General features: G+C 35.4%; 31 protein-coding genes, 1 long non-coding RNA gene and 1 other non-coding gene across 53 annotated transcripts; 19 read left to right on the forward strand and 14 right to left on the reverse strand.

Moving 5' to 3' along the window:
* Positions 1-1,898: 1,898 nt before the first annotated feature.
* LOC122283809 (G-type lectin S-receptor-like serine/threonine-protein kinase SD2-5) lies at positions 1,899-5,449 on the reverse strand. Its single transcript, XM_043095247.1, has 3 exons — positions 5,343-5,449; positions 5,050-5,119; positions 1,899-4,530 (listed from the first exon to the last, which is right to left on the reverse strand). The coding sequence occupies exon 3, from the start codon at positions 4,474-4,476 to the stop codon at positions 2,053-2,055; it is 2,424 nt and encodes an 807-aa protein (XP_042951181.1). The 5' UTR covers positions 4,477-4,530; positions 5,050-5,119; positions 5,343-5,449; the 3' UTR covers positions 1,899-2,052.
* Positions 5,450-10,037: 4,588 nt separating this feature from the next.
* Positions 10,038-13,457, forward strand: LOC122283841 (methyl-CpG-binding domain-containing protein 11-like). The gene is made up of 2 exons (XM_043095249.1): positions 10,038-10,273; positions 12,279-13,457. The coding sequence occupies exons 1-2, from the start codon at positions 10,190-10,192 to the stop codon at positions 13,188-13,190; spliced, it is 996 nt and encodes a 331-aa protein (XP_042951183.1). The 5' UTR covers positions 10,038-10,189; the 3' UTR covers positions 13,191-13,457.
* A 1,077-nt stretch (positions 13,458-14,534) lies between these two features.
* On the forward strand, positions 14,535-17,376 carry LOC122283825 (glucan endo-1,3-beta-glucosidase 14-like). The gene is made up of 3 exons (XM_043095248.1): positions 14,535-14,757; positions 15,436-16,469; positions 17,118-17,376. The coding sequence occupies exons 1-3, from the start codon at positions 14,580-14,582 to the stop codon at positions 17,181-17,183; spliced, it is 1,278 nt and encodes a 425-aa protein (XP_042951182.1). The 5' UTR covers positions 14,535-14,579; the 3' UTR covers positions 17,184-17,376.
* A 2,423-nt stretch (positions 17,377-19,799) lies between these two features.
* LOC122303402 (cucumber peeling cupredoxin-like) lies at positions 19,800-21,056 on the forward strand. Its single transcript, XM_043115182.1, has 2 exons — positions 19,800-20,151; positions 20,407-21,056. Exons 1-2 carry the CDS (start codon positions 19,968-19,970, stop codon positions 20,871-20,873), a joined length of 651 nt encoding a protein of 216 aa, XP_042971116.1. The 5' UTR covers positions 19,800-19,967; the 3' UTR covers positions 20,874-21,056.
* Positions 21,057-23,491: 2,435 nt separating this feature from the next.
* Positions 23,492-28,453, forward strand: LOC122283857 (cucumber peeling cupredoxin-like). 2 transcript variants are annotated; one of them, XM_043095251.1, is made up of 3 exons: positions 23,492-23,921; positions 24,182-24,249; positions 27,941-28,453. In XM_043095251.1, the coding sequence occupies exons 1-3, from the start codon at positions 23,738-23,740 to the stop codon at positions 28,301-28,303; spliced, it is 615 nt and encodes a 204-aa protein (XP_042951185.1). In that variant the 5' UTR covers positions 23,492-23,737; the 3' UTR covers positions 28,304-28,453. The 2 variants fall into 2 exon arrangements, with proteins under 2 accessions (XP_042951185.1, XP_042951184.1); XM_043095250.1 differs by having other exon boundaries at positions 23,539-23,921; positions 24,182-24,245; positions 27,937-28,453.
* A 19,393-nt stretch (positions 28,454-47,846) lies between these two features.
* On the forward strand, positions 47,847-49,115 carry LOC122303412 (cucumber peeling cupredoxin-like). Its single transcript, XM_043115193.1, has 2 exons — positions 47,847-48,199; positions 48,460-49,115. The coding sequence occupies exons 1-2, from the start codon at positions 48,016-48,018 to the stop codon at positions 48,927-48,929; spliced, it is 654 nt and encodes a 217-aa protein (XP_042971127.1). The 5' UTR covers positions 47,847-48,015; the 3' UTR covers positions 48,930-49,115.
* Positions 49,116-53,130: 4,015 nt separating this feature from the next.
* Positions 53,131-54,094, forward strand: LOC122300987 (cucumber peeling cupredoxin-like). The gene is made up of 2 exons (XM_043112036.1): positions 53,131-53,401; positions 53,661-54,094. Exons 1-2 carry the CDS (start codon positions 53,215-53,217, stop codon positions 54,092-54,094), a joined length of 621 nt encoding a protein of 206 aa, XP_042967970.1. The 5' UTR covers positions 53,131-53,214.
* A 2,454-nt stretch (positions 54,095-56,548) lies between these two features.
* LOC122303421 (cucumber peeling cupredoxin-like) lies at positions 56,549-57,678 on the forward strand. The gene is made up of 2 exons (XM_043115205.1): positions 56,549-56,846; positions 57,083-57,678. Exons 1-2 carry the CDS (start codon positions 56,657-56,659, stop codon positions 57,514-57,516), a joined length of 624 nt encoding a protein of 207 aa, XP_042971139.1. The 5' UTR covers positions 56,549-56,656; the 3' UTR covers positions 57,517-57,678.
* Positions 57,679-59,938: 2,260 nt separating this feature from the next.
* On the forward strand, positions 59,939-61,804 carry LOC122303428 (mavicyanin-like). Of its 2 annotated transcripts, XM_043115218.1 has the most exons (4): positions 59,939-60,131; positions 60,215-60,331; positions 60,467-60,711; positions 61,048-61,804. In XM_043115218.1, exons 3-4 carry the CDS (start codon positions 60,522-60,524, stop codon positions 61,440-61,442), a joined length of 585 nt encoding a protein of 194 aa, XP_042971152.1. In that variant the 5' UTR covers positions 59,939-60,131; positions 60,215-60,331; positions 60,467-60,521; the 3' UTR covers positions 61,443-61,804. The 2 variants fall into 2 exon arrangements, with proteins under 2 accessions (XP_042971152.1, XP_042971149.1); XM_043115215.1 differs by having other exon boundaries at positions 60,215-60,711.
* Positions 61,805-72,176: 10,372 nt separating this feature from the next.
* Positions 72,177-73,578, reverse strand: LOC122283883 (protein LURP-one-related 12-like). The gene is made up of 2 exons (XM_043095252.1): positions 73,204-73,578; positions 72,177-72,788 (listed from the first exon to the last, which is right to left on the reverse strand). Exons 1-2 carry the CDS (start codon positions 73,426-73,428, stop codon positions 72,396-72,398), a joined length of 618 nt encoding a protein of 205 aa, XP_042951186.1. The 5' UTR covers positions 73,429-73,578; the 3' UTR covers positions 72,177-72,395.
* Positions 73,579-86,897: 13,319 nt separating this feature from the next.
* On the reverse strand, positions 86,898-88,574 carry LOC122283915 (pseudo histidine-containing phosphotransfer protein 6-like). Its single transcript, XM_043095254.1, has 5 exons — positions 88,364-88,574; positions 87,984-88,114; positions 87,669-87,812; positions 87,396-87,468; positions 86,898-87,269 (listed from the first exon to the last, which is right to left on the reverse strand). Exons 1-5 carry the CDS (start codon positions 88,430-88,432, stop codon positions 87,216-87,218), a joined length of 471 nt encoding a protein of 156 aa, XP_042951188.1. The 5' UTR covers positions 88,433-88,574; the 3' UTR covers positions 86,898-87,215.
* A 6,230-nt stretch (positions 88,575-94,804) lies between these two features.
* On the reverse strand, positions 94,805-97,707 carry LOC122283899 (palmitoyl-monogalactosyldiacylglycerol delta-7 desaturase, chloroplastic-like). Its single transcript, XM_043095253.1, has 5 exons — positions 96,968-97,707; positions 96,710-96,850; positions 96,474-96,614; positions 95,257-95,363; positions 94,805-95,160 (listed from the first exon to the last, which is right to left on the reverse strand). Exons 1-5 carry the CDS (start codon positions 97,520-97,522, stop codon positions 94,926-94,928), a joined length of 1,179 nt encoding a protein of 392 aa, XP_042951187.1. The 5' UTR covers positions 97,523-97,707; the 3' UTR covers positions 94,805-94,925.
* Positions 97,708-100,918: 3,211 nt separating this feature from the next.
* On the forward strand, positions 100,919-104,605 carry LOC122283932 (protein POST-ILLUMINATION CHLOROPHYLL FLUORESCENCE INCREASE, chloroplastic-like). Its single transcript, XM_043095255.1, has 8 exons — positions 100,919-101,125; positions 102,378-102,501; positions 102,597-102,681; positions 102,772-102,850; positions 103,277-103,387; positions 103,482-103,594; positions 103,844-103,954; positions 104,042-104,605. The coding sequence occupies exons 1-8, from the start codon at positions 101,020-101,022 to the stop codon at positions 104,144-104,146; spliced, it is 834 nt and encodes a 277-aa protein (XP_042951189.1). The 5' UTR covers positions 100,919-101,019; the 3' UTR covers positions 104,147-104,605.
* A 1,034-nt stretch (positions 104,606-105,639) lies between these two features.
* On the reverse strand, positions 105,640-107,657 carry LOC122283948 (phosphatidylcholine:diacylglycerol cholinephosphotransferase 1-like). 2 transcript variants are annotated; one of them, XM_043095257.1, is made up of 4 exons: positions 107,154-107,657; positions 106,503-106,640; positions 106,018-106,334; positions 105,640-105,980 (listed from the first exon to the last, which is right to left on the reverse strand). In XM_043095257.1, the coding sequence occupies exons 1-3, from the start codon at positions 107,517-107,519 to the stop codon at positions 106,035-106,037; spliced, it is 804 nt and encodes a 267-aa protein (XP_042951191.1). In that variant the 5' UTR covers positions 107,520-107,657; the 3' UTR covers positions 105,640-105,980; positions 106,018-106,034. The 2 variants fall into 2 exon arrangements, with proteins under 2 accessions (XP_042951191.1, XP_042951190.1); XM_043095256.1 differs by having other exon boundaries at positions 105,640-106,334.
* A 1,365-nt stretch (positions 107,658-109,022) lies between these two features.
* Positions 109,023-110,861, reverse strand: LOC122283974. Its single transcript, XR_006231358.1, has 3 exons — positions 110,453-110,861; positions 110,171-110,346; positions 109,023-109,943 (listed from the first exon to the last, which is right to left on the reverse strand). It is a non-coding gene; the product is annotated as an uncharacterized LOC122283974 (long non-coding RNA).
* A 7,756-nt stretch (positions 110,862-118,617) lies between these two features.
* On the forward strand, positions 118,618-120,215 carry LOC122283985 (protein TOO MANY MOUTHS). The gene has a single exon (XM_043095258.1). The coding sequence runs from the start codon at positions 118,674-118,676 to the stop codon at positions 120,147-120,149; it is 1,476 nt and encodes a 491-aa protein (XP_042951192.1). The 5' UTR covers positions 118,618-118,673; the 3' UTR covers positions 120,150-120,215.
* Positions 120,216-122,658: 2,443 nt separating this feature from the next.
* LOC122284017 (PTI1-like tyrosine-protein kinase At3g15890) lies at positions 122,659-127,170 on the forward strand. The gene is made up of 4 exons (XM_043095260.1): positions 122,659-123,189; positions 123,656-123,803; positions 125,821-126,083; positions 126,157-127,170. The coding sequence occupies exons 1-4, from the start codon at positions 123,146-123,148 to the stop codon at positions 126,824-126,826; spliced, it is 1,125 nt and encodes a 374-aa protein (XP_042951194.1). The 5' UTR covers positions 122,659-123,145; the 3' UTR covers positions 126,827-127,170.
* Positions 127,171-127,189: 19 nt separating this feature from the next.
* On the reverse strand, positions 127,190-140,068 carry LOC122284001 (pre-mRNA-processing-splicing factor 8A). The gene is made up of 25 exons (XM_043095259.1): positions 139,558-140,068; positions 138,907-139,030; positions 138,670-138,762; positions 138,182-138,572; positions 137,187-137,673; positions 136,239-137,029; positions 135,852-136,120; positions 135,375-135,689; positions 134,988-135,292; positions 134,450-134,904; positions 134,196-134,322; positions 133,385-133,626; positions 133,177-133,300; positions 132,872-133,061; positions 132,677-132,784; positions 132,335-132,588; positions 131,425-132,041; positions 131,233-131,339; positions 130,891-131,145; positions 130,327-130,800; positions 129,621-129,782; positions 128,687-128,884; positions 128,298-128,576; positions 127,905-128,147; positions 127,190-127,737 (listed from the first exon to the last, which is right to left on the reverse strand). The coding sequence occupies exons 1-25, from the start codon at positions 139,797-139,799 to the stop codon at positions 127,543-127,545; spliced, it is 7,047 nt and encodes a 2,348-aa protein (XP_042951193.1). The 5' UTR covers positions 139,800-140,068; the 3' UTR covers positions 127,190-127,542.
* A 10,304-nt stretch (positions 140,069-150,372) lies between these two features.
* Positions 150,373-153,029, forward strand: LOC122284033. Of its 2 annotated transcripts, none has more exons than XM_043095261.1 (5): positions 150,373-150,782; positions 151,046-151,133; positions 151,405-151,588; positions 151,832-151,917; positions 152,540-153,029. In XM_043095261.1, the coding sequence occupies exons 1-5, from the start codon at positions 150,572-150,574 to the stop codon at positions 152,862-152,864; spliced, it is 894 nt and encodes a 297-aa protein (XP_042951195.1). In that variant the 5' UTR covers positions 150,373-150,571; the 3' UTR covers positions 152,865-153,029. The 2 variants fall into 2 exon arrangements, with proteins under 2 accessions (XP_042951195.1, XP_042951196.1); XM_043095262.1 differs by having other exon boundaries at positions 150,376-150,782; positions 151,405-151,504.
* Positions 153,030-156,564: 3,535 nt separating this feature from the next.
* On the forward strand, positions 156,565-161,004 carry LOC122284059 (E3 ubiquitin-protein ligase KEG-like). Its single transcript, XM_043095263.1, has 5 exons — positions 156,565-156,712; positions 157,457-157,833; positions 157,927-158,018; positions 158,355-158,828; positions 159,821-161,004. Exons 2-5 carry the CDS (start codon positions 157,468-157,470, stop codon positions 160,761-160,763), a joined length of 1,875 nt encoding a protein of 624 aa, XP_042951197.1. The 5' UTR covers positions 156,565-156,712; positions 157,457-157,467; the 3' UTR covers positions 160,764-161,004.
* A 234-nt stretch (positions 161,005-161,238) lies between these two features.
* On the forward strand, positions 161,239-164,264 carry LOC122284075. Of its 3 annotated transcripts, none has more exons than XM_043095266.1 (4): positions 161,239-161,627; positions 162,087-162,235; positions 163,252-163,843; positions 163,941-164,080. In XM_043095266.1, the coding sequence occupies exons 1-3, from the start codon at positions 161,599-161,601 to the stop codon at positions 163,806-163,808; spliced, it is 735 nt and encodes a 244-aa protein (XP_042951200.1). In that variant the 5' UTR covers positions 161,239-161,598; the 3' UTR covers positions 163,809-163,843; positions 163,941-164,080. The 3 variants fall into 3 exon arrangements, with proteins under 3 accessions (XP_042951200.1, XP_042951198.1, XP_042951199.1); XM_043095264.1 differs by having other exon boundaries at positions 161,243-161,627; positions 163,252-163,786; positions 163,941-164,264; XM_043095265.1 differs by lacking the exon at positions 161,239-161,627 and having other exon boundaries at positions 161,663-162,235; positions 163,236-163,786; positions 163,941-164,264.
* A 305-nt stretch (positions 164,265-164,569) lies between these two features.
* On the forward strand, positions 164,570-168,211 carry LOC122284111. Of its 3 annotated transcripts, none has more exons than XM_043095269.1 (6): positions 164,570-164,810; positions 164,914-165,128; positions 165,797-165,929; positions 166,398-166,603; positions 167,213-167,386; positions 167,878-168,211. In XM_043095269.1, exons 2-6 carry the CDS (start codon positions 164,961-164,963, stop codon positions 167,962-167,964), a joined length of 768 nt encoding a protein of 255 aa, XP_042951203.1. In that variant the 5' UTR covers positions 164,570-164,810; positions 164,914-164,960; the 3' UTR covers positions 167,965-168,211. The 3 variants fall into 3 exon arrangements, with proteins under 3 accessions (XP_042951203.1, XP_042951201.1, XP_042951202.1); XM_043095267.1 differs by having other exon boundaries at positions 164,571-164,810; positions 164,939-165,128; XM_043095268.1 differs by having other exon boundaries at positions 164,571-164,810; positions 164,944-165,128.
* Positions 168,212-169,154: 943 nt separating this feature from the next.
* LOC122284147 (chaperone protein DnaJ) lies at positions 169,155-179,939 on the forward strand. 2 transcript variants are annotated; one of them, XM_043095270.1, is made up of 11 exons: positions 169,156-169,725; positions 170,885-170,953; positions 171,986-172,078; positions 173,122-173,243; positions 175,164-175,359; positions 175,593-175,768; positions 176,262-176,391; positions 177,236-177,396; positions 178,174-178,265; positions 178,380-178,476; positions 179,573-179,939. In XM_043095270.1, exons 1-11 carry the CDS (start codon positions 169,426-169,428, stop codon positions 179,616-179,618), a joined length of 1,482 nt encoding a protein of 493 aa, XP_042951204.1. In that variant the 5' UTR covers positions 169,156-169,425; the 3' UTR covers positions 179,619-179,939. The 2 variants fall into 2 exon arrangements, with proteins under 2 accessions (XP_042951205.1, XP_042951204.1); XM_043095271.1 differs by lacking the exon at positions 170,885-170,953 and having other exon boundaries at positions 169,155-169,725.
* A 241-nt stretch (positions 179,940-180,180) lies between these two features.
* On the reverse strand, positions 180,181-181,426 carry LOC122284173. Its single transcript, XM_043095272.1, has 2 exons — positions 181,045-181,426; positions 180,181-180,692 (listed from the first exon to the last, which is right to left on the reverse strand). The coding sequence occupies exons 1-2, from the start codon at positions 181,291-181,293 to the stop codon at positions 180,501-180,503; spliced, it is 441 nt and encodes a 146-aa protein (XP_042951206.1). The 5' UTR covers positions 181,294-181,426; the 3' UTR covers positions 180,181-180,500.
* Positions 181,427-182,066: 640 nt separating this feature from the next.
* Positions 182,067-187,042, forward strand: LOC122284235 (signal recognition particle 54 kDa protein 2). The gene is made up of 9 exons (XM_043095277.1): positions 182,067-182,424; positions 183,106-183,205; positions 183,449-183,602; positions 183,792-183,942; positions 184,029-184,177; positions 185,108-185,208; positions 185,308-185,465; positions 186,198-186,312; positions 186,429-187,042. Exons 1-9 carry the CDS (start codon positions 182,194-182,196, stop codon positions 186,755-186,757), a joined length of 1,488 nt encoding a protein of 495 aa, XP_042951211.1. The 5' UTR covers positions 182,067-182,193; the 3' UTR covers positions 186,758-187,042.
* A 352-nt stretch (positions 187,043-187,394) lies between these two features.
* On the reverse strand, positions 187,395-198,106 carry LOC122284189 (PX domain-containing protein EREX). Of its 4 annotated transcripts, none has more exons than XM_043095273.1 (10): positions 197,622-198,106; positions 197,214-197,324; positions 196,228-196,326; positions 196,019-196,105; positions 193,098-193,206; positions 192,033-192,817; positions 190,364-190,528; positions 190,031-190,273; positions 188,959-189,177; positions 187,395-187,831 (listed from the first exon to the last, which is right to left on the reverse strand). In XM_043095273.1, exons 1-10 carry the CDS (start codon positions 197,889-197,891, stop codon positions 187,571-187,573), a joined length of 2,349 nt encoding a protein of 782 aa, XP_042951207.1. In that variant the 5' UTR covers positions 197,892-198,106; the 3' UTR covers positions 187,395-187,570. The 4 variants fall into 4 exon arrangements, with proteins under 4 accessions (XP_042951207.1, XP_042951209.1, XP_042951208.1 ...); XM_043095275.1 differs by having other exon boundaries at positions 197,231-197,324; positions 197,622-197,765; XM_043095274.1 differs by having other exon boundaries at positions 196,228-196,318; positions 197,622-197,765.
* Positions 198,107-207,270: 9,164 nt separating this feature from the next.
* LOC122284251 (zinc finger BED domain-containing protein DAYSLEEPER-like) lies at positions 207,271-212,987 on the forward strand. The gene is made up of 2 exons (XM_043095278.1): positions 207,271-207,612; positions 210,731-212,987. The coding sequence occupies exon 2, from the start codon at positions 210,744-210,746 to the stop codon at positions 212,787-212,789; it is 2,046 nt and encodes a 681-aa protein (XP_042951212.1). The 5' UTR covers positions 207,271-207,612; positions 210,731-210,743; the 3' UTR covers positions 212,790-212,987.
* A 432-nt stretch (positions 212,988-213,419) lies between these two features.
* On the reverse strand, positions 213,420-215,735 carry LOC122284267. The gene is made up of 2 exons (XM_043095279.1): positions 215,581-215,735; positions 213,420-214,633 (listed from the first exon to the last, which is right to left on the reverse strand). Exons 1-2 carry the CDS (start codon positions 215,676-215,678, stop codon positions 213,670-213,672), a joined length of 1,062 nt encoding a protein of 353 aa, XP_042951213.1. The 5' UTR covers positions 215,679-215,735; the 3' UTR covers positions 213,420-213,669.
* A 2,177-nt stretch (positions 215,736-217,912) lies between these two features.
* On the reverse strand, positions 217,913-221,017 carry LOC122284283 (protein yippee-like). 5 transcript variants are annotated; one of them, XR_006231694.1, is made up of 7 exons: positions 220,761-220,910; positions 220,437-220,592; positions 219,736-219,779; positions 218,793-218,901; positions 218,664-218,719; positions 218,419-218,591; positions 217,913-218,278 (listed from the first exon to the last, which is right to left on the reverse strand). XR_006231694.1 is itself a non-coding variant. In XM_043095283.1 (6 exons), the coding sequence occupies exons 2-6, from the start codon at positions 220,530-220,532 to the stop codon at positions 218,507-218,509; spliced, it is 390 nt and encodes a 129-aa protein (XP_042951217.1). In that variant the 5' UTR covers positions 220,533-220,592; positions 220,891-221,017; the 3' UTR covers positions 218,295-218,506. The 5 variants fall into 5 exon arrangements, 4 of the variants coding, with proteins under 4 accessions (XP_042951217.1, XP_042951215.1, XP_042951214.1 ...); XM_043095283.1 differs by lacking the exon at positions 217,913-218,278 and having other exon boundaries at positions 218,295-218,591; positions 220,891-221,017; XM_043095281.1 differs by lacking the exon at positions 217,913-218,278 and having other exon boundaries at positions 218,295-218,591; positions 220,848-220,964.
* A 1,476-nt stretch (positions 221,018-222,493) lies between these two features.
* On the reverse strand, positions 222,494-226,243 carry LOC122284334 (protein FAR1-RELATED SEQUENCE 8-like). 2 transcript variants are annotated; one of them, XM_043095284.1, is made up of 2 exons: positions 226,080-226,243; positions 222,494-224,658 (listed from the first exon to the last, which is right to left on the reverse strand). In XM_043095284.1, exons 1-2 carry the CDS (start codon positions 226,146-226,148, stop codon positions 222,547-222,549), a joined length of 2,181 nt encoding a protein of 726 aa, XP_042951218.1. In that variant the 5' UTR covers positions 226,149-226,243; the 3' UTR covers positions 222,494-222,546. The 2 variants fall into 2 exon arrangements, with proteins under 2 accessions (XP_042951218.1, XP_042951219.1); XM_043095285.1 differs by having other exon boundaries at positions 222,494-224,707; positions 226,080-226,205.
* Positions 226,244-227,118: 875 nt separating this feature from the next.
* Positions 227,119-233,437, forward strand: LOC122284386 (cis-3-alkyl-4-alkyloxetan-2-one decarboxylase). Of its 3 annotated transcripts, XR_006231765.1 has the most exons (12): positions 227,120-227,572; positions 228,082-228,157; positions 228,238-228,323; positions 228,803-228,896; positions 228,987-229,063; positions 229,305-229,432; positions 230,159-230,230; positions 230,767-230,837; positions 230,918-230,993; positions 232,563-232,706; positions 232,784-232,908; positions 233,007-233,437. XR_006231765.1 is itself a non-coding variant. In XM_043095288.1 (11 exons), the coding sequence occupies exons 1-11, from the start codon at positions 227,270-227,272 to the stop codon at positions 232,821-232,823; spliced, it is 1,167 nt and encodes a 388-aa protein (XP_042951222.1). In that variant the 5' UTR covers positions 227,120-227,269; the 3' UTR covers positions 232,824-233,437. The 3 variants fall into 3 exon arrangements, 2 of the variants coding, with proteins under 2 accessions (XP_042951223.1, XP_042951222.1); XM_043095288.1 differs by having other exon boundaries at positions 232,784-233,437; XM_043095289.1 differs by lacking the exon at positions 230,159-230,230 and having other exon boundaries at positions 227,119-227,572; positions 232,784-233,437.
* Positions 233,438-233,629: 192 nt separating this feature from the next.
* On the reverse strand, positions 233,630-241,384 carry LOC122284360 (formamidopyrimidine-DNA glycosylase). 2 transcript variants are annotated; one of them, XM_043095287.1, is made up of 10 exons: positions 241,056-241,384; positions 240,599-240,650; positions 238,904-238,961; positions 238,158-238,226; positions 237,918-238,043; positions 235,928-235,978; positions 235,439-235,516; positions 235,235-235,334; positions 234,352-234,386; positions 233,630-234,267 (listed from the first exon to the last, which is right to left on the reverse strand). In XM_043095287.1, exons 1-10 carry the CDS (start codon positions 241,282-241,284, stop codon positions 233,842-233,844), a joined length of 1,224 nt encoding a protein of 407 aa, XP_042951221.1. In that variant the 5' UTR covers positions 241,285-241,384; the 3' UTR covers positions 233,630-233,841. The 2 variants fall into 2 exon arrangements, with proteins under 2 accessions (XP_042951221.1, XP_042951220.1); XM_043095286.1 differs by lacking the exon at positions 235,235-235,334 and adding an exon at positions 235,081-235,180 and having other exon boundaries at positions 241,056-241,379.
* Positions 239,563-239,690, reverse strand: LOC122293929. The gene has a single exon (XR_006237401.1). It is a non-coding gene; the product is annotated as a U6atac minor spliceosomal RNA (small nuclear RNA).
* Positions 241,385-251,145: the final 9,761 nt, after the last annotated feature.

Raw genomic sequence — 251,145 nt, forward strand, 5'->3', positions numbered from 1 at the left:
TTTTTTTTAATTTTTATTATTTTAATTTTTATTATATATTTAATATATAAATAATGAATAAAATAATTAAATTAATTTAAAAAGAATAAATTAAAAAAATATATTAAAAAAATAAAAAAGAGTAAGATGTTAGAATATTAAAAGATTGTGTAGATTTTTTTTATCTTTTTATTTCTTTCAAGTCAGATGGCATAATTTTAAGTCAAAAGAGGATTTGTCTTTTTACTTCCTTAAGGTCAAATGACATAATTTTAAAGTAAAGCACGTCATTTTTATTTTTTATTTTTTGCTTGAAAAACATGGTATGGCAAAAACCACGGCCACATAAACGACCAGAAAATCGTGCCCACGACAAAACCAAGTTTGGCAATAATGCAAACCAATTTGTTCTCATTGTTTCGCCTTGGAATCTCCTCCGTCTTTAGGACCATATTTATTTAAGAAAATATAAAAAATAAACAGACTTAACAATTCAAATTAACACACCATGAAAATACATCGCCAATTTAATCTATATGCGTATTCAATTATGTAATAGGTAGCTTTCAACAATCTTTTCGGAAGCATATCCCTCATCTCAATCATTCCTTAACTTTTAAATTTTCACCAATTCACCTGCTAGTTTGTGATATAATTTAGTTAAAAACAAAAAAAGTAATATAATTTAGCTTGTCCCTCTTCTTCATATTTCTTAGCTAATTATGATAGAAAAATCTCCCAATTAGATAACCAATGCACCCAATATTTGATTTTGGATATTGGTTCCAATCATCATTCTTCACCAAGAAAAAAAAAAAAGGTCTGATTCTGACCATTTGATTGGGTTTCTTTTCTCATGGACTGCAGTCCCCCTTCTGATGCTACATTCTCCGAGAGAAGAATTCCAATTTAGCTTTGTCCTAGGAAGTTGCATGCCACCCTCTGCGGTCAAGAGCTTAGTTGTACTTTCGGTATTCTTATGACGAGGTTGTAATGATGTTGTTGAAGACACAATATACTTTAGCAGCTAGAATTTAGAAAAAGGTTTGAAAAGCATAAAGCTATAATACCAATATTTAAGATTATTAGGCCTTCAACTGCAAACCCTCTCATCTTTTAAGGTGTTCAAACTTCAAACTTCGAAAGCAGTAACACCCTTTTTCCTTTATATAACTGAGGTTCGTGGGCATTTCCATTCTGTACCTTCCAGTGCAAACATATCTGCAACTTTTCGTACAAAGCAACATGGAGGAAGCATCTAAAGTAATAAAGAATGGAATTTTTTTTTACATGAAATAGGGATTTTATAAGAGGTTTGAATTTGATAACGTTTATCCACTCATTCTCAACATGAAAGAGTAATGAAAATGCTTTGATTAGAATGTGACACATGACAACCGTAGTCATCTACTTAAATTCGCTGAAGGGAAAGCCTAAAGATGTGAAAAAAAAAAAAAAAAAAACCCTCGAGTCTTGCAATTGCAACCAAACCGGCTAAAAGTTCATTATTTTGGAGCGAGAATGATTGAGGCTTGAAAAATGTTATTTTCAAGGGGGTGTATAGAGTACGTCTAGTAAAAGTGTTTACGTGACATAATTTAATTTAAAAGATAAATTTTAAAATTTAAATTTTATAAATCAAATATTATCGTTTAAGTAATATAAATAGTTGTACTCTACATATATACCAGCTTGAAAAAGAAATAACTCTTACGATTTTCCACCTTAGATGAAAACAAATTCATTTTAATATGCAATTCTCCTACGTGTCGACGATTACTTTTATGAAATATAAACTCTTGTTCAACTTGTCATCAATCATTACTGATAACTAAATGATTCTATCAAGAATTCGTTCAGGTAAGGGAATGCTTACTCACTAGTATGAATGGATTGCTATTTCCTAGTGCAATAAATGATTGGAAAAGCATGAACCATTCATTTTGAGATAAATTCAGCAGAGGGATTTTGTAGCATATTATAGGGAACAATATGAAGGGCTACAATAAAACCTTTTTCACTTCAAAAGTACGAAAAAGGCAATATTTACATTTATATTAATGAAATTTGCTTTCATCTTGGGCCTGATAGCCGCACATCTGACATGGCCACTTCGCTATGGTAATCAATCAGTCCTGATGAAGTAGTCTCTCCACTGCTCCATTTGAAGAAGTTCGAGTGAGAACTGATTTGGGAGGAGATTGGAGGCGGAGGCACAGCACAAAGGCCTTCTTCAAGCATTTGGACTACTTTAGTCATTGGTGGTCTTAAATGCATGTCGTCCTGTATACACCACAGTGCCACCTTGATTGCAGCGGAAACCCTTTCATCATTCTCATCTATCTCTAGCTCAGAATCAATTATTTCTTTCAGTTTTCCTTCTTCTAACATCTTGGAGGCATAAGAAGGAAGATAGACTTTCTCCAAACTATATTCTGGATCGTAATTCTTCCTCCCTCCAATGATCTCAAGCAAGACCATGCCATAGCTGTATACATCACTCTTTTCTGAAATGGCATACTTGGTGATCCATTCGGGTGCAAGGTAACCTCTTGTACCCCTTAGCGTTGTGTGCACAAGGCTCTGTTCCCTGTTCATTAGCTTGGCCAGACCAAAATCCGATACTTTTGCAGCAAAATTATTGTCAAGAAGAACATTTTCAGGTTTTATATCGCAATGAACAATCTTCACTTCACACTCCTCGTGGAGATAAGCTAATCCCTTTGCAGTCCCCAGTGCTATGTTGAATCTGGTATCCCAATCCAACAAGTGACTTCCTTCATTGTTCTTAAAGATCCATTTATCTAAAGACCCTTTTCCCATGTATTCATAGACAAGAAGCCGGTGAGACCCTTCAGCACAGAATCCTCTGAGCTTGACCAGATGGACATGATGGATACTCCCGATAATTGTGACTTCAGCTCTAAACTGCTTCTTCCCCTGCCCAATGGCCTCCAGTTTTTTCACAGCCAAGCGAGTACCATCTGGAAGCACACCGAGGTAGACTGATCCAAACCCGCCTGCACCAATCTTTGTAGTAAAGTTCTTTGTAGCTCGACTGAGATCACTATAACTGAAACGAACAGGTGCCCCAGAAAGACTATTCAAGAAATTATCTTCTTCCAGGTTGTCTGTAGAATATTCCAGTAATCCCTTCTTTTTGCGGTGATACCAGAATCCCATGCAAATTAGACCAAGAATTACTGATATGGTTGCAATAACAATTATTACAATTGCTATAAAGTGCTTCCTTTCCTCTCTGCTTGCAGGACTCGGTCCACCATCTCTGACACCTGAGACCTTCATGTATGAAATATAACCAGAACCTTCAGCAGAGCGTTGCAGATTCCCTATCTGGTCGAATAGAAAGCATCTCCCAGAAGTGCTTTCAAAGAACAGCACAAGGCAAGAGCAGCTTGTAAGGCAAGCTTCTTTGCATGCATTTAGATTAGATTTCAAAAGGGGTTTAACAAATCCAAATGCAAAATAAGTAAGCTTCTCACCAATGTATAAAAGCTTGGCTGAACTTTTGGAGCTATTACAGGTTGATACGGTCTGAGGTTTGCAATCACCAACTGGGCATTGGCACCAGTTGTCAAAATAGCACACATAATATGGGTCACAATGCTCTGGAACACCGCAGGAATTTTCTGGTATCTTAGTTGCCTCTGGACCGACATGCTTTCCCTTCTGAAGATTATAGAATGATATTGACCCAGCAGCGCCTAAAATGGCAGCCCAGAAGGCACTGGTGTCATTATAGTCAGAGAAGACAAATTGCCAAAGCAAAAGTCCTTCTTGATTATAAAAGTTCCATGAATTGGATACCAGAGAGACAGAATGGACGCTGCCGGTGACATTGTTATTGCTTTTCCGGCTATCATTTGTTATAGACCAATAGATTTGTGGGGTTTCAAAACCTGCATACAAGACCATATCACCTGACTTGAACTCAACATAATGAGACAAGTTGTTGCGGTTTGGGAAGCTTTTAAGTCTCATTCCTTCCTGGAACACCTGGCCAGGTAAAAGGGTATCAGTGGGATGGCTAAAGCTCTGCCAAAGAATACTTCTATTCTCGGCAAGCAATACCAAGTTTCCTGAATCCTGCAATTCCATGGATCCAACCTTTTCCCCTGTTGTATTAGTAGACCAAGCTACACCGTCCCCAATTTCCAAAAACACGTTCCCATTTTCTTCAAAAACAAACTTGTCAAAATTGTTAACCAGTAAGCCTCTATTAGCAGTCCAAACCACTTTGGAACTACCCATGTGAAAGACTACTAGTAAAAACAAATCGACATCCAGGGCAGTGAAAAAGCCGAAGGCGAATGCCGAATTGTTGGATGACAAAAATAGCCCATTTTTATCGGCCCATTCGCTATGAGACGCTTGGAATCCAGGATAAATCTGACCAACATGCTGATTAATGGCGATGCAGTTCTCAAACACAGAGAGGAGACAGAGACACAACGTTAGGAAATATAACAAACCCATATATTTCTGGAACTGCAGCAATCCCCTGCTAGTGGCTAAATAATCCCCAAATATCTGTCCAAGATTTGATGCCCGTACAAAAAATTTAGTGCAAATTCGTGTTAAAGAAACAAAAAAACTACGGAAAGAAACGAAAAGAGAATTGAAATGATACGCTCGATATCTATTCGAGTTTAACTCTGTGCGCCCCATTAAATGCGATTGCAACATAGAGAAAATTATACCCAGTTTCGAGAATAGAATTATTCATTCAAGAGAACTAACACATAAAGAAAGACTAGAGAAGAAAAATCTCTACAAAAAGTATATAGTCATGAGAACTTAAGCATAAACAAAAACTCGAGCAGAAAAATCTCTACAAATGTTTTGAACACAAAAACTGAATTACAAGTTTCCTCTACGGTATTCGAGGTGGGTTACCAAGAAAGAAAAACGTAGATATGGCAATCTTATATACGTGAAGCAAAAGACATAAATAAATAAACTACTTAGATGAAAAAGAAGGAACTAGAATAAACCAGAGATAAAGATAATAGTTGGGAAACTGGGGAAGATTACAGAAACACGACTCACCTCATTCGTTGATGAAGCCTTTGTTTGTTTTTTTCCCTTTAGTTTTGACAGTAAAAGATATGCTATGAATCTAAGGCCCCGCTTGCTTATATAGATGTGATGAAATGAGATGAGATGTTTTAAATAGTAATAAATAAAATATTGTTATAATATAATTTTTGAATATTAATTTTGTATTGGGATTTGAAAAAGTTAAATTGTTTATTATATTTTGTATTGGAATTTGAAAAAGTGTAATGATGAATTGAGATGAGATGAGATGAGATTTTTAGTTTTGGCTAACCAAACAAGGCCTAAGTGCTTCGTTCTTTCTGCTTGGGGAGAAAAAAGTGACTCTTTCGATCTGCAAGCGTGAGAGAGAGAGAGAGAGAGAGAGAGAGAGAGATTGGGAGCAGCTGGCAGCCTTGGCAAGTACTGGAAGTTGTCGTTATAAATAGTTACACTGCAACTTAACTGCGTTCAGGTCTACCGTTTATTGACTATGCATTGACTATTTATTTATAAGAAACTGCTGCTTAATTTTTTATTTTTTTTAAGGAATACAAACCTTGCGTTAAAATAAAAAGTAAACATGTATCTCATATGATGCTTTTCCATTTGTTTTTCAATACGAGATTTATAGAAATTACCATGTTTGGGTGTTGAAGTATTTTCAACACTTCTGAACACTTTTCACTACTATTCATTACTTTATTATTACTTTTTACTTACTTTTTTTACTATTCATTACTTTTTACCTATTTTTTATTACTATTTATTACTTTATTATTATTTTTCACTTATTTTTTATTACTATTCACAACTCTCTTAAATTATTATCCTTCAAGGGTCGTGCTAGTGTGTTGCCCACTTGCCCACAAAACTGGACGTGCCCAGTACAAATTTTATTTTATATTTTTAACATATTTAAATATTTTTAAAAAACAAAAAATATATCAATATATTCAAAATTATTTTTTTAATTATTAAGTAAAAAAAATTAAATACATTGACAGTTAAATTAAGGGAGCAAACTCACGAGACATATTAATATTTTCCTTTAAACAAACTTGAAGCATAGTTACTTGAGAGTTCTTCAGAAATAATTTTTAGAAATAGAGTAATAAAAAAAATTATTATATATACTATTGAATCAAATTACTGACAATTTATAATTTTTCTTTATAGCTTTCTTTACAAACTTAATATTTATCTTCAATTAAAAAAAAAAAAATTATTTATTTTTACCGGCATGCGCATTGCCACAATTGCCACATTGTTATTTATTTAGAGTGATAATAGGTTTCAGCCCAATAAGGACCGTGTAGCACAAATTTAATTTTTTATATTTTTTTAATATATTTAAATATATAATTTTAAAAAATACATTAATACATTAAAAGTCATTTCTTTAATTATTAAATAAAAAATTAAATACATAAACAGTCAAAATAAAAAAACAAACTCAGGCAGCATACTAATATTTTTTATTTATTTATTTTCTGTTTGAGATAAAGTTCCAAAATAATTATAAAACACTAATAAGATTATATTTCTTTATAAAATTTAATTGAAATTGGTTTGGAGGATATCACGTGAGGGGTGTAATTATGAAAGCTGAAGAAAAGATAAGATATGGTCCATTCAATAATATAACTTTAGAGGTGTAGAAATGCAAGCCCCTCATGATCTGCTCGTCTCTTGTATTTGGCCATTTTGGGCACTAATGTTGAAAGGCTCAAGCTGTTTGCTTGCTGGTAACTTGGAAATAATTAATCCGGATTGCTCCAAAAAGGATGGCCCTGAATTGAATAAGGACTATATTTTTTATTTTTAAAGGAAGTCAATTCCTCCTTATTCACTGTTACATCGGCAACTAGTAAAGCTAAAGAATGAGCTACGCAGTTAGTCTCCCTTTTCACACGATGAGTAGACCAACCAGGAAAGCTCATTGACTTGATGTCACTTAACAACATCCCTTAGATAACCCAAAAAGGTAAACAAATGAAATTCGGACTATAGCCTAATTTTTTTTATTATTACTTTTAAATGCCTCACATTCTTGAACTCAAACCAAGTCTACGTTATAATTACTTTAATTAGTGATAATTCGTGGGCTAATGTCGTAATTTAGCCCATTCTGTTTGTTTTAGTCGAACACGTTTCTACGAGTAATACATTGCGGACTTAAAACCAAGTGATTGTGACCTTAATTCATGATCGATCACCACCCTTTGATCGCGCAGAAGGTGTTTGCACGAGCCATTTTAGATGAATATATGTGATCAGTTGAGCATATATACAGTTGAGTGTGTAAATGTTATACAATTATTTTGAAAGGAAGTAATTTTTATTATTAAAAATTTAATTTTTTTATATAGATTCTATATTTACTTTTTTTTAAAAAAAAATTATATAATATTTATACACTTTACGATTGTAAACATCATTTCTCTCTATATATATACACGGTGAATTGGAAGCAGCACAAAGCAAATTAACACTAATTAAGATTAATTAATCGTACGTAGTAGTTAGGATTAAAAATTAATTTATGTAAGTAGTTGAAACACCACCTTGAACCTCTCATCAAAACAAAATAAAAAAGCGATATCCTGATCCCACTACTAAAACATACGTACTTATATCTTAAAATCGTGTCTATGTCTAAAATAGACCCATATTTTGCTATTATTTTTAGATGACCAAAGTCTTCCCTCCCAATATTTTGCGATCTTTAACATGATCCGAGCCAACTACTTCCATTAATAGATACTAATTGATATGGCGATCAAATCGATTTTTATTAATTACTGTCACTTTTCTATATTTTTTATATATTATATTAATATAATTAGTTAAAATAATTATTTTATATTAAAAAAATACTACGATCAATTACATTAATAAAGTGCATAAAAAATATATAAAAATAATTATACATAAAATTTTTATTCGATTTATTAATATATAAAAAAGTTAATTTATTTTTTATTTGTGGATATATATTTTTTTCAAGCAATATATGCATTCATTTCATAAACTTAATACAAGAAAAGTAGCTGTTTAATTATGCAATAAAAAGAGGGTTTTTTTCACTCAAAAAGTTCAGAACTAATAAAAAAATTTAGTTTAAAGGTACGCTTCGAAAGACTTCGTTAAGAAGACTTGTTTGTGGATATTTGGTAAAATGTTAGGTGTTACTTACTTATTTGTCAGCTTTACACTTTTCGCACCAATACTGGCTAATTAAAAAGTTTCGTGTTGAACAAGGCTGTGATCGAATTTTAATACATCTACATCTCAAGAAAAGCAGCATTTGGGGCCACTGCCGTCTGCCTTTATGGAACAGCACCCAAGTCGCTGGGCCATGTACCACCAATAATTATATATACAATAATTTTATATTTTTACATATTTTTTTTTTTACAATTTACTAATTTAGTTAGTTGTGTCACTTTTTTAAATTTAAAATAATTATTTTAATCGTGTACAAAAAAATATTAAAAGTGAATTTGCGTACTGATTAAGCAAACATGTAAAAACTAAGATAAGAATTCGAACAGCTATTTCTCTTTGTATTGTAATACGATGGATTAGTTGATGTTGACAAGACACCATTAAAAAAGAGAAAAAAAAGGAAAGAATAAAGCATCATATTTGACTGCCATGGTATATTTATATGCTTTTTGGCCTCTCTCTCTCTCATCTTCCTTGAACAGAGTGTGAATTGAAAAGCATATAATGGAAGAAATTAAACATCAACATTAAAGAAGAAAAAGACCTTTGAAGAAGAAAGAGGGTAGGACTTGTGTGGTGAACATTCATTTGGTCGGCCGAGTAATTAAGTTACAAATCTTCATCGGAAAATAGAATAGATAGAAAGCCATGGGAAGAAAAGTAAGCAGTCATATGACTGACTCCAGGGATGAGGGAACATAGGAAGTTTAAAATTTTACTGAAATGACTTCCATATGATAATTGTTTTTACAATGTGTATATGTAAAACGGAAATAATGTTAGATATAGTCATAAAATAAATAAGTATCGAGCATATTTTTTATAAAAGAGTGAGATTTTTTATTAAAAAATTTATTATTTCATGTAAATTTTATATTTATATTTATTTTTTTAAAAAATACAACGATTGCTGATAGCAGCTTTCATTTATTATAAAGTAGAGATTAATCATTTTATAGGGAGTTGAGGCAGGTCCACTCTAACCTTACCCTGGGCTTTGTAGTGATTTGTAGTGAGCTTGGGTTAGGTTATTGAATAGGTTAGCTTTGGACCCAGGCCCATCTCACAAAATTCAGTTAAGAGAAAAGAAGTGTTCACTGTTATCCGAAATCGATCTCTCTCGCTATCTTCTTTTATCGTTACAGGCGACAGGTGGTCCGACCGAAAAATAAAAGTTGCAGCATCTTGTTTATAACTTTATAGTGCTTAGGTATGTATAAAGTTTATAATTTTTATTTTAAAAAGAAGGTTATTAATGGATTACGAAATATTATATTTTTTAATTTAAAGATATTATTACAGTATATGATTTTCATTATTCATTTATAAAAAAACTTATTATTATTTTGATATTTATGTCATATATTATATTTTTATTTAACTCACATTATATCATGTTGCATGATATATTTTCTATCAAATATAATATTAAATTTTATTTTTTAAAATAATAAAATATTAAATTTTATAATTTTTTTAATTAAAATAAATAGGAAGTATCATATATCTCTAAAATACATGATATTTATTATTTACTCGCAAGTGGGATTGGTGAGAAATATTCAGAGAAGTCGACACGTGCTCCACGCATTGAAAACGAAGGAAAGTAGGTGGGTTAATTCAGGAGTAAGCACAAAAATGGGCTTTTAACGGATGGAACACCGACTTGACTTTTGATTGGACAGTTTTTTTTTATTTTTTCCAAAAATAATCCATCACATTGGTAGAAGAATCTAGCCTAAATATTCGTAACGTGATGGTCACTTACCACCCCCTCATTGCACTACGTGGCGGTTTGTGAGAGACAGAGATATGCTATCAACACACTCCCAACGGTTGTTTTTCCGACCCTCTTCTTACCACACACAAACACAACACTATAGCGAGACAGACTAGGTTCGGTTCGGTTTTGCAGGTGAAGATGGAGAAGGAAGCACAAATCGGAGCCCAAGAGGAGGAGGTTCTTTCTTTGGAGCTCCCAGCTCCTCTTTCTTGGAAGAAATTGGTCTCTCCCTCTCTCTCTACCTATAAAAACTTGTCCCTTTTTTTTTTTTTTTCCAATTTAAAGCTTTGTAATTTGTTCTTTCTGTTATGTTTCTGGGTAAATTCGGTATGTGGTTTTTGCTTCTTTTGAATTAGTATTATTCTTTATGTGGTGGAATTTTGCTTTTTGGTAAAATCATGTGCTGTAATTTTGTTGATAACATGGCGATTCGCCTCCCTCAGCTAGGGTTTTTGGTTGAATGCTGTGTCGTGTGAGTGTGCTGGAATCTGGTCGATAATATGGCTTAATTTTCTGAAAGGCTCGTCCTTTCGGTCCATTGATGTCTTTCTTGGCGAAATTATATAATTTCTTTACTTGTTTTGCTTACGAACTTTGTGAACTCTACTGTTTTTGTGGTTGATGATTCTCCTGTTTGTGTGTAGTAATTAAGCCTTGAGTAGATCAAAAGTGAGAAGAAAAATTTTGAAACTTTGGGAGGCAAACTAAAACTTGAATTTGGAAGTAGTACTTGTTTGGAACTTATAAAAAAAAAATGTAGTATTAGTTGGTCGGAATGATAGGCTAAGGCTATTTTTAAGGAAATTACCGTATTTTAAAGCCACATATGGTTCCGACCAACTATTTCCTTACCATATTTTAGAGCCACATATGGTTCAACAGGTTTGAGTTTCTTCTTTTTAATGTGATTCTTCTGGTATTTGCTTCATTTACTTTTTACTTTTTGTTTTTGGTGAATTTCTAGCTATAATTCTTAGTAATTAGCTAGTTTGACCACATACAGAGTTGCAAACTGTCTTAAATATTCAGTTCTTCATTCCAGTTCTGTTTGCCAAGTATTCAAAACTGAATATCCACTGTTTCTTTGATATTTTCTATAATGTCTCTGCTATGTTTGTCAAACTAAGCAGTGAATAGAGATGTTTATTTATTTATTTTTTAATTTTAGATGCACATACATTCAATTTATATAATTGAAATTTCAAGGGACTATAGGATTAGGAAGGGGAGGGTAACAAGTTAACTTGCCCTTATTCCCTAATTCCCATATCTTCATTGCATATAGGATCCAGCTGCAAGGACCCTTATTGGTGGACTGGATTTCAGACTCTTTTTAGTTTAATTTATGCCAACTAAAAACCGATCCTGAACTAGCCATGATCCATATTATCCTAAATGATGCGTAGGCATTTAGGGCCATGAGCAATGGGTGATTTTGCTATTGATATGTTTAAAATCATTAAGTATGTAAACTGTTGCTAGAATTTTTATTAATAAGTAACCGCTGAGAAGAAATTGTAGTATGCTGCTCGGTAGTATTTGCTGTAATCAAATTCTGGTCATAAATTCAGCTTCACCACTTCTGCTTAGTCAACCAGTGTTAACTCCTTCAAGTAAACATGATCTGCAGTCAGAAACAGACCCATCCTTGCTCTTATGGTTTGTGATCTCCTACTTTAAAATCAAAGCTTGAGTACATATGTTTTTCTGCAAAGTCAAAATAGGCTACTCTGTGCATGCCTTGAATGCTCTGTCATATATGTTATACAGGTTCTGGTCTTTCTTCTGCTTGAATTTTGAGGACTTCACTCGTATTCTTTTTGTAATTTTGAGAGTTCTGAATTTATATCCTGCTAGAAAATTAATGATCACCACCTCATGGGATCTATAGGAAGTTTCATCTAATGACTGAAAGAGCACAATAGAAATGTGTAGGATGGCTGTGAAGACATTGTGGCTACTAAAAGAGGATAGCTGAGAAGTGAGAACACACATTTAATATACCTTTTGTTTTCCCCCCTCTTCTCTCTCTTAAATTGATATTTGCCTTTATATTGTTTTATTTTATGCTTCAATAAAAACTGAGTCGGCCTTGTGCATTCTATCATAACAGTACTGAATTTATGATTGGAAGTCTTAAGGACAAGTTCAGTTGATTTTGTTATTAGCTCATAAATCTTTTTGTGTACCACTTGATGTGTGCCTCTGCTTTCTGTTTCCCCATCAGTTCTTACCCAAGAAAGGAGGTACACCTAGGAAGAACGAGATCACGTTTGTTGCTCCTACTGGAGAGGAGATAACCAACAAAAAGCAACTGGAGCAGTACCTAAAATCACACCCTGGTAATCCTTCAATATCAGAGTTTGATTGGGGTACTGGTGAGACTCCTAGAAGATCTGCACGAATCAGTGAAAAGGCCAAGGCAACTCTGCCATCAGAGGGTGAGTCCCCAAGGAAGCGTGGCCGAAAATCGTTGGGGATAAAGAAGGACAACAAAGAAGTGGAAGGTGCTTCGGAAGAAAATGAAGGTACCAAGGAAATTCAAATGCAAGATGCGGAGGTAGCTGGGAAAGAAGATGCAGAAACCGAGAAGGAGAAAGATGTTTCCAAGGAAGCTCCAGCTGACAATGGAGATAAAACACAAAAAGAAAATGGAGATGAACTCCAGATCAATGCTGAGGAAAGCAAGAATGGGGTTGCTTCTGCAGAAGTGCCTAGTGCTGATAGAACCCAAGCTGTGGTTAATGTTAAGCATCTAGATGTTGCAGCAGCAGCTGCAGATGAAAAGGTTACTGGAGAAGCTGTTGCTACAGACGCAAGTAAAAGTGAGAAGGGAGAGGACGATGTGGAAAAGGTGCCACAAGCTGGAACACAGAAAACAAACGGTACAAGTGACAAGAAACCGGATGACCCAGAAGCAAATGGGGGAGCAAAGCAAGATAATCGTTGTGGAATTGCAGAACCCAGGGGAGAGATCAAGGAGAAACAAGCTTTGTCCGAGAATGATCGAAAATCTAATGTTGAGACTGACGAGAAATTCAAGAAAAATGATGGGGAGGTGATTGAAAATGGTAAGGTTACGGAAGTGGGGTCAGCTGATGCCCCCCACCGACCTTCACCCTCCACTGTGAGCTGCTGAACGTACCGTCCTGCCTTCCTTGGCAGTTAGTCCCGTAACACTTCGTCTGTCCTTTCTTTTAGGTTTCCTTACTTTGGGATTCCTCAGAATAACTCTAATATTTAGTGTTGTTGAGTGCTAGATTTGATTGTATGTAGGGGAGGGAATGAAGCTGTAAGATGGTAGAATAGATTTTAGATTCTGCAGCTCTTGTTGCAATATGGAGGAACTTAGACTTGACTGTAAGACATGTTCGTTGACATCATGGTTGGTAGTTTAGATTTGATATGCTCGTGCTGCCCGTTTTATCTTGTGGTAAAAAGGCCCCATTACTCGTGTTTCGGGATATTATAGTCCGATCAAGCTGAGCTGAACGTTAATAACCTTGAAATAAACATAGACAAGATGGAACGGAGCGGAGGCTAGTTTGAAAAGAAATAGATTCTCAAAATGCAATGGTTTTGTGGTCATGTCCAGATCTTTGCTATACTGCAGTGATGTTAGCTAGAAGAACCTAGGTTTATACTCTATACAAGGCTCTTGCAGCCCATACCATTTCATGCACGACAAAACTACAAGGCACATGCAATTGTGGTTTCCTCTGCTCCGAACTCCTTACCTTTTGTTTCCTCTAACTTAAAAAAAAAAAAAAAAAAAAAAAAAACCCTTTTCCTCATTATAGTCTTGGTTGGGTCAGACTAGAAAAGCGTGTAACATATGCAAACAGTCGTCACGTTTGATACTCTGAAGGTAAATTTCGACTTATTATTGTTTATAAGCTCGCCTTTCGTTATTATATGCTGCAAATTAAACAAATAAATAAAAGGAACGTGGAGATTGCTTTTGTGTTTCCTGGGTGAAAAAACATTGAAGTTGCTAGAATGTCCAAAAGATTTTCACATACTGTTTGGAGTTTGAACAGTGGACACCAGAAAGTCGATGCCCACTGCCCAAACTGATCCAAGCCAAGAAGCTAAATCTTGGTTACCCCTGCCACCTCTATTGCCCATCTACTAATCCCACATCTTCCTCCACCACCTCCCCAAGTTTTGAACTCCTCTTTAACCACGAAAGGTATACGAACTATCCTTCCAGAACCTTAACACACTCAGAGAGAGAGAGAGAGAGAGAGAGAGAGAGAGAGAGGAGGACTAAAAGTACATATAATAAACCCAGATGGAAACAAAAACTAGAAAGTGAAAAAAGGTATACTTTGAGAGGGAGATAAAAAGTGAGAGTAAAGGAAGAATCTATTCTCTAAGCCCCTCCAAGAAATGCCATATATCATTTTTTCATCATCTTTTGAGTAAGGTTAAGAATCTTCTTCCCTCGTCTACTGTCGTTATCTTTGGAATCTGGATTCTATGGCATGCCTGAAAGAAAAGCATTGCATCATCCACAGCATAGTTTATGGTGTTGTGTCCGTTGACGTTACCGTTTTTGGATTACATAATACAGCGCCATTCCCACATCCCCCTCTACAAAATGGAATTCTCCTCCTTCGTTGTTAATATGCCTATCAAACCAATGAAGTTCTCTCCTTTCTTTCTCTTGCTTCTCCTTGTCTTCTCCATCACATCTCTCAATGGTACGTATCATTCTTTTCTAGCTTTCAACTTTATGTTGAATCTTATGACATGTTTGAATTGCCTAGTATGGCCAATGAGCTGGACGTTGAGCTCTATTGGTATTTTTTCCCCCCGAGCATAGATGGCATTCTATTGGCTTAGGTTTGCAACTCCAGATTTAAAGAAACACATCAAACCTGTATCGGAATTCTATAGGCTCTGTTATTTTTTTTTAATATACATGTGTATGTGTGCGCGTGATTGAATGTTGAAAATCCGTCAATAGTCACTAGAATATTAATTAAATAATGATCAGTCAATTCAAACGGAATATCAGAAAAGCTTTCTATTATCAAACATTCACTCTTTGATTTTCATTGCACTTAAATATCCATTTCATATTCCACAGTGAATTATTATTAGTTTTTCGGAATTGCTCCCTAGCTTATGCAAGGGTCGAACCAGGCATGATGCGTCAGGAACATTTGCCTTTTGAAATTTGCGCCTGTATCTAGGTCCAAAATTTTCTCTCTTTGAAGTAATCTTAAACTGCTCCCCAATCGAACTGAGGTTGAACTTTTTTGATAGGCAAAATCAGCCTCGGTACATATGTAATTCACACGTTCAGTTGCATTCTACTCTTTTATCATGGTGAATCATTGGTTAATGGCACTATTTATCCATCTTTTGTTGAGCAGTTTTGATAGCAGAAGCATTCACGGGGACATATGGAATAAACTATGGCAGAATAGCAGACAACATACCTTCCCCCCAAAGTGTGGTGACACTTCTCAAAGCTGCAAAGATAAAAAACATTAGAATATATGACGCTAACCAGGATGTCCTCCAGGCCTTCAAAGGATCTGGCATTGAGATAGTGGTTGGACTCGGAAATGAATTCCTGAAAGACATCAGTGTAGGCGAGGATCGTGCCATGAATTGGATAAAAGAAAATGTGCAGCCTTTCCTTCCTGGAACTTCTATACGTGGAATTGCAGTTGGGAATGAGATCTTGGGAGGCATGGATGTGGAGCTCTGGGAGGTGTTGCTGCCTGCAGTAAAGAATGTTTACAGTGCCCTTGATAGATTGGGTTTGACCAAGAAGATTGAGGTCTCAAGCCCACATTCGGAGGCTGTCTTCGCCAATTCATTCCCTCCATCTTCGTGTAATTTCAGGGACGATATTCTTCCATTCATGAAGCCACTTTTGCAGTTCTTCTCGCAGACTGGTTCTCCTTTTTACATAAATGCATATCCATTCTTGGCCTACAAGAGTGACCCTGAGCATATTGATCTCAAATATGCTCTCTTCCAATCAAATCCTGGAATTTATGATGCAAAGACTAAGTTACACTATAGTAACATGTTTGATGCAATGGTTGATGCTGCTTATGCCGCCTTAGAAAAGGTCGGGTTTCAGAAGATGGAGGTCATAGTTTCTGAAACTGGTTGGGCTTCTCGTGGAGATGAGAATGAAGCAGGTGCCACAGTAAACAATGCAAGGACTTACAACTATAATTTGCGCAAGAAGCTAGCCAAAAAGAAGGGGACCCCCTATAGGCCAAAGATTGCGGTGAGGGCTTATATTTTTGCTTTATTCAATGAGAATTTGAAGCCAGGGCCAACCTCCGAGAGGAACTTTGGATTGTTTAAAGCTGATGGAAGCATTGCATATAACATTGGGTTCACTGGCCTGTCTTCTTCGGCACCCTCATCTCTGCTCTCTTTCAAGGTATGGTTTCCTAGTTATTGTGCAAACTTTGAAATTAGCAAGTAAAATTTGCAGAATGAGGACAATTTTATTGCATGAAGAAATGATCATCCTAAGGAATTCAAAGAGAAAATAAAATACATGCTACGCAATGTTAATTTAGAACAATAGAATCCATTTCCATCACGATTAAGGGATGCATCGCAATTATGTGAAATGTATAGATAATTGTGGTCGACGAAGGGCCTCATATGCTCATATTTCTTTCAAGCAGGGGACCTCTGTCATTGACTGGACCCATAACATCCCTTCTTTATTTATAACATTTACTTTCAAGTTTCATCAAATGATCGTTACATTATTGGGAGCATCACAGCTCCAATCTTTGTTTCGTGCTGAACTTTTTATGCTTGGCCAAAAACTCGAAACATTTGTACTTTTTTATATGATCAGAAGGTGTTGCAATATATTTTTTTTAATAGGATGACAGACTTTTAGGAATATGAGGACTAACCAATAAGAACATATTTCTGAAAGCTACAATTAGTTGTCATGTTTCTGTTTATCGATTGCATGCTAAACTGGTTCAGATTTGTACGTGTGCATCATTTTGTTAAGGTTTTTTAAGTTCCTATATATATATATAAATTCTAAAATCTTGGCGTGCAGGAAATTGGATCGTCATACACACTGGTTTTTGCAAGCTGTGCTGCAATTCTGCTACTGATTTTTTAACATCATTATTTCTCGAAGGGTTTGAAGGTTGTACCGCCTTATTTCTTTCAATGCTCAATCAAGCTCGGGGAAGTTTGGGTTCTTGAATTCAATAACAATTGTTGTAACATCATCTTTGTACAGCCACATTCATTCTATTCTTGTATTAACACTCATTATTGAAACAATAGTTGACTGAAAATTGCTGATGGGATTTTTCTTATTTGAGCACAGTACAATAATCTTCCTCCTCCTCCATATAATCAATCTTGTTAGCTTTTACATGACTAAAGCGATTCATTCAATTTTCATTTGAGATGTACCCACTTAAAAATTCAACCAAGCACCAATAAAGATTACTTTGTTTTTGGAGATCAATATAGATAACTTGGTTTGGTAATATTCGTACATATACCGACACTTTCAATTAAAGAATATGCTAAACTTGTAAAGTAGGGTGTTGTTTTGGATCATTGATCCCTAAAACTAACGAAGAGAACTACTACAGGTACAAAAAGATTATACAAAATAAACATATAAACTGATATTATTTCATAGAATCCGTTAGATCTGTTTTATAATAAAAGTAACTTCACAATCTGATGTGCCATATCAAACTACATCAGTTTGTGGATTTACTTTTACGTAATCCTCTTGTGGTTAAAGTATTTTTCTAAAAATAAACTTATAAACTAATGTAATTTAATTTAATATGGTATGTTAACAGTGTTAGAGCCAAGAATTTACTCTAGTGGGGCCAAACAAAACTAAAACAATATACATAAAATATTTTTTATTCTACTTTTATATAATTTTTTTTACGATATATAATACGCTTAATACAACTTATGTATTAAAAAAGTATTTGATATGTCAAGAACAATATATCATTGAAATAATATAAAAACATTCATACAAATATATTAAACAAAAGAAACACAAAGTATCTAAAATTATAACTTGCGTTCTTTTAAACAAACAAAATCATCGAGTATTGAATCTAAATCAAAATTTTTAATTATTTTTCTTTTAATATATAGACAATGGAAAGAGGTTAGAAATACTACTTGTTATAGTTATTTTTTTTAATTTTATTTATAATAAAAATATATATTTTATTTTATATGAGATGTGTTTTATTTATTTATTTTTATATTAGATTTAATTTTATGGAAGGGTCAAAATAATTTTTAGAGGAGGGGTCAATACACGATAAATTTATATTATTTTATTAAATCAAAAAAATTAACATATGTATTTTTTTTCAAATTTTTGAAGGCCCTCCAACGTGGCTCTACTGTATGTTAAATTGTAAAGTTACTTTTATTATAAAATAAATCTAACGTATTATATAAAAGTATATCATATTAGTTTACTTTTGTGAAATCTTGACACTTTTCTATCCAAAATTACTCATTTTGTTGGGCACAATCGGTGGAATTAACTATTTAACGTCTTTACTACGGAATAGGGAGCTTCCAAAACGTGAAGGATTTTTCTCCAAATAAATCTTTGTAGATCGATCCTGTACACTTGTTGATTAATTAGGTTTACTTTAATAATCTTTTAAATAATTCTCCAGAGTCCAGAGCTAGGTTTTCCATAATTACAAGAAGATAACGACCAACATGAGTGTAGAATTCCAAAAGGTTGGAGAATATTGGAAAAGTCGTGTACGGGCAATTTTCTTTGTTAGGTACAGAAATATAGAGCGCTTTGAAAACCAAGGGAAAGTTTCAAACTCCTGTAACTCCGGAAGTTGTTGGAAATTTAGTTCATTGATAAGACACAGGAAATGATGAAGAAGCCCCCCATTGTTATGGAGGGTGAGAAAGCTGTTTAAAAAAGGCCGCAAATATCCAACCACTGATCATGTTTTTCCAAGTCTTTTTTTGGACTTTCGAAATCTTCTCTCGTTGCGTACATATAATATAAAACGCCTAAAATCAAGTCTCGAGTCAAAAGTAATTATAGTCGATCCAAAGTCATGACATAAATTAACTGGAAAATCAATAATATTCGCCGACGTGCGTAGCTTCTTGGTTTGAACTATGACGTTCCTGAGTGTGAGAAAATTTTAAAGGAGAAAAAGAGAAACAAGAACAGAAACAAACAATGAATAATAATGCATGCATCATGATATCTGCATATCCTACTTCACTAATTATATATTAATTATATCATTAGGCTTAATTTCCTCTAATGATCAACAGTAAATTATTGTCAACCAGCGAAGAAAGTACTTTCGAGCTTTTTAATAAATTAATTAATTACTCCCGGGGTAAAAGCTCGAACTTCTGTTCGTACTGTTTTTCCAAGGCCAATAATTAAGGTGGCAAGTCATGCAGCCTCGCCCTGTTGAATGTTACGTGTGGACCAATGAAAACGTAGAAACTTTCCACCTTTGAATTTTCGGCTGATTTGCATTGGGTTTCAACCTGAAGATTCAACTTGTTTTGTACAAAGTGGACCAGCATCAATCCAAGCAACTCTTCTAACGTAACGTCTCGATCGGAGACAGGTTGCGTCTCCATTTCCCCGTCGCGACCGCGTACGTATTTTGCTAATCTGTCCTGAAGGATGACAGCTTCTTGCGCATTTGCTTTTGCGTTACTATATATAGTCTATATGGAACCTTAGCATTCTCATCAAATTTCTTATATCCTCTAAGGCATTACAGCACACAGAGTTTGTGTCAAAAGCCATTCACAACACACACTCGGATCGATCGATCGATTCTCTCAATACAATAGGCATATTTAAAACACAGTTTTATATTTTATAGACAAAATTGTGAGAGAGAGAATGGAGAAGTTCACGAGTGTTGTGGCCCTTTTTGGTGTTGTTGCTGTACTGCTATTACAATGCGCAGCAGCACAAACAGTACATGTGGTAGGAGATAGCATCGGTTGGAGTGTTCCAGCAGGTGGTGTTTCCACATACGAAACTTGGGCAGCCAGTAAGCAATTCGTAGTTGGTGACATCCTATGTAAGATTCATGCCTCTGCTTTTCATTGTCAATTCCATCACCTCTTCCTTACTTCTTTCAAATTAACATTAATTCGATCTCCAAATTATATTAATTAGTTTCTTCTTGAACTTCATGAGATGTGTCTATCCGTAACTATTTAAAGACAATCTAACTATGTAAAGTAGTTTGTGAATAACAACAACACATGCATGCATTATCTTCATCCTTCACCTCCTTTGTTATTAATGTATATATGATATAATCTTTTTACAGCTTTCAACTTCGTCACAAATGCGCACGATGTTCTTCAAGTACCGAAAGAATCTTATGACAGTTGCAGCTCGTCTAATCCTATCGGCGACACCATCACCACTGGCCCTGCCAACAAAACTCTGTCCGCTGCTGGCACCAACTACTACATCTGCACTATTGGCCGGCATTGTCAATCAGGCCAGAAGTTAGCCGTTACCGTCTCCGGCTCTCCAAGTGCTGTCCCGCCTACGACGAGTACTCCACCTTCCACCCCAACTCCTTCTACAACACCATCTCCCACATCAGGGACCCCTGCCGATTGCGCTCCAACTCCTGCATCGTCCCCGAAATCTTCCCCGACATCATCCCCACCCACTGGTCAGACCACTCCTGGGGCAATGTCACCGCTGCCTGATTCTTCATCATCTAGTGTTTTTGCTAGTTTATTTATCTCTTTGTTGTCCATTACCATGGCTTTCCTTTTCTAAGGAAAAAGGGTGGAATGTATAGTTGATGATACATTGATATGTGCTATGATGTTCGAATTTTGTTTGCAGCTTATTTCTTTATGTCATGATTTATTCAACCGGTGAATGAATTTTGTAATAGAACTACATATATAATGTGTTATTTGAGCAGCATATGATCAATAAAGGAATTCTTAAAAAGTAGTAGTGTCCATATATAATAGAATTCCTAAATATTTTATATTGCTTCATTGTCAGAAAGTAACCACTCATAATAGACTAAAGATTGGGCGAAAACGAATGGGTTTCCATGAAATTTTATAACATCTTGAATTTTTTTTTCTTGACTATCGCACCCACAAAAGAAAAAGAAAAAGAAAAAGAAATAAAGAAGAGCAATTCAAAAAATGTGTTCACCAAAAAACAAATTATTAAATACTTAAGGTATTTACTCCCATTAATATGTAAAAATAAAACTTGTCTAACTTCTCAGATACTAAGTAATTCATTCATTCAATATCTGTCAAGGTCCTTTAGATCAATTGGAAACACATTGATTTCTCACTAAGATAGCCTATTAAGGATCGATTCCCACCTCCCCATTTAAAAAAACAAAAAAACATAGAAGATAATTGGGAATTAATTTATGAATTATTATTCACAATTAATTTCTTTCCTGACAACGTAAAATCTACCCATATAGACCTTTAACTCAACTAATTTGTTGGTGACGATATATATGATCTCCTCTTGCATGCTTTTATCCACGATCAAGTTCGTCTTCGCTATGTTCGTGTACTGACTAGCCGAGTACGTATGCCAATATATATGTATATATGTATACCCCGTCCCAATTCTAAGCACCTGTCATGTGTACGAAACTATCTACATATATGTTATACCATGGTACTATAAAATAAGAGAAATATTTTAATTATAAAAGATCTTATAAAATAAATTTATAAATTAACGTAATTTGATATAGTATATTAGATTATAAAATTATTTTTATTATAAAATATTATATTTAATGTATCATATGAAACCATTTCATTTAATGAATTTATATTATATAATTTTTTTCATGACTATAATACTTTTAGTAAGATTGTAACAAAACCAATCAGTTCTATATAGGAATCTGATCAGGGCATGCATGCCCACAAACTGTACGTCGCTGCAACTTTATTTTTTAATCTTCGCGATATTGATTGAATACGTACGAGTGCCGGCCAAGAGTTAAAAAAACTTAATATATATGAAAAGGAAATGGTGTAGGGCGGCGGATCGGATGTTAATTTGCATGATATTAACGTAGAAATTTCAACTCCAGTACGTATGTATACTTGCAGAAGATTGATCGGTCAAAGTTAGAAGTTTAATTACTAGAATATAGACGGGAAAATTATGAAATGGCGTGGAAATGGAAACCTTGACTCTTAATTAATGAGGCCAAGAACGGTTCCAGTCTTGTTCGTGCGATCTGTACTTGGTACGTCTTCGATCGATCTCGTTAATTAATTAAAAAATATTAAAAATTATAGTATTTAAATGATATAAAAAAAAAGTTAATATATAGTATTTTATAAAAATTAGTATGTAAAATAAAAAAAATAAATTTTAATAATATATTTTAAAAAATAAGATACATAAACTATTAAGAGTGCTTTAAATATTAATGCTAATTACAAGTTTAGAAATAGAAGTCCCTTGTAGATCATTTTTTGTAAAAAATCGGCCTCACAAAAAAAGAAAAAAAATCATTTTATACATTTTATTAATGGGTTCACTTTTTCACAAAAGCTTTAATGATAGCTGCAAACCAAAAATTTGTACTTAGTATTATTCAATCACTTTTGCCTCTCTACGAGATTTGTTGAAGTATATGCCTCAGACGGTGAAAGTAGGCAGATATGGCTCATATGGGAGATATTTTTGTAATTATTTTTAAATACATTCATATATCTAGGATTAGTATAAATATATATTATATAATCTTATTTGATTGATAGTGAATTTTGTACCGCTCACTCTTATAGATACAGACATATTGTCAAACTACGTTAAATCTCTATATCGATTTCTATTATTTTCATAACTGAACGTTTTTCAAATATGAAATATGTATAGAATTATGATACATAGCGAATTTTTTTTTTTTTAAATTAGAAAAATAAGAACATCTCTCACAAAAACAGTATCATAAAGTTTATTATTATTATTTGTTTTAAATAAATTTGACACGTACCCATTGAAATACAATCATGATTCAGAAATGATATAGTTTAAATAAGATGGCAATACCTTTTTTTGCCCATATCATATATAATTAATCCAGTACTCCTCCACGTTTCAAGCAATTAATACATTATGTTGTACTGTTTTTCCAAGGCCAATAATTAAAGTGGCTGTTGATGCATTCTCGCCCTGTTGAATGTTACGTGTGGACCGATGAAAACGTAGAAACTGTCGACCTTCGAACTTTCAGCTAATTTGCATTGGGTTTCAACCCGAAGCTTCCACTTGTTTTGTACAAAATGGACCGGCATCGATCCAAGCAACCATTCTAACGTAACGTCTCGATCGGAGCCAGGTCGCGTCTCCATTTCCCGCCGTCTGGACCACGTACGTACTTCGCTAATCTCTCCTGAAGGATGGCTAATTGCGCAACGGTTTTTGCGTCACTATATATAGTCTATATGGAACCTTAGCACTCTCATCAAATTTTTTATATAGTCTATAAGGCATTATAGCACACACAGTTTGTGTCAAAAGCCATTCAAAGCACACAAGACACCCTCGGATCGATCGATCCATCGTCTCAATACAATAGGCATAGTTAAAATACAGTTTTATATTTTATATCCAAAATTGTGAGAAAGAGAATGGAGAAGTTCACGAGTGGTGTGGCCCTTTTTGGTGTTGTTGCTGTGCTGCTATTGCAATGCGCAGCAGCACAAACAGTGCATGTGGTAGGAGATAACATCGGTTGGAGTGTTCCAGCAGGTGGTGCTTCCGCATACGAAACTTGGGCGGCCAATAAGCAATTCATGGTTGGCGATATCCTATGTAAGATTCTTGCCTCTGCTTTTCATTTTCAATTCCATTACCGTCTTCCTTACTTCTTTCAAATTAACATTAATTCGATCTCCAAATTACATTAATTAATGTCTTCTTCAACTTCATGAAATGTGTCTACCTGTAACTATTTAATGACAATCTAACCATGTAAAGTAGTTTGTGAGTAACAACACATGCATGCATTATCCTCATTCTTCACCTCCTTTGTCATTAATGTACATATGATATCATATTTTGTCCTCCTACAGTATTCAACTTCGCCACAAATGAGCACGATGTTCTTCAATTGCCGAAAGAATCCTATGATAGTTGTAGCCACTACAACATTTTGTGGCTTTTGCCACGAATTCTTTTTCTGCGGATATCCGTCGTGGAAAAAAGTGGCTTTTTGCCACTAAATTGATTGGAGAGAATAAACATACGCATTTTCCCATGAAATTGTCTTAGTGGATAATGTTTGATGGCAAAAGATTTTTCTCTACCACGTCTGTAGTTTTTGTGATTAACTTGTTTCCTGGATAATAAATATGGGCAACATATAGACCTTTAGTGGAAAAATAATTATTGTGACGAGTTAAATTGACGTTTTACCACAGATTAAAGTCGTCGCAAAAAACTATTTGATTATCACCTTCATCATCGTGGCTTATTGTTTTTTCCCGCTACTAAATAAGTAATTCCCACAAATATTACTCCCCACAAAAATCTCTACATATTTTTAAATAGAAGAATATTATACATTAGCCTATTGTATACCCACACTCACACTTGACGTCGATTATCTTTCTTTAATTTTTTTAGAAATTTATTTCAGATATTTAAAATATTAATTATTTTGTTTTAAATTTATCGAATTTCTCATTGAATTTATTTTTTGATTTTTTTAGTTGTAAAAATTATTTTGATGTGCTTTATTGTTATTAATTATTATTTTCTAGTTGATAAATTTTATTATTTTATTTTACTAAATCACTGCATTTAAATTATATTATTTTTTTTTATCATTCTAAAATCATACCCGTTAGATCTATTTTAAGACCCAGATTAAAAATTCTACACCTTATTTTTTTCCCTTCAATTTTTTTCCCTCCTTTTCTTTTTTTCCTTTTTCCTTTTTCTTTCTTCTTTCTTCTTTCTTCTTTCTTCTTCTTTTTCTCCTTATTTCTCCTCCAGCACTGCGCGACCCAGCCCCCCGATCTGCCGTCCTCCACCCAGCCACGCCGTCGGCCTCCGTCCGGCGACACCGCCCAGCCCACCAGCTCCCCCACACGCCGGCGACCTCCCCCACCCCAACCTCCCTTCCCCACGCTCTCTCTCTCCTCCCCGATGGCCGTGCGAAACCCATTCGGGGTGTGGGTTGTTGCGCCGCCGTGCGCCGCCCATTTCTCTCGCCGTTGCTCCCATTCTCTTCCCCATCAGCTGGCGACCTCACCCCTCTATTTTCAGCCCCTCTCGCGCCGCCAAACTCCTCCACGAACGGCTGCAAGCCGCCGCCCAAAATCCTCCCCACGCCGCCGTCGCACCACCATTGGCCACCATCTTCTCACCATTTCATTACCGGCCCTTTAGCAACCCAAACCACCCTTCCCCAGCCCCGATCCGCCACCCATGAAGCCCCACCCGCCACCTCCGGTTCTAAAGGCTTAGGTTATTGCTTAATTTTTGCTTAGTTTATATTTATTGCTTAATTTAGTTTATTGCTTAGTTTATATTTATTGCTTAATTTTTTTTTTGTAGAACTTGAAGTTGGTAGAACTTGATGTGGGTTTCTTTTGGAGTAGTTTATCTCAACTAATTTCAGACTTTGTATATGTATTTGATCCAAATGTAGGCTCCTTGAATATTTACCATAAGGGCTTAGTTTATTGCTTAATTTTTGCTTAGTTTATATTTATTGCTTAATTTAGTTTATTGCTTAGTTTATATTTATTGCTTAATTTTTTTTTTGTAGAACTTGAAGTTGGTAGAACTTGATGTGGGTTTCTTTTGGAGTAGTTTATCTCAACTAATTTCAGACTTTGTATATGTATTTGATCCAAATGTAGGCTCCTTGAATATTTATACTTATTTCTACTCTTTTTAATATTGAGAAGATCTTCTATTTTTAATATTGAGTTTGATTAATAGTTTTGATTATGTTTAACCTTTATGACTATGTGTTAAACTAGTGGATATGAGAATTTATTTTTTTTAACACTTTTCTTCAAGATTAATAGTCTAAGTAAGCAACCAACGATTTTGTTCAAACTAGTAGGTTCTAACTGTCATGTTGGTACTAGGCTGGCAACTTAGTTTTTTTTTTTTTTTTCAATATTAAAAAGAATACTGGCAGCTGTTTTATTTAGCAGCATAATTTGTCTTGAAAATTGCAGGTTCATGTACACTTCAAGCATTTTTACTGAACTTAGCAAATGGGTTTTCCATGAAAGAGGGCATCTCAAGGTTAGCATCTTATTGTAGTACTTATGTTTATGGGATCAATGATGACTAGCTTGGTGATTTTTATAAAGCAAGATCAATCCTATTTATTTACTCTCCTGAAGCAACTTATCATGCACCCTTAGAAAATATCATTGATGCAGTAGCTTAGTTGAGCATGTTATATTAATTTAGAAGTTCCAATATTCATGTACTAGAGTAGGATATAAGTTAGAAGTTGAGTTTGAACAGCTAGGCATTGATGTTTCTTCCAAAGTAGCTCTTGATTCAGGGTTGTCCACTGGAAGTTTTTTTTTTTAAATGCTCACTTCAGTATCTTTTTGTATTCTTGCCTATTCTCAATCCATTTGTCAAATTAAATTACAGATATAGAAGCTCATCATAAGTCACCGTTTATCTGTTTTTATTTATTGTTTGTAATTTTGAAAAGCTTGTTTTACTTTTATTATAAACAAGAGAAATTAGTTCAACCTACTGCTTGATAAGGTAGAATAAAATTCTGCTCTGTTTTGGTTTAGGCAATTTGGGTTCTGTTCTGTTTTTTAACACTACTTAGAAGAAGTGGGTTCTGCTCTGTAACACTGCTCTGTAACACTAATTTGGGTTCTGTTCCCCTTCTTTTTCACTTTGAAGAAGTAGCATTTGTTTTCTCTATGCATTTGCTTTCCCCTTCATTTTTTGCTAGTTTCTTTTTGATTGATAAATGCTGAACTTTAGTTGTTTGTAGGTCAAGCTGAGTTTGTATGACATGATTTGGTATTGGTTTCTAAAACTTGAATGTATTGGAAATGGATAAGTTTGTAAAAACAAATGTAAATTTTTATAATATTTTCTTTTTAAATTATTGTACGAGTCAATTTTGATCTCTAATGTTGGAATACATTTATTTAAGCCTATATTAGACTATTTGTTATGATTATTTTTGGCTAAATCTCTCTTTTTTCTTCTTCTTATCTGTTTTTTTTATTTTTGGTATATTTTTTTTTCTAAAATATCTAAGCATTTTCCATGAATGTAACTCGTGGCATATACTTTTTATCACTATATGCTTGGTAGCTAGTATGTATTTGCCACCAAATTGTAGACTTTCGTGAAAAATGAACATTAGCAATCATACAAGATGGTGGGAAAAGATGGAGTTGGACAACAAAAAATCATTGTGTTATTTTTGGCACCACGAAATATATTACAAACATGTTTTTGGCACAAAAAGATACATCACAAAAAACTTAATGCCACCATTTTTTTCATGAATATTATCGTGAGAATTGTATTATTTCCGACTAAAAATATTAGTGGGTAAATAAATTTAAAGGACCATAAGGGCTTAAATCCAAACAATTTTTGCCACGAACCAAACTAGTTTTTACCACAAATTGGATTCGTGCAAAAAATGTACCTTTTTCCATGAAAAAAAAAATTGGTGGCAAAATAGTATTCGTCACTTATTATATGCCACCAACGTCCCATGAAAAATTTTGGTGAGAAAAATTTGTTTGCCACTTAATCTTAGCTTTTTCCGACCACTCTCCTCTGTGGAAAAAGCCACAAAATGTTGTAGTGCTAGCTCATCTAATCCCATCGGCAACACCATCACCATTGGCCCTGCCAACATAACTCTGTCCACTGCTGGTACCAACTACTACATCTGCACTATTGGTCGGCATTGCCAATCAGGCCAGAAGTTAGCAGTTACAGTCTCCGGCTCTCCAAGTGCTGTCCCGCCTACGACGAGTACTCCACCTTCCAACCCAACTCCTTCTACAACACCATCTCCCACATCAGGGACCCCTGCTGATTGCGCTCCAACTCCTGCATCATCTCCGACATCATCCCCACCTACATCGCCGCTACCTGATTCTTCATCATCTAGTGTCTTTGCTAGTTTATTTATCTCTTTGTTTTCCATTGTCATGAGTTTCATTTTCTAAGGAAAAAGGGGGAAATTTATAGTTGATAATACATTGATATGTACTATGATGTTAGAATTTTGTTTGAAGCTTATTTCTTTATGCCATGATTTGATCAACTGGTGATTGAATTTTGTAATAGAACTACATATATAATGTATTATTTGAGAAGCATATGATCACTAAAGGAATTCTTAAAAAATAGTAGTGTCCATGTATCATAGTATTCCTAAATATTTTATATTGCTTCATTGTCAGAAAGTAATTAACCACTCATAATAGACTAAAGATTGGGCCAAAAAAATGGGTTTCTATGAAATTTTATAACATCATGAATTTTTTTTTTCCTTGACTATCGCACCCACAAAAAAATAAAGATTAGGGGTCAATTATGAGAATTTTTTTTTTTTAATTTTTAACAATTGAAAGAATTGATATACCATCCTCTTCTTCATATAAAATAATCTTTAGTAATTAAAAAAACGTGTTCTTCAAAAAACAAATTATTAAGTACTTAAGTTACTCCCATTAATAAGTAAAAACAAAAGTTGTCTAACTCCTCAAATACTAGGTAATTAATTCATTCACTATCTGCCAAGGTCCTTTAGATCAATTGTCAACACCTTGATTTCTCACCAAGATAATCAATTAAGGATCGATTCCCCATTCCCATGTTTAAAAAAAAGGATAATTGGGATATTTATGAATTATGGATATTTATGAATTATTATTCACAATTAATTTCTTTCTTGACAACGTAAAATCTACCCATATGGACCTTAACTCAACAAAGTTGGAGACGATATATATCTCCTCTTGCATGCTTGTATCCACGATCACATTCGTCTTAGTTTCGTGTACTAACTAGCCGATGTATGCCAATACATATATATATATATATATATACTAGTAAAGCAGCACGTGCGATGCACGTGTGCCCAGTCGATATTTTTTTTAAGTGTAATAATTTAAAAATTTTTTAATTTAACTATAAATAGACAGAATTTCATCTATATTTTAACAATTTTCTTCCTCTTCATAATAAACATTATATATATTGTTTGCAAAATATTCATTGTTATAATACAGCACTCTAATAAACATAACTACAACTATACACGAATACCCTGTACTTATATATTACAATAGTCAAAAGTTTCAAAAAAAAAGTCTGGAAACTCATTCTGCTGTTTCTGGGACGTTATTAACAGATAATACAGTAAGTTTGTTTTGACGTAATCTCCCAGATTCATTCATCTGCGCGCCCAAGACTACGATCCACTCATTATTTTCAATGTTGTTTGCAATGTTTTCAATATAAGGTAGATGTTCCTGTAACAATGAAAAAACATATAAAAAGATAATGTATCAAAATTTTTAAACGTATTTAAATGTATAAATTTAAAAATATATAAATTTGTAAACATATAAATATATTGTATAAATTTAAAAATATATAAATTTGTAAACATATAAATATATTGTATAGATTTCAAAAATAACAACGGGTATCGATGTGGTATCATCATACATATCTAAGTAAACTCGACACCTGACAGCAATAAATAAATTATCATTCGTTGATATCAGCAAATAAAATGTTCTAACTACCATATAAAAATTTTTAATTTCAAAATATGAGGAAAATGTTTACCTTGCCCGTGCACTTGCTGCATTCTTGCAACTATAACATATGAAGTTTTCACCGAGGTCATAGCCAGTTGCTTTGTTGCAATTCTCGCATGATACGTAGTGGAATGACTGGTGAAAATCAACCATTCTAAATTTGCCTCTAACCAAATATGTGGACCTCTGCATTAAGACAAAATAACTATGTGCACTAATCAACATCTAAATAATACCGTATAGAAGGATTCGAAATTCACCCTTATTACATAAATCAAATCCAACAAACAATCAACATTTTAAATTGAAGCATATGCACAGTTCTGAAGCCACAGCACACAATTCACAAATTCTCATCCTCCATCTCCATTTCATTCCAACCAACCTCCAATCTCTATGTCCCAAAAACTTAGAATAAAATTAAACGATTCCAAAGAGTGAAAAAATGAATTGTATTCTTTAAAATAAGAAATTTGGCTTTAAAAAAAAAAGAAAAATATACCGCCATTGCTAGAGCAAATATCAGTTTTTCTGCGATTTCAGATACTTTTATGATTGGATCAGTAGAACTACTTGAAGCTGATCTAAAACTATTTCCAATGATCTCTTCCAGCAATTTATCATTTTGTGCTGCCCTAAAAATTTGAATTAGTAAATAAAGTTAAACATCAATAGAAACAAAGAAAGATTTACAATGAAAAAAACAAAATTAAATTTATAGTGTATTTAAATAAGTTATTTACCATGTACGTGATGCAACAGAAGATGAAAGAAGGGATTCAACAATAAAGACACTCGTCGGTTTTGATGACAGCGATAGGCCTATATTATAAACATGAATGAATAAATATACAAGTATAAGATGTACAATTAACAACAATGTTAATATTAACAGGAAGTACCATTATAAGAAGAAACTTTGATCCGTGTTCCTAAAATAATCGGCTTTGCCAGAATAAGGTCAGAAATTTCGCGGCATTCGTCAACGCTGGAAACGAGCATTGGTTGTGCAAAATATTTGGAGAGCAAGACACGTAAAATAGGTTTCCAGTCTCTCAAATAAAGAACATAAGAAATAAATACATCTCATTCATTATTCTGGAGAGACAGACACTGATGCCCCAAGAACATATAGAGCAAATGTGATTCCTGGTATATTTTGAAGACCATTATATTGTTAAGCTTAGTTAAGATTGATTGGATATGCATGATTAATTGCATATTTATATGGATCAATATTTATGTTCATAATAAGGATATGAAACTAACTGGTACAATTTTTCTTTTCAGGAATCGTAATCTTCTCTGAGGTGGAGGCAAATGATTCTAGAGTTTTGAATTCAGCACATATCATCATTGCTAGACAATCAATGCATCCATGTTGTGCTTTGGAAACTAAGGGGAGAAAATACTTACAACCATTACTTGCATAGAGATAAGAGTAACCAGTAGAAAAATATGGAAAAAAAAAAAAAGAGTAATCAGGCATGAAGTTTCATCCCCATTCAGTGAAGGCCATAGGAGCATGGTTTCTAGCGTCTTCCTAATTTTGAACACAAAAGATTATTACCATAAGGGAAGTGCAAACTGAAAACAAACAAACTTTTATCTTCAGTATATCCTGAGAGCTGCTACATGCTCTAACTCGGTGCAAAGAATTGGAAATAGAACCTAACAAATCAAAAGGCAGAGTCAAAAAGTATTTGAACATTTCATTAAGTATATTGAAGTAACTGAGGTTATTCATGTGAATCAACCTGTTTAGAAGGAGAGCAGCAGCACTGTCATGATTGTTGATATCTTGATCCACTGAAATTTTCCCAAATAACAAGCAAAGATTTTACAAGTGAACTGTAACTAAAAAATTTGTAAAATGAGAAGCTTCAATTGGTATTTAGAGAACATTCAAGGGGGACATGAATGAAATTATTAGATTTGAAATACCATCTGTTAAATACAATTAGTATTTTAGATTCATATTACGATTTTGTAAGAAGTGTGCATTATTAAAGGAGAAATAAAATAGAACACATAGAAGATCTACCAGAAGATTGAAATACAAATATGAATATTTGTAAAGCATTATTTTATTATCTCGAAGCAAAATTACAGAAATTTGAGGCTTTTCGCCTCAATCTTTAAACGCTCTTGCTCTTCAAAAATCTGCATGCATTTCCTATCTAAAGGAGTAGTCACTCGAAAAGAAGATTTAAGCAAAGATTTTAAATCTCTATTATCTCGCTTTAGTGCTTCTATCTTCATGTTGGACTCCAGAAGAAGCCGTTGAAGAATAGAAATATTCTCGTGGAGTTTGTCAACCCCACCAGTCCTGGATTGTAGTCGCTGAGAATATGCGACAATGGTTGGTGAGTCTCGGCACCGGGTGCCGAGACTCACAAGCTCGTAGATAATTTCATCATCTGACTTATTAGTCAGATCATTATTGGATTGCATTATAGCACCTACGGAAGAAGCTGAAACAACTGGTGAACGAGGTGCAGAATACCTCATATATTGGTAATGAGAAGATTGCTGAGCCATTACAAAATGAGAAAGCAGAAAGAGATTCTAGCGTAAGAATGCAGACTGATTTCAGAAAAGTGAAGAAGATGAGATGCGAAAGAAGATGAACTGAATAATTCTTTTATAGAGAAAATTATGACGAATCATCTCTCGTGAAGCATTTCTCTACAAGAGACAGGAGCGATGTAGTATCATAACTGCGGCGTCTGACAGCTACAGAAGAGCAATGTAGTATCATAGATGTGGCGCCTGACAACTACAGAAGAGCAATGTAGTGTCATAGCTATGCGGTGCCTGACAGCTACAGAAGACCTGTAAAAATCCTACGGATCAAAGTTGTCTGGTCTAAAATAGAGGGCCACCGCTTTTGTTAAAAAAAAACAGAGAGAGAGAGAGAGAGAGAGGTTAACGGCTTAATTTTGATGAATTCTCTACTAACTATGATATTTACAAGAATATTTAAAATATATCACTTATGTTTTTCTAAGGCAATCGAGAGTTTACCACTGAAAATCGAAGATCTTAGACATGGGTACGGTTGAAAAAACCCCAGGAGCTCGAATCTGCACCGTTTTCCACCAGAAAACCCTCCAAAAGAGAACAAAAAAGAGAAACCCAAAGAAGACAACGGCCAAAATCTCTTCGTACATAGCTTTAGGTCAGGAGTTCATGAGAGTAACAAAACTACCAGGACATCAAAACCCTATGAGATAGGGCAAAAAAAAGTAGAGAAAAGAAGTGAGAGGAAAGAGAAGGTGAGGAGCGAAATGATAGAAGTCGGGGTGGGTCAATGGGGAATACTTTTATGAGTTTTGCTGTATACAAGCACAGTCGCGTACTAATCTGTGTACCAATACTGATTCATTCATACTTAAAATTTAAAGTAACACTGTTTTCAATAAAATCTACTTTTTGATCAATCACATCACATTGGTGTACAGATTAGTACACAATTATGCTTGCAACTATATTTTTCCTACTTTCATTTCGTTAGAGGAATGTGGGAGGTTTGTGTACATGACAATACACACAACAGAAAGCCACATGCAATATATTTGTGCTGAGAAGTGGATTCTGTCCCACCAAACGAAAACCAGCCGTCCTTAAAACGGTTTTCAGTTTTTGTTTTTGTGAATTACGACTTGTTTGGATGTTCGACTAAGTCTGTCTTCGACCCGTTACATTGTTAGATTAACTGCTCTACTCGCAACACCATCAACATGATATAACATCATATTTAATACATTATGCTACCCGTTCATTATATTTTCTGAAATTGTCTATCTTTATTTTTTTAAACTAACAAATAGAATAGTACTTAACTGTATTTTTTTTAGTTTTTTAATAGTAGTATATACAAACACTATAAGAAATATGTTATTTAGCCACGATTTTCCTCCCCATGACAACCGCTGGTGGGAAATAGATGGCTTATGCCACAACAAGTCAACAACGAAATGGGTATTTTGTTTAGTTTTTTAATAGTAGTATATTTCCTTCAGATATATAAAAAAAAAAAAAAAACTTGTGGCCGGAGCAAAACATGTGATCACTTAAATAAGATGGCCTGGGGCATATGAAAAGTCTTATGGCTTTTTGTGGCGTTGGTTCAGTATTTATTTTTTTAGTTATTTACTTTTTTTTAAAATAATAATAATTAAGCCTTAGATTTGATAAATTCAATACGTTTGACACAGACAAAGCCAAAAATACTACTTCAGTATTTTATATTTTAATTCGTTTTTTTATTAGTTAATTAATTAATTTCAGAATCACAAAATGTAAAATTGGAATTCAATGCAAACAGGCGAGACCCACCGATATTAATAAATAATTATTCTCTGAATTATTACCTGGTCCCCGGCCCCGGCCTTGGCCCCCTTTTTTTGTGTTCACAGGCTCCAAAAACGTGCGAGAATAGCGTATCATTATTCCAACCCACGCAACATATTCCATGCACAATTGCACACGCATATCCACGTCCCCGTGAAATATTGTGGAGACTTTTGAGTCTTTCTATTGACTTTATGGTATGGTGAGGCATCTAAGAAAATGTTTGCTCGTGGATAGAGGTGATGTCGATTACCCCCACTTTGCACTGTGTAAGTAACAATAGATAATACTATGAGGGAGCCTTTCTTTTCTAATGACGTCTCTCATATCGCTCCCAATAGTATTTCGGTAGGGTCCGGCATGCATGTGCTTTTTTTGTTGTGGAAAAAAAGTTTAAAACCCTACTATTTAAGTTCAACAAGATATTTAGTACGACAAAATAACAAATTATTTTGTTATATTTTGAGATTATTATATTATAGATATGTGATTATTATAGATTATACATATGAAATTTTTATTTATATATGAGATTTTGTCATCTATATACATATAAAATTATTATATTATAGATTATTAGATTATGAATATGAAAATAAATATGATTATCGCAAATTATCGAACATTAGAAAATAAATATGAAGATCAGCGTCTAATCTATCCATGTAATAATTATATATATGCATTAATAAGTATATATTATATGGCACAAGACATTGCATTGATCATCATAATCTTATATCTATACGTATATATATAGTGTGAATCCGCTTAAAACAATATGTCGTCTACATCTTTTCTCTCAATTTTGCCCTCAGTTTTATTTGGGAATTGCGATCCTTGTAGTTTTACTTTTATTTGCTGACAGACGTTTTGGTCTTTTTATATTTTAACCGCTTGATTTTTTTTCTCTATTTTATTTCCGATTTTGCTCCTTAGTATATATATATGCTGGAAAAAAAAAAAAAACAAAAGTCTTGTGCTATATATGTGATATTGATCATAAGCTGGCTTCCCTAATAATAATAATAATAAATATAGTAGTATTAATTATATTAATATTAATGGAATTACAATATAAATAATTAGATAAATAGCTAGCTTTTGAGTCTTTGACCGATCGATCGAGGGACCGGTGCAACTTTATACCAGCTCAGCAATATGGAAATTCAGGCCTTATATATAATATATAAAATTAAAGAAGTACAGTAGTACCAAATGAATCCACTAACCCATGACTCGATATCATTAAGCTTTGTTGATAATTTTTTTTTTATGCCCAACGTACCCTTAGTGATATTGCTATGACCCACACAATAATTAACAAAAAGAGGATTATTATAGAGTGAATCATCGATCATGTCAAGATCATTTAGTTTTGCACCATGATGACAAGAAATATTATATTAGAATAATATATAGATCAATGGTGTTGGCAGCTGGCTAGATGCCTAACAAACAAAATCAAAAGAAACATGCATATATAAGAGAAATACTATTTTGCCGTCTGAAGTCCACCGCTTAAAATTCTTTTAATAATTTTATGTAGGTCTTGTCCTACGGAAATACACAAACATTGATTTTTGCACCAAGTTCAGATGAATTGTTTCTGTATGGGGCTCCACCAATGTTTGGTTAGATGTCGACTTGATCGCGACTCTGCTCTAATCATGGATTGACCTACTCCACTCAACTTGCCCACTTTCCATCCAAACCAAATACTATCATATATATCTTTCTTCATTGGGAAAAAGTTTTAAAGAGTTACTAAAAATTTCATAGAGATGAAGAAATTCACATATATATAAAAGCGATCCGAGGCTATCGTCATGGTGCACTTCTATGACTATAATCATCACTTGTTTCCGTGCATATATTATGATTAGTAACATATACTTTAGGTACTAAATAGAGAGATCATGTTGAAAGTTTTATATATGCACAAAACTTTATAATTATCTCAATATTCAACCTAAGATAATCATTATAAGCACATGTAAAAGATCGATTCCCTTCCCTTCCTTTGTTTTGCACCAAAGTTGCCTCCACCATGAATAATACCTTGTTCACCAAATCTATATGAGTTTTGATCATATCAACCCAATCACTCTTGAAAAATGAATATGAAAAGAATATAATATATTATTAAAAATTTTATGTGTAGTTATTTTTACGTATTTTTTATATACTATATTAATGTGATTGACTGTATCATTTTTTTAATATAAAATAATTACTTTAATTAATCATATAAGTAAAATATGTAGAGAGTGATTATATGTAACTGAACTTATATATTATTTCGCAAACAAAAAACATTTATAAAAGATATAAAGATAAGGATTAATATAAGATATTATTAGTATGCATGGGACCCACCAAGCCGCGTATAGCTCTGTGGGTGTCCACGTAGAACCCTTGGCAACAAACTTAAATGAATTAGAAAGTCAAACAAATTGATGGATGAATTTAAAATTGCTGAGTTAATTATTATTAAAATAATTGTTTTCAAAGGAGTAGTTAGAATACATTATCGTGATTGATGATGATATGTGAAAGAATTGCCCAAAAATTCTCGTAGAAGCTTTAAAAAAAGCAGAATATAAGCTTTAGATAAAATATTATATAATATATAATATATTATATATATACGGTTATTATATATATAAATAGATACTGAATCCATCAACTCCAGCGACTCTCACCCACCAACTCCCACTCCTGTCGGGAAAGAATTCAAAATTAATTGCTGTGCACATCCACTACGTTATTATTTTAGATAAAATATTATATAATATATATTATCATCATCTCACCCATTCCGTTACTATTTTAGATAAAATGTTATATAATATATATTATTATCATCTCATCCACTACGTTACTATTTTAGATGAAATATTATATAATATATATTATCATCTCACCCACTCAGTTACTATTTTAGATAAAATGTTATATAATATATATTATTATCATCTTACCCACTAAAAGTTTGATTAAATAGGATCCAGTTGGATAGATCTTATTAAGTAATCATTTTACTATTAATAATAATGGAGTAGGTATTGAGTCTCGATTCTCAATATTCAATTCAACACGGCAATCAGTTTTGGATTCTTTCCCGACAAGTAACCAACAAATTAATAGTTATAAAAAAATTTATGATATTTGAAAATAGGACTTCATCAATTAGCTTATCCGAGAGGCCTAATAGAGTACTTTGGACTATGTTTTTAGAGTGAATGTATTATTATTTCATATATATATGAAATTATTATTTAATTTTTCGTTTCAACTTTTCAAGAGAAACACAAATTTTATAAAATAACAATCGAGTTGGACTACTAAAACAACTAACTCAATAGGATCAAAAAATAAGGAAATATATATTGAAAAAAGGTCACAGTACTCTATATTATATAGATGCCCTTATATATATATGTATTATTCATGTTTTATATTATTCATATTTTATGATAAAAGTACAAGTATTAAAATAAATAGAGTTTGTGTCAGTATATTTTTATGAGCTTGCGAATTAAGTACCAACTGTTGACTGGAAAAGTCCTCCATGGTGCAACCCAGCTCACTCCCGTATGATATGAGCTGAGACAGACAGAGAGAATGAGTAATTAATTAGAGACCCTTTCAGAGGCGCAAATCAAGGAATTAAGAAGCCAACGCAACATGAAAAAAGAAAGGAAACTAAAAAACAAAAAAAGAAAAACAAACCAAAGCACTCCCAAGCCCCCATTCACACTCATGACTTCCCTCGTCTGTCATGTCTCTCTCTCATGTCTCGTCTCCTTTAACCTTTCTTCAATTGATCTTGAATTGTATTTTCTGAAAAACAAATGCGAGATCAAAGTTCAGACACTATGATTCCAGCATGTTTCAGCCAACCCTGCACGCTCTCGAGCAATACATCTCATGAAGTGCCTCAGAACCTCATAACCTGCATATTCCAAACTCAACTCTATGGCTCTCCAACTTATCTCACAAAACAATACTCGCCATGCACAATGAAAAAAAAAAAAAAACAGAATCTTGAACTGTGTTTGACAAAAATAAAACTTGTGCTTGAATCTGACGCCACTGAGCTCGTCTCCAGAGAGCGGTCGCCGGAGGCAAAGCCTGAGACCCAAATTTCTGCTCCTAAAAATCAAACTTGCCCATCGTATCAAAATTACACAATCTTTATCATTCTTCAAGTAACAAAAAACACAAAAATGAAAGAAAATAGAAGAAGACTAAGAAGCAAGCGACCGTGGAGGAGGTAAAAGTTGATGGAGATTCTGTGAAGATGAAGAAACGAAGAGAGAGAGAGAGAGAGAGAGAGAGAGAGAGAGAGAGAGAGAGAGAGAGAGAGAGAGAGAGAGAGAGAGAGAGAGAGAGAGAGAGAGAGAGAGAGAGAGGTTTGTGAGAAATGGGTGGGAGCTGAAGAAGAAGTAAAAAATATGATAAGTTTTAACTGTAAAAAGACATTAAATTCAAGTCGGCGAATCAAAACGACACCAAGGATAACAAACTGGACAATAAAATTAAGGGACAAAACTGGAAATAAAACAGGAAAAGCTAAATTAATTGGTGGAAATGGAAAAAGACCAAAATAACTGTTCGCAGAATAAAAGTAAAATACAAATCACCGTAATTGTCAAATAAAGCTAAGGGCAAAACTGGAAATAAAAATGTTAGACGAAAAGACTGTAGTTTAAGTTATTGGCACTTATTAATATAAAGATATACCCCGTCCCAATTCTAAGCACCTGTGTGTACAAAACTACGTACCTACATGTACATGTACCATGGACAGGCCTCTCTTCTGGTGGGCTTGGTAGTCTTGGTTTTAACAGTCCGACGGGCCTTCTTTAGATAATAGATTCTCGGACTCTTGGGCCGGCCCCTTTTCACCCTCTACAGCATAGAATTATAATAAAACCGATCGATTAGCTCTAGGAACCTGATCAGGGCATGCACCCCCACAAACTGTACGTAGCTAGTTGTAGCCCAACTTGATTTTTTTAATCTTAACGATATTGATTGAATACGAGTGCCGGCCAAGAGTTAAAAAACTTATATACGATAAGGAAATGGTGTAGGGCGGCAGATCGGATGTTGCATGATATTAACGTAAAAATTTCAACTCGAGTACGTACGTATGCTTCCAGAAGATCGATCGGTCAAAGTTAGAAGTTTAATTAATCGAATATATATAGACGGGAAAATTATGAAGAGCAGCTCTATGAAATGGCGGGGAAATGGAAACCTCGACACTTATTAATGAGGCCGAGAACCTTTCAAGTCTTGTTCGTGCGATCTGGACTTGGTACGTCTTCGATCGATCTCTTAATTAATTAAGCTACTACTAACATGAGTACCCATATCAACTACTCAAATCTAATATTTACAAAGAGCAAAGTAGACTAATTCTGCTTTCCAACTTTTCCACACTGCGTTGGGTTTCAACAGTATGCTTGGTCCATTAATTGGTCCCGTCGCAGGCGCTCGACCCTCAACTCTGACTTCCCAACCTGAACCTAACGTGCTAGCTAGGCCCCATTTAAACAGTCTAAGAGGAGTTGTAAGTACGTTGCTCATCGTTTCTGCGTTAATATATATAGTGCAGAGGGAACCCTCAATAGTCATCAAAGGCATACCTACCTACATACATACATACAACACACATTGAGATCTCAAAGGCATATAACATATATATATAAAGCGTACATTGGTTTACTTTGATTGTGAGAGAGAGAAAATGGAGAAGCTTACTAGTGTTGTGGTTATACTTTTTTGGCGTTGTTGCTGCGGTGTTTTTACAATGCGCAGAAGCACAAATGGCACATGTGGTGGGAGATAGCATTGGTTAGACCGTTCCAACAGGTGGTGCTTCCGCATGTCAAACTTGGGCGGCCACTAAACAGTTTGTGCATGCTCTTCATTTTCAATTCCATCGCCTTTTTTTCCTTTCCTCTTTCAAATCATGAACATTAATTGATCTCCAAGTTGACATAATTTCTTCAACTTCATATGTGTTTATCTCTAACTATTTAAAGACAATCTAACCATTTAAAGTAGTGAATAACGCCAAATGCATTATCAATCTATTTCAATCCTCTGTCATTAATGATATCCTCTTCTTACAGCGTTCAATTTCATTACAAATGCACACGATGTTTTTCAAGTGCCAAAAGAATTCTATGACAGTTGCAGCTCGTCTAATCCCATTGGCGACACCATCACCTTTGGTCCGGTCAATATAACTCTGTCAACTGCTAGCACTCTCTACTACATCTGCACTCTCGGTGATCGGCATTACCTTTCAGGCCAGAAGTTATCTGTTACTGTCTTGAGCACTCCAAACGGTGTCCCACCTACGAGTACTCCACCTCCCACCCCAACAACTCCTGCCACACCATCTCCGACATCAGGGACACGTGCTGATTGCGGTCCAATTCCCGGGACAATGTCACCACCTGATTCTTCATCGTTTGGTGTCTTTACTAATTTATTTATTTCCTTTTTGTCCATTGCCATAGGCTTCCTTTTCTAAGGAATAAGGGTGGAATTTAAAGCTGATACACTAATACGTACTGTGATGTTAGAATTGTTGAATCAACCCAAGTGTGAATGTAAATGATGTATAGCTACTGTACACCGTTTGGTGTTTTGTTGTATTAGGTACCAACTGCAGCCACCAAATCACTCACACGATTTTTGCAGCAAATTGTTGCATTGAAATAAATTGTAAGCTGCTCTCTCCTATAAATAGGAGAGAGCTCAGTTGTAAAAATGCAGTAGGGGAAATTACAGAGAAAGAGGGTACGTGAGAGAGAGAGATAGAAATTTGTAGAGTTTTTGTAAATCTCGTACAAATTCTATAAAAGAGGCTCTAGTGGACGTAGGCAATTTGTTGAACTACTTAAATATTGTCTCTTTATTATCTAGTATGAATTTTGGACAGGTCGGAGTGCACAACAATTGGTATCAGAGCATTGGTTCGAGCTGTCCGAAAATTCAAGTTAGTCAAAATCAATTTTTGACAACTACAGGGTGTTCCTCGCGTCGAAACGAATCCGTTGCTGTAAATGGAATCGAAAACGGAGGTCGGAGAAGTCTACACGCACCCCTAGAAGATCGGCCCATGCATCCACTCGCTCCACGCGCATCTGGAGGTTGAAGACAAGTGCCACTCACGCTCCACGCACCCCCACTTGTAGCCACGCGCCACCACGCGCCTGGAGGTTGAAGACGTGTGCCTCTCACGTACCCCACGCGCCCCCACGCGCCCTAGAGGTGTTCCGTGCGTCCTTCACGTGCCAGACGAGCACCCACGCGCCCAACAGCAACAGCGCGTGTACCACAGGCACCATAGACGCCACTGCCGCATGTGCGTCTCACGCACCAGATGATCTAGACCGTCTGTTTTTTCAGATCTTTGTTGGGTTAGATCTAAGCCATTCGAAGTACGATTTCAACGATCAAATAGTGATTTTCAACTATTTGGATCATTTCAGACTCATCTGTACGGTGGAAATGTTGAGATTTGCCATTGATACCTTCGATCTGAACCGTCCATGAGTTGCAGATAATGTTAGGCTAGATCTAAGCCATTTGGAGTCCGATTTCAACGATCAAATAGTGATTTCAAACTATTTGGATCATTCCAGACTCATCTGTACGGTGGTAATATTGAGATTTGCCATCGGTACATTTAATCTGAACCGTCCACGTGTTGCAGATCATTTTGAGCTAGATTTACGCTAGTTGGAGTTCAATTGTGATGATCAAATAGTGGTAACAAACTATTTGGATCATTCCGAACTCATCTGTACGGTGGGAATATTGAGATTCACCATCGGTACATTGGATCATTCTGGACCCATCCGTATGGTGGAAATGTTGAGATTTTTCATCAGTACTAATGCTCTGGACCGTTCATACTTCAGATCAGTTGTTGGCTTGATCGCAGCCAGTTGGAGTCGTGATTGACTCATTTGTTTAGGGCTTGATCGTAGTCAATTGGAGTCATGATGGACTCATTTGTTTAAAGCTTGATCGTAGCCAGTTGATGTTGTGATGGACTCATTTGTTAGGCTTGATCTCAGCCAGTTAAAGTCGTGCTAGACTCATTGGTTTTGGGGCTTGATATCAGACAGTTAGAGTCCAATGTTGTTGGACTCAGTTCGTTTGGGCTTGAGTTAAGTTATATCAGCAGGTTTTTGCAGTCATACAACTTATGGAGCATAATGTTATTAAGAGGAGAACTGCAACGGATCTCATTGTGGCTTTTTTTGAAAATCCAGTTACAAATAACAAAATGCAGATGAAGAAACAGTTCAATTTCAGAAAAGGCAGAAGGTACTATTGTTGCCCAATTGTATTTGACGTTGTGGTCAAAAAGTTGGGAGGTCATAAGAATGGCTATGAGTAATTCTGAAAAGAAGTCGAAGTTGAAGTTTCTTAATGTAAGAGATCTTATCCTAGATAAGGAGGTGCGCAGAAGAGATTCTGGCAAGATCTCGAGTTGTTGGTCCTAAATGTTGATAGTAAGAACAGAGACAAGTCAAGATCTGGACAACAGATGACTCGCTAGAAATTGTGGCAAGATAGGCCACAAGAGACTGCTAAAATCAGGAGAAAACTGATAATGATGTTGTGAATATGGTGACTAAAGAAATACATGTCATCGTATTTCTTGCAGTGCACAATGCTGTTAAAGACAGCTTGAAGACAACAATCAGTCAGCTGTGTTTTCTCAAAAGGGTGTGGAAGGTCATGAATGATTCATTGGTCTTGGCTCGTGGTAATGGTCGTGTGAATTAGATGAGGAAGTTAAAGGAAATCAGTTTTATTTTCCTCATCTAAATCTGAAGAAATCTCCCTAAACCACGACATGAAGCAAAGGCGTGAGAGATGAGAACAAAACGTCAGATGTTCCAAAGATATCTACACCTAAAGTTGATGATCGCATGACTACCAAGACGATCAGACCTCCATGGTGGTTACTATCTTAAACTATATCCTGCTGAATGAAGATAGTGAACTACGGTATGAAGAAAAATCTTGCAATAATGGAGATTATGCAAGTTGAAATTAGCAGAGACTGCACACAAGATGAGCACATCGACTGAAGACAGGATATGCTAGTAGCAAGAAGAGGAGTCAATCGTCCAGGTCAAAGAGATCTCAGCAACAGGTTCTCTGATATATGTCAAGGTTCGTGCGAGACCATTGATTTCCAGTGCAGTGGGAGATGTATTGATTAAGGGCACTATACGTGATGAACTAAAGTTATGCATTACTTTAGTTAGTCTTCTGACTTGAAGACATGAGTTGTAAAATTATATAGATGATAAGGGATCATGTTGGAGATAGAGGCTAGCAAGTTGAGAACCAGTCTCCAAGTTAGAGATTGGTGTGATTGTAGGATTATGGAGCCTGGTTTTGAAAGTTGTAAAGGCACCAGGTGGATTGTTCGCTTGGTTGTGGTTCGAGCGAAACTCAATTTGCTCAAGGTGCACATGAGTGCGGACTCATGGACTCGAGCAAAAAAAAAAAAGAATCCTAGAGAGTTGAGATTGTGCAGTTAAGCACTTGTAAATCTCCTCTAAAGAAAATCACTTACAAGCTCCGTAAATGTAGACGATGCTAATGCATTTGAATATGCATTTAGAGAGGTATTTGGACATCTATTTGAAGACGTACCTGCAGATGCATTTGATAGTAGAAATCTCTCATGTCAAAGAAAGAGATGCATTCATTTGAAAAATAAATCAGTTTGTAAGCAGTCTGATATGGCACACTTGCGTGAAGGAGGTGATTATTGAATCAACCCAAGTGTGAATGCAAATAATGTATAGCTGCTGCACATGCACCGTTTGGTGTTTTGTTGTATTAGGCATCAACTGCAGCCACCCAATCACCTACATTATTTCTGCAGCAAATTGCTGCACCGAAATAAATTGTAGGCTACTCTCTCCTATAAATAGGAGAGAGATCAGTGGAAATGCAGTGAGGGAAATTACAGAGAAAGAGGGTACGTGAGAGAGAGATAGAAATTTGTAGAGTTTTTGTAAATCTCGTATAAATTCTATAAAAGAGGCTCCAGTGGACGTAAGCAATTTATTGAACCACTTAAATATCATCTTGTATGATTTTTGAACAGGCCGAAATGCATAACAAGAATTTTATTTGCTTATTTTTATATGTCGTTTATTCTCTTGTGATTGAATTTTGCATTAAAGCTACATAATGTATTATTTGAGTAGCTTGCGATTGATAAAGTGATTATTACGAATTAGTAATCAAAAGTCCATAATGGCATTCCCAAAGATTTTAATACTCCTTTATTGTCGACAGAAAGTAGCAGTGGTGGAACCACATGACATAAATAGGAGTGAGAGCAGTTGTAACTACTAAAGTTTGTAGGAAAAAATAATGGGTCTCAGTACATGTGTCTCTTGAAATCGGATAAAATGGGCAAATTTCTTAACTATTGTCTACAGAAATGTATATATTTCTCTCTGAGCTATATATATATACATATATTATGGGTTAATTGTGAGAACCTTTTTTCATTATAGTTGAATCCCTAAAAAGTTCTGAAGTCAATTATGAGAAAACCTTTCTAAATTTAAATCTTTTTTAAAAAAATGCACAAAAAGAAGAGAAAAGAAAGAAGAAGAAATCATTCAACTAAAGTAGTCCCAATATACATGTTAAAAGAGTAATCCAGCTTCTAAATACCTAGTTGATTCATTCACTGTGCCCATTCTTAAAAGTAAAAATCTGTACGTACCCAAAATATTGAGATCAAGCCGAATAAAATAGGACATAAAAGGGCTTTGTTATATACAGTCGCCAGATGCAGTCGGCTGTACAGAATGAATAAAAAAAAATTATAAAATTTTTTTTTTATATTCAAGGGGACCTACATGAATTATAAAAAGTTATAAAAATAATTTTTTTTTCATGTAGGTCCCGTATTAATTTTTTTTTTACAGCCGACTGCACGTCGACTGCATCTACCGACTGTAAAAAGTATTTCTCGACATAAAATTCTTATAACAAATTACTTTTGAGTTATATTAGTTACAAGTTTTGGACGAACAAGTCTCGTCTACGTCTTTTGTAAAAACTTAGCCCCACCGTAAAATATGAGTCGTTTTACACGACTTTTTTGTAGTGAAGTTCATTCTTTTATAAAGAGTCTGCACGAAAGTTTTATACCAAAAATAGCTCAATCCATTTTTTTTTACTGCTTACTATGGTTTTTATGGCAAAACGCAAAAACCTTACATATAACTTGTAAAAACAATTGCACGTCGCACGTTATTTTATAGCATTAGAAATATTGAAGTAATTATTGAACGTTCTTAAAATATGAAACTTGTAGAGAACCATCATATATAATGAGTTTTTGTTTAATTTTTTTAATTATCAAAGTTATAAGAACATCTCTGACAAATAGTACAGTATCATAATTAAAGTTTATTATTATTATTATTTGTTTTAACTAAACTTGAAATGCACTCAGTATCCATTGAAATAAAATCATGATTCCGAAATGAGAAAGTTATAATAAGATCATGGGGATAACAAGTTTTGCCCAAATCCGTAGTTAATCCAGCCCACTTTTCAAACAATTAGGACCAAACAACCGAAAGACCAAACAACGAGTGAAGAAAGTTCCGGTTTCCAAATCCTTATTAGCGTGTAGTTTACCTTTAAACGGCCAACGAATTGTCCGACCTGCAGGTGGAAGTCAAACCACTTACGAACATTTCCACACTGCGTTCGGTTTCCGCATGAGGCTGATTCCACATTTTTGTGCAGAATGCATGTATATAATATGGTCCAATTAATGATGGGAGTCAGGTCGGGCCGCGTCTCGACCCTCAATTCTGACTCCTCAATCTAGGCCCCGACCTTTAATCAGTCCAAGATCAGTAGTTAACCCTCGCATACGGTCATCAAACCCGGCGTTCCTACGAACATACGTCATACAGCATACATTGAACAGCTACCTAGCTAGCTTGTCTCAAAGGCATTATTTCAACATAAAGCGCATTGGTTTTAGATTCTGAGCGAGTGAATGGGTCTAAAACCAATGCGCTTTATCTTGGGTCTCTGAAATTTTATAATATTGTGCTATTTCTTAATTATTGCTCCCACGAAGAAAGAAAGAAAGAGCCTAAAGTACTACTCCCAATATATATGTTAAAAAGGTGATCTAGCTTTTAAATGCCCAGTTAATTCATTCACTATGCCCATTCTTATATATAAGCAAAAATCTGTAACCAGAATGAGATGTATTTGAATAAAGTAGGACATAAAATTCCTATATATAGCTAGCAAATCACTTTGCAAATCCTCAAGGAGGTGATACGGCATCAAGGGTGTAAGTAATAATAACTACAAGTTTAGATATACAAGTTTTGTGTAGATCTTTTATAAAAAGTTGGCCCCAGAAAAAATAAAAAATAAAAATTCATTTTAAACTTTTTATTAATAGGTTCACTTTTTTTACAAAGTGCTTGACTGATAGCTGTAAATCAAAAATTTGTAACTGGTATATATTACTCAAACACTTTTGCTTCTCTACGAGATCTTTGGTCTTGTCACTCAAGTCAATTTTAATATACTACTTACTATGGTTTTTACGGCAAAACCACAAAAACCTTGTGTATTTCTTCTAAACATTATTGTTGCAAGTTTTTTTTTATAGTTTTAAAAATAGAGAAATAATATTTATAGATGTAAAATATGCAAATACTTTATAATTTTTTTTAAAAAAAGTAAATAAATACGGGACTAATATAAAAAAATAATTTTTTAATAATGGATCAAACTCTTTTTCAAAATGATTAATGCACGATACTTGCACATTTCATGATTGTAGGTAACATTTTTCTTAAAAAAATTGAAATACTCATTATTGAACGTTTTTAAAATATGAAACATGTATAGATACCATACTATATAGCGAATTTTTGTTTAATTGGAAAATAAGAAAATCTCTCACAAAAACAGTATCATAAAATATATTATTATTATTATTATTATTATTATTATTATTATTATTATTTGTTTTAACTAAATTTGACACGTACCCATTGAAATGCAATCATGATTCAGAAATGATATAGTTAAAATAAGATGGGAATAAATTTTTTTGCCCATAACCACATATAATTAATCCAGTACTCCTCCACGTTTCAAGCAATTAATACATTATGTAGTACTATTTTTCCAAGGCCAATAATTAAAGTGGCAATTCATGCAGTCTCGCCCTGTTGAATGTTACGTTTGGTCCAGTGAAAACGTAGAAACTTTCGACCTCCGAACTTTCAGCTAATTTGCATTGGGTTTCAACCGGAAGCTTCCACTTGTTTTGTACAAAATGGACCGGCGTCGATCCAAGCAACTCTTCAAACGTAACGTCTCTATCGGAGCCAGGTCGCGTCTCCATTTCCCCCGTCTGGACCGCGTACGTACTTCGCTAATCTGTCCTGAAGGATTCCTTCTTGCACGATGGTTTTTGCGTCACTATATATAGTCTATATGGAACCTTAGCATTCTCATCAAATTTTTTATATAGTCTGTAAGGCATTATAGCACACACAGTTTGTGTCAAAAGCGATTCAAAGCACACAAGACACACTCGGATCGATCCATCGTCTCAATACAATAGGCATATTTAAAACACAGTTTTATATTTTATATCCAAAATTGTGAGAAAGAGAATGGAGAAGTTCACGAGTGTTGTGGCCCTTTTTGGTGTTGTTGTTGTGCTGCTATTGCAATGCACAGCAGCACAAACAGTGCATGTGGTAGGAGATAACATCGGTTGGAGTGTTCCAGCAGGTGGTGCTTCCGCATACGAAACTTGGGCGGCCAGTAAGCAATTCGTGGTTGGCGATATCCTATGTAAGATTCTTGCCTCTGCTTTTCAGTTTCAATTCCATTACCGTCTTCCTTACTTCTTTCAAATTAACATTAATTCGATCTCCAAATTACATTAATTAATTTCTTCTTCAACTTCTTGAGATGTGTCTATCCGTAACAATTTAATGGCGATCTAACTATATAAAGTAGTTTGTGAATAACAACACATGCATGCATTATCCTCATCCTTCACCTCCTTTGTCATTAATGTATATGTGATATCATATTTTGTCCTCCTACAGTATTCAACTTCGCCACAAATGAGCACGATGTTCTTCAAGTACCGAAAGAATCCTATGATAGTTGCAGCTCGTCGAATCCCATTGGCAACACCATCACCACTGGCCCTGCCAACATAACTCTGTCCGCTACTGGCACGAACTACTACATCTGCACTATTGGCCGGCATTGCCAATCAGGCCAGAAGTTAGCAGTTACAGTCTCCGGCTCTCCAAGTGCTGTCCCGCCTACGACGAGTACTCCACCTTCCACCCCAACTCCTTCAACAACAGTACCATCTCCCACATCAAGGACCCCTGCCGATTGCGCTCCAACTCCTGCATCGTCCCCGAAATCTTCCCCGACATCATCCCCACCCACTGGTCAGACCACTCCTAGGGCAATGTCGCCGCTGCCCGATTCTTCATCATCTAGTATTTTTGCTAGTTTATTCATCTCTTTGTTGTCCATTACCATGGGTTTCCTTTTCTAAGGAAAAAGCGTGGAATATATAGTCGATGATACATTGATATGTACCATGATGTTAGAATTTTGTTTGAAGCTTATTTCTTTATGTCATGATTTATGCAACTGGTGAATAAATTTTGTAATAGAACCACATATATAATGTGTTATTTGAGCAGCATATGATCATCAATAAAAGTAGTAGGTCCACATATAATAGTATTCCTAAATATTTTATCTTCCTTCGTTGTCAGAAAGTAGCCACTCATAATAAACTAAAGATTGGGCGAAAACAAATGGGTTTCTATGAAATTTTATAACATCTTGAAAAAAAAAAATTTCTTGACTATCGCACCCACAAAAAAAAAAAAAAAAAAAAAAAAAAAAAAAAAAAGAAGAAGAAGAAGAAGAAGAAAGATTATGGGTCAATTATGAGAATTTTTTTTAAAATTTTTAACAATTGAAAAAATTGAGATGCCATCCTCTTCTCTATAAAAAAAATAATAATTTTGAGCAATTAAAAAAATGTATTCACCAAAAAACAAATTATTAAATACTTAAGGTATATACTCCCATTAATATGTAAAAATAAAACTTGTCTAACTCTGCAAATACAAAGTAATTCATTTATTCACTATCTGCCAAAATCCTTTAGATTAATTGGTAACACTTTGATTTCTTACTAAGATAACCAATTAAGGATCAATTCCCACCTCCCCATTTAAAAAAGAAAAAAGAAAAAAATAGAAGATAAATGGGAATTAATTTATGAATTATTATTCACAATTAATTTCTTTCCCAACAACGTAAAATCTACCCATATAGACCTTTAACTCAACTAATTTGTTGGTGACGATATATATCTCCTCTTGCATGCTTTTATCCACGATCACGTTCGTCTTAGCTATGTTCGTGTATTGACTAGCCGAGTACGTGTGCCAATATATATATACACACCCCGTCCCAATTCTAAGCACCTGTCATGTGTACGAAACTATCTACGTATATGTTATGCCATGGTAATATAAAATAAGAGAAATATTTTAATTATAAGAAGATCTTACAAAATAAAATTATAAATTAACGTAACTTGATGTATATTAAATTATATAATTATTTTTATTGTAAAATATTAAATTTAACGTATTAAATAAAATTATTTTATTTTGTAAATTTATTTATAGTATTTTTGTAATACTTTTCGTAAAATTATAACAAAACCGATCAGTTCTATATAGGCATCTGATCAGGGCATGCATGCCCACAAAGTACTGTACGTAGCTAGTTGCAGCCCAACTTGATTTTTTAATCTTGACGATATTGATTGAATACGAGTGCCGGCTAAGAGTTAAAAAAATTTAAGTTAAAATATAGTTATAAGTATAATTATGTATTAATCTGTATATTAATATGATGTGATTGATAAAAAATAAATTTTATTAAAAATAATATTAATTTTAATTTTAAATATAAATAAATTAATATTAATATATAAATTAATACATAACTATATTTATATATAACAAAATTCAAAACTTAACGTATATGAAAAGGAAATGGTGTAGGGCGGCGGATCGGACGTTGCGTGATATTGACGTAGAAATTTCAACTCCAGTACGTACGCGCGTATGCTTCCACAAGATCGATCGGTTAAAGTTTAATTAATAGAATATAGACGGGAAAATTATGAAATGGCGTGGAAATGGAAACCTTGACTCTTATTAATTAATGAGGCCAAGAACGGTTCCAGTCTTGTTCGTGCGATCTGGACTTGGTACGTCTTCGATCGATCTCGTTAATTAAGTAATTGCGATACTGCTAACATGAGTACCTATATATATATATATATCAACTACTCAAATCTAATATTTACACTCAAGCATTCATGATTAACTATAAAATTTTAATATTAAAAATCTTCCTTAATTAGTTTTGATTTCCATACGTTTATTAGCGTGTACGGACGCAGAGCAAAGTAGACCAATTCTGCTTTCCAACTTTTCCACACTGCGTTGGGTTTCAACAGAATCCTTGGTCCATTAATTGGTCGCTTCACCTGCGCTCGAACCTCAACTCTGACTTCTCAACCTGAACCTAACTTTTTAGCTAGACTCCATTTAAACAGGAGTAGTGATAGAGTTACTACTCTATTAATATCTATTTACTATTTATAACGTATTTCTAACAAAGGCTTGGCAATATGTCTAGAGTTGAAAGTGATTTTATTAAGAGAAAAGTAGGAATATTGTAGAACAATACAATATCTCTCCATCACTCTCACTCACACACACATGGGCGGCCTCTCTCGCTTTTTCTTTCTGTTACACGCTGCTCAACAATATTCCTGATCAACATCTCTAAACTGAAACACATATATTAAATGTATATAGGTACACAGCGGAAACCTTATAAAAACATATTTTGAGTTATTCACTCAAGAGAATTTTAAGCGAAGTCTTTATATGACGTTCACTTAATTGTTATCTGTTGAGAAAACTTCAAGCGAATTTTTTATCTAAGTTTTGCTCAAGCGACTTATCGTGCAACTGTCACTACAATAAATTTTGGCTTTTGGTATGAAATTTTTTTGAGACAAAATTAAAATCGTTCCAAAATATTTAGGAACGAAAATCAGATTTAGTCCCAAAAATTGATGGGTGTCGTTATCCGTTTGAACATATCATTTTCCATTCAAACGGAATATATTGGGACAAACATATTTGTCCCTATTTGAAATATCGCTTGAACGGGTACTTAACTGTTCGAACCAAAATAAAGTGAACATTCGAACGGTTATCTAGAACCGTCAAATGTTAGATTGGCGAGTTAAGTCACAAAATTATAGTGAAAATTTAAGTAACCATTCGAACGGTTAATTTGGATGTTTGAAGTTACCGTTCGAACATCATTTAATTGTTTGAACGAAGATTTTGGCGGGTTGTATGAATAAAAGTATGGTAGGAGTAGAAAACAGGGTCGAAGGCTCCTATCTATCCATTCGAATGGTGGTTGAATCTTGTTTCATTTTTAATTTTCAAAATTTTGCTTATTAATTTAGGTAAATATTTAGTTTATATAATAAATATAGCATTTAAATAATATAAATAAATAAAGAAACTCAATATATAACTAATTTAGAAAATAAAAAGATGATGAATATTTAAATTAATTATACAAAACACAAATAGTCATGATTGTCCATACAAAAAACTAAAAAAATGCAAATAAAAGATATACAGTACTACTAGCCCCGATCTAGTAGCATCACCTCGACCCCACTAAGGCGTGTCTTAATATCTGTCAACCGAGACATGAGTTTCGACTCAGCCTCTGTGAGGGCGACCCAGATTGCATCAATGATCTTTGATGTCTATGCAAGCATCTTTGCACGCATGATATCTACAATCTCCTCAAGCAAACTCTATGTCTAAGCTTCAAGCGAACTTTTTGTCTGGCATCTTCACAAACTAGGGTCCACAATCCCAACAAATGAAAATTAAATTACTTGGACAGCAGCTTACTCTTATATCAAGTCAAGTCTAATGTTTATGGTACTCAAACGTTGATTAAATATATAAAAAAAAAGTTTAAAATTAAAATTAAAAAAAAATTCCTCGCCGCTTCTTAATTGGTGTGTTCAATACTATAAGCAAAAACTCACAAATTAAGAAAGGGTACCTCAAAGAAAAAATAATTAAATATAGTTATCAAAACCAAAGATAATGAATTGCATGCAACCATATTATCCCTAAGCTGCCCAAACAGCTCGTTATTGAAAACTAATTATATATATCATTATTATTTAAACTAGAACGCATTGATCAAAAGATTCAACGAATGAAGAAATATTTTATGGTTTCCAAATCCTTACTAGCGCACTGTAGCTTACCTTTAATAGGCGGCCAACTAGTCCAACCAAGTGGAAGTCAAACCGGCCTATTGAATATAAGTGTGTGGTCCGAGAGCAAAGTAAGTAGAACAATATTTCCGCTTACGAACGTTTCCACATGGCGTTTGGTTTCCACATTTTTGTGCAGAATGTCTATGCAGTCCAATCGATGGGATCATCCAGGTCGTGTCACGGCTCGACCCTCAATTTTGACTCCTCAATCTAGGCCCCGTTTAATTAGTCCAAGCTAAGATGAGTTATTGCTCATCGTTTTTCCGTTATTATATATATATATAGTATAGAGGCAACCCTTAAAGTTGTCATCTAAGGCATACATACATACAGCACACACTTTGAGTGGCTATTTACCTTGTGTCAAAAGCACACTATTATAAAGCATTGGTATTTGATTGTGAGACAAAGAATGGAAAAGTTTATGAGTGTTATGGTTATACTTTTCGGTGTTATTGCTGCGGTGTTTTTACAATGTGCAAAAGCACAAACTGTACATGTGGTGGGAGATAGCATTGGTTGGACTGTTCCAACAGGTGGTGCTTCCTCATATCAAACTTGGGCAGCCAGTAAGCAGTTCGTGGTTGGTGATATCCTTTGTAAGATTCCTGCATGCCTTTGTTCTTTACTTTCAATTCCATCACCGTCTTCTTTTCTTCTTTCAAATCATGAACATTATTCTCTAATTAATTACCATAATTTCTTCAACTTCATATGCATATTGTATCTATCTTGAACCATTTAATGACAATCGGAGCTATTTAAAGTAGTTACTGATTAATAATACCACATGCATGCATTATCATCCTATTTTGATCCTCTATCATTAGTGTTTATGGTATCATATTTTTCTTCTAGTGTTCAACTTCGTCACAAATGCGCATGATGTCCTTCAAGTGCCGAAAGAATCCTATGACAGCTGCAGCTCATCCAATCCCATCGGCGACATCATCACCACTGGCCCTATCAATGTAACTCTATCTGCTGCTAGCACACACTACTATATTTGCACTGTCGGTCGGCATTGCCTTTCAGGCCAGAAGATATCTGTTACCGTCTCGAGCTCTCCAAGTGTTGTGCCGCCTACGAGTACAAGTACTCCACCTTCCACCCTAACAAATCCCGCCACACCATCTCCAACATCAGGGACCTCTGCTGATTGCACTCCAACTCCTGCATCATCCCCTGCTCCAACCCCAAGGACAATGTCACCACCGAATTCTTCATCATCTGGTGTCTTTGTTAGTTTATTCATCTCCTTGTTGTCCATCTTCATCGTCTTACTTTTCTAAGGAATTTGGAGTTGATCATACACTGATACATACTATGATGTTGCAGTTTTTTTTCCTTGCTTCTTGATGTAATTTATTCTCCAGTGATTCAGTTTTGTAATAGAAGTACTACATAATGTATTATTTGAGCAGCATATGATCAATAAAGGAATTCTTAAAAAGTAAAAGTGTCCATAATAGTATTAGTAAATATTTTTATATGAAAAAACTTAATTATTATTATTTGTATCATCATGCTCTCAACATTCTTAATTGATGTGGCATTAATTTGCTCGATTTTCAGAAAGTGGCATTGGTGGAATTAACCACGCATAATAGACTGAAGTTTGGGTGACAAAAAAATATGGATTTCTGATAAAGTTCTTAACTATTGCAACCACAAAAAAGCAAAGCTTGTGGGTCAATTGTGAGATCCTTTTTTATAGTTGCCTCCAGAAAAAATTGTTTTTTTTTTTTTTTTAACTTCTAACAATTGAAAGTATGTGTTTTCACACAAAATAAAAATAAAATTATTAACTTAAATTACTCCCAATATATAAAAAGATTTAACTCCTCAAATACCTACTTAATTCATTCACAACGCCCATTCCAAAAAAGAAAAAGAAAAGCTTTACCCGAATCATGAGATCGATCCCACCGAAGTAGGACAGGAAAATTACTTTTATTCACAAGATCTTTGGTATTATACAATTCAATCAATTTGTTGGTGAATTGTAACGCATTAGAGCCCGGTCGACTATCCTATATAAATGTGTTCTTTCTTAATTTCTCAATCTTCTAGAAGATCATGTGGTAAATTCATAAAGAGATTCTATAAAAACAAACCAATAAATTGACGTGAATTGATATGTTAGGTTAATTTGATCGTAAGGTTAGTTTTATTTGTAAAACAGATCTAACATATCATATGGATTAAGCCATATCAGATTGTGGATTTACTTTTATAGAATCTCTTTGAAGCTATAAAATAGATCTAATATATCATATGAAACCATGTCAAAGTTATTGATCCTCAATTCCTTTGCTTCTCACATAAGTCTATAGATGCAACACCTATAAATATGGAAGAAATTCTTTATCTATATATATAAAAGGAATTACAAAACATGATTAATATTTTACAAGCGACATAAAAAAGTGGGTAATAAATCTAATACCCACATAAAAAAATCTATTTTTATGTGGGTATTGCGCACTCTACAAGTACAAGCGACATTAATATTTCCAGTTCTAAAGTGTACAAGTATTACGCACTCTCATTAAAAAAAAAAAAAAAAGTGGGTAATAAATCTAATACTCACATAAAAAAATCATTTTTTTAATGACAGACTCTATTTTTTTTAAAAGTAGCGTTCGAACTTGTACTTGTATAACTATATTTAGCATTAATATTTTATTTTAAAATGAAAATTAATTATAGTGTAGGGTAGATCCAACGCACTATGCTAATTTTATGTCCGTTTATAGATTTCATTTTTGTTTATAAGGCTCGTGTTAGGCTGTTAGCGAGCAATTCCATTAATTAATTATATCCCGTCCGAATTCTAATAACGGCCTGTACTGTATACAAAACTACGTACGTACGTACCAATATGGTTGAAACTTAGTCGTAGCAATCTAGACCACGTCGGTCCTGCAATATTGCAAAAAATAATAATTATTGTCGATACCATATACATGCATATGATAGTCTTGACTCCCCGCATACTGTAACTAGTTGCAGCTACCCCAACTTGATTCTTTACTTTTCTTCTCGATCTCGATCGATTACGTATCTGCATGTGTGCCAAGCTAGAGTACTAACTAATTAATACTTAATATTAATACGAAACGGTGTAGCTAGCTAGGGATCTCGATCGATCGATGACGTACAAAGAAATTTCAAGTCCGGAAGATCGAAATTTGTTTGAAATTTATAAATTAATCGAAAATGCACAGGAAAATGATGAGGCCATGCAGCATGCAAGAAAGGTTCAGTACTAACGGTACCTATATATATATATATATAATATATGTCAGGTCAAATCTAATATTTATATCCGAAAGTTGATTAATAATTATATATATTATATATATTATATATTTATAACGTGTAGCTAGTTTACCATTAAAAGGCCAGCTAATGGTCCAACCTGCAAGTACAAAGCAAAGCCTATTGAATGATAAGTGTGTGGTCCATAGAGCGCAAATGAGTACGTAGAACAATTCCGCTTGCGAACGTTTCCACACTGCATTTGGTTTCCGCATGAGGCAGATTCCACATTTTTGTGCAGAATGCATGTATATATGGTCCAATTAATGATGGGAGCCAGGTCGGGTACTTGCGTCTCGACCCTCAATTCTGACTCGTCAATCTACGTTTAATCAGTCCAAGATCAGGAGTTCTTGCTCATCATTTTTGAGTTATTATATATAGTGTAGACTGCAGAGGGAACCCTCACATTGTCATCAAAGGCATACCAACATACATACATACAGCACACCTTGAGCAGCTACCTAGCTAGCTTGTATCAAAGGCATTTTTTCAACATTAAGGGCATTGGTTTTAGATTTTGAGAGAGAATGGATCAGAAGTTTACAAGTATTGTGGTTATATTTTTCGGTGTTATTGCTACGGTGTTTTTACAATTCACAGAAGCACAAACAGTACATGTGGTAGGAGATAGCATTGGTTGGACAGTTCCAACGGGTGGTGCTTCCACATATCAAACTTGGGCAGCTAGTAAGCAGTTCGCGGTTGGTGATATCCTATGTAAGATTCCTGCCTCTCCATGCTCTTCATTTTTAGTTCCATCTACGTCTTGTCCTCTATTCTTTCAAATCATGGACGTTAATTCTCCAAAGTACCATAATTTCTTTAACTTCGTATGTGTTTATCTCTTACCTATTTAAAGACAGTCTAACCAAGCATTTAAAGTAGTGAATAGCACCAAATGCATTATCATTCTATTTCAATCTTCTGTCATTAATGATATCATCTTCTTACAGCGTTCAATTTCGTTACAAATGCGCATGATGTTCTTCAAGTGCCGAAAGAATCCTATGACAGTTGCAGCTCGTCTAATCACATCGGTGACACCATCACCATTGGTCCTGTCAACATAACTCTGTCCACTGCTGGCGCCCACTACTACATCTGTACTCTTGGTCGGCATTGCCATTCAGGCCAGAAGTTGTCGATTACCGTCTCGAGCTCTCCAAGTGATATCCCACCTACAAGTACGAGTACTCCACCTTCCACCCCAACAAATCCTGCCACACCATCTCCAACATCAGGGACCCCTGCTGATTGCACTCCAACACCTGCATCATCCCCTGCTCTAACTCCAAGGACAGTGTCGCCACCTAATTCTTCATCATCTAGCGTCTTTGCTAGTTTATTCATCTCTTTGTTGTCCATAGCCATGGGCTTCCTTTTCTAGGGGACAAGTGTGGAATTTAGAGCCAATGTGCACTGTGATGTTAAAATTTTGTTTGCTTATTTCTTTATGTTATTTATTCTCCGATGATTGAATTTTGCATTAAGGCTACATAATGTATTATTTAAGCAGCATATGATTAATAAAGGGATTGTTACCAAGTAATCGTGAGTGCATAATTAATGGTTTTGATCCCAAAGATTAATTTTCACATTCCTTTACCGTACCGTCGACTGAAAGTGGCAGTGGTGGCCACATGACATAAATAGGAGTGGGGTGCTGCAGCTGTACCTATTGAAGTTCGATGAAAAATATATTGGGTCTCTAGCTATGAAATTTTATAAAATTGTGAAATTTCTTAACTATTGCCGCCACAAAAAAGTTATGAAGTCAATTTTGAGAAAGAATTAGTCAATTCTTAAATCTTTGTGTAGAGTGTACCATACATGCATATTATTTAAATGGTAAGATTTTATTTAGAAGATTCAAATTTTAAAATTCACATTTTGAAACAAATTATGACAAATAAACAGCGTGTAGTGTAAATGTTTTAAAACATCAGTATCATGTGACAAAACCTTTCTAAATTCTTAAAAATTAAAAAAGTTTGTTCACTCACCCAAAAAAAAAAAAAAGGTCATTATTTGTAAATACTGTTGTCACACTTTTTTTTTTATAGCATTAAGAATATTGAAGTCATTATATATAAATATATATATATTAAACGTTTTTAAAATTGAAACTTGTAGAGATCCATGATAATGAGTTTATTTATTTATTTTTTATTTTACATTAGCAAAGTTTATTATTATTATTATTATTATTATTATTATTATTATTATTTGTTTTAACTAAACGTGACACGCACCCATTGAAATAAAATCATGATTCTGTAATGAGGAAGTTGCAATAAGATCGGAATAACAAGTTTTTTTCCAAATCCATAATTATCCATAGGTATACCACTTTTCAAGCAATTAATTTCAAATAACTAAAAGAAAATTATTAAAAAATTATATTATAATAATATTAAAAAATTATATTATAATAATATTTTACAACAAAATATCTAATCTTATATCAATAAATTATATTATAATAATATTTTATTCCATTTTTAATATCAAATTACTTGGACGGCAGCTTACTCCTTAAACCGTCCTACCGAACACACTCTTGCAGGCCCACAGCTTTTTAGCCGAGATGAAATGGGTGTCGTGGGCCTTTGGAGTATTTATCTTAAATTTTAGAAATGGGTCAGACAACTGCATTCAGCTAGCTCCCGAACAATTTTAACAAGATTGCAGCCCAAGAGACTTACTTCAAGATGAAATATAATTTCTAAGCTGCGCTAACCTCTCAAAATAATGTTTCAATTCTTATTGCTGAGATCACTCTTCACTCCGCAAACGGAACTGAACAAGTGCTATTAATCGCAATTCCTTTGCTGCTAGCTCCATATAAATCTATAGATATTACACACTAACAGTACATCTTAACGTAATAAAATTAATTACTTTTAGATTTGACTTACCACATCAATTTCTTTTATAAATTTGCCTTTTTTTAGTTGTATTTCCCAAGTTCATGCCAAAATTTGTAAGATAATTGAGACAAATTATTATTCTAACCATGCATGCTGGTTATGAAATTATCTTGATACTTATCTCTTTTTTTTTCTTTTCTTTTCTTTTCTTCTAGAACTTGATAACGTGTGCGAAGAGTTAAAGGGAAATTAGGATTTAATTAGTTGTGCAGAGATTAATTGATGACATAGAAAGTTAAACTACCACACGTATACATATATATATATATTTATATATATGCTTCTGGAAGATCGAAGTTGGAAACTTAATTCATTTAGAGTAGACGCGGGAAAATGAAATGGCGTAGAAAGCTGGATTCCGAGCCTGGAGAGGCCAGGCACGCAAAGAAAGGTTAAAAATCGGCAGTTGGCATGCATGCAGTTCTTCGCAGTTGGTATATCTTTATCTCGTTGCGTAGGTATAATTAGCACCTAATATATATGTACATTTTAAATAATAATAATAATAATAATAATCTTAATTCCTTGTGACAGCTGCTTGTAGGCGTGTTCATGACTTTAAACAAACTAAAAGTCACGAGGCATGGGTTCACCAAAAATAATTATATAACCCAAGATTAACCCAAAATTAAAAGTAATTATAGCAGTTTAAAACCCAGAGAGCTAGCTAGGTAAATCAAGGGACGAAACTAGCTTTTATAAATTATATACATTTAATTTATACGTAGGAATAATCCTATTAAAAAATAAAAACTGGGGGCATGCATATATATATATGCCCCTGCGCCGGGACCTCCTTAATTATTTAATTAGTTCCAACGTCTCCATCGGTAATCAAAACTTGTTATATCAATTTTCTTTAAAACTAATATATTAGCATGCATTCCCTAGATAGAGTCAAGTTTGCACGAGTGAAGAAGATGTTTTAATTCCGGGCAAAAGCGTACGTACGTACTTAATTATCATGTTTTCCATATCCCGATGATTAGCAGGCCAAGTATTACTAGTCCAACGAAGTGGTAGCCAAACCCTAATTGAATGAATGGTAAATGTCTGGTTCAGAGACAGCAAGGTAGAACAATTCAACTTTCGAACTTAATTTCCTGCAGACCGCGTTAGGTTTCAACATGCTGATGATTTAACGTTTTTGTACAGGATGGACGGCCTGGTTAGCTCCCTATTTCAATCAATCGATGCCAGGTCGGTCGATCGCAATAATATCGCCGGCGCTCCACCCTCAACCTAATCCCCGTTTAATCAGTCCAAGAGGAGGTATTGCACTTCGTTTTTTTGGTCATTATATATAGCTCAGAGGAAACCCTCACATTGTCATCAAAGGCATACATATTACAAACATACATACATACATACAGCACACACTGAGCAGCTACGTGACTTGTGTCAAAGGTGCATACAACATTGGTTTTAGATTGTGATCGTCAGAGAGAGCTAATTGGAGAAAATGCAGAAGTTTACGAGTACTTCAGTTGTGGTTGTCTTGGGTGTAATTTCTGCGGTTTTTATACAATGCGTGGCGGCACAAACAGTACATGTTGTGGGAGATAGCTTGGGTTGGAGCATTCCACCAGATGGTGCTGTGGCATATGACAATTGGGCTGCCATTAGGAAGTTCGTGGTCAGTGATATTCTAAGTAAGATTCCTAGCTACTTGCTTCTTGTTTCTTCTTCTCTTTTTCGCCATCGCCAATATTGATCACCACCATCTTTTTCTCCTTTCAAAGGGGCATTCATTCTCCAAATAACAGTAATTTCTTTAACTAATTAAGATATTGCTTGATCTATCGATGTAAGAAACCTAGTGCACGTACTGATAGAAAATAAAAAGAGTAATGTGTAATGATTAAACAAAAAGTCTATTATATCGAATTATTAGTTTCTAATATATCATATGCATGCATATGGTCATAACCTTCCAGCTCTCTCATGTGTTTATTATATATATGATCGAAATATCATGTGTCTCTCAGCTTTCAACTTCGCCACAAGTGAGCATGACGTCCTTCATATCCCAAAAGAGTCCTATGATTCCTGCAGTTTAGCCAACCCCATTGGCGAGACTCTCACCAGAGGCCCTGTCAACATAACCCTCTCAAATGCTGGCAACGTATACTATATTTGCATCTTCCACCAGCATTGGCAATCAGGCCACAAGTTAGTCATTTTCGTCTCGGGCTCTTTAGATGCTACCCCCCCTACAAACAATACTCCACCTTCAACCCAAACTCCTCCTAGAAGTACTAGGCGTAGGCGGCGGAGCACTCAGAACATCCCAACCCGTCAGGCAGCCAGTGAGCAATCCACCGGCCCAACGTACGGCTCAGATGCTACGCGCGGATTCTTCATCATCTGGGGTCTTTGCTAGTTTCTTTATCACATTATTTCCCATTGTCATGGGTTTCCTATTGTAATAAATTAAGAAGAGGAGAATTTTATTCTAAATTGATGATTAAGCTGTTTCGATCGAGTTCAGGGCAACGTTATGGTTTTCTTTTGTTTTAAACTTTTATGTGATCGATTGTAATTCTTGTAAGTGTGGTTGAGGTTAGAAGCAGAACTATTTAATATAATTTTTGAGCACATGATGAATAAAGGGATCCTTTGATGTTTTTTTTTTTTTTTTGGTTACTTTTTTGTTTTTAGTTGAGATAAAAGGCAAAACTTATGGGAATATAAATCTACAATAGGGGTGTCAAATCGTGTTAACGGGTTGTATTCGTGTCGTATCAAAATATGTATATTATACTATATAGCTCAACCCTAACCCGACCCGTTAAGCTTATCGTGTCAAAATCTCAAACCCTAACACGACCCATTAACACGAGACAATACGACCCGTTTCAAACTGTTTATGTAAATGGATTGAATAAATCCGAAATTAACCAGTTTGACCTGATTAAATTAAGCATAATTTTACATAAATTTTAAAATCACAATATTTATAAAAATTATTAAGATAGCTATAGTCTAAAATTTCAATCCAAACAATAAAAATATCGAAATTGAAATTCTAACAATTTTACTTTTAGTTATAAGGATATAATTGTAACTTTAATTTTCTTAACGTGTCATAACGGGTTGACCCGTTATCAACCCATTAAGCAATCGTGTTTTAACGGGTTAACCCGTTTTGATCCGAACCCGTTACGATTCAACCCTAACTCGCAATTATCGTGTTGTGTTCGTGTTTGATTAACGGGTCATGTAACATATTGTCACCCTTAATCTACAATAACAAGATGGCCGGACCACTGGCCCGCCTTATGACAAATTAAATATTATTTGGAGATAATTCTATCTTAATTTGGACCAACTGAACTTTGAGACAAGGCCATTAATTGTTGGCAATTCCAACGAAATATTATGATTATATGAATTCCTAAATGCTGAAATATATATTGAAGAAATGATATTTATAGTTATAGAGTGAGTAAGTGTTGCATAATATTATTTTAAAAAAATAAATAAATATGAGACCCATACAAAAATATTTTTTTTTAATGGTGAAACCCACTCTTCTTCTAAATAAGTGCATAGCGCCTACACAATCTAATTGTATATAACATTGTATTACTAATCATTATAATTACAAATATCATTTCTCATATGTCCAATTGTCTATTCTTATTAGTTGGTACACCTTAAAGAAGGCCTGAGATTTACCCGCAGATAAAATTCAAAGCGGCAATGCCAGACAAAATGAGACAAGTGGATCTTCAAATCCATCTTAATTAGATATTAAAGAAGATGAGGTCATGATAGAAATGAGAAAAAATTAAGTACCATATGTTATAAATATATATATATATATATCCATCTTTTTCCTTTCATATTTTCTTAAAAAAATATATAAAATATGATCTAATACTACTAAAGAAATTTATAAGCTTAACTCATCTCATAAAACCGGTTCAAAGAGATATGTTTGCTTCAATCTTATAAACATGTCCAAAACCTTATCCACAAATAATATGGGATTTATTCCTCAACACCTCCCTCACATGCAAGTCAGTATTTTTTCTTATTTTTGTCATAGGGTAAGTAACGTGGGCCCTCATTTGCCCTGCAGCAAGCTCTAATATGATGAAAAAATTCATAAATCTAATTCATCTCATTAAATTGGTTCAGAAAGATAGGTTTGTTCCAACCTTATAAACATGCCTAAAACCTTGCCTACAGACAATATAAAATTTATTCCTCAACAGCTAATGCATACAATGGTATGCACATATATAATTTCTCAAAACTGGGTTCTATACTAGCTACTTGATCCAGCTCTCCTATATATATATAGATATATATCTAATACATTCATGCATGCAAGTCGTCACTGCAGCATTAATGTGAAAATGATAAAAATATCGTCTTACCGTTACTAGTTCCCATAAAAAATGCACTTTATTTTATACCATTTTCTAAACAGTAGTTAATGATTTATGAAATATTTTTCCTGCCGTAGCATTATTTTTTTGTCCTTTTCCTCTCTCCGTCATGAAAAACTTCCGCATATATAGAATGTTCCACGTACTCATGTACGTCGAACTTGCAAGATTCGGTTAGCAACATCAAAATCGTTCTTGTTTTTAAATGGTCAGTAGTTTTCACTTGTTTTAGATCACTTGCAAGTAAGTGGGACAAGAATCTAACTCACATTTAAGATTCTCAAACCTGCATGATCGACGGTAAACAAGAAGGTGCCTTAGCTTTTTAATTTGTTTGTATAGGAAAGTGGTATCTCTTTTTCTTTGTTCTTTCTTTTTGTTCATATATAGCTTCAACAGATGTCCTTTCATCGTGTTGGGTTGCCGTTGATCAAGAGCTGAAAACGATGTACATAAATCAAACAGAATATGTATGAGTTCCGACAACTTGACAATTGATAAAAAGCAGATCGAGAATACTTTCGGGTGGTATATATACTCGATCGTGTGTCCATGCACAACGTCGACAACCATCCATAGAAATTAAAAACTGCGCGCCCAGGCATCTCCAGCTAGCTTGGATTCATTAAAGTTGCTAGCTTGAATTTGATTCTATTTTGTGATCAATGGGCTGGCCACGTTGATTTGAGACTGAACAGTCTTAATTATTCATCTTTTTAAGCATAGATCTTAGCCCTTTATACGACATCAAACGACGGATAAGGGAAAAAAAAGTTAATATTCTTGCGGATCATAAAAATATAGAAAGAGCGAAATCAATAAATTAATCAGTTTTCAATAATAAAATGTGCAGTGGAAATTGTTGAAATCAACCCAAGTGTAAGTGTGAGTGTGAAATGAGTTTGGGTTTGCAGCCACCAACTCATGCTCACCCAACACCACCCACCACCACCTACCATAGTTAGGCCACCCACCCACTCCCAAGTCAGAAGAAGCTGCAACAGGTGGGCTGCTCTTCTCCTATAAAAGGAGAGCTCTGCTAGTGATAAAATGTGTGGGTGAAGAGAGGAAGAGGAACGTGAGAGAGAGAAATAAAATTTTGTAGAGTGTTTTGTAAATTTCGTACAAATTCTATAAAAGAGGCTCCAGTGGACGTAAGTAATTTGCTGAACCACTTTAAAATTATTCTGTGTGATTTTCGGACAGATCGGAGGCACAACAATTGGTATCAGAGCTCTGGTTCGAGCTGTCCGAAAATTCAAGTTGCTCAAAATGAATTTTTGACAACTCCAGAGTGTTCCTCGCATCGAGACGAATCCGTTGCCGCAAACGGAATCGAAAACGGAGGTCGGAGTAGCTCACACGCACCCCTAGAAGGTCCCCGCGTGCACTGCTGTCATCCACGCTCCCCCACGCGCGTCGGAGGAAGAAGACGATTGAGCCACACGCGCCTACGCACCCTCACGCGCTCCAGAGGTTGAAGACGCGTGGCGGACACGCGCCCCCACGCGCCCTACAAAGGTTCAGCGCATGACTGACACGCGCCTCACGCGCTCTCCACGCGCAGACAGTGCTGTAGCGCATGTAGTCCACGCGCCCACTCGCCGCCCACGCGCACTGTTCAGCGCGTGCATCCCACGCGCCAGACAAATCACAACCGTCCATTTTTCAGATCCAATTTCGGCTTGATCTAACCCATTCGGAGTCCGATTTCAACAATCAAATAGTGCTTTCTTATTTTTTGGATCATTCCGGACTCATCCGTACGGTTAGAATTTTGAAATTTTGAGTCTAAATTTTTTAAAATTCAAATGGAAGGATCTGGAAGAGACAGGAGCTCTGAACATGCCAGTAGCTCGGGACGTCGGTCCACTGTGTAAAATGCCAAGTTTGAAGTTGAAAAGTTCGATGGAACAAGCAACTTCGGCATGTGGCAATGTGAAGTCATGGACGTGTTGATCCAACAAGAGTTGGATATTGCGTTGGGAGGAAAGCCAGATGATATGACTAATCAGGGTTGGAAGAAGCTTAATACTCAAGCTTGTAGTACAATCCGATTATGCCTTACCAAAGAACAAAAGTATTTTGTCATGAGAGAGACAGATGCTATGGTACTTTGGCAGAAATTGGAGGATAAGTTCATGAATAAGAGCATTGAGAGCCGTTTGCACTTGAAGAAGAAGCTCTTCAGATTCCAATTTCGTGAAGGTATTTCAATGTCTGAACATCTGAATAATTATAATCAAATTCTTGCTGATTTGTTAAATTTGGATGTTAAAATCGAAGATGAAGATAAGGCTTTACTACTGTTGAATTCCTTGCCTGATACATATGAGCATTTAATTACTACTCTATTGTATGGGAAGGAAAAGATTAGTTTTGAAGATGTATCTAGCTCTTTAATTAGCAATGAGCACCGGAGAAAAGATAAACAGGTACACCGAGATACATCAAGTGAAGCGCTAACAGCAAGGGGGAGACCACAATCAAGGTATCCCGGAAAGAGGAAAGGTTTTCATTCGAAAACCCGAGCCACATCACGTGGTTCATCAGTCGGCAGAAAACTCGCCAGAGATGAGTGTTCCTTTTGTCACAACAAAGGACACTGGAGGAAGGATTGTCCTAACCGGAAGGGACAACAACAGAATCAACCCAACACAGCCAATGTCGTGGACACAGATGACGAGTCAGATTTTGCCTTGGCAAGTTCATCATCCATTTGTCATTCCGATGAATGGGTTATGGATTCCGGATGTACCTATCATATGTGTCCCAATCGGGACTGGTTTACTGACTTCACAAAGATTGATGGTGGAGCAGTACTTATGGGCAATGATAGTGCATGTAAGACTCAAGAAGTAGGTAGCATTCGGTTAAAGCTGCACGATGGCAGCGTCAAGACTCTGACAGAAGTTCGGTACGTTCCAGACTTGCGGAAGAATCTCATCTCACTGGGATCTCTGGATTCAAAGGGATTCAGAATCGCCATTGAAGACGGAACTCTCAAAATACTAATGGGAGTTCGGGTGGCAATGAAGGGTTTGAAGCGAGGAAACTTGTACTTCTTGCAAGGAAGTACTGTTGATGGAAGAGCTTCCCCAAGCTGTGAGAAGCTAGATGAGACTGATGCCGACACCACCAGTCTTTGGCATATGCGTATGGGACACGCATGAGAAAAAGCTTTGCAAACACTGATGAAGCAAAGCTTACTCAAAGGTGCCAAGACATGTAAACTATCTTTCTGTGAGCACTGTGTATTGGGGAAGCAGAGGCGGATCAAGTTTGGAACCGCAGTACACAATACACAGGGAATTCTTGACTATGTGCATTCCGATGTTTGGGGACCTACCCAAAATGCATCTTTGGGAGGTAAACATTGGTTTGTAACTTTTGTTGATGTTTATTCTCGTCGTGTGTGGGTGTATACGATGAAGAATAAAAATGAAGTGCTGAAAGTCTTCCTTGATTGGAAGAAAATGGTTGAGACTCAGACCGGCAGGAAGATCAAGCGACTCAGATCTGATAATGGAGGTGAGTACACTTCAGACCCCTTCGTGGAAGTATGCCGGAGAGAGAGAATTGTCAGACATTTCACGGTACAAGGTACACTGCAGCAGAACGGTGTGGCAGAACAAATGAATCGTACTTTATTAGAGAAAGTGCGATGTATGTTGCTGAATGCTAGATTCAGTAAACAATTTTGGGCTGAAGCTGTGACCTATGCCTGTCACCTCATTAATCGACTACCAGCAGCTGCCAATAATGGGAAGACGCCCATTGAAATGTGGAGAGGTAAACATGCTACTGATTATGACTTTTTACATATTTTTGGATGTCCTGCTTACTATCATGCTAAAGAGAGTAAGGTTGATCCTAGAGCCAAGAAAGCAAAATTCTTGGGCTTTAGTATCGGTGTAAAAGGGTATAGACTCTGGTGTGTAGAGTCCAAAAAGGTAATCATCAGTAGAGATGTTACATTCAACGAATCTGAGATGCTTAAGTCACATAAGCATAAAGATTCCAGTGAAGGCACCAGTGATGGTGAAACATCAGATGATTCACAGAGTGTGAAGTTTACTTCAAAGAAGTTGGGAAAGCATGGACAAGATGATGTTGATAATCTAGTCACAGTACCTCCAAGTCAACCTGAGTCAATAGCAACCAACAGACCGAGACGAGAGAAACGTGTACCGACACGTTATTCAGACTATGTGACATATGCATTACCAGCTGAAGGGGGTGAGATCCCAACCACTTACAGAGAAGCCGTACAGTCCAGTGAACAAGTTGAATGGATAAAGGCGATGATTGAAGAGATGCAGTCTCTTCACCAGAACCAGACTTGGGAGCTTGTGCCGCTTCCGAAAGGAAAGAAGACAATTGGCTGTAAGTGGATCTTCAATCAGAAAGATGATCAAGCTGCTAAAAATGGAGTGCAATACAAAGCTAGGTTGGTAGCCAAGGGCTACGCTCAGACAGAGGGAATTGACTACGGTGAAGTATTCTCTCCTGTTGTGAAGCATTCATTCATTCGGATATTGTTAACTTTGGTTGCACAATATGATTTTGAGTTAGCACAGCTCGATGTAAAGACATCTTTCTTACATGGTGATCTGGAAGAGGAGATTTATCTGTCTCAACCAGAAGGATTCAAAGAAGCTGGCAAAGAGAATTGGGTATGCAGTCTGAACAAGTCTCTCTATGGCTTGAAGCAGTCACCTCGGCAATGGTACAAGCGTTTCGACCGCTTTATGTTGGATCTGAAATACACTCGTTGCCAATATGATCATTGTGTATATTTCAGAAAACTTGCAAATGGATCTTTCATTTATTTGCTTTTATATGTAGATGATATGTTAATTGCATGTAAAAGCAAGGGGGAGATAGATCGCTTAAAAACTCAGTTAAGTAATGAGTTTGAAATAAAAGATCTAGGAGAAGTACGAAAAATACTGGGAATGGAGATCAGCAGAGATAGGGTGAAAAGTACAGTTCACCTTACTCAGAAACAATATCTGAAGAGAATACTGCAACGATTCAACATCGACTCGAAGACGAAGCCGGTGAGTACTCCTATGGCCCCATATTTCAAGCTCAGTGCATTGCAGTCTCCTAAAACCGATGAAGAGCGAGACTACATGAAGAATGTACCATATGCAAGTGTTGTTGGAAGCTTAATGTATGTCATGGTGTATACACGACCTGATATCTCCCAAGCCGTTAGCTTGGTTAGTCGCTATATGCATAATCCTGGAAATGTTCATTGGCATGCGGCTAAATGGATTCTACGGTATATTGTTGGGACCGTAGATGTTGGTTTAAGGTTCGAGAAGGGTGAATATAGTCTAGTAACTGGATATGTTGACTCAGACTATGCAGGTGATCTTGACAAACGCTGATCGACAACTGGTTATGTGTTCACTATGGCTGGAGGACCAGTTAGTTGGCGATCAACTTTGCAGTCAACAATTGCACTATCATCAACTGAGGTTGAATACATGGCTGTAACAGAAGCCGTGAAAGAAGCTATTTGGTTACAGGGATTGGTAACAGATTTGGGCTTTGAGCAGCAAGAGGTTACCGTTTACTGTGACAGTCAGAGTGCAATTTATTTGGCCAAGAATCAAGTATATCACTCTCGAACAAAACATATAGATGTCAGATTTCACTTTGTACGTGAAATATTGGAAGTAGATGACATCAAACTTCAGAAAATTGGCACTGAAGATAATCCAGCAGATATGTTGACGAAGGTCGTCACAGGGATCAAGTTCCAACACTGTTTGGACTTGATCAGTATTGAACACTGCTGAGCACCCTCGGGTGCATTGGAGCATATTCGATAGCAGAAGTCTCTCATGTCAAAGAATGTGGTGCATTCATTTGAAGAATGAATCAGTTTGTAAGCATCCTGGTATGGCACACTTGGGTGGAGGGGGTGATTGTTAAAATCAACCCAAGTGTAAGTGTGAGTGTGAAATGAGTTTGGGTTTGCAGCCACCAACTCATGCTCACCCACCACCACCCACCACCACCTACCATAGTTAGGTCACCCACCCTCTCCCAAGTTAGAAGAAGCTGCAACAAGTGGGCTGCTCTTCTCCTATAAAAGGAGAGCTCTGCTAGTGATAAAATGTGTGGGTGAAGAGAGGAAGAGGAACGTGAGAGAGAGAAATAGAATTTTGTAGAGTGTTTTGTAAATCTCGTACAAATTCTATAAAAGAGGCTCCAGTGGACGTAAGCAATTTGTTGAATCACTTTAAAATTGTTTTGTATGATTTTTGGACAAACTAGAGGCACAACAGAAATATCCATTTTGTATAAAATATAAACGATAATATATATTTATGATCATTTCACATTATATTAAATAGTCAAATGACCAAAATATCCAATATTTTTCACTAAATATTCATGATTAATACTATCTATTAAAGCTAGAGATGCTACATAGAAGCCCCCTATATAGCACGAAACGGCACGAATGGTGCCAAGTGGAGAAGTACATGAAGAACAAATAATAAATAATAAAAGGTCAGAACTTTTCACAGAATCTTATACGTTTAACTTTTTTCCATCCTCTGTATCACTAGTTCATCGTCCCACCCAGCTTCACGAAAACGAATAAATAAAACTTCTCTTCTCCTGCACTAACCATTCATCCATCCACCGCAGTGCAGCGTTGCAACATTTTTCTTCTCCTGCACTAACGATTCATACATCCACAACACTGCAGCATTTCTCTTTTCCTTGGATAAAATACAGTAATTTGTAAGAGCTTTTTTTTTTTTTTTGGACAATCCGAGATTACCCTCTTTGCATTTCATCTTCATTTGTATGTATACTTAGTGATTTTTAATTAAATTGATAGCATCCATTTTATCTTCCTTTGTATGTGTATACTTTAGGCCTCTACAACTTAAAAAAATTTGGGAAAAAAATGCAGAGCAGCAGCCATGGTCAGGAATCGCTCAGAAGATAAATCAAGAAAATTATAAACTGCATTATTATCAACAATAGGTAGTTGGAGACAAAAGCTTTCCACCATCTTTCCTAGCTTTTACTTAAGTGTGCAAAGGGACTCTTTTATGCAAGGGTAAAATGGAGTTTTCAGACTACTGACATGGTTTCGTGCCTCCTCCCATTCGTGCATTCTAGCATTTTTCCTATCCATTAATACAATTTACAACGGAAATGAGCAATATTCTTAGAAAAACTATATATGATATTGATAATACCAATTTAATTTAGTATATATGAGCTGGACGTGCACGAGAGATGTGTTGAAGAATTCCATGTTGGGTGGATGAAAATTTCAGGATGGAAAGTAAGCTTTTTTTTTTTAGAATATTTCATGCTTCAACGAATCAACAGTAGGTGTTACTTCTGGTTATTTAGGAGGTAAAGTTCCACATAAGTCTCATGGAATGGAGATCCATATTCTTGGATGAAAAGGACTGATGCAATGCCTAAAGCTTTTAGAAATTCTAAACGAAATTAATTAGGTGCACGAAAGTTGCCTTTCCCCCATAACCATATATCCTTCCACTACGATGAAATAAATTCTAAAATCGGAAGAAGCCTGACTTTTTTCTCCCGACTATCGTTAGATATAATCATGGGTTGTATAAATACTGCATACTGGTACACGCATTTCTTTTAAAAAATAGTTGAGTCTATTATTGAAAAATTAATTTTTTCATGTAAGTCTCATATTTGTTCATATTTTTTCAATAAGAATATGCGGTGCTCGTGCAACACATGATTGCAAATTTTTTTTTTTTTTTCCATAACAAATACAAATGAAAGATGGGAAAATTGAGTACTCTCAAATTAGTCAGAATCTCACAATCAAGAGACCGGCCAGAATGATCAATATTGTCATTAGGGCAGACATCACTACAATTTAAACATGAGAAAAGTTGTTGGATTTCCTCAAATATTCAAATGCACTGCAGCTGGTGTGACTCTCTACCAGTTCCCACAATTTTCACCAGAGGTTTTCGAATCAGTCTTTAGGTAGGCACCGAGCTTGTGGTCCATGCATGGACAACCAAACCATGAGCTAGCGCTACACAAATTTTTACCATGTAATATAAATATATATATGTATGTATGTATGTATATACATGTTCAATATATTTAGTAAACGAACATTCTCCGAAGATAAATTCAACTTGATCTAGATCGATATGCATCCTGTCCGTTTCCTACTTGCACAAGTTTTAAGTTGACCTTAGTGCTAAAGGGAAAGCAAATTGGTGGTTTATATATGACGATAATGACACCCAAGAAAAGTATTTTCCGATGCATATGTAGGTTGCATTAATTAATCGGAGGCCAATTTCAAAAATTGCTTCTTGTCTTTATGTATACGGTCCAGGTTGCAACTCGTCTAAGCCATCGACCGATCGAAGACGTTCAAATTGAGAATTCCAATCCGTAGATAAAGAAAGAAAAAATAATTGGTTTTAGGAACTTCTTGGCGTGTTGTGTGGCTGCAGTTTTGAAATTCGAGACTCATTGAAGTTGTGTGTCTTTGCATCACCAACTTGTTACGCTACTCTATATATCTTTCCAAAATCTGGACAAAACAAGCACAACCATGAAAACTGGTATATTTTCTTCCGTGCTCCAAAGATAAGACTTTGGCATTTTTTTCTAGTTAAATATGTGCACTAGGGCATGCACCTTAAAATATGCGATCAACTTGGTGCTGAGAATAAAAAAGAGTTTTTTATATGTTTCCATATTGGCTGGGAAATGCCAGAGCCAACTCCACATGATATTTCGAGTAATCTCGGATCTTTTTAAATTCGAGATATTAAGTTAGATTACATTAATAAAGATCTTGTGCCAAGACAAGAAGTTACCTATTAAACAACATGATAGTCCAAACATTAGATACTAAAAAAAAAAAAAAAAAATTAGTACTACTAATCCTCTGTGATCGGCTCCACCTGAACACTCTCAGCAACAGCATCATCGCCGTATATCTGATCCAGAACAAGAACCAACCCCATGGCAAAAGCCCCATCGAAGCCAGGCTTGATGGATAGGGAGAAAACGTCCTTGCCAAGCACCACATTAGTGGAAGCATCTACTTTGCGTCTGATCTCAGCCACCGATTCCTTATCGGCATTGCAGATCGTGCAGCAGCGCTGTCGAAAGTTCCCATCGATCTGGTACTCCTCCCCCGGGTTTTCGTACACCTCCACGTTCACGCTCGAACGCCCGATGATCGATGACCTCCGCAAGCTAAAGATCGGTTTCTGGCCCTCCCTTCTCTCCCCCTTGAAGCCCTCCCACCGGTTGTGCAGACTCGGCCTCTGTTTCAACAATAAAGTCCTTGGGGTTAAGTTTTTCAGAATCAACGAGTTAAGCAGAGTAAAACGTAAACACTCGGTACTGTTCAGGCGAACGAGTCATGAGTAGCACATTCAGTTAACTCAAATCGAATCGGTACCCATTAAAGGATAAAGAAAACCCATCTAGGCTAACCTCATGTTCAGTAAATCACATTAAACACGACTCCTCGACTTGACTCAGAATTGCCCATATTAATAATCTACCAGTCCCTCGTAGCAGAGAGGATTCAAATCCGACCGTACCCGTTTAATGAAAATCAATCAGAAACAAACTGGGGATTTTTTTTCTTTCCAGAAAATTATATATCTGACTTTGTCCGTAATATGAAAGAAGAAAAGGAAGGAAAAAATAAAAAAATAAAAAAAGCTTCATTACCTTTCGCCTGACAGTGAGGAGGCACCTTCCGTTAGCGTCCATGAGAACGATTTCACCCTTGTCACGGGTATCGGGTCCGTACGAGTCGACTCTGAAGACCAACACGCCTTGGGGATCATACACAGTGAACCCATCATTGGCAAAGAAGAGAGAGGTCTTTAGAACAGTGAGCTGGGTCTCTTGCTTATACACAAACCCAGCATCCACAACTAGACCTTCTTTCATTTCCGGCTTCCTCTAAAAATTTCCCGAGAATTTTTTAAGCACAACAACGGTACAGTTTCCCTGTTTGGGGGGCTCGAGGTATCTGTGAATTCGACAGTCGTGGAAATGTAAATGTTGGGGGACAGATATTTATTGCCGGGAAGAGAGAGAAGGAGGACTCGGGATTCAGTATTTCGACACGTGGAACGTGGTTCAGTGCGTTCTACAAGTGGAACGTGATTCGTGCGTTCGAGCCTCTTGATGGATATGGGCCACACGGAATGCCATGATTCTTATCAGCGAGATATATATGCATATGGTGTGACTCGAATACATTCAACTCGGTTACTTTTGCTAACACTGCTTTGCCTCGCTACTGGCAACTCGGATCAACGTATTATTGGAACACAAAAAGAGTTAAATATACACATTTTTTAAAAAGTAGAAATCACAATAAAAATGTATAAAAAGAATTTTACAAACACAAAAAAATTATATAAAAATAAATTTATAAATTAACATAATTTTATATAATTTATTAGATAATCTATTTTATAACTTGACATACTATATTCAGTTACGTTAATTTGTGAATTTATTTCTATATAATTTATTTGTAAATAAAATATTTTTCAACTATCTTTTTAGAATATGAATCTCTTTTTTAGAAAAGGCCTAAACAAAACTTGTACGCTTTAAATTTATATATGGTATTACTTTGTTTAAAGTATTTTATCATAATTTTTAATCCAAAATTTATCATCTTCGTTTAAATTAATTAATGAGAAATAATAGTTGCAGTCATGAATGTAAAAGCGTCGTATAATCATATTAAAAAATGTAAATAAATAAGAAATTCACATGAAAAATAATAATAATTTTTTAATTGTAAACCCACTCTATCAAAGCGATTGATCAGTACTTGCACATTTTAAAATTGTATATAAAATTACTTTATACCAGTGCGCTTTTTATCTATTGTTGGAGAGTACTGGTTTTTATAAAAAAAAAATAAACAAATCTCATACAAGTCTTTTATAAAAAAGTAAACTACAGTTACTACACTTAAAAAAAGTATAAAAAAACTTTTATTTATTATTAGGATTCATTTTTTTTACAAATAATGGATATGAAACATTTCTATTTAAAGCTTGTGTCTAATGATACTCTTTTTTTATTTTATGTTGATACTCCTGCCACGTGGGAATAACAATGTTGGCGAATGACAATGAATTGAGCTTCTTCCTTTCAAAAAATATGGGAGATAAAATGAGGAGGTTTCTTAGGATGTAAAATGTAGAGGAAAAACCGAGGGTTAATTTGGTTGTTGAATTGTATTAAATCAATTTAGTTTGATCTAATTTTAAATTAAGTCTAATATTTAAATATATAATTTTTAAATTATTAAATTTATTTCAATTTAAAACTTATTTACACATAAAATCTACAATTTTTTTTAACACAATATCTCTTTATATATAAAATTCATAATTTTTTTAATTTTTTATAAATAATATTAAACTTATCCTAATACCTAAATATATATAAATATATTTAAATAAATTTTATAAAATTAATTACATAATTTCAACTCACTAATATTTATAAATAATTGAGTTCAACTAAACTCAACACGACATTTATAGGCAGCCAGCCTGACTATTTCCTGCATCTTCTAACAAAAGCACTTGCACTGTGCACGAAATCTGTACGGTCCCTCTCACAAGAACAGTATTTTAAACAGGGAGTCACACTGTACAGTGTAGATCATCTTTGCTTATGACAACCCATTGGCATCACATTGAAACCTCTCTCCGACGACTCTTTTTATTTTTTATTTTTTTGAAGGCAAGTTTCGTAGAAGAGGAAGGCAGAGACTAGGAGTTGAAGACATTCCTAAAATGGTACGCTCGTTGTTCCACGTTTTTTTAATCACTAACACGTACTTTACTTTAAACACGTTTGCTTTAAAAAACAAATAATAAAAATCCCATTAAGAAGTAAACGCTCACTTTATGTAATGTTAGGTACTATTTTAAATGGTGTATAAATCTAGCATTTTTAAAAAATAATTTTTTTATATAAATTTTATATTTATATATTCATATTTTTTTTTTAAATGCACGAAATTTACATATATTACCACTGCAAATATCATTGCTTTTTACATTTATAGTCCTCACGTACGTTTATTTAAATCGATGCTAAACGTTAAATTTCAATACGACGAAAAGTTACGAGCTAATTCGCACAAATTATAAATCAGAAATTATTATCGTGAGTGTACACCACGCGTTTGAAATATTGTCTCGCGCACCTGAGTCTAATTTGACACATTGAAAGATGCATTAACAGCCTTCATATTAATTTCTTATAATTTAGTTAAAATTAATATTTCCTAAATTTTCTTTTTTAAAATTTTATTCATTTCTAAAAAATTTCATACATCTTATTTTTTATATTTTCTGTATTCTTATTCCTCTATTCTTTCTTTATTATTTTTTTCTCTCAATTTTATTTACAAATTTAATTATTCAATATTTTTTTTATGTTTTGAACTATTACTCTACTAAATACTTTAAACAAAAATATAAATTATTATTTTTTGGATATGATGATATTTTTAAAATTATTTTTTTATATTTTCGTAATTATTTAAATTATTTTTAAAATTATTATTTAAAACTATAACAAATATTAGTATGATAAAAAAGGTAGATAATTAGAAATTAATGAGTATGATAGAAAGTATAGATGATAAAAATAAAATATTAATCAAAAATCATTTAAATATAAATAGTAGTTTCCTAAATACTTTTTTCATAATATGAAAAATTACTGTATATCTTAAATACTTTTCTTAAAATAAAGATTTAAATATAATAATGATTTTGATCAAATTTTTAAACTTTTTTTTAAATTATAGGAAAAATGTACCTACGCGGTACCCGTTGGAAATGCTCTAATGGTACGAAAGTGGCTGCCTGGTCCCATTAACTTGCATTGCAATGCAAAGAGAAGACAAGAGAGATCTTGATGGGATGGATACGAATAGGTGAAAGCTAGCTATAATGGAACAGAAGTGTCAAACCCGTGGTCGACCACCGCCACACTATCTTTACGTTTTCCTCTCCGATCGAGAGCGCTCCAAAGTGGAGCAGTAAGATCGGGTGAGCTGTATGTAAGACTTTTTCGCATCCGTTTACTGTCTCTAATGGGGCTTTGCTACGTACAGTCGGGAAATACAGTCAGCGTGCAGTCGGCTGTACGGAATGAATAAAAAAAAATTATAAAAAAATTATTTTATATTCAGGGGGACCTACATGAATTATAAAAAGTTATAAAAATAATTTTTTTTTTTTCATGTAGGTCCCGTATTAATTTTTTTTTTACAGCCGACTGCAAGCCGACTGCATTTCCCGACTGCACAAATCATTTCTGGTCTCTAATTGGCTGTTTAATTACGTCGGCCCCATTTTCCTTGTTCTTGGCACTTTCTACGTGTCTTAACATTCGAAAACGTCGTTGACTCTTGTGGCCATGTTAGTGGAAAAATGTACCAAGGTTTGTTTGCACATGCTGAACATCGATCTTTTCATCATGTATAGCCCGCCCAACTTCTGTGCACGAGACATTTACTTCCATATTATATTATTATATGTGGTAACATCTAAAAATAGTGTAACAGGTCGAAATAAAAGAAAGTCATTTCTAGCCCATTAAGTAGTTTGGGCCTCAATAGGTGTAATTTGAAACTTCCGAAAATGGTATGGTGCAACTATTTAGATCCGTGCATACATCCATGAAAATAAAAGTAAAGAAAAAAAAAAGAAAAATATAGATTTATAATTTCTCATAATCTCTTATTCTCACTATATGATAGAGATCGAAGGTCTATCTTGTGATGGTGGCCAGGAAAGTTGAATTCTAGATCCAAAATCGTCTAGAAGACACCCTTGTGAAGTGGTCTAATCTTTTTATCCTCTACCCATTGTCTTCTTTACGTCACATCTTATTTCCTTTATGTCACATTTCATCTTTCCCTCTTATACATTTTCTTTTCTCAGTCTTTTGTCCTCTCATTCATTCACTCTTTCTTCCCTCCTAATGAGACACCCCATCTTGGATTGGGCTTGAAGGCTCATTATTAGCTTGGGATATTTTAACCCTTCCAGTTGCCTGCAATTTTTAAGGTTAATTCTCTCCGAAAGAAGGCTTTGAGAATCTTCAAGATAAAATATGAAACAGAAATACTCCATAGAAATTTGTAGAAAAATAAATTTTGGGAGTGGGTCCCTGGTTTTCTATTTCACTTGTAGAAAGCAATAAAGATTTCCAAGCATGAGACTGGGCGGGATTTGCTCGACTGCGTCAAGTGCAACCACGAAGCTCGAATTTGGCAGGAGATGGGCTTGACTGCATAACATGCGAGTGCGGAGCTTGGATCTGGTGGGAGATGTACTCGATCGCATAAGGTGCAAACGCAGAGCTCAAATTTTATACACGCAAGGGTGGTCGGGTAGTTAAGGCGACTTGCCCGCCTATTCGGGCGCTTGAGAGGATCGGTGGTCCCTGATCTTTCTTTTCTGTAGACTCATTGGGAAAGTTTTGATAAGTTGGGTAGCTGAAAAACTAGACCCGCCTCTTTGGCGTGATAGAGGTCGAGCAATTTGTAAAATTGGACTTGCCTCTTTGCCGTGATGGAGGTCGAGTAGTTCATAAGACTCGACTCACCTCGTTGTGACGAAGGATGAGCAATTCGTAAGACTGAACTCACCTATTGACGCTCATAGGGAAGATATGTAGTCAATCAATTCGTTTGTAAGAATTTCTATTGTTGTCAAAAAAACATATATTCATCAGATGCTTTGGTTTTCAAAGGTGTTGGTGAATTTTTCTCTTGCGATGTGAATTGTTATTAATGTTTCCCTTTTGCTGACAGCGTTAGTTTTCGTTTGTAGCATCCCATGCAAAGTGGTCAAGGAACTCATCAACTCCTTAGGCCCAACTTAGGCGATTGATGAACCCGTTAACTTGTTCTCGACGGTGACCCATGCAAGGCAGTGGTGAGCTTGGAGTCATGTTAACTCTAAAGGCTCTTTCTCGAAGGTAATCAACTGGCAACAGTTATGGCACGAGTATAGACACTCAGCGCTTGCTGGTGGAAATGTCATCTCGGGAGTAATGTCGAATAGAGTGTCAAACTGAACCTGCCTTGTTGACATGGAGGTGTGAGGGAAGTAAAGCAGTCAGACTACTTGTGTAACAGCCCGCTAGAAATTTAATTGTGAAATTTCTATTAACTTTAAGAACCTCGTGAAAACCCCATAAGTTTTCACGAATCCATTAATCATATAGGTTTTTGTCTAATTACATAGTTAGTGTTATTATTTACTATGGTATCAGAAGTGTGTTTTTGATTATTGGAGATAGTTAGAAGTGTCAAAATGTATTATGGTTTGTGCCATTAGACTCGGAGGATTATTTAAAGTCTTATGGCGCAATAAAATTTTTTCATATTTTCGGACAAAACGTCTGTTCAAAACTGTAGATATTATTGGATAAAAATAAATATCTTGAGGTAAATTTCGTGAATATTATTGAGTAAAAATATTTTGAGTTGATAGATATTATTAGATAAAAATATCTTAAGTTGATGTTTTTTTTAGATATTATTGGATAGAATATTATAAGATAATCATTTATAGATTTTTTTTGGGTAGGAGAAAACTACACTCAACTCTCAAGTCCAGCCTCATCTCTTCCATATCTTATCCACAAATATCTCCAGCCATCCCTCCCCACGAAATTACTTCATTTATGCTTTCCATTGAAAGAATACCAAACACTCTCTCTCGGACAGCTTTTAGGAGTTCTTTTGCACACCCATTTCGAAGCTTTTGTAAGTGTTTTATCATAAAGTCTCCTTCATATAAGTTGTTCCTCTTTGAGTCTAGTTTCCGTAGATGTATTTTTCGTATCATTACATGGTCATTTGGTCGGTCAAAAGTATTTTTAACCATAGAAAGGTCATTCTGGGCGTGAATCTGGAGAGTATGTTATAGTTTGGAGTTTTTGACCAAGCTAATGGATAGATATTGGTCCGAAATTTTTATGGAGTATTGTTAACATGTATATATGACTATTGGTTGAGGATTTTTGCATGATTAAAGGTTTTGATGAAAGATTTTCTTAGATTTAGAAACTTAGAAACTGGAAGAGGAAAAACAGTTTCTGTTTTGAGAAAGTTTAACTCTTTGGTGGTCTAAACCTATTCTAATGACTTTGATAATTTTATTGGAGGATCCTAAACATCTTATATACATGTTATATTATTATTTTGAAGATATTTGATGTTAGTTTTAAAGATATGAAATTTTATGCAAAGAGATATTTAGATAAGCCAAAGTGTGGATATTCTTGGCTAAATTAATGTTTTGGTTAATTTCTAACCATGTGATCTTGAATTAGAAGCTTGTATATGTTTTAGGACATCTTTTTAAACCATGTAATGGTTTGGTTTGAAGATCATATATTTATAAGTCATAGATCAAGAGATTTATCAAAACTAGTTGAGGAAAAAGTTTCTGTTTTTGGACTAAGTGTAAAACCAAAAACTCCAAATATTATTTTGTGATTTTGGTGACTTTAGTTTGATGATTTAAAAGCATGGTTGATGTTAGGATGATATTATGAATATGTTAGAAGTAAGATTTGATTTTTGAAATTCTTGGAGATGTTTTGATTTAAGGTCAAAACTTGTGATTCAAGTGCTTGGATCTTTTTACAAAAAAGTTTGGTGTTGATTATTAGCTTTTTCTAAATGGATGTTTTAAGTATAGTTTTGAACTTAGGATTGGAAGATGTTTGTTGTAAAATTTTGGTTTAAGCATGAGTTTTGAAGTTGGAAGGAATTGCAACAAAAATAAAGGGAAATGACCTGTGGATGTTTCGACCATAGTGTGTTCTTCATAGTTGTGTTTTGTTTTAAATTTTTCTGAGTTGATATTTAAGTTTAGGACAAGATTTACATGAGGAATGTAAATTTTGGAAACTTTTGGAGTTAGTATGCAAAATCCTTAAGTTATGGGTAAAACGGTCATTTTCCCACATGTAGAGAGTAAAATGAAAATTTTACTCTTTAAGTTAGTATTTTCCATATTTCAAATTATTAGTGATTTAGTTCTAACTTTTAGAATCACTAATTACAGTTCCTCGTGATCGCACTTGAAGTTTTATAAGAAACGCGGAGATCGAGGTAAGTTAGCTTTTAACTTACTAGCAGTCTACTGTGTATGTGTGCTAAGTAAAAGAACTACAGTGTATGTATGTATGTTATCATATGTGTCATGCCATGTCAAGTTATCATGTAATTGTCTATTATACAAAATTTATTCTGTCATCAATTTTTATCTGTTACATAATGTATTCTGTTATGTATTACTGTACATTACAAGTACGTCATGCTAAGTATGTCATCTATTACATGTAAGTTAAGTCATGTAATATTCTCTGTTGCAAGTATGTCATGTTAAATATGTTGTCTATTATATGTTATGCCATGTTACGAAATGTTTCTATCTCAAGTTGGTCATGTATTCTAAGTTATGTTCAAGTCACGTTATGTTACGTCAGGACTTCAGTCCTTTCGTATTCCAGTCACATTTCATCTTGAGTACATTATGATGTGTAGAATACATGGGGCCACAACAACTGTGGAGTATGTATTTAACTACAAATGTGATGCGTAAAATACATGGGGCCACAACAACTGTGGAGTATGTATTTTTCATGTTAAGTCAAGTTTGTGTAGAATACATGGGGCCACAACAATTGTGGAGTATGTATTTTTAAATGTTAAGTCAAGTTGTGTAGAATACATGGGGCCACAACAACTGTGGAGTATGTATTTAACTACAAATGTGATGCGTAAAATACATGGGGCCACAACAACTGTGGAGTATGTATTTTTCATGTTAAGTCAAGTTTGTGTAGAATACATGGGGCCACAACAACTGTGGAGTATGTATTTTTAATGTTAAGTCAAGTTTGTGAAGAATACATGGGGCCACAACAACTGTGGAGTATGTATTTACACGTAGAATACATGGGGCCACAACAACTGTGGAGTATGTATTTTTCATGTTAATTCAAGTTTCAGAGCAAGTTCATGCTAAGTCAAGTTCACTTCATGATTCAATTTAAGCTATGTCAATTATGCTATGTTGTACACTAAGTTATGCTTTAATTACTTATGAATTTGATTATGCATTTATGCTTTTACTGTCATCCATGCATCATTAGTCTGTATGGAAGTTTTTTGTTAACTTGCTGAGATTTGTAATCAAATCTCACTGTGGTAGTCCCAACTACCATTCCCCCCGAATGGTAGATCTTGTTACAGGACCTGAAGGAAGATCAGGAGCTGACCAACTAGGTACAGTCGACTGAACGACGGTGCGTCGTTAAGGTTAATATAGTAGTTAAATTACTACTTGTACGATGGAGTTGCATCTCCAGTACTTTTAGATCATAACTATTTTGGAATAGTTCTGTGATCTTAGTTATTCAATGTATCTTTATATATGAAGTATGTTTTAAGTATTTGGGATATTTTAATTTGGTGCATAGTATTGCTAAAAAAAAAAAATTATCCGCTGCGAATATTACATAATGTTAGATGCATGTTAGGATTATTGCATCTTATATGTCATGAACGGGGGCAGGTAACCTTGTGTTGCATGTCTCGACGCTTCAAATGTCCGTCCAATCCCAAACGGAATTTGGGGGCGTCACAGCTTGACTATACTACAAAAGCCAAAATGAATAGCGTAGATAATTTTCAATCACAACTGTGAAATTTGTACAACTAAATGATCCCGTTAGAGTGTAGCGAGGTTTGAGGCGTGCCACAAAGGCCTATGAGCAGTCATGTTTCGGCGATAACGAAAGTCCGAGGTGTCCACATACATGTTAACACCAAAAAGTTTCTTTTAGTGGAAACATATTAAGACATCCGAGTGGTACCCAACCTTAGTTTTGTAGTCGGTGTTTCACACCACAAGAATCAATTATGTCAGTAAAAATAAAATTCACATAAAATTTAGAAAGAGACAAACCGAGGTGTTTCAGTAATTGTAGCCAATTATTCTTTTACTAAAATTGCCTACTGTAGGTTGTTTTCTCTTCTCTTCCTCGCTCTTCTTCTCTCCTTCCTTCTTTTCTTTTCTTATTTCTTTTCTTTTCTCTTTTCTCTTTTGTTTTTAGTTTGTCCGGCATACATTGTGCAGCTTTGATCACTTGGGTTGACCGTTGCTTAGGACGTGTGACCATCACTGCATCCCTCTTGGCCATGTAATTTATTGGGCAGATAGTCTCAACATTTATGCTAAGGGTGTTCATATCCGGGTCCATCGCTATGGAGTTGTGGTCGGAGAAATAGGTGAGATGCTTTGGGCAAGACATTGGAGGCTGAGACATTGGAGGCTAAGACGTGTGACTGCCCACTGCATACATGTGGTCAAGATGGGTAATTGCGTGGCCCGAACGAGTTTGTAACCGAGCATGTAGTTGAGTCCGTGAAAGGTTGGCGAGGAACTCACAGCTATCGAGGAGTTTAAGTTGTGACCAAGAAGTGTGATGCAATGTAACTTGGCCGAGGAGGGTGTGCTTGCCACAATGTGGTTGAGCAGGTGAGGCTGTGTCACTCATCCCATGGGTGTGGAGGCGTGACGAGTAGGGAGGTTTCCCATCGGCATTTTCTATGGTTGAGGAACACTATGCCGACGGGGTGGTGGCCGTTGGAGGACCTTAGAGTCCGTAGGCAGCCAGTGAAGTGATCACCTTGCATGCGTATCCCCAGCACACAAAGCATGTTGCCCCTGTGGACGAAGGTCACTGTAGTAGCGGTAGAAATCACCAACAGCTAAATTGTGATTGCCAATGGGACAAGGGGCTCACGCCAATTCGCCATGAGCTTTTCATCAGTTTACATGCACTAGATGCGGGGCTGTAGGCCACCTCGTGTCCACCATAATTGGCAGGGACCACCTTTGAGCCGGCAAAAGACACCAACAGTCTCAATGGTGACCATCGGTGGGGACAGGGGAAATCACAACAGTTTGCTATGAGCACGTTACGTGTTCAAGTCGTGCAAGGACATGGGCCACTGTTGGCCAGCTTCGGTGGTCTAGACCACTCAAGAGAGGACAGACAATGCAGGCAGCCACATGATGGCAGCCGGCACTCTCCCCTTGTCACGCCATGGGTGGGTCGAGTAGTTTTGGTCACGTGCAATGCAAGGTGCACAAGGGGTGCACTGTTCATGGCCCTGCCGGACGAGGGCCACCGTGGTAGAGCCAGAAACTACCAACGATTCAAGTGGTGATTGCTAGCGGGTCAATCAGGCTAGCAGGGGGTCACCGTGAGCCTCTGGGTGCACCACAACAATGTGCACCCATGGTGCACTGTTTGTGCGTAGAGTGCATTTAAGTGAACAGTACTCCCCCCTCTTTTTGCCTAGTGCTCCCAAAGTGCGTTGAGTATTTGTAACTTAGGTGGCGAGTAAGTCGGATTATGCCTCAGTGAGAAAATTTTCACTCACCCTTTTGTTTACAATAGTGTTGTTAATAAAAATAAAAATTTGAAAGGCCGATAATACTTATTTGGAAGAATTTAATCTGCTTGTTTGATGATTATTTAGCTTCCCAGAAAATCGTCATTTTCCCACTTCCGATGTAGAAAGTAAATCAGATCCTATAGACAATGCCAATTGTTCACACCTAAAAATAACGCAATAAGTCGAAAAGGGCGAAAGAGTCATCCCCGGCCAGTTGAGACAGTTCGAACCTCAATTATTGTGATTTGGAGCCCACGCTAGTGTTTAGGTGCGGCTATATGGTGCCCCATCCATGGCAGTGAATAGAAATGAATGCATGGAAAATAAAGATAGTGAGACACATAAATTTATACAGTTTGATGTAATTTACAGTCTCTCATAGTCTCTTATCCTCACTATATAATGGAGATCAGAGATCTATTTTCTGATGGTGACCTTATCGTTGGTGCTCCAATCGTGAGGTTGAAGAAGCACCCCCCGAGAAAGTTGAAGTCTAGATTGAAAAATCATCCGGAAGATGCCCCCGTGAAGTGGTCTAGTCTTTTTCCTTTATCCTATGTCTATTTTCTTCTTTACATTACATCTCCTCTCATTTATGTCACATATTCTCTTTTGTTTCGAACAACTTTTCTTTCATTAGCATTTTGTCACCTCATTCATTTTCTCTTTCTTTCCTCCAGATGAGACTCTATACATTAGGCTGAGTTGGAGATCCATTATAAGCTTGTGGTATTTTATCCCCTCCAATATGAATAAAAATTGAAGATAGAAACATGTACAATTTGGCCTTTATCTTACATTAATTGACGTATATTTTAATTAACTTTATAGATTGATTAATTAAATAAAAATCATTTAGAGTAACAAACTGTAATTGGTATGATTGTAAAGAAACACCGATATTTTTTTAGATGAGTTTTGTCACGTACAAATAAAGTCACGTATTATATGTGCACTAATACTGATTCTTTCATATTTAAAATTTAAATCAGTACTATTTTTAATAAAATTTATTTTTTAATTAATTATATTAAATTAATACATATATTAATGCGCCTTTATAGTTATAACTAGATATTTTACACCGGGGATCAAACAAAGAAAGAAGTTATGGACGAAAACTTGCCGCATCTTAAAAAGTTAATGACAAGATGTGCAATTCGAAGAAAACCATGTTTTGGATGATTCATTCAAGTTGTGCCAAAAAGTGGACGGTAGGTGATGGGACCATATGCTGAGAGTGATGACACATGTATACATTTTCTCATGACACAAACGTTACGATTTTATCAAATCTAGTCATACAATTGAAGGATAACACTTTGAATCCACAAGTCAACCACATAATGAAATAAATACGAACCAAAAATGGAATAGTCAAATTTGAAATGATAAATATAATTTATCTAAAATAATATAAAGTAAAAAAAAAAAGTGAAATCTTGAAAAAAAAAATGCACATACGAGTCCCACAGGCCACGGGCCTTTTTTACATAGTTGGGCCAAGAAATGGGACAAAATCCACGGGATATAGCCCACACCCTACAAAGTATCAATAAGCTCATTATGTATCAGTACATTAGTCTCAATAATAAAAGTCATGGTTCAGTGGCCCATAATAAAAATCGTGGATTTATTTTTTAAAAGGCTTTAGTCAAAGTAATTTTGCTTTGTTTGGCAGGAAAACAAAATGGGAAATAAAACATAAAGTACGTGGAAATGTAGAAGCCAAACAACCGAATAAGATAATTCAGACAATAAAATTAGAAATCCATTTCCCTGCACTGAAAACGTGGGTTCGATCTCTGTCTTTATCTGTTTCATGACGTTTAACAAGCAAATTGCAAATTGTTCGTATTCTTCCCAGATCAGTAGAAATAGTGAGAGGCCGAAAAGAATCTTCTAATAAGAGAACAGACTCACTACTAGTTGGGTCCTAGAACTCATTAGAACCACCATCAATTTAAAGAATATATGTATGTGTGTGTGTGTGAGGAGGAAGGGGACACAGTTTGCCTCGTTTTGATGTACAGGATCGAAGCCAGGCCAGCAGTCACTTGTTTTTTTTTTTTTTCCTTTTCCAAGGCATTCTTTGGTTTTACTTGGTTTTTTCTACGGCAATCTGTTAGTTAATAATTACTTGGGTTTGTCGCAAAAGCCATCGTGCATTGCCATTGACGTTATCTGGATCGAGAACTGTAGGTAAAAGGCATAATCTTTTTATGTTTAATATTAATGTTACCTAGTCGTGCAGTAATTTTTTTTTTTTTAAAAAAAGAGATTTATTATATATTAAAAATTAATTTTTTATATAAACCTGTATTAATTTATTTTAAAATAATTATGTAATGTTTACAAACTCTTAACTATAAATATCACTTAAAAAAAACTCTATTCTTAAAACATAATTTTGAAATGAGCATGAAAATAATTTTGTGTCTACTACCGTCTACCGTCGGTATTGTAAAATAGACAAAAAAAAAATTCCTTTGTTGCATTTTACCGGTCAGTGGGAAGAAGTAGTATCTTGGAAGAGAGGAAAGGTCGTCTGCTTGAAAAGTTACTAGTAATGTATATCAATCAATCAGCCGCATATGTATCTGGGCAAGACCAGGTTCTGTGACTTGGGACTGTTTGAAATTGGGTAAACTTTTTGACCGTGAGCCTTTAGAGTCGGAACCCTGGCAAGCTACTCTTGAATGACTGATTGATATGTCATCTCCGATAGAACGACAGTGATAGTTCTTAGCCGTTTTGTTCAGGTTTAACTTACTACTGAGTATTTAATTGTTGATAAAACGACACCTCTAATATATATATTTATATGTCTTTTCTGACTGAGCAAGTGACAACTCGAAGAGAAAAGGCAGTTATTACTTAGGAACTAAAAGCTGATAGGCTTTCGTACTTTTACATTTACATGAGAATCAGAAATTCAGTACTGCAAAACTAATGAGGGTTCATTCGCATTCAAAGCCACGGCCGCGCATGCATTATTCCAAAACAGATAACAACTCTATGTATTGGAAATGGGTGAGCAGGTGACCGTAGAAAGATAACCCCCACCTCTAATTTCTTCGCCGGTCTCTCACATGTACTACAATGTTTTAGAGGGTTAGCTTGGTTTTTAGCAAAGAACCTGAAACAGAAAGGCGGCACTGAAATAACCCTCGTTATTTATGGCATGCTTTTAGTTTTGCATTGGGTACCTCACACCAGCTGCCAAAACACGTTGCTGTTCAATCTGCAACATGAAAGGACCATCATGGCGTTTGACTTTCGTATTCAATGGAGGAGGTAAGATGAAGAAAAGATTGAGAGATTATAATGCAAAAGAAAAGGAAAAGGGAGTTTGTGGTTGTGGATGTACTTGGAACAGTTCGTGCAACTTGTTTTTGAGGTAGCAATACTCATGCTCTAGCAGCTCCAAAGCTCTCAAACACCTGAAGACAAAAAATCCCAAATTGTAAAAATTCTCTAGCAGCATTTGCAGCGCTAACTCTCTACTCTCTAGGAGTAAATATCCAAAAAAGCAACGCTTTGTCGTGCACTCCTCTCACTACAGGGAGAGAGAGAGGGTGGCAAAAAAGTGAAAGGGAAAGGTGCGAAAGCACGAGTCCAGAGGAGGAAAGGGCGCACCCACCCGGCACGGTTGTTCTGTTCAGAAGCAGCGCGAAAGGCGACGCAAACGTTTCTGACTCTTTTGGCACCTATGCTCGAGCTGCTACCCATAAACTGATTCAAATGGATTCCCATTTTCTTGTAGTCCGGGAAGTCCCTCTCCATCCTGTCGCATCACAAAGACAAACGCAATAACCAATTTAACCCCATTATAATAATCAGAACAAAACAAACGTTAAAATTCAAATACCTTTTACCATAACCCGTTTGGGCAAAACCAAATGTTGCTTGTGTAAGTGTGGGTGCGTGCGTGTGTAAGATATAGAGAAGGACTCACAGCAGTCCTCTGAGGTTTCTTAAGAGCTTCTCAGACTCATGAAAATAGATGTTAACAACCTCACAGACAAAGTTCGGAGAGGTCTCATCTTGAAGCTGCTGAAGCTGCAAGAATTGCTCATCCAGCACACCCTGCAAAAACAAACCACCTGCAACCGTTATATATCTTCCATACACGACCGAAGTACCATAGATATAGAACTCGAAAAAGCAATCAAAATTGTAGCTCTTTGCTTGACAAAAGTATGCAATATATAGAAATGGAGATTTCAGTCTGCTTTTTATCATTTTCCCCGCAGAGTTTGAGAATTCAAGTGATATATACTGGCATTGGAACGACAATAACTGAAAGAAAATCATCAAAGAAACGAGAAAGATTACCTGGTGGAAGAGTAAGGCGAGCAAACGATTCATGTCGGCCCGCAACCGATCCGCACCCAACCCAAGCATCCAAATAGGAAGACCCGTCTTGGCTAATCACTCTTGAACCCGAAAACAACAATAATGAAGTAGCTAGCTAGCTTGGCTTTCAATCCCCTACTGAGAGATTTTTGGTTTCTTTTCTTCCTTCACTTGCTTCGGGGTTTAGGGTTTTGTGTACTTCAGGAGCGCGAATACAACCTGGTCGTGACAACTATTTAAAGGCAAGCGGTGGCCTGGACCCCACCGTTGCAACAGCTAGCCCGAAAGAATCCTCCCAAAAGTCACCATAAAGACTATTTTTACACGCACCAAAAGTTTTGGGCACTTCTTACTTGTTTTTTTATGAGTGATACAGTCATACTTGTTATTTTTTTAAAGAGAGTAATTAGCTATATTAGTAAAAATTAAATTTTTTTTTACGTATATCTTATATTTATTTAATTTTAAAAAAATAAATTTGCGATGTTTACAAATTATATGACTGTTAATATAATTTTCCTTTTTTTTAATAATACTTTTATTATTACATACGCTAGATGAATGTATCTGTATGGAGGGAGATTACTTGCTTATCTTGTGGTGCCAACAAAGGTGCATGGCATGTGAGTTTTATTCATACATAAGTTATACTACCCATCGTCCCATACTAAATATTATATATATATTTCATTTTATATATTATATTTTTTATTTTATTTTTATTAAACTAATTAAATTGTTTTAGTTATCATTCATATATTATATACTTGTTTTGAAAAAAATTAAAATAAATATAAGATGTGACATATAAAATACTGAGTAGAATTATTGTTTCAAGAGATGTTAAAAAAAAAAAAAAAAAAGAGTAGAGTTTTTGTAAGATTGAAGAAGAGGAGTGTCACGCACGAGACTGAGAGTGGGTTGGAATAAATTAGAAAATGGGGAGGGCGTGCAGTTTGGAACTTATCGAGGTGAATGCGGGGTATCTACCGGACCAGCCTACAAACCACACTTCTCTCCGAACTGGAATAAGCTGAAGGGGATGGTCTTTACCTGCTGTCCCCGTAACCGGTCACCTCGCGTGCTGTCTGTTTCTGACAGAGCGGGGCGGCGTTGTGCCCTCACTCCCACCCGACAACTGCCTGTAACCGGCGATTGTCAGTCACTTCACCTCACCTTAAATTGATATAGAAGAAAATATGAAACAATTCCTTTAAAAAAAACAAAACAAAAACTGCACAGAACCTTTTTAACTTTTTTTTTTATTATTTAAAAAAAAAAAAAAACTGTCTCGCTTTCTTTATTACACTCTGCCAAGCACATCCTCTGCTTCACCTTTTCTGCCTTCACTTCATTTTTATTTTATTTTGGGTCTCTCTCTTTGTTCAGAGAACAATGTTTGCATTCGTTTTTTACGGTTATGGCAGAGCCTGGTGTGAGCCTGCATTGAAGTTTGGGGAGGAATAGAGCGCCCGGTAAAGGCTCTGGGTGGAGGTGGCGGTGACATGCTACCTACACATGAAGTCATCTTGACACGTGGCAAAATGGGTAATGCCTTTTAGTCTTTTTATTTTTGTGTGGGTGGAGGAGGATACTTGAAACGATAATCATGTTATCATTCCTAAGTTCGTCTCAATTTAAACGTTCATATATATATTTTTTAAAATTTTTATTTAATGATTACATAAGTTTTCTTTTCTAATCTAATAATTAAATAAGTTACTATTAATGTATTGATTTTTTTAATATTAATAAATTTTTTAAAAGTACGATTTACACTAAATAGCATAGCCGATGGGCAAATTTAGATGGCATAGAGCACAATAAATTATTGTATTAGCTATAAATTGACAAGTCACGATTATCCTTATAAAAAATTAAACTTTACGTAAATAATAAAAAAAAAATCTTCTTTATTAATAAAATTTATATTTTTATAAAAAAATTTATATAAAAGTTATAATTATTTAGAACTTATAACTAACATTAGTTTAACACTTTTCAACTTGAAATTGATGATGATAGGACTTCTCAAAAGGGATGGTGGGAGGTATAATATGTATTACTGCACAAATCATTCAGTATCTCATTACATAATCAGTACGGTATTAGGTCACCCAGGAACATTAACGTTGTCTCCCTACTTGTTGCTAACTTGCAATATGTATTATTGCACAAATCATTAAGGTATCTCGTTGCAATATGTATTATTTTAACTAGCTTCTTTTATTATTAGGTTATGCTTAGTTACTGAGATTTTTCAGATAAAAATTTTGAGTTTTAAAATTAAATATTATATTTTAATATTATTATTATTTTAAGATTTGAAAAATTACAAAAAAAATAAATTGTTTATTATATTTTATATGAAAATTTGATAAACTGTAATTATGAGATGACAATTTTACATTTAAGATAAAAATTCTTTATGGCCAAACAGTACCTAAGAGTTTTCGAATTTGGCGATAGGATTGTCAAGAGGAGTTGGTGCACTTTTCCAACAGTTACTTTAAAACAAAATGCACAATTTATAATCACCATGGCCTACTGTCATGAAACTACAATCCCAATCTCGGATTGTATAAAAAATGCTATTTTGTGCAACTCTCTCCTAGTAAGGAAAGACATAAAATATTTATTTGTTTCTAGGGTCATTTATTTTTCTTATTATATAGTGTTGTATTGGTTAGAAAATTGTGTTTGTCGAAGTTCCCTTACCCCTTACTCGTGTATTTCTGTATCCCTTAATTATATGATTGGCACTATAGCCACCAATGGAATGTCTCAAGAAAATGTCCCGATAAGTGCATTTCTCTTTTTTGTTTTTCTTTTTTTTTCATTTATTTTTTTAATCATCATAAATTTTTTTAAAAAAAATCACAATATCATTAAAAAACACTTCCTTAATCATTATATAAAAAAAGTGTCGGGACCAACCTCTTGGTAAATATAGCATTTTCCTAATTATAATATATCGAGATTGCTTAAGAAAAAATTGGTGAAAATAATTACAAACAATCTTTCTCTTTAATATTAGGTACATCAGAGCCAACTCTCTTAATTTCATTTAAAATTAACGTTAAAATATCCCATACCGTGTGTAGCTAAAAAAAGGAGTTGAAACCAACCATTCAAATAAGGTTAGATATATTTATAGTCCCCAAGTTTCATGTATTTTTTTAACAAAAAATTTATGTGAAGTTATTTTTACGTATTCTTTGTACACTCTATTAATGTAATTAGTTGTATCATTTTTTTAAAGATAAAATAGCTACTTTAACAAATCATGTCAGTTGAATACGTAAAAAATAAATAAAAATAATTATATGTAACACAATAAATATGTAAAATTTATGCATTATGATATTATATCTAATATTAATCTTCAAATAATTTGTCACGGATAAATAATAAAAACATAAAAGTACGAAAGAAGATGTTACATTGACAAGGAAACTCGTGCGTAAATACGCTAACATACATAAATGATCCCCAAAAAAGGAACATTTCCAGAATCGTATAAGTTTTCTTTTACTGTTGAATTAATCGAAGACCTCAATTCGTATCAATTGGAATGTACCGTCCGTTTCACTTTTGTCCCACTCCCACCTGAACGAAAAGACCATCCATAACTAAAAAATTCCACTTCAATAATATTGTCTTTTGTCCTTCTTCGGCGAATATATGATTTTCGGTAGCAACACAATTAAAGTGGGTTAAAATTAATAATACACGCTTGATCTTCTCAAATATTTATTTTTGGCTCAATCGCTGTTATGGTATAGGAATATATAATATATATATATATATATAAGAAAAGTATTACAATTATTAAAAAAATATATACAAAATTTAACTCATAAACGACGGTTCATATGATACATTAAATCTATTTTATAATAAAAATAATTTTATAATTTAATATATTATATCAAGTCACGTTAATTTATGAGTTTTATTTTTATGAAATATTTTGATATGCAATATAATGGTAGTGTGGATGTACATTATGTTATGTTCCAAGTGCGTCTCCAATAAGATGATATTTTAATGAGAAATAATATTTACAGTTATAAAATATATAAATATTATATAATCATTTTAAAAAAAAGTGTGCGAGAATTATTCCCGATGCAATTCCTCATAAGAGCCTTTGTGCGCACGAAGTGAAACGGCTCGTTCCGCCCTAAGTTGAAACAAACCGTTCCATTCATCTCAGAAATGAACTCTCCCCCTCACGTGCCAAGTGCCAACTACAAAAAGTGCCAACCAACCCACACGAAAGCACATTGTCTCTCTATCTCTATGCAGATGATTTCCAAAGCCTCAACTGCTACGGATGTCTTTCCTTGCTCTAGGGTTTCTCTTTCTTTCTTTTACATCTGTTGTTTGTTTTGTTTATTATTTTTTTTGCTTTTTGTTTAAATATGTTCAGAGTTATAACACGTCTGTTGCAAAATTTCTTTTTCCTTTCTTTTTGATTTTGATTGACTGTGATTTTGTGGTCTTTCTTCTAATCGTTATGGTGGAAATGTTATCATATGCCTTGAGGTTTTTCCTCTTATGTTGGGATAATATTTTTAACCTTTCAAGAAAATAATGATCGGGATTCTTGATAATAGTTTGATTATTACGTGGTCGGCGGCCGGTGGAGGAGAATACAACATTAATTTTGCCGGACAGAGCTTGGAAAGTGACCGACAGCATTAGAGTTTTACTTTGGACCTGTGTTCTGGTACGGAAAAGAGACAAAATTGAGAGGATCGGAGTTCCCTTCCCGTAAGAAGGAAAGATGAAGTGAATGGTATTTTTGACATTTAAATAAAATTATAGGAAAATTACTTAAGCACCATCTTCGTGTACACACAGGTCTCCAATGGAGATTATATATAGCACGACTTATTAAATAAATATAAGATTTACGTGAAAAAAGAATTTAATAAAATTTTTTATTTTAAAAAAAAAAATTATACAACACTTATGCACTTAACAATTATATATAATATTACTCATTAATTAATACTAATTTGATATTCTGTATATGATACAGAGTTTGCAGGAAACCTAATCTAGATGATGGGTTTGGCCGTTTCAGTTGTGAAGCATGTTAAATTGTTTATAGTTACCTCGATTTACTCAAATGAAAAGCATGCTTTGTACTGACGTAAGCAAGCTCCATAATATTCTTGCTAATCTGAGGTTTGTCCTTGTGTTTTGTCAGATGATAATCATATTAGTTAGTTCATGTATTTTCAGTTCCAGCTAGGGATACATTTCCAATTTCTACGCACACTGGCCCCATGCCAATGGCTGCCGGCCAGTTTAATTAATTCATTAATCTGTCTCCAACAAACAACTGCTAACAGCATGCAGCATGGTATATTAATTATATATTTTTTTAATATTCGAATGGGGGCCGGAGCTGGAAGAAGGTACGAAAGCATGCGAGTCTGTATTGACGTGAGCAGAATCGTGTTGGAGAGGGAGTATATAAGAAATGTCTTGATTTTAGAAAGAACTTTTGAAGGCGATCATACCCATGTCAAAAATAAAAAAGAATGGCTTCCATTTGAATTTACCAAAGTAAAAGAGAAAAGCTTATCCTTAACATAGACTTCATAATCATGCATAATGCTTTTTTGCTCCCGTGCTTACTTACCATAGCCACTATTCAGGCAGAGCAATGTATTCTTTTTGTCCCATCATTCTTAATATAATTCCCACACTTTTGGCTTCGAAATTCCAAATGTTGGGGTAGGGTGTCTCCTTCTTCCATAGACCCTAAAGTTCGTGAATGTCGCTTATATATATATATATATATATATATTCTAGTACCAGCTTAGTTTTCAAGACAATGGCAAGAGCTATGAAGCCCTTATGTGATACATGTCATAAAATAATACAAGAGAGGACTCATTGCTCGAGACATTCTCATTATAATTTTCATTCATACATATATATAGGATGGCTAAAGTTCCTTAATATGGGTACTGTTATTTGAAACTCAAGTTTGATTTTGAGTCAAGAGATCATTAAAGACTCTATGCAGTCAGAGCACATGGTGGGCTTTAAGGTTAGCTCCATGCCTGTCCTTGCAACATATTAAAGTGTTATTCACGACTGTCTTTATGGACACCCATGCTTAGATAATCTATTTTTTAGGGGAAAATGGAACTTTTCACCCCGGAATTACCCATAACTGTTTTTTCAGTTTAATCCCTGAACAATCAACTCTATATAAAGAAAGAATAATCAAGCCGAAGCAAACCGAACCAATCCATATATATTATTGTATGGCAAGTTCGGATTGTCTGTGCGGACCAAGGTTGTCGGGCCCATTTAGGCCCATTATCTTTGATGACAATCCGAATAGTCTTTTAGCCTTTAGCTATTGCTGTTTATTTGATATGCAAAACAGGATAATGTCCCACATAGGTGCTTATATATATGCTGAGTGAAAATACAAGGATTCATTTGTAAATTATGCGGTAACTTCCATAGCCTTGACAAAAAACATCTCCCGATTTCAAGCTAAGTACGTCTAAACTACAAAGCCAACAGTTTCAGCGGCAAAACTTCCTTCGTTTAACACCATTCTCTGCTTTTGGACATCGGTTGGAAACTTAACATCGGTTGCCAATCCAACAAATTGGAGAAATTTTACCACGTACCAAGTCATATCAAACTGCCACCACTCAAGGCCATGTCGAGCAGAGTACTCAAAGGCATGGTGGTTATTATGCCACCCCTCTCCAAATGCAAGCAATGCCACCCACCTTAAAACAATCAGATATTCAAGATTATAGATAAAACTCCCAATTCGAATGAAAAAATTTATGCACATTGGAATGCAGAAAAGTTGTAATTAATACCAGTTGTTCCTAGACAAATCACCAGTGTTCCAAGGTTGCCGTCCCCAGACATGGCAAGCCGAGTTTACTAGCCAGGTTATGTGGTAAACCCATACAGTCCTCACACCCTGCAATGCCAGAAGCAGCAACGCTTAGGATTCTTTATAAAGAATTACAAACAGTAATTTTCAAGTTTAAACAACACAATAAAGTGGCACTCTGCTGTCTTATGTTTACTGCAGGGAAATAGCTCCAATCATCTAACAGTTCAACTACTAGCATTTTTTGATCTTCAATCAACTCCAAGTGCCTGTTTTGCCCAACAACTTTTTCAAACGCCCATTCGCTCTTGGGGACACGGATATCATCCATATCTGGTAGCCTGAAAACATGGCCTATCTCGCATATTGTTTTATTTATCGAAATGAATTCTACGTGATGGACAGAGGGCAAAACTACTTATTTATAGTGTGAGAGGTGGCCACTATATATTCAAAGTTCTGTGTTGTATTTCTAGAGTGAAGGCCCATTAATTGACTCTATGGATTAGATTAACGAAATGAGTTAAGTGCGAAGTCGGCCGACTCGGTCAATCAATCCCGACACTCCCATCCGAGTGCCATGGGATTGAGCTCCAGATGTAATTTGTGACCCAATCTACACGAGAAAGTCAGTTCTTGCAATTAACTGCAGAGTTTCTCTTCATTGAATTGGTAAAAAGACACTACGAACTGATCTGGTTTGAGTTTGATTGATATTTTTTTTTTTGTTTCGTGTTGGAAATACTAGGTAAAGTATACAGCGGAAGCGATATTATTTTCATCGGAAATATTTCAGATCTAGTACAGTTGTTCCACTGATTCTATGGCGTTGTTGTTTATCCAAAATCGTCATGTCGATGAAGGAGTGTGTTACGTGGTAATACCGAAGCAACACCCACAAATTTCACAGCCTAGATGCCAGGACAATAAAAAACTATTTGAGAGAGAGCTTATTGATCCAACTCTCGTATCCAAATGGGGGAGGGGCTACATAGCCCCTCTAGTGTAATCTCCTGGCTAGCCATTAATGGTCAGCCATCAAGTTTCATTAAGAGCCACTTCATAAACTCCCATGAGAAGGGGAAGTGGTGCCCATTCCTTACAGTTTGGAAGTCTCAGACTTTTACCGGATGCTACTCCCAAGCAATTCAATAAAAAAATCCTGAGAGGAAAGAAGAAAAGAAGAATCTTCCTCACCATTCCCCACACAAGGAAGGGGAATCCTCCCGATGCATATAGCAGAATAGCAAGTGCAATTGGATGAAAAACGTATGTCTTTGCAAGAAACCTGTAGAAGGGCTGCTTCTGTAAATCCCCAACATTGTTTGTTCCTCCACACTGCGAACAATCCCACCCAATAAGAAAATTAATCTTCAGAGCATATCACCAATATACATGTTTGTGTTAAGTGTGTGTAAGAAATATATCCATACCCTTTCAATCATATAACTGGTATCGAAGAGCCAACTCATGTGACTAAACCAGAATCCTTCAGTGGGGCTATGAGGGTCTCTCTCAGAATCACAAAATTGGTGATGGTACCTATGTGTGCTTACCCAGTCAATTGGGTTCCCCTGCAACCCAGATGCATGAACGAAAAAAATATACCATAATTCATACATGCTACAATCATTAAAAACCAAAATAAACGCAGAATCTCTCGTTACTATTCACTATGAAATACTCCTTACCTGAAGTGCCAGAGCCCCACAATAGGCAAACGTGTACTCGAGCCATTTGGGAAGCTTGAAACTCCGGTGTGAGAGGTTCCTATGAAATGACAGCGTGATACCAAAGAGACCTGTCACGACGTACAGCGCCGTGGCCACCGAAACGGCACCCCAATTGAATTGAAACGGTGCAAAAAAACAGACGCAATGCATTGCCAAGACAACACCAGCAGTGGCAACATCCCGAGAGTTCCATCTCCTCCCCCAAAACACACTCCTTTTCCGGTTCACGACCACGTCGGATAACAAAATTCTCCCACAATTTGCTGTCGCTGCCGCTGGCTCTGCTGCTTCTTCCAATGCTGCAGTAGTAACAATGGCCGGCGCTCTTCGATCGGCATTATGACGCAAACGGATGGAGAATTCTGGGGCTAGTAAAAACGTTTTAGGTGCTGAGGTGTTGGATATGGCCCGAGGAATGACAAATACGGCCAGTCCCGACCGCTGGGTTCGACGGCGCAGAGGAGAAAAATTGTAGAGTTTGGGATTAGAGAGTGGAGATGTGATCAAAGCCATAACTATTGTATTGGAGGCTTGTGTCGCAAGTAGTTGTGTGAGAGAGAATTATATCCTTGCAAGTGTACGATGGAACTGGGTTACTTTCGTACTGTTGGTGCAGAAAATATCGGCATCTTGCGTCTCTTTTGGAGAGAGTTTTGTGGAGCGTAGCGTTTGCCGCGTTGCCAAAACTCGACTTGCAAGTGGTAAGACAAAGGGAGATAAGGTGGGTGAAGCCTCTTATCTAATGAAGTTGGATCCTTACATATTTTTATTTTTTCGTTCTTATTAATTAGTAAAATTTTATATACCATACGATTCCTATATCACTTTCATCCCACCTGTTTTTTTTTCTTTTTCTTTTTCTTTTTTTTCTAAAAATGGAAAAAAAATATGTATCTCCGTTATTTTCAAAGTGCCAACTATATTGGTACGACAGTATCTCCTCCGTACCGATGGTGTGAATCTTGGCCTAAAAATATGTCAGTATTTGCGTCTTTGACATGGCCTTTTCAAGCCCCGCCGTCCACTTTTGAGAGAGACGAAAACCCACCCGTTACACTACATACTCGTGAGTCTCGTTCTTCTCATTTTTCCTCCACTGCCAATCTGCAACTATTGCATGCCCGTTTACTTTTGCGCTCTATGATTTCAGTTAGGCCGAAAGGTTGTGAACTTTCTATTTCATTCTATGAAACTTTCTGTGGATGAGTTTTTGTTCCTATCTTCAACCATATCATCTAACACCCATTTTGTTTTAAGGCCTATATGGATAAATAATTCAGATGAGATTAGATCTTTTAAATTGTAGTAAAATTTTTGAATTAAAATGAGATGAAATAATTTATAAAAAAAAAAATGTGTTTAAATAATGAACTGATATGAGATAGTTTTTAATTTTTGAAATTTAAAAAATATGTGGATTCCATTATTTTATAGAAAGTCGAATTGTATACTGTTCATGCACGGTTTACTGTCAGGTTTTACTATTCATTATTGTTTATTTACGTGAATATTTTTAAAATTTAAAGATGGAAATATAGTGTATTTATATATAAAAACTATGGAAAATTCTATGTGCAGTCATTTTTACGGACTCCTTTGTGCACTCCACTGATATGATTGGTTGTGTATTAAAAAAAATTAATCCAACCAATCATATCAGTGGAGTGCGCAGAGAGTGCGCAAAAATGACTGTATGTAGCATTACTCAAAAACGATTGTACGGTATAGGTAAGATGAAAACATTTCCATCTATATCCAATAACCAAACCTGACCTAAATAAAAACTAAGTAGATTTTCATTAATACTTCTAATTAAGTTTGAGATTTTCATTGTAATTTTCTCGAGATGTATGAGATATAATCTCATGAAAAATTATTGAGTATTCTTGAAGCACGGACAAATCGTATTTCTATTCTATCATAAGATGTTATGTCAATTTTAATTGACGTTCACGTAAACAATTTTAAATACTTAGTATATTATGATAGGTAAGATATCTGTATTTCTAGAGTAACTTATAATTTTCTAGGAAGGCATATTCCAATCCCTTGTTGGAAAACAATTCTACTACATGTACACGTCTAGTGGACCTTTTGCGCACTAGCTGATCCACGTCAACCATTAAAAAAAAACGTGACTAACCCAACTCAATTAAATCTTCTTGTTCCTCCATATTTACATCAAAGCTTAGATTGTTTCTCAAACAAATGGATGCCAAAGTGCAGGGTAATATGGGTCTTGAGATTTGTAATGAAAATATGGAAGTTTCAGATGAAAATCTTAGACACAGCAGAAAAGAAAGCACATATGAGAGAGAGAGAGAGAGAGAGAGAGAGAGAGTGCTTTGAAGACTTGAGGAAAACTGTTCCGTGAGTATATAAGATGGGTGCTGTGTTTCAGATGAGAAGAATAAAAAAAATTAGAAAGAGATGATATTTCAGATGCGAAGAAGGGAAAGATGAGTGGTAGCCTTTGTGGTTCACTTCTATACGTCATCTTCACACTCTCTTCAACCCAGGAAGATTTCAAACTGAAAGAGTTGTGGATCAGTTGCATTTCAAATTTCAACTGGGACGTTTAATAATAAAACGGGTCGTTTCATTATAACACGTGGATGTACGTGTACGAGGGGATTCTCCCACCCCGTGTGCAAGCAGAGTTTTTTGTTGGCAAAATAACAAATAATGTATTGGATGGAAGAATGGCACCAGATTCTTTATAAACAATTGACCTTTACATAAACAATTTTAATTACTTAGTATATTATGATAGGATAAGATTAGTGATTATTCGTATTTCTAGAATAACTTATAATTTTCTAGGAGGGCATATTCCAATCCCTCATTGGAAAAATAACAATTAATGTATTGGATGGAAGAATGGCACCAAGTTCTCTATAAGGTTTGAATCTCACGAGTCATTTCAGCTACACCTAACCCTCTCCTGTCATTAGATTCCATACCACTGTTTCTGTTCCAATGCTTTGTCAAACATAGCAGCATGCATGCAGTGAATTCCGATGCAATGAGAATAATGGCTCAAGTTGACAGGACGGACAATATCTTCAACCCATTTACAACAAGAAATACTATTTAATGAAATGATCAAATCCACTTTTTTATTTTCTGTTTATGGATAACCTTCAAAATCTGGCTAACCAAAAAAAAAGGCCCCGAATTGCAGAACCTCAAAGATAGATCCAATAAGGAAATAACAAAATTTTGAGTGATGAACTATGGATTTTGAAGGGTCTTAAATGAGCTAAAACTTGAAGTAGTTTGAGTAAATCATGTTGGTTTCATTAAGTAGTTTAGGTTGATTTTTAAATGCCTTAGTGGTTAGACTTCTCAATTTTTTAGCTTGTTCATAGGTTTGAAACTCCTTAAAGTAATAAATAGTAATTTTAATATATTATTCTCGAAATTCATGAGCTTGGGACTGGCTGTTCTCTTCTAAACCGAAGTTTTGTACATGGAGTTTCGAATCGATTCACACCCTTTTTGAAGTAAGTGTCGCTTCATACTTTATAAATAAAAAACTCAACTTACAATTTTATCGTTTAATATCCTCTTCAAAAATATTAAGAAACATTTTTCAATTTGAAAAATACTAGGTTGTCTCCTCAACTTATCCCCTGAATTTGTGTTTTTTTAATATTTAAAAAAAACGAAAGTACACCAACAAAGGGAAATTGACAGAGCTGAGCAACGCACCATTTCTTTTATCTCCATCTTATTTTTTTATTGAGGCGGCGTAACTATTTCATTTGTTATTTTTAAAAAGTAGACATTTTTTCAACATTTCAATGGTGCCATTTAATCAAAATTTGCAAAATATCTATATATGCACCGCCACGTTAGTTTTTGTCTGTCCTCACTTTAGATAGATATTTAGGCACGGTGCATTTGTGGTCGGGCGCTTCTGTCTCTTCGGTTGGATAATATCTCCGCTCATAGTTCTTAATATCTTATTACAGTTTTCTTTGGAGAAGGCACTAAGAGGGTGAGAAATGGCGGCGGTAAACGCTTCGATGATTGCATCTTCCGGACAACCTTTTCTAGGAGTGCAGTCCGTTTCTAATAGTAATACCAGTCCGTCTGTTCCGAACATGCTTGGTGAGTCTCTTTGTTTTGGTTTCTCTTCAGCTGCAAATAATTTCTGGAATTTCGGAAGAATAATTGACGACGTTTAACAAATTTTGTACGAGTATGGACTTAAAATTATTCCACAGTAGCTTCAAAAGATGGGAACTTTACAACCGCATTTCTTGAAACAATACGCAAACTTCAATTGCTACTCATGAAATTCTTCTCTTACCATTGAGGTTCAGACAAGTATTTGCCTTTTCTTGCTGGAAAATTGTACCGGAAACTGTATGTGAAAACTAATTTGAAATGAGATTGTTAGGAAATATAACCAAGAAATAGCTTTTCGATAACCCATTTACCCCGAAAGCAAGATCTTCATTGGGGTTGTTCCACGCGTTCGGTCTTTCCGACTTCAAAGAGTTATTTCGGGACGATTGAGTTTACTAGGAGAGTGATACCTACGATACCCATAGCCCGAAAGCACATCAAGAGAATGCAAACAAAGAGATTGTTTTCTCTGAATTTTTCCTTTCGGAATTTCTTCCCTTAGGAATTTTATAAGCCCAGCTTTTAAGGGCAATGAAGTGGCCGTTTCATGTTGTTTCCTCGACTGCCTTGACATTTTAGTCTAATTGATTGCCTTGATGACTGTAAGAAAAGTTGGCAAGGAGGATCAGCATCACCAAATTCTTGTGATTGGATTGTGGTGTTTGTGAGTTCAGTGACTGCCGGTTTGTATTATTATTTGCACAACATTTTGTTGGCCAATGCTCAAAGTGGTATGCACTAATTTGATTTATTTCTGTTAAAAAAATTATGTCATGGTTTTTTAAATTCCACCCATGGTAGATATTCTATAATTTCCCTTAATGTTTTTGCTTCTTAAATAGTTTGCCATAAGTGAGGGTTTTTAATAAAATTAGGAGGAGGTCACTCATGGACATGTGACCTCTTCTCTTTAATTAAAAAAAATAAAGAAGTTTTCCATTCAAATTTTATGTCAGAGAACTCCAATGATCTAGAAGTTGACTCTCACCCAATATGAAATCGAGAACGAAAAAATAGTGAGGTTCAATGTCAAGTATCATTTCTCATATAATTAAGCCAAATCCTGTTCAAGCTACCAATTTCCTCAACACATTGCTGTATCTCCATCAAAATTTGTGAAAAAACCGGAAACAGGATTGTTCCCCCACAATTCAAATGGAAAATAGCTATAACTTTATTTCCTAGACTTCAAATGCACAATCGCTTCATATTTTTATTTTTTGTAATGCAGCTAGCAGTTTTATTGGTTGTCGATTGCCAAGGTGTTCCCCTAAGAAGAAGAGAATTGTCAAGATTAGTGGGAAAGTGAGAGCTGTGGCAACTGTTGCGACTAATCCTATTGAGGAAATCAAGGAGTATGAATTCCACAAAAAATAAAGAACAAATTTCAGTGTCTTATTTTGAGAAACTGAATTGTGATAATGGTGTTCTGCAAATGCCGTCCTTTCAGGTTTACCCTTCCTACATGGGCTCTGTTTGAACTGGGCAAGGCCCCTGTATATTGGAAAACGATGAATGGTCTTCCTCCTACCTCTGTAAGCTTTGCAAAGCTGTTGAATTAAACTTGCAATGGACTTTTCTTGGTCATGCTCTTCTGATGACAAGGTGCATACAATGTTTCACAGGGGGAAAAGCTAAAGCTCTTTTATAATCCAGCTGCAAATAGCCTTGTTCCAAATGAAGAATTTGGATTTGCTTTTAATGGTAATTTATGATACACTATATGATCTCATATAATTTTTACATTAAGCAGTTTTCTTCTCCATACCAGTTGTGTAGCTGGCACAATGTGAAGGTCGTCATGAAAACAGAAGGTTTATTGCTGAAAGGAAATGAAATTGTCATTTTATCAGTGACACTGCATATGTTTAATTTGATATTTTTTCAATCTTTATAATCAAAAGAACCAACAAATTCTTAGTGCTATAAAAAAAATGAACTCTTTAACAGTTCATTACGGCATGGAAAATACAAAGGAATGATATCATTCCAATCAGATGTCCAAATAACCCATTCATAAATTCAACCAAACATGAAGGAACAAAAAATGCAGTTATATTGACCTCTGCTTTTGCAACTAATCTGTTACGGTTCAATCCAACTGACTTCTTTGAGTTGTGTCCTTCGCAGGAGGTTTCAATCAGGCCATGATGTGTGGTGAGCCAAGGGCAATGCTTAGGAAAAACAGGGGCAAAGCTGATCCCCCACTATATACCATCCAGATATGCATTCCTAAGCATGGTTGGTACTTGTTTACTGACATATCTTGCTTTCCACTATTGCATCTTTCCTCTTTCAGTTGTCTTCTTCTTACTAACGTATCATCTTTTCACAGCTCTGTCCTTGATCTTCTCATTCACAAATGGAGTAGACTGGGACGGTCCTTACAAACTGAAATTTCAAGCTCCAAAGTCATTGCGAAACAAACCAATTGACTTTTTCAACGAGGTATAATATGATACATTCTTTTAGCAGCTTGAATACTGCATCTAGGATCAAAGCAGTTAAGGTTTGCTGCCGAGTTCTAATAAATGAATTTAAAACATGTATTAAACTGGTATATGTCATGTCATATAGTCGGACCCTTCAGGTGAATTGTTGAATCAATTCGAACAAAACTATATTCAGCTATACATTGCACAATATTGTCTTACTGTCAGACACGGTGAAAACTGAGCTTTGAGTGCATTATCACAGGCTCTAGCGGCAGAGTTAAGTAAAGAAGGTGCATGTGAAAGAGCAATCTTTCCAGACACAGAACTCGCAGTCACAAGATGTGCTATGATCGGAAATTTGACGGTTGAAGGGGTAAGTAAATTGTTCGAGTCAGTCTGAACAATTATTTCATTGTGTCTCTAGTTTATGACTTTGATGGATGCAATAACAATAATGCAGGGGGATCGTTGCGATCTCAATCTCATACCAGGATGCACAGACCCTAGCTCCCCCCTTTATGACCCACTTGCCAATGTAGATGATGGCTCCTGTCCACTTGATTGAGAATCTGGTGAATAGTATCTTCCACTCCCTAGCTATACTCTCAGCTCGCATGTAGATATATAATGGAAGCATGTACAAGCCAGGTGTACAAATGCAGCATTAAACAGGGCAAAACAAGATCTTGTTTGGCTAGAAAGCAAGTATTCTAATGTAAACACAACATTGAGCAGGGCAAAAAAGATATTGTTTGGTTAGGTAGAAAGCAAGTACTCTAATTTTATAGCCCAGAAAAGCTAAAGTTACTACTGTCATCACTGCCAACTATCAGAATGGTTTTTCAATATCTAGAATGTAAGGCATGGCCAAGCGAGAGTTGGGCAGAAACTTTGAGTGCCTGCTCTGGACGAGCGATTGGCCCACCCTGAAAGCATAAAAATTGAAAGAAATTGAAATCCCTCTCTCAAAAGAGAGATGAACAATTAGGCTGTGTTTGATAAGTAAAGTTCACATTTACTAGTATTTACAAACAGTTTATTATTATTTACAAACTATTCATTACTATTTACAAATCATTTGAGATCATCTCAGCATCCAAACGGACCGTTAACCTCTTTCGAAAAGTGCAATAAGCTTACATTTCCAAATGGTCATATACGTAGGAATGACTAGAAGTTAAGAATGCAGAGGTTCTGAATATTTTGTCCACACGAGTGCAAGAAGGGAAGAAATGTTTGCTAGTGTAACGAAGAAAAGGGAAAAAGAAAACAACTTGCTCTAAGAATGGTGACAAAATCATTTGAATGACCCATGGACCACAATGGTCCTAAGCAGGGTCCTTAGAATCTTACTAATGCTATGGGTCAGAAAATCCTCTTTTATCTCTATAGGTGACACGTGGTCCAATTAAAATTCATAGATGGATACAGAATGCGATATGATAAGTAAAATACTGGATCGCGTGAAGATCAGGTTGCACTCCGTTGCAGAGCCAGGGTCCGAGGGATAATGCTCGGGAAGGGGAAGCTGTATCTTACATATGTAATTCTATCACGTTTAGTTGACTGAAATTTACTTGGTCTAGAAATGAATGCTTGAATGGTGAATAGTCAAGGGCCAAGGCGGTCCAGTTCCACTACCTCATAAACGATAAAAACGAGCATGTGCATGTCTTCTGTAACTTTGGTCAAATAACTCCTCCTTGCATGAATCTGACCTCCATTTTCGCGTTTTTACCCACTCATGCGAGAGATTCGTGAATGAATAATATAATACACGCACAACTTTTTATCTAATAATATTTTATATTAAAGATATTTTTATAAAACGATATTATTTTTATAAAAATCCAACTCATTTAAAACAAAGGATTGTATGTGTATTATTTTCCTTCGGTAAACATGCATCCCAGGGCTCTTCTACCAACGAAACGAACGCACCAAGGTGAAGTAGAGATTAGGGTTCAAGAACAAAAGCTCGTGGAGGGATTATTTGTTTTGTTAAGAAAAAAATTATGCTTTAGGTTTGAAGACATAAATAGAATATGGATGATGACATGACATGACATGTTACTTGTTTCACATTTTTGTAACAGACGTGTCAATTCAGATGCTACACAAAACCCTTCCTTCAATCTCAAAATTAATACTGGTGGTTGAACTACAACCAACTTACGGTCCCTACTTCCAACCATTTGCTCTGCCACGACCCCATTGAGGCTTGATGTTCTTTCAACACCCGATGAAATTAGGAGAAGGTTAGAAGATAGCGTTTCAAGTTACAATTTTTTCTTTTCTTTTTTGGTTTTGTATATTTCTTGAGTAGTACAGCATTTCTCATTGCCTTTTTGACATTCCAACAGCGTTTCCATATTTTTTTCTTTGTATCCACCGCCAAATATTCTTCTTCCATATTGACATCAAGGAAATTAAGCAAGCCTTTAATTGGTCGGTCATAGTAGTATGGCAGGAATTGCTGATTTTCTTTTGCTCTCCTCGTACTTTCCAGCAAGAGAATCAAAGAGAATTCCGGCGCCGACCCCGACGGCCAAATCAATGGTATAGTGACCCCGAGTGCCAAGCAACCTCACGGCTTGAAGAACATTGAGCACGTCAAATGTCCATGCCAACTCCCACCTCTGCATTCGACGCATGTCTAGCGACGCAATCACTGAACCCGCCACATGCCCCGAGAAGAATAGGAAAAACGACACGTTCCCCACCGGAAAGTCCACCCCCGACCCCAGAAAACCCTACCAAATTTGTAAAGTATTGACAAACATTAATTAATTGGTAGACCAGATGAATTTAAACATTAAAAAATAAAAAATCGTGATGTCAATGAACTTGCTTAAGATCACTTTGACATGTAAAGGTATATTTTTTTTAATAGAAAGTATATATAAGAACATTCTTGGAACCTGTGGCAATGGAAGCTGCGTGGAGTAACCTAGAATTCCCCGGCAAGTGAACATGAAGAGCGCCGAGATTGTCGCCCTTGGACGGCCCTCTATTAGCCACGTCCATAGTATATACATTGTTTGCATCCCCACGAACACCTAACCATTACCATTGTATAACACGTCCGATTATTAAAACAAAACATAACCAGAATATGGATTTATATATCGAACTCAATTTCCTCAATTCCTTAGAAAATGTGGCTGATGTGAATCAAGCCTAAACCCCAGAAAATGAATCACATATTGGATCAAGTTCCGTAGTGCAGTTTAGTTCTTTTACTGTCACAACAGGTTTATGATAAATTACAACAAATTATCGCATCTGTATCTGATTTCCTAAAAGCAATTTATAAGATGTACTAATTGAATTAGAATTTCTTGTAAAGTTCTGAACCACCCAACTCTTTGATTTTTTTTTTAATGAGATTTAGAGAGAGAGAAAAAAATCGAGAGTATAATTCCAAATTTCCAATCACATAATTCCATAAAAAAATCGTGTATTTCTCTTTCAGCCTGAAAATCTATCCAACCGTATGTTACCAAAGCAGTACCTAATAAATTGCATGGATTTAGACTTATGATAAATTAATTTCAGATCCCAACACATACCGTGTTAAGAGCGGCGAGCAAGGTGTTGAGGTCGGGCCGTGCGGCGAGCAGGCGATGGAGTGGGCTCGTGACCACGAACCCAATATCAAAGGGCGCCGAGGACGAGGGGACCATCCGCAGGGTGTACTCGACGCCCATGAAGAACAGCAGCCCCAAGCCGAACAAACAAGGCACCCAATGGAACTTCGCCACGTGCAAGACATCATCCGCCGTCCACGCCATGAACGACGCTCTCTGTTCCTTCTTCTCCGTGTTCTCCTGGCTCCGAGTATGATCGTTGCCGTTAACGAGCTTGCCGTTAGTTCTGCGCCTGTTGTTGAGCGTGCATGATGGGGTATGAAGAGGCACTACCGATGTGCGTGTCATGGCTGTGCGAAATGACGGAAACGAAGAATCACATTGTGGGAGGGAACAGGGGTGGGTGTGGACGATATAAATGGCAAAGAGAAGGAAGATGGAGCGGAATTTCCAAAGATTGAATTATGTTTTCATTTCAATTTGAATTTTACCTTTCTGTTAACTTACAGCTGCTTACAAATGGGTGGTGCGCAGCACATGATCGTTTATCGTACCATCAGATCAATGGAAATAAAAAGTGAAAAATTAAATATTTTAATATTAATTAAATATGCGATACAAGTTCCAAAATAATAATGTCACAAAATTTGATTATATTTAATTATATTTATTAATTTTAAATATATATATATATATCTTTATATATATAAAGTGGCTATCTAACGGAATTTTATTGGTTTAACGGTTTTTGTTGTTTTACCGTTAAAATTAACGCCGTTAGTTACATGAATAAATTAAAGTGGCTCTCTCTTCTTAAAAATTCTTAATTTTTTAATCTCTCTCCCCAATCACTTATGAATAAATTCATAATTATTAAACTTCATGCAGCATGCATGATCCTGTAACCTATGCATTGATGATCATTTATTTATGAGGTATATTAGATATCTATATATATATATATATTCTATTAAATATATCTATATAAATTATATAAATATATATTCTATATTCTATTATATATATATATGATCTTTTATATAAATTATAATTTATATATCAATTTATTTATGTGATTTAAAATTTTTATTCATTCCTTATATAAACAAAGAGAAATGTAAAATAATTAAGTTTAAATATATTTACCAACTACATTTACGAATACAATTATCCTAATAAAATATTATTTATTTATCAATTTAAATTCATTATGAAACATTAAAATCAAATAATAATATCTTATAAAAACCTTAGTATTTTATTTCTTTATAAAAATTATGTTACTTTTTAAAAATAATCGCTTTATTAAATTAAGAAAACGTGCCTTTACTGTTAACAGTTTATCTCCTGTGCTGCACATGTTTGTTTCAAGATTCTTTTTTTTTTTTTTTTTTTTTAAATTCTAAATGCTTTAAAACTGATTTAAGTCTATCTTACTATTTGATGTTAGAATTTATATATTTTTTTTCTAAAAATATTATATTATTATTCAAAATTTTTTCCTTAATAAAAATAATATTTCTATACACTGCACGAACGTCCCTTGGACGTTGCCCAACTACTAGTATATATAGTGTATTTTGAGACGTGGATTGTGGGCTTTTGTGGCTGCTTGCCGCGTGAAAACGAAGAAAATGAGAGTGGAGACATGACACGGCTTCCCACCGGAGGACCATGCATACACAAGTGTGTACATTATATATATAAATAACTCTATTCAAGTATTTTTATACTGCACATAATTCTGGTGATATTATTTAATTTAAAAAATAAATTTTAAAATATAAATTTTACGAATCAAATTATGTCACATAAATAATACATAGTATAATATATATATATATATATATTAAAAATGTGTTTTGTTGCATAGCCAGATCATATTATCACAGTGAAACTACCAACTCATCGTGAAAATTGCATCCATGTTTATGAGAATCGAGTTTTCCTTTCTTGAAATGTAAGTCTTTCTATATATATATGATCTTATCTTATAGAAAAAGGAAGTATCATTAATGAGTTGGTTAGACTTATTAATTACGTGATATAGGATCCAATATAGCCTATGGACTTGGAATATATAGCATGTCAAGGAACAGGACTAAATGCTCAATAATATACTATGTATAGGTATCAAAATTCGTTGGAATTTTATGCTCAATAAATGTTGTGCATCATATCTCTGTATAGACAACAATAAATTACAAAAATAGAGAGATGACATATGTTATAGATGACTTAAAATAGTAGTACTCTCTATATTAGAAATACTTTATACCTAATTCTTATAAAGAAAACGCACGCCTAATTATGGTTGAGATTTTGAGAAGGGAGCAGGAAAATACCATGACTCAATGAGACAACTATGCAAAGGTCGAAGACAAAAACATACGGTGAAATCCACGTGCTAAGTGTGAAGATTAATTAGTTTCAGCTATTAATGTCACCGACCTAAAATGACGGTGTTCATGCGTGTTGTACTTTATGGATGATAACTATAAGTGGGGTCATTGTGGTTCTGTGGTTGTATTTTGGCTACTTTGTGGCCACATATAACTAAGACTCTAATTATATTTCTATGTATAATTAGAGTTGTAATCATTGAATTATGTGGAATTTGAATTTGAATTATGTGGGATTTGACGGTGCTAATTCATTCAATTAACTTATATATCAAACATGGTGTGACGGCTCGGCGTGTCGGGAATGTTTCATATGTTTAAGTCGGTATTGGACGAGATGCAGTGACATCCGGATACACCCACGATCGAGCTGTCCAACAGTAGCATTGGTGAGATCAAGGTACACATGGAGTCTGCAAATTACATATTGGTCACAGTATCCATAATAATGATAATAATAAATGAAAGGAAATCCCCATCAAGATGTAATATTGCACGAGATCATATGCCCCGAAAAGGACCTAAGATATCATCATGGGACAATTAATTAAACGCAAGGATCAGCAGCCCAAAAAAGACCAATACAAGAAAGAGCACCTTTGAAACGGTAATGCCGGAGACACTCTCAAGCTGTTTGCTGCATAAGCAGCACAACTTTCAACAGAACGAAGCAGCCGTACACCATCAACATTTGCAAGCATTTTGATACCATTATCACTTGTTGATACAGCTAGCAATACCCCTTCCTTGTTGGATCGAATGCAAGGAGAAGCCTAAAAGATATACACGGTAAATATTATCGAATTATAAGGCTTGTACGTTTGGAGTACGTACGGAGAAATAACATCACAAAAATATACAATATACAACTATACGTACCTGTAATCCACCCTCTCATGCGTCAATAGCTGTCAACATGTCAAGCTTGTCCATATCCCAGAATTTGATTTGGGACTCATCACCAACAGCCAAGAACTGGCTCTTCATTGTATCAAACTGCACAACCCCCTCAGACTGCTTCCCAAGACCATCATATTTCTTGATTTCTCCGGAATCCCATTCAGCAAGGTTTGATTCTCCTTTTGTATTAGTCCCACATGAGAATAGCCTATGATGAAAGCCTGCTGGAAGAAATAATCCTTCATTGGCGTACCAAGTCTAGAAAGCAAACTAATACGGAGAAAGCTGCAATGAATGGCATCATTTTATCGATCAAAAAATTGCAATATGAGTAGATCATGAGAGAAATAACTACTTGGATTATTCTTGAAACTGAGGAACGTCCCCTTCAAATGGAAAGTATATAGCCAGATGTTAATTTGTAAGAAAGTAGAAAATAGATGAAAGCAGAGAGCTAATCGATGGAGGAGGAAAATTCTTGTTTTCCTTATATGCCAAAACTTGCTTTACAAAAGTCAGCTTATATACAGAAAAAGAATAACTAACTAACTTTTACATCATGATTTGTTACGTTTGCTAGCTGGAGAATATTGTTTGCTAGCTGGAGAATATTTACAGAGGAATATACTGGAAGTGTGCTGGAGGCAATTATGAGCAACGACTTGTAGTCATTCTGATGAAGTTTGTGCAATACGACCTGTAGCTTGACTAGTGTCATCTAACACCCCTCCGCAAGATGGAGTATAGAGATTAACTATGCCCATCTTGAATAAGTGTGATTGCAGGAGGTAGGAAGGGAGTGACTTAGTAAAAATGTCTGCTAGTTGAGTTTGGGAAGAGACATGAGCTGTAGTGATGGAGCCTTCTTGGATTTGATCCCGAATTAAGTGACAATCGAGTTCAATGTGCTTCGTTCTCTCATGGAACACTGGATTTGCAGCAATGTGCAATGCGGCTTGATTGTCACAATAGAGTAATGCAGCTTATGGATGATGAATACCGAGATCAATAAGCAAATAACGAAGCCAAGTTAATTCACAACATGTGGCAGCCATGGACCTGTATTTAGCTTCAGCTGATGAACGGGATACAACTTGCTATTTCTTGGATTTTCAAGAAATTAGAGAGTCTCCTAAGAAGATGCAATACCCTGTGGTTGAGCGACGAGAGTCTGGGCAAGATGCCCAATCAGAATCACAATAGGCCTTGAGCTGTAATTGAGAAGCAGATGAGAGAAGTATGCCTTGACCAGGGGCTGCTTTAATGTATCTCAAGGTTTTGTAAGCTGCTGCCAAGTGAGAGGATGTGGGCTTGTCCATGAATTGACTGAGAAGTTGGACAGCAAAACAAAGATCTGGTTTAGTCACAGTCAAGTAAAGAAGTCTGCCAATGAGCCTTCGATATACACTTGGATCAGAGAGTAAAGTGCCGTCATCTTTACAAAGTTTGAAGTTTTGGTCCAATGGGAGTTTGAGGGGTTTGCAACCAAGCATACCAGAATCAGCTAGTACATCCAAAGCATATTTTCTTTGACAAAGGTGTATTCCCTTGGTAGATGTGGCAATTTCTAAGCCCAGAAAATATCTCAAACAGCCAAGGTCTTGTATTTTGAATTGATTGTTCAAGAAAACCCGAAGGGAATCAATGCAGGTCTGGGAGTTACTAGCAACAATTATATCATCCACGTATACCAATAAGGCAGTGAAAGAATCCTCATCTCGTTTAGTAAACAAACTATAGTCAGCTTTGGATTGAATGAAGCCAAAAGCAATGAGGGATAAAGAAAATTTTGAGTACCACTGCCAAGAGGCCTGCTTAAGCCCATAAAGGCTTTTGAGTAATTTGCACACTTGGTGAGGTTTCCCTTTGTCATACCCAAGGGGCTTTTTCATGTAAATTTCCTCCTTTAAGTCTCCATTAAGGAAAGCATTGTTTACATCAAATTGATGTAAATACCATCCTTGAACTGCTGCCACACTGAGCAAGCATCTCACAGTTACAAGTTTTGCAACTGGTGAGAATGTTTCGGTATAATCAACACCCTCTAGTTGTGTATAGCCTTTAGCTACGAGTCTAGCCTTTAACCTTTCCAAGGTACCATCAGACTTAAGTTTAACTTTATAAACAAATTTACAATCAATTGCATCTTTACCTGCAGGAAGGTCAGTGATTGTCCAGGTGTTGTTTTGTTCCAAGGCAGCAATTTCAGCTTCCATTGCTTTGCACCAACCAGGATGTTTTAAAGCTTGCTTATAAGAAGTAGGCTCAGAGTGTATGGAAAGTGAAGAAGAGAATGCTTGATAGAGTGGAGAAAATTTATGATAAGATAGGTAATTAGTCAAGGGAAAAACCTTACCAGAATGAGCTGTTAGATCCTTGGACAGCGATTGGTCAGTGCTTGTAAGTTGGGCCTGTTGACAATGAAAATCTTTTAAATATTGTGGAGCTGTCCTAATTCTAGTGGACCTTCGAAGAGGAACAGGTGAGGGCTGGGTGGGAGTAGGGGCATGGGAAAGTTCAGAGGAAATTGAAGAAGGTGATGGGGAGAGGGTGGCGGGTTGAGGTGCAGGGCTGGAATGTGAAAGAAATGGAGTAGGGTGGGAATCAAACTGGATGGGTGAAGGAGGGTGGGAATCAAATGCTGATGGATTTAATGAAATGGAAGAATGATTTTGAGCATGAGTTTGAAAAGGAAAAATGTTCTCATGAAACACTACATCTCTTGAAATAAAAATTGTGTTTCTTTGAAGATCTAAAAGTTTGTAGCCCTTGGTTCCAAAAGGGTAACCAAGGAAGACACATTTTCGGCCTCTAGAATCAAATTTTTGTCTACCATTTGAAAGGGTGGCAGCAAAGCACAATGAACCAAAAACTTTCATATGAACATAGGTTGGTTTTTGGTTAAAAAGAAGTTCATATGGAGTTTTATTGTCCAGAATTGGTGTAGGAAGTCTGTTAATGATATAGGTTGCTGTCAAAACACATTCATTCCAGTATTGTAATGGTAGATCAGCTTGAAATCTAAGTGCCCGAGCTACATTAAGTATATGTTGATGTTTCCTCTCAACAACACCATTTTGTTGAGGGGTTTCAACACAACTTTTGTGATGAATTATTCCCTTTTGATTAAAGAAATCTCTCATTTGAAATTCAGCTCCATTATCACTTCTCAAAATTTTAATTTTGACTCCAAATTGTGTGTCAACTAAATTGTAAAATGATTCAATACATTTTCTGGTTTCAGCTTTGTTGGCAAGTAGATACAACCAAGTGGTTTTTGAAAAATCATCTACTATGGTTAAAAAATATTTAGAACCATCATGAGCAATGGTGGGACAAGGTCCCCAAAGATCACAATGTATAATTTCAAAGATTCTAGTTGAGACATGAGAACTGTCTGGAAATGGGAGGCGATGGAATTTGGCCAATGGACAAATGGTGCAAGGCTTTTCATTGATATTTGAGATTTGTTTCTTTACAATGGGATTAGATATGAGTTTCATTCTAGAAAAAGATAAATGACCAAGACGTGAATGCCATAGGTCAGAGCTAGATACATCACTAGTGGTGGTATGAAAAGCTGAAATGGCTTTGTGTGAGTACTGTGATAGAAAATTTGTCAATGCTGGAGGAGGGATATCGGTGCAAAGTAGATGGTAGAGGCCATTTCTTAGTTCACCCTTCCCAATCGTTGTCCAAGAAGCTAGGTCCTGAACAAAACAGCAAGTGGAGAAGAAAAACAAGCAACAAGTGAGAGATGTGGTTAACTTTGTGGCAGAAACTAAATTGAAAGAAAATGAAGGGACACAAAGAACATCTTTCAAAATAATGGTATTGGTTAAGTGAATGGTACCAATATGAGTGACAGGAGCTGAACTTCCATTTGGAAGTGTGACTGAGTATGAAACAGATGATGTTATGGTAGTAAAAAAAGAAATGTTGCAAACCATATAGTCTGTGGCACCTGTGTCAAGAATCCAAGGTGAATTAACTGTGTGTGTGTTGAGACAAAAGGATGTACCAGACATCTTAGAAGAAATGGAAGGCTGCATGCTCGAGTGGAAAGTAGAAGCTGCAATGGAGATTTCCTTTGGTTGGAGCAAAGTCAAAAGTTGCTGGTACTGCTGCTTAGTTAAACTCACCTTTTCGTCACTAACACTTTCTGAGGCAGAGGCAAAAGATAGTGTAGCCTGATTTGCAAGAGCAATAGAGTTCTGAGGTTTTGAATGGAACTTGTGGCCGGGAGGGTAACCGTGCAACTTATAGCACCTTTCAATAGTATGACCAGATAATTGGCAGTGTGAGCAGATAGGAATTTCTGCATTACCAACTTTGAAGCATTTTTCCAAAGTGTGGCCAGTAATCTTGCAATAAGTGCAATATGGTTTATCTTTCTTGAATGAAGGATTAAGCTTAGGTGGGAACTTGGAAGTGGAAAATGGTCTTTGAGTGGCTAAGGCCATGGATTCAGAGGTTGGTAGGGAAGGTTGAGTGATGAGGTGATGTCGTTCTTACTGCTGGATGAGGGAAAAAACTTTGGTAAGAGGTGGTAATGGGTCTAGTAACATTATTTGGTCACGGGCTTGGGAATAGGAATCATGTAACCTCATGAGAAATTGGAGTACACAGTCCCGTTGGTATCTGTCTAACAGGTTTTTCATTGAGCCACAGTTACAAATAGGTAAAGGGTCATAAATCAAAAGTTCATCCCAGAGAGTCTTCAACTTACCATAGTAAATGCTTACTGATTCGTGGTCTTGTTGAAGACTAGCTAAGGCTTTCTTGAGTTGATAGATACGTGGCCCGTTCTGTTGAGAAAAACGGTCTTGCAGGTCCAGCCATAGTTCCATGGCATCATCGACGAAAGCAACGCTGGATTGTATTGAAGGGCTAATTGAGTTCTGAAACCATGAAACGAGCATGTCATTGCAACGTTCCCAGAGTTCCAATAGAGGGTCTAAAGGGTCAGTGGGTTTAAGAATGGAACCAGTGATGAATCCAAGTTTGTTTTTCGCTCGAAGAGCACGACGCATAGCACGGGACCAAGTTTCATAGTTGTTAATGGTGAGGGGTTCAGAAACCAGAGTAAGAGCTGGGTTATCACCATGGTCCAAGCGAAAGGGATTGGATGGATCATTGAGATTAAGGTAGCGGGATAAGGTTGTGGTATTTTCTGGAGGAGGAAGAGGGTCAGTGTTCTCCATGAAAATGAGCTCTCAATGGCTCTGCGATACCATGTAAGAAAGTAGAAAATAGATGAAAGCAGAGAGCTAATCGATGGAGAAGGAAAATTCTTGTTTTCCTTATATGCCAAAACTTGCTTTACAAAAGTCAGCTTATATACAGAAAAAGAATAACTAACTAACTTTTACATCATGATTTGTTACGTTTGCTAGCTGGAGAATATTGTTTGCTAGCTGGAGAATATTTACAGAGGAATATACTGGAAGTGTGCTGGAGGCAGTTATGAGCAACGACTTGTAGTCATTCTGATGAAGTTTGTGCAATACGACCTGTAGCTTGACTAGTGTCATCTAACATAATTTGACAAAAATAATCCTTGGATGACTCTCAAAAAAACGCTTTAAGCAAAGTCAAACATCAAGCAGAATGCAAATAAAATTAAATGGATACCCGAAAACATCAACTGGTGCTTCATGCTCCTCAAAGGTGTACAGTTTATTACCAGTGACAACATCCCATACCTGCACAGCAACAAAATTCTATTAATGCCATCCATCCTCGCCATTTATAGATAGAATTCACCAAATTGAGCAAACCTAAACAGTCTTGTTCTCTCCACAAGTTATGATGAAGTAGGGCCTTTGGTTTGATGTGAAAAGGCAAGATCACTAACACTGCCGATATGAGCATCATCTGGGAAAAAAAAAAAGAAAAAGAAAAAAAAAATCCATGATAGACATTAATCATTGACAAAATATCTTGTTTAACCCCCAAAATTAAGCTACATATAACATACATACGTGTAATGTATGTATCATGCATGCATGACAAACCTCTAGGCAGTTCCGTAAATCACCGCCGTGATAGGAATATATATATCTGCACTATATGTTTTGAATATGCGACACCCAAGTCGGAAAGCAGGAAACAATCATCAGATCAGATACAAATTGTTTCTCAAGACATCAATCCTATTTCACCCTCTTTGAAAAATGTAAACTAAAGGTAACTCCAGCAAAAATAATAGTCATTTGGAGTCTTGGACATACCAAAAACAGCACCATCAGAACTCCAGCTCAAACGATTTACAGCTGCGCGCAGTTCATTCATTGGCCATGGACGCCTAACAAGTGACATAAAGACCGAGATTAGCCAATTATATATGTTGTCCTGCATAACTTATATACGTGTATATATATAATACAAATATATTTCTGAGGAGATAGATAATGGACACACACTCACATACACGGATACGTTATGGAGACCTGCAAGGTCGCTGAACATGCTCCAATGTTCCAAATCATGAAATTTCGATCAAAAAGCCTCTGACTCTTATATACTTCCCAAATTGTGATACCGCCATCTTCCATTCCAACTGAGGTTGAAAGAACATAAAACATACAATAGGAGTGACATAGATGAAAGTACTAAACAACTAAATTTTGACCTCATTGAACAAAAGAAGTCGAAACAGATCTAGGAGCAGCAATAGCTCACCAAGAAGCAGAAGTTGTTTCACTGGATGAAAATCCATGCTCTTGACGTACGCGATGATTTAGGTGAGGTTTTGATAATGAGTTGACTTGAGTTGAGATAGAGATGAGATGAGAGTTAAATTGGATAAAATATTGTTAAAATATAGTTTTTTGATATTATTTTTGTTTTGAAATTTAAAAAAGTTAAATTTTTTATTATATTTTATTTGAAAGTTTGAAAAATTTATAATAATTAAATAAAATGAGATCAGTTCATTATCCAAACAACCCAAAAGGAACTGACCGACTTTATACACTTCACGGTTTCACATTTTTCTTGTAATATTTTCTTGTAATGGTACTGCTTTCTTCTTTCTTTCGTTTGCCCTGATCTATGAGCTTTGTTACTCGTTATCTACTCGTTATCTTCACATACAACACATCACACTTATTTTTATTTTATTTTTATTTTTAAACTAATTGAATTGTTCTATTCATCATCCATATATTAACAATTATTAAGAAAAAAAAAACAAGTATGGTGTGTAGTATACGTGTGAAAATGATGAATATAATTTTTCAAATGGTTAAAATTAATAAAAATTATATGCCTAGCTAGCTAACAATACCCAATTAAAGGACTGTCAATATTTTTATTTATATAAAATCTCTATTATAAAACTGATCATGATGCTCTTATTGTGATGATTTTATATCATTAATATTTATTCAATGTATTTGGTTTATGTAGTAATTTCATGCAAAAACAGAGGGTCGTATTAATCTATGCCTTTTTCATTTTGATGAATCTTTTAAATACCTTAATTAAAGATTTATATCTGCAGATAAACCAATCATTATTACTGATAATCTTACACAATATTTTTGTTTTCTTGAATATATTTTAACTCATCAGTTCTTTTTTCTTTAGAAAATAATAGACTTACAGAGAGAGTCTACTGACTTTTTGTATCGAAATGTGTTTTTATATGAACAATTATATTTATCATTCCACATATAATATTTTTTTAAAATTTTTATTTTTTTCTTATTAAATATGTAGTATATAAATAATTAGCAGAAGAATTCTCTTAATTTAAGAGAAATAAAACCAAAAAAATAAATCTAAATAAGTGGCAAATACTATTTGGTACGGTTGTGTCCCTTTCGGCCACCAGATACACCACCAACTACCGGAGCCCAAACAGGGGGTCTTAGCCCATATTGACACATGGATATTAGATGGGCACCTGGATTGAGGCCTTATTGATAGCTCATGCCACGGCCCGAAAGGGTTGGGGTCTCCCAAGCCCAAAAAGAAAACGTGAAATTCCCGTGAAACACATTAATGTCTATACAGTGTTATGCGTATTTAATTCAATTCCTCCGAATCCCCGTGAACCCATTATTACCATACTTTAAACCACGCACCAACCGGAAGTTATTAACACTCAGTCACATGCCCCCCACCTCTTTATAACTTGGTCTGTCAAGAAGTTCATCTCCTCGTTCCATTCACGGTTCTCTCCGCTCCCAAAATGGCACTCTTTTTCTCACTTCCAACTACTCTACTGCTGCTGCTGCTGCTTCTGCTTCTTTCTTCGTGCCTATTGCCTCCTGCTCTGCCCTTTACAGTTATAATGTCCGATTCCTCAACCCTCGTTGATGGCCCACAGTCCGGGTTCTCCATGAACAAATACGGGTTCCGAACAGACATCCGTGAGCAAGAGGCAGTCTATGATATCATGAAGGCTACCGGGAATGATTGGGCCACCAACATCCCTGATGTGTGTCGTGGCCGGTGGCATGGCATCGAGTGCATGCCCGACAAGGATAATGTCTACCACGTTGTCTCCCTCTCCTTTGGGGCATTGTCCGACGACACTGCCTTCCCAACATGCGACCCGACACATTCTTATATTTCACCATCCATAACTAAGCTTCCACACATTAGGACCCTATTCTTTTACCGTTGTTTCAGTTACAACCCTCAGCCTATTCCAGCATTTTTAGGTCAATTGGGTCCAACACTACAAACTTTGGTGCTTAGAGAAAATGGCCATGTGGGCTCCATCCCTAGTGAACTAGGCAATCTTACCCGTTTAAGGGTCCTTGATCTTCACAGAAACAATCTCAATCATACGATTCCTATCTCACTAGGTCTGATAGCCGGTCTAAGGTCATTAGATCTAAGTGGGAACAAACTAACCGGTTCAATTCCCGGTTTAAGCTTCCCATCTTTGAATATTTTGGACCTTAGCCAAAATCTTTTGATGGGTTCAATCCCACCTGCTGTTGGAACTTGTCATTCCTTAATCAAAATGGATTTTAGTCGTAATCGTCTCAGCGGCCCAATCCCCGACTCAATTGATGGCTTAAAGGATCTTATGCTTATGGATTTGAGTTATAATCGTCTCTCGGGCCCACTTCCCATATCGCTTAGAAGCTTAATCTCTCTCCAAGCATTGATTATCAAAGGAAATCCAATGGGGTCTGATGCAATTCCCAGTGATGGATTCGATGGCATGAAAGGCTTAATGATCTTAATATTATCGAATATGAACCTACACGGTTCAATCCCAGAATCACTAGGCCGATTGACAAACCTTCGTGTCCTTCATCTTGATGGGAATCAATTCAACGGTTCAATTCCCGTTAACTTCAAGTACCTGAAGAATCTTAGCGAGTTAAGACTGAACGACAACCGGCTTATCGGGTCGGTTCCTTTTGGGAGAGAAATGGTATGGAGGATGAAAAGGAAATTAAGGCTTTTCAACAATCCCGGACTGTGCTACAAAGCTGGGAGTGGCTTGGATGAAGATTCAGATTCGGGCATTGGTGTGTGTGACGTGCCAAGGCCAGAGACAGGAAGATCTGTACAGCATCTTTCAACACTTGAAAGATACGTACCAAGAACATTCAATGTCTCATCCGATGCAGTATTTAAAATTTCAGTTCCCGTTGGCTTGATTCAGCTGGCTACATTGCTGCTGTGTACTTTCACTTTAATGTAAGTCTTTTAAGATAGGTAGGAAGAAAGAAAGAAAAGCAATGTAATATACAGTGTAGTTGCCCCCCCCCCCCCCCCCCCCAAGCTAATATACAGTGTAGTTTATTTATATTTTGTTGTATCATTAAAAAAAAAAAAAATAGTTAGGAAGTGACGTCTTATGATATTATATGTCTGAAAGTACTGACAAGGAAGTGTTCTCAATATCCAACAAAACCTTATCCCAAGGAAGGTTCGGTTCTTTACCAGGTAGAGGCTGCCATTTCCGACAATTTTTAGCAGCTACAATCCAAGACTACTGTGTCTTTGCTCAAAACTACTCCATTCTTTCAGCAGCCAGATCCCATATTCACGGTTCCGCCATTTCCTCGAGGATTAGTGATCCCTGTCAAGTTTTGTTAGATAGGTTGGGGTGAAATTGTCATTCGTGTTAAAAATTTGAGTAATAATATCCACATTTTACAATACATGTTATAAAATAATGATATTTTTATAAAATGAGGTTAGTTTTATGAAATTTTACAAAAATACCCCTCCTTTTAAAATAGTATTGCATGTATAAAGTGTTGTGTAAAGTGACATATGTTTATCATTTTTTTCAAATGTGCTCATTCTTATATTTATTTTATTTTTTTAATTTTTTAATGGTTAAGAAATTAACTATTAGTAAATTTGTATTTTTTTATTAAAAATATTTATAAAAAAAATTCAATGTATTTGAGATTGCTTAGTTTAGATATCAAAACCATATAAATATATCTCATCTAATCTCGTAATCTTATTATTACAATTTTTATAAATTCTCACATAAAATATTATAAATAATTTAACTTTTTTAAATCTTAAAACAATAATAATATTAAAAAATAATATTTTAATAATATTTTATTTAACTTTTAACATTCATATCAATTCATCTCGTCACAACTCATTATCCAAATCTAACCTCAATCTCACCGTAACATTGTCCATATAATGAACCCTGCAAACTGGCAAACAAACTAGGCATAAATAGAGAGCCCAGGGTATCTTAATTCCAAGAGCTGTCATTCCAAATACTACAAGATTGATTAACATCATCGACAGAAAGTTTTTTTAAAAAAGAAAATTCAAGTAACATGCCATTGTCAAGTACCTATACACACAGAATTTAGAACAGCAGCCACATTGACAGTTTTGTCGTAAAGGGCTCCCCAAAACTATTGGCATCTGGGTCTGACATCAATGATTGGTAGGCATGCCAACTTTGACATGTTTTTTTTTTTTTAATAATGCAGATCATACTATTTGTATTTATAAATTCTAATGCATGAAAGTTGTACATTTCCCCCATAGTTCTATTCAGTTTTTACCTATTTATTTATGGATTTTTTTCCATATTTATTCTTTGTTGTTTGTGTGGTTCATTTATTGAGATTACATCCCCACATTGGTCTGTGTCCAGTGCACAGATACAGACATACCTCCAGGCACAACAGTTCTAGCTTCAGTCCCTCACTGCAAATACAACTATAGTTCGAGCAACTAGCTATTCTCTCATTCAACTTAAATCCAAAAAAAAATACCCAACGTTTTGGCGCGTTCTGAGATTGTTTGGATGGTTGGAAGAAAAAAGATAGTTTTAAATAATAATTAAAAGTTGAATAAAATATTATTAAATTTTTTTTTTAATATTATTATTATTTTAAGATTTAAAAAGACTAAATTATTTATTATTTTTGTGTGAAAATTAAAAAAAATTATAATGATGAGATGAAATTGGTTGAAAATGTTTCTCAATTCCGATAACCTCTAAAATTTTTTTTATACTTTAATCACTAGTTTTCTCTTTTCTCTTTTGTTCTTTATGTTAGCCTGTTAATTTCCCAAATGCTACCTAAAAGGTTTGAATATTGCTTGACTATCTAAAAGAGTAATGAATTGTGCAAATGTTGCGCATTAAAAAAGTAGACATATTCTTTTTGAAAAAATATGATTTTTTCATATAAGTTTCATATTTATTCACATTTAAAAAAAAATGTGTGATGCTTATATATTCTATGATTGTAAATATTATTTCTTTATCTAAAAAACCATAGAAGGAAAAACATTGCATTCATGTGAGTGATTCACAAAGGTCTCATAAAAAACTAATCAAAATGAAACACCAAGATCTCATAAAAGGGAAAAGAAGAGAGCATGGCCTAACTTGGATAGAATAATGGTAATAATTAAAAACAAGAGATCCACATAGAGCAACCAATTTCTTAATATAATTTTGGTAGTTTGATTCTTCTACATCTATTCATTTTATATTGTTGTCAAGCAATTGAAAATTGAAAACTACAACAATGACAAAAATAACTTTGTAGCATCCATACGAAACAACCACCAGATTTTAAAATATGTTTATGTGTCTGTATAGTATAGTTTTGATTTATATAAATTATCATCCAGTGAAAAAAGAAAAAGATTAAAAAATTGTCCACATCTTGGTGTTTTGAAATAAGAGAAACAGCCAGGGCCAAGCAACTTCAAGAAAAGGAAGGAAGCCTTGACGGAGAAGGAAGACTTTGTACTTTGGAGTGCTTACCCACTTCTCGCAGCTCCACTGCACGCTTCCTTCTGATAGAAAAAACTAGACTTTACAACTCCATATGTTTGTTTCTACCTCCACCTTGCAGCGCAATATTTGCCTACATATTATCTTTTGCTGCACGACTCTTAAAAAAGAAATAGGAAAAAAAAACGCTCACACGCAAAAAGTTTAAGAAGGAACAAAGAGAGATATGTGTGCTCCTTCGTCCTAATCGTTACGTTTCGCATCTAATCTTCGTCTTCTTTCGCTTTGGCTTTTCTCTTCCCTCCACTCTGTAACCAGCTAGACAAGGAAGGAGAAGAAGAAGCAGAAGTCAAGAGGGGTTGCGAACTTAGAAGGAGGAAGACCTGATTTTGAAGACCCGGAACTTTTTCAAGGGGTTCGATTATTTAACTTTTCGTGGGTTTGATAGAAGTGGGGATATGGCTTTTTACTCAATGTTTTGTTGCGGAAATGTTTCGAATCGGTATGTTGCTTACATTTTTTTTTTCCTATTATTGCTCAATTGTTGGGAAATCTTTTTTATTTGCTGTATTCTGTTGGGAAATGAGAGCTGAGGAGGGGTTTAGTTCTGCATTCAGCTTAGATTTTGGGGACGAGCACTTGGGTCTGGATGAGAGGAATCTATTAGTGGCTTGTTAGGTTGTTAAGAAAGTGGTGGGAAAAGGTAAGAATACGAGAGGGAAAAAAAAAAAAGTGGAATCTTGATGGTCAAAAACAACACAGCGCCCAGACATCAGTGAACTATAGTATTTCATTAAGTTTGACCAAATAAGTGGTTCCACTACTTCTAAAAAAAGTGGTTCCACTCGGATTTTTTTCAGTGGCCAAACGAAAAGTGTGTCTTTTTAATCGTTTTGTACTAAAGTGCATTTCTTTTTCCGCTATGTTGTTCTGATTGAGCTTAATCAGTGGAGGGCTCAATTGTACAGGAATGAACGAGGGAAGAAGCCTCAAACGTGGAGGGTATTTTCATTGAAGGAGCTGCACGCAGCTACGAACAATTTTAATTATGATAACAAGCTTGGAGAAGGGGGATTTGGTAGCGTCTACTGGGGTCAGCTTTGGGATGGATCACAAGTAATTAATACATTTATAAGTTTCCACTCAAATTTTCCATACTGGTTATATTATTAATTTTGCCTCTATTGTCTTTTGATGTGCAAAAAGACTCTTTTCGGGAAACAAGTACAACGCTGAAGGCTATCACTCTTGAGAAAAAAGAATCCATATAGGTCTTGTATTATCAGGAATTATTTTAATCTCCCAGTGCTGCTTTCCACTTTTTGGTAGTTCCCCTCCCCGCCCCGCCTTTTCCCTTCATTGCAGACAAAGCAATGTCATGCAACATATGTTTAGTTTCTTTTAAGTATGGAACTCACTTGTTATAAAACAATGTCATGTAATCTCACCGGGCTGAGGATTGAGAGGATATGTAGATTACGAAGAAAGGTATTGATACTTGCCAAAAAATAAAAAAGAAGAAGAAAGGTCTCGATTTAAAAGTGGGATAGGGATTTGCATGAGCAAATCCGACCTGGGAAGAGGTGGGATGGACCCTCAGTCTCAACACATGTTGTAGATGTCTCATTGTGTATACAGAATGACAGATGTGGAGATGTGAATTAAGGGATTGGAACATTCTTTATACTCGTCTAAAAAGAATTCAAGGTCAGTGAGCTATGGTTTTCTTGTTCCTTTCCACCATATTCCCTTTCTGTGAGGCAATTTTTAATTTTATTTTATGATGAATTCAATACTGAGATTACTTCTAAAACTACTACATAGTTTAAGTTGCATCTGATCTAACTACAGCTTCCCTTTTGTACTATGTTATACAGTATGTGGTGTCCTGTGTACCTATCCTAGCTTTTCATACCGCAGAAATCTGATGCCCAAAGTAGTAATAAATTTTTTTGAAGCTTGGTATTGTAACATGTAACGATAAATCATGGCAGGATTTGTAAGTCAAGCAAGGATATGACATTTGGAAGTCATGTTATGCAAGACAGATGCTTGGGGACCTGCATGGGCCAATTAATTTTAACTTATCAAAAAAAAAAGACAGCTGCTTGGCTGATTGCTTAAACTATTTGTATTCACTGAAATAATGTCATAGGGTTTAAGGTGCTTAGGACAGGCATATCTGTTAATATATAATCTATGTGAGGCAATATCTTTTTGAAAACAGGCTTATAAAAAAAGATCTTGTCAACAGAAAATTGCCAGTTCCATTTCGCTAGAGTTCTGTAGCCAAGTGAAGTCGTGGGCATCAAAGATGCTCAATCTGTTCCTTTGCTAACATGCTTTATTTGTTTATCAACTTTCAAGTTTTTGCTTAATTGATTGAAGAGCTTTTTCCATCATTATTCTGTCTTGAAACACTCGTAGGCAATTGGTAATAGTGCACCCTTCTTAATGAATGTTCTTACCGATGGATATTAATAGGTTTACAGTCCTTGTTGAGACAACAGAGAACCTACATCCTAAGTGGCATAGTAGGAAGACAGTTATGGTGCTTTGTTGAGCCAGCTTGGACAAGAATTACAGCTGGTTGCATTGATCGATTCCTTCTGATGTACTTGTCACATTAACTCCTTGAAGATAATTTTTTTTTTTTTTTTATAAGTAACTCCTTGAAGATAAATAAAGTGGTTCTGGTATTTTACTGCCTGTGATATGCACATTGATTAAGACTTTGTACTTCTGTATTATTGAAGTGCACTTTTTCCTATTCACATGTGACTTACTTTGGCTAGTGCTCTCTCACGATAGTAAAGCATTGTAAGTTGAAGAATTTCTAGACTCAACTTTTATTGTGCCATTAGAAGCAAATTTTTCCGGTGTATGCTCTTAACGATTATGTTCCAAATAACATTGAGTCTTGGATGTCATCACAACTGTAATGGGCTTGATTTGTTACTAAGTTACAGCCTTTCCTGAATTGTGTTCACCTGAGAGTAATCGGTGCAATTACATGTTTCAATACTCCTTTTCCTCATGTTATAGCAGAACTCTAATGGCTGTATGCCTGCAACTTAACCCCCCACTCGTCCTTGTAAACTGGATAACATTCTGAAAGGTGACAACTATGCAGATTGCAGTCAAAAGGTTGAAGGTTTGGAGCAACAAAGCGGATATGGAATTTGCTGTTGAGATTGAGGTACTGGCACGAGTGCGGCACAAGAATTTGCTAAGCTTACGTGGCTATTGTGCTGAGGGGCAAGAGCGTCTGATCGTGTATGACTACATGCTGAATTTAAGCCTGCTATCACATCTTCATGGACAGCACTCGGCAGAATGTCTTCTCAATTGGAACCGACGGATGAGTATTGCAGTTGGAGCTGCTGAGGGCATAGCGTAAGTACTGAACCAACTTTGTTCTTCATCTTTTGTCATGCCACGTAGCTTACCTCGTAATCTTTTGATTCAGCTATCTCCATCACCACTCCACCCCCCATATAATTCATAGGGACATCAAAGCGAGCAATGTGTTGCTAGATTCAGATTTTCAGGCTAGGGTTGCTGATTTTGGATTTGCAAAGTTAATCCCTGATGGTGTAACACATGTGACGACAAGAGTTAAGGGTACCCTTGGATACCTTGCGCCCGAATATGCTATGTTTGGGAAAGCAAATGAGAGTTGTGATGTCTACAGCTTTGGGATACTTCTGCTCGAGCTTGCTAGTGGCAGGAAACCCATTGAGAAATTGAGTTCAACAATGAAACGTTCAATTACTGATTGGGCGCTGCCATTGGCATGCGAGAAAAATTTTGATGAACTAGTAGATCCGAAGCTCAATGGTACGTATGTGGAGGAAGAGCTAAAAAGAGTGGTCTTGGTTGCACTCATATGTGCTCACAGTCGGCCTGAGATGAGACCCACGATGCTTGAGGTGGTGGAGCTTCTGAAGGGACTTAAGGAGGAGAAACTAGCTGAACTGGAACATATTGAGCTATTCAGGCCTCCTCAAGCTGCAGATTATAATGATGGGGCCTCGGTTGCTGAAGACAGCTCAGACTTCATCTCAGAGGAAAAAGATTCAAAACCGGAAATTGAGGGGGGGATCGGGCTTAGAGATGAACATAATCGCGCAAACTAATAAGTGTGGTATTAATTCGATTTGGTACCATTTACAAGATTTGGGTTTCTCATGTGAAGGTGGAACTGGCTTGGCTTGGCTTGTTATTAAAATTTGACTGGAACCATTGCTAATATCAAGAAAGCATGTATTTTTGTGAGTGCAACGAGATCCGTTTTGTGTTTCTCGTCATTCCTTTATCCTAAAACGAATGACATGGAAACTGTGTTTAATATCATCCTACGGGATGGTCTGATTTTTGGCTCTAGAGACTAGAACTAGTGCTATATGTATATATAGAACGACGCATCGACTTTTTGACTTCTCCATTACTAATTTACTACTATTAAGGTATTGCAACAGTATTATGTATAACGCATGCCATTGCAACGAAATCCTGTATTTTTCATTTCAACATCGAAAGATACAAAATGCTCACTGTTAATCAAAATTTGTGGCACAGCAGGCATTCGAGGCTTTAGCTTCAATACAAATGTAGAAGCATAAATGGCACAATCATATATTTACAAAGACTACTGAAATATAAAAAAGACTTATGGCTACAATTTGGATACCAATCATCTTAAGATGTGCATGATTATTACAACAAAAAGGGTTTTGTAACTCCTTTCGAAAGACTTGCCCAGTGAAAAATCAGTAATTGCACAAGCAGCAGGGCAAATATGCCACAATTTAGCTTGCATTGTAACCCAGAATTACATCGCAAATCTCAACTCCTATGAGAAGGTGTCTTCACGATCTCCCACAGCAATCGTCTCTCCCTCCTCCAAGTTGCTAAACTCCAGGAAATGCGTAGGCCTGTGGTCCTCGTGATAATATTCACGGGGTGCCCCAAGCTTGACCCCATACTTCATACTAGGTGCATGTTTCACCCCCATGAAGTTGTAATTCCATGGACCATTATCAGGAATCTAGTAATGGAAAGCAATAAAATGATCAAAGTTAACTCCATGGGAACAATAAAACCATTCAGCAAATCAAATACACATATGAAGATAAAATAACCATACAAGTATCAAATCAAAAAAGCACAACTAATGAATCGTATATGTCGAAGACAGATAGAGAATGTTCTTACCATATAGAAGCCTAGGAAGCGGTCACTAAGGAGCATTTGGACCTTCTCGTAATGAGTGGGAAGGTAGCCATGAGGATTGCTTCCAGTGTCCTTGTTCACACGTCCCCACTCATACCCTGATGGTGTCAGCTTATAAGCAGTTAAGGAGCAGGAACCAGGAGTGAAACTGCAAGTCAAAATAATGCACTTCTCCCCATCCCATTGCTTGTTGTTTTCTAAGATCTTAGCATGACTTGTGAGATCCTGCAAGCAAAATCTCAGGTAAGATAACAAATCGTGGACATGACTCATTCCCCCCTTCTAGAAGAACAGAAGTATCTAAAAACATGACATTTATACTAAAGAACTAACATAAGAAACATTAAATCACTCAGATTTAAAAAAAAAAAAAACCTGTGGTGATAACTGGGGAAGTTCATTAGGTTGTGTGTGCATCCATCCCAAAGGCTCTAAGTCATTCAGGAAATCATGCTCTGGGAGAGCTGCTGGAAGGTTAACTTGTTGATGGGTTCCCCACTGTGGCGGCATTGCAATACAGCGGATTTCCTTAACCTGTGGGTTGTCAGGGGGACTTACACCATACAAGTAGCCAGCAATTTGAGTCCGAAGATCTGCTATGCAGATAAACTTCTTCAAAATGTTCTTTGGCATAATATAGGTATATCCTGTTTCCTGCATTATCAAGTGCCCTCCAGGTCAGCCAAAATATAAAATATATATGATTATAATTTGTAATGTAATCATATATATTAAATATATAATATGAGAAGGTCAACCCGTACCTTTATATCCTCAGAATTCACATAAATATGATTGACACGAAGATAGAGATTTGTTGCTGATATTGCTCTCACACGCCAATCTGTCTTAGATCCAAATGCAGCTTGCTCATATGGACTTGTGGTGGTGACAATCAGTTCATCACCATGCACATTGGTGGTCCTTGTTGTCACTGCTGTCAGCTGACTTGCTTCTTTTGCCTGGTATTGTTATACAGGAGTTGATTTTAAGTCAATAACCAGCAAAACACACATACACACACACACATATAAAGAAACCAAAGTTAAAACAAGTAGTGATAGGCTAGTGCTGTATATGCAAGAGGAATATAGAAACAGTGGATCATCTTTTACTCTATTGTGAGGTTGATAACATTGGAAAATTATAACCTTACAACTATTTTACAATTATTTTACAACTCCACATGAAATGGAGGGTAATTTTGTAATATTAAAATTTAATTTTATTGGAGTGGCATGATTTCTTTGATTGTTTGAAAATGAGTTGTAAAAGAGTTATAGATGTATCATTACTCAATAACATTTTGTGGCAAGCTGTTTTTGGTCTTTTTGGGTTAAATTGGGTGATGCCTAGAAAAAGAGGTAGATCTTTGAGTGCTCGAAAGGGGATTTTGACAGTCATCATGATGAGAACTTGTAGAAAATGATTCCAATTTGTTTCATGTGGTACAGTTGGAGAGAGAGAAATCTGAGATTGCACAACGACAGCGGAGGACCTCAAGGCCTTCTTTCTCAATTTACTCTACCAATGCATGGTTGCCCACTATGTTTTTATAGTTTTAGCTTCCAGGATTTTCTTGGTTTCTTTACATTCTCTAGTTAGGTGCATCTCACCTATACCACCTATGAACTTGATGGTGCCTTTGTGCTCATTAATAAACGTTCTTATTATAAAAGAAAAAAACAGAAACATCACCTGTTTCTCAATCTCAGCAATCTGCTGCCTCTGTTGAGAAGGTGGAGTAATCTCAGCTCCAAGTATGATATCACGAATTTCAGACTGTGTCAGGGCTGATGTATTCACATTGTTCTTCTTGGCATAGTCTGAGAGTATGAGATCTCTAAGAGCAACCTCTACCTGTCACATGAAGATGATAGGAAAACTCAACACATCAAAGAAATGCATGAATATATATTGACAGAATGGCTTTTTTTTATTGGTGAACAAGATTTTATTAGTCATAATAATAGGCAAGAGCCCAAGTATAAGGGACATATATAAGAGAAACGCCTAAGTGTGCTAGTTTAGTGATACAAGGAATTCATGAAAAGCCATGCCATGAAAATCAATTAATTACAATCAACCACTGGAGTGAATGGAAAATTAAGTTTCTAAGCTCATCCATTGACCGCTCTAGAATTGAAACCAGGTAAATATTAGGCTATTTGCCACTAGAGGAATACACACACACGGATGCATGAATATTTATTGATAGCAGGCATTTTGCATTGAAACCATGTAAACATAGGCTATTGCTGCTATATGAACACACATACACAACCCGCTGTTCCCATTTTCTTGCTGACCCAACATGCACAAAAGGTGTGTCATTAGAGTGAGTGCGCTTTACTGATACAATCAAAAGTAATAGGTAAGCCATTAAAACAATGGAGTGGGTTACCTTCATCCATTGATCATCATTGAGAGAAGGCCAGATGTGGTGAGGCTCGGTAATGATTGTTTTGTCGGGCTTTAGTAACATCTTTGCCTTCTCATTATTCACATGAAGTGCACGCAGTATCAAAATGAGCCGGGAGAATGCAGTATACGAAGAAATACTTTTCAACCAATCATCATAAATGTTGAAAAGAACCATTTGTGGCTCTGTAGCCTTCAAAATCAGATCACCAAATTTTTCAATCTTCAAGCATGCCTGGAAAGGAAGCTGCAGCTCACTTCCTTTAATAACTATGTTGGGAAAATCCAGCAAGTGAACCTCCAATGGGTCCAGCATTCCTTTACGAGTCACTATAATCTGCTTCGGTTGTTCTTCAACTGGCAAAGACCGCACAAGAGCAGCAACTTCTTCTGCTGTTTTCCACTTGGCTAACTGACCAAGACGCTTCTGCCCTGCCCAGACACTTGTGTGGATGACCTGCAAAGAAATCAATGAATCTGAATCTCAACTAAAGAGAGAAATTACTTCCAAAAAACCATTAGAATATGAAAAAGACAAAAAATAGACCTTCAGAAACAGCTGTCCGGTCCTTGGATTGAATATAAAGATGGCCCCATTGATGGGTTTCGTTGTAAGATTTCCTTCAAATGTCTTGTGGATAGTAACCCGATATACATTAGTGTCATCAACAAACCATATTATTTGGTTGCTGAAGATCTCTCCATAATTCTGGGATGACAAATACGGCTCAGTGGGCTCAGAAGAATACAACTGTAAACCTTTCCGTATCCGCTCCCTCAACACATACAAGGCTGGATTTGACTGCATATCCACCAAGAACCATTATTGAGTACCTGTCTATCACGGATTTATAAAATAATCAAAGAATACATGAACCTAAAATTGAACCTTCATGATCTTATTCATCGCCTGCTGGAGCAGAGGCTTTGACCCAGGAAACCAATTGCCAAATGCAGAATGCAAGTTATAGGCCAAATCAAGTCCAATCATCACACCTGCATGAAAAATCCCATGATGATTATTTCAAGCTTTAAAACAGAAACATCAAGAGGTGTAAAGCAAAAGGCAATAAAAGAATACCAGTAGGAGATGGATATATAGACATGTTGTCTGTTGTATAATCCATAAATTTGGCCCGGGTGTAACGCTCAATATCGTGAGAGTCATAATCACCCCAACGGAGCTGCACATCTATCCAGTACTTGTTGCTTGCTTTCTGATCAAACACATCCTTTGGCTCGGCCACAAGACTAGGTTTTGACATTGGCCATCTATGAGCAGCAAAGAGAAGAACGTCTGCACAAGAGCTGTTCATTTTATAACTCTTCCTCGGATGTATTGTTTCCTTCTGCACAGTTTCAATTTCCAAAGCATCTAACTCCTGATCCAAAACTTGACACAGATCCATGACAACACTCTCATGTATCTTTTGCCACAAATGAGCACGGAATATCTGAATCAGCGAAATCTTTAAGGTAGGGATCTTCCCGTGCATGAAGATGCCAGTTAGATCCAACTGGACTTGGAAACCCACGTAAACATTTGCTCTATTTATTGTAGGTGACCACCAAAGAGTGAACCTACGGTTAGGGATCTGGTTGAGACCAGATCTCTGAGCATTTGTCAGCTTTTTATACTTCATTGATTCCTCAAAGCCTGATGCCTTTTCCCAGAAGAGTCCTTCCCATGTTGGAAAGCTAAAAAATCAAATAAGAAAAATCAATCAAAAACTAGTCCCCCCCTTAAAGGAGATCACTGGGTTATGAATTGAAGACTGCAACTCAACTATGTCAAGATTATATACTACAGTGCAATTAAATTGAACAGACCAAAGCTATAGACGACAAAAAGTGCTCCGATGTGCACTAACCAACCAGATTATATACACCCACTTGTCTCTTTCACCATCCCCATTGTATTAGCAGACTGATAGAAAATGGCTAAACTGGTGACAACTAATCAGAACAAACTTGTAAAACAGTATACTTACTATGTTCCTTTGAATAAGGTATGCTCAAGAATTCCCTCAACACCTCCTAAAGCTTGGATGACATCAGTTCGATAGTTGTTCAAGTTCCAAAGTTTCCCGTCATGCCTCTGGTGTGTCCACCAGAAAGGGTTCTGTTTTAGAACTTGGTACTGCTTGAAGTCAGTGCGCACCCTCCATCCTTTGTCATATGCCAAAGTATGTCGATCCTTCTGAAACAAAGTATTTATCCGAGGAATTCCCCTGTCCCATGAATCCTGTCAAGAGAATTAAGCAAGACATTAGGATGAAGAAATTTTGTATCAAGGCCCTAAAAATGTATATAAAAAAAGTGCTGCCACCCACTTCCAAATCTTCAAGGGTCAAACGCCTATTTTGTGCCTGAGCTTCCTGTCTCTTTAGTGCATATTCGGCCCACACACGCTGTGAATCTATGAACTCACTCTCCCATGGCTGTCAAGTAAACAGCAAGACGGTGAAAAACAGCAAAGTAAACACACAGGCACACCACATACACAAAAAGAAAAAGTCTCAATTTACTTGTATATATCGATAAAGATTGGGAATTAGCTGGTCCTCTTCATGACTCATTCCACTCCTAAAGTGAGTTACACCAACATCAGTCTGCTGACTGTAACGGAGGTCACTCTGTGGAATCAATATGTGACCCATGGAAAGCATGCCTAGTCCTCCGATTTCCTTTGGAGTGTAGAAAATGACAGGCGGGAACCTGAAAGAAAATTGAGATTAAGAATAGCATATTGAGTTTCGACAATATTTAAGTTTTGAAAACTTCCAATAGATAATGTTTTTCCTTATGCAGCCACAAAATTAAATAAATGTACCTGCTAGGCATCTTTGAGTTCAACCCAATCTTTATACGGGTCTGGATTTTATTTTCACATTTAACCAGCAAATCCAACAGTTCTTGAGTATGTACAGTGGCTTCACGGAAATAAGTCATGAGACCTATTGAAAACAAGAACCCTTCATAATCTATCCTCAAGATGTCAAAATAATTTTACTAGGCAGAATAAAATTCTCAAAACATACCTATCAGGGCTGTATTCCATTTATTGACAATTTTTGTAAATGTGGTAGATCCAGAAGACATTAGAATCTGCCTCACACGATTCTCAAACACCTTCATGTGTTCATCATCAACCCGCAAGAAAGCAACAGCAGTCCGTTCTTTGGTCTGTTCATTCTGCAGATTCCAAACGCCATCTCTTGTATTGCTGAATGCTTCTTGGGTCATTCTTATTTTAGGAAGTATCCGAACTTCAAATCCACACCTATAGGTCATATAAGAAATGATTCAGAAAAAATTCCATTCCCCATAAAGCGAACATCGCAATCATAAGCTGAAAAGCCTAGGGAGGCTAAAGCGGAATGAAGACAAATCTCAGATTCATACACAATTACAGGACTATTAACCAAAATAATAAGCAACTTATCAAAAAGGGGATCTGAAGGTTAAGACCTCTCCCATACGATCATATCCATCATATGACAAAGGCCAATTATAAACGCAGAAAATAATGAATTAAAAAAAGGGATGCAAAATTTATGGATGAGGTGAATGTATTTGTTAAGAATGTCTCGAAGGGAAATAAATATGGAATCAACCAACTATTTTTTGTTTTGGTTCCCAATTAACTTGTCTACGAAAAACATCCAGCAGTTGCAGCTTAGGAGATGAAAAGCGGCAAGAGTGGTGCATGGGAAATACCGGATATCAACAAATCCAAGTATTCCAAGAAACCTTTTTATATATCTTTGCTGGAAAACATAGGTCCCAAGCAGGAAAAATATCATAACATATATACCAAAGATGAAGCAACTAAATAGATGGATGACATACATGCTGAAGAGCAAATTCGGATTATCCTTGCTGTAAACTGATACAAAGCTGTTCTCCCACTCCAATGTTGTGATACTTCGAGGAAGACGATTCTTCATATCCCAGAAAACACTCCTCCCAAGATTTACTGAGGAAAATTTAAAAACCGACCGATAATGTCATTTTTTGCATCTCAAGAAATCCAACTCATTCTTTTAAGATAATGTTTGGCCATATTACTTTAGATTAGAAGTAAGAAAGAAAGAATAAACTACCATCATGTTTCATGAGCCTCATTCTTGCATCTCTGGGCCAGCACTTCTTATTGTTATATCCAACCATATTTTCATTGTTAGGATCAGGATGCTCAGTAAGATATCGCTGAATAAGGTCTCGAGCCTCTTCATGGGTGAAGCGGAACAATATATGGACCCTGTCTATGTATCGGGAATACAGCCGAATAGGGTGCCGTGTCTCAACTTTCGTGTCCCAATAAGTAATGAACTCATTAGGCATCTGGGGAGGACCAGCAATCTCACTGGCTCGAGTCAATCCAAGTAGCAATAGATCCAGCACAAGTCCATAATACTGTACAACAAAAGAAGCAAACTGGAGACCACGTATAAGACCATATGAGTTTGTGTGACTCATATCCTTGTAAGACAACACAACATTGTTCTTAGCAGTGACATAATCAGCAATGTTGTGGTCAAGAACCAACCTCAAGAGCCTGCAACATATCAAAGTAAAAAACACATTATTTAATAAAAATATCCATCTTTACAGTCAAAAAAGCACCAACCTTGTACTCACCTGTTTAACATTGTCAAGTCAATCTTCTCAAAGAACTTCTCAAACTTTGTCTGAAGCATCACAACACATTGCCCTTCACTCGTGTCCCATACACCTTGTAAATTGTTTATACCCTGACACCATTTATAGACCAAAAGTGGGGGAGGCTCCGAATCTGCAGGCTTGATCCAGTTTGGAAAGAGATGGCGTTTGTCACCTTCATACCATAAATATTGATCAAGATATGCATCCGTAATCTTCTCAAGAGGCTCAATCTCATAAACGGGAATGAGATAGCTGTACAAATCCATGAACTCTATGCCAACCTGAAAAAAACAAAAAGTTCAGTTCATCCTACGCTGTAAAGCCCAAAGGTCAGTATCAACTCATTCTTGATCATTGACAGACCTCCTTGAAAGCACGCTGAGTGAGCAGGTGACGCTTAATTCGCGACAGTGCTTCATGTGGGTTATCATAAGCTTGTTCAATGAGACCCAACTCTTCCCTCTGAAGCTGGTTTAATCTCACAGCCACACTGTAAGATTCTTTCAACCTCTCCAGAGCTAGAATAAGTAGTTTTGTATCATGCTTATATGACAATGGAGGGAATGGAATGGGAGAAAACTTTCTTGACTCCAACCAATGCACTGTAGTCGTATAAATGGCAACTGCTTCTTCTGGTGTAACATATGGGCCGTCTTTCAAATAGTTGTGTTGTCGTTCCTAGAAGAAGGGAAAATGGAAATTGAAAGATAACTAAGCTAGGGAATAAAAACATCTATTAGAATACAATTCAGGAAAAAAAAATAAAGAGGCCATGAAGGCCATCTTTTGTAGTTCTCCCTAGGAAATTTACACAAAAAATGAAAATTTTGGTATGCAAACCTGCTCTGCTTTAAGCCAAAGGCGAGTCAGTCTCCCAAGATTCTTCCGACAAACTGTCTTATCAACCGTCGCTCCTCTTTTTATACGCTCACGATTATAGTGAGCAACATTCGTCCACCAGTCTGCTTTTGATTTGACATATCGAAGAATCATGTTCTCAATGGGGACCGGCAAACCTGGAACCTTCCAGGGAATGTTTGCTTTCCAACATCGCCACGCCTCACTGAGATGCTGCAATATCACTCTAGCTTTATTCTGCTTGATGCCCTCTGCATTTCAAGGATTCAATTTTTGAGACACAAATCAAGTAGACTACATCAACCAGAAAATCAGATCAAAGGAAACACAAGCCAATAAAGAACAGAATTTTGTTCGATAAAAGATTACCTGGCATGGCATCAAGAACATCATGCATAACAGCTGCTCGAAGCTCCAAATCAAAATGGCTTTCAACACGTTGCTTGGTAACAGTTTTTGCCACTCCTTTTGAATGGCGCCCTTCAAATTGACGCGCAAGTAAATTCCCTAACCACCGTTCGAGGAGTGGCACTATACCACGAAGAAAGAACAACCACACCCTCCACATCGGTGCCCAAAACCCACATCCAGGTCCTTTCCCAACAGGACCAGTGTTGAACCGATAATAAATCAAGTGTTTCAAGTCTTTGCACATTCTGATCTGCCGCATAAGCCTGTACTTATATCGGTACATCCCAGTCAGTTGACCAACATGAGAGAATGTATATTGCAAACCATCAGCCAATTGGAAAGCATCCACATTACCCAAGCGGAACTGGATATTTGCATCAACTACAAGCTTTGTCAAACGCAGAATTTCACGGCAAAGATGGAAAGCATTACCAAAACGTGATTTCTTTCGCTCTTTTGTAGTGAGGGTCTTTACAGGCTTCAGGTTAAAATTGTAATCGAGGTGGAGGTAATTCAAATTTTTCCTATGTATAAGCAGATTTAGCATGTTATAGCCCTGCTTACAAACTTGAAGACCAGCTTCAGCCCAGTCAAGTTCTGTCGTTTGGAAAAACTTTGTTGCTTGCAAAGATCGGAATAAGTGCTTCTTCTTTTGAGCCTTGGGAGGTCTGTGATGCAGTTCATTCAACACAAAGCATTTTAGCAATTTTTGATAGCTGACCCGAACTTTAACTGGATAGGATGGAGGACTGTAAAATGGGAGAACAAATGTCAGATGGTTTCTAATAGAAATAAGATACTTAATATGCATTTAAAGAAAGAAGAAAAGAAGAAAGAAAACAGAGATAACACCAATTCTCTTTATTGTTTTTAATCAGTACGCAAGTTTATTGATAGAAAACTCACCAATGCTCTTTATACCACTCTGACACAAGGGGTATATCTTCTGCACGTCTCATCCGGCCAGATCTCATGTTAAAAGGGCGTGGGGCAAATAGTAAGGAGACACCAGCAGCTGTAGTGTCGGTATAAAGTTGAGTGTCATTCAGAAAAGGTTCCACTCCTTCCGGCAAGCTAAAATCATCATCATCCTCCTCATCACGACTTTTCTTTTCATGCCGCTCCTTGTTAGTGCTAGTTATTGGGTGTATCAAAGGATCATAGTAAAATGCAGGTAAATCAGGATCCTCAGTCTTTATGTACATGATCATAGGAGTGTGATACACACAAAGCTTTACTTTTCGGGGCCTATTGTTATAGAGATGGGGAAATGCAATTCTGTATTCTGTCCTGAGAGGTGATCTAATAATCAGCTTGTTAATATCATTGAACTCATTCCAATCTTCATCTCCTTTCTCCATGTCACGGTACAATGGCTCAAATTTAGGTCCACCTGCATAAGAAATGAAGTAAACACATACTTGAATGATGCTAACGAACATAGATGGGGAAGTAACTGAACCAACAACACAGAGCACATCCAACTGCCAACACACCCATATACCAGTGAAACAACAAAAACATGGACACCCAACCAATGCAATAGATACCGAACAGAAACACAAGCTAAATACACACCAGAATTCATAAAATTGAGCAGCCTCTAAAGCACAAGGTCACCTCAAGAGAAGGGCTCTAAACAGGACCCGCATTTTCCAGTGTATTTAATTGAAATCAGATCCCACCAGACATTTCAAACACCCACTACCCATCATGCCAAAGGATAAAAATATGGCACTATCAAAGATCTAAGAATGAAATCTATGAAACCAAATGAAGAACTGTAAAGCAATTATATATGACAAAACCCACAACCCAGAATGTCCAATTTTTTTCAAAGCACCAAATAACTCAGTAATAAAATCATATATTAAAATCATTAAGGAAAGGATGAAACATACCAGGTATACACATGTTTAACGCTTTGGCTGTAAAAAATGACTCCATGTCAAACAAGTAGAAATAATTGCGATCAATTAAATCAGAAAGGAGCTGTCCTGCAAGCCGATGAAGCGTTGCCATTATAGGAAGCGAGAGATGCCATTTCCGGTAACTTGGACCATTTATCAGCTTTGTTTTCACAAGAGGCTTGTGGTCATAAAACCAAGTACATACAGCAGAATCCTCCTCTTCATCCAACTCTAATTGGATAGGCTCCAGAGGATCAACATCTAAAAGATTATCAGCATAGTCTAGTGGAGGTTCTTCATCATCAAATGGTGGAAACCGCATTCTCTTGAAATGTCTACGATCTCTCTTCTCCCTTCGCATCATGATCCACATTGAGCCCCACTGTGAGATTTAAGATTCAATCAGTCATTGAGATGTTAACATGTGGATTAAAAAATGTAATTAAGAAAAAATGAAACATCAGAAGAGAGGAACAAACCTGAGCCAGATATATAGGTTCTACAACCCATGGTATTTCATTCACAAATGTAATTGCCCCAGAAATATGGTACAAAATCTTCACATCACGAACCTAGAACCACATAGACATAGAAATGTCATTTGGGATAAAATATGACAACGCAAGAAGAACAGATATGGAGCATTAATGCAATATAGGTATAAAAGACGAAAAAATAAATTTATAAAAAAACCCAAAAATGCAAATAACAGCAACCTGCTCCCATGGCATGGGCATATTTTCAAGAAGTTTGTAAACTGCATGCGGAATGAATTTAAGGGCTCCAAGATAGACACGTTTATCATGACGATATTTCTTCGAGGACATGTCCCCATGATCTCTGTTGAAGAAAACAGCAAGAGAAATTAAATGATAAACCAAGAGCAACCAGCTGTATGATATCCCACAGCTACACAAGCATACCTATTAGAACAATAAAAATACGGGGAACAAAAACAAAGTGAACGCTCTAAGCCAGTAATCCCAACAACAAACTGAAGACTCGTAAAAAAAGACGACCAGAATGTTAAAAATAATCTCACTAACTACAATCAACCAACTAGTAGTGCGTTACATTAATTGTTCTCCAAACGGCATCCATCATTTTGGAGTTTCTGGAAGCCATGGCCAAACTAACTATGTCCTCTCAAGTCTCAACTAACCAGATTTCACGTACATAAATAAACACAAATTTATGAAAACAAGAGCTTATACTACCCAGAAAAATTAAAGTAACCAAATACGAAATAGAACAACCACTGGCCTAAGTTATTTAAGAACATAATTACGTCAGCTAAGATATCAACCATAAATTATATCCCAAATCTTTCAAAGTACGTTCAGAGATGACAAGAAAAGTGCTCCCACCTGATAATTTTCCTGACGTGCTCGGGTGGCATGTCCTCCTTCTGCGTCTCGACAAACCCAAACTTGCGTTTGTCGCTGTACCGCTTCGAATTGAGCTGCTGCCATTTCCTCGCCTTCTCCTCGAGTCGAGCCTCTGCTTCGGCCGGCGATGGTAGCACCGTGTACGAGGGCTGCGCCGCAGGTGGAGGCGGTATCGAGGACCCAGTGGTCCCTGGCGGCGCAATCTGGCCGTTGTTCCACATGTCGAACAGATTCAAACCTCTGTCCTAAAACCCTAAGAAACCCTGATAGCAAAATAAATTATAGCACAAGTAGATTTGAGATTTCCATGTATGAGAGGTTTTTGTTTTTGTGGGATGGGTATACCGGGGGGGAGGAGAAGCTTTATTGAGGACGATTCAACAGTTTCTAGGGTTTTGAGGGTTTCTGGGTTTGTAGCTCTGTGAGTGAGAAGAAAAAAGCGAGAGAGTGAGATATTCCGTAGAAAAATGGGGCTGGAGGTTCATAAAGCGTCCTGCTGTGCACGGGTCCCAGGTCCGTGCATCAAGCATTTTGTATTTGTAAATAGAAAATTTATTTTTATACAATACATTATACTGTTGTAAACCGACTTAAGGTGTATGACCGACTCAAATACGGACTTTGTACAGAATGACCGTCTTTGTATTTCTATAAATATGGCATCGTTTACTTGAACAGATATAAATTTTCTGAATTAACAACAGTATTTTTAAGTTTTTCTTTTATAAATATCATTTTTTTTAATTTTATAACACATTATTATTACGAAGGTTCTATTAATTTTAAAATTAATAGTCTTTTACTTCAAGTAAATTTTTTAATATATTATTTACAGTTTCTAAAATAAATATGAAGATTACATTACTTATTATTACTTAATAAAATTTTATGTTTATTCTCGTAATTTTGTAAATATATTTCTTATTTATAATATTAATATACTTATTTTCTTAATATATATATACAAAAAATATCAAATCTTATAAAATTAAAATTTGTTGTTCTTGATATTTCTAAAAAAATTTATTTATTTTAAATTCTTGATACTGAGATCATCTGAATACGATGAACTTAGAAAATACGATTAAATAAGAAAATCACGTGTCCCAGCAGGACCGCATTAAAACAATGATTTTTTTTCACCACCATCTTCTTGAAAAATTAAAAACTGAGTATCTCACTGTAAAAGTTTCCATTATTTTGTGGAATGATTTAAGGAAGAGATATAAGTACCATAAAATTGTAATCCTTCAAAAAGTTCGTCATGATTGGTTGCACCTATAGTTGCAAGATTTTAAAAATGTTAGTGAGTACTGAGTATAACTCTGCACTCTTTAAAATCAGATCAATATTAAAATTATGCAATAAAAAAGTCACTGATAATGATATGTTAGGAAAAACATATACTACTTTCTATGCCTCGAATGTGCTCCTGCAGCAATGGTATCAAGAGCAAAAGTTCAAAAAATATTATGAATTTATATTTTATCTTCTAGTGACTAAACAAAATAATGAACTTTTGTTAAAAAATCAACAGTCACATCCTACTGATTCTATATCATTTTCTGAAATGAATGATACTAGATTTACACCATTTCTAAAAGCAAATGGTGTATATTTTCAAAAAAACATGAGGCATGGACGTAGTAGGAAAAACTATTGAAATGGGGGTTCCAAAAACAACTATACTAAAAGAGATAATAATAGAAATACACTGTACCACTAGAAGTGGTTCAACTCAGAGAATAGTAAAGACCCTCAAAATAAAATTTCAAAAAAACAAACGAAAATGGATACAAAAAATGTAGTATGACTGGACATTAGTCTCATACCTATCGTACAGTTAAGCACTTGGTTAACTTATACTAAACTTCTATAAAAGAGAAAACTAAAAGTTAGAAACAAATTTTGTTGAACTAGCAGATATTTTAGTTTCTATATATGGGAAAGATATTACCCACCTTAATGTTTCTGATTTATTTGAGAATTCTAACAATAGAGTTGATCATTTGATTATGAGTAATATTACATACAGTCGTGAAATTACAAATGCCGTACAATCGCTTTGAAAAAGAGTGGGATCCACGATTAAAAAGTTAGTTTTTTTTTTATGTGGGTCCCATATTAATTCATTTTTTTCAAAGCGACTGCACGCCTCTTACACAACCACGACTGCAAATATCATTTCTCTTTGATTAATGATGGAAGTGTTCATTTTAATTAATATATTTTCTTTATCTTATAGTAAAGCTTTTTAATATTTTGCAATGTTTTGTAATAATTAAAGTTTTATATATTTTATAGAATTAAGAGTCTTATTGGTGAACTTTTTATCTCTGAGATAAATTATAAATATGTATGTCTAACTGACAGTGCTACAACTCACATAATTTTTAAGAATAAAAAATATTTTCAAAATCTAATATTGAATAAAACTTACGTCCATACCATATATGGTTCATCGAATCTAATTGAAGGCTCCGGAAGAGTTTATATTATGTTGCCTAATGGCCCAAAATTATGTATTGATAATACTTTATTTTCTTCACAATCCAGAATAAATTTATTGAGTTTTAAAGATATACATCTAATGATTATCATATTGAAACTACCAACGAAAGTAGTAAATAACGTCTTCTCATTACTAAAATAATTTCGAACCAGAAGCCCATATTAGAAAAAATGCACTTTCTCTCATTTGAATTGTATTATACATAAATGAGAACAATTGAATCACATGTAGTGATGCACCAGAAGTGTATTGGCCCAAAAGTATCCGGGATCAATAATGACGAGATGAATAATTGATAATCTATATGGGCATCTCCTAAAGAATCAGAAAATTATCTTACACAATGAATATATGTACTCTACTTATTCTCAAGGTAAATTGATTATCAAACCATTTCTCTTAAATGTTGTTTTTTAATTTTCATCTTTTTTACAAATGATTCATGAGGATATATAAGTGGACATTTTCAACTATCAAGTGGACCGTTTAGAGATTTTATGGTTTTAATTGATACATTAAATTGATAGTCACATATTTATATACTTTCCATTAAAAATTTTGCATTTACCAAATTTCTTGTTCAAATAATTAAACTACGAATATAATTTTCTGACTATTCAATTAAAATTATTCAATTGGATAATGCAAGTGAATTTATATATCAAACTTTTGATAATTATTGCATGTCAATAAGAATAGATATTGAACATCCAGTTGCTCACACACACACTCAAAATGGTTTAGCTGAATCATTAATAAAAAAGTTTCAGCTAATCGCTAGATCTTTATTTATGAAATCAAAATTTTATATTTCTGCATGGGGACACACTATACGTCATGCATCATCGTTGATTAAGGTTAGACCATCAGCATATCATAAATATTCTCAATTACAGTTTGTATTTGGTCAACAACCAAATATTTGTCATTTTTGTATTTTTTGATGCAAGGTATATGTTCTAATTACACCTCCATAATATACAGAGATGGGTCTTCAACGTAGACTTGAGATATATATTGGGTTTAATTTTTCATCTATTATTAGATACATTGAGCATCTTACAGAAGATACATTTAAAACACATTTTGAAAATTGTCATTTTGACGAATCCATTTTTTCAATATTGGATAATGAGAAGTCGGTGCCTAAAGCACGATAGAAAATTACTTGAAAAAATAAAACCATTTTTCCAATTTAATCATCGTACAAATGAATGTAAACTAGATGTTAAAAGATTATTCATTTGTAAAGTGTTGTAAATCAATTACCAAATGTATTTACTGATACTGAATGTGTGGCAAAATCAAAACAAGTTGCTAAAACAACAATAGGTGAGTCTAAAATAAGCCTAAAATGTAGACAGTCTATTGGTGCAAACGACAAAATACATCAGAATAAAAAAATACAAAATGAATTTAGTATTTCTAAAGAGTTCATACCCACAACACAGGCTACAAAAGCAATTGATGCTCCTGAATAAACTAAATCTCATGAAAAAACATTCAAAAGAGGTATTTCATAAAATGTATTCCGTTGAAGATGGACATGTACCTAAAAATAACGAGATTATGATACATTTTATGAATACTAGAGAAATTTTATATAGAAATAAAACTGTTATCGATAATATATTTTCATATAATATGACCCTTGATATTATAAAAAATAATGAAAAAAGTGAGTCAAGAACTGTCGAAAAATGTCGATGTATAAATGATTAGCCAAAATGAAGTCAGCTATTGAAGCTGAATTAAACTCACTAGCAAAGTGATAGGTCTCTATACTTATTGTACAAATACTAAAGGGTATAATGCCTGTTGGATATAAATCGGTATTTATACGGAAACGTAATGAGAGCAATGAAATTATGAGGTACAAAGCATGACTTGTTACATAAGGTTTTCTACAAAAATTAGGGATTGATTATGGTGAAACATACTTTCATATTATGGATGCAATCACATTCAGAGTTTTTATTTGTCTGGCAATTATAAAAAGATTGAATATGCAGTTGATGGATATGGTCACTGCATATTTATATAGGTCATTAGATCATGACATATATATATAAATATTTGAAGGATATAAAATGTCTGAACGTTCTTATCTGAGTATATCCATAAATATGTATTATATCAAGTTTCAAAGATTTTTATATGTGTTAAATCAATCTGGATACATATGGTATAAACGCCTTAGCGACTATCTATTAAAAGAAGGATTTGAGAATAATCCAATATGCCCATATGTTTTTATTAAGAAATCAAACTCTGAATTTGTTATTATTGCTGTTTATGTTGATGATCTAAATCTTGTTAGAATTTGTGAAGAGATTACAATAACAGCTACATATTTAAATAATGAATTTGAAATGAAAGATATTGGAAAAACGAAATTTTGTCTCGGCCTATAGTTCAAGCATTTGCAAAATGAAATTCTCATTCATCAATCAACTTATACAGAGAAAGTCTTGAAACATTTTTATATAGACAAATCTCATCCCCTGAGTGCTCCAATAGTTTTTCAATCACTTGATGTGCATAAATATATGTTTCGTCTTTATGAAGATGATGAAAAAATTCTTGATCTGAAATACTTTATCTCAGTGCAATTAGAGCCTTGATATATCTTACAAATTGTACTCGGTCTGATATTTTATTTTCAGTTAATCTACTTGCAATATATAGTTCTGCACCAACTCAAAGAAATTGGAATGGTATTAAACATGTCATTCGTTACCTTCGAGATACGATTGATATGAGATTATTTTATCAACATGGATTAAGTCCACGATTAGTTGGATATGCGAATTCATGTTATCTTTCAAATCCACACATAGGTAGATCTTAAACTAGATACGTATTTACTATGAAAATTCTGCTATATCATATATATCTGTTAAACAAACAATATCTACTATATTTTCTAATCACTCAGATATCATTACAATTCATGAGGCAAGCCGAAAATGTATTTGACTAAAATTAGTGATTCAACATATTCAATAAAAATGTGGTCTTTCCATAATCAATGACAGCTCAACAATTTTATATGAAGATGATGTTGCTTGCATTACTTAAATAAGAGGATGATATATCAAACGTGACAGAACTAAACATATTTCATATAAATTCTTTTATACCTATGAATTTCAAGAAAAATGTGAAATTGATGTCAACCAGATACGGTAAAATGATAATCTGACAGATTTATTCATTAAAGTATTACCAACTGCAATATTTAAGAATATTGTATAGAACATTGGAATGCGAATACTAAAAGACTTACTATTATACACTTTTCATAGGGAGTAAATATCTTGAAAACTTATATTAATTGTATTCTTTTTCCTTCTATAAGATTTTATCTCATTGGATTTTCTTTTGCAATATTTTAATGAAGCAATCATAAAACACTTAACAATATACATGAATAATGTACTTTTTTTTTTTTTTACCATTAGTTTTTTTCCCATTGAATTTTTTTCTCAGCAATGTTCGAATGAGACATATTCTTTATGAGTGGTCGTCTAAGAAGTACTATTGTAAGCCGACTTAAAGTGCATGACCGACTCAAAGATCGATATTGTTCAGAATAACCGTCTTTGTACTCTTATAAATTTGGGTATCATTTATTTATACAGATATAAGTTTTTTGAATTAATAATAATACTTTAAAGTTTTTCTCTTATAATATTATTTTTCTTTTAGTTTTATAACATATACATAATTTTTTTCCCTTATCAAATGAAAAACGCTATTTGTCATATTCACATCAAGCATCAGTTAATTTATTCTTTTATTTAAACACACATATTTATACATTAATATGTATATTTAAATAAAATAATAAAATAACAAATCATATGTAACTTTTTCATCTGAATATCTAAATATCACAAATACAACCATTTTTTAATTTCAAATTTTTAACTTTTTATTAAAAATGATGCTTAGGTAATGAGATGAGATGATAATTTTGTGAATAGTAATAAGATGGTTTGGCAATAGTAGTGAGATAGTTTAAGTTAAGTATTTATTATATTCTAAAAAATGAAATAGAAAAAACCGAATACAAAATATTATAAAATTAAAATATTATTATAATATAATATTATAATATTATTTTTATTTTAGAATTTTAAAAAGTTAAATTATTTTTTGTTTTTATTTAAAATTTTGGAAAAGTTTAATAATTAATTTGAAAGTGTTTGTGTTCAAATGTTGTTCAGGAAGGAAATGAAATTGGATGAGATGAAACATGTTTTCAAACATAGGATGACATGTTTAGTAGATGAGAATTCTTATTTCAAATTTAAAATTCACATCTTATCATTACATTTTTCTCAAATTCTCACACAAAATATAATAAACAATTCAACTTTTTCAAATCACAATACAACTTTTTCAAATCTCAAAACAATAATAATATTAAAACTAATATTTTAAATTCTCATCTCTATCCTCAATCCTCTCTTAATCATTACAACCTTTCAAGACTTACAAACAAAACACAAAAAAAAACTCACTTTTTTCAAATAAAAAAAATATTAAAGAATTTTAACATTATTTTAACTTTATAATATTTTTATTTTAATTTTTTCTCTATCATTTCCCAATAACTCATAAAATATATCAACTCAAATCATTTCATTACTATTCACATACCATTTCATTATTATTCACATATGATCTCATTTTATCTCATTATCCAAACTAAGCCAATATTTATTTTTCGTAAATAAGATAAGATGAGATAATTTGAGATGAAAGTTAAAAATTGAATAAAATATTATTAAAATATTTTTTAAATATTATTATTATTTTATGATTTGAAAATGTTGAATTGTTTATTTTATTTTATGTGGAAATTTGAGAAAGTTTAGATGATATGATATGAAATGAAATGTGTTGTGAAAACAGACGAGACTAGCTTGGTTTTAAATATGATCTCAAGTCATCCTATTTCTTCATACTGTAACATCCAAACACTATTGAAACACAAATACTTTTAGTTTCAACTTTTTAATTTTTCTTTTAATCATTACAAATTTTTCAAACTTTCAAACAAAACACAATAAACAAATCAAAAATTCCAAATGCTAAAACAAAAATTATATTCTAATAATATTTTTATTCAACATTTTATATCTCATTTTCCAAAACTACATAAATATATTAATTCAAACCATTTCAATACTATTCACAACCTATCTCATTACTATTCATAATTTTCTTATTGCCTGATTTGCATTTCATTTAATATGTGTAACCAAATGAGACTTAGGTTTGGTTTGATTTCACAAATCTTTTAAATCATTTAATCCAATCTCAACATCTAAATATCATCAAATACAAACATTTTTTAATTTCAAAATATCAAAACACTTTTATCTAATTATTATCGAATCATTACAACTTTCTCAAATTTTCAAACTTTTAAACAAAACAAAAAAATAATTCAATTTTTTTAAAATTCAAAAATAACAATAATATTAAAAAAGTTATATCATAATCCTTTTTTAACTTTATGTTTTTATAATAAATATTTTTTTTAATTATCTCATTTTCAATTGTGAAGAGGTAGAGGGCCAAATTCACAACCAACTCAAAGAAAATAATACATAACAATCACAACCAGCCACCAAATATGTAGCAATGAGAACCAAGATGGACTAAAACAAGAGAACAATCTAGTTGAGAGACAAAAAAAGCCCGTTCGGACATTATTCACAACAACATGTGGTAATATAAGTCATATAGATAGGGAGAGGCATACACTATTACTAGGCTGAAACCACACTTCATTACCCCGTCATGGCTTTCTTCCTGCACTAGAACTAGACGAGGATCACACTCCTAAAAGTAGGGGTGTACAAATAAGTTGGCCTTCCGCCCTAGCCGATTTAACCGGCCAGGCCCGACCTGACCCCAAAAAATAAATAAAAAAATGTCCGAACCGTTTCAATATTCTTCGGAAGCAGAAATGGCCGTGCCCGTGTTCGATTTAATCAGGAATTACCCAATACCTGTTTCTAGATACAAGTGACTTATCAATTCTTCTTTTTGTTTATTGATACAAGTGATTTCTTGAATTTTCTTTTTGCTCTCTTTTAGCACCCTTGGATTCGGAGAGAGTGGAGACGTACCTACCTTGATGAGGGCGATGCTCAAGTCATCATGTTCTTATTCTAAATCTCAAATGAAGCCTTTATTTTCTGTACTTTCCATCTTTGTACAACGCAGCATCACTATTACAATCTCCTAAAAATGCTTCTACACAAGCGTCTTGGCCCTTGGGTTGAAGATTTAAGGATAGAAGAGCTATCATCTTGCCATACGATATGAAGCTCTGCTTTTGCAACTTTTAGAATGGAAATCTCATCAAGCTAGAGGGGAACAGAGGGCAGCTTGATTGTATATTCTCTGTGATTTTGCCAAACATTAGGGCCCTTTGTTTTATCCTTCACCAACAATAAATAATAAAAGAGTTTCGAGAAAAGAAATGAGGTGGGAACCACATGGGCTTGTTGGTGTCTCTCGCCAGGGTCTCCTCCTCCACACAATGATCTTCCATATCATCTTCATCGACTGAGAGCTAACAAGAATATTCTATCTTCTACATCCAGACATGGCCTACGATATGGCACTCATCATTTCGAATTCCCCGGTACAAAGAAAATTTCTTTTGTTTTGATCGTTTGGGTTTGAGAAAAACTGGAGAATAAGCTGGTTTGTTGTTGGTAGAAGAGTTTGAGTGAGAAATGTTGGAGCAGATTTTTCTAAGCAAAATTTGTGTTTTCACATGTTCCATTATTTCTCTACTCCATTATTTCTATTGGGCTGATTTCATCTGCAAAGTTTCCTTCTTTTAGGTGCGACCAAGAAAGGAAGGAAGGAAGTGAGCGTGGATCAAGACTCAAATAAGTGGGAGTGAATTGGAGTGTGAAGGGAGGGTTTTTTTATTCGTTGTCTTGCCTTCTTCTTCTTATTATTCTTCTATTTATGAGTTTTTTCCAATTAATCAATTAATTTCTAAAAATTTTCGGTTTGGTTAATCTCATCACTTCGAAAGTCTCTTTCATCGGGAGGTTGTGTTTTCGGGTCAGGTCAATTCAGCCTGGGTTGGATAAACATGCCTACCTACAGGCGATATCACAAAATTATTGAAGACCACAATATAAATCTAGCATGGCTTAGATGCAATTATAAGGCACTGATGCAAACAAAATGGTAGTTTGCAATTTTCAAACCATTTATAGAGTATCAGGAAGAAAATTAAGCAAAGAAATCATTATCATCCCTGATTAACCACATCATCACAAACAAATAAAGCACTGAAAGTTATCTACGCGAAGGTATGCGGTGTAGAATTTATCAAGTATTATGCCAATTGTAATACTAGGAGAGCCGTCGAGACTTCTACTAGGACTGGATTTGTTACCCACGTTGAATTCAATTATGCTGGATTTCACTTTTGTGCCACGTCAGCTAGCTCAAAAAAAATAAAAAATAAAAATTTCAAAGCTATAGATTGTGTCTGGACATCGAAGTAATTGTAGATATTTTATAAATAATAATATAAAATAATAGCAAGTAGGTAAAAATAATAATAAATAATAATAAAATATTTTCAAAATACTTTATTATCTAAGCTAACTCTAATTCGTTATCAAAATCTAAAATATTTTATCTCATATCATCTCACTTTATCATTATAATTTTTTTAAATCTTCGTATAAATTATAATAAATAATTTAATTTTTTCAAATTTCAATACAAAATTAATATTAAAAAATTATATCATAAAAATATTTTATTTATTATTATTTAAAACATTTCATATATGTAATCAAACGAAACCAATTAATAGTAAGTAATTATTACAAGCGATTAACAAAATAAAAAGTAATGAGTATTGATATCCATACAATATATTTGATAGCATATATTAAAAAATAAGAATATTTTTATAAAATAATATTAATTTTATAAGATATTTTATAAAAACATCAATCACATAATATATTATTATATAAAGTATTATAAGAAAAGGTAATGATAGGCCAACAATTTATTCACAACTTATAAACAATTTCAAATCATAAAAACAGTTTGAATGAAATTTAAAATAATATTATTTTATTACATAATAATATACAAGTTGTTAATAAGATATAAGCTTATCATTTTCCTTGTAAAAAGGGTTTGCAAATACAGGTGTTATCATCTTTCGAAAGTAATTATTATAGGTTTATAAGCCACGCAACGCGGGCCAGGAGTGCCAGTATAACGGTCATTCTCAGTTTCAAAGCTAAACAAACAGACACTCCCGTAAACCCTACCATTCCGTTGGCACTCTTCCCCAAGCTCCTAAAAATTCTCCCTCCCTCCATCTTTCTCTCTGCATAAAACAAAATCCTGAAAACCTTGCCATAGACCCAAAATCTGGTTTTATTTTCCTCCTGCTCAGTGGCAATCATGCGAAGTAGAAGATTGGGAGTTCAGGAAGTAAGCACTAATAGCAGTAATAAAGTAAGGGCTTTGATAGATAGGAGATGCTTGGCTCCACTGGCGCTGAACGACGACGTAGAGAAGCCAGCGTGCTGTGCAGTGAACCAGCCATACCATAGGTTGCCTCAACAGCTCCACGTCAATCTGTCCGTCCTCAAACTCGACGGTTCTCTCTTCGGTACCTCCTCTTTTTCTTACTCGTTTTTTCTTTTCTTTTCTTTTCTTTTTTTGTCAAATTTTATCGCCTTTTTGGGCTTGTTCGAAACTGTTCCCTTATAACCGTTTTATTGAAAAGAAATTTAAACAAAGCACTGTTTTTTTTTTTGTTGGGTCTTGCTTAGTGTTTTTTTTTTTTTTGAAATATCTTGCTTAGTGTTCTAATTTGCCATTACACGACACTATTGTGACATACAAAACAAATTCCTTGTTTTATCTCCACAGATGTTTGCGTCTCCCATAATGCCACTGTAGCAGAACTCAAGTGGGCCGTAGAGGAAGTTTTTGCTTCGCGCCAGAAGGAAATTTCATGGTAAACTCATGGCTCATTATTTAGCTCGTAGCTGATGAAGGCTTAAGAACAGTATATTTTAATAAATGGGTCTGAAAAAATTTATTTATAGGGCATATTTTTTATACATAAGATATAGCTATGTTAAAAATGATAGGTATTTTAATTTTTTAAAAATGATATGTTAATATACGGGCTTATGATTATTGGGATTATAGTTTTTAGTGTGGAAGTTATTTTATGGTTTTTTTTTTATTTGTTGCTTTACTTGCTTTGGTTTCGATGCGGTTAGGTCGCATGTGTGGGGGCACTTTTGCTTATCTTATGATGAACAGAAGCTAATTACTGACAAGGCATGTCTTCCAAAATTTGGGATCAAGGATGGTGATCAGGTCTGTCACCTGTTTTTCTTACTGATCTTTGGCGCATTGGACTTGTTGATTGCATTTGCAAGAAGGAAGTATTATTTTAAGATGGTAATGTGCGTATAGCATTTGAAAAAATTGTAACTGCATACTCAAATACATTCTCCGAAACTACCCCAATCCAAAAATTTAAAAAAAAAGAGGAAGAGAAAAGAAAAGGATTATTAGAGAGATCTTTTGTCCATTTATTAGCTTCAAGATTAGATCTTAAAGGTTCTATATCTTAAAAGTTTTTTTCTTTTTCCGAGTGGTGCTGCTTACAAGTTCTGATGTGTCATTTTGTGGTTCATGCAGCTTCAATTCATTCGGCATATGTCCATCCAGAATTCACCGTTCAGAGAAAGACCCAAGAACAAGTTTGCTTGCAAATTGTTGTCGTTGTAAGAATCTCTATTTGGTTCTTTCTTGTCATTGTAAGAATCTCTATTTGGTTCTTTCTTGTCATGGATTCACACAGTTACGCTCTCATGCTGCGCACATTCTCACTCACAGGCAGTTTTGGATATTCATTCAACGATTGCATGGAATGTTTTTGGACCTGGCGCTCAGAAGTGCTAGTCAAGCACAAAGACGCATTAGGAAAGTTTCAAATGCGTCTTAGGTTTTGCAAACACATAGTGTAGATCACTATAGCAGACTGGTGGAATAAATTAAGCAGGTATAAGAAATTGAGAGGCGCTATCAAAATAAGCTGACTTTAGGTGCAAAAACCAGAATAAGAACGCTCTGTAAGCATCCATTTTGGCCCAGATGTGTGTAATTTAGGCTGGGTGCTCTGGCAGAAATGGGTAACTTCTGCATCATGTCTAATTTATGTTCTTACATTAGGAGTTGGGGCCGACTCTGGTCTGACCTGTTCATTTTGCTACTAGGGAGAATCGGGATCAAGCAATTTATCACTGGACTGAAACTCACCTGTGCTTAGATCCCTTAGTTTCTGCACTTTGCTTAGTGGGGATATGGAGCTAAAATATTTGTTTCATTTTTCTTTTCAAATGCAAGGTCGTCGTCAAAATCAAATGCTCATGAAGAGAAAAAGGAGACTGCTGCAGGTGATATTAATATTGATGAGAATCAGGACAGTTCCAAGTGCAACAATGGTTACAACGAAAACGAGGAGGAAGATCCCATACCAGAATCCAAGTTTGCTAGAGTCTTTAGAGGGTGGCTATCAACCTCCAGCTTGAGGTGCATTGCAAGGAACGGAGCAGAGGGCAGGGGTCGAAGTACTTCAAGGTTTGCCCCGAATTGCATAGTAGGTGGATCAGGGTCTAGTACTAAATACATAGGTTTAAAGCATGGTAGAAATGGACGTAAAATGGGGTAGGGATGGATGGTCGGTCTCTCAATATGCCTTATGAGTTATGAGACCCAAGCTAACACGAATTTTGAGTTCGAAGAAAGCAAAAAGCAAGACTGATTATTTTTATGGTTGAATCCAGTTGTGTAAAGCTTCTCACTATTTAATTTTATTTTACTGCACTTCCAATTCTGTTTTCGTTTACTTGGTCTCGTTTGGTTCCGTTTACGCAAATTATTTCATCTCATTATTATAATTTTTTTAAATTTTTATAAAATATAATAGATAATTAAATTTTTTCAAATTTTAATATAAAAATAATATAATTTTTAAAATTTTAACTTTTATCTCATTTCATCTATATAACAAAATAAAACTTAAAATTTTTATGAGTAGGAATGAGTGCTGCGTAAATAATTTAACAAAAATAATTTATGTAAGAGTAATGGTATCATACACCACAACATATATAAAAATAATGATTTATGCATAAATATTGAGGACGCAAGTCCAAGACAAAATCCCTCGAAAAATAAATAAGTTTAACACAAAATATGTATTTTTAGGTACGATTTAGACAGTAAGAAGAGGTAAAATGATTTTAAATAAAATTTAAAAAATTAAATTAAATAATATTTAAATATTATATTTAAATATTATTATTTTAAAATTAAATTATTTATTATATTTTATATAAAATATTTAAAATATTATAATAATAAAATGAAATAAAATATCGCATTAATTTGAGAAGCCACGGGCCCACAAAGGCACAAACCCATAAGAGAAAGGACCGACAAAGCCCTTAGACTGACGACGGGTAGGGGCTGCAACTCGAAGACCGCTGGCATCGAACCACAGAGAATCTCTGGGCCCGACCTTTATCCAGCAGCGTTCAGGCTTCGTTTGTTTTAAGGGCTTTGTTATATACAGTCGATAAATATAGTTAGCGTGTAATCGGTTGTATAGAATAAATAAAAAAATTATAAATTTTTTTTTTTATATTTAGGGAGACCTACATGAATAAAAAAAATTATAAAAATAATTTTTTTTTCATATAGGTCTCGTATTAATTCACTTTTTTACAACCGACTGCATGCCGACTGCATCTATAGACTGCAAAAAGTATTTCTCTTATTTTAAAAATCAATTTGCTAGGTACAACCAGCCATGCGGAATCACTGTGCAACGGGTTGATGCCTCAGCAATTTACAATCGCATTTTTCTTGATTCGTGCTTGTCAAGGGAGTAATCAATTTGTTCTAGTTTGATTTTGGATAAAATTTATAATCAAATTAACATATATTAATTTTATATTTTTGACAATTAATTACACACTAATTATCCTTCTAAATTGATATTTTGATTTTACCATTTTCAGTACATTTTTTTGATTTTAGTATATTATATTATATATCATAATATATAATATTATAGTGGTAATAAATTATAGTATACTATAATATATATTATAATTATATTATAGACTATAATAATATATAATATATTATAGTATATTATAATATATAGTGATATAATATTAATATAATTATTAATACAATAAATAAAATGATATAATATTTTAAAATTTAAAATTATATTAATTAGTAATTTATCATATAATAAGAAATTATTTTATATATAATTATATATTATATATAAAAATTATATACAATAAAAAAATTAAAATATATATAAATTGGTCTTGTTTTAGAAAAAAAAAATCGAAATTGAACCGATTTTAAAAAAAATAAAATTGGTATCAGATCGATCCCATCGATTTGATCCAATCCGGTCTGATTTACCGATTCAACTATTTTTTTTTACATCCCTTAAGGGTTATCATGAAAAACCGTCGCATTACCGTCTCTCTCCTCCTCCATTTCTAACAGCTTTAAGTAGAAAGAATAAATAAAAAATATATATATTTTATACGTAAATGGGGAGCAACTAATTATTTGATGATGCATGTTGTTATCAAATAAAATGACATTGAGAATCAACGTTCCCAAAGTTCACTACCAACAGATACACAAGTTGTGATATAACTAGAGCGACAGAGCCTACAATGGCGCACCCCATGATGAAGGTTCGAAAAACAAGAAAAAGAAAAGCATGAAATTAGAACTTTCGAGCATTGCCAAATGCCAATTGCCAAGTTCTTCATATTACATTCCCTATAGGTACTACATTGCGATGGAAACAACAAATCCCACGCCAACGTATACACCTGGCTACGTGAACTCGATCAACTTTTACATTTATAAAATTAAAAAAAAAAGGGTCAGTTTGGAGCCCTCCATTCATCTTAAGCAGAGAAAGCGACTTCCATAGCTTGCAAGACTGGTCCAATATCAAATCTGAAATTCCTCAAGCTCTTGCCAAGCCCTGTTTCCTATCTGTAAACATCAGCCTCAACTTTCTTCACCTCCTTAGTGATTCTGTTGCATTTCCAGTTTCTTCCAATAAAGAACTTCTTGGCCATCTTTCACAAATGATCATAATTCGCAAAGTGCAATGGCTAGGGCCAGTTTGTGGGCAAAGGCCTTTTCCTTTGAAGCCCCAATCTTCTCACATGATATTGTAGGAGCATTTTTTTTTTTTCTTTTTTCCAAAGATGGCGGCTCTACAAGGAATTTACTCAACTTAAGCACTGTCTTTTATTGGTTTTTTTTTTTTTCTTAATTTGTGAATGCTCAAGAGAAAGCCAACTAGATGATGTATGATATGAGGGAGAAGTCGACGCGGTAAAGAAGGTCGACGAAAACACAGTCTGTGGTCGTCTTCGTGGCCATGACTGGGCTTGCCGGCGTTGTCCGTCGCTGGGGAGGGGAGGAGCTTCTTAGACGATGGCGTGGTTGGATTCGACGAACGGAGGCATGCTCGACAACTCACAAACCAGTGAGCAGGTCAGCAACCACCACATGGTTCACCGACAACCTCTGTACCAGCACTCCTCCACCCGCCGTGATGCTACTAGGCCTTGAAGCTGCCGGCAAGCTCACCGTTGAATCTCCTTGCCACAGATCTTGAGAAAAAAAAAGGAGGGTGGGGGGAAGGGGAAAATGAGAGAAAGAAGAGGATGGGAAAAAATTGACAGAGAGAGAGAGAGAGAATGAAATGAAGAGAGAGATAGAAAAAATATATATTTTTTTTTTATCAAAAAGTGCACCCGGTAATGCAGGGGTTTCTCTGGTCAGTTGTAAGTGAATTTTTTTAATAATAAATAAATTAAGATTAAAGTTAAAAATTAAATAAAATATTATTAAAATGTATTAAATTTTAAAAAATTAAATTATATATTTTATTTTATATAAAATTTTTTAAAAATTATATTAATTAAATGAAATCAGGTGAGATAAATTTTTTTATGAAATTTAACTGTACCGTCTTCTGACCTAGTCTCTAACAACCGGTAAATTGTTACCGCCACGTGTCCACCCTATCTTGCGTCCTTTCCAGTGGCGTCACGTGTCCTTTCCGCTGCTACCTTAGTGGAGCTTCTAGTGACGTGGCATTCTCTGAGACAGGCAGCAGCGGGAACACTTTTTGTACTCGGGAAACAAAAAAATAAAAAATAAAGAATTCTCTTTGTTCGTTTTTATAATTTTTTTAGAAAAATTATATATATTATTATTTTATTTTATTTTTATCTTACTAAATAATATTGTATATTTATTTTATTAAACGATCATTTATTATATTTTTTATCAACAAATGTGAATAAATGCTTTACCTTATAATGAAATGCAAATAAGACAACGGTGTGTGTATCATTTTCTTTTTTTCTCTCTCTGTGTGCTGCTGCTCTAGGCTCTTCCTTGGGTAACGAAGCCTTGTTTCGACTTCACCACGGACTCTCCCTCTCTCTACCGGTAAGTTCATGCGTGTGTTAATATTTTTGTTTCCGTCTGGTTCCTCGGAAACTATGGGAAACGAATTGAAAGTTTTAACGTCTGCTCACCCCCTGGCCCCTTTCCCTTTCTATGTACCGGAATTCAGAGAGAGAAAATAACATACTCTGCAGATCAGTTTCTGTTTTCGTAGGAACTAAAAAGGGTTTTATTTGTAAACTTATCTCTCTGTGTTTGTGTGGGTCTGTGTTGATTGCATACGTTTAGGCAGGTATGTGTGGGTCTGTGTTGATTGCATACGTTTAGGCAGGTATGTATGTATGGTTTCCGTTTTTGTTGTTTTGCTGCTTTCCTGATTTATTTAGGTACCCATGAATTGCGGTGGCTTTGGAAATGTCTAGAAGTTCTTTAGTTTGGATAACTAGGGTATTAAACATTTTTTTTTCTGTGTTTAAATCAAAGTTTCGGATTCAGCAATAATCGAAGTAATATGAGGAAGGTTTGTTTGATGATGGCATTAAGCTCTCTGACTTTGTTTCAAGCCTATGCATTTTGCTTTGGATCCAGTGGTGTACGTAGGAGTATACTGCAAATTATAAATCCCCACTTCTCGCAATTTTTACATCCGTGTGCCGCCTTAGGATTGATATTTTGGTATCCATTATGATGTAATTTTCTATTTTGCCACAGTTTTAATAAGGGCTGACAGATTTTTTGGCACACACTCACGAGTTCCTTTTTTTACCCATATGATCATGCGGGCAGGATTCAGCAATATGACTGAACAGATCAGAGCAGCAAAGCCAGCAGCTTTTTTTGAGTATGAACTGTTTGAAGGAGACCCCGACCACCTTAGAACCGTCAAAGCCACACCAACTCGGATTGGTCCATGGATTGATCCTTCCTCTCTGAAACTTAAGCATAGGATTGGCCGGGGCCCCTTTGGTGATGTCTTCTTAGCAACTCATCACCAATTGGGTCATGATTTTGAGGAGTATCATGAAGTGGCTGTCAAGATGCTGCATCCATTAAAGGAGGGCTGTACTCAAAAGTTTCTGGAGAAGTTTGAGGAGTTATTTTTTAAGTGCCAAGTACGACCAGGAGTTTGTTTGTTGCATGGTATATCAATAGTTAAAGGAAAGGTGACTTCCTTGAATTTGAATATAGTTTTTTTAAACTAACGGAAATTCTTTTCTGTCTCTCACCACATTGGTTCACTTCTGATGCCTTTTCAGATCTGCATTGCGATGAAATTTTATGAGGGATCAGTGGGTGATCGAATGGCTCAGCTCAAGGGTGGCAATCTTCAGTTGTCTGATGTTTTAAGGTTTGTTTTTGGGGTTTTGATCAGTTAGTTTATTTTCTCTAAGAATAATGCTATTGAACTTGTAAGATAGGGTAGAACTTAGGTAAAGTTCCTGAATTTGAGGTTTGTTGGGTTCTCTTATTTCACCTTCTAAATCAGAGAGCAGCCTTTCTATTTAACAGGTCTCACTTACTTGGTGAAATGTGCAAAAATTATGCTAGAAATGATGCTCTAATATATGCTTTACTCAAATTTTATAATACTTGTAATGGTCTTCTAAAGCTTGTCAGAATATAGTGTAGCATACAATTGCTTTGAATGGTGAGATATAGTCTTTGAAAATGCTAATGCTTACAGGTATGGGATCAAATTGGCAAAAGCGATTATAGAGTTGCATTCAATTGGGACCCTGGTGCTGAACCTTAAGCCTTGTAACTTTCTGCTGAATGAAAACGACCAAGTGGTTCTGGGAGATTTTGGGATCCCATATCTGCTTCTTGGGATTGCAGTTTCTAATCCAGAATTGGCTTTCAGACTTGGAACTCCAAACTATATGGCCCCAGAACAGTGGAATCCAGAAGTTAGAGGTCCTATATCCTTTGAGACAGATTCATGGGGTTTTGGATGCAGCATAACAGAGATGTTAACTGGAGTTCAGCCCTGGTTTGGAAACTCAACTGAAGAAATATATCACTCAGTTGTGATCAAGCAAGAAAAGCCACATATCCCGAGTGGCTTGCCCCCTGCGGTTGAGAGTGTTATCAATGGTTGCTTCGAGTATGATTTCCGGAATCGGCCTTTGATGACAGATATTCTGCATGCATTTTTAAGGTATTCATTATGGACATAATTGATCTTGTTATATATAGTTGAAGAAGATGGAATTATCTATTATTCTGATAAGATGTTTATAAAACTGTGTAGCGGTATTCTCATTGTGACTTTGGGCAGCGTGTGATCTAAAGGTCATGTCCCCACTGATTTTGATCAGTATTCGTTTTTTTCCTTCCTGGTTCTATTTCATCAGATGCATTGTGCCCTTGGAAGGGCTTTCTATTAAGATTGTGCATTCTAAAATTGGCCACCTGGCGGAGAGCCTTTTTTGGGAGTAAAGAAAGAGCAAATGATTGTCCTTAATGATGGCTATTTTTTTAAATAAAAATACAAATTCTATGACTAGTTTACAGCACGCATGTCAATGTTTTGTGCCTTCACTTCTACCTAAATTTAATTGTACTCGGGCGGCGTGTCAGACACATACGATTTGACAGGGAATTCTGGTAAAGTATCAGTCTCTTATGTAGAATATTTTGCTTTTATTTATGTTTAAGGAATTTTCAGAATAACTTCTGATTTTCAGAACCCCGTCCTTCAATGTTATTAACATATTCCTTTCTAAAAAAAATTAAGATATCTGTTTAGGGAGCACATTGATTAGTCCAAAAAACATCTTTAATAGAAATTCATAGGAATTACGGTGTGCTGAAAGACTTTTTTCTATGGCAGAATTTAGAAGTTGACAGTCCCGGTGAAGAAGACGGGGAAAAAAGAAGCTACATTACACTAGCTGAACCGGGCATTTCTGTGTCTTGGAATGTTTTTTCTTAATAAGATTGTCTTTGAATGTTTATAGTTAGGTAATTGGTGCCAATCGTATTTTGACCATATTGATGTCTCTGCTTTCAATTCTAATGTACAACGGGGGTATGTGAAAATTGAGGCACCAAAAGAAACCATAGAATGCCAGAGCTGTGTGCCTTCATTCACCCTGTATCTCTTACCCGTTATGGTTGTTTACTGACTATTTGCAATCTAATTTGCAGCTCACAGAATGCTGTTAACAGAGATGGAGAATCACATGGTATGGGAAGCAGGGCACTTAAATATAGATTGAATGGTATGGGTTACACGACATGGTATCTGTTGAAGGATCATCTTGAAGTGGGTGACATGGTTCGCCCTAGAAAGCCAATGAATACATACAAACCGCAAGCCCTAGATGTTCTTGAAGGAAAGGTGGTCGCTTTGGAGGGTGACAATGATAAAGACAGTTTTGTTCTGGTGAAGGTGCCTGGTGCACACAACCCTCTAAGAGTACAAGTTTCAACAGTCGAAAGGGTGACATTTGACTTGGCAATGGGTGATTGGGTGCGTTTAAAAGAGAAAAACAAGGATCACTCCTCAGTGGGAATTCTACACTCAGTACAGCGTAATGGGAGTACAACAGTTGGATTTTTAGGGTTAGAGACTCTCTGGAGAGGGGACTCTTCTGAGCTTCAAAAGGCTACAGCTTATTATGTTGGACAGTTTGTGAGGCTGAAATCAGATATGTCGACTCCCCGGTTTGAGTGGCCTCGTAGGAATGGAGGAGCATGGGCCGCTGGCATTATCTCATATGTCCTTCCAAATGGATGTCTTGTTGTGAGTTTCCCTGGGAGGTTGGTGTTTGGAAATGAATCAAATATCTTCTTGGCAGATCCGGCTGAAGTGGAGCAAGTGTCTTTTGATACTTGTTCAGGAGTGGTGGAGAAATATCAACACATCGAGGATTTTCACTGGGCTGTGAGGCCGCTTGCAGTCGCGGTTTGTTTATTTACAGCCATGAAACTGGGTTTATTTGTTGGGCGAAACATAGGTGCAAGGTTGAAGAAAGACACTAGAAATTTGAAGCGGCAAGATGGTGGCCAGAGTGGTGGAAATGCTTGGCTTCCACCACCAGTTGCAAATATTCTCTTCAAAGAAGGTGCTACTACTCCAAACTTCTAGGTAATTATTGATCTCTGGTCCTCAGTCAAGTTTGTTAACAGCAGAGCTAGGGAACGAAAATAATTGCTTTTAAACCGATGGCTCTACTGCTACTAGGACTTACAACTTCATACTTTTCTTTGTATACGATCTGTACATAACGTGTCCAAGACCCAATCTTCATGAGAACTGCATAAACTTATGACCGTACGATGTTGTATCAAGGTTGACAACAGTATAAAGTTTTTCTACCTTTCTGTCATTACATTATCGCCGACTGAGTTCTTAACTAATCTGAAAAAGTTAAGTTCTTAACTCATGTTTTTATATTCATCGACTTATTAGGATTTTTTACATTCTCAAGAACTTTCAACTCTTTATATATATATATGTATGAATAATTATATTTAAAAATTTTTACATTACACATTATCTATGTGATATATATATCATTGTGTACTTATGGAGACTTCACAAAAAAAATTACCACCCAATGTTGCAGCGTTACAATTGTACAGCCTCAACGGTCCTATCAACGTCACAAATGTGGACCCTGAAATCCAACGGTGGATGGCTGAGTAACGTAGTCACCGTGTATGAGCTACACCCGTTAAGATTCTTGAACCGAATGAAACTGCCTGCTCGGAAGTCGGGCCCTTCCCGCTCGGTAGTCAGTACTGGACGGTAAAGCCATAATCCGAAAAATAAAATAAAATAAAAAGTATAAAAATGTGTTGGCAGAAAAAGCAAATAGAAAAAACTATAAAATTTCGGCCCGTATTTCACTTATCAGGTCAGACTAGCAGAGAGAAACTCCAAGAAAATCTATTAGAGCGGAGAGAAAAGGAAGAAAACAATGAAAGGAGGGTCATCCCAACTCCTTTTGTAAGCTCTCCATCGTCACTTTCTCGAAACAGATCAGTTTTTTTTTTTTTTTTTCCCGATGTTTGTTCTTTTTCTTTTTGTCTTGGTTGTTATTTGGGCTAGAAAATGAATTTTAAATGCGTGCTCTAAACTTTTTTCTATATAGTTCTCTGGAAAGAACTGGAAAAGGGAAAGTTTGAAATTATCTTATCTTTTCTGGTTGGGAAGTAATTATGCAAACACTTGCATTTGTTTTGTTCGGCTTCCAAGAAAGCATATAAAAACCAAAGAAAATCCGGGATTCTAGTGCAATTTTTCATATTTTGTGGCCCCGTACTTTCTTTCCCTTTCCCGATCAGACGCAAATTCTTGTTCTATAGTTACGTGCAAAAATAGAGGACAACGACAACGCTTTAGTTGGTATCCCACGTTTCGTCTGCATTGTTTTCTTTTTTCATAAACAAAAGGAAAACTTTCCAGGAATATTTGCGAGGAGAGTGACTCTGAAGAAAGAGAGCAAGATGAATGGATGGCAAGGAGAGTCACCGAAGAGTATGGCGATGAAGTTGATGACATGACAGAGAAATTCCAGTGCCTGGTCCTCCATAAGCATGGCAAAGCCAAACGAGGCAAGTTCCAAAATCTCATTTTTAAATTAGCTTATTTTATTTTTATAAATTAAATATTACTCTAAAGAGGAGAGAAATATACAATTTCCTTCATTCCGGTTTTTACCGAAAACCGGAATGTTAACCTGCGGTTCTTTCCAGTCCACATTGTGGTAACTTTTACAATTTAGCTAGCAAATTTGGTGATTGGAACTTTCAGTCGGATGTGGCTAGGCTTTGATTGTATCTTGGAAAAGATGAAGAAAACGTAAAGGAAATTTGGTGAAAACTGTCAAGCGAGTAAAACTTTTAGGTGTTTCTCTTTCCTTCACTTCGATCTTTCTAAGACTGAAATGGAAGATCAGAGGTCTCAAGTTCTCAACTGCTTGTATGGTTCGTGTTGGCCTAATTCCGGCAGCTGTAAGTTTAATTCTAAAACTTTTGTGTCAAACACATAATTTAATCTTATATATGCTTCAAGTACGTATATTAAAAATAATAATTCTGAGCTTTTGCTTCATCAAAGTTGGATGGTATAGCTTGGCGTTTAACCAACGTAATCATGGTAAATTGGATTAAAGGAGAGGGGAGTTCCTTAGAAGTGAGGAATATGGTACGCACGGTAGAAAACCTCCGTGTCGGGTTAACTGTTTCTGTTGTGGTTGGTTGCTATTCAGCAGCATCCACTTTATTAATCATAAGCAGAACACAGAGAAACATATCTAGTCAAGCATGGCGCTTACAGCCGAATAAGAATATTGTGGGACTTTGAGGTTAAGTCAATTTTTTGGGTATCCTAAATTTAATGATTGAGCCTAATCATGCTTTAGAACCTCAGTCGTTCTATGTTACTGATGGTATGTGATTGGTTTTGTGGTGTTAATTTTGAGAGAGAGCCTATCATGGTATTGGCATTAGTAAGTTGGATGATCACAGTTATCACATCTTTTATGAAAAAGATTACAAGGAAAGAGACATCCAATGTTGGGCGGGCCTTGACGAACTGCTTGCATGCTGACAGTTGATTGGATTATCAGGTGAAGACCTCTCCTGGGAGAAACATAGCCTGTGGAGGCAAGAACTGAAGAACAGAGCTGCAAGGCTAGAGAAGCAGCTCAAGACAAGGTGGGAACTTGAGGAGCTAATTGAAGAACAGCTGAATAGGTTCCGTGCCCATTACAACAGAGCCATGGTCCCTACCCGGCTCAAGGATGTGGCCCAACTCCTAATGCCCAACTGGACCCCACCTCAGGAATTGGCCTCCCTTACGTGGCTTGGCGATTGGCGACCCTCAGCCATGCTGGACCTTGTCCGTGGCCTGGCACGCTCATCGCTATCATCTTCTCTCTTGTCAGACTCAGTGGGCAATGAAAAGCTCCTATCTCAGCTTATACACGATGCACGCATTGAAGAAGCAGTACTCGATGAGGAAATGGCTGAGATTCAAGCTACTTGCATTCTACACATTTCATTCACTCCAATGAGCAACCGGTCAATTGGTTCTGCCTTAGAATGCATTCTGTCTGAGTTCAAGAAAATCGAACGAGTCATCACTAAGGCCCAAAACCTCAGGTCCACTTTCCCAGCTATCTGATTATATTACTAGCAATTATGCCACTCAATTGTCAGGTCTGTGAAATATACATGAAAGACACCATGATGCATCTTTTTTCGTTTTACCCATGTATCCCTACACTGCTGATTTATATGTAACATTATATGGCAGGTTTAAGGCATTGGAGTTGGTGGTAAAGAAGGTGTTGAGCAAAACTGATGCAGCCGAATTCCTAGTAGCTTTTGAGGGAATTCAAGATGCCATCCACCAGCTAGCAGCAAACCAAAGGCTCCGAAAGGGCCTGGTCACGGTGTCTGTCAAGGCATTGGGGTGTAGTTGAGAAGCAAAAAAATGATGGTAGTCCCCCATTCAGGAAAATCCTGTTTTCCATTTTGCTGGAACAGAAGTTGTAAAAGATCTTGAATGACAATGTTTGTGTTTGTACACCTCCATGGGGAGATTTTGGAAATGCTAATAAGGTTTTTCGACTTAAAATCGACGATGACCCAAATGCTGATTTTGATCGGTGCATCAGCCATTACCAAAGTACTTGGGGAGTTGATGGACCGAAGCTTTATACATCTTTCCAAACCGCCCTCCGAAAAAGCCCCCTATTGCGTCAGACAAACACGTGCCACGGCTTGAAAAAAACTCAGACCGGTTACATTTTTGGTAATTAATTAAAGTCTTTTTACAAAATCAGACGTAATCTGTCAAAAAATATTCGGGGATAACGTTAGATTCACGTAATTTACCTACAAAACTGCAGCGTTCTATCTTCTATTTCCGGAAATCACTTCATTTTCTTTTTGTTTAATCATTTTGGATTTTCTTTTGAGGGCAGAATTTTTTTGAAAAGCAGACGTTGCACTTTTAAAAGTTTTTAGCTGAATGCTTGCTTTGTCTTCCTTCTTCACAGCTATATAAATCGTACGTCCTTCTGTTCCCCTCTCTGCCCTTCCATAATTCCAAAGTCGAGCCCCGAGGCAAACCAAATCCAGAAGCAACCCTAATCCGAATATCTCTAATTGGGAATTCCAGGTTTATTATTTTTATTTTTAATTTTTATTTTGTTATCTCTGATTCTCTATTGGGATCTGGATTGGAGCCACGGAGGTATAGGTTTTGGAATAAGCTTTGTTAGTTGTCTTTTGTTGTCGTTGTTGAAGAAAAGGAAGGAGAAGAAAGACGATGTCTGCTGCCGTGTGTGGGAGCAAGAGATCTTTCTTTGAAGAGCTCCCGCCGTCGCCTCCGGTCTCCAAGAGGCTCCGCTGCTCCTCTTCTTCTTCTCCGATTCGATTTTCTGCGCCGTCGCTTCTTGATCAGCTCCGCTCCGTCTTTCCTCATATGGAACCCCACGTACCCATCTCCCTCTCTCCACTTAATTTTTTAGTTAATTTTTGTGTAATTTATTGGGGGAATTTGTTTTCGAGGAATGTTTATGATGATTTAATTTACTGGAGAAGTTCTATCTTGAAAGTTTAGATTTTATTTGTCGCGCTTTAATATTAGCCTTTCCTTTTCTTATTAACCAAACAGAAATAGAGACTTCGTTTTGTTGATTGCAACATGACCATTCAATTTTGTCTAGGGCCTTTTCAGAAGGCTAAGATAATTTCTGATAGATCAAATTTGAATCTAGTGTCATTTTATGTGGAATTTCTCCAATTAAATTAATTTGAAAGACAAATTTTTGTAACGTCCTTATGACTTGGACTAATAATTTTTTATAATCGTAGTGCCAGGTATAGGTTCTTTTTCTTCTCTCTCTCTTTGAGAAATTGAATGTAGTTGACTTTTTTGCCAATCAAAGTTGTTTAAACATTAATCTGAAATTGCAAGACGAGTTTTAGATTTTTTTGGCCTAGAAGTCTGAGAGGGATTTTTCATAAATATGTTTAATTTGAGTAGTCTCTGACTCGGCCACGTCATCAAGGCCTTTCTGTATAACGCTAGAGATCATTTTTTGCCTTGGAATGCACGAGTTATAGAATAATGTTGTCAGCACGATGGATTTTTCCTTTCAGATTCTTGAGAGAGCATTGCAAGAATGTGATAATGATATGGATGCTGCCATCAAGAGCCTGCATGAGCTTTGCCTAGGATCTGCAGAGGGGAATTCAGGTTGTGCTGAAGAATCAGATGTACATGTGGATAAGGGTATGTAATGTGCTGCCATCTGTGCAGGTTTTCATTGAACTTAACACCTTCAAGCTGGTTGTGAACTTTTGCATCTAGTCTTGTCAGCAGCCGTTGTCATTTTTTTGCTTTTGGCATGGTTTTGAACATAGGGTTTGAATCGACGACATTAATATGCAAGTCTTTAAGAACATGATTACTTCGAAAATTGCTTGCCATGCCCAAATATAATTGGTGTGCTATGTGGATGTCCTATTGGTCACTTCTTAGGATCTTTTCTGAGGATTTTATTACTGTCATTTGAACTATTATTTAGCTGTGAACTTTAAATTGTTGTTTCAGCATGAATATGTTCATTGAATTGTTTCTAATTCCGTGTTCTTATTTTGGATGGTGTTTTTTATGATTTGCTTTCTTCAAGTTGCATTCTTCATAGCAATCAGTGTCTTTTATGGGGAAGAATGTCACAGATGTTTACAAACTTGACAGATGATGGAAATAATGTTGCTCCTGATAACCTATCAACCCCAAACTACCTTCCTGTGGACGGTGCAGAATGGGTTGACTTGCTTGTGAGGGAAATAATGTGTGCTACTAGTATGGATGATGCCAAAGCTCGTGCTGCAAGATTGCTAGAGATTTTAGAGAAGTCCATCAGTTCACGTGCTGGTGAAGCAACACAAGTTCTTCACAAGGTACATATCTATAATCTTGTTCCGGTTTAATTTTTGTATGAGACTAGAGGTTGATGGTGGTGTTGAGAAGCTACCATTTTCTAGAATTGTCTGCTGATGGATACCCTGTAAGCATTGCATGAACATATGATCCTAACTTAGCGTTTGGTGAAGATTGGAATTTATCCTTTTTATGACCTTTCAACTACTCCCGTTGACAACAAATACCATATGCCACAAGTTTTGCAATGACTGTCAAACTACTAAATTTGTCACTTTCCTCCAAACTACCTCTCTCTTTTTTGGAATTTGCCTTTTAAGATTGAACTGTCAAGATTGTGCCATCTTGATAAATTGGTAAAACGTTACAGGATGGTAGTTTCGTAGGGGTAAAGTGTGACTTCCCAAAAAATAAAAATAAAAGGAAAGGAAATTGGTGGGATAAAAAGGGATTATTTCTCTTTAAATTTGATGGCTTGATATAACCATTATCTGCAATTGTGATAGTTCAGTAAGAGTCCCCACACTTCCAAGGAGGAATTACATTCCTTGTGTCTTCCTTTTCTATTTTTGTTGCTCAAAACCAAAATTGTACATATTCTTCTGGGTTAAAATGTTTTGAAATGTCAGGAAAATGTGATGCTAAAGGAACAAATTGAAGGACTTATGCGGGAGAATACCATTCTCAAGCGTGCTGTGGCTATCCAACATGAACGACAGAAGGAGTATGATGATAAGGATCAAGAGTTACGACATCTTAAGCAATTGGTGTCTCAGTATCAAGAGCAGTTGAGAACACTTGAGGTACTTACCATTTGCCAGATCATGACTTGATTTTTGCCCTTTTGCTAAATCAAGACCTAATTTATGAACTTTTTGTCAAATTGTCTCTCCTTCCCCGTTTTGCTTAAAAAAGTGTAGCGTGTTGACCTTTACACGTCAAACAAATCATATATTGTCATGTGTCCATATACCTAAAAAGTGAGATTAAATTGAGATAAGTACAGAAAAAGGGGAAGCAAAAACAATGAGAAAAACGTCGGGGAACCAGTGGGGGATCCCTACACCTCTCTGTTGCGCGCAATGGAGGAGGGTGATATCCCCTCTGTAGAACCCTCTATTTTGCGGGGGTGAGGGAGGGAATCCACAATGGAGGCTCCACCATTCTTGCAGTGGAGGGTGGAGAAAGGGTCCCCCTCCCTTGATTTGAAACTTTTATCTACTCGTGTGGAATGTTCATTAGGAATTTACTTCGGAGCACACTAATCTGTCTACGTTCGTGGGTTTGGATCCAGATGAACAATTATGCATTGTCAATGCATCTGAAGCATGCCAATCAGAGTAGCTCCATTCCTGGACGATTTCATCCCGATGTCTTCTAAGAATGAGATGTAAGTTAGCATTTGATAACAGCGTCTACAAAGGATGTGTCGTGAACTTGTTATATGTTAAAGGTCGTGGGAAGTTTATGTAAGTTGGGGCCATTTATGTCTCCATGTTCTCCGTTTATGTAGGCAATAATTTTCAGTCAATTTCAAATAAGTTCTGTTGTATCTGGTTAAGTGGTTAACTTGCTTGGCATATTTGCAAACCGTCATTTTCTCCAATGAATTACCATCCATTTGTCCACTTTCCCTACTAGACAACGGATAATCGAAAATTGGAAGTTTTTAACGAAGTGTGTACCTCCGTCCAAGAATGTCCTTGATTAAGAAAAGTAAATATTTACTATTTTTATTATGGAAAATATGTTGAAAGAAACACCTAATTACAACTGTTGGTGGTGTTTTGCCCATTTAGATGTATCCATTCTTGTTTCGTTTTACGAAACGTATAGAAATAACCCGTGGTGCTGCAGCCTACAAAGACAACGACGGACATGAAAGCTGTTGGCGTGGCAGTTTCCGACATTGTGAGCTGCTTGGAGACACACTAAGGCATGACACAAAAATTAAGGAGACAATGAATTAAAAAGAAATGTTTTAACAATAAAAAAATTTACATAATTAAATTTATAAATTGAAGTGGTTTAATGTATTATATTATATTATAAAATAGATTTAGTGCATGTTTGAGATTATGGTAGAAAATATAGCTTATTGCTTTAGGACTTATAACTTATAATTTAAATAATAATCTCTGTACTTTAAAAATTGTTTATTGTTTGATAAATATATATTTAAAGTACTTTTAAAGTTAGTTACATTAAATTTTTTAAAATATATAGTTATTTACAGGAGTTTTTCAATAAAATCTTTAATTTAATACTTTTTATAAATTTACTAAACATGTTATTTTTCTTTAAAAGAGTTTTTAAATAAGTAAAAATTAAACATTTAAACTCAATCTCAAACAGGTTTTATATATTATATAAAATTATATTGGCTCGTTAGTTTATTTTGTAGGATGTAGTATTTTTTTAAAAAAAGGAGAGAGAAAAGCGATATATATACTTTTTATGATATTTTTTTTAAATTTTTAAAGAAGTAATGGCAAAAAATTTTGTCCTAATATATTCAGCAAATTATAAAATACGAGAGAGAGAGAGAGAGACAGAGAGAGAGAGAGGCATTTAGAACGTGTTGCGACGAAAGTAACACGTCCAACGCCACACACATCTTTTTACTTTCAACACCCTTTCCATTCAATCCATTAAAACCAAAAACCTTTTTCGCTCTCCCATCGTAATTCCATAACCCTTCCATAACCCTCTTGCACTAGTCCATTACATCTGCCAACGGACATGAACAAAACCATAATCCACCGCTTATTCTTTTTCTGTTTCCCTTAGGATTTTTATCGGACACTTTCTCACCTTCCCACAACCGCACACCCATACTTCAATGGCCATCACGTCTCTCTTACTTCTCCAACCGTCTCTCTTCTCACCATATTCTTCTGCTTCTGCTTCTGTTTCTTCTTCTTCTTCGTCTTCTTTTTTCGGTGGGACCCAATTCCGGTTCCACAATAAGTTCATCTCTCTTTCTTCTTCTTCTTCTTGTACGAAATTCAATACAAGGGTCTCTGCGGGGCGCTTTAGATTAGTAGCGAATGCTTCCGGGGACTACTATGCCACTCTTGGGGTTCCAAAGTCTGCCACTGGCAAGGAAATCAAGGCAGCGTATCGAAAGTTAGCACGCCAGGTACTGAATTTTACTTGGGGCTTCTTCTTTGAAAGATGTTATTTAGTTTGCATTTGTTTATTAAGAAAGGAAATGAAGAGAAAATTATTATTGGTATACGAGCTATCATAGAAAACAATAATCCTAGCTTCTGCGATTTTCTTTTTTGTATATTCTTGAATGAATGTGTGTGTGCAATGTTTCTTTTATTGGGAAATTTCTTTCGCATTTGAGAATCTTGGCATCTGGGTTCGTTTAAGTTGTAGAAATCTTTCGAAAGATGATGCCAGAAATTTTTTTGGAGGTATTGGCGATCCATTATGTCAGGGAAAGCGTGTCTTATATTTATCTTATACACTTTCTGGCGTTGTCCCACACTGAAGAGTAATGGTGATCGTTTAACAATTTTTTGTGTGCTTCTTCTTGTCGTTCATTTCTTCTACTTGCTATTTGTATTATCTTGCGTTGCTTTGGTGCTTATCTTGTCTACTTGATAAACACAGAAGAACAGTCTCTTGCCCTTTTGCTTGTTATTCCCCACACAATTGGCTCTTGAATTTGGCTGCACTTCTTTGCCACTCAGCTATTGATTTTGATGGCTTGGTTTACCTGATTAATGTTTTGTCTTTGGATTTTACGTAAAATCTTTCTGAAATCTAAGCTTAAATTGCTAAATACAATAAACACACGGTGTTTGGTTGGTCCCTGTCAATCACAACTAAATGGGGTCCTGTCTACATCAGACCTTCATCACCATGCTCTGCTGACATGCATATTCGGTAGGTAATTGGAGAATATAATGTTTTTTTCCTGCGTTTGAGAGTGCAGTTAACCAATATGTTAACTAATCGATCAATTGACCCATTGCCAGCTATAAGATAATTGATACAGTGCTCTTACTTTGGTAGCTAGATCAATATGTGCCATGCCATTATTTCTAACAAAAATGATTAGTGCCTCTGTGCTTTGTACTTTTGACTAATCTAAAGTAGAAAAGCTATCTTATGGTAATAATTGTGTTAGCATAGCAGATATGTGATTCTCTTTCGATTATTGTCCATCAGATCTATCTATTTACCATCAGTTTAATTCACTAATAATTTGGCTGCTAGTGATGAGGACTGGAGCTATGCATCTTGAAAGTTTTCTTCTAACCCTAACTTTTTATTTGTACCCCAAGTACCATCCTGATGTAAACAAGGACCCTGGAGCATTGGAAAAGTTTAAAGAGATTAGTGCTGCATATGAGGTATGAATGCAAATAAAAAGCAGGAAAATTTTGTATTTGTTCCTCATCTCTAGTGAAGCAATACGGTTGTTGCCTGTTTAAAGCAAATGATGGGCTTTCTGGTTCCACTTTAGGTGATATGGCCCATCCAGTTATGTGAAAAAGGAAGGATTTTTTTCAGTAATTAATTTTCACAGTTCGGGCCATGACAAAAAAATAAAAAATAAAAATGACTAGTTGGTTCAGATGGCAGAAGAGAATCTTCTCTTCTAACTTCTGTGAGTTGGAAGGGGAAAAGAACTCTCTCTTCTGCCCTCTGACCCAACAACTGAACACTCTAAGAAAAATAGAAAAAATGATATGGTTTAAGCCTTGGAGGAAGCTCAGCCCATGTTAACAATTAGAAAACACTTTTTTTTCAGCCCTTCCAACTTTTGAACCAACAATTGGACTTCAGTTTAGCTTAGTACTCCAATCCTACGAGTTGTTGACTTTGGTATGGCCATCTACCTTCCAACTTCTGTTAGGTTGACTTGAAGTGCTTGTCTTTGAATTTGAATAGAAAAAATAAGTTGTGTTTGCTTTTAGTATATTTGATTATATATAGAACCAAAAATCTCAAGTTTTGGTTGTTGAACTGTCTGTCCTGTTTTGTTTATGGGCATGGATTCTGTTCTGCTTCACAGAACAGTTCGGTTATTTCATCAAATATAGATTTGCCTCCACCACCCCCTCTCTCAGTAATACAGATTTCATTAAAAATCTTAAAATGCTTACTCCAAGTGCAAAGTAATTAAACACAATGTATATGTCCTGTGCACTTGGGCTATGCCTATTTCTATCAATAAAGCTTGCTTACTGATCAAAAAATGTAATTAGACCCCATTCGTCTTTTATTTTCAAGACTACTGTTGTTTGATGGACAAATTGAACAATGTTTATTTTTTTCCCACATTGATGCAATCAACTTGCCATGGAAGTAAATTATTTCTTTCAAGTTTTCTATTATATCTATTATATTGTTTTTTGAATTCTCAAGTAAAACACTGTCAGGTGCTATCAGATGATAAAAAGAGGGCTTTGTATGATCAATATGGTGAGGCTGGAGTTAAGAGCACAGTTGGTGGGCCATCAAATGCTTATACGGTACTGCATAGAACTGTACTTTTCTTTTTATTATTATTTTTAAATAAATTTGGGAAGGTGGCACACACGTGAAGCTTTGGCCAGGAGGCATGTCATTGATATCCTTGGGTGACATGAAGTATTCTCTTGTCAGACTTATTTTGGTGGTACCATAGCCTCCTTATGGCCATTTTCCATTCCGTATCTCAGTCTAGTTGAGAATCTCAGTCACTGATTGCTTTCAGGAGAAGGAAAAGGGTGTATCGGAGGGCTACCTTGGCCAAAATTAAGCCACCTGAGGGCATTTGTAATGTAGCTGTATTTTTAAAGCTCTAACTATATTAATTGCTCTCTCTCTCCTCTTTTTTCTTTGTTGTATAATGTGGTGTTTTTTTGTAAGTAATAATCATTTTAATTAAGAAGCCCAAAAAGCTGTTTTCCACATACAACAAGACAAGTAATATTTTTTTTTTATAAGTAAAAGATTGTATTAATAAGAAAAGGTTACCCCCGGGGTATGCAAGAGGTAACACTTAGTTAGGAGGAAGAAACGGAAACAAGAAAATCATGAAATTCTAGGCCATTGAAATCTACAGCTTTAGCCCATACGAATAAGTTTTAACAAAGAACAATCTAATCTCCTCCAATGAGCGCTCCTCATCTTCAAAATATTTGACAATGTGTTGCCTAGTGTGATGTGTGTTGGAAACTTTCACAGTCAAAATTATATTCAGCATCGTTCCCCCCTGCCCCCCCAAAACCACAAAAAAAAAAAAAAAAAGGTTTGATGGCCTGTATGTTATGTCTTTTTAAGGATGTGAGCAAATATCTTTTTAGCATATTTTAGTGACTTGGACCGTGTGCCAAATTTCACTTTCTCATGGACTATATATATTTTTATCTGCATCCAGGTTTCTTTTGAAAGTTTGATCTTTTTAAACTTGAACAGAACAAGTTTGAATTGTTTTCCCCTATTAATAGCTTTACCAATGATATTTTCACACATCATCTTGTTGATGGTAATGCTTATTACATATTTAATTATTCTCGTTCTCTTTTTGCAGACTAATCCTTTTGATTTATTTGAGGCTTTTTTTGGTCCGAGTATGGGTGGATTCCCTGGTATGGACCAAGCTGGTTTTGGAACACGCCGTCGTAGTACTGTTACTAAGGGTGAGGATATACGGTGAGTGAAAATGTGATTAATGATAAAAGATACAAGTTGTTCTTTGGTTAGCAGTATTTGTAAATTTGCAACAATGTGGTTACGTAGATGTGTAAGAAAAAGTGTGCAGACTATTGTTTCTTCCATCTGATGTAGCCTGGCCATTTTCAGGTCTCAAATCCATATTTTAAATAGGATAAACTCCTCAAACCGCAGCTTGAGGAACATCACTAACTTATTGACTATTTCAGTTGCCAATAAAGTTACTAATAGTTGCATTTAATACTCTTTGATCTACATGATGAGATATGTGTGCAATGTACTGTTGATTTGGAATCCATGGTGTAGAAAGAGAGAAAATTTTTTTTTTTTTTGGGGGGGGGGGGGGGGGGGGGGGGGGGGGGGGGGTTGTTTAAAACTTTACATAGTTGAGATATATTCATTCTGAAAGTTTTCTAATGTAGAAGCTGTACGAACATCTCTCTAGTTTAAATTTGTTTAATCACAACCACGCAACTTGTAACTCAATTCAGGCAGATCTTTTCGCCCTGCACTTGTTACTACCATTGTACCGTGTCATTTAATTGTTAGATGACTATATAGACTACAACTTTGTCCAAATTGACTGTTAAATTTGCATTTGCTTGCCACTGAAATATATATATCTATATACATGTATATAGTTGATGAAATTTGTGAAAAGAGAATGATTGGCCGCCAACAAATTTTCCTTTTATGTGTAAGTTACACATAAACCTGGCAAATCTTGAATCCATAATCTCACCATTCATTTTGTTCTTACGAGGAATGAAATACTGTTTGTGTTCGAGCTTCGTGGCACCTCAAATTACTAGCACTGCAACCCAACACTACCCACCATTCACTGGAGTAGGTCTTCTTTGTAACACCCACAATCTATAACTCACCATGGTGAGGGTGGGACTGATAAGTTGTTTGTTTGCTTTATACCGGATGGCATAGGTTATCTTTGGTAACTAAACCTGTCATTGTTATTCTTGTTTCTGTTGTTATTGCCAGAGAAAAAGATGCTGTTGCAAAATAATTGTGTGAATTTATTGGCCACGCTTCATAGACACCAATTCATGTGTCTACAACATTTCTGCAGTTACATCTAGAATTTATTGGCCACGCTTTATAATTTGATTTTGATGTGTGCTCTTCTGAATTTGCTGACATTGTGCTTAAGTTCCATTAATTTGGTCTATTGTATTTAACTCGGTACTTATAACAGTTTTTATTTATTTATTTATTTTTATCTATTGTCTTTTTTTACCATCTCTCCCATTTATTTTCTTTGCTTTGGGCCTCAATTTTCATTCCCTCATTGAAAGTAGGATATTAGTTAGTTGGATTAGATTATGACTGGCTGATTATTCTGTCTATATTCATAATTTTGGCTTATTGAAATAATGGTAGGACCTTCCCATCGGCGAACAGTGACAGCAGGAAGATGCATATGACAATGATGAATTGCTAGAGAGGAACTTTCTCATTTATGTGAATTTCATTTTTTTTTTTTTTCATAATTAATTGTGACGGCTTGTGAGTTCATTTGTGACAGAAAATTTCTTTTTTTATGAAATTTGTGACAGAAAATTTCACAAGAATCGGTATTTAATGTCCTTGATTAATCTCACTCGATAACTTTCCAATGAGAATTTATCAATGAAGATGAGATACTTGTAGCACTAAGTACTACTAAACAAGTGGTGCTTGCTATAGGTTGTATGTTCATTTGATTACAATTTTTTTTACTATTCATAGCCTGTAAAATTCCTCTAATGTTTTGTGGGTAGTTGTCTTCTATGTCTGGGCAATGTTTGCTATTTCCCCTTGTTCAATGTATGTAATGTCATATAATCAATCTACTTTATTATTTGTTGAAGACATTGAGTTGACTTATGGTTATAATGTGTCCAGTTATGATATCACCTTAGATTTTTCCGAGGCTATTTTTGGTGTGGAAAAAGAATTTGAGCTTTCCCATCTGGAAACATGTGAAGTTTGTGCGGGTACTGGAGCAAAGATAGGCTCTAAAATGAGGATATGCTCAACTTGTGGTGGGAGGGGTCAAGTGATGAGAACTGAGCAAACACCTTTTGGCACGTTTTCACAGGTATTTATCACTGTTCTTTCCAATTCCTGTTTTTTTTTTATTGCTTCCTAATTTTCATCCATTACTTCAACGAGTGTGTGTGTGTGTGTATATTAGGAGGAAGTTTCCTTGGAGACGATTTTCCTATTTAACACTTCTTTGTGTGGCTACTGCTTTGAGCAAGTGTGTGTGTGTGTGTATAAGACTCACCTTTTCTTTTACACTCAACCTACTTATCTTTGTATTAATAATAGGTTTCTGTATGTCCCTATTGTGCTGGGAATGGTGAAGTTATATCTGAATACTGTCGGAAATGTTCTGGTGAAGGACGTATACGTGTTAAGAAAAATATAAAAGTTAAAGTTCCTCCGGGAGTTAGCGCAGGCAGTATTCTTAGAGTTGCTGGAGAGGGAGACTCTGGACCAAGAGGGTATGTAGTTGAATCTTAATAGTTGGTATCTGTAACCTTTATTTGAAAAGTTCTTTGGTAAATCATTGAAAACAATACACAAGTTTTTACCTTATTACATTTGCAAGAGTGATATTTTCCATTTATGATATAAATGAATTTTATATGACATGAAAACGTTTGCCATCAGCCATCAAAGTGGCCTCCTTTTCTTGCTTGTATTTAAGGTTTTATGCTGGTTTTAAAAAAAATAAAAAAAATCTTTTCTCTTTTTAATGATATGTGAAGAACCCTGGCACCTTCAAGTTGCAGCTTTTTCTTATCTTACTCTCTTTTCCTCTAGAAGAAATATGTGATGCGTGAATATATATACACATCCTTATAGAAATATATAGCGGTTAAATTTGAGATGTAATAATTTTTAATTTTTTTTTTTTTAGCTATGCATATGATTTTACAGAAACCTTTTTAGCATACAGGGTACATACACAGTAATTGATCTATTGTTTTGCAGGGGCCCTCCTGGAGATCTTTTTGTCTATCTTGACGTTGAAGAGATACCAGGAATTCAAAGAGATGGCATAAATCTCTCCTCGACCGTATCAATCAGTTATCTAGATGCCATATTGGGGGCTTTTATTCAGGTGGATTTTTGGATTAAATCCTAGGGACAGATTTTTTTGTTTATTAACAAGCATCAGAAAAGGAGAAAAAAAGAAAGAAAAAGGACTGATTACCCAGAACCAGTGGGGATTTCTGCATATTTTGCAAATCTGAGACTGCTGCTTGCAATTTTTTTTCTTGATGAGTTTGTAGATAGTGATTGTTACTTATCCAAAAAGATAATGATATTGCAACCTCTATTGGACAGCCTTTTCCAGTGAGCTGAATCAAGGTTCAATCTGGAATGTTTTTGTAACTCTCTTGGTTGTTGTTGACCAATTCACGATGACATAAAAATGCCTCCTGTCACTGCTGAACCTCTCTAGTGGTTAAGATGGCAGCTGACTTAGTGTTTGTGATTAAAGTGTAGTAATTTCGTGTCCAACCGGATTGGCAGAAGACTTGCTAATAGCCGTATTAACCACCAATGACACTCTAATCTGATTTAACTTTATATTTCCCAACCAGCTTCTTGTAAGGATCTTCTGACTGCTATTCAGTCCGCAGGTTTAGCTCAACTGAATTCGGTATGGGTATATATGGATAATAGGCGGGAATCTGGAACGTGAGGCGAACATTACAAGCTGAACATTGTTTTATGATGTGTTGCACAATTTTAATGTAACTTATGGTGGGCGTATAGAGTGCAGCCATTTTGCATCAATACCTTTGAGTCCACTGCTATTCCACAATCATCTGTGGTTCTTTTTTTGTTATTGCATTCTGAAATTTATTGACCTTGGGGGGTCTTTTTTTTTAATCCTCTCATTTTCTTCTTGTTATATTGTATTCAATCTATTAAGTGAATTTCTAACATCTAAACAGGTAGAGACGGTTGAAGGCAGAACTGAACTACAAATTCCACCTGGCACTCAACCTGGGGACGTGCTTGTTCTGTCAAAAAAGGGCGCACCAAAACTGAACAAACCATCAATACGTGGGGACCACTTATTTACAGTTAAAGTTACTATACCAAAACGTATCAGGTACAGAGTTATTTTGTTCATTTATTCTGGTTGTCATGGCTCTATATAGCCAATATTATCTCCCTTCTGTGGTTTCTGCATGCTTCCTACGGTATGCTTTCAGTTCCTATCTTTATGCATTATTCTAATCCAACTCAGCTAATTCTTAGTCCAAACAAGGTTGGGGTTGGCTCTGTGGACCTATTTTCATATAATTGGGGGTTATAAAGATTTTAATTAGGTTATGGCTGGATACTTTGTTAGTGGCTTTTTCTTTGGGGTTTTGGTTTTGTCTTCACTCATATGTTTGTGGGTTTAAAATGGGTGCATGTAAAAGGATTAAGCTCTTCAGGGAGAAAGGAAATTCTGCATTTGGTATGAATTTGATGTTTTCTTTCAATTTCTTGATTAGGGCTTCAATATTAAGCCCTGTAGCTTGTGAATTCAAGTCAACCTCAGTGGCAATTTTAGCATGTCGTTTTAACATTTGATCCTGTATCTTTTGGGTCCTCAAGATTGTGGTTGTTGGAACCCTTATGGTTATGTTAGCTTGCCACCAGTGTATCTCCACCCAAATTGAAAACATGTTTAGTGCTTCATCAACATGCTCCTCGTGCCAAGAGTAATTGAGATAAAGCACTAAACATGTTGATGAAGCACTAAACGTCAACTATGTTGATGAAGCACTAAACGTCAACTATGGTTATGTTAACATCTGAGTAACAAACTTCCAGTTTCTCCTTATCGATCTTGACTTTCAATAAAAATTTAATTCCACTTTTCTGCCTATACTTGCAGTGCGAAGGAGCGTGAATTACTTGAAGAGCTTGCTTTTCTGAATAGCACCACCAGCAGCCGTTCACGAAGTCGTCTGAAAACTCAGCCAGCTCGTAAGTAATTGCATGTGTATATTAGTGAATGTATTTTTCTCTTTTGTCCCTCTTTGTTTCTTTTAATTACTGGGTATCCGTGTTTAACATCAATATCTGATTTTGCTTCCGCAGGTAAAAGCACAGTTAATCAAGGGGGAAATGTTGCAGAAAAAAGTGAAGAGTCAACAGACCAAGATGACCCGTGGAAAAAGTTAAAAGAGTTTGCTGGGTAAATTGTTCACTCTCTGTCTCAAAATTTGAGTCAATTATTCTCTATGATCCTAAACTGGGGGTGATCTTCTTCAACTCTAATTTAAATAATTCCTTGTGCTGTTCTGTTTTAATACTTGAGACCGTCTCACCTATGATTATGAGATCTTGGAAGGATTTTCACGTTGTCCTCCTAATTGTGTAAAATGCATTTTAAGTAAAAGGTTGGGGTCTTAAGCTCTATATCCGCGATGGGTATGGTAGTGGTTCAAAATCCGTTAAACATGGGGCTGGTTTGAAAGATTATATCTGTGTTAATGGGAATCAGATAATGCAAATTCTACTGTCTTTCCAAATGCTTTACCATGTAAACTATGTGCATTCAGGTTGTTTGTCTCGTCATGATCCAAATATTCTATCTCTTGGAATCTTAGATGACCTCCATCAATCATCGTTTTCTTCATTGACCCTGACCTGATTGGTGTTGTGTTACCAAGTTACTGGATTGCAAAAACTTGGGGAATTCAATCCTTGCAATCACCTTCTGATAATTTTTCTTGAGCAGATATCATTGGACACCACCACTATGGTTTTCTATACTCAACAAAGTCATGAACGTAGTCAGTTGTTGTGAGTATTGCGCTTGTTTCAGTGATGATAATTAGCACAATTAGCCAAACAGACTGCTTAAATTGTAGTGGCATGCTATGACGCTGCTAACTTTTAAGGCTGTTTTGAGAACAGCAATGTCATCTACTCAATCATATGATGAAAGTGTTAATGCAGAATTTACTCTGGTTGATTTCCATACATCTTAGTCGAGAATGGGTGACCCTCTCAGACCATAAAACTTTTGCTCTAGATTAAACAGACCAATATGCTTGAGAGGTTGTATCTTGCAGACAGTCACTGCATGCCTATTTCTTGGTGCCAGTCCCCACTGGCCACTGGAGAAAATAAATTATGTACCCTAGGCAATGCACTTTTGTGTCTTTCTTGTGCTTTTTTTTTTTCTCTAAAGGTTTCTGTTCTTGTAAAGAATGCTTATCCATTATTTTTTTGTCTTCATTGTTTTAGTTGTATGGCATTGATTGAAAAGTTATAAAACCATGCAGGTCTGTTGCAAATGGAGCTCTAAAATGGCTGAAAGACAATCTTTAGACTTGATACATTTATTAAGAGTGATGAAAACTCACTGACACTTACCCTGTGCACCAACCAAGTTAGCTCTGGATTTGTCTACTTCCAAAAAATTCGAAGTCATTTGCCTCATAGATTACAAAAGCTTCTCAGCATTGTACTATATAGATGGAAGTGCAGTCTAGTGGATATTCTTTATTTATTTTACTTGTAAATTTTTGTTACTTGGAAAACTAATAGGAATTTTACCTCTGGCGTATATTCCAATTGTATTCGTAGAGCTAGCAAGTGTTGTAAAACTGGGAATCGTAGTTAAGATTTTACATATATCTTGAAAGTTCATATTCACTCTAAGCGATAACCTCTCGCACCAGTTTGCATAAACTTCAGAAACTTCCACGCAAGAAAGTATCTTGCTCAAATCGAAGCTCGAGGCCTGTAATCAATCTCCTTGTTGACTGACTTAGCTTGTAAAGGGGAGTTTCAGGGGCCTTCCTCGCTACTCACACATAACGAAACAAAATTTACAGACTACAATGACACATCCAGAAAACAAACATCACTTGCAAAGTTGGCAACCATATGAAATCACCTAACTAGTTCCCATATAACAAATCATAACGATCCTTTACACAATAGAATCCCAGTCGATGAGCAGAACATTGATTGCCCATCTATCACGCTTAGTTTCTCCAAGCTCACAAATTCTTACAACGTTTTCTGAAGTTCAGAAATGATCAGCTAGAACACTCTCGGGAAGGATTCTCAAGACGACAGACATCGAGACAATCATCCTCGCAACTTTCACCACCAAACTCGATTGCAGAAGGACATTCTTTTCCTTAGCAAAATGGGTCATGGCATCCATTCTTACCAGGAAGAGCATGTTACACGACTGGGTTCCTAGCTTCGTCTCTCGGCACGACTCTGCTTGATCAAAAGGAAAACAGCAACAATGACAGGAGCTGATATCATAATCAGAGCTTGTACAATGTTCGGTCTGGTGGTATCTGGAAAAACTGCGCTTCCATACTTGAGTACAGCAGCACCTACAACTGACCCAGCTACCAATTTCCACAAATATTCCAAATCTTCCTGTTTACACCAAAGAAATAAATATTAACCAAGTAAAACATCATAAAATCCAAGGTACATTATTTGGTCCCTAAATTAACTATGTAAGCCCTCGTGTATGTGGCTGTGTTTTCTGTTATAGTTTTCAGTTTGCCTGACTGGATTTTCCTCCATTTTACAGAAAAATATCGCAAACCCAAAACAAGGGGTATGCAATTATGCAAGATTCATTCCTAAAATTCAATGTCAGACTAGTAAAAGTCCGGAATCTGCATCACAAAAATCTACACAAAGGATGACGAAAAACAAATGAAAATTTTGCTCACAAAAATAAAGTTGACAAATCGAAAAAAGAGGGGGACAAACAAGTAACCTGAGAGGTAAAAGCACCGGTTTTGTTATTCTTGCTTGAATCCTCCTGCTCTTCTTCTTCCCCTCTTTGCGGGTCGAGAGCTCGGATGGGAAAAGACCTTTGGGCACTTCTCCTTGGGAAGTTTACGTTGTTCTGAATGTAGAACTTGATGGTACCCATTGCTCTCTTTGTAGCAGGCTTCGAATGGCCGTATTGGGAAGCTGAGTAGCAGAGCTTGGGAGCTCCGCTCGCTGTGGCAGACGCTGCCATATCTATCTATCGATATCTGCTGCCAGCTGAAAGTGCCGTAGAACTCTCAAAATTATTTTTCTCCGACTAAAGGTCTACAATGCACTAAAATAATATCCAATTTATGTACCACTTTTGTATTATTCTTAACCTTTCGATCATGAGCAAATGGTTCTAACTGGCATCTATGAAACGTTGGCTCGAATCAATTAGATGGAATATTCTTCGCTTAAGATTTTTAGACCAAAGTATTCTCGACTTACTGAGATATTTTAAAGGTAAAATACCGATAATTATCATAATTTTTCCCATTTACTTTAAAAATTATTCAAAAAATTTGAATAACGGTACATATTTTTTTCAACCCGTTATACACGTGAAATGAAAGCACATTATCGGAAATTTAAAATTCAGATTATTTGAAAACTGAAAATTAAAAAAAAAAAACTAATATTATATTTATATCACGTTAAGTTCAAGTAAAATAATTATATTCGTATTACTATTTAAAAAAATCCTCTCTCTTTTAAATTATGATAATAGAGTAATAAATATTAAGTTTTTAAAAAAAATTAGCACTGGTATTCAACAACAGAATCTCCAACTAATTCACATGCCCTCCGCATAAATATTAAGCTTTTATTATAACATTAAAATTTTTACAGAATTTATTAAGTATTTAAAAATATTTGATTAATTCATTTATTTTAAATTTCCATCTATTTTCCGTCTGGGCTAACAAAGCCCATATCATAGGATACAAAGTAATTCCGTTTCACTGCTACCATCACCAAATTCCGTTTCCGAGTCTTCATCCACTCTTTGATTCCAAAAAAGGTCCCCAACCCTAACCCTAAAATTTCCCTTTCTTCCCAACCGGAAACGAATTCTTAGTTCCTTGTCGTTTTTCCGGCAGCGAAGATGGTGTTAGCGCAGTTAGGGGGGAGCATTTCGCGTGCTCTCCAGCAGATGAGCAATGCGACCATAATCGACGAGAAGGTCCTCAACGAGTGCCTGAACGAGATCACGCGTGCCCTTCTTCAGTCCGATGTCCAATTCAAGCTCGTCCGCGATATGCAGACCAATATCAAGAAGATCGTAAACCTCGACGACCTCGCCGCCGGCCACAACAAGCGCAGGATCATCCAGCAAGTACGCAATCTCAATTTATTTTTATATTGATTGATTTGTGGTTAATTTTATCATCTATGTTAATTACGATGAAACGGATTGTCTGCCATCATTAGAGTTTAGGATTTGCTTTGGAAAGCTAGCTAAACTTGGGAATTTCCACGCGTTAATAACCTATCAAATCCACGCGTTAATCGTATTAGTAGTAAGACGCACGTATTAATATTTCTGTAGATATAGTTGTCTATGATTTCTACCGAAAATTTTCAATTCAAATGTGATTTGTATCCAATACCGTTCATGGGGAAAAATATGAAGGATAGCCTGTTTTTAGTTACTAGATAATGGTTATATGTTGAGGTTTTTGACCCATAATAATATCAAGACCTAGATGCCCTAGACTTGGGCTGTTCAGATTTCACAAGATTCGTGCAAAGAGATTGCTGGTAGTGGAAGATGCTGGTGATTGTTGATGTAAATCTTGATAGACCTGTAGCATCCTCATGCTCTGTGCGCTAAAATAATTATGCATATTCTGTGCTGTTTTAGTTTCTTGTATCATCAGATCATTTTTCCTCATGTAACTAATCTGCACTTTTAGAAACTTGATTGTGCTACCGAGCTGGTACTTTAGGTTGGGGGCTCTACAGGGTCAACCTTCATATCTTTTGTGTTCTTATGAAAAGGTTGCATTCATTGTAGGCTATATTTAACGAACTCTGCAAGATTTTGGATCCCGGGAAGCCTTCTTTTACTCCAAAGAAAGGAAAGGCGAGTGTTGTTATGTTTGTAGGTTTACAAGGTATGTTGTTTATCAGATTAGTTTCATGTTGGATCACCCAGCATTTTCATGTGGATGCTCAGATTTATAGTCAATGAGAATGTCTTTTGGGAAGATGGAATGTGAACTAGTTAGCAGCTATATGGGTGTTATGTTTGTTGTTGATTTATGGGTCCAAAACTATTTTGTAATCTTCTAATTTGAAGTTTGCTGTATCCTTTTTCCAATGTGTATCTCTTATTATCAGTTTTTACCCAAGTTCAGGGTCAGGAAAAACCACAACATGTACAAAATATGCATATTATCATCAGAAAAAGGGCTGGAGGCCTGCCCTCGTTTGTGCGGATACATTTAGAGCTGGTGCTTTTGATCAACTGAAACAGAATGCAACTAAAGCTAAGATTCCATTTTATGGAAGGTACTTCTTTACTCTTTACTGGTTATCAACATGTTATCATCTATTCATGATACTGTAATTGTACTTCCAAATTATTTCTGCTTGTTGCTCTTTTCATTATTACTCTCATTGATGCCTTCATTAGTCACTTTCAATCAGTTAATGTATTCCTCAGAATTTAAGTAATAATTGGGATTTTGACCCCTACAGCTATACAGAATCAGATCCTGTGAAAATTGCAGTGGACGGTGTGGAAAGATTTAAGAAAGAAAATTGTGATCTAATAATTGTTGACACCAGTGGGCGTCACAAACAAGAAGCTGCTCTTTTTGAAGAAATGCGTCAAGTTTCAGAAGCCACGGTATTTTCCTGATGTCACTTTGTTCCTCCCATAAAATTGTAGCTGATTGACCACAATTGCTGATATATTTTCTTTTCATCTTTCAGAAACCGGATCTTGTTATATTTGTTATGGATAGCAGTATTGGTCAGGCTGCATTTGATCAAGCTCAAGCTTTCAAGCAAAGTGTTTCAGTTGGAGCTGTAATTGTTACCAAAATGGATGGGCATGCAAAGGGAGGTGGTGCCCTCAGTGCGTAAGTTCTATTTCAAACAAGTACAGCCTACAGCTCATGATTTTAGTTGGATGTAAATGTAATATTAAAGCTTCCATGAATGTGTTTCCTGAAGGTTTTTTTTTTTAATTTTATTTATGGGTAATAAGAGATTTTATTCAAATAAATAGGCATAGCCCAAGTACACAGGAAGTATACAAGAGAATACACCTAAATACAAGCTAAAGCAAAAGCAAAACAATATTAAAATAAAGCATTACAATTATTCATATCCCTCACTAGATTGTTCACCCAAAAATTTAAAGTGCTAAAGAAAAAATCCTTAAATTCCCCCATTGTGCGTTCACAATCTTCGAACACCTCCCATTTCTCTCAAGCCATGAACACCAAAACAAACATGAAAGAATCATCCTCCACTCAGCAGTATGTACTTGAATACACTCTTGACTACAGGTTTAGGCCTGCATTCTGGTTAATTAATTTAGCACCTCTAACCATTTGCGTACTGCATAGTTCTTCCTTTTAAGACATTACACCTTTCAGTAGAGGTTTGCAACCATGAATTTCTCAGCCAGTGGTGAAAGCATTAGGTTTTAAGGTTTGGGTAATTTATTCGGCACCGATGCTCTCATTTCACTGCTTCTAGTATATTCTATGGTATCTCTTATTGCTTGTATGTCCAGTAAAAGCTTGGGTCCTTTCTACAGTGTGATCTGTGAATGGCCCAAAATTCTTAATTTTAGGTAGACTTAAATATTTCTTAGATTTACTGAAACATCTATTTTTAACCGGAATTTTTATAAATTACGGAATTTTTATTCACCTTCGATTTTGATTCAATCTCCTATGAAATGGAAATTTATTGCTTATTCTGATAAAAGCATTATATAGTTTAACCATGTATCCTTTGTATGCTTTGACAACTAAATGCTATACTACTCTCATGTTTAGTGTTGCGGCAACAAAGAGTCCCGTCATATTTATTGGAACTGGAGAGCATATGGATGAGTTTGAAGTTTTCGATGTTAAACCATTTGTCAGCCGTCTCTTAGGTGTGCACCGCTTTTAACAGTCTTGGCACTCGACTTTTGTGGCCTTAAATATTTTGTGAATATTTCAAGTCCTTACATATCAATTATATTTCCAACTAGGCATGGGTGATTGGTCTGGCTTTATGGACAAAATTCATGAAGTTGTTCCTATGGATCAGCAGCCTGAGCTTCTGCAAAAGCTCTCGGAAGGGAATTTTACATTAAGGATTATGTATGAGCAATTTCAGAACATACTTAAAATGGGCCCAATTAGCCAGGTTAGTTACTTATGCTATTCAATTGAAACTCACAAAATTGTGCTTTTCACTTTATCGTGCATCCTCGGTTATGCAGGGTGTGCAAAAACGAATTAGTGACCTCTTCGCTCTTGTGTTATGGCAACTAATCGAGAAATATCAACAACTGATTAACAACATTTTATGTTCACATCTTTAATGGGGGAAATTTTGTCTTGGTTCTTTGCAGATAGCCCTTTGCGAGATTTTGTAATTAAGGCAACTAATCAAGAAATACCAACAATTGATTAACAACATTTTATGTTCACATCTTTAATGGGGGAAAATTTTGTCTTGGTTTTTTGCAGATAGCTCTTCGTGAGATTTTGTAGTTACCCTTTGAAAATATTCACCTGTTCTATCCAGAAAGAGATCTTATTCGTGTTTTGTAACTGCTATTGAGTTTTTTATTCATTGCACTACATTGTGTGCAACATGTTGAATTGTTGATAAGCATTGTCACTAGGCTTCAGGGTCTACCCCCCATAAGTCTATTCAGTGTAAAAACTGAGCATTTGACAGTGTAAACTTTGCTACTGAATACACTAGTATTCAGAATATTTCTTATGAAAAATTCATTAGCAAATGCAATGTAAAAATATTGAACTCGATGAAGGAGGCCAGGATTGGTATAAAAACATCTTTAGCACTAACACCAACTTGGTCAATAGTTATGCCATATTTACATGCTAATGAATGATTTGTTTTGCGTAGGTTTTCTCAATGCTTCCAGGTTTTAGTGCTGAGCTAATGCCAAAAGGCCGTGAAAAGGAAAGTTCAGCAAAGATCAAGCGATACATGACCATGATGGACTCAATGACAGATGAAGGCAAGTCAAGGCCATTTTATGTCGTTTTGCTATTTATCCAAACACATGGTTGTGGAATAACTTTATAAGTTGACTTCATTTTCTGATCATAGTAGCTAATTGCTAAAATATTGCAGAGTTGGATAGTACGAATCCAAAACTCATGAATGAGTCTCGAATGATGCGGATAGCACGAGGATCGGGTCGTCATGTTAGAGAAGTATCGGAGATGTTGGAAGAGTATAAGCGCCTTGCTAAAGTATGGAGCAAAATGAAAGGTCTTAAGATTCCTAAGAAGGGTGAAATGAGTGCATTATCACGGAATATGAATGCACAACACATGAGCAAAGTCCTCCCCCCACAGATGCTGAAGCAGATTGGTGGCATGGGTGGCTTACAAAACTTGATGAAGCAAATGGGATCTACGAAAGATATGATGGGGATGTTTGGAGGTGGAGACAAGTAGAAACTGATGGTGAGTTTTATCTCGCTTCCTAACGGCTGTAAGCATTGCCTTGTCGGACAAAATGGCAGAGATGCATCTCTACGCTAGTTGATGCTACCGACCAACCTGTTCTCCCAGATACTTGTTTATTTTTAGAGGGCCACTTCCGGTTTAATCATCAGCTTCAAGCATAGTGGAATTTTGTTTTCATATGGAGTCGTCAGCCTTGAAAGTTTCCTTTCTGTATGAATGTAATTTATGTATTTGGCCAGTCATGCAATTGAAAAGGAACTGATTTTCCGTAAAGGAGAGAATCCGCACCCCAAGCACGCTCCCCATTTTTTTTCTCATAACGCTCACTATTCATTTGGAAAATCCTTTGCTTTATCATCCGTCATTCCCATGGAGGGACAGCTACGTACGACGATACAATTTTTTCAGGGTTACGAATCCAGATTATCTTCCAAACACAGCAGCTCACCCTAGATTCTGCTAAAAAAAGAACCAAAGCACCAGTAGGCAGCAACGAATTGGCCTGCGATATATGTTAAAAAGCTTAGTTCCTCGAGAAATTGTGGGGTACAGGTTTAGAATGCTTTATGCCACTTTCCGTGAGAGAAGCTCCAGCTGCTTCTCTTAACAAACTAACCCATAAAAATAAATAAATAAATAAAATAATTTATTTGACAAAACAATAAGATACAGCAATGTGATTTAGTAGGTGCAGAACACCCCATATATTTACGGAACTACAAAATTCAATGGGTCTCTATTGCTTTTAGAGTGATGATACCATTTGCCATACATACAAGTATATCTACAAGATCGACCGTGTCATCGTTCTAAGAACTTGCTTAGAACAGTTTTCCTCAAAGGAACTTCCTCGTCCTCATCATCTCTCTCACTTGTAGCATTTGCTAAAGCACAACGGAGAATTGAATTGACCTGTTTCCTTAATCTTGCATTGTCCACGAATACATCAGTCAACATCATCCTCAACTCATCATCTGTTGTCCTTGTATTACTTCCATTTGCACGACTGGTCTCATCCACTGCTGCAACTGCATTTTCTACATCCTGTGCAAGGAGCTGTGCCTGTCCCAATTTCATGAACCACGTGTAATTAAGTCAAGGTTAAGATACACAGAAGATGATAGAAAAAACATCAAAGCAATTTTAAAATAAATTTTAGACTTCAATTTCCTTACATATCTAAAATTATAACGTCTTTGTTAGATATGAAAGATGGGGAAAAGAGAAGGTCTTTTGGTACATGAATAACTTTCTCAATTCTGATCAGTCTATACTGCAATCCACGAGCTTTAAACCAATCCAAAACATTTTAAAACATGATGTTAGAACTGTATATAGTATTCACAATCACGGGGCTGTTCTGATTTTGTGTGATTTCTATAAATTTCACCCTTCTACTTTTCATGCCCACGGCATACAAATCCATGGGATGAGCACCATTTAGGTTTTCGCTCAAGAGGGGAGAAAAGAGAAAAAAAACAGATGATTGACAACTGCCATTACACTCTTCCAAGACAACATCATGGACAACCAAATCAAAGTATGCATAAATTGAAAGCTAGTCCTTTCCCTTTTTCGCGAGTTAGTATGAAGATAGTGCCGTCAGTACACTGACTTTTTTATTATAAAAAAGCAAAGGAAGATGTTATTAAAAGAAAAACGCAAGTGACATCAGTACACTAGCAAAAACAGTAAATCATTTGTTGTAAACCTGTAGTGCGCACTGAAGTAACCAAGCGTATATGGAACCTAGGCTGAACCTGAAATACATCTACTGACAATTCTCTCGATTTATGTGGTTCTCAAGGTGTTACACCACACTTTCCCTGAGTTCTTCTAAATATCAACCCACTGTACTGCCTTGAAGACTTGACCCCCAAATTGGGCATCATACTACACAACCGACAGAGTGAACCACTAGATGACAGAGCAGATGGACTTTAACACTTGCCCAAACACAATACATTTTTCTTTCCATTGTGGCTTGGTAAGTAAGATTGGTGTACTGATGAATGGTCCAAAAAAATAGGCTTCAAGCAACCAATAAAGCTTGTGACCTTTTATCTAGGCCATTCAACTTTTATACCCCAAAGGAACTGGTATTATAATTAGTTAGTGTTCAAAATTGAGATTGCCAAGGACATAGGACAACAAACCGAAGGGTACATTGATTCAAGATGTAAAGATACCTCTGCAAGTAAGAGACCAATTCTATTGTCGGATGTTGTCAACAGATCTATTGCATCAGATGGTGATGAAGTGTCCATAGTTAATTTATCTTCCTCTTCAACCAGAAAATTAACGCTGCACTCCCGAAGCCTTTCACGGAGAATTCCACACTCATGCAGCAACTTTGCATTGGCAGTATTTGCGTTGTCTGTTCTTTGCTTTTCCCTTTGAAGACTCCTCTGGAAGATGCAAGAAACAATAGCATGAAATAGATGGGCACTGCAAATGATCTAAAACAGCATGGAAAATCTAAATACAAACCAAGTAAGATAAGTTATCATAAAGAAATATAGCACCTTTTAATAGGAGTTTAGTTAAAATAACGGGCACAATGAGAGCCGTACACTAGAACATCCATTATACTTGGTTGTCTGGTCTTTATTCAGTGTTTTTGGTGTGACTGGCACAAATGAGAAGTAATGATGTTGCTTTATAGCTAATTATTATTTATTAATAGTATAGTAAAATAGTGGATGGCTTAATGACAGCAAAACTTTTGCTTTGAAATTATGTAGTATAAAAAATTGTGAGGGTGTGTGCAAGCTCACATATGCTTAGCCCATTCGACTGGTTGTCTTCTATTCTCAGAAACTAGAATTTCTCCATGACTAACGGTTTGAGACATATAAAGCTTCCAAGACCAAATCAATTGATATGTACTGATGCTCTAGATAGATAAGTTTGACACTTCAAACAATATTTAAATATTTATTTTTTCGTTCACCTCTACCAAAAGCCACTTCAGATACAACCAACAGTCGTTAAAACCACTTACATATATTGTTTCATGGAAATATGGCCATAAATTTGAGACCATAACTCTGGCCCTACAATTTTTTTTTTTTTTTGCACGCAGCAAACTATTCTTCCTTTCATTGGCTATATATATAAAAACTAGCAAACCCCTAAGAAATGCAGTAAAATCTATCTATAAAGAAAGAACCAGAGAAACATTAAAAGGAATAATTTTCTAAGGTGCACAGAAAACAAGAAACTTCATTAAAAACTAAGAACATAAAAGAAAATGGGCACCTCTACTTCTAGTTTTTCTTTCATTAATCGGCTGAGCTCCTGCTTCAATTCTAACTGAGAACTTCGAAGGGACTTGACCTCTTTAACGAGCAGCTTTACATCTGCCTTTGATTTCACCTCAAATTCTTCCTGATGTTTCTTCAAGTTTTCAAGCTGTTCTCTACCTACATCTAACTCCTGCAGCAGCATTTTGTTCTCCTGAATGATTGCTATTTTTGTTGACTCTGCACGCTTTCTTTCATCCTGGAATATTATCGCACATCATTCATCAAAGCTTCAAAAATCGAAAAACAAGGAGATCCCAATGAATAATGATGGTAGGAAAGACCAAACCTGTTCAGACTTCAATTTTAGTTCCAACTCCAAGCACTTCCCACGGAGCTCCTCCATATCCCACTGCATTTGTGTAAATCTTTCCCTTTCAGTCAAAACAGCTTGCTCCATGTTGTCTTTACAATTCTGTCTAGTAGTTTCAAGTTCCCCTTCCAAATCTTTGACCTATAAAGAACATCCCCATAGATGAATTAAATGGACAGTACAGTACCTAAAATTGTTCTTGAAAACATAAAGGATGTCAACACCGTCATAAGTAACTTTCTTTTCTCTCTTTTATGCATTAGAATTAAAAAATTTCTATTGTAATTGTGACAAAGAACTTCACAATTTATAATTATTAATGCATTTTAATTTCCAGATTTTTTGGATGGGTTGTCCAAGGCAATATCTGACACATCACCTTTAGCATAATTCCTCTTGATATTGGATTCATAACAATTTATACTCAATCAAAAAATAAGTATGAAAGTGAGAGAGGGAAAACCTTATGCTATGAAATAAATGTGCAGAAAGAGTTTGTGGAAGGAAAAGAGCTGAGAGCGGGTGGAGTTGGAGCCTCAGCTTTTTCTATAAAGAAAGGGCCAACCTTGGCCTCCATCCAGTGTATATATTGACTGATTCACAGTCACTATTACGAACTCTCAAAATCAAATTACAGTTCTAAACTGAGAAATTGTTTTGGGATGTGCCGCTTATAATTTTGAACTTGCTCGACAAGGAGTAGATGTCATACAAAATCAAAAAACAACCCCAATCAACACAATTTGAAACATGGACATTGTAAATGTGACATACATCCCTAAGCTCTCTAGTTCTCCAATACCGTAGAGAAATTCATTGTGTTCAAGGGGAGAAACTGAGGATATGGCACTTCAAACTCATTTGTGCACAAAAAAGTACATTTCACGATTACAAAAAATAAAAAATCAATTCGAGTAACTGCCTGATGACTAGATCCTGGGGACTTTCATGTTCAGTGCATTAACATGACTTTGATCCGTGTCCACCAATTCTAATTCTGTATGCACAGACAATATATTTTAAGTATAAAATAACAGATCAACAGTTTGTGCCATATGTCCATTTGGCTACAATTGATAGTTCTAGTAAGGTAAAAAAATAAGACAAAAAGAATACATCAAAAAACAAAAAGCTCATTTCATCGATCAAACATATTTTATCCTAGAACAAGTTTTCACGCTCATCTAAGCTTATGATGTCTTTCAATGCCAACTATCACAAACAGATTAAGACATTTATACTGAACAACAGTCTTCCTTTTAAAACTTACCACAGTCAAGTAACAAAACATTTAATTACATGGAAAACTTCCATCTTAATTCGAATTCTTCCAAACAGGAAAAAAATAAAATAAATAAATAAATAAATAAAATTATTGAAGAGATAAGCAAGATATGCCCACATCATAATACTGATATGGCACAACACGAGCACAAGAAATCTATCTGCTACTTTCCTCCATTCTCATCACAATAGAACAAAAAATTTGAATTCAACCATTGAATAAATAATGCTACTAATGTGAGTTTTTTTTTTAATTAATAATGCTCCTTATTTGAACTGGAAAGGAAAAAAAGACCGGGAAAGACAGTAAAGAAATAGAATAATGTCAAGAAAAAATGCTTATAACCATTACAGAATATACCTTTGTTGTGAGGAATTGTCTAACAGCAACTTCTTGATTCAATCTTGCTATAAGGTCCTCCAGGTCAGCTTTTGCAGTGGCTAGTCTCCGATGCATGGTAACAAGTACCCTGTTCAGTTTATGGCGTTCATCAGATGGAAGAGCAACCAGTAAATGCCTTGGAAGCTGTGAATCTTGATTTACAAAAGAATCCATGTTTCTCGGAGCTTCAGGACCTTCAGAAGGGTGAAGGTAATCACCAAACAAATTGGCTGCCCCTATATTCAATATTTCACCGGCTCTTGCAGAACTCAAGTCACTTCCAACACTCTCTGTTGAGAGTCTACGAACATGGCCATCCAGCTTGCAATCCCCTAGTTCAGAAAAAAACTCCGTTCCGTCCATGCGGAGAGTTTTGGCATTAGACGTATTCTCATATACTTCATTCCTGCCTATATTATTGCCCTCATTTCCCATCTGCCTTCTACGCCTTGAAAATCTTTGGAGGCTATACTGAATAAACTTTCTGTTAAACATGCCATACTTCACAGTCCCATCGACTGGATCAATTAAGTCTTGTTCAGATATGGAACTCTCCAAGCCAAGATCTGCACGACTAGAATTTTCAATCGTTGGTGTTCCAACCTCAGATATTTCATAAGGTGTATCATCACCATGGTCTGATACAATGAATGAACTACCAGCAAGTGCAGAAACATCTGAGTTGGAATGGAACAGAGATAATGGAACCACACCACTGGTTGAAAAATTAACATCTGGTGTTTGCTGGTTCTCATCATAGAATGCTGAAAGTAAAAGCCCAAACACAATTAGTTTGGTAGAGTATTATCCGTAAAGCACCTATATTCTACAATTTAATATCAGCACTTGGTGCAATAAATTAAGAAACCAATGTAACTCGGTGTAAACTCTTGTATACCCCCTGTATACTTGGGCTATGCCTATTCTCATTAATAAAATTTGTTACTTATCAAAAAAAAGAATTTTTTTTTATACGTAATAAAAAATAAAAGAATAAGAAACCAATATAATGTTGATTTCAAAATGCATCAAGGAAACACCTACAAGACCTCGCAGCAGCTTCTAGCTCAAGAAAGGTCGCCACCGGAGCACTCCTTGATACATCAATGTCTGACAATAGTTTCTCCATCCAATCCTCCAAGAAACACCTTCTCTGCAACAAACTAACCAATTTGAGAATATTATTGCTGTTACTTTGTGGGGGAAATATGCTTGGTTTTTAAATTCTCATGTAAGGAAATACGCAAAAAATATTTCTTACGAGTAGTTAGCAAATATATCAATTGAAAGTAAAAATAAGGGATGCACACAATCAGTAAATGCAACCAATTTTATACAAGTAAGCCATTGCCCCCCAAATTGACATTATTATTATTAATTTTTTTATTATTATTAATAAGAGGGTAATATTACCATGAATAGGAATAGCCCAAATACACAGGAAGTATACAAGGAAGTACCTACTACATTCTAGTAAGCGGGAAAGAGACTAATACAGATTCAGTACATTATTATCATTCCTTACAAAAATCTCAGCCCACAAACACAAAGTTACAAAGTAGAAAAGAAAAAATTCCGAAGTTCTCCGAAAGAATGCTCTGTCTTCAAAATATCTCTCATTCCTTTCCAGCCAAAGACATAATAAACACAAAGGAATCATTTCCATCTGGTAGCTACACATTTCCTTCCCTCAAAACCTCTCCAACATGCAAGAAGACCCACAACTTCCTTTGGCATCACCCAATATGGAAAAACCTAGTTTGCCCACTCAAGTCTATCGCTCAGGAAAAAGAAAAACAAATATATATTTTATTTTTACTTAATGATTAAGGAAGTGATTTTAAGTATATTGATGTATTTTTTTATTTTTTAAATATATTAAAAAAATGTGAAAAGAAAAATGAAAAAAAAAATTCAAAACTTAACTAGCAGTAAGGTTGAGCGGTGCTACTCAGGCGGCAAAGTAGCACCGCTCCACCCAATATATACCTGTACAACTAAGAACCTCATTCCACAAAGACTGTCACCTCACAATGAAAAAAGAGATGATTTACAGATTCACCATCCTTCTTGCCCATAACACACCAATGAGAAATACATTTCTAAGGTTATCTGTGGTCAATACTTTCCCTAGAGCAACCAGCCAACTAAAAAATGCCACCTTGGTAGGTACCTTCACTCTCCAAATGCTTTTCCAAGGGAAAGCACAACCAGCTGACAAGTCAGCACCTTATAAAAAGAACTAACTGAAAACCTGGAATTTCCAGCATGGTCCCACAGTAAACTATCCTCTCTTCCCTACATCACTTTTGAATTATAAATTCTTTCCAAAAAATCAGGAACAACATTCACTTCCCAGTCATTCACATCTTTGATAAAATCAACATTCCACAGAATATTATTACCTGTACGTTGGAAACAATCTGTCACAGCAGCATTTTGATCCCTTGCAATCCTAAAAAGAGAGGGAAAATCATATTTGACAGCTGATTCCCCACACCAAATATCATGCCAAAAAAGAATCCTCTTTCCTTCCCCCACCTTCAATTTAATATGTTTCGAAACTCCCCCCAACCTTTCCTAACAAACTTCCATAAACCCACCCCATACGTTCCTCTAACTTCATTAGAAAACCAATTCCCCCCACCCATATTTAACAGCAACAACATTCTTCCAAAAAGCATCTCTCTCTACATGACATCTCCAAAGCCATTTCCCAAGAAGTGCTTTGTTAAACATCCTCAATTTCTCACCCCCAATCCTCTACAAGAGATTGGTTGATAAACCTTGTTCCAACTAACTAAATGAAACTTTTTCTCCTCTCCTATACCTCCCCATAAGAAATTCCAAATTTTCTCAATTCTTTTTGCAACCCCCGCGGGCAAAGGGAAAAGTGAAAGAAAATACGTGGGAAGATTAGACAACGTTCTCTTTATCAGGGCAATTTGTCCCCCTTTAGACAAGTATAGCTTTTTCCATCCCGCCAACCTTCTCAATCACCCCATCCCATATCAAAACAGATTTGTGAGAAGAGCCCAACAGAAGACCAAGATACTTCAGCGGCAATGAGGAAATCTTACACTCCAAAATCTTAGCCAAATATGAAATATTGGCTACTGCACCCACTGGAACAATTTCAGACTTGTTAAAGTTAATCCTTATACCCGAGACAGCTTCAAATATAACAAGAAGTCTCTCAAAGATCGAAGATGTTCTTGGTTGGGCTCCCTAAAAATTAAAGTGTCATTAGCAAAAAGAAGATGAGATAATTTAATGCTATTCCGATTCTCATTTCCCACCTCAAAACCCGACAAGAACCTTCCTTCTACTGCCACTTCAATCATTCTACTCAACGCAATCATGACAAGGACAAAAAGAAAAGGAGATAGTGGATCTCCTTGTCTCAAACCAAGTGACCTATTAAAAAGTCCAACCAGGGTACCATTCACCAAAATAGAAAATCTCGATGTCAAAATGCAATGCTTGATCCACATACACCATTTCTCTCCAAAACCATACTTCCCAAGTAAGAACAAGAGGATATCCCACCAAACATGGTCAGATGCCTTTTCCATTGACATAAACCCAATGCAAATCCTTAGGCATTGTTTTCTTCTTTCCTTCTATGGTTTTCAGGTCCATATTGGATATATATTTCCATAAAATTCATGAACTTCAGCAGAAAAATTCAACTCCAAAAACCCATTCACTCCTATTACCAGGGTTAGAGCAAGAAAAAGGGAAACCTAAGGGAAAACTCAAAAACATTCCTTCAGTTGATCAAGCATTTTTTTCGTAAAGAGATTATGAGAAACAGTATCACAATTCCTATAATGAATTCCTATTATAATGCGTCTCAAGGAGTATGGTTAAATATATCATTCATAAATCATTTCTGAATTCACAAAATCATTAAAGAAAATAGAATTTCTAAAGAGACTATGATAGAAAAACTTGTAATCTACCTCTTCCAACAGAGTTCGGCTTTTTATTTTCAACATCTTCTTTGGAGGAGCTGGAGGCAGATATTTCGAGGGAAATGCCTTTTTGACCTACAAAGCCAATAAAAGAATGATTATGTCTTCCAACCACAATATCCAAATGATATGATGTGTTAAGCACAGCAGAGGGTAACAAAACAAGAAAATAAAAAAACATAGGAAATGCCACTCACTTCAGAAAAAAGCTTTAAAAAATCGTTAAATCTTCGTAATATCCCTCGAATAGTGGTGATCCCTTCTGGAGATTGTATACCAACTTGAATCCTGTAAAACTGTTCTCTATGAATGTTAAAATAGAAAATAACTGGTGTTTATTAACCACAAAGTATGCAGAACCAGACCAAATACTACTAAAACACCTCCAATGACAGATTTACCGATAATGTAACTTTTTTTTTTTTTTTTATAAAAAATAAGTTGAATGTACTAGGAGACAGGTAGCACAGAGCAATAAGTTAATAACAAAAAGCATACACTGCACTGTCTAATACGGAGAAAGAAATAGTTTATTTCCAATAACTATTAAAAAGCCTAATTGGTCTTGCAAATGATACAAGTCAGCCATGAGTAACCACAGAAACAGACCATTCTCCAAAATCATGTAATTGCCAAAGCATACCTTATGAAACTATTTGTAATAAGGAACACAAAGGAGTGAAGAAAATGTATGATACATATTACAGCCATGCACTCACATTAGAGGCCTAATTAAAAATGAGGAATAAAACTAAGCTTCAAGTCCAACAACTCGATTTATAAGGAAAATAAATAAATAAACGAAATTTCTTTTCTTATGGAACATATTTTTACTTGCTTTATATGGAGAAGTCAGCATAAAGATGACACAAAACAGGCAAAAAAGTTCCTTCAAACTCAAGTTGCATTACCAGTAGCTACTACCCTAAATTATAATACCAGATACTTCTATTAAAAAGGACATGGTTAAAGACCTTCCAAGAAATCAAAATTGAAACAATGAAAGGGGAGAAAAAGCAGATGGATAACTATAATTACACTAGAAACATGCAACAACATCAGAAAGTAACTGCCAGAACGAACACTTAAAGACATACACCTCTCAAATTTATAACCAACACTAATCAAACTTGAAAATGGCGAAGCGTTTCAATTTAAAATGATAAATTAACAATAGATATACCACCACAGGATCTGAACCTCTTGATTTGGAGAGGAAAATCCAAGAAGGAATTGAGATGCAGTAACTCCAACCAGTATGGAAATCAAGTGGCCAGACAGTGTCACGGCCATCCTACATTCAGAGAGTGGAAATATCATCACAAACCGAGAAATTTATATAACAGGCTAACAGCCTCAATTCTAAGCACGGATAAAGCAACAATTCTCCAAACCAGGTGATTTAAGCTACCGTATAAATCAATGATGTAAATCAAATTCAATAATTTCAAAGAAATCAACAATCACTCCACCGGATCAAATGTTCAGCTCAAAAAAGACTTACCAGATTAACCTTACCAGCCGATTACAATTCAACCACATGAGAAATAAAAATAAATAAGGGTTGATCAAACATGAAAAAGAAGATTACCCATTTGCGAGGAGGGGGGCTCCAATCCATGCCCAAAGGAAGCGGCGACTGGCCGTCGTGGCGGTGCTTGGGAGGGCTGTGATTGGGCATCACGCGGTTACCCGAATCGCCCTTATTGGTGTCCAGATGGTCGTCGTCGTCGTCGTCGTAACGGTTAGTCGTGGAATTGGATGAGGAATAAGACCGGCGATGAGAGAAGGGTTGAAAGGTAGGATCGGAGAAATCGAGGTCATAGTCGAAAGGGGAGAGGCCGTGCGTGTACATATCCATTTCGATCTGTACGTTGTGATTGTACTTACGTCTCTTTTCTTCACCGAGTTGCCTACTCTGATAAACCTTAAAGAGAGAGAGAGAGAGAGAGAGAGAGAGAGAGAGTCGAAACCTTTCGAAACTGAACGAATCGTTCACTTATAAAATTGGGGTTCCACGGAGTTCGGTGATCTTTCTGAGCTAGTCTCGTCTGGGAAAGACCGCATTCTTTTTTCCGAAGTATTTAGATTTTTAGTTTTTAACTTATTTATACCAAAACGAAAAATAATTTGTAAAAAATAAATAAATTATTATCTCTTAAGTATTAATTGCATTTGTTCTTTTTCTCTTCAAAATAAATTATCTCAAAATATTTTTTTGAAAAATATCTCATTAAAATCAAAAGAATTAAATTTTAACTTTCAATTATTTTATATTTTTTATTATTAAATTATTTTGATTATTTTAATTCTTAGAGAAATTTGTTTTTAAAATTAGAGTGATAATCTAAAATAATAGGAGTGGAGTAACGTGTATTTTCTCTAATAATTTTCTATATATCCTCTTATTTTTATTTAAATAAGGTCTATTGAGAGGTATATTCCATCTAATAGGCAATCGTGGCTAACAAATGACAAATATAAAATTTGGTCTACCAATTACAAACGCACACATGCAAATATATTTAAAGTGATTATCATCGAAGGAAAATGCTATTCTTTCCTCTAGAAGCCACCGCTAAAACTTTTATTTTATTATTATTATTAGTATTATTTAATAATATCATGAATTTTTTTAAAATATTTAAAAATAGTAAAATATATATATAAAAAAACACAACAGCAACTAGCGGGAGCCTCCAGTAGGAGCTCCTAGCCGTGGTTATAGAGTCACCCATCATTGAAAGAGAGAGAACAATTCCGGTGTTGGCATTGGAAAGTTATAGAATTTAGAAATTATATGTGTGAGCTTTATATCACATACTTTTATTTAATTAATATATAATTTTTTTAATTATTTTATTTTAATATTTAAATACCTGTATGTTTAAATAAATAAGCGGATGACTATTAATAAAATATAGATGTATGATATAAGATTTCTTTACTTCATTTCTCTTTAGAATTATTATCAAGATTTCTTCACCAAAACGTTCCCATATCATTTCACTTTTTTGCCTTTTATTTCTATAAATTAAAATTACTTGAATAAACAGTAAAGCAAGAATTTCGCGGAAAGTGGCGAACTAAATGCTTCCAATGCAATGAAGTTTCCTAAGCATATACAAAAAATACAAATGGACAAAAGAAATCTCTTTTGAGTTTCCTTTTCATGGAGTTTAGTTTAGTTTTTTTTTTTTGGGTATTATCCCCACCAGCTTCATAATCAAAAGTAGCACGAATTGTTTTCCTTTCCATGTTATAGATCCTGAGGTGTAATGTTACACATGGTCGTACTGTATATAAATATCGTGTAGTTATTTAAAAAAATATTTAATATTAAAAAATTAATTTTATTTCATTTATATATATCGTATTTATTGACTTTTCAAAATAATTATATGGTCTTTGCACGCAATTACAAATATCATTTATTTACAAATAATTATCATATTAAATCTCCTTAATTTATAAATTTATTTTGTATTTATATTATACACAAACTATTTTTGTTGATTTATTATATTTGGGTCTTGGATTCGACCCATATTGCATAACTTTGTGTGACGCCCCCAAATTCCGTTTGGGATCGGACGGACATTTGAAGCGTCGAGACATGCAACACAAGGTTACCTGCCCCCGTTCATGACATATAAAATGCAATATTCCTAACATGCATCAACAATATACAATATTCGCAGCGGATAAATTTTTTCTTTAGCAATACTATGCACCAAATTGAAAATATCCCAAATGTTTAAAACATACTTCATACATAAAAATCATCGAACAACTAAGATCACAACACTAGTCCAAAATGGTTATGATCCAAAAAGTAGTAGAGATACAACTCAATCGTACAAGTAGTAATTTACGTTAATTACTATATCAATATTTATGTCGCACCGTCACTTAGTCAACCGTGTCTAGTTGATCAGCTCCTGATTCTCCTTCAGATCCTGTAACAAGATCTACCATTTGGGGGGAATGGTAGTTGGGACTACCAAAGTGATATTTGATTACAAATCTCAGTAAGTTAACAAAAAACTTCCACACAAACTAATGATGCATGGATGACAGTAAAAGCATAAATGCATAATCAAATTCATAAGTAATTAAAGCATAACTTGGAGTACAACATAGCATAATTGACATAACTTAAATTGAAACATGAACTGAACTTGATCTGAAACTTGACTTAGCATGAACTTGCTTTGAAACTTGAATTAACATGAAAAATACATACTCCACAGTTGTTATGGCCCCATGTATTTTACGTGTAAATACATACTCCACAGTTGTTGTGGCCCCATGTATTCTACGCAAACTTGACTTAACATGAAAAATACATACTCCACAGTTGTTGTGGCCCCATGTATTCTACGCAAACTTGACTTAACATGAAAAATACATACTCCACAGTTGTTGTGGCCCCATGTATTATACGTATAAATACATACTCCACAGTTGTTGTGGCCCCATGTATTCTACACAAACTTGACTTAACATGAAAAATACATACTCCACAATTGTTGTGGCCCCATTTATTCTACCTGTAAATACATACTCCACAGTTGTTGTGGCCCCATGTATTCTACGCATCACAATTGTAGTTAAATACATACTCCACAGTTGTTGTGGCCCCATATATTCTACACAAACATAATGTACTCAAGATGAAACGTGACTGGAATACAAAAGGACTGAAGCCCTGACGTAACATAACGTGACTTGAACATAACTTGAAATACATGACCAACTTGAGACAGAAACATTTCGTAACATGGCATAACATATAATAGACAACATATTTAACATGACATATTTGCAACAATAAATATTACATGACTTGACATACATGTAATAGATGGCATACTTAGCATGACGTACTTGTAATGTACAGTAATACATAACAGAATATATTATGTAACAGATAAAAATTGATGACAGAATAAATTCTGTATAATAGACAATTACGTGATAACTTGGCATGGCATGACATATATGATAACACACATACATACACTGTAGTTCCTTTACTTAGCACACATACACAGTAGACTGCTAGTAAGTTAAAAGCTAACTTACCTCGATCTCCGCGTTTCTTATAAAACTTCAAGTGCGATCACGAGGAACTGTAATTAGTGATTCTAAAAGTTAGAACTAAATCACTAAAAATTTGAAATATGAAAAATACTAACTTAAAGAGTTTTACTCTCTACATGTGGAAAAATGACCGTTTTACCCATAACTTAAGGATTTTGCATACTAACTCAAAAAGTTTCTAAAATTTACATTTCTCATGTAAATTTTGTCCTAAATTTAAATATCAACTCAGAAAAATTTAAAACAAAACATAACTATGAATAACACACTATGGCCGAAACATCCATAGGCCATTTCCCTTGATTTTTGTTGCAATTCCTTCCAACTTCAAAACTCATGCTTAAACCAAAATTTTGCAACAAACATCTTCCAATCCTAAATTCAAAACCATATTTAAAACATCCATTTGGAAAAAGCTAATAATTAACACCAAACTTTTTTGTAAAAAGATCCAAGCACTTGAATCACAAGTTTTGACCTTAAATCAAAACATCTCCAAGAATTTCAAAAAATCAAATCTTACTTCTAACATATTCATAATATCATCCTAACATCAACCATGCTTTAAATCATCAAACTAAAGTCACCAAAATCACAAAATAACATTTGGAGTTTTTGGTTTTACACTTAGTCCAAAAAAAGAAACTTTTTCCTCAACTAGTTTTGATAAATCTCTTGATTTATGACTTATAAATATATGATCTTCAAACCAAACCAAACCATTACATGGTTTAAAAAGATGTCCTAAAACATATATAAGCTTCTAATTCAAGATCACATGGTTAGAAATTAACCAAAACATAAATTTAGCCAAGAATATCCACACTTTGGCTTATCTGAATATCTCTTTGCATAAAATTTCATATATTTGAAACTAACATCAATTATATTCAAAATAATAATATAACATGTATATAAGATGTTTAGGATCCTCCAATAAAATTATCAAAGTCATTAGAATAGGTTTAGACCACCAAAGAGTTAAACTTTCTCAAAACAGAAACTGTTTTTCTTCTTCCAGTTTCTAAGTTTCTAAATCTAAGAAAATATTTCATCAAAACCTTTAATCATGCAAAAATCCTCAACCAATAGTCACATATACATGTTAACAATACTCCATAAAAATTTTGGATCAATATCTATCCATTAGCTTGGTCAAAAACTCAAAACTATAACATATTCTCCAGTTTATCTCCCAGAATGACCTTTCTATAGTTTACACAATATTTGACTGACCAAATGATCTTCAAATGGGGAAAATAAGATATCCATGTAAACTAGACTAAAAAAGGAACAACTTATATGAATGAGACTTTATGATAAAATACTTACAAAAGCTTCGAAATGGGTGTACAAAAGACCTCCTAAAAGCTGTCCGAGAGAGAGTGTTTGATATTCTTTCAATGGAAAGTGTAAATGAAGATAATTTCATGGGGAGATGTGGCTGAAGATACTTATGGATGAGATATGGAAGAGATGAGGCTGGAGTTGAGAGTTGAGTGTAGTTTTCTCCTACCCAAAAAAAATCTATAAATGATTATTTTATAATATTCTATCCAATAATATCTAAAAAAAAATCAACTTAAGATATTTTTATCTAATAATATCTATCAACTCAAAATATTTTTACCCAATAATATTCACGAAAATTACCTCAAGATATTTCTTTTTATCCAATAATACCTACAGTTTTGAACAGACGTTTTGTCCGAAAATATGAAAAAATATTATTGCGCCACAAGACTTTAAATAATCCTCCGAGTCTAATGGCACAAACCATAATACATTTTGACACTTCTAACTATCTCCAATAATCAAAAATACACTTATGATACCATAGTAAATAATAACACTAACTATATAGTTAGACAAAAACCTATACGATTAATGGATTCGTGAAAACTTATGAGGTTTTCACGAGGTTCCTAAAGTTAATAGAAATTTCACAATTGAATTTCTAGCGGGCTGTTACACTTTGCATCGGGCTTTTAAGCCCCAACATTACCAGTTATATTGGTATTACGATTTTCTGAATTTGGACTTTTTTTTAATCATTGTCATTTGGAATTATTATTTAATTAAATAGAAGAAAGTGTAGAGTTATAATTTGAGTTTAAGATTTTTATTTTAATATTATGTAAAATTATCATCCATATTAAAATTTTAAGTTAATAAAAATAAATAGATTTTATTATTTATATTTACGTGTTACTACATTTTATTCCATGTTAATTACTGATTTGTTAAAAAAAAAGAAGAAGAAGAAGAAGAAGAAGAAGAAGAAGAAGAAGAAGAAAGGCACAGAATTTATCTGTAGGATGCAGCATTCTCCTGCCAGCTGCAGAGTGCCCATGCCACGAATCCAACCGCCCGTGACTCGTTTAAAATCGACCTCGTGAATAACAAGCAGCCATCATTACTTTTTCCGAGTACAAGCTGAAGAACTTTGTACCATTACTCACTCTCAAATCTGAGGCTCTTAAAGTATCCTTATCCTCATTTGCATAAATCGGCTTCAATTTTTGCTAATTCCCTGCTATTTCCTTTCAAATTGTTAATGTAGACGCATCTAAGGGAGATTTGGACAATGAGTAAGTTAGAAGTTAAAAAAATGTATTATTAAAATATTCTTTTTATATTTAAATTTAAAATATCAAATTATTTATTATATTTTATATAAAATTTTTAAAAATTTATAATAATTAAATGGGATAAGTTGAGATCAACTCTAAATCCAAACAGATTTAAATATTCTAAATTGTATCATAGCTGCTGTTATGTGCATAGTTTCAAGAGGAATGTTTTATGCATTAATTACCAAATGAATGACTGCATAGTCAAAATTATAATTTTTTTTTTTTGTTTGATACACAATATATAAATACAATTATCAATCCTGGACCTCCTGGCTAAGTGCTTGGTTAGTTCGATCTAAGGCATGATCTGTTGTGCTATGGGCATAGTTTCTTGGTGGGGAATGCTTCATTTTAGTTCCAAATTAATCTAATGTAATTGCAAACACTAGTAGTGTTGGGCGTAGTTTTTTATGATTAATGTCTTTGTCCTTTGTTTTTTCTTTGGCTCGTACATGTACACAAAATGCTTTACTTTTTTGTTGCTTTTCCTCTCAACCCATGTCGCATGCGCATACAATCTACTGGAAGGTGGGGCGCTCACAAACAAATGGTGGCATGCACCAACCATGGTAGTTTCTGTTCATATGGTACGCATGCCTTCGTCAATGAACTCTGCAGCCCACAAGTCTTCCACATCTCCTATATGCTAGGGATCCTCAAAGACAATCTCTCTCTCTCCCTCTCTCTCCCTCTAAGTCTTTTGTTCTCCATCTAACTAAATGTTAAAGATGGGTGAAGGTCATGAAGGTGTCACAAGTCCTTTCATGCTTTTCCACGGCTTTCTTGAACTTCATCTCCTTGACTCTCCTGTCCAGCATCTAGATGGAGCGCACGTACAAGTTCAAGAAAGCTGTGGGAGAACATGGTGAGCCTGGACTTTGCTTTGCATCCGGTTCTGGTTTTACCCTAATACTATTTTTCTTTAGATTTAAATTATCTAGACAGACTTTCTTTCTTGTATATAATTAATGGTTTGTATCTTTCTTCTTCTTCTTTTTTCTACCTTTTCTCTTTGGATAAGTTCTCATTTATTCTCTTCAAATTCCACACCCACTGTTCATTTATTTTGTTTCAATCCATGTTTCATTTCAAATAAAGGGTTCATTTGCTTACATCTTACACAAGTGAATACAATTCAATGAATCAAACGAGCTAGGATCGATGCGTCATGTGTTTATCTTTATGTATCTTCTTTTCATTTATCATCAGACAATGAAGTTCTTCCACATCATGTTTCTCTCTGCAAGAAAGAGCATATTCTGGTTCATTAATGTTTTGTTGCACCAACCCTAACTCTATATGTAGCTTCAACTATATATTAATCAATCTAAACATTTTTTATTCTTTATTTCTCTTCATTATCTATTTCATTATTATTTTTACAAATTTATTTTCACTTGCCTAATGCTTTGTTTCATCTTTGCTTTTAGTGGTGAAAAAATCCCCTTAATTATAAGAGTACTCCCAATGGACGCTTCAAAATATAGTTTTTTTAAAAATATGAAAAAATTAAAAATTGTCGTTGCAGCCTTGGGTTTCTCAAATTTTTGTATATTTTTTTGAAGTAATTTAAAACAAAACATACTTTTTTCTCTATTTTTTATGTTATATTTTGAATCAATGTTAATTTTAGTTTAATTTAAAATAGAACATAATGTTGTGAGATTGTACACGGAGGATATTGCAAATATTAAAAGATGCGAGAATATTATTGATAGTTAGAAAAAATATTTGAAATGAATAAAAAATATTAAAAAGTATAACATTAAAATGATATGAAGAAAAATAGATAAGTTGATGTATGGTATATTGTTAAAAAAAAGGTTTTGATCATGCATTTTAAAAGATAAGATGAAGAATCTATTGGGAGTGTTCTAAGGGACGGAATTGGACATAGAATTCTCAAAAGTCTCAAAATTTGTTATAATTATATTCTCAAACATAACTCAATTAACACAAAATATTTTTCAATTTTAAATATTTAACTTTTTCATATAATCATTACCTAAAAATTATCCAAACACAAAAATCAATACTACTTTTACAAATTTCAAAACAAAGCAAAAATAATAATAATAATAATAATAATACAAATTTTACAAACTTTAAAACAAAAATTATATTCAAAATTTTTTTTTTTTAACTTTATAATACTTTTATTCAACTTTTTCTTTCTTATTTTTCAAAACCCATGAATAAAACATTTTAAATCAAATAATAGTATTAACATAATTATGAAATGCTCTAAGTGTCCAAATAAGCTCTTAGTAATTATAAAAATATTTTCATAACATTCTTATTTTGAATTTTAATTTTTTATAGGTTATTTTTGTCATATTAAATGTGGATAGACGCATTGCAATCACCCTAACATACGAGATAACATTGCAAATATTGAAATATACGAGATATTACAAATTGTTGGTAATTAATTAGAAGAAATATATAGAAATTTTTATTATAAATGAAATTTATATTCAAATGATATAGATATTAAATAGATAAAACTAATATATAAGTACGTATACGTAACAGCCATTAATTAAAATAGATAAAGTAACTTTTTCTTAGCTAAATAGATAAGAATTGGGAATGCTAGCTCTAAAAGCTCGATCGAGCGACTATTCCTATATCTAATATTATATATTTCAATGAGATAATTAAAACTTAAATCCACGATTCAAACTGGTGTATTAACAAGTTGGAAAAATATAGTTGCAAGTATAGTTGTGCACTAATCTGTGCACCAATGTGATGTGATTGGTCAAAAAGTAGATTTTATTGAAAACAGTGTTAATTTAAATTTTAAGTATGAATAAATCAGTATTGGTACACAGATTAGTGTACAACTGTGCTTGTATGTAGCAAAACTCTAACAAGTTATATATAATCGGAGTAAAAAAGTAAATTTTTACATACTTATTTTGAATTAATTAAGTGAAAAATTAAAATTAAAATAAAAAACAATCCGACAAACAATATAAATAAATATTTAGAAGAACAAATAACGAAACTTGTTTTAGAGATTTTGAGAACTTTGTATGATTTATTTATTTATTTTATTTTATTTTAATAAAAATTTTACATATTTTATTAATATGATTAGATGATTCATTTTTTTAAATAAAAAATAATTATTTTAATTAATTACATCAATTACTATATATAAAATATACTTAATTATAAGTATCATAACTCTATTTAATTCAGCGCAACATTTGGTGATAAAATGCGATGCAGTTACCGACTAAATTCCACGAAACACGGCAGCGCCGTTAAACGGAATCAAGTGGGATCCACAAAAGAAATCGAACGGTCCAAAATCCCCACCTTGAAGGTGGGGTGGGCTCTATTAAGATGGGTTCGGTGGTCCATCAAACAATTATTATTATTATTATTATTATAAATATATAATATTAAGATGGACCCCGATGACTAAAAGAGGTCCAAAATCCAAAAATCCAGCTATTTTTTTCTTTCCCTCGTTCAGATTTACTTCATTCGCCGCCTACCATTGTCCTTCCCATTCACGACAACCCCCACCCAATACAAAGAAAAGGAAAGAAATAAAAGAAGGCCTAGCCCCTTTAGGGTCCATTAGGGTTTTTTTTTTTTTGTTCTCAAAGCTCTGAACCTTCCATCCGTTCAAAAAAAGCTCAAGCCCATCAACTTCGTCTTCTACCTCCCTCTACTTCCTATTATTTGAAATTTAATTTTTTTTCTGAATATTTTTCATCTTTAAAATTTTAACAAAACGAGACCAAAAATAACGAAATTTCAAAACCCTAGATTCGGAGTTTCATCGAGGGGTCTTTTCGATATACGGGTCCTCGTTTCATTGTAAGAATTCCTGACCTTTTTTCTTTAATTTGTCTTTTCTTTCATTGTTGATTGATTATGTTGAGTTTTTTGTTTCCTCTTCGTGTTTCTGTGATTATTGTGGCTCTTTTCGGTTATTCAATTTGTTTTTGGCCGTGTGGTGGTTTTCATAGTTAGGTTTCTTGGTTTTTCCAAGTTATTGTTTCTAATCCATGTCTTGCTCTCTTGGTTCAGTTTCTGTAGCTTGTGTTGGAGAGTTTTAGGCCGATATATCCCTGTGTATGTATGTACTTATAGGTTCGACTGATTGCGAAGGGGATGATTGTGCCGTTTTAGGGTTTAGAGGTTTTAAGTTTGGGTTGAAGCTCGTTGCCGATCTGAGTTGCGAGCGTTTAGAACAAGCGTTTCTTTTGGAAGATGTTTGTAAACACCTAAACTTCCTCCAAATTACTCTCTGTGGGGTCTAAAGATAGAAGTTTCTCCATAAGGGTCTTGAGATTCCATGGTTCGAGTAAATTAAAATATATGTCCAATGGGCTCCTTTTGATGGCCCAAAATATTCGCCGTGTCCAAAACACGAGATGAGTGCATATTTTGCCAAGTATCAATCTTCTCTACTGTATGCCAATGAAAAATGGGGCTTTTATTTTTATTTTTAAGTGTATTTAATGACCAATCTGCCCCTGAGCTGTAGCTCAGGTGGTTATGGCATGAGATAGTGTTACATACAGAAGGCTCTGAATATTTTCGTCCCTTAAAAAAGAATAATGAAAAGAAGAATGGAACTATCAACTTGCATGGAAAGTGCTGAAATCGCTATTAACGTGCACATGTATGCATTAAAGTTTTATAATTCTATTCTAACTAGTGTGTCCTAACTAGTGTGCTCATTAGACCTCTCTCTCAACAGCCAAACTCATTGTGATGTTTCTCTGCCCTGGCCAGTGGCCACGTTTGTGTCGAGCTTAAAGTCCAAGAATTAATTATCTATCCTTTTTTTAATTGTACATGACTCATTCACATCGACAATCACCCATTCTACTAATATGGACATGTTGATTCTGCTATATTTATGACTATCTGTTCTGTTTTTTATAAGTATTTTTTTTTTTTTAATATACAACTTGGAGGGGGTTTCAAATCCAGGTTTTTCATTAGGAGAACCGGGCCATATGCCATCAGGCCATCAGACTCTTGGCTTTTTATGATAAGTATTTATGAGTAATCTTTTCTTGACGTGCATTCATGCATGGTTATTCTGTCTACTTAGACTGGTATTTGACTTCTTAACATATTGGTCATCTATTTCTGAAGATTTGTGTAGCTTTTTATTTCTTAATCCAGGCATCATTTTACTTATTTGCAGTTTTTGAGATTGAGATAAATTGTTGAGAAAAGTTTTTTATTTTTATTTTTTTATAAAATAAATTGTTAAGAGAAGTTACTTGTAAATTTGGATTATTGTCTTGGAAAAAATATATAATGGTGGTTTATTGCTATGGCATTTTTTTCCTTTTACCTTTTCCTTTCATAGTTTATTTTATTACCTTTTCTTTTCTTTTCTCTTGCATCTGGATTATCAGCATGTTACGTTGAACTGCAACAGACTGGTCTTTAGTATCCCACTTCTCTGGGTTGTTCCCATAGATATTCTCACATCAACCATCTTTCTCAGACTTCTCAGTGTCAAATGATATATGTAACTTATTGTACATGAGTACATATTTCACCTTAACTAGTTGTTTGAGAAATTATTTGTGTTCTATACCTTCCAAACTTTTTTATTTTTTATTTTGGCTTTAATGTGTTAATTCATCTTTCTAGATTCTAAAATTAGTCTTAATGACTTTTGTGCTACTTTCAGTAGCAATTAATTTTGTAATTTGGCTCTTTCTTGTATACTTCCTGCATACTCGGGCATTGCCTATTTACGTGGTTCGATAAAATCTCTTTTACCTATCAAAAAAAAAAAAAGGATTCTAAAATTATGTTGGAGCCTTCAGTTTTTTTCCCTTTCTGGAAATTACATTTTGCTCCTCCAAGCTACCTTTGTATTTTTATTCTGTATCATATACTACCAAAACTGCCAAATTGCACCATAAATGACCAGATTTTGGCAATTTGTCTCATCGATCAAGATTTGATTGTTAAGATCAATAAAAATGGGACATATAGCACAATAATAACAGTAGTATGTGGGTGAAAATTGCCAAAATCTGGTAGTTTATGGTGCAAATTGACAACTTGAGTCGTTTAGGTTACACATTGAAAAAATACTGGTAATTGGGGATGCACAATAATGTAATCTGAGGCTTAACTGGCCCAAAAAGAATGCTGTCTTTTGCATCTGCATTTGCCCTGGGTCATTGATGAAAGGTCCCTCAAATCATTTGGAGGGAGTTGTAATTTTTTTTCTTACTAGGCAATTCGGAGGGCACAATAGGAGCCCTAGTAGGGGGATTGAACCCCAGCATTGTACCCCCATGGCTCGTAAAGACTGAGAGTAGTGCCATTTGGTCCATAGGCAATTGGCTAGAGCTACTTGTAATTGAAACATCACTTATGTTCCTTAATTGAGAACTGTGGGCCACATGGAACTCAGGTCGTAGCTTCTTCGTTTTTAATGTGACAAATTTGATTTGTGGTTATTATTGTTTAAGAGGATGAAATAATTGGAATTAATAGCAAATTAGTGGGATTGGTTTGAATATTGAATCCTGTTGATGTACATGGGGTCATCTTTCAAAGCCTTACCACTTGTTATCTACTGCAGGATCACAGCTGATCCTTTGATCCCTTTTCTTTTTTCAAAGACATTCATTTCTTTCAATTATATGCTTTCTCACGTTCAAGGGTTAACTCATTTTGACATGTTCATGCGGGAGGCCAGAGGATGAATCCTTTTTGATCGTGTGTACCATATATCTTCATTACACAGAATGCACATTGTCCTTTTGCTTTGAAACGGTGCACAATTGGTTGGGTTCTTTGTGAAATATGGCTGTTGAATGCCAAATTATGATAATTATCCTCTTTTTACCTATGATAGTAGTGCATATTTTACACCAAATATATTTTTCTTCACTGTTGAATATCAACTTATTCATGCCCTTTCTAATGCCATGCTCTTACTTTTTAGGACACCACCTTCCATGGAGATAGATTACCCAAATACTCCCACTGAGAACTATGAGCCACTGTGTTCAGAAGCTCCACCTAATAAGCGTAGGAGAAAGAAGTCTATTGTCTGGGAACACTTCACAATAGAAACTGTTGGACCTGGATGCACAAGGGCATGCTGTAAGCTGTGCAAAAAGTCTTTTGCATACATTACTGGTTCAAAGCTAGCAGGCACTAGCCACCTTAAACGACATATTGCCTTGGGAATCTGTCCAGTATTCCGCCAGAAAAATCAGCAATCTCCATATACTCCAGGCTCCAGAACTGGGGGTACTGGAAGTGGTACTGATCCACCAAAAAAACGTCACCGAGCAACTCATGGATTGGCAAGCATCCCTTTTGATCAAGACCGTTGCAGCAAAGAGATTGCTAAGATGATCATGCTGCATGACTATCCACTTCACATTGTGGAACATGCCGGTTTCAATGACTTTATTCGGACTCTTCAACCTCAGTTTAATAATCTGAGCTTCAAAACTGTTCAGGAGGATTGTGTGGCTGTGTACCTAAAGGAGAAGCAAAGCCTACGGAATCTTATAAGTGGAATTCCTGGATATGTCAGCCTTACATTGGATTTATGGACTTCAAATCAAACTTTAGGCTATGTTTTCCTAACAGGGCATTTCATTGATGGTGATTGGAATCTACAGCGTCGGATCCTTAATGTCGTTATGGTACCTTCTCCTGAATCAGACTATGCTTTCAATCAAGCGGTTGTGGCCTGCCTATCTGATTGGCATTTAAAGGGTCGGCTGTTTACCCTTGCAGTGGATCAATCCTTTTCAAATGAAACTTCAATGGGAAATTTAAGAGGCCTTCTTTCTGTTAGGAATCCACTCATGCTCAATGGTCAGTTACTGATAGGAAACTGCTATGCTCGAGTCCTTAGTCGTCTTGCACAAGATGCGCTGGGGGCAATGAGGGAGACAATCCAAAAACTTCGGGAGAGTGTTAAGTATGTGAATACTTCAGAATCACATAAAGAGAAGTTTATTGAGCTGAAGCAACAACTTCAAGTCCCTAGCTCAAAGGACCTTTCAATCGACGACCAAACTAAATGGAACACAACTTACCATATGCTAGTAGCTGCCTGTGAATTAAAGGAAGTCTTCAATTGCTTGGATACCGCTGATCCTGATTACAAGATATCTCCATCAATGGATGAGTGGAAACGGATAGAAACTCTCTGCACATACTTGAAGCATTTGTTTGATGCAGCTAACATCTTAACTAGCCCAAGCTATCCGGCTACCAATACATTTTTCCTTGAAGTTTCTAAACTTCAAATAGAGCTGACACATGCAGCCACGAGCCAGGATCCCTTTGTTAGCAACTTGATCAAACCTTTACAAGAGAGATTTGATAAATATTGGAAAGATTGCTACCTGGTATTAGCGATAGCTGTAGTTTTGGATCCAAGGTTCAAAATGAAGTTGGTGGAGTTCACCCTGACCAAGATCTACGGTGAGAACTCTGACTCATGGATGAGGGCTGTTAAGGATGGTGTTCATGAACTCTTTCTAGAGCACATTGCGCAAGCACTTCCTCTACCGGCACTTGAAGAAGGTAATGAGGGTATCACCAAAACAGAGACACAGCAAGAAGGATCTCAAGAAGGAAACCATGTTTCTACCGTGGACGGGCTTTCAGATTTTGAAACCTATATCAATGAGATCACAAGTAGCCAGCACATGAAGTCAGAACTAGATCAGTACCTGGAAGAGTCTCTTTTGCCTCGCGCACAAGAATTTGACATTTTAGATTGGTGGAAATTAAACAAACTGAAGTACCCAACCTTATCAAAAATGGCTTCTGATGTTTTGTCGATACCAGTTTGTACTGTTTCCCCCGACTGTGTCTTTGACACTGAAGTAAGAAAGATGGATAACTACAGGAGTTCGTTGCATCCTGCGACACTAGAGGCCCTTATTTGTACCAAGGATTGGTTTCAGTCTGGATCATCATCATCACAGTCATCAACTCATGTTTCTAATGCGATTGTGAAAATGGAATTTTAGGTTTGGGTCCCATGTCCTTGCTTTTTTATGGTATTTAGGTCTTTAACAATCGTATCTCTCTGCCCCTCTATGCATGGGATTTTTACAGTTCAGGATTTTATGGTGTCACACTCTAGGCCGCGCTTGTATAATTCTTGGAATTAACTGAATTACGTGCAAGATGCCTCTTTCGCTTTAACGTTATTATGATTCTTTTAACGCTTTGTCCATGTTTGGTTAGATTTGTATATATGGGTATGCATGTATTCAAACAGCCTCTCAATAATTTCATATGATTTTTTCCTCTTTGCTAATGGCTCGGAGAGGCAGATAGAATTAGGTGCAGCCTCCACCGCTGTGGTCCCTTGCCACTTTCTTTCTTCTGAACATAATGGCGAGGAAGATGTATGAGCAAGCCACTCTTTCATGAAGAGGGATCGGTGGTGGAAGGTGGGGGGATATTGCTGGCAGGAGCGGAATCAATGCTCAGCCTGTTTTATGTCAAAGAAGCACGATAGAAGAACTGCATTTCTGTATGCCAAACAGCAATGTTCCAGACAACCCGAATCCTTTATCAGATGACTAATACTAGAATGTCCGGAACGGGACAGGTAGAATGGAAATTATGGAATCAATGTTATGGCAAAAATCTGGGAATCTGCAAACTGTTGACATCTTCTCTTCATTTTCCTGTCGCGTAAATCGTAATCAGGACTTACAAAAACCGGCATGAAAAAGAAGTAATATATTGACAAGAGAGAGAAGCACGGCAGACACATAGTGACGGTGTACTACGGAGCCCCCTCCAACTGTGAATCGCAATCGGTCGATATATATCATACTAACCATTATACCTAAAGCCATTGAACCTATCATCCATAGACGGTGATCTCATTTTCCTTCAACTCGAACCTGGGTCGAGTACTGGAAGCCTACAATGCAAACTGATTGATTTATCAGTCTGACGGGAACCAGCAATGAAGAACTGAAATATCACCGTCAAGCAAGCACCCTGTGGAGCAATCCCATAGAAAGCACAGTCTGGCTTGGCCAAGTGACAATGGAGACTCTTAGCAAAATGCTTCACATTCACTTGCACAGATTGGGCATCTCCCCTTGAAATTGCTCTCACCGACCGAGTCTGAGCACTCAGATTTCTATCTTCAGCTGGTTCATCTGATTGCTCTCCTATGACCAACAGTTTCCGAAACTCAGCACCAAGCGTGATTAATGTTGTGGAAATCTGCACGTAAAGATCCCCATATTTGCTAATAGAGACGTCTAGCAAATCGCCAACATGCTTCAACCGATCCACAAAGTTCTGCAACTGATTCAGATCTTGAACTTGAACCAGCGTCTGAGGCAAATCTTGAGCCATATCAAGGGCAGTTTGAAGTTCAAGAACTTGATCTCTAGATAAGGGTTTTGATATAGGTACATCTTGAATTACTGCAGATTTATAACCCTTGGTTTCAAAGGTCAGGAAAGGCATTGGTTGAGTACAATTCGGAGGTAGCTTTTTCACCAGTTTAATCTGGAGACGGTTCTGAGTGGGCCCACTTCCAAATTCAGTACAAATACTGACACTACTACGAATGGCACGGTGGAGAAGTGAAATGTCTACAGCAAAGGCAATGCGATTCTCATTCTGGCTGGAGATGCGGTAGTCATCAAAGAGAGCTTCTTTACGGAACTGGGCAATGGATTGAACTTCGTCACCGTTGAGGAGGTTGTGAAGGAACATTGTGTGGTCTCTGGTGAGGTAGAGATGGCATATCTTCCCCATCTTGTCTAGGGCTGGTAGGAACCTCTTCTCTAAGAGATTCACACCATTTTCTGTGAGGTATGCCTTGAACTTCATACCTCTATAAAAATAATAATAATAATAATAATGGTAAGAACTTCTAATTCAAAAAACCATCATCAAAAGCAGAAAGATATAAGTTTGCATGCAAAACCATTCTAGACATGTAATTATATTCTCTGCTACGTGCATAAGATAAAATATTAATCCACCGATAATACAATCACAGCATATAACTGAAAAGAATTTCATCTTTGAAAGTCTAACACAATAAATGGCATTTCAACTATGGAGCATGGCTCATAAAAATGCCAGCGCCTTGCTTGGAAAGAAAGAAATAAATAAACAACGTCAAAAAAGCAACATGGTCCAAAAACACCCATTTAGTAGCATTCATGATCCTTAGCCATGATTCCTATTCCTTAAGAGTACTAAAAACACTAATTTCTATTGAAAACTCCAGCATAATATATGAAAAAACTAATTTACAACTACTAATCCTGTATTGATATCTGTTTCGTAAATCGCCCCAACTAGACCATCCAAACAAAACGGGATGGTTCGAGTGAGCACCATTGTTTTTTCAATTACCATATTGTTAAAGAAATGCATATTCATCGAATAAGCAAAATATAGAATTCTATTAACACAGTCGAAGACCAGATTAGACTTTCCTTGGGACATAAAAAATAGTTAGATCTGTAAACTCTATTCACAATTTGGTCCATTTTTCTTGTCTTATAACGACAATTTTGTCAGCAACCAAAAGTAATATATTATTTGAACTCTGTTTGGCTGCCTAGAAAGTATAAAGAACACTTGAAAAGAAAGCAAGACAAATAGAACGCTTTAAGAAAAGCAAAATTTTCGAGTGAAGAGTTCAAAAGAAAGATAAAATTTGCGGAAAAAAAGGGAATAATCGGTTTTAGAGATCTTCAATTTTCCCTATATTTTCTCTGGAATCAAACAGGACTGGGAGAAAAGGAGAACGAGAGTCAGTAAGCTCACCTTGGGCGGGTTTGGGAGCGAAGAGGAAACTGAAATTTTGAGGGTTTGGGAGAAGTGAAACGAGAAATATAAAACTCGGTTTTATTGAAGCAGAACATGAAGCGGCATCCTTATTTTGAGATAGTCCGGACTTTTGACTCGTGTATATTTGATATTTGCATTTGAATTTCGCAAGTAGAGCGTAATAATTTAAAAAAAATTAATAAATATATATATAAAAAATTAATTTTTTAATAATAAATTATACTCTTTTTTAAAATTATTGTACAATTTGTATACTCTAGGAATGTATATAATATTATTCAATTTTATAAGATTGTGAAAATTGTTATTTTTAATTTTTTTATATCAACTTATGAATAGTATTTTACTTTTATTTCACTATTTAAATGTTACTCGTCAACTTCTTATTTTTTGTTTTAAATACGAGAATTTAAGAACGTATAAATCACGTGCATTTTATTTTAAAAATTGGATAAATATGAGGTTTATTTGAAAAAAATATTATTTAATTATGGATCTCACATTTTTTTTTAATTCATGCTTGAGACTTAAATATTTTAAAATTATATTTAACACTACTTATTTATAAAATGAGATAATAATAAGACGAAACTATCATCAATTAGGTTGGGTGGACTCAAATTGTAGCAGTAACATTTATAGATATTATCTATCTCATAAACTCATGTATTTTATAAGTTAGATCTATTTTATAATAAAAACAATTTTATAATTAGATATACTACGTTAAAATACATTAATTTATGAATATACTTTAGTGAAATCATTAGGTGATTAAAGCATTTATGTTTTTTTAGTTGTTTGTGTTGTCCAGATGACTAACACAATGGGGGATGAATTGACTTGTATTAAAAAAATAACAATTATAAATCAAATATACAATATAAAATATAAACAAAATACGAAATAACAATAAATATAAAGAATAATGGTAAGAGAGAAGCAAACTCAGTGTTTTAACGAGGTTTGGCCCCACTGCCTACGTCCTCGCCCCAAGCTACCCCTTGAAGATTCCCAAATTCACTATTCAACCTCCTTCAGGCGGAGATAGAAACTTATTACACATTTGAATAACACCGCTACAAAAGGATCCGTGTATAACACCCTCTACATTTGCAATCATCTTACACGTGGTGATTCAACTATTCCCTGTGTAGAACACTTTCTACAAGTATGAGGGTTATATACACCTTTTTACTGATACAAGAGCTGATAGTGGATAGGTTATCAGAAAATACTTCTCAATGAGTGAAATAAGAACAATACAACGCAAATTATATCCCTCAAAATGAATAAAGATTAAGGCTCAATGCTTAGAGAAGAGAATGAAAGTTTTGAATGAATGTTGTATGCTCTGGTTGTTGTAAATGTGAAGCTCTCAAATGATCTATTTATAAGCATATGAGATTTCATATTCAAATTTAAAAAGATTCACATGTCAAAAACATCATTCACTTTTTCAAAAAAATCAAACTTAATCTTTTACTTTTGACATATGACAAAATGAACACACTTTACTTTAAAAAAAAAATCAAACTTAATCTTTTATTTTTTTGCATATGACAAAAGGAGCACACTTTACTTTTCAAAAAATTCAAACCTAATCTTTTACTTTTTGCATATGACAAAAGGAACACACTTTAATTTTCAAATATTTCAAACAAAAACATCTACATTTTGTATAAGTCAAAAAAAGCATCAATCACTTTTGAAAATATTTAAATAAAACATGCACATGTGAAAGATGACAATCAATCATATTTAATATTTTCAAAATTCAACCATTTAATCAAGGTATGCACATGTGAAAGATGACAATCAATCGTCTTTCAAAAATTTCAAAAAATTCATGCACATGTGAAAAATGTATTTTAATGTTTTATGATAAAATATTAATTTTGAACCTTAATCCTAATTTCGAATTTTTAAGAGATTTACAATATTACTTTATGACTTTAATGTGAATTTACTTCCTTCTTGCTCATACTTGTTTTCTTGATGTGCTTGACTCCATTGTGTAGACAACTTGAGCTTGAGACTTCTTTATTCTTTGAATTCATTTGTTATCATCAAAATTCATATGTAGATATATAATTATACAAAACTTAAAACCTTGGGTCAACAGTTTGCCTAATCAAATAATATAATCTAAAAAATTAGATATATGATATAAACCCTATAATATTAAAAGCTGGCAATGTGGACTTATTTAATATTGTTTTTTTGTTTTTTCCTTAGTAGACTATTAATTTAATAATATTAAAGACGATCTTAAATTCTTAATCAAATATGTATATCACGGCAATCATAAAATAACCAACTTAGATTACCCTTTATATTAGCGATATCACACGAATATTATACATTAAAAAGAGGTATTTTCTTATTATTGTATTATTTTTCTAATTATCATTCTCGCACGTGGCTTGTTATTTTTAATTCGTTTTGCACAGCAGCCAAGACTCGTTTCCTTTCCGCAATGCTATTTATCATTCTTTCACCACCATCTTTTCATAAAGTTCTCATCCATCTTTTGGCCCATCATGCACGTTGAATTGGCAAAGTAAAATCAGTGAGACTCCGGGCCCAGGCTAGTTGCCATGAACCAAGCCTGGGTTTCCTTGGCCTACAAGGAGTTCCAAACACGTGTTTCTTGTGGATCGACACAATACATCTGTGAACAGTAGATCGAAAGAAGCACCAGCAATCAATACGCTAAAGAAAAATCAATACAAGCTAGAATTATAAATTTAGTAAGAGAAACGGCAGTGTTTTAATACTATCTGCAAAATTGTTCTAGGATGGTGGAAGTACCAATTATGAACTCAAGCAAGAACAGAGAGGGTGCTGAGAATGTACAAATAAAACATTCAATCACTTTCCATGTTTAATTAATGGCTAGTCAGACATCATCAGCATCACTTCCACCAACAAGGGCTTCCTGACCTGACAAGTAGTTGCTTCCATCAGGACCCAACACCTTAAACCTGCTCCATAATAATAATATCAACGTCACTGCAAACGTTATATTGCAACCACGACAAACACTAATAGGTTACCTCTCAAGGATAAATCTTCCTTCCTTGTATTTCTGGCTTTTCTCATGTGCAGCCTCCTGAACGTGTGTTTCAAAATTAAATAGCAACCTTTGAAAAACTGAATCGAACAACTTTGAAAGCAGATCTTACATATTTCCATCCCACAATCGAGCCACACCCAACACAAAAAATGTCAACCACAGTGTGCACTCCAGTAATCATCAAGCGATCTTCTTTCTCTCCAACTGTGACATTCACACTGTCATGCATTGGGACAGCAAAATGTTAATTGGAGCATTCTTATTTATTTTTTTTATGGCAGAAAAGTTGCAAAATGTTACTTGAAGCATTCATATGAATAGTTGCAAAATGAGATGATCTATGTATAAGCATGCCTAGGATACAATGGTTATGAGATTAGCCATCTACAAGTTAACATGCCAACCATTGGGAAGCCTGTGATATCCTAGATTAGTATAGGAGAGTGGTGAATGGGATCTCACATTCAAGAGGAGGGTGAAGTTCCTTCATTAAATAATGATTTTAATGGGCTATAATTATAACAGTAGTTTAGTCTTTTAGAGTATAAACTCTGTAGCTTGGATTTTTCTCGAGACGTTACAAAATCTGGCTAGCTCAATTGCAGAGGTTCTCTCTTCTTTCCACAGGCAGGCTTTTCAACTCATCGGTGGGAATGAAGTCCAATTTTTGGCTATTTCATGGCACGCTGGTTTGGCAACGTTACATTTCCCATAGCACTAAGAGGAATGCATATTGAGAAACAGCATCTTGGAATATAGAATGACTCAGTAAATAATATGGGGGTAATGATTTATCCTCACATGCCAATAACAAATTTCCATTCAAGCAGGCTCTTGCACCAAGTTCCAACATTAAGAATGGTTAGATGAGACGAGCTCATGACTCGCATGAATCATGCAGGCATGCATAATTTTGGTTGATATCATGCTGCTATAGAGACACACTTATATCCAATAATAGTAGAATTTTATGCATCAAAATAATTTCTACTGCCTGCACTTATGTGCTCAATACTAAATAGTAACAGATGCCAAAATCAGTGGACTCTTACACATTATCAAAGAGATAAGCCTTCCCATGCTTGCAGTGGAAAGTCTGGGATACAGGAAAACAAAGGGTTAGAGCATCTTCATGGTGCCCAACATTGCAGATCTAGTAGGTCATTGAAACATAACAAGGAAGAGGGGACTAAACACACCAAGACAAAGAAAGACGACACAAAGCGTAGTAACTCCTAAAGGTCATTTCACATCTTCATATGTTGATTAAACTGATTGTTTAAAACATAAAAACGAGTTCTAAATTGGGGCAACAACGCCCGGCTCTCTGATGCGCTAGGTAATCAGAAGACAATAATATAGCCTTTAATAAGAAAAAAGAAAGACTTGTTCGCTGATAGCTATTTTCTTATACAGATAGACAGAGTAGTTAAAGCGAAACAAAATATAACAGCATAATAAAGGCTTTACGGTCAGAAGCTATCCAATGAAGAGGTAAAAAATTCGTGATTATTTTGAAGTTCAATACGGCGATGCCAAAGGCAAAGCAAACAAAATACGGAGTTTTTAAACCAAACACCTTTAAAATTGAAGGGACCTGTCTCCATTTTCCAGGTCTGGAAGTAAAATGGATCAGAAGGTTAAACTCTAAATATAACAAATATGCCATGCAACGCACACAAAATGACGGGGGTATCTTCCAATTCGTCGGGTATAAAACAGCGATAGCAAACAAATAAGACAGAAACAAAACCTTAGAAATAATGTCATCAGAAAGAGCGAGGTGTGTGCGGCAGTGCTTGCAGCTATAGATGCTTCCTTCAAGAGAGATCACAAACAGCCTTCCCATTTCTCCCCGCAAGTTCTAACCACTCCAACGCGGAATCACACTGTTTTTTCCTCTCTATCCCTTCAAAACCACCAAAAACGGATCAACAGGTTAAGAAACCAAAGAAGGGAGTTTAACAATACAAAACTGACAATTTTTTTTTTTCAAAAAAAATAAAATAAAATCGAACCTAGACAATGAAAATGATCCAAAACAAAAATCAGATAGATTAGCTATCACAATGTAGACCTTAATGACTTATATTGGACGCAGAAAATGTGCTAGGACGATCTAAAGACAGAAGATTGGGTTTTATAATTTATTAATGAACTTTACCAGAAATCAGAGAGAGAGAGAGAGATAGAGACAGAGAACGCACTCGAATCATATGATTCGGACGAGGTTGTGCGCTCTCAATGTCCAATTGTCCATGATAAAGAGAGTGGCCATTAGCTGGTATCAACTACAATTTTCCAAAGATATTCTCTATTATTATTATTATTATTTTTTTTATGGTTTCAACTTAAGAAAAGAATAATTCATTTCTGAACATTATACACAATTTTTTTTATAATAAATATATAATATATAGATAATAAATAGAATTGACTCAATTATTTTAATAAAAATAAAAAATAAAATAATATTAAAATATATAATATGGAATGATGAGCAGCATTCATCTTAACAAAAATTATCTAATTAACTTAAGATTAAGGTTAAAACAGCAATTACGAAAGTCTAATTTAAATGAATTTCTCTGTCTAAAAAATGGCAGTACTACTTTCGAAACCAATGTATTTTTAAAAAATAATGCTATCCTTGTAATTCTATTTTGAAAAATCATCTTTAATTTAAAACAGAATTATAAAATAATTGTGTTATTATTATTATTATTATTATTATTATTTTCGAAAACAAAAAACGTTAGGTGCATACCATCTTGAATAACGATACAAGAGAAATTGTGACTTAATAGTTTATTGAATTTATTTTTTGAGATTTAACTAAATAAAAAATCCATCTAAATTAGATAGTACCGATAAAAGTGTTGGGTCAAGTGATAAAGACGGTAGATTTGGAGTATGCTTCCTAGGTCTAAAGTTCAATTTTCTTTGGATGCAAATAATTTTTAGGAACCATTAGATTATGATATTTTTTTCATTAAATTAATCAAAGTGTACTTGTAAAAAATTTCTTGCTGAGGGTTTGTGCACCGTCCGGTTTAGTTGGGACGCTATTCCAAACACACCCGATGCCAATTAAAAAAAAAAAATTACAATATAAATTTAAAAATTAAATCACTTGTAAATCAAAACTTACTATATAAGCAATATGGAATGTATATTATTTACACCAACTTATAAATATAATATCTCAATTAATTTATGTTGGAATTGGATTCTGGACATAGAACAGAATACACATCTTTTGTGGTTTATAATAAAACATTGTTCATTTGTCAATTGATCCTGTATGTAACAAGAACTACACTAAAGTAAGATCCATTATTTGTAAATTTGTGATAATGTTTTAGAATTATGCACGTAAAATACCATGAGGGGGTGTCAGTGTCACGAAGAGAACGCGTATTACACATTTATTGCAACTTTAAGTACGGCATCATTATAAGAACAATCTGAAAAAAAATCATATGATGGATCGCATTGATTAACAGAATAGTGCCTAAAAATAATAACCTAATCAACAATTCAGATAAGAATATCGTATGCAGGGATTGATCGATAGAAATAAATTCATTTGATCAGCAAGATGGAGACTAGCAAATCTCTATTTTCTTCCGTCTTTCTGGTTGGCTGTTCTTTCCTCCTTATTCCTTCATTTTTCTCTTTTGAAAAGACCAAGCTGATTGATATTTTTCAGAATATTTCGATCCAGTTATAATATTGGAGATACAAAAGACACCGAGCAATGCAGCCTGAATGAACACAAGGACTATATGCCACATGAAAGAAAACGGCTGAGACAGAATTATGCACATTATTATTGCTATTATTGAGGTAATTATTGTAATTTACACATGCTTATCTGCTACAAGCCGAACCTTATTCAAGGACTCTTTAAATGCTTGCCAAGCAACCATATAATGATCTTGGGATATCATGCCCTCCTCAACAACCTGCATGGCTCGTCTGTACAAATGATCAAACCACTGTACTGGGTTTGTGATATCAACATTATTGGAGCCAAGATCTGGTACATAGAGACGCTTAAAATCCTTCCTCCATCTCGACAAAATATACTGAAACGGGATTTCCTCTATGCCATTATAGTTGAGGACGCATAACGCATGTCGGCAAAGATAGCCTTTGAAGTTGAAGCAACTGCAAATGCAACGGACTTCTGCTGCTGCTTTATCATATATAACTTCTAAATTCCTGACGTCTTGCAGAATCTCCTCCCCCTCACGTTCTTTAACCATGTATGTTACAACTGGCCCATTTGCATGAACTTGTGTTATTCCAAAACAAGAAGACATCATTACTACCTCATCTTGGGACTTCTGGAATATTCCTTTTGTACACATCTTAGAAAGCTGCAACTCATAATAGGAGCTTGTTTTCAAAATAGGGTTTGAATCTCTTGACTCAAGATCATCAAGAGCTTCTTTCTGATGCTTCTTTTGTAGAACTAATTCGTACATGTAAAAAAACTCTTTCAAAGAAGTTTGTTGGTACACATAACCCTCAAAAAAAGGGCTCATGGACTCACCCTTTTCAAAGTTGGACATTCCAGCAAAGAATGTGTCTTTCGAATACACTGGTGCCCATCGCTCTCGATCTTCATACAACAGTTGAAGCCACTCATGTTCTCTCATTCCGAAGTGCTGGATCATGTTTTCCCAAGCCATTTCAAATTCATCCACTTTTAAAGAATCATACACCATCCTCCTAAATTCGTTCTGAAATGCATCGTATTCCAGCAACTCTCCCAAATTGTCAAGAATGCTCTGCATGACATGTGGCAAACAAAATCGATGGTGAGCCCTGGGGAACACCTCCGCAATTGCACTTTGCATGGTCCTGCACTGGTTTGTTAAGATGGTTTGTGGAGGTCGACCAGACATGCACGTCAGCCATGCCCTAAAAAACCAAATATATGTTTCTAATGTCTCATCTGCAAGCAAACCACAACCCAACAGAACAGACTGCCCATGGTGATTCACACCAACGAATGTAAAGAGTGGAATATCATAATTGTTTGACAAGCATGTTGTGTCAAATGCAACCACATCACCAAAATAACCGTATGCAGCCCTTGACCTAGAATCAATCCAAAATACATTCCTCAAATTCCCTTCATCATTGATATCCATCACATAGAAAAAATTTGGATCGGTTAACTGAACCCGACAGAAGTAATCATAAATGACTTGTGCATCTCCCATTTTAAGCTTCAAACGCTTGGAACGATCAACATGGTTGTTAGGTTCTCCTTCGTTGGAATTAGAGCTTCCATAACCAATTGCATCTACCACAGGTGTTCGATACAACTTGATTGTCCGTACTTCAACATCAACAGGTGGCTCCAACTTTCTTTTATCACCAGTCACCATCTTCTTGTGTGACTTGGAGTTTTGTGCTCTTTCGGGATCAAATGAATGATTGTGCTCAAGCTTGACTTCATCAACTCTCCACCTGTTAGATTCCACTAACCTCAACCTTATCATTGCTAGACAACCTGTTCTAGTTTCTTTCCTGCGACTGTTTGCTTCTTTGATTGTTTTGAAACCCTCACAGTTGCAACAGAGCACTGCACCACGCTTTTCTTTGCTGTTGCGTTTTGTCCAAGAAGATTTCACCCTGATAGCAAACCCAAGTTCTTTGGCATAGCAATTGTAAAAATTGTAAGCATCATCATATGATTCAAACTCCATCCCCACAACTGGTGGGGGATAGTCCTTTCTCTCAGATATGCCATTTTGATCATCAACTATGGCTGTATCATCCCTGTCAGTTTCAAGGTCATTGCCTTCAATCTCAAACAACTGCTCGCACTCATTCTCAAAATCATTACCTTCATGATCATTGTCTTCAGTCTCAAACAACTGCTCAGTTTCATGGTCATTATCAAGGTCAACATCATTCTCGAGCAGTGGCTTGCTGTTTTGAGAACCATCTTCTATCTGGTATAAGAAACAAGCCATCACTCAATGCTGCTTCAAAAGATAACATCTATAAAACACAGAAAACAACATCAATCTTGTTCTGCATATTGTTAATCTTCCAGATTGACCTTGTTCAAGTTTCTATCATAATTCGATTCTCTTAAACCTTTTGTATATGATTGATTCTCATAAACCTTTTGTATTCATATCCAACACGTAGAATAGTGGCCATATATTTCCAATTCATATGACTGATTTAGATGAAGTAAGAGATATTAAAAAATAAATAAATAAATAAAATTACATAGATACAATTAAAACTCCAGGACTGATGCAGCTAAGATGGGTTCATTACAGGCCAACAAGTCAAACATGACGCTCTCCATCATTGGTATATCATCCAATAACTGGGATAGAAACATATCTGGGATAGAAACGACAACATTTTCGTCTCTTCCTTTCATAATGCTATTTATTGTGCAACCTGAAACTCGTTATTCACTATTTTTCTATATTTGCCAACTTTGACAAATCAGCTCCAGCCAACCTCAACTCTAAATTGTCGAGGCTCTGATACTTAAAAAATTAGTGAGTTTAAGCTAATTCCTATCAGTTAAGAAATTACAAGGTTCTTTGATAGCAAAAGTTGCTTCAAGGATTCTACTCAGGCCTATCATCACTGGGAATGCGGCTAACTACCATATAAAAAACTTCCACATTGTAATAATATCCTAGGAAACGAGACGTGTATCCATCCTTGTTTTATTTGCTGATGACATCTTACTAAACAGTGATAGTACCACTGCACTCAACCACAAACATATCTCATCTCGGCAATTAGTCTAAAATGAATATATTTCAACATAGAAATCTTGTAGAACTACATTGACTGCATTCTATCACATACCAATATTACAGAAGAATACACTCAATTGTAAACTATTACTGCATTGACTGTATGTTTGCATAAAGCATTGTTTAGAACTACAAGATTTCAGAGATTACTTAGTAATTCTCAAATTAAATTCTAGCCAACATCATATATTCCCAAAATAATTCACAACTATCTTTGTTGCACACGACCAAACCATTTCAGTCATAATTAGCATCCCCAACAAAACGAAACAAAAAATTCCGTATATGCGCGCGCGCGAACACACATATATGTATGCATGTAGAATTTCACTCGAGTGAGCTAATTAAACTAACTCCTGTTGAGAAGTAAATTCAAAACCTAAATTTAGCAGTAAAGAGAACTCCGTGTAATAGTCTCAAGTTTCCTATCAATTCAAAAAGGGTGTAAAAGTGGGGCGCCCTGTGAAGAGAAAATGAAACCAAGGTCCAGATTGACTTTGGGCGGGAGATACTTATCACAGACGCGAGAGCACTGAATCAACAAAGAACATGACGGAATTGGAGGGGATGAGTGGAGTGCTTACGGTGGTTTCGATGTTGGGTTGCGGTGATAAGGCGTCGACGGCCGGAGAAAACGAGCTATCGTCGGTCATGGTTGACGGAGAGGGTCACACGCGTGGTGTCAAAGTCTGAGAGGTTAGTTTTGCCCTAAGTTTTCTCGCTGGCCTCGGTTTTTATTTTTTATTTTTATTTTTTTTTAAGACGGGATTTGTTTGAGGTCCTTGCGGGTTGGAGAAACTATGTTTTGAGTTGAGTTTTGGGTAGTTTTAAAGATTAGTTGGAAATGCAGGGGTTAAAGGAAAGATATTAATCCATATAAATCCTGAATTAGCTCTTGATTTTGGTCTTTTATAATTCGCTATTCGCGCAGATTTTAAAGAGACAGAATATTTAATATTTAATATAAATTAAATCTTTTTTTAAAGGAAAGCTCAACTTTTGATTCCATAAAATACACCTACGAAGAAAATAAAATTATTTATAACTATATAAAAAAATTAATTTTTTTAGTAGGTCTTTTTTTTTTTTAAAAAAAAAGAATACATATGATTTGTACATTAGAAGACTACATCTAATATTATTGGTACATAAATATAGAATAATACTACTTCTTTTTTTTTTTTTTTTAATAATACCTCTTCTTCATTCAAATCATAACAGGATGAATACAATGAAGAATTTCCTCTAAAGTAATGCTCTCCTCAGAGAGTTTCAAAGCATCCCGTGCAAGATTATGAGCAAATGAATTACAAGATCTAGGAATAATACTACTTAATCATTAAAAATTTATTGATTAGATGATTTTTTTGATGTGACACCATCATGTGATATCACTTATTAAAAAATATAAATATAAAAGTAATATAAAAAATTTAAGAGAATTAAAATAAATGTAATATGTAGAAATGATGAGTATAATTTTTTTTTTATAATTTTAGAAAAACTTTTATTTATTATAATGTACTAAACAAAATAAAGAAAGAAGTTGAGAAAAGAAATGAAAAGAAACGAAAAGAAAGAGATAAATGTAAAATTGTAAGACATGCTACCCAACACTTCTCATCCACGAGAATATTCAAAATGGTAGCATTGCCAACGTTTTCTGATCCACGAGAAAATGCAATAGGAGCTGGTGGCTGCCCGGCTGGTGCGCTATAACGTTTCCATCTCTCTCTCTCTCTCTCTCTCTCTCTCTCCCTCTCCAGCGCCCAATATGGCTTGGACCCTCCTCTCTTCCCCTCTCAACCTCCCACTCTCTCACTCCGCCATCATTGCCAAGACCAGCTCCAACAGACTGTGGAGCAGCACTGGAAGAAGTAGAGCAACGCCACCACCAACAAGAATAACTATCAGAGCCAATTCTGCAGAGCAAGACCAAGCCGAAGCCAATGACAAAGACAAAGACGCGCCGGCTTTCAATCCCTTCGGCTTTGTAACGGACAACCCATCTAGCCGCAGTGCCATCCAGCTCCCGGAGAGCCCTGCTGAGGACGGCAACGTCGGACAAATGATTTATGTAAGTTCAATGAGCTGGTGATGTTAGTTCAAATTTGTTATCATCCATTATTCATTTGGTTTAAGAGAGTATGTTCGTTGAGTTCATGGAGTTGTATACTCATTTCCAAGCTCTTATCAGTTAGCAAATTCTTTAATTTGAGGGCTTTGTGGGAGGCCTCCTCAGGCTTAGAAAATCTTATTTCTGTTAAGTGATCTATTTCTTGGATCCTGTGAAATCCATTCCCGAAGTACCTTTTAATAGTTCAATGAAAATACCCAAAATTCAGAACGATTCAGTCATGGAAAATGGTTAGTTTTTCGATCTTCTTTTGGGTTTCCATCAGATTAATATTCTAATGCAGTAATTGTATACGGTACTCCCAATAATATTAGCTTCTTAGTAAAGAAATGGCTAATCCAGATTTACTGCTCTTTCACTTTATAATCTAACGGTCTGTGATTTGTTGAAGGTTCTTAATACATGCTATATTCATTGCTATCTTGCAACTCTCTTGTTTTCCACTTTAGAGGATAGAAGACAAGGGAAGGGAATATGGCTCATCCATCAAGTCTGGGAAGTTTAGATGGTTTGTGAGGGAAACTGGTAAAATTATCTGCAGCCGCATTAGTTCCCTTTTTTTTTTTTCAACTTAGAATTTTGAAAAGTTTATTCTATCCTTGCAGGATTGTCTAAGGGTCGACGTGGAACAATCGTCTTCCTTCATGGGGCTCCAACGCAATCTTACAGCTATCGAGTCGTCATGTCTCAGGTTGCCTTGCCAAATTTTGTTGTTGATGCTAAATATACGTTCACTTCTTATCAGATTACCTACTCTTACTTTCCTGCTTCTTCCAGAAACATTGGGATTTAAAAAGCTCTCGTCCAAAGAAAGGATTTAACTCTAATACATCCCTATAGTTTGGAAATTGGCCTTCCAGCTTGTCAAAAGATGGTATACTATTAGCCAGAGACCTGCAATCTGGCCTCCATTTCTGTTTTGCTTGGTTTACTTTCATTGCTGCTTTATATCAGCAACAAAAGAAATCATATAAGAGGTCATCCACACTTCATTTTTCCGACCATCTACGTACCTTTGTATGTCTGAATTGACCATGTCTCAAAATGTTTTTCTGTCCTTTCACTTGGCCCATTCATTTGTTGTGATTGTGCCTCTCTCAGCTGTCCTCAACCGATTTGATCTTGTGTATTGCTTTAAGAGATATTTATCTTTGCTTTCATCCTGCATAGATGTCAGATTTTGGGTTCCGCTGTATCGCACCTGATTGGATAGGATTTGGGTTCAGTGACAAGCCACAGCCAGGATATGGTTTTGATTACACAGGTTTAAATATTTTGTCAATAAAGCATTTATAACATGTTTTCTTCCTCAATAAGCTCATATTTCTAAATGTGGATGTTTCCACTTTTACAGAAAAGGAGTTCCATGAGGAATTTGATAGATTACTTGATGTGTTGGGGGTCGAATCTCCTTTCTTTCTCGTTGTTCAGGTTTGAACATACTTGTGGGGGAAAAACTATAAGATTGTTATTTGTGGTAAAACTATCTAAAATCCTTCAACAGAATTGACTATATTACATTATTTTGTTTGACAACTTCCAAGGCATCCTAAATTTGCAATGGGATATGAACGTTGGAAAGAGTTAAGTAAAAGTATAATCATGTTAGAACTACATTAATGCTAAAGTTTGCAGGTGTCTGACATGTCCTCCTCTCACTTTCCCCGTGAAGGGGTTTCTTGTAGGTTCATACGGGTTGACTTGGGCCTTGAAAAACCCTAGCAAGATAACGAAGCTCGCAATTTTGAACAGTCCATTGACAGTTTCATCTCCCATTCCTGGACTGTTTCAGAAACTAAGGTTCAGTAATATGACCCATTAGTGGAATGCTTATATTTCACTCCTAATCTTGCTGAAAGAATTAGCAATTGATGAATGGCTTATATTTGATAATAATCTTGCAGCTTATATGTTGTTCAGCCAACATTGAGGCTACATTCAAAATACTGACCTTACAAAGGCTTTAGTGGCATTAGTACTTTACTGCCAATGAGATTTGATAATAATCTTGCAGCTTATATGTTGTTCAGCCAACATTGAGGCTACATTCAAAATACTGACCTCACAAAGGCTTTAGTGGTATTAGTACTTTACTGCCAATGAGATTTGACAATAATCTTGCAGCTTATATGTTTTTCAGCCAACATTGAGGCTACATTCAAAATACTGGCCATACAATGGATTTAGTGCTTTACTGCCAACATTTTTAAAAATTGTATCCTTTTATTCGTTTTTTTATCATATTACTAGTAGGACACCACTTAAGTTCGTTTTTTGTCCTTTAACTGCATATTTTCCCATTTTTTGGTACTCTTCCTGTGGCATATTTCATATATGCAAGGTTTTAACAACTGGTTATGCAAGTGTTTGATGATTTATGAATGCCATGCTTGGGAAAAATGTTGTTTTTATGATGTAATATTATACACTACTGCCAAATAATAAAAAGAGTAAGTTGATAAGTTATGAGCCTTAAAGTCATAAGAAGATTTATGTTCTCATTATCATTTTCTTGCTTCTTTCTAGAATTCCTCTCTATGGTGAATTTACATGCCAGAATGCAATTATGGCTGAGCGCTTTATTGAAGCAGGTAGCCCGTATGTATCCAAAGTGTTCTAGCTCTTTGATACTACTTCAAACTAAACCTCTGATTGCAGTCAGTAACATCTTCTGTCTCATGTATGTTAGGTCTTTTAATATTAGAGCTTCAGTGAAGCTTTTGGTCAATTCATCTGGTATTGTCATTTTTGAGTTTCTGGGCTATAGGGTTACTGATCTGGAATATAGCCCACTCATGTTTATTTGTGTAGTTTTGTTTAATGATTCCTTGTTTAAAGTGGGAACAATTCCATTTATTAGAAAAATTGAAACAGTATTTCTCATTACTTAATACTGAAAAGGTTGTTAAGTAGTAAAGGAACAAACTAAATTTTTCTGGGAACAGGAGCATTTCATTCCTTTATTAGATATCCTGTCAAGATTTTAAGGAAACGCTAATCATCTTCAAGTAAAGCTAATTGTATATATGTGCCAGAGGTGCAGTGGAAACAGTTTCCCTAATTCTTACATTGTAGCATAATAACTACTCTTGATGCATGCATTGCTCTTACAAAAGAATCTACGCTCTTGGCAGTTATGTCTTGAAGCTGGAAAAGGCTGAAGTGTATCGATTACCATATTTGGCAAGTGGTGGACCTGGATTTGGTATGTAATTCATCTCTGCTTTTGACCATTTTTGGACCGGAAAATTCTGGGTATTTAAGTTTTCTGTTTTGGTGTTTCAGCTCTTCTTGAAGCTGCAAGAAAGATTAATTTCACAGATACCTTAAGCCAAATAGCAGCTGGCTTTGCATCCGAAAGGTATAATGCTCTTGGGGAATTGAATATCTTGACATGTGTTTCTTCTTTACGTGCTTATGGCACAGGTTCTTATGGTTTCACATAGAAGTTGTATACATTCTGTAACCTTGATCTTAGAAGTCAAAATCCAGATCCAGAACATTGTACACCAGACATAAATAAATAGTTTTTAATGCCTAACCATGTCTAACCAGATTAAAAACTAGTTCATATGGTGTGTTAAGAACTATTGTAACGCTCCAATAGAAGGCCTAAACCACATGGCCTATAATCCAAAAGTGCTAGTCAATGATATAATCGGAGCCCTATTAGAAGTTTTATAAAAGCAATGTGGGATCTCATTCGCCACCTATCCTTATTCTTATCATATGAGATATTATAATCTCCCCCTCTTAAATTCCCGACGTCCTCCTCGGGCCTGTCCATTGTAGGTGGCATGGCTCAAGTCTCACATTTCTGGTTGAGATAGGCTCTGATACCTTTTGTAACACCCCAATAGAAGGCCCAAACCACGTGGCTTATACTCCAAAAAGACTAGCCATTTATTGTGCAATGCTAGGACTCATAACATTAAATGGGTTATTTGATGGTGAAAATTTCCAAGTTTTTCTATACCCTTCCTGAAGTTTGATGTGTTCAACTTTTCATTTGAAGATTAGTTAATGTGTCTCAAAGTTCACTTCTTTACTCGACTCTACACCTTGAGGCGTGCGTCATACTTTGCAAGGGCTTGACTGTAATAGAACATGGGTTTGACTAATGAGTAGCATGTCAACTCATAAAACTGAAGGCAAGGAATCTTCTTAATAGATACCATGTACATGCACAGGTTGTGCCAAAAGCCTGTAGCCTGATTTGCATAACACCCAAGCCTCCAAAATGGAGGTCTTGGGTTCAAGTCCCCCTCCCCAATGTATCAAAAAAAAAAAAAAAAAATGCACAGGTTGTGCCAATGAGTAGCGTGTCAACTCATAAAACTGAAGGCAAGGAATCTTCTTAATAGATACCATGTACATGCACAGGTTGTGCCAAAAGCCTGTAGCCTGATTGGCATAACACCCAAGCCTCCAAAATGGAGGTCTTGGGTTCAAGTCCCCCTCCCCAATGTATCCAAAAAAAAAAATGCACAGGTTGTAGTATTATTATCAAGATTTAGATCCTCTAGAGTTTCTACCTGACCCTTAGAGTTTAGAGTGGAAGAGAGATAGACATATAAAATGGGTCCAACAACATTTATAGTTACCCTAGTGAATTCCTTGAGCAACATTAAATGCTTAATAAATGTTGTGGGACCCACTTTATGTGTTTATCTATTTCCTACTCTAAGTCCTAGACTTTGGACAAGAATGCTCTAGGGGATCTAAATCCATGTTATGATACCCATGGCCATATGCAACATGCATTGCAGGTGGTTTCCTAGCAAACTAATAATTGTCAATTCTTCCAAAGTTTAACAGGGATGTTTTCGTGCGTTTCATCAATTACATGTATTCACCATTGTTCATTCTACTAAGATACTGTTCAGCTGTCTGCTAATAAAGTATGAGTTGGTGGATTCTGGCCTTACAGATGGGATAAGCCGATACTTCTTGTTTGGGGGATATCAGACAAGTATTTGCCTCAATCTCTGGCAGAAGAGTTTCAGAAAGGAAATCCCAATACCATCAAGTTGAAGTTAATAGAAGGTGCTGGTCATATGCCACAGGAGGATTGGTGAGTCACTTTGGTACGGCATTCATGTGCAGTTCAACTTCTTTTTCGAAAAGTTGACCTTCATCTTATTTTGACAGGCCTGAGAAAGTTGTCGATGCTCTGAAAGTATTTTTTTGAATCCAGCTCATGGATCAAAACTATAACCCAAAGATTAGCCTCTAGCAAGTGTTAATATTCAAATTGTACTGCCATTTGGCTGAAGGTAAGACAAGCTTCTCCCCTGTAAAAATGTCTCGCTCTAAAGTTCTTGTCTTTCCCCTATCATTTTTTATTTACTTCTAAATGAAAACGATGCTGTAGACAAATCAATGTTGTCAACAAGATAATTCTCAAATTAAAGAGCCCACAAGGCTCCAAGTTTCATTTCAATAGAGTAAAGGTCCAAGACAAGCAAAAAATAGTCCACTCCGTTTGATGGCCTAAATCTTGCTCAATCGACCAACTGAAGCAAAAATGGTCTGAAGTCTCTGGTCAGCTTCCATCTGCCAATCCGTCGGTTTAAACAAGGCGTTTCAATTGACCATCATTTGATCTTGTTATAAATTACAATTTTGCATTTAGCCAATTATTTATTTTTGTAAAGGAAATCCCAACACCCATCTTGTTTGGGGGATATCAGTCAAGTATTTGAGGTGCGTTAAGGGAGTTTGTAAGGTAATTTGTTGAAGTTCTCTTCAGAGATCAAACATTTCTCCAATTATTTATTTTTATCCTGCATACTTGAACTTGAAGTTCGCATTTTGAGCTTTTTAATGCAAATATTATTTTTTATGAAAAAGTATTATAAGTAAGAGTTCGTGAATTTCCCAGAATGTATTGTGCAATTTCTGCAGTTGAACTCAAAGCCAAGATGAAATCTTTGCATTCTGATTAAACTGACCCATTCATGTGAAAGACGGAGCAATATCTTAGGTACAATGGTGTGCAGCAATGCCATACTTTCATATAACATATAGAAGTGAGTGAATACATACCGGAAGATGATCTTAGAAAGCCACATAATCACGAGTGTCCAAATTTCTTGACAAAAAAGTTCGAGTACTAACAATTGCTACAGACACAGAATGTGATGGTCATTCCAATCTTACCAAAACAGGTAACAACATGACATCCTTCTACATATCTATAGATATACCTACTTAGCTTTCTTCTCTGCCTTCTTACTTTTTGGGCGGGTTGCCACCTTTTTCTTGGATGTCTTCTCTGTCTTAGCTCGTTTATTAGTGGTTGCCCTTTCCATATTCTTCCTTTGAACTCCAGAATCGTCACTATCATTGGCAGCAGCACCACCACCATCAGCATTATCATCATCACTACTCTCGTTGTCATCATTGTCCTTAGGTTTTGTCTTGACTGTAGGCTTTTCACCTCGACCTCTAGGCTTGGGTCCTTTCTTCAGTTTCTCACTTCCAATAATTTCTTTTTCATCTGCTGGTTCATCAATATCGTCATCACCATTTCCACCACCTTTTCTCTTAGAAGTTCGCTTTTTTGGTTCACCCAAGGCTTTTGCAGCTTGGTTTCCAATTAGCTTTTGCAACTCCGGTACATAGGCTGTTGTCTACCGACCAAAACCATGCTCAACATATGAATTCCCAAATTAAAAATAATAACCATAAAACGGTCGTGTTTGAGAAAGACATACCCTGCCTCCAGCATTGATAAAATCAATTTTCTTCCCTGTCATAACACAGAATTTCATAATTATTTGCAATTCAATCCGTCTAAGAAATCCAGCCACACAAATAATCTATATGCAATTTTGTTTAGGAAAATAAATGTAGCAAAGAAAATGAATTGATAATAATTTGAATTTGGCACTGGTCTCAAGACATCATCAAATTGGCTAGAAATCCCCAAGAATATGAGATCTAATAGTAATAAAACCTTGACAACCACTGGGTTGAAATGGAAACACTATTGCCATGGTTTTGAAGCAGAAATGATCGTGAAAAGGCAAAAAGAAAAATTAGGTTTATAATCTTGCAGTATTTAAAAGCAAAATAATCAGTGACATCAATGAAAAACTATCAGGAACATGTGAAAGAGAGAGAAAAACCAAGACTATAATCTCGCAGTATCAAAGAGCAAAGTAAGTAACATCATTGAAAACCTATCATGACCAATTGAAAGAATATTTCAGCACATGTGCTACAAGGCGCTAGCTTTAGTTTCTATGGTGTGATCATATACTTTCATCATGAGATGAATGACAAATCATATACTTCCATCATGAGATGAATGACAAATTCACATGATTAAGATAGCAGTCAATGATCGTTGTTTGGAGATAACCATATAAAAAATATTATCCAGGTATCCAAACAAATTACTGTAGTTCATATAAGATTTCACATGAGACAGGGGAGCAGACCATCAACAGAAGCCTTAGATTTCTTTTCGCGGGAATGAAATATCCAGTTTTTAGGAAACTGACTACTATCTGCTCCAACTTGAATTGCTTTCTGAATGACCTGTAAAATTAATTCTTGTGTCAAAATGATCACCTATAAAAAGAAGTATCTTACCATTAACTTTTCCAGGCCTTTTGCCCCATCGAAAATGAAATAACCACTCAGGAGGAAAGCGACTGCATTCAGCATCAACTCTAACGGCATATTGAATAACCTACATGTATCGTCCTCTATGTATTCCATGAAGAATGTATGTTCCACATTTTGAAAAAACCAAAATTTAAACAAAATACTCTGAAACAAGGTACTATGGCCCACCTCATTTATGCACTTGTGTAAAGTTGCACAGTTTTCTTTGGACAGGCTGGCAGCAATTTGCAGTGGATGGATTCTTGCCTGTGAGGCAATAAATTAGACATTAAATCCCTGAATTGACTTGTAGAAAAAAATTTGCGTTGTGAAGAAGCAACCAAAATTTTAATAGTCTCAAAACTTCACCATCAATTGGTAATATCCCTTGGTTTCCGAGAACAGATCAAAACCTAAGTGATTTTCCCCATAGGAGTACAAACTGAGAACAGGTTGATATGTGTTATGTCAAAACATATTCATCTCTAAGGAGTCAAACTACATTCATCAAACTGAAGAAAACATACACAGAAACATCAGTTTTTTTACACGTAGGAAACATCAAACTCAAAAGCACAAATGGTCACAATGATTTCCAAACTAAATCTACATATTCAAAGCAAAATCATTTGTTGAAAATAAAACTTAAGTGATGTCAGATATAAAGGATGTACTGACTTGGTATAGCACTTCATCTGCAATCCAATTGCCAATACCTGCCATGTAACTCTGCAAACATTTAGAAAATAAGAAGAAAAATTACAGAAAGAAATAATAATCATTGAAAACATAAAATACTTGCACAGAACTGATAATTCTTGAAAACTGCTAGGATTCAAAACAAACAACTATCGAGGGTTAGGATCCTCCTGTCCTCTTTTTGCTCAGAAAATAGATATTTTTTATTGGTTTTGTCAGACTCAGCAACTTGAAAAGGAATTGCTCTGCTATGAGAAAACTAATTTTTAAAAAGCAGACTGGTCCGAAAACATTAAAACGTAAACCAACAAAGAACCATTTTATGGCTGCTTCCATATCTTGGGCTAAGGACAAGGAACAAAGGATTTACACTCTCTTTCACCACTTCTATAATTATGATTATATATCACGACTATTATACTCTTTCACCAGTTCTTTTTCAAAAAAATATAAATTATGATTATATATCATATCTATTGAATACCCCTTGTTCAAACACTGATTGACAGTAGTTCATTAAAGATCCGTGTACCTGCAAATATTCCAGCCTATGTCCCTTGGATAAAGCCTCCCAAAATTTAACAAGAAGCTAGTAGCATTTCACAGTGGCAGAAAGTGGACGTCGGCGTCTAAACTCGACCAAGTCTCAACCCAACTATTTGGGATCAGCTACATGATCTCATAATGCCATTCTACATTGTTAGGGAAATTTTTCTCATTGCTCAGAATACAAATTATATTACTTCAGTGGGTGTCAGGGTGTCAGCTAGGAGTTGCCTCAATTGATAAACTCTCTTGATGCCGTACAAGAGACATGGATTGAACCCAAACCAAGTAAAAGAGTTCAAGGCCTATTCTCAAAAAGATTTTGTTTACCTATAAAAAATAATAATAAAAAAAGTAAAAGAGTTCGAGGAAAAGGAGAGTGTCTCGCTTGTAGTTTGTGGGCCTACACAATGGACCCACTACATGTTACAAACTTTTTTCTGCCTTCCCCATCAATAATACTTCATCTTAAACTACATTTCTTATCTGTCTTTTGTGGTGATTGCCATTTGTTGCAGAAAATCATAAGTTAAAAAGCTTTCATAGCACAAACGAGTGAGTCAAATAATAATTATCTACTCTTACAGATCTCCTACCTTTTTTGTTTTTTTTTTTTTTTGTTTTATAAGTAAGACCTCTTACTTTGTCCTAAAATCAATCTACAAAATAAAAAATTTACAGTTGTTTTATGAAGATTACTGAATAGGACGGGTTTGCCTACTCCATTTAAAAATCCTCATTGACATGGAATCCTAGAAACTTCAAGAAGCTCCAACAAAGAGAGGGGGCATAGATCTCAGATTCTCAGTAGCCAAGTGCCAACTCATCAATTAAAAGTGTCTTATTTGGAGCCAAAGGAATAGGCAGAAATACACAGGGCAAGCCATGCCAAGTGCATGACAGCTTCTTCCATTCCAAATAGTTTAAACCATCAAACATAACGAAGATGAAGCAGCAGGTAATGAATATCCAGCGACATAGAGTCTGAATTAGGCACTATGTGCATATAGAAAATAAAATCATTACAATCAGCTCAAACGCGTGGACAGTCTAGCCATTTTAATAGCAAATACTTAATTCTATTCTAAACCATTCCATTATCCATATGTCAGCTCTCAGTTACTTCACACAAGTAACAGCACTGCACACAAGAAAAAAAACCTCATCCGAATACATAATTTAGCACAACAGATTGTTCACAAGTCACATCATATCAGATAATTTTAATGATGAAAAAGTTTTGCAGACATCTAAATTTGTTGGGGAAACATTGAAGAGAATTTGTCTAAATGCCTAGATCACATAATCCCAAGCATGCATGATAGAGATATGGCATCTGTTTATTCCCAGACAAGCATGATATATATTACTTTAGCACAATGATCTTGGGAACAGCCAGAAAAGTGAGTGAAGCAGCTCCAACCTGGTCAAGTAGTAAAGCCTTAATTGCAATTTTCTTCTTGCTCAAGGAGTCAATAAATTCATCAATTGTCATAGGCTCCAATAGAGCATCCGGTCCAAGCTCAGATATGGGAGGTACTGCAGCTGGCTGTATTGACAAAACCATTGGGAAGGCTTATTAAAATCACTCCCGAGTATCATAATAAAAATACAAAAATATCATGGAGAACTTCCACTTGATTAGCAGGTAGCGGTACAATACATCTGGGAGGAAGCGGACTTTAGCAAATCGCCTTTTGTCGGTGAAAGACAGCTCCAAACCATCATCTAGCTGCACAAGAGCATTCAATGAATTAGAAATTTAAAATCCTGACTAACTGTTTGAAAATAATTCTTATAATGATTTTATTTTATACGTAATTCTTATAATGATGAAAGTACCTTCTCATAGCTTCTAGTGTATGGTATGGAACGTTAAATCAAATCAAATGTGAATAAACATTAAAAATGCAGTCCATATATTAGCGAGGAAATGGAGAGTAATCACTATATGTGAGAACAAAATATTATAAAGGCCCACTCATTCAAATACCAACCGTATGGAGAATAAAACTAGATGGAACAAACACAATCACCAGCTCCGTGAGAACTTTTTCACCTTCTTAGACTCAATTACAAAGAGTATCCACAACAAACTAATAAGGTTTTTGAACTTTCATTGTCAAATATAGATGCAATGCCCTAGTGCAAGTTATGCAACAATTGAGAATAGGCAAGTATGCATCATAGATTTGATTTATAATAGAAAAAATCTAGTTTTAACGAGATAAGACCATGAACTTTAATATAAATGACCTGAACCACACTATAGCTTGTGTGGAAGTACAGTGCTCTCACAACTGCAATAATGTAATATCCCGACATCATTAATTTAAAGGGGAAAACAAATTAATACAAGCATAAACGTTCCCACTAATGGAAAGAGCAAAAAAAAAAAAAAAATCTTACTTCTACAAAAAACTTTGAATATTTGGAAGGCCATTCATCAGTGTCCTTTACAGCAGACCTGTTCGCATAACATTGTTATAACATTTAACAATATGAAACCAGCATACAAATCGTGAACACCAAACAGGCACAACATTGGAACAAAATTTCCAAATAAATAATTTCAGTGTCAGCCCTAAATATCTGACTCTAAAATTGCATAAAAACTAGTATTCTTTTGGGCATGAAACTTTACATTCATAATTTGGAAGTCGCCGTTTAAGAGAAGCATGTCATAGTCCATGCATATAACAAGCTATAGTTTAAAAAGAAAACTAGGGTAATTACATTTTGCACTCCCAAATTTTCCCGCTCCAGATTATGGCTTCCAATGGGATGGATTTGTGGAACTATTATATTATAGAGAATTGCTATATAGCAGCCGCTTCACCGCATACCCAGTACGAGCTTCCCAGCATGGCTTTTTAAAAAAAAAAAAAAAAAAAAAAGAAATGCAAAACGCAAGGGTCTTCGAGCTTCTCCCCTCCCCCTCCCCCTCCCCCTCCATGCGAATCTCCTCCCCTGGGTCTCTCCCTGAAAATGCAGCTACATGCAGCTACGTTCGTGTTTCCCCTCGTTACTGCAGTGCGTCCAGTCTAATTTTTTTTTTTATAGCTTTTAAAAATGGATCGGAAGATGATCCACCAAAGCGGGTAGCCTTAACCGGATGTGTGGTAACAGGTAAGCCCGTAGGCTGTTCCCGTCCCTGTCAGGGGAGATGCCAACCATCTCTCCTTTCTACGAACACAGTCTACTTCTTCAACGCAGTCACCAATTACAGGCGGGAAGCACCACAATATGTGCAGGTTCATTAGGCAGAGACAGATTTCAACCAAATCGTGGGCCACACCAAATCCATCTATGTGACCTTCGGCTGAGAACGTGAAGGAATGATCGGATATTGGGAGTCATCAGCGATGGTGAAGCACATTCAGGAGGAAAAGAAGGTATAACCAAAAGCATGTACATTCTATTTTCTTCTTCCCACAGATCCATCGGCGCAGGTTCTGAATTTTTTTTTTTTTTTTTTGGTGCTTCGGTCTTTTATATTTGCAGGGCATTTCCATGATTGAGTTGGGCCCACAGTAACAGAGTACTTCCTAAGAGTCCTAGGTGTGTTTTCTCTTGTTTCTTCTTCCTTCTTTTGAAAGTAAGAATGATTTCTTCTTTCTTCTCGCCTAATCCAAAATTTACTGAAACTGAACATTCAATTATAGAAATTGTACGTTTTGCAATCTGATCCATTTATGTAGATTATGGATCTATTTCTGTGATGTAATCTGAAGACTAAAACCAAGACTTAACTGGAAGGAACAGACGGAAGGTAGAATCTCGTATTCCTCTAAGAGAGAGAAGTCTGAAGCTGAGAGAGGGAAAGAGCAGAACGGGGAGGGAGGGGAGAAAAGCTCGTGAATTTTCATTCGAAGGGGAGAACCATGGCCTGGCATTTAGACCCGGTTTTTTCCTTTGGTGTGCGGTGTGATGTTTCCGAAACAGCTGCTAAGCAGAGTTTTTCTATATTATAACCTTAATGTGGTTCGTGATCATCTAAGGGTACCAAACTAGAACACCTTCTATGTCATAATTTTACCACAGAAAAGACTAGGCAGAACATACTACACGAACGGCAAGCAGATATATCCAAACATGCCTGACCTCTTATAAGTTGTAACTGCAACGCCCTTAATATATATGGCACCCGCCATCCCTGAAAACATGAGACCACTTAAGTGATGGACACTGAGCATCAAGCATATGATCATATTTGTACAACTTTTCAGGAGCTGTTTTTCTTTTTGGATTAAGAAAGTCAATTTTGAACATAATCCAAAGTTTCCAAAAAATATAAAACAATTAAAAAAAACCTTTTACCAATTTAAGAAAGATTAGCCTACAACCCACACACCGCCATGCAAGTCCCTGTTTGGTAATTCCACATTCCTAAACGTTTTCTATCTTTGTTCATTCTCAAAAAGCAGAAAACATTTTTTAAAACGCAACACAGACCAAACACGCCCTCGGAAGAGAAAAATAGTACCTTTTGTTGACTTAAAAAAGAAAAACGAATTTGTTCTCGCTACAATATTTTTAGGGTTTTTAAAGAGCAACGTACCAAATTGGAATGAAGGAAAGGGAGGCGAATCGAGCTGGAGCCAGAGGTTTTTGCCCTTGCGGTGAGCAGCAATTACGGTTTTACCCAGGAGAGCGGCCTCGAAATCGGAGGGGGTGACTCCATCGACGACCTTGGGGTCGTTAGCTATGACCGCCTTCTTGATCTTCTTACCGAGGCAGTTCTCCTCTACGGCCCGCCTCGCCGCCTCCACCTCCGGGAGCTCCGGCATTCAGCTCAGTCGTACGGACTGGTATCGAGTTTTCGCGCGCTTTTTGAGAGTGAGAGTAGAGCTTTGGTTGTGCGACATTTTGTGCGGTGTTCAGGACGTTTTCTTTATGGAAACCCCGAAACGAGATCTACGAGTGCGAAGCAATATGTTGCGGCCCATGTAGTGGCCCGTATAACTCCTGTCTATCTTGTTTTGGGCTTTCTGGGTGAGAAAAAAGGGCTAGAGCCCCTTGTAAAAGCTTAATCAATCAATCAATCTGGCCCAACAGCATTAGAAAAACAAATCTAAAAAATAATTAAAATATTGTATGAATTATACAAATAAAGTATTTAAAAACACGATTTTAATTTTTTTTATTTTTCTTATAAAAAATATATAATATATGGATTATAAATAGAACAATTAAATTATTTTAATAAGAATAAAATAAAATAAAAAATAATATTAAAATATATAAAATGTATAGTATAAGGTAATGAATAGTATCCCTCCAAAAATAAATATAAACGTAATTAAGATATTGTACAAATTATAAAAATAAATTATTTTAAAACACAATTTTAATAGAGGTGGCCTAAATATTTATAAATATATTATTTTTATAATATTCTTATATAGATATTTTAATTCCAAAATGATCGTCCCTCTCCATCTTTAAACCTAAGTTCTTTATAGTTTATATATACTATAAGGCCTTGTTTGGGTTTAAAATGACTCTCAATTTATCTTATTTAATTATTATAATTTTGTCAAATTTTTAAACAAAATATAAGAAATAATTCAATTTTTTCAAATTCTAACATAAAAATTATATTTTAATAATATTTTATTCAACTTTAATCTCATCTCATTTTAACTTAACTCGCCATCAAAACCTCCCCTACAGTCTTGTTTGAGGCCAAGTTTGGACATGCAAAAAAGGTTGTGCCTCATTTCATCTATGATAAATATTTTAACTATAAAAATAAATTTACAAATTGACGTAATTAAATTTTATACGTTAAATTATAAAATAAATTTTATTATAAAATAAATTTAATTTATCATATAAAGTTATGTTGATTTATGAATTTATTATTATAAAATCTCTTTATAAATACGAGACTGCACTTTATTTATTAATGTGAATTGAAATATTGGGTAACGTTGCTGCATACGTGAGGGGTAACACAGATGACTAGTTTATCATTTCATTTGTATATTTGTTGAAGCCAAGAACTAGAAGGCTGCCGGGAGTATCCACATCACTTCCTCATCAGGCACGCAGGTTATTTAGAAAATGTGCCGACCAGATTCCATACAGATGCCGGAGTAATCAACACAAGTAAAACAAACAAAACCAAGTTGTCATTTCATCCCTTCCACCCAACTCAACCAAAAAAAAAAAAAAAATGATATATATGGAAATATATACTATAATGTTAGCTCAAAACATTAAAGATGCCCGCTCCGATTCTATGGACTACAGCCTCAGATTGGTTGTTGGATATTCGTTTAATCATTTATTAAAATATGGGCTATTATCATCTACGTGCATGTGTGGTAGATGGATGGATGGGTTTCGATTCCCTATGGATTCCAAGAGTCCTCTGAGATGCCAATATATAATTATTGTGTAGGAAACCACAGATCATCTTAACAAAATTGCTCTAGGGTAGTTTTATGGAAGGTTAGCTGCTTCCTTCACGTACAGATAACGCAATCGATCTCTAGGGGCATGCATGCATGCCCTTAATTCCCTAGATTCTTGTATCATGCATGTTGAGGATACTTTGCCTCAATCTAAGGCATAATTCTTGTAATCATTTTAACCCATGATTCTAGCCTAATTCTAGGATATTCTTTCCGTTATTTCCATTGTCAATAATATGTAAATATTCTAGATTGATTTGTAATATTCTCTGACATGAAATAAATAGAAATACACATCACCTCAAGATGTGTGGTGAATTTTCTTCAAACTCTCTCATGGTATCACGAGCAGTCTTGGCTTAGCATCCCTCGATCCTTCAACCTCACCATGGCTGCCGAATTCAACCCCACCCTCCTTCCTTTCAACACCATGATCCACATGGTTACAATCAAGCTCTCATCCTCAAATTATCTTCTATGGAAAAGCCAGCTCCTTCCCCTTCTTGAGAGTCAAGACTTACTCGGGCATGTAGATGGAACACTTGAGCCTCCTCCCCGATCTGACCCACCCAACTCTCAGACACCTAATCCCAAACACTTGGCGTGGAAAATCACTGATCAAAGGCTTCTCAGCCTTCTTCTCTCTTCCCTCACCGAGGAGGCCATGGCCGAAGTTGTCGGCCTCTCCACCTCCCGCGAGGTCTGGCTCGCACTAGAGAATACTTTCAGTCACCGATCCAAAGCTCGCGAGATTCGTCTTAAAGACGATCTTCAACTGATGAAGCGTGGAACACGCTCTGTTTCTGAGTATTCCCGTGCCTTCAAGGCACTTTGTGACCAACTGCATGCTATTGGACGACCAGTTGATAGCACAGACAAGCTTCATTGGTTTCTAAGAGGTCTTGGCGCCGAGTTCTCACAGTTCTCCACTGCACAAATGGCGGTTTCCCCCCTCCCCTGTTTCGGCGACCTTGTATCCAAAGCTGAAAGCTTTGAACTGTTCCAGAAATCTCTTGAACCCTCAAACCCAACCACTGCAGCATTCACGGCCACGAATCGGGCCTCTGATCGTGCGAATTCGAAGACCCATTCCCCCCGCCCCCATCGTGGACGTAACGGCAACATCAGCTCCTCCAATCGTGGCTCCGGTCGCAACTTCTCTGGCCAAGGACGTCGCCCTCCACGGTGTCAGATCTGTCGGACTGAAGGCCACTATGCCGATCGCTGTCATCAGAGGTACACTCGGCAAGACAACTTTGCTCACCTTGCCGAGGCTTTCAACGCCTCATGCTCCTTGACTGCAAATGAGGCCACCGACTGGTATTTGGACACAGGGGCTTCGGCCCATATGACCACCAGCCCATCCACTTTGGATCACTCAAATAATTACACTGGTAAGGATTGTGTAATTGTAGGAAATGGTGCTTCCCTACCTATTACTCACACTGGTACCATCTCTCCTAACCCAAATATCCATTTACTCGATGTTTTGGTTGTTCCTTGCTTAACCAAAAATCTTTTGTCTATTAGTAAATTAACGTCTGATTTTCCTTTATCTGTCACTTTTTCTAATACCTCTTTCACTGTTCAGAATCGCCAAACGGGAAGGGTAGTGGCAACCGGTAAACGAGATGGAGGCTTATATGTGCTAGAGCGTGGACATCCTACCTTTATTTCTGTTCTTAAAAATAAGTTGCTTAATGCTTCATATGATTTATGGCATGCTCGTCTTGGCCATATAAATCATTCTATTATTTCTCTTTTAAATAAAAAAGGTCATCTTCACCTTACATCTTTATTGCCTTCTCCAAGTCTTTGTAGTACATGCCAAATTGCAAAAAATCATCGTTTGCCTTATTCACGTTCTGAACATCGCTCTTCTCATGTGTTGAACCTAATTCATTGTGATATATGGGGGCCTTCCCCTATTAAATCCAATTCAGGGTATATCTACTATGTTCTTTTTATTGATGATTTTTCTCGCTTCACTTGGTTATATCCATTGCGTTTAAAATCTGACTTTTATGATATTTTCCTTCAATTTCAAAAATTCATGGAAAATCAATATTCTGCTAGTATCAAAATTTTTCAAAGTGATGGCGGTGCAGAATTTACTAGCAATCGTTTTCAAGCACATCTCCGCAATGCTGGCATTCATCATCAACTTTCTTGCCCCTACACACCCGCTCAAAACGGTCGCGCTGAAAGAAAACATCGTCATGTGACTGAGACTGGCCTTGCTCTTCTTTTTCACTCTCATCTTTCTCCTCGCTTCTGGGTTGACGCGTTCAGCACTGCAGCCTACATCATCAACCGCTTGCCCACACCACTTCTTGATGGTAAGTCCTCCTTTGAGCTTCTTTATGGTTCCCCCCCGAATTATGAAAATTTCCGTCCCTTTGGTTGTCGCGTTTATCCTTGTTTGCGTGATTATATGTCTAACAAATTTTCTCCTCGCAGCATTCCCTGTATTTTCCTGGGGTATAGCCCCTCCTACAAAGGGTTTCGTTGCTTTGATCCCACCACTTCTAGACTATACATCACCCGACATGCCCAGTTTGATGAACATCACTTCCCCTCTCTCGCCACCTCTCAAGTTCAGCCTCCCTCATCTATTCAATTTTCCAATTTTTTGGAACCTTGCTCATCTCCTACCGACACATCTTCCTCTTACCCCGAGCACCCTTCTCCTACCATTACTCCATCCGGATCTAATCCATGTGTTATTTGTACTGATCAAATGGATGAGTCTGTGCAGGTTGTTGACTCTTTTGCAGGTTCTTCTCCGATGGCCTCAGCCTCTAGACCATCTTCTGTTGAGTCTGACACCGCTTCCCCAGTTCATGCTCTCCCTCCAGCTCCAGCATTTCCATTGGGTTCTCACCCTATGCTTACACGAGCCAAAGCTGGCATTTTCAAAACTCGCCACCCGGCGCATCTTGGTGTCTTGGGCTCATCTGGTCTTCTCTGTGCTCTTCTTGCCTCTACTGAGCCCAAAGGCTTCAAAATCGCTGCCAAGAATCCTGCCTGGCTTGCTGCCATGGATGAAGAAATGCAAGCTTTGCAAAACAACCGCACCTGGATTTTGGTCCCTCGGCCTGCTAACACCAACATTGTGGGATCCAAATGGGTGTTCAGGACCAAATATCTCTCTGATGGTTCTATTGAGCGTTTCAAAGCTCGTCTTGTTGCCAAGGGCTATACACAGGTACCTGGTTTTGACTACACTGATACTTTTAGTCCTGTTATCAAGGCTACCACTGTTCGTGTTGTGCTATCCCTTGCTGTCGCTAACCAATGGCCCCTTCGCCAACTTGATGTTAAGAATGCCTTTCTCAATGGCACTCTCACTGAGCATGTGTACATGGAGCAGCCTCCTGGCTATGTTGATCCTCGCTTCCCTCATCATGTATGTCAGTTAAAGAAAGCTCTTTATGGTCTCAAGCAAGCGCCCCGTGCTTGGTTCCAACGCTTCAGCTCTTTCCTTATTCAGCTTGGTTTCTCTTGCAGTCGAGCTGATACTTCACTATTTGTCTTCAGTAAACACTTTGACATCATTTACTTGCTCCTCTATGTTGATGACATTATTATTACTGGCAACAACTCCTCTCTCATTCACAGATTTACCTGCAAGCTCAACTCTGAGTTTGCCACCAAGGATCTTGGTCCCCTCAGCTACTTTCTTGGCCTGGAAGCTTCGCCAACTCCCGCTGGCCTTTTTATCAGTCAACTGAAATATGCACGGGACATTCTTACTTGAGCTCAGTTACTTGACAGCAAACCAGTCCACACCCCTATGGTTGTGTCTCAGCACTTGTCTGCAGACGGTCCTCTGTTCTCGGATCCCACTCATTACAGATCTCTAGTTGGCGCCCTCCAATACTTGACCATCACGCGTCCCGATTTTGCTCACGCCGTCAACTCTATTAGTCAATTTCTGCATGCTCCGACAACCAATCATTTTCTTGCAGTTAAGCGAATTCTTCGCTACATCAAGGGCACTCTTCATTTTGGTCTCAATTTCCGCTCCTCTACTACTCCCAGTGCTCTACTTGCTTACTCCGATGCTGATTGGGCTGGATGCCCTGATACTCGTTGATCTACCTCTGGTTACTCCATCTATCTTGGCGGAAATTTAGTTTCTTGGAGTACTAAGAAACAATCCACTGTCTCTCGCTCCAGCTGTGAGTCTGAGTATCGGGCCCTTGCTCATACTGCCGCTGAGCTTCTTTGGATCTCACATCTTTTTCAAGATCTGCATGTGTCCCTCCCTCAGCGGCCTCTTCTTCTATGTGACAATAAAAGTGCCATATTTCTGAGCTCCAATCCAGTCTCCCACAAGCTGGCCAAGCATGTTAAATTGGATTATCACTTCATTCGTGAACTTGTTGTTTCTGGCAAACTTCATACTCAATTCATCCATTCTCATCTACAGGTTGCTGATATCTTCACCAAAAGTATTCCTCGACCACTTTTTGAGTTTTTTCGATCCAAGCTCCGCGTCTGTTCCAACCCGACGCTTAGCTTGCGGGGGGGTGTTGAGGATACTTTGCCTCAATCTAAGACATAATTCTTGTAATCATTTTAACTCATGATTCTAACCTAATTTTAGGATATTCTTTCCATTATTTCCATTGTCAATAATATGTAAATATTTTAGATTGATTCTAAATTGATTTGTAATATTCTCTGACATGAAATAAATAAAAATACGCATCACCTCAAAATGTGTGGTGAATTTTCTTCAAACTCTCTCAATGCATACATGCATGTCTTAATGCATCCCAATTACTCTTGTTTGATTGCGTTAGTCTTCAGGTAATCATGATTCATCATGAATATTGGCTTTTGTACGTCCTGATCTTCATGACGTAATACATACAATAATTTGCAGGCTCCTGATCGATTATTTATGTCCCCTTCGACGGATCTTTTCAGGGAAGTTAATCCAGCACTAATAACCAGCTCCCTCCTGCCTTTCCCTGACTAGGGAAGAAACAGACAAGATCAGTTGAAAACTTATAACAGTCAATTTATAATTGTTCTCTCTTTTCACACATATATTTTGTCGTCAGTCTAGAGAGAGAGAGACCCAAATAGGTTAACAAACATCAGTAGGTGAACCCCCTCGAAAAGAATGCTGCTGTCTGCAGCTCCATACATACTATGTTAGGGCACAGGCCGCCCCACGCTCAAGCGGCAGCTTGTCGATCCCTATTTATATATATTTTTTGTTAGTAAATATTTTATAGATAAATTAAAAGTTACAAAATATAAAATTTAATAAAATAAAAATTTCTAACAATCATCTCAAAATCAGAAAGTATAATACTAATAAAATACAAAAAGAAGATTTTGGAGCTAAAATATTATCTCACACCTATTTTTTGAAAATCACTTAAAGTAATTTTAACATAGTCTAATAAGTACATTATAAGACTACGGCTTTTAAAAAGTGTCCTGCAGTTTGCTGGACTAAATATATAACAGGTGTATTAATTAGGAATTAATGTGCTTTGAAAACTTTCATGTACGCACATTAATTCATGGTGATCCTAACTCTATGAAATTAAACAAAGTTGTATAGGTTGGAACGCATTGAAAATTTGAGGCAAAGATGAACAATTTACAGCCAGAAATTGCATGCCAATGCAATATTGGAATGAACATTAATGGCCAATATTTAAACCTTTTTTTTTTCATCCTTGCTAATAACATTATTAAACAATTCGTAAACCACCAAATTAATGAAAGCCAGTCAATCAACCAGACAAATTGAAAACCATGAGTACGCTGGTCTCCAAATCATCATCGCCAAAATCGATTTGCTTGTCGAGATTTTTATCGACATGTAGCATGCATGCGTTGTTTTCGCGCATTTGTGACTTCTATTTGTCACGGTTACTTTCCAACAGAACGTAATAGGGTAATTTTATGTATAATTATTAAATATATAAACGTCGTATAATTATTTTAAAAAAATAAAATTTATTATTAAAAATTTAATATTTTAATATAAATTTTATATTTTATTTATTTCTTTTAAAATAATTATAGAGAAGTTATATATTTTATAATTATAAATATAATTTCTTTTGTATAAATAAGAAAAGAGAAATTTGGTTATTTATTATAAAAAAAATTAATAATGATAATAATAGCCGCGGTTTTATTATTGACCGCTACTATATATAGTACTAGCGGGCGGCGGTGCATCAATTGCAATTGATGCATATCCGCGTTATAACTTATATATAGGGCCTAAAAACCGTACTGATTATTTGGTTGATCACCAAAGAGGGTATGAATATTCTTAAATTAAAAAACAAATTAATTTGATCTGTACCCCAATCCCTGATTCCCTATGACCTCTGTTCAGTAATTTATTCCCTGACTTACCAAGATTATCCTGTCCAAAATATACATATAAACATAAGTTACGTGTGTTTTTCTTCATAATTTTCATCATTTTAAATTAATTAATTACCAAAAAAAATAACTTTTTCCATTACCTAAATTTGTAGCAAAACATACAAAATATATAGCTAATAAATAATTGCGATATAATTTATATTTTTTATAAAAAATTTAAGTGACACAAAAAAATTATTTATCTTATAATTATTTGATTGTACCTTAACAAAATGGAATAATCGGTTTTGATGCTTTTGTACCTGGTATTAATATACTCGCAACTTGACTTGGTTAAAAATAAAAAAGGGTCGATGCAGCACAACTCGTGGGGCCTAACCTTGCGTTTTTTATGCTAATGGAATTGAAGGCAACGTTCTGCTTGCTTGGCAGATTTTTTAAATGAAAATTTTGAATTTTAAGATTAAATATTAAAATATTATAATTATTTTAAGATTTAAAAAAATAAAAAAAATTATTTATTTATTATATTTTGTATAAAAATTTAAAAAAATTGTAATAATAAAATGAGAATTTTATATTTAAAATAAAAATTCTTTTTAACCAAACAGTACCTAAGTATTCCCCCAAACATTAGTCGATTGATTCAGACATAAATGCTCATGACCAAAAGGAAAAAATCATTTAGTTCATGCATGCCAGCTCCTTTCTTCGTTTCTATGTGGCAAATATTTTACTATACGCACTTTATGCTAAACTTATATTATATATCGAGGTTTTACTGTAAGAAACTGTTCAAATATTTTAATTCAGAGATAATGATATATTTTTAAGATTTTTCCTTTTCTCAAGATATAATATTAAAGAATAATAGTAGGTGGTGTGCCTATGGGGTAGGCTTGTGTAGCTTGCACCAACGAAATTGACATATGGGTTACCTGACAAATTGTGAAGTAGGTCGACCACATATAAGGAAACAAAATTATAGAAAAAGTAACTTTTTTGTATTAGAAAACAAAAATCAAATGAAAAGATTACTATAATTATCTCTTTTCCATAACATGCACGATGTAGCCATGTAAGTCGAGTCCAAAATATTTAAGTTATTTAAATGGTCTTAATCTCGAGTGGCTCAGTTGTTATAATTTATTTTTCATAAATTCATGAAATGGGCTGACGTTTGGACTTTTAATTTGTTTTATAGATTTTGTAGTAGTAAACAGGCCAATATTTTTGTATATAGTTATCGTGTAAGGTTGTATTTAAATAATGAAGTGATATCAGATATATTGTAAATAATAATAAAAAATAATACTATATAATTAAATAGTAGTGAATAATAATAATAAATAAATAATAAAATAATAAAATAATTAATCGTATTGAATTATTCTTAGAATACTCTAATGGTACCCAACGGAGTCGAAGACAGATAAAATAGAAACTTCTCAATAATTCTCATAATGAAGAATTTTATGACAATTAATTTAGAAATTAAAACCTATAATTTCATCGAGAAGTCAATAAAATAAATAAAAAACATTGAGTTTAATGTTGGATTGATATGCGTGTTTAACTCAAAAGAAAAGCAAACTAGAATTAAATCTTCACTAATTTAAAGGAAAACTAGGTATTTGTTACAATCACTTAAAGCAAAAATATCTAAATATGACCATTTATATTTTGTTTAAGTTTAATTGCATATAATTTTTTACCATTCACGACAATGTTTACATAATGCTTAAGATTATCAACACTCTAATTAAACGATAAAAATATCTCATATTTTATATTAAAGATTTAACCCGAGTCACCGATTACTCTTACTTATTAACGTATTAGTATTTATTAACGATG

Source organism: Carya illinoinensis, chromosome 1, assembly GCF_018687715.1.
Source record: "Carya illinoinensis cultivar Pawnee chromosome 1, C.illinoinensisPawnee_v1, whole genome shotgun sequence".
In the NCBI taxonomy this organism is placed as follows: Eukaryota; Viridiplantae; Streptophyta; class Magnoliopsida; order Fagales; family Juglandaceae; genus Carya; species Carya illinoinensis.

Excerpts from the sequence above, each read along its gene's own strand:
- LOC122283809 (XM_043095247.1), bottom strand. The coding sequence starts at position 4,476 with ATGGGTTTGTTATATTTCCTAACGTTGTGTCTCTGTCTCCTCTCTGTG.
- LOC122283841 (XM_043095249.1), top strand. The coding sequence starts at position 10,190 with ATGGAGAAGGAAGCACAAATCGGAGCCCAAGAGGAGGAGGTTCTTTCT. Across the intron at positions 10,274-12,278 it reads CTCTTTCTTGGAAGAAATTG|TTCTTACCCAAGAAAGGAGG; the intron begins GTCTCTCCCTCT and ends TTTCCCCATCAG.
- LOC122283825 (XM_043095248.1), top strand. The coding sequence starts at position 14,580 with ATGGTGTTGTGTCCGTTGACGTTACCGTTTTTGGATTACATAATACAG. Across the intron at positions 14,758-15,435 it reads CTCCATCACATCTCTCAATG|TTTTGATAGCAGAAGCATTC; the intron begins GTACGTATCATT and ends TTTGTTGAGCAG. Across the intron at positions 16,470-17,117 it reads CATCTCTGCTCTCTTTCAAG|GAAATTGGATCGTCATACAC; the intron begins GTATGGTTTCCT and ends CTTGGCGTGCAG.
- LOC122303402 (XM_043115182.1), top strand. The coding sequence starts at position 19,968 with ATGGAGAAGTTCACGAGTGTTGTGGCCCTTTTTGGTGTTGTTGCTGTA. Across the intron at positions 20,152-20,406 it reads CGTAGTTGGTGACATCCTAT|CTTTCAACTTCGTCACAAAT; the intron begins GTAAGATTCATG and ends ATCTTTTTACAG.
- LOC122283857 (XM_043095251.1), top strand. The coding sequence starts at position 23,738 with ATGGAGAAGTTCACGAGTGGTGTGGCCCTTTTTGGTGTTGTTGCTGTG. Across the intron at positions 23,922-24,181 it reads CATGGTTGGCGATATCCTAT|TATTCAACTTCGCCACAAAT; the intron begins GTAAGATTCTTG and ends GTCCTCCTACAG. Across the intron at positions 24,250-27,940 it reads AATCCTATGATAGTTGTAGC|TCATCTAATCCCATCGGCAA; the intron begins CACTACAACATT and ends TGTAGTGCTAGC.
- LOC122303412 (XM_043115193.1), top strand. The coding sequence starts at position 48,016 with ATGGAGAAGTTCACGAGTGTTGTGGCCCTTTTTGGTGTTGTTGTTGTG. Across the intron at positions 48,200-48,459 it reads CGTGGTTGGCGATATCCTAT|TATTCAACTTCGCCACAAAT; the intron begins GTAAGATTCTTG and ends GTCCTCCTACAG.
- LOC122300987 (XM_043112036.1), top strand. The coding sequence starts at position 53,215 with ATGGAAAAGTTTATGAGTGTTATGGTTATACTTTTCGGTGTTATTGCT. Across the intron at positions 53,402-53,660 it reads CGTGGTTGGTGATATCCTTT|TGTTCAACTTCGTCACAAAT; the intron begins GTAAGATTCCTG and ends TTTTTCTTCTAG.
- LOC122303421 (XM_043115205.1), top strand. The coding sequence starts at position 56,657 with ATGGATCAGAAGTTTACAAGTATTGTGGTTATATTTTTCGGTGTTATT. Across the intron at positions 56,847-57,082 it reads CGCGGTTGGTGATATCCTAT|CGTTCAATTTCGTTACAAAT; the intron begins GTAAGATTCCTG and ends ATCTTCTTACAG.
- LOC122303428 (XM_043115215.1), top strand. The coding sequence starts at position 60,522 with ATGCAGAAGTTTACGAGTACTTCAGTTGTGGTTGTCTTGGGTGTAATT. Across the intron at positions 60,712-61,047 it reads CGTGGTCAGTGATATTCTAA|CTTTCAACTTCGCCACAAGT; the intron begins GTAAGATTCCTA and ends TGTGTCTCTCAG.
- LOC122283883 (XM_043095252.1), bottom strand. The coding sequence starts at position 73,428 with ATGAAAGAAGGTCTAGTTGTGGATGCTGGGTTTGTGTATAAGCAAGAG. Across the intron at positions 72,789-73,203 it reads TCCTCACTGTCAGGCGAAAG|AGGCCGAGTCTGCACAACCG; the intron begins GTAATGAAGCTT and ends TTGTTGAAACAG.
- LOC122283915 (XM_043095254.1), bottom strand. The coding sequence starts at position 88,432 with ATGCTTGGGTTGGGTGCGGATCGGTTGCGGGCCGACATGAATCGTTTG. Across the intron at positions 87,813-87,983 it reads AGAAACCTCAGAGGACTGCT|GATGGAGAGGGACTTCCCGG; the intron begins GTGAGTCCTTCT and ends GTGATGCGACAG. Across the intron at positions 87,469-87,668 it reads GAACAGAACAACCGTGCCGG|GTGTTTGAGAGCTTTGGAGC; the intron begins GTGGGTGCGCCC and ends TTTTGTCTTCAG.
- LOC122283899 (XM_043095253.1), bottom strand. The coding sequence starts at position 97,522 with ATGGCTTTGATCACATCTCCACTCTCTAATCCCAAACTCTACAATTTT. Across the intron at positions 96,851-96,967 it reads GTGGGGCTCTGGCACTTCAG|GGGAACCCAATTGACTGGGT; the intron begins GTAAGGAGTATT and ends TCTGGGTTGCAG. Across the intron at positions 95,364-96,473 it reads CCTTCCTTGTGTGGGGAATG|GGTGTGAGGACTGTATGGGT; the intron begins GTGAGGAAGATT and ends CTGGCATTGCAG.
- LOC122283932 (XM_043095255.1), top strand. The coding sequence starts at position 101,020 with ATGGCGGCGGTAAACGCTTCGATGATTGCATCTTCCGGACAACCTTTT. Across the intron at positions 101,126-102,377 it reads GTCTGTTCCGAACATGCTTG|CTAGCAGTTTTATTGGTTGT; the intron begins GTGAGTCTCTTT and ends TTTGTAATGCAG. Across the intron at positions 102,851-103,276 it reads ATTTGGATTTGCTTTTAATG|GAGGTTTCAATCAGGCCATG; the intron begins GTAATTTATGAT and ends TGTCCTTCGCAG.
- LOC122283948 (XM_043095257.1), bottom strand. The coding sequence starts at position 107,519 with ATGACACGCACATCGGTAGTGCCTCTTCATACCCCATCATGCACGCTC. Across the intron at positions 106,641-107,153 it reads TGCTCGCCGCTCTTAACACG|GTGTTCGTGGGGATGCAAAC; the intron begins GTATGTGTTGGG and ends GGTAATGGTTAG. Across the intron at positions 106,335-106,502 it reads CGCAGCTTCCATTGCCACAG|GGTTTTCTGGGGTCGGGGGT; the intron begins GTTCCAAGAATG and ends CAAATTTGGTAG.
- LOC122283985 (XM_043095258.1), top strand. The coding sequence starts at position 118,674 with ATGGCACTCTTTTTCTCACTTCCAACTACTCTACTGCTGCTGCTGCTG.
- LOC122284017 (XM_043095260.1), top strand. The coding sequence starts at position 123,146 with ATGGCTTTTTACTCAATGTTTTGTTGCGGAAATGTTTCGAATCG. Across the intron at positions 123,190-123,655 it reads TGCGGAAATGTTTCGAATCG|GAATGAACGAGGGAAGAAGC; the intron begins GTATGTTGCTTA and ends TCAATTGTACAG. Across the intron at positions 126,084-126,156 it reads GGAGCTGCTGAGGGCATAGC|CTATCTCCATCACCACTCCA; the intron begins GTAAGTACTGAA and ends CTTTTGATTCAG.
- LOC122284001 (XM_043095259.1), bottom strand. The coding sequence starts at position 139,799 with ATGTGGAACAACGGCCAGATTGCGCCGCCAGGGACCACTGGGTCCTCG. Across the intron at positions 132,785-132,871 it reads ATCTTTATCGATATATACAA|CCATGGGAGAGTGAGTTCAT; the intron begins GTAAATTGAGAC and ends TTTACTTGACAG. Across the intron at positions 130,801-130,890 it reads CCGGACAGCTGTTTCTGAAG|GTCATCCACACAAGTGTCTG; the intron begins GTCTATTTTTTG and ends ATTTCTTTGCAG.
- LOC122284033 (XM_043095261.1), top strand. The coding sequence starts at position 150,572 with ATGCGAAGTAGAAGATTGGGAGTTCAGGAAGTAAGCACTAATAGCAGT. Across the intron at positions 150,783-151,045 it reads ACTCGACGGTTCTCTCTTCG|ATGTTTGCGTCTCCCATAAT; the intron begins GTACCTCCTCTT and ends TTATCTCCACAG. Across the intron at positions 151,918-152,539 it reads GCTTGCAAATTGTTGTCGTT|GTCGTCGTCAAAATCAAATG; the intron begins GTAAGAATCTCT and ends TTCAAATGCAAG.
- LOC122284059 (XM_043095263.1), top strand. The coding sequence starts at position 157,468 with ATGACTGAACAGATCAGAGCAGCAAAGCCAGCAGCTTTTTTTGAGTAT. Across the intron at positions 157,834-157,926 it reads TATCAATAGTTAAAGGAAAG|ATCTGCATTGCGATGAAATT; the intron begins GTGACTTCCTTG and ends ATGCCTTTTCAG. Across the intron at positions 158,019-158,354 it reads CAGTTGTCTGATGTTTTAAG|GTATGGGATCAAATTGGCAA; the intron begins GTTTGTTTTTGG and ends TAATGCTTACAG.
- LOC122284075 (XM_043095264.1), top strand. The coding sequence starts at position 161,599 with ATGAAAGGAGGGTCATCCCAACTCCTTTT. Across the intron at positions 161,628-162,086 it reads GGGTCATCCCAACTCCTTTT|GAATATTTGCGAGGAGAGTG; the intron begins GTAAGCTCTCCA and ends AAAACTTTCCAG. Across the intron at positions 163,787-163,940 it reads ACTAAGGCCCAAAACCTCAG|GTTTAAGGCATTGGAGTTGG; the intron begins GTCCACTTTCCC and ends ATTATATGGCAG.
- LOC122284111 (XM_043095269.1), top strand. The coding sequence starts at position 164,961 with ATGTCTGCTGCCGTGTGTGGGAGCAAGAGATCTTTCTTTGAAGAGCTC. Across the intron at positions 165,930-166,397 it reads AGATGTACATGTGGATAAGG|ATGATGGAAATAATGTTGCT; the intron begins GTATGTAATGTG and ends CAAACTTGACAG. Across the intron at positions 166,604-167,212 it reads CAACACAAGTTCTTCACAAG|GAAAATGTGATGCTAAAGGA; the intron begins GTACATATCTAT and ends TTGAAATGTCAG.
- LOC122284147 (XM_043095270.1), top strand. The coding sequence starts at position 169,426 with ATGGCCATCACGTCTCTCTTACTTCTCCAACCGTCTCTCTTCTCACCA. Across the intron at positions 176,392-177,235 it reads TATTGGGGGCTTTTATTCAG|GTAGAGACGGTTGAAGGCAG; the intron begins GTGGATTTTTGG and ends ACATCTAAACAG. Across the intron at positions 178,266-178,379 it reads TCTGAAAACTCAGCCAGCTC|GTAAAAGCACAGTTAATCAA; the intron begins GTAAGTAATTGC and ends TTGCTTCCGCAG.
- LOC122284173 (XM_043095272.1), bottom strand. The coding sequence starts at position 181,293 with ATGGCAGCGTCTGCCACAGCGAGCGGAGCTCCCAAGCTCTGCTACTCA. Across the intron at positions 180,693-181,044 it reads CCGGTGCTTTTACCTCTCAG|GAAGATTTGGAATATTTGTG; the intron begins GTTACTTGTTTG and ends TGGTGTAAACAG.
- LOC122284235 (XM_043095277.1), top strand. The coding sequence starts at position 182,194 with ATGGTGTTAGCGCAGTTAGGGGGGAGCATTTCGCGTGCTCTCCAGCAG. Across the intron at positions 184,178-185,107 it reads GGAGGTGGTGCCCTCAGTGC|TGTTGCGGCAACAAAGAGTC; the intron begins GTAAGTTCTATT and ends TCTCATGTTTAG. Across the intron at positions 185,466-186,197 it reads AAATGGGCCCAATTAGCCAG|GTTTTCTCAATGCTTCCAGG; the intron begins GTTAGTTACTTA and ends TGTTTTGCGTAG.
- LOC122284189 (XM_043095273.1), bottom strand. The coding sequence starts at position 197,891 with ATGGATATGTACACGCACGGCCTCTCCCCTTTCGACTATGACCTCGAT. Across the intron at positions 197,325-197,621 it reads GCCCCCCTCCTCGCAAATGG|GATGGCCGTGACACTGTCTG; the intron begins GTAATCTTCTTT and ends CTCTGAATGTAG. Across the intron at positions 196,327-197,213 it reads GAGGTTCAGATCCTGTGGTG|TTTTACAGGATTCAAGTTGG; the intron begins GTATATCTATTG and ends CATAGAGAACAG.
- LOC122284251 (XM_043095278.1), top strand. The coding sequence starts at position 210,744 with ATGGAGATAGATTACCCAAATACTCCCACTGAGAACTATGAGCCACTG.
- LOC122284267 (XM_043095279.1), bottom strand. The coding sequence starts at position 215,678 with ATGTTCTGCTTCAATAAAACCGAGTTTTATATTTCTCGTTTCACTTCT. Across the intron at positions 214,634-215,580 it reads CGCTCCCAAACCCGCCCAAG|AGGTATGAAGTTCAAGGCAT; the intron begins GTGAGCTTACTG and ends TTATTTTTATAG.
- LOC122284283 (XM_043095283.1), bottom strand. The coding sequence starts at position 220,532 with ATGGGAAGGCTGTTTGTGATCTCTCTTGAAGGAAGCATCTATAGCTGC. Across the intron at positions 218,902-219,735 it reads GCTTATCTCTTTGATAATGT|TGTGAATGTCACAGTTGGAG; the intron begins GTAAGAGTCCAC and ends AATGCATGACAG. Across the intron at positions 218,720-218,792 it reads CGATTGTGGGATGGAAATAT|GAGGCTGCACATGAGAAAAG; the intron begins GTAAGATCTGCT and ends ACACACGTTCAG.
- LOC122284334 (XM_043095284.1), bottom strand. The coding sequence starts at position 226,148 with ATGACCGACGATAGCTCGTTTTCTCCGGCCGTCGACGCCTTATCACCG. Across the intron at positions 224,659-226,079 it reads AACCCAACATCGAAACCACC|ATAGAAGATGGTTCTCAAAA; the intron begins GTAAGCACTCCA and ends TTCTTATACCAG.
- LOC122284386 (XM_043095288.1), top strand. The coding sequence starts at position 227,270 with ATGGCTTGGACCCTCCTCTCTTCCCCTCTCAACCTCCCACTCTCTCAC. Across the intron at positions 228,324-228,802 it reads ATCGAGTCGTCATGTCTCAG|ATGTCAGATTTTGGGTTCCG; the intron begins GTTGCCTTGCCA and ends CATCCTGCATAG. Across the intron at positions 230,838-230,917 it reads AAGTGGTGGACCTGGATTTG|CTCTTCTTGAAGCTGCAAGA; the intron begins GTATGTAATTCA and ends TTGGTGTTTCAG.
- LOC122284360 (XM_043095287.1), bottom strand. The coding sequence starts at position 241,284 with ATGCCGGAGCTCCCGGAGGTGGAGGCGGCGAGGCGGGCCGTAGAGGAG. Across the intron at positions 238,227-238,903 it reads ATTCAAAGTTTTTTGTAGAA|CTAGATGATGGTTTGGAGCT; the intron begins GTAAGATTTTTT and ends GCTCTTGTGCAG. Across the intron at positions 234,387-235,234 it reads AAGGCCTGGAAAAGTTAATG|GGAAGAAAATTGATTTTATC; the intron begins GTAAGATACTTC and ends GTGTTATGACAG.